Raw genomic sequence first — 225,669 nt, 5'->3', positions numbered from 1 at the left:
ATTGGTTGTGTACACGCCGGCCCCTGTTCACTGACCCTTGTCTGTCTCTACGTGAATTGCTTTCGTGGTGTGTTAAACGAGCCGTGGTCGTGTTGGTGTTTCCTCCACACAGGTCTCTAATCCGCTGTCTGCCAGGGTTATGTCACACACCAGCTATTGTCGGGGTTTGATTGAAGACGCCCGATCTGACTAACTGATCCCTCGCCGCAGAGGAGGCCTGACACCCAGGCAACGCAGGAGATGTGTGAATTGGCAGCCGAGCCACATGAGTGGCATTAAGCCAGTGACAGTTTTAGATTCAGACCTGCATGCAGCTCTGCAGTAAAAAGGCAATACTGACAGATGGTGATTAAGAGATGAATAAGACATTTGTTATGCAGCTAGAATAGGTTTACACTGGATCACGCAACGGAGTTAAGAAATTTCAGTATGCAATGAATTAAATGTTTAATGAGATTTCTTACTTTAATATGAAGTCCATGTTTCTCTGCACATCTGTGCAAATGTGGAAATAAAACTATTGAAGTCACGGAGGGATATTAAAACAAATGAAGTTATATACAGATGGTGATATTTACAAGGTCACCTCATCTCTGCTTGAATCTGTTCAAATTCAGCTCCGTACAAACATGTTCAAACATGTTTTTTCTAGAAAACCTTTATCAGTGTGGACCCATCGTGTCTTCCTCTCTTAGTGAAATACTAAAATGCAACCCATATTTTTGCACATTGTGTAACTACAGTGTACCTGCCAAAAATATTAGAACAAAAAAAAAAAGATAAAAATTGCACTATAAAACGTATTTTCATGAAAGGCAGTTTTTTAGCCGTCTAAATCAGATATGGGCTAAAAGTACACCGTTCACATACAAATAGTCTCTTGTTAAAACCTGATATGCAAAAATGTTTCCACCAGCAGCTAAGATTAACAAACTATTCAAACAACAACAACAAAAAAATACATCCAATCAAGAATTGTGTTTTGTTCATTTTTTTGTGCTTTTTAAACCAATATTATATTTATGAGTTGACAAAATACACCAGTATTATAGGCGTGTGCGTCTTTGCCCCCAGGAAGCAGGAGCTCAGTGATATCATGTGACACAAAAAATGTGGAGATGTTTTTCCTTGAGACCACTTTTAGATTTATGTTCTATTTTCAAATTGATGACTATTATAATATGTTTACAGTTTAGTTGTGTATTTATAAGTATAAAACGGCAGCCGTCCACTGTGGATACTGCAGTAGGTGGTAGATTTAAAAAGGTTAAATGAAGCCTCAATTCTCCAGAGGCCAGTAAAACATGCAATGACTGAAAATTACTTTCAATATAATTCAGTCATGTGCTGCGGCCATCTGTCCAAACCCACTAGGCTGCACAAATATTCAATTGTATTGAGATTAAAAAGCCATGGCTACCATAATTTAAAAGCACATGGATAAAATTACATAAGAATCTAAGTTAGAAAGAAGAAAAAGCACGCAAGGCTTATCAAATTCACAAACTGATCATTTCTAAAATTTGTGTCCTTGATGTTTTTATTAAATTTCATCCTGTATGCAGTTCAGCCAATTGTGTGTCTGATTTTGTGTTAGTCTGCACTCAAAGGAGAACCTTTGTTATTGACAGACTCCTGTTTTTATTAGTGCTTATGATACTTTAATTTTGGAAATACCAAGATAGTACTTTTCTATTCTTCAGTCAAACGTAGATGTCAGAGGACTGTTTCGAGTGGAGACAGAAACTGTAAGACCAACTGACTGACAGTCACTTGTTTAATGCTGACAGGAGATCCCCCCAAACACTCAGACATTTGACATCAAAGTTTCCATCAGACATTTTCAAAGCCTGTAGTTCTTTTCCGACATCCTCCTTCAGAGAGGGACAGCCATCAAACAACGCCTGGAAGTGTTCCGTCAGTCTCTGGAAGGTCACTGTTCTGTTTGTGCCGGTCTGAACCCATTCACCATCACTTAAGCTGTACTCCATATCCGAGGCCCACCTTTTCAGCACATCACAGTATGATTCTCTAAACTTCACGTGTTCTTTGGCCAGATCTTTCAGAAGCACAGCTGGCAAAGCAGAACACATGAGCTGCAACACACGGGTGTTTTTCTGCAGCCATTCCAACAGAAAATCCTGTGAGGCAGTTTGTGCATCTGAGTTTTTTGCTGTCAGCAGAGCTGCAGCGATGATGCGACAGAATTGTCTCGCTTCTCCTTCACATCCCTCAAGGACAGAACCTAGAAAGTGCTCTGTAATGCTGGCGTCATTGCGTTGACTCAGCAAAGCATCCAGCCTCTCCATCAGCATCCCTCCCTGAACCTCAGCATCAGCACCAGCAGCTGAGCCGTCCAGGACACCCAGGACTTTACAGGCAGATTTACACTGAACGATGCGGCTGCACATGCCGGTAACACCGTCGTGATGAGGCCGCTGGGGGTTCACTGGGGGGTCAAACAGCATCTTCATGATGGAGCTGGGCAGCTCTGGATTGCTCAGCAGACCGACGAGCAGCAGGTGCTGACACCGCGACAGGTCGCTGAAGGAGATCTCTGGGAATCCAGGAAAAGCAACTTGCAAACTATGATTAGTGATCTGCAGCTGCTGCTCCACAATCCTCCTAATCGCTGGGTTATTATGGAATCTTGAAAATACACGTTCGCAGTAGTGACCCCACCGGAAAGCTCTGGACAGCTCCGGCTCCCCCCACTGCTTCACCGCACCGCCCCGCCGAGCCACCGCCAGCAGCTCCACCGCGGCCGACACGTCCCTCAGCAGCGCGTCCATCTATCCCCAAACTCCGTTCCTGCTTCAGCCCCGGAACGACAGGCGTGGAGCCTCCCTGTGTTGGGGGAGAGACGCCAGATTCACCGACACGGTCCGCCGCGGCCGGCAGGCTGCTCAACACGTCGGTGACCTAGCATCACAATGTTAGCTACAGGCTAGTCAACAAAAACTGAGCGCAACTTCCGGTGACAGGTTTCAAAACAAATCGTTTTCAACAAATGTTATCGAAAACTAGGAATAAAATTGAACACAATATGAAATAAAATATATCAGAAATATAAAATATAAATAATAAATAATTAAATAAATTAACACAACTGCTGTGGCGTTTCTCACTTTTACTTTTTCTGAATCTGTTTGTGCGGCTTTGATTTATGCGCATGCGCACTTTCAATGCAGACCCGACAGGGTTTCCTTCAAAATAAAAGTCGCCGTGCTACTCACAATGTTTAATACAAAAAAGAAGAAGAATCTGGACTAAACTAACACAACTTCTACACATTTACTCACTTCAATGTTCTTCTACGTAACATACAGTTGCATCATTTGCTATCTATTTTATACAGTCGATGCCACAGTGAAAAGCCTATTAACTTGGATAAAATGTCTTTCATTCGTGTATTTCTTACAGAAGAGTTATGAATAAATTGGGTGTTTTTGATCATATCTGCTTCTTAATGATTGTCATGGGTTACCATGAGAAAACTATGTCATTCAATTTCAGCGAAGTAAAGACGGATCATTTAATTGTACATTTGACATGGAGAGGGATGATCATTTGCATCAGATGACATAGAGACACAGGAAAAGAGAAATCCGTTAAAATCAACGAGTATGGGAGGATTGTATTTCTCTGCTGTCACACTGAGGCAATAATAAGGGGAGAGCAGGGAGGCATTGCCAACAAGATCAAACTTCCCTCCCATCGTGAGCAGCGTGCTCTGTGTGTGCAGGGAGAAAGACCTCCCCTGTCCACACTGGTTCAGTGTTTTTTGCAGTCTAACCTGTGGGTCGGTGCACCGCTGCGAAAAGCATGAAAGCTGGGATCCCGCAGCTCACAGGACGAGTGAGAGGAAGGTGCGCTCCAACCAGCTGAACCCTCAGGGTGAGCGCACATACAGACACCTTGTTTTTCCGACTCGTGTGAAATTATAGTGGCAGAATTTGTAATGTATTCATGCATATTATATTTTAGGTTTATTTATAAGCTCTGGTTTAAATCTCACCACAGGCATGTTCGTTTTTCAGAATAACACTCTTTGCTGTAAAAGTTGTGGTGCAATTAAATGTCCCTCCCTGAATTTAAAAAAAATGTTTTGTTTATTTTTTTCTATATTTATCTTATATGTGATTAAATAAAATCCTTAATTACACAGCCTAGAATGCCTGTTTCAGCTGCAGCTTTATTGGTTTTAATCATGGTCATAACTCATGCATCTGATCCTCCCTTGATGCTACTTGTAGAGTGGTGGAGTGTCTGTTGTGGCTTTTTTTTTATTTGTGGCAATATAAGGAAGGACAGTAGTAAAGTTCAATTATATTTGAAAATAAAAAACTGCAGTCAAATGTTTAGGAGCTCAATAACACTGTCAAAAACCAATTGTTTAAAAATAAATTCAGACAGACTTTAGTTCCAATCCCTCTATTACCTGAGAAGGTATATCTGTGGTATGCCTGACATATCCTTTGGAAACGTATGCTGTGTTAGTGATGAAAACACAGTATTTAGCCTACATCAGCAGTGTTGGTGTGTGACTGAGGGTGTGTATGTGGGGGGGGGGTTAAAATGAAGGCCTGAGGCTGCCCATTAGATCTGAAGTAATAAGCTTGGGCTTTATGACCTTCCTTGTGGCAGACTAACAAGCATGAGAGCAGTGTTACTGGAATGAGTGAATATGAAATGAGGGGTGTTAAACAATCTTTGTGTCATGGGATGTTTTTTCATACTTATTCTGTCCTTATTGATGTTGAGCAGGAGACTAGACTCTACAGAAAACAGCTGATACAATATGATACCCACACAGCAACACACACAGTCCTTGTCTGGAGCAGAAACATGTGTTTCCTTGTTTAAATGGACAAATAAGCCAGATTAGTTTGCCGCTGTGGAGGAGAACACCATCAGGAGAACAGAGACACTCTGTTTTAGTCCAACTGATGTGATTCATTGGTTTAATCTATATGCCTTTTCTGGAGCAGCAAAGAGCTTACTCTTATAATTTATAATGTTTCACTGAAAGCATGAGGCTTGTCGGGCTTAGAAAATGTATTTAGAAATCTGTGTAGATTTGGAAAAACATGATAAAGCTCACATTCAGGAGATGGGATATGTGACATAAAGCTGAGCGGTGGTTTGCCTCACAGCTGCAGAGGAACCAGGTACATTTAACAACAGCTGGTCGTTTCTCTGGGGCTATTTCCTGGGAAAAAAGAGGGGAACCCACCATGATGTTCATTTATGATTCTTTGGAGAATACACTTCGTGACAAAACATTTTGCAGCTGCTGGTTTCATCGATTCATGTAGTTTAGGAGGAGAATTGTTCAACATCCTTCAGCTCATTCAAAACGATTAACTATATGATTCCTTGGATTTCCAGTGAAGAATAGTGTAGAAAAATGTATACCATAAGAATTTTTTTTAAAAATTGTATAAAGCATTTTCATTCTGATATTAAGCAGGGTTTGTTTTATGTTACGCACATACTGTATGTCAAATACCCACATTTCTATTTCCACATCGGCAGTGAGTGGGCCTGTGTGAGTGGGTCTTGTCCTGTGAGACATGAAAAGTTGTCCCAGTGCCCTTGTTCTGTCCGTCACTCTGCACCACAGTGAACTTGGGAATGCAACACCTGTGTGTGACTGCTGAGCTACAGATTTTAGTGTGTGTATGCACGGAGGAGGTCTTGTCCTGAAGAAGATAACACAAACTTGGTCAGACATCAAGGTCCTGAGGTCCAGCGCTGCACCACAGTGTTATTTGGTTACAGTCAACTCCAAGGGGATATTGAAATACGCCGTAACTTTAAAGGTCAGATTCTTCACATTGTGTTACACTCCTTTGCTATTTTGAGGTTATTTTCTGCGATCACCAACTATGAACTAATTGTTTGTGGCTGCTTTGCACCCTTGTTTGAATAAGTCATTTTGGTAATTTGTAACAAGTATCTTGTAGCCGTTTGCCTACTGTGGTAAATGCATGTTTTGTTTACAAGCTGGAGGCGAAGTCATTAAATGTTACATCATTTAAGAGTTTCACCATGCCTTATATTTAGTCCACATTAATATCTGACAAACTAACTAGAGGAATAAAAAATGTTAGCACTATGGCAAATATATTTATATTTTGTGTTGCAGATTTTTGCTGAAATCAGTATTCTAACCAGTCCTGTTATCCCACCACTAACTCAAGAGGCAATTAAGAGAGAGCATCACAGTTTCGGTTGGCAGATGTATTTGGACATGTGTCGCATGTTTCACAAGCTCTGCTACCTTTCTATATTCTGACAAATAAATTAGATAAAGTCTTACTTTCTTTTAAACACGGCCATATACTTTCTATTGCTGAAATGTATTGTTGATTCCTTGTTTAAAAAAAAAAGGCAAATTAAAATCATGTTTTGTTTTATCATGTCTGTTGATCTCAATTACGTCAGCCTTTGTTTATGTCAACTGTAACGGCCCGGTCAAATCCTGGGAAACTGTCATACTGCCTGGTACTGGTTGCATTTATCCTAGCAGGAGGGGGCACCAGTATTCTATATAGATGTGCTCCATTACAGATTTATGTAGACAAGGAAATGGCCATTCACCCTTTTTATCATTTGATCATTTGATCAACGACAAAAAAAAGAATAATGGATCACTTTATAAGTATAAAACCCAGTGGGTTTTTTTGGTCCAGGAATAATAAATGTGTGATAATGAATATGAATATGATACTTATGAAATTACAGTTGTACATTACTGGACTATATCACAGTTTAAAAAATACACAGGAAGCATTATAAAATCAAACCAAGTTCAATTAGTATGGGCCTCACGGCAAAGTGAATAGTCTACAGAGCAAATAGTTGCACAGCTAACTGAAGTGAGCTGTTTACTGTAGAGCAGCACCTTCTAGCTATAGTCAGAGCTCAGTACAGTGAGAACTACTGTCTATATGATGTCTTCAATAATTGGTCATGTTGCATGAACCAAACTTTGAAAATGGCTAATCTGGTTATGTCTGTACTAAGACGTGCCTCTCATCTCATGCATTGCCACAAGATCCACAATAAAATGTAAAAACACATTGTTCAAGTAAACTGAAAAAAAGTGCATTTTATTTAATTTTCTTTTAATTTAAGATTTTAAATCCCCCGAATAAATACCACCACAGTCTTAAGAAATGTCTGAGCCTTGAATAAAAAGTATTAAATACAAATAAACCCGGCTCAATATACTTGTGATGCCACCATGGTTTGTCTGAACACCTTTTTTGTGTCAGCGTTCAGAAAGTTGTAAATATTAAGAACTGATGTGTCGTTACTCTGCTCAGGCCTTACATCTGCTGCCCAGTTGTTTTGTCGATTAGTCACTTGTCTCTGCAGCAAATCCACTAATGGAGTGATATTGGAATGAAATGTGAATGATTTTCACATTAGAGCTCATAAAGTGAACACTTTGGCATACTGTCGAACGTTATTGGAAAAGACCCGGAGAAATGTCTCATTTACTCAATGACTTAAATTTGCAGGCAGTAAGTAGCTGTTAAATACTGCTCTGAATATTGATGTCAAACACAGTCGCTCCATCAGGCTGTGATCTGAGACCTGCTGCAGCATGCTCTGGATTAGACCGAATCCCAGACTGTCTCATAAATGGATCACAGATGATCTGAAGAAAGCTTTTGTTTGTGCCTGCTGTTTGCTGGATAGAAGTCCTACTGTCTGAGTCAGGCTGGCTGCAGTGAAGAGACGGACAGGAAGTATGTTGTCAAGGTTACTGAGACCAGCTCCTACCATCAGGTGGACTGTAAAAAAAAACCCCAATAACACTCATATTCTTTCCAGTGGGAAAAAAATCAACATGAATTATAATGATTGAAAAATATTTAAATCACTATTTCAGAGAAAACATGTTTGGAAGTTCATCAGAGATCCAATCTCTTTTAAGGATGCGTCATAACTCGCATTGCTTCTAATAATACATTTTTACATCCTGCTTCAAAGCGGTGATGTGTTGTAATTGTCAGCGTTTGTGTGTTTGTCCGTCCGTCCATGTCTATCAGCAACGGTTCTATTGCAACCGTTACAGATAGAAAGATGAAAAAAAATGAGATGATGACTTTGACCTTTGAGAAAACTAGGTCAAGGTCAAATTTCAACTTTTGTACACTCAAGAACTGGATAAGATAGAAAGACGAGGGAGAAGGCCAGTGTGAGTAAGACCACAGATCAAAGCTAATGCTTTGATCAATGACAGTAGATCAGAGCACTAGCTTTGATCTTTGACCTATGCAAGTAGGTCAGGGTAAAATTTTGAATTCAGGTGTGTCGCAGGATGTTGCAGTCTGCGACTGCCTTGGTTCTTGTTTAATGCATATATTTTTCTGTTTGATGCCATATTGATATCCAGTCAGTACATTAAGATGCGTTTCATGTTCCTGTTGCAAACACACGTTTTGTCACTTTCTCTCGTCTCGTTCGCGTTCCTCAGGCTGTCAGAAGGGAACCATGTGCAGCTTCCTGAGCACCAAACATGCCAGCAGCCCCGGCCTCACCGACATGCAGCAGTATCAGCAGTGGCTGGCCAGTCGACATGAAGCCAGCCTGCTGCCTATGAAGGAGGACCTGGCCCTCTGGCTCACGAACATCCTCGGTAAGAAACACTGGACCACATACTGACTACATCTGCTCCTGTTGCTTCTCAGTAAATCTCAAGTTATGCAAATGTAATATATTGGTTAATATGTTTAGGCATGCACTCAGTCCATTTAGCATTAAAATAAGATAAGACAGCCTTTATTTGTCTCACAGTGATGAAATTTCCAAATGAGTCTTATTGAAATTCTGTTTTATTTTGTTGGGATTTGCTTTAATCATGTAACTTGTGACAAATTACTTCATATCAGGCTGTATCAGGGAAACATCTTTGATGCATGTGTCTTTAGTTACTTTGCTGTCCTTGATAATGATTATATTTTAGGCGCTATTGCTGATTCATTCAAAACACTGTTCTATACTGTATATAACTCAGCACTGAAACATGTTGGCACATTCATAATTAATTGAAGGGGTGCTGATGTAAACACCTATCTGAGGAACTGGAATCAATCTGAAACTCATTACAAAATACTTTAGTGTACTACAATGTGTGATTGGGTTTCCACGATCACACGCTACTTGCCCATAGATTGACCTGAATTGAATAATGAGCATCATTAAGAGTACTCCAATAATGCACAGCAAATGCTTGAGAATGAGCAGAATAGGGAATCTCAGCGGGAGCTTTGTGCAAGGTGGCGACCAGTAACAAATGAGCTTGCATAGTGTTCATTAGTGGGGCAGTTATTAAAGAAAGGCAACCACTCTGAGGTGGTGGTTTGAAATGTAGTGATAGCTTTGCATGAAGAAAGTTAGCACAGTAGAGCTACTCATTAACACAATATAATTGATAAATATAAAAAATTATCACTAGTTCAAAGACAAGATCGTACAAGATAAGATCAGACGGTGTTGTCTCGTAGAAGACAGACAGTCCACTGATGCACCTCATTAATCCCTTCCTTCTAAATATACTGTATGTGGATGCGCTGAGTCTGGTTGACTGGGTGTCAACTCCAATGACATCCCGCAGACAACACAGGCTGACAATCCCTTCTCAAATCGACTGGAAGCCAATTACCGGTAGGTGTGTGTGACCACCTCCAAACAGCCTCAGGATCTCCTCTGATGACACTGGTGGACCACATGTTTCGACTGGAACCTGCTGAGCTAGAACCTTCTGGCCTGTGGCAAGGAATCATGGACAAATAAAGACTTTCAACCATAATCTTCCAAGTCAATACATCATGTTGGACCAGGGTGCTGCTTTAGAACATGCTCTTTATGAGAAAGAAGCTGTTGATATGTTTAACAGGTTACAATTTCACATGGAGCTCTGTGGGGTAACAAGTCTGCTGATCACGTGGTGGGTGGTACTTCCTAACACTGATGAGTCATATTGTTGTTGTGATGGGAAGTCTGAGGGACTGGTCAATTAAAAGGACAGATTATATGAATTTAAATGCTTCTTTGAGGTCCCACTGGAATATATTTCCCCCAAACAACAAAGAACGAGGGAGACTTTTAGCCTATAAGATGGGATCTCACTGAGCATTTCTCAAGATTTCAATCTCTCTTTTCTGGGCGCAATTTCAACATTTGGAACTCATTAAACGTCAAACCCCAAGACCCCTCCTCCTATAAGAAACAGAAAGGGGATTTTTAAAAATCTCTCCGGTTTCTTTCCACAGACACCCCCTGCCACCACCTCCTATTTCACAATGATCTAACTGAGAAGGAATGGTCCTCTGGAAGTCAGTCAACTGGACACCACATGTTGATCACCAAGCTATCTCTGCAACTGTGCACGATAATGAGGCATTACTGCACAGTCAAGTGCCCTTTATTCATGGGATGTTGTCTCTGCTACCCTACCAGGAAATCTGCCCTATATTCCCTGAAGTCAAGTTGTAATATTAGAAAATTTGGCTTCTTCTTAGGCCTAGTCGCTCAGCCAAGCTCAATCAGCCAAGTGGTTTTTGAGAGTTGGTAATCGAGTTCAGCTTCAATTGGGAATGGACCATAGATTATATTTTATTTCCTTATGCGGTATAAATTTTTTAAAATGAGCAATTTAATGTTCAATTTATTGCTGAATTTTTTTGCTGTCATTATTTTTCCCCCGGTCAGGTTTGGAAATCACTGCCGAGAGCTTCATGGATCGCTTAGACAATGGCTTCCTGTTGTGCCAGCTGGCAGAGACACTGCAGGAGAAGTTCAGGCAAAATAGTGGAGGCGTTCCTTCTCTCGGCAACAGCAAGGTACAGAGATCCCCGAGGATTACAGTAATCTAGGATCGTAATGGTGAGAGTGAAAACACTAATCTGGGAACTGAATCTCATCTGAAAGTGTGCTTGGACTGACTTTGAGTTTGAATGATTGGATGGAGGATTAATTCTGAAAGAGGAACCATCTTCTGATTAGCCTGATTAGAAAAAGAATGTCAAATCCAGCTATTCATGCTTAGCCTGCTAAAATTATTTTTCTCCTTTTGTTTTGTTGTGTATTCCAACATGACATTTTCCTCTCAGTTCCAGTTTTTAGGGATAACTTATTGAGAGCAGCTGACTTCGTGAATTAGTATTGATATCTAATTGATTCTTGTGAAGACAGGAAACAGCTTCACCAAGATGTTAGGTTCCTCTCAAATAGAGCAATTCCTTCCCCCAGCAGTTTTGATGCTATAACTTTTACAGACTAATAATCACACAGAGATACACTCAATTGCATGATATTCCATATTTATCTATGCTGATTGGTTTTGTCAGCTCGGCTGCAGTCATGAGTCCCAACTTTGCAGGGAGCTCCACAGTTTTAGAAAGCAGTGCACAAAGGGTGAGATGGTGGAGGTGGGGGATGGGGCCCGCAGCCTTCAGCAGGGCAAGGAGAAAAAATAAGGCTGGCAAGGACACATGAACTGATGGGGCCCCACATCTCCTGTGAGAATTGGCAGAACTACGTTGAACATTCATTTCTTGTGGGCCTTGAGTGATGGTTTAATGAATTTTAGAAGATTAAGAGTAACCCTGCAAGTTGTCGTAATTTAAGCCAAACAATCTGTTTCACTGTACGTTTTACTGGCTCAGGCTTCGAGAAAACAAACCCTAGACTAGGATCACCGCTACTGTGAAGAAGGAGGTTTTCTTACTTTTCGTGTTATTGGAAGACCCACACACACACACATGCACACGCACGCACACACACACACACACACACACACACACATATATGTATAACTGAAAATGATGAGATCTTTAAGGAAATTTTATTTTATACAGTATAGGGAAATACCACTAAAGTCACATTTCTGTCCAGAGGAAAATGAAGTAAAGACTCTTGTCTGCTCTTGAGAGACAGTTGTTGATGTTTGCACTGAGGCATGACTGTTGATGGTGATGGGTCTCCTGATCTCAGTGTGGGTTTAACACCACAGACGTGAGGAGACGTGAGGTCAGAGACGAGGGGCGGCAGACGAGCCACTGATAGACAGGATCGTATTGATCGTGTGGGTCAATAGTGAGACAACCCAGAGGAGTCCTGACAAAGACAACTCTGAAAGCCAAACACCTTTTTATGATGCTTCATTTCATATAACAGAATATGATTTATGGCTGTTTGCCTGGATGTTAGCTCCTCATCGCTCACATGAAGCACATTCAGTTTAATTAGCTATGAAAGATTAATCATGCTGTTTTTGCTTCATACACCATACTTTATCAGATGTTACTAAACATTTACTATCAACACATTTTATAACTGGTAGTTCCACTTAAAGGAGACCTAAAACTGCAGCCAGCCCATAATGATCCGAGTGTAACACAAAAATCGGACAGGAAACAGGTGGCCAGGCTCTGTCCAAAGTTAATGAAGCCTACCTACGCTATCTAAAGCTTCTTCTTTATGACGCCGTGTTTATGTTTAATCCACACAAAACAGCATTTGGTAATGTTAGGAGGTTAGGCTGACTATTTCATGGTTGGGAATGGTTACTAAGCAACTAGCAGAGAGGCTGTGAAGTTACGGCATTGACACAATCTCTGAAGCACAAGTCTCCCTCATGGGAGAACTGACCCTGTGTTTGTGGTCTAACGCTGCTGTAAACTGAGTGAGAGCTAGTTTCATATTTAGTGCACACGTGAGGAGTAATGTAATGTCATCACTTTGAGGTCAGAAAAATAAATAAGTAAATAAATAGATGGATGAATGTATGGGTGTATGGATGATTGGATGGATGATTGGATGAATGGATGGATGGATGGATGGATGGATGGATGGATGGATGGATGGATGGATGGATAGATCGATACCCAACTTCAAGAGCATCCACAGTTTGTAGTTTATAATCTCCCTGGTTTGTGTAATTAACTTAATTGTGCCAACTAGTTGTAAAATGTTAATTCACTGAGACCATGTGTAATGTATTTTTTGAGTTCATAAATTTACTAATAAATGTATTTAATTTATTTATGGTACATATGCATTTATTAATGGTTTGTGTACAGTGTGCTTTTTCCATGTCCTATCATCCCCCAGCACTGTGGGCACCCTGTGGGGGGCTGCAGTTCATCTGAGGCTGTGCAATATTCAGGGTACACCCTGGTCAGGTCGGCACACAGAAAGACAAACAACCAGTCACAGCTCTAATTAGAGTCACAGATGTTGTGTACTTCTGGACTGTGGGAGATATCTGGAATACCAGGAAGGACCTCATATAGATAAGAGGAGAAAATGCAAACATCAACTGGGATTTGAACTAACAACCTTCTCACTGTGAGGTGACATAACCATGCTGTCATCTGCTGAACAGAGAAGGGAAAATTTATCTGCCTCCAGAGCAAGGCAATGGTGTGTGTCAGGTCAGTCAGTGGAAGTTTTGTAAGTGACTTTAACTGAGAGAACACAACTTATTTCAGTGAAGGATATTACTTTTTTTTTTAAAAATGGACCAAACTAATATCAGTTAAACTTATTCACTTAGAAAAAGAAAACAAAACTTTGTTTCAGCTTTTCAAAAAAGACGTCTGTCAGAATCCTCATTACTAACTGTTGTGCCTTTAAAACTAATTATACAGTTCGTAAAGACGTACACAATCCAACAAGCTACCATGAAAAAAATAACACACTCCCGTGATTGTTAAATCCAATGACTTTGGCAAAGTGGCCAAACATTATTTCTTTAGGAATGTAAAGTAATTCAATAACAGACAGGATCCCAGAAAAAGTCAAAAGGAGAGCCTGGAAAGAAAAGAAAAATACCCACAAAAGCCTGCATATTTCCAACATGAGCTCATTGCACCTTTCACATAACACAGACGCACATATCCTGTATAAAACCACAGTAAGGCACATAAATCTCCCTGAACAGACTGTATGGGGGCTGAAACCCATAAGCGTGTCATTTGATACCAAATCATAGGAGGAATGGTAAAGTAGCCCTGGTTTTCTAACTCGCCATCTCCCATATTGATCTGCATGAAAACGGTTCTTGATCCTGAGCTGAAACCAGAGCCTCAGCAGATGGAGAAGAAGTCAGTGTCGATAAAAGAGTGTGTGGCTCCATAATTTGATGGAAATTCTGGATGTTTGGTGGCCCAAGTCCTCCTGGTGGAACTTTATATTCTGTTTGTTTGACCTAAAGTAAAAGTTCATGTTCTGTTAATTGTCAAAACACATCAGTGAAGATGTTGGGCTGCTCTTCCAATTTAGGCTCATTTCTTGTGTTGCAAACATGAAGACATTTGTTCCCTCTCTATTCCCCGAGCAGAGCATTCCCTATCGGAGGATACCCTGTCGACAGAGCGCTCCCTCTGGTTCCTTTTTTGCAAGAGACAACACGGCCAACTTCCTGACCTGGTGCCGTAAGGTTGGAGTTGGAGAAACGTGTCTGTTTGAATCAGAAGATTTAGGTGAGTTTTATTTATCTTCATAATAAACAGTGAAAGAGCAGGTTAGTCACTAAGCAAGTTTAGAGATGCAATACAGTTAAGGTTACAGTCAGGTTACAGTCAGGTTACAGTCAGGTTACAGTCAGGCTTACAGTCAGGTTACAGTCAGGTTACAGTCAGGCTTACAGTCAGGCTTACAGTCAGGTTACAGTCAGGCTTACAGTCAGGCTTACAGTCAGGTTTACAGTCAGGTTTACAGTCAGGTTACAGTCAGGCTTACAGCCAGGCTAACAGTCAGGTTACAGTCAGATTACAGTCAGGTTGTAGTCGGGCTTATAGTCAGGCTTACATTCAGGTTTATAGTCAGAGGTATTGGAATCAGATCTCCCCCTCATCTGGATGCTGTGATCCTGTGGGTAGAGTGTCCTGAAGGTTTGCCTGCTCCCCTCACCGTTCCTCTGAAGATCAGAGGACTCACATGTTCAGGATTCGCTCCAACTCCTCTGACTCCCACATGAAGCCCTCAAGGGCAGCTGTCTGCTGAGAGCTCTCCCACAGGAGCAGATACCTGACCACCGGCACATCTTTAATACTGCTGCTCATGCAGAGTGTCTGGGGGGAAACAAAGGGAGTGCAGATACAAGGATGGGAGTTTGTGGGAAAGTAGGCCAACAATATGCAAATGTTCTCTTCAGCCTAGGGGAGGCAGTTTGCTTTCCTTTCATTCTGACTGTTATTTATGTCTATGCATTTCTATGTCCTATCCACAGTTCAGCTATGCTTGGACTGAAGTATTGTCCTTGCAGTCAGATTTTACCGTATGAGACCCTGTACTTACTGGAATACCCGGAATATCACAGACATTCCTGTAACCTATGAGTCATATCTGTCAGTAAGCTGCTGAAACGGCGAAAATCATTTGTGAATCCGAGGTTACACGCAGTAGTCCATGAGCTCTTCATTGTCACATACAGTAGACATGTAATTATGATATAAAATGTTTCACAAATACTTAAAAATTATAACAGCTTGTGTGTTTCTTTCTTTTTCTGTCTTCCTTTCTTTCTCTGGAGGGCTTTATCAGTTCAGCACCAGGTTTGCTCTTATGCAGTGGATATGTTGTCTCTGATGCATGGTGTGGTGTGTGACGTGAAGCGTGTGTCCTGCAGTCATTCTCACTGTCTCATCATGTAGCCTGTGAGCTTAAAACGGATACCACGAGCCCAAAGCATGTGTGCCTAGATCAGACTTAAGAAAAGGTCTTTTCATTCGTCATGGTACAAACAGAATTGCAATGACGAGAAATATTTGTTTGAACAAAGCCCATATTTGTGTTCCTGTTCACACTCCATAGTCACTCATCGTCACATATTTCTTTTTGCCTACAAAATGTTTGAGTGTGGAAAATACCCAATACCTGTCCTATTCCTACAGTTCTTCATAAGCAACCACGAGAAGTGTGCCTTTGTCTTCTAGAGTTGGGACGGATAGCATCACGGTATAGACTTTATTTTTTTAAATTTCCCCCTTTCCTTGTTCAATTTGTTTCGTATATATCTTCTTAATTCTGCACTCAGCGTATGCCATCACTCTTTTCCCCCTATTTCAGATACAACGTGGAGCCTCCTGGTCTTATAAAGCTGGAAAAGGAGATTGAACAAGAAGAGACATCCCCCCTACCACCTCCATCACCTGTACCCCCAGCTCAGCCCATTTCTCCGTCTCCTTCTTTGTCTCCCACTCCTTCACCTTCCACATCTCCAACTCCCACCAAAGTCACATCCAGCAAGAAAAGCACAGGGAAGCTGTTGGATGATGCTGTAAGTTCTGGTTTTATGTCTTCCTTCAGCATCTTAGTGGAAATGTAATATTACGTTCTACACTTATGGTTGTGTGTCTTACAGGTAAGACACATTGCTGATGACCCCCCCTGCAGATGTCCCAATAAATTTTGTGTGGAAAGACATTCACAGGGTCGATATCGTGTTGGGGAGAAGATGCTTTTTATCCGAGTGAGTTTATTATTACATCAGTCATGAAGTTCATCCTAATATTAGCACAATGCAAATGTACAACTCATTCGTGACAGTTTTTAATAATAATTTCCATATAAATCATAACATTTAGAGGGGTGAGGTTAAAGAGCATTACTTCGTAAGTACACCTGTTAATTATTACACTGCTCACTATTGCAATGTTGAAGGAGTACCTACATTTTATGCAAATTTACCTTCACAATATTTCAGAGACTAATATTTTAACCATTATTCTATTACCATTATTTGACAGCTTTAGATACTGAGAACTGTTTATACTCTAATAACCTAGTAATAGTTTAGTGATACAAGAGTACATCTGGTTGACATTAAAGTTTTTATAAATGTAAATTTTGATATTTCCAATGTGACAAGTATTAATACAGCATTCCATGTATGTTATAATCTGGTGCTGTTTTAAAAGTACCCCTGAAAAACTCTGAAAGACATTTCTGTAATTCTGCTTCTACTTCTTACACTTAAGGATGTATTTGCTATTATTATTCAACTATCCATCACAAAAAGACAAGACTCCAGAATAATTAGAAACTCCTGTCACCGAATAAATGAAAAATAGAACATAATTTTTGCTGTCGAGGTTCATCGTCTCTTTTGAAGTTTCAGCTTGACAGTAATCACGTCTCACATTGCGGTGCAGACTTTCTCCACTCACACATCATACGGCAGTTTGTTGACACTTTGGACTGACTCGGGAATGAAAGTAACCCATTGTGTCTGGACAGCCCGCCTTTGCTGGGAGGTCTCATTTACTTTTAATGGTATTTCAACTATTTCCATCTTCAGCCAAAAATAATGTGGCTGAGCTGGCTGCAAAGGAAAAAAGATCCACACATTTCCATATGAGCTAATGACCAAGTTATTGGTTTCCTCTGCCAACAAATTACTTCTTTGTTGAGGCTGGTTGGTCTGCTATTAAGATTACACAAAAACTTGGAGGACTTTAATAAAATTTGGTCATATTGAGCAGACCGACCCATTACATATAGAAGTACGTAATTGATTTTACGATCTTCTTGATTGAACATTGCAAAATTAGACTCTTTTTGAACATTTATATATGTTGCACATATGTACACTTCTTCGCGTGTTAGCGTGAAAATGAATGGAAGACTCAGCATTTGAACCTAAGAAAGAACCTTTGATTTTGGACTAGACCAAATCAAGGATTGTATCCACAAGTTTAGTTTTAATTAATTTAATATTGTGACATTTGCATGAAACTTCAAACAAGAATAGCCATTGGTAAATGTAACTATCAGGCTCTAGAGAAAACAGGAGGTGGAATAAACATTCAGCCATGAACGAGTCCATAGTTTAAAAAATGACAAGGCAAGAAGCAACAGGCGTCAGTGGAACACTTGAAATGTCACACGTGGGAAGAGATGATCTGGAACAGGAGGAAGGAAAACACACATTTAGAATACACATGGAGAGAGAGACAGTCACAGGCAAGTGAAATAAAATTTAAGTTGAGCAAGCAATCACTCAGGCAAGAAAATCAGGACATCGAGATAAGACAGGGATTACCAAAATAAAGCAGGAAATGAGAATAACAACAGCTGAAACAATAAATTTTATGAGATAAGTTAACTGACAGGGAATGCATGTATGGATAAAGGGGAAATAAATAATTTAAATTATTTATAAGAATCAGATTTATGACTATTTTATGTGCTATGTTTTACAGAGTTTAACTACACTTTACAAAGTGTTTCCTGTCGTTTTCACATGTTAGGAGTAAGCATTATCAAATCAAGCCAAACTTATGCTGAAAATGTGGAACAGGATATCCAAATTAAAGATGGATTCATTTTCTATGGTTTTTATTATTATTATTATTATTATTATTATTATTATTATTGGTGAAGGGGTTTAAATATAAACGTTCAAAACAGGTCCCTTGATGGATGGAAGGTATTGAAGAAAGATAAATGGAGGCTAACAAAGATTACTGAAGTAGCAGTGCTCCTCCCTCTGGGATCCTGGTTACTTGGCAACCTGCTAGCAGGATTCACACCTCTGAGAATGTGTTTCATTCCATCAGTACCTTAAACGTTTAAGGATGCTCACTCTTCAGTGTCCTCTCCTGTCAGTGCATTATATTACAGTTACGATTAAATCTCAGTCTTGAGGGGGTCTGGGTGAACAAAGCGTGTTTATTCTGATTTCCTGCTGGAAGACTATTAATAATAAAACAACAAATATTTGAATATGTATCATTGTTTGATGTGTTCACCACGACTGAATGATTTATCCACCTCATCACTGTGTTGCTGAGCAACCAAGGACAAATGTTGAGAAACTGGCACTGCTGATTGAGAACAGCCTGCACGACATTACTTCAACAGGCCAGTTATCTTCATCTATACACAAAATCTTTACACATCTACACAAATTTAGATTAATTTATTCTATACAAAACGTATTTCATGTTATAGTTACTATGGGGTATGGTTCCTTGATTTAGAGAGACACACACACACACGTACACACATGGAAAGCGAGATGAATAAGATGGAATTTAAAACATCAACATTCTATAAAATGATATGAGGAGTACCTCATGTATATTAGTCACAGGCCAAACCAAAAGCTAAACCTTTATTCCTTTCCTTGTCAACCAACACTTCTCATAACCAAGATGATCTAATTAAAATTCCTTAGATGGTTTAACCACAGAACTGCTTCTGCTGAAAAAGCATGAATACAATGAGGCCAAGTCATTGTCTTCAGTCCACCGTGGCGCGGGGACAACAGCGTCATACAGTCTCCACAATTATCTGTACATTCCTGAGAGACTGACCCTCGTGGCTCCTGCAGTAAATGAGGTGCTTGTAGCCTGGATAAGGGTCCAGACTAACATCACAGTGTGTGTGAGAAGTGCTGCCCCAGCTCAGCCCGGGGCCTCTGTCCTTCTCTGGACTGCTCGACTAAAACAGGGGTCTGGTCCCAAAGCAGGGTGATTGACACTCTTCTGCATCACACAGGTCCATTAAATTGTTGGTCATAAAGCCTGAAGGCCTGGCGCTGGTGATTGGAAGCAGTGCCCCTTCAGTGCCCTCCTGATTGATTCTTTTAAGAGGCTTATAAATGTTGAATGTTGTGCTGCTGGAGGCCAAAATGCCTCATATCTAGACAAACTAAGGGGACAAGCTCATGAGGTAGTTTTGGCTTTTTTTCAAGTATTTTAGTTGAATATTTCTCTGAGTTATTCTGTAAACAGTATAGCATCATAATTGTCTTCAAATTAACCTGTTCATTCTGTTTCATCAAGGGCACATGGGTATGTGGTAAACATGCATGCTTTAGGTGGGGTATAATGGCTTTCTAATAGTGTGGGTTTGATAAGCCTCCAGTATGAGGCATACGTGTTTTATGTGCACAGCCTGAGGGAAATGAAAGTATCTAAGCATTAACAATATCAGCCTTTTATTTTTGTGTCTTTATTTTATCGTAATGTCTGATGACACCATGCTACCTAGCTTTAGCACGCTGCTCTAATGTGGCTGGTGGTGCAGTTTTGAAGAGTTTTAAAGATAAATAAAACGAAAACAACATGTAATTACTCGGTTAAGCAGATCCAATAACTTTTCAGTGATTATCCAATGCTCCTACATTTTTAAGCCATTCTAGAAGTCTGTTTCTAGGGATGGAGATTATTGTCTGCCTATGAACCACCTTGATCTGATGTCCTCAACTTCATATATAAACTACCATTACATTGAAGATTTGTATGGCTGGCTTTTGTCCACAGCATGTGAATCCTACCTGTGAATCTTACCAAAAATGCCCTGACAGTTTTGCTAATAAAATAAAACTATAATCCTGTTTTTCCCTATAGATGCTGCACAACAAGCATGTGATGGTGCGTGTGGGTGGAGGCTGGGAGACCTTTGAGAGTTACCTTCTGAAACACGACCCGTGCCGTATGCTCCAGTTCTCCCGGGTGGAGGGCAAGACGTCCCCTGTTAACAGCAATAAGTCCCCCAATATCAAGGACCTCAGCCCTGACAGCTATCTGGTAGTGGCGGCTCACTACCGCAGTAAAAAGTGAGGACACAGAAATGAAAAGTGTCATAAATAAACTTGACAGATTGTGACTTCTTCCAATGGTTTACTGGTTACTGTTTGATATAAATTAGAAGTGTATGGATTTAACCGTGGTGGTTTGGTTTTCTCTGAGTTCTGTTTAATGTGGATGAGCATGTGAAGCCAGGAATCACTAGAACACTCTTGACGATGGGTTTTATTTAGGCTTTATGTCAGTTTTTGTTTTATGAGTTAACTGGCTAAGACAGACTGTATATTTAGTTTTTCAATCATTTTAATCAATATATTCCTTATATTAACTGGGTAGAATCTGTTTGCAGTTTTAGTTATTTTATCTTTTCTTACTGTCAGGCGTATGGCACCTGGTTGTTTTTGTACATGTCAACTTTTTCCAGATTAAACGAGGTTTCAGATGGCTTCTTGTTGAATTTCTTACTAGATCTTGTTATCATGTACTTTAAACACATTGAATGCTTGGGTTTGTCCTGCATGCAAATTGCAAATTGATCTTTACAAATTATAAGATAAGATTCAGTGGATTCACGGTTGTTTTGCTGTAAAAATTACAAAATCTCTGTTCAAAACCAAACAGCCATAAAATGTCACGGCTTTTTCTTTAGTTAAAATGAAAAGAACTTATTGTTTGAAATACTGAATAACTTTTAAATACTTTAAAATACTGTTTTTTGATCAGTATTTTTCATAATTTACATTTTAAGAAAATTGAGTCAGTGTTATATATTCAACATCTGATTTTATAGAACATGATAGACTTACAAAACATCCGAGTTCCTAAAATTTGTTATTTACTGACCTCTAGAGGCGGTCCTGTCAGTGGAACTCGTCATCTGTCCCAAAGCTTTAGCCTCTTACAACCATATAACAATTACTTTCTCCATAGAAAATGTCAGATTTGATTCTGATCACTCAATATGCACATTAACATAGAGTTGAATGGAAAGTATCCAAGAATGTGTCCAATTGGAGCTTTTAGATGTATATTTTACTGCATTTTGAAGTACAGTAACCTTTGTAAATATTTTAAGGAATAGTTGTTTTATCAAAACCAAAATATAAAGAGTCATGCAGACTCTATTTTCATGTACAGTATGAGAGCTATAAATTTTACTATGTATTCAAAAATTCCAAATGTGGACCTAAAAAAAAGGTTTTTTTTGTTCTTTTACATCCAAATTGCAGTATTTTGCAAAATGCATCATAAGAAACACATTGAAGTTCAATATTTTTGTAATGTGTGACTGTACTCATGAAAATCACAGCAGTAGTATAAATGTGGTTTATTGTAGCAAAGAACATGGGCTAGGCTTCCTGTTCTATAAAAAGTGAATCGCTCCAGAAGCATCAAAGGTCACGCAAAGGCTGCAATTAAATTCACTCAAGTAAGAAAGTGTAAGTAAATATTTCACTATGTGCAGTACACACAATCCTTTTTTCTTTCTCTTCCTGTTTCTATTCTAGTTTCTATCCTCTCCCAACATTCTGTGGAGTGGGAACAAGAGCATTTGCCGTTCACAAAGTGTTGACGAAACAGGTGTAAATAGTTGCCCACAAAAGCTTGTGTTTGTCGTATAACAATTCACCAGAACATTCCAGAGCTCATTAAAATCAAAAAGGAGTTCAGAGATTTGCATACCATCACATTTCAATGAAATGAAATTAAAACTGTGCAGAGGAAAAATCAAACCGATAGGCTCCAGGAAACTCGTGACCCAAAAGGCAGAAAAGCGGCTGTAGAAGAGTCGATTGCAATCGTGTCGTCGACAAGAACATTGGATGGATGGATGGTTGGAGAAGGTGCTTGTCACATGTAGTTTGTACTTTGAAACCCAATCACTAAATGCTAACTCAATAACATTTGACAGGTGTGGACCTGGTTGTCAAGCATATTTTTTGTCAAACAGACAATCTGAAACGTTTGCAGGCACCTGTTATTGTGTCCGTCTCCAGGAACAGGCAAAGCGCATTACAACTTCAATGCATACCTAAACATTATGGCACTTGAAATGCTAGTTCATTGCTGCTAACGGAACCTTAAACAAGGTGAAAAGAGTGAACCCATATCAGGAACACAAGCCATTTCTTTGTAAACAAAACATGCATTTTGCAGGTGAAATGAATTGGTGAAATCAAACCAAAACAAGGTGGAATTATAATGAAAAATAACGCTTGACAATGAAATCCAGATGCCAGGGACATTGTGGGACGTGATTTTCGCAAGCCTCAACTTAAGTCTGACTGTCAAAGATAATAAAGTGGTTTAATCGCCTGCACTTTACTTCGTTATGTTACCACAGACCAAACATCCAATCCAGCTTCTATATCTTGGCAACAAAGGGCAAGTCCAGCAGTTCTGTTTGTCATCACTTCAAATCGTCTTGCATGATAACTGTACCCACATCATCATAAAAGAGGCAACCCCTCCTCCAAATTTAAAACAAAAAAAAAAACTGACAGCAGTTCAAACATGATCCTGTTGATATTCTTCACGGTGTTTTGGACTTAAGAATCCAGGCTTTGGTTTTACCACTATGGTTCAGCCCACCTGCCACTGGAGAAAAAGAGGGGGAAAATACATGCTTTATTTATCATTCTGATATCTGACATCATTGAGGCTAAAAGAAAAGTTGACCATGCTTATACGTTACATCTTAGTGGGTCTATTTTTACAAATTAAAAATCAATGAAACAACACATTTTTAAAAAATATTGTAATACAATTGTTTAATGTGAAAATAATGAATGCGTCTTTTTACTTTGATTCCCACAATAAAAAAGCGACAACTTTCAGTCCCTTCTATTTCCCTTCAAAGGTATCAGAACTCGACAACAAATATTTTATCATTAGTAAAATAAAAAATCTGCTCAAAGTGACGATGACTATTCAACACACAACTCACCTTCAATCCACCACCGCCGGACGCAGAGGTGGTCATCGCCTGTTTCTCAGCCTCTTCTTGTTTTTTCCTTTTCCTTTCAACTGCTTCTGGGTTTTTAACGCCCCTGTATGTCGTCTAAAAAAGAATACAGATGCATGATCAAGAAAGAACAGGGAAAAAAAAGGGATTTCTAATTTATACATACAAACATGCATTACTATACTAGTACAATGTTTTGAAAAACCAGAGCAAGATTCAGCCCAATCAGTAAAAGGACATTAAACTGCCAAATGAGCAAATTCAGATAAAGGGTGGAGCAGGAAGAGAAAGGTGAGGTGGGTTACTACTCAAAGCTTTCATATGTGCACAAAACTTGTGAATTGACAAGGTGTTTGGAAAATTTAAAAATGAACACAGTGACTTGGAACACTAGTGATATGGTGTGTGGTAGCTGAGCCACGAGCGAGTCCAAAGGATTCACTGGGACATGAGTTTTCATTCTGGTAAAACATCTACTTACCTTGTCATTACTCTAGATTGGCTCTTACGTTTTTGCAAGTGGCTTTTCTGTATAAAAAAAAATCCCTCCACTCAAAATAAAGTGCATGTTTCTCGAATTGGCTGTAAATATTGAACCAAAAGCTTCACATCATCCATTCAACTGTCACCGCATTACTAAGCACATCCAACGCAAATGTAATGTGAACAACCCTGCAGTAAATCTACATTTAAGAAAGTTTTAAAGGCAGATTTTCCACTAAACTGTTTCAAAGTTGTTGAGCTTCATGATTATTTGAAGGCTGTAGTGGGTTCATTGTAAAAATCCATTGTGTTACAGTGAAAAGCTTTTCTAATCTTGCAGCATAATGCAATAAAACAATAATGCAATCTACAAATCCTGCAGGGTTGTTGTGCAGCACATGGACGCACCCAATGGTCTGACAACCAGAGGCAGCAATACACAGTTTGAGCACTTCAAACATAAACAAACACGCTAAAGATAAAGTAACCTACCTCTTTTTGTCTCTTCTCAGCGGCCTCAGCCAACTGTCGTCTTCTTGTTTCCTGAAAACAAGACAAGGATTTTAATTCATCACAGGAAAGACAACTAGAGGCGAACCGGGGTCACTTTGGCTGCGCTGGGAAATGCTTGACATGCCAATGTTTACAAGAGCGAACTGACAACACGACCAAATAGGGCCTCATTCACGGAGCTTTTTGCTTTAACTAATTTAATTCCTACTTTCTAGCACAACACGAGTGTGGTAATCCGATTTATCAAGAGTCACAGCTCAATTTACAGTTTATATATAAATATTTCATTTAAAATAAACTTACTGGATCTGGAGTGACAACAGCCTCGTCCGCGGCTCCGCCAAAGCAGGACAGACACATCCCCATGCTGGTGGCGTTAATCCAGACAGAAAGGCACCGCAAAAATCCGTTATCAGCGCTTGAGTTTAGTTAACACCCTAATAAAAACCAGCTAGCGCCTCATGGCGAGCTGCTGCGGTGATATTTAAGGCCACAGAAGCAAACAGCGACTACTCCCTCCGGCTAGTGACGGCCCGGCGATGCGCTAGCTAGCACCGATGCTAACTACGGTAGCATTCTAGCATAAACTAGCAGCTAGGCCGCTTCGTTTACTCCTCCTCAGACCTCTGGTTCAGCCGCCTCGGCAGGTGGAACATCACGGACTGAAGGGGGCTGACGTCCCGGCCGATGTCTGGATCTCACTTTGTTTTGGTCAAAATTCTGCTGCCGAGACTTCCCGACTCCGGAGAGTCGCGTTCACTCCGGTCAGGTGTCGGCTCCTGCTCCTAGGATTCGTAAACAACAACAACAACAACAACAACAACCACTAGTGATAAAGTGCTGATGAAGCTTCCTGAAGCTTTGAAGCCTTTCATCCAATTGGTTCACTCCAGTGCAAAGCTTCTTTAAAAAAAAAAAAAAAAAGGCTCCATTGAGGCTTCATTTGTTCTAGTAGGACATCTACTGGACGCAGGAATATCAGACTTTGAGGTCTGTAGCATTTAGCAGAGAGCCTGTTAATAAAACTTATCAGAAAAATAAAGAAGTATGCAAAAGCATTCACATTTTAGTGATGGCTGTACACTCTCTCCAGACTATCTCTAACTCTATCCAAACTCTCCAGACTGTCTGCGAATTCTCACTAACCGCAGCTCTCTATCAAAAAAAAACCCATTTTGAATGGAGCCTGAGGGGTTTATATCGCTGGAAGAACTCGCGGTAAAATCCGCACCACTTCCTGGATCAGTCACGTGGTATCAGCCGCGTAGGGAGGCTTCGGACGTCATCATTTTCTGCCCCCCCCCCCTAAATGAAGCAAGCCCGATACCCGCATCAAGGACACGCCCCCTCCCCTACGTGTGCAGACGCTTCGAGCCTCAAAGACCAAACTTGTTGTTGTCTTTTGACAGTTAGAAAATTTATTTAAAATAATCAAAATGTCACATGTTGCACTGCGCAGAGAAAATTAAATGAAGCCAAATTTGTAATTTAATTACATCCATAATAGACAAGAGTGATAAAAATTATTAACCACACATAATCAGTCAAAATACTACGGAGTGCGAGGGTATTTAATTCTTAATTAACTGTAATCAGCTATGGTCTTAACATTATTGTGTTAAAATGTGTAATTTACATAGCATGTAATAACACATTTTGAACGTAGCTCCGTGTCAATGTAGCCGCAAGAGGACACAAGCCAGTGTCTTATTGTGCCGGTCCCAAGCCCGGATAAATACAGAGGGTTGCGTCAGGAAGGGCATCCGGCGTAAAACTTTTGCCAAATCAAAGATGCGAATCACACCTATGACTTCCATACCGGATCGGTCGAGGCCCGGGTTAACAACGACCGCCATCGGCGCTGTTGACCTACAGGGCGCCGGTGGAAATTGGATTACTGTTGGTCGAAGAAGGAGAGGAGGAAAGTGCGTTCGCACGAAGAAAGAGAAGAGGAACACCAAGAGTATAGGACTAAGAGTAGGGACGTTGAATGTTGGAACTATGACAGGAAAAGGTAGAGAGTTGGTTGACATGATGCAGAGGAGGAAGGTAGACATACTGTGTGTCCAGGAGACCAGGTGGAAAGGTAGCAAGGCTAGAAGTTTAGGAGCAGGGTTCAAGTTGTTCTATCATGGTGTAGATGGGAAGAGAAATGGAGTAGGAGTTATCTTGAAGGAGGAGTTTGTTAGGAATGTCCTGGAGGTAAAAAGAATGTCAGATAGAGTGATGAGTCTGAAGCTAGAAATCGAAGGTGTGATGTTCAATGTTGTTAGCGGGTATGCTCCACAGGTAGGATGTGAGCTGGAGGAGAAGGAGAAATTCTGGTCGGACCTTGATGAAGTGATGCAGAGCATGCCTAGAAGTGAGAGAGTTGTCATTGGAGCAGACTTCAATGGACATGTTGGTGCAGGAAACAGAGGTGATGAGGAGGTGATGGGCAGGTTTGGTATCCAGGAGAGGAACGCAGAAGGACAGATGGTAGTTGACTTTGCAAAAAAGGATGGAAATGGCTGTAGTGAATACTTTCTTCCAGAAGAGGCAGGAACATAGAGTGACCTATAAGAGTGGCGGTAGGAGCACACAGGTAGACTACATCTTGTGTAGACGGTGTAACCTGAAAGAGATCAGTGACTGCAAAGTAGTGGTAGGTGAGAGTGTAGCCAAACAGCATAGGATGGTGGTGTGTAGGATGACTCTGGTGGTGAGGAAGATGAAGAGGGCAAAGGCAGAGCAGAAGACAAAATGGTGGAAGCTGAAAAAGGAAGAGTGTTGCATGACTTTTAGGAAGGAGTTAAGACAGGCTCTGGGTGGTCAGGAGGTGCTTCCAGATGACTGGACAACTACAGCTAATGTGATCAGGGAGACAGGTAGGAGAGTACTTGGTGTGTCATCTGGAAGGAAAGTAGATAAAGAGACTTGGTGGTGGAATGAGGAGGTACAGGAGTGTATACAGAGAAAGAGGTTAGCCAAGAGGAAGTGGGACACTGAGAGGACTGAGGAGAGTAGACAGGAGTACAGGGAGATGCAGCGTAAGGTGAAGGTAGAGGTAGCAAAGGCCAAACAAGAAGCTTATGATGACTTGTATGCTAGGTTGGACAGTAAGGAGGGAGAGACTGATCTATACCGGTTGGCAAGACAGAGAGATAGAGATGGGAAGGACGTGCAGCAGGTTAGGGTGATTAAGGATAGGGATGGACGTCTATTGACAGGTGCCAGTAGTGTGATGGGAAGATGGAAAGAGTACTTTGAAGAGTTGATGAACGTGGAAAATGAGAGGGAACAAAGACTAGAACAGGTGACTGTTGTGGACCAGGATGTAGCAAAGATTAGTCAGGATGAAGTGAGGAGGGCATTGAAGAGGATGAAGAGTGGAAAGGCAGTCGGTCCTGATGATATACCTGTAGAGGTATGGAAGTGTCTAGGAGAGGTGGCGGTAGAGTTTCTGACTGGGTTGTTCAACAGGATCTTAGATAGTGAGAAGATGCCTGAGGAATGGAGGAGAAGTGTGCTGGTGCCCATTTTTAAGAACAAGGGAGATGTGCAGAGTTGTGGCAACTACAGAGGAATAAAGCTGATGAGCCATACAATGAAGTTATGGGAGAGAGTAGTGGAAGCTAGACTAAGGGCAGAAGTGAACATTTGTGAGCAGCAGTATGGTTTCATGCCAAAAAAGAGTACTACAGATGCAGTATTTGCTTTGAGGATGTTGATAGAGAAGTACAGAGAAGGCCAGAGGGAGCTGCATTGTGTTTTTGTAGATCTGGAGAAAGCTTATGACAGGGTGCCCAGAGAGGAACTGTGGTATTGTATGAGGAAGTCTGGAGTGGCAGAGAAGTATGTTAGAATGGTGCAGGACATGTATGAAGACTGTAAGACAGTGGTGAGGTGTGCTGTAGGTGTGACAGAGGAGTTCAAGGTGGAGGTGGGACTGCATCAGGGATCAGCTCTGAGCCCCTTCTTGTTTGCCATGGTGATGGACAGGCTGACAGACGAGGTTAGACAGGAATCTCCATGGACTATGATGTTTGCAGATGACATTGTGATCTGTAGTGAGAGCAGGGTACAGGTGGAGGAGAAGCTAGAGAGGTGGAGGTTTGTCCTGGAAAGGAGAGGAATGAAGGTTAGCCGCAGTAAGACAGAGTACATGTGTGTGAATGAGAGGGAGCCAAGTGGAATAGTGAGGTTAGAGGGAGAAGAGATCAAGAAGGTGGAGGATTTTAAGTACTTAGGCTCAACAGTCCAGAGCAATGCAGAGTGTGGAAAAGAGGTGAAGAAGCGTGTCCAGGCAGGATGGAACGGGTGGAGGAAAGTGTCAGGTGTGATGTGTGATAGAAGAGTTTCAGCTAAAATGAAGGGAAAGGTGTACAAAACTGTGGTGAGACCAGCGATGTTGTTTGGTCTAGAGACAGTGTCACTGAAGAAAAGACAGGAGACAGAGCTAGAGGTAGCAGAGATGAAGATGCTGAGGTTCTCTCTGGGAGTGACCAGGAAGGATAGGATCAGGAATGAGTACATCAGAGGGACAGCACATGTTAGAGGTCTTGGAGATAAAGTCAGAGAGGCCAGACTGAGATGGTTTGGACATGTCCAGAGGAGAGATAGTGAATATATTGGTAGAAGGATGCTGAGTTTTGAACTGCCAGGCAGGAGGCCTAGAGGAAGACCAAAGAGGAGGTTTATGGATGTAATGAGGGAAGACATGAAGGTAGTTGGTGTGAGAGAAGAGGATTCAAAGGACAGGGCTAGGTGGAGGAAATTGATTCGCTGTGGCGACCCCTGAAGGGAAAAGCCGAAAGGAAAAGAAGAAGAAGAACGTAGCTCCGTGTCATTTCCAGTCTTTTTCCACATTACAGAATGGACCGCCCTACTTCGTCTCTGATTGGTTAATTCTTGTGCCTTGGCAAGTTAAACCTATACTTAAGGACTTTTGATTGGATATATGGAGGTCAGCAATTTTAAGGTAAGCCAATCAGAGGCTAAGTAAATCAGGAAACTGTCCTCCCACACCGACTTCACGCCCCCTGATGACTTGTTAAACAGCGCCACCTGGTGGCAAACAGCAACACGAACCTGACAGTCTCCATGGCGACGAAGTATGATAACTTTTTGATGAGTGGACGACAATTTACTGACGACGGTGAAAAATATGAATGCAAATGATGAGAACACTAATAGAAAACAATTTTTAATTCATTAACCTATTAAGGGATAGTTATTGGCTGACGGGAACTAATGGATAGAGGTCCAGATTATGCTCTTACTAAATTCACGTCAAAGCAGTCTCATAAAGAATGAATGGGCTCTTTTTGTTTGTTATCATTTTTTGTCCCCATTAATGAGAAAGCCCCATGTGAAGTGAGTGATTCTCCATACAACATTTTCACCCAATCAATATTCTACAATCAATAGCCTGAGAGTTAATAGTTGTACCCTGCTTCACCCGACAACCCCTCAAACTCCACCCATCCGTCCCGCACCGCCGCACCGCCCGGGAGACGTCCAAGCTGCGCGCACTGCGCTGAGTGGCAGCTTCATGAGGCTGGACGGCTTCACCTCCACAAGTTGTCACCCAGATACTTATTGATGGGGAATTTGTGCTGAAGGCGCACCTGCATGCGATGGAAGTCAGGGTTTCTCAGGTCCGTGGCAGCTCCTCAGGTAGGTTTAACTTCTGCAGGAGGCCTAGTGAGGTATGCATGAACAAAGAATATAGAAGTATGAATACAAGATAAAAAAATATTCACTTTTATGTCTTCTGTTGTTTACCCTGCCATGTTTGTTCAATAGTTCACCCATTGCTATTTATACAGTCAGTTTATTTGAAAACTGTTGTCATATACTTTTGTTTATGGGGTCTTTTGAGAGTTAGAAAATATACTAAAATTAATCAAAATGTCTCATGTTGCACTGCGCAGAGAAAATTAAAATAAAGTCAGATTTGTGCATTAATTATTTCCATAACAGACTAGAGTGATAATGGTCGGTGTATAGTAAAAAAAACACACTGTAAGACACATGTTTAAGTGAGGATTATAGAGACACATTCTTAACTATAAACTGGAATTGATGAAAGGTGATCTTGTAAGATTGATTTATTTATGAGATGAGGTTTTCAATGAATTGGAGAACAGTAAAATTAATTGAACCGCATTAGTTGGTGGTAGTTTTTAACGAAAACAATCCTGAGTGCGCTTTGTATGACATTTCCACTGAAAAAGAATACAACAAAATGTTTTTTTATTAAATAATTACAAATCAGAGAGGCTGCTTCATGTGTGCTTTATACCAATCTTCACACATTAGTTTCCTTTTAGGCTGAGCCATACTGTATGTGTTCAGCCACAGTGTGGAGGAAGGACAGAAAAACCTTTTTCTGGGGAAATCCAGAAAATATATCAAGCATCATTCAGTTGTGCTTTCTAATGCATGAATGCTTTTATCAGCTGTTCTAAATCACACTCCCTCAGGCGGACTGTTGTTATTTTCTGATAGATAATAGGGCAGTGCTGTCATCTGTGGCGAGCCATGTGGATGATGTTCTGCCGTGACTCCAAGAAGGACATGGGGGCCATCTGTGATATAGGGGCTCTGCTGGAAGCTGGGCGAAGGGTTGCATGGTGTAAATCATCAGTCAGGTGTATGAATCTGCTTTCTTATAATGTGTATCCCTGCATCCAGTGTTTCTGTTCACTGCTCATCTCTGCAAGATATTCACTGTATGAGAGGGAGATATGTCAGAGGAGGTGGAGGAGGAAGAGGTGTGCAGGAGGCTACCAACAAAAACACATGAGTCTTTCTTCTACAACTTAATGTCTAGTTTTATGAACTAAAGTAACATTTTAAGGACTGAATTTTTTGGAGATAAAAATCAACTTTAATTTTTTTTTGTGCAAAAGAATTTGTCTACCACAAGCTCCATGTTTCTGTCAGAGCGCTCTGAAGCGTGTTGGGGAGAATCTACATCAGAAGTCACGATGGATTCTCAAGTATAAGAAAGCCATTCTCTAATTGAGCTTTTTTTAAATTATGATAGTGTTTCCATGTTACTTAACTCACACTCCGTCTGTACATATTAGATAGTGAGACGAGAGCGCCGTGAATGTATGGAAACATTAATGTGGCTTAAAGTGATCACTGCTCACTAATGTAGGCTGTTTAAATGTGAGCAACACAGATCAGATAGTAGCCATCATGTAATGTAATCACAGCCACATAAAGGCCCTTCCCACTGGATGTACGCCTCCTTCATGTGCATTAAGGTGATAAATATCGATGCTCCTATTCAGTTGACAAGTTGATGGGAGAAAATATTCACCTGGCTTCATTCACACCACATTACCTTTGTCGGATCTGTACTGTAAAGTGTCTCTGTGCAAATATTGATCACCGTTTTTCACAACCTCATCAGTAAGCCAGAGATGGGTTTGTCACATTTATTGTAAAACACTAATTTGCTCACACTAATGGCCAGTATTTGCTGGACAGTCTGACTCACACTGTGTGTACTTACCTTTACATTTATGCGGTTGATGCTGCCACACATTTTACAATGTCTCATCAGGTAGTTGCCATTTCTCCGGAGGAATTAAGAGACTTGAGGCCTCAAAATGTGTGCCTTTGAATAAATAATCAATTTGCCAGGAAGTTTGAGCAGGGAGTACCTGCTCATCAATCGATCCTCCCCCATGTCTCTTCAGTTTGGAAACCTTCAGGTTCAGTATATTGCACTTAGTCTACAAACTGTAATGGACAAAGCACATTTCAAGGGAAGTGATTTTTTTTTTCAGACTATTTGTCTGAGCTGTTGTAACCTAGACGCAGCAGTTTGCTCGTCGCTTTTTATTTCATTGACCTTCACCTGCAATTATCTATGTTAATGGTATTTGTTTGTCTTGCAGTAAATGTCCTCTGAATTGACTGAACTCTATGTTGAATGTCCTATACTAAATAAACATCTGCGTAACGTTTCTGTATTGCAAACCCTTTTTAGTTTGGATTGCAAAAATTTCTTTGGTAGCATTTCTGCTGCTGTTATGAACTAAACTGTACACATGGAAAATTTTGCATTTCAATATCAAACGACACACATCAACATGTCCAGCAGCCGTGTACTGTTTTCTAACAAGCTCCATCAAGAAGTGATGCTGAGGGGAGATGGAGCCGCTGAATCTGTGGAGAATAATTTCTGAGATGCAAAGTAGCGCTGAATGTTTGTGAGTCATGAGGTTTGGACTCTGATTGGTGCCCCGCGGCTCTGGCTTTTGATTTTAATGAAGCTGAATGCACACATGAGGCAGAACACACACTTCAGCACACACTGGATGAAAGCCTCTGACAGTAGACGGTCACGTTCTCAGTGTAAACAAATTAAAATGAGTTACCATATGCTTGCCTTGGCAGTGACCTAAGTGGGATTCAGAATGGTAGCCTCTACATTATGTAATAAAGCAATTACAGTGTAATGGCTCTGTGACTAGATGCACAGAGGCCAACTATTGAATTCATAGCCGACAATAAACCTTTCATTTTCTCATTGTGCTCATTATTCCCATTCTGAACATGCACATTGTTTAGAAGAGGAATAACGATTTAAAACTGGCTCAAGAAACACCAGTTAATCATTTTTTTTAACAAGTAGTGCTTACTGGTATATTGTATTTTCATTACAATAACAACATGCACCATAAACACATCTCAAAAGAGATGCCTGAGTTGTGATACCTAAGAAAATGTTTTGGTTTTCAAGGAATGCATCCACATCCTGAATCTGAACATTTGACCAATAAGAGGGAGCCAAATCCAGCTTTCAGATATTTTCATAGTAACTGGATCAAATATTAGATTTGCTGATGATACCTGAGGAAGAAAAGGGACACTGGTCCTCAGCATATGTTAAATATTAGATCCGATTTCTTACACATTTCCTGTTTGATGGTTAACTGACGTGTTCAGAGGAACTACATAGCTGATTTTCTAAAGCAGGAGGCCTCATTGTCCTCCATTAGTGTCAAGTATCAGAGGGTAAAAGGGAATTTTAAAGACTTATTAAAAATTCATGAGGGCGGTAACTCTAGAGGGAGATAAGCAGGGAGCTTAACTGCTGTGATCACTTATACATATTTTACTGATCTGAACATAAAGCCTGTGCGTTTTCCTTTGATGACTTGTTGTATCACAGTTTGAATGATGGCAGCATGACCCCAAAAATAAAGGTAAAAGGTTATATCAGCACAGCATTTTGTCTCATGCTGATGTGTGTTTTCAGGATCATGTCATCAAGATACCTCCATGTTCCTCCCCCTGCTGGAGCGACAAGTCTCCACCTCCTCTGGAGGCAGCAGGCATCTTCCCATCAACCCCGCCATCGACCACTCAGCGTCCTGGAGCTCCTCACGGTCCAACAGTCTCCACTCTGGAGACACAGACGCCGACCAGCACGCCAGTGAGTTTACAGCATGGAACCTCTGCGCGTGTGTATTCGGTACAGCACTGCATTTTTATATCAAGTTTATACTTATAGATCAACTTGACTCTGCCATCACGAAAGTACAAGAGTCATGGATGAATCCATAAAACATTCATTGATCATCATAAGTGCTGTCGGTCACTTTACAAACACCAAATATCTTTCAGCTCTGCATTCTTATAAGTGACAATCCATCTGTTTTCTTTTTATTATTTTCATTATAATAGCTTATACAACAACAGATCGAGTGATAAATAATAACAGAATGAATTAATCATTAGAGTCACTATAACTACTGCTGTTTTGTTGTATTTTTGACACTGAAGGGGAACAGACTGCACCGTGTTTTCTTTGGACTCAGACACTATTTTGTTTGAGTGTCACTGAACATGTGACTCATGTTAAAATTAGGCTTCTATACTAATTTGCCTAAAAAGTCAACAAGGAAATTGCAGCTATTTTAAAATGCAGAATCTTAACTTAAATCAAAGGAATTGGATCACATTACCCAGCTGCTTGAGCTCAGCCATCCATCTGTTTTAGCATTCACCTCATTGTGTATCTTTAAATGACGTTGCCCCTCCCTACCTTAAACTTCTTATTTAATTTTGTTCCACATCGCTCGTCTCATGTTTTTAAAACATTTGTCATGTGTTCCATAAATTTAAAGTAAATTTAAATGATGTCTTTTTCATCTAACGTAATTCAACCCATTCTTTAATATTTTGACATGTTATTTTAATACTTTTTTTATTGTACTTTGTGCTCTCACATAACTTCGTTTTTATCTATTTTTATTTTCCCCAGAATTGGAGATTTTGTCTACGTGTAAAGCACTTGCGTGTATGAAACAAGCTGTATAATAAAGTTATTTTGAATTACATACATATTGTTCATGCACAGACAGAGGGTGAAGAATATTTTTAATTTACAGGATGCTGATAGTGCAGTTACCTATTTTGTCCTCAGGGTGGCGGTATTTGACTTCACTAAAACCCTTCGCCTCTGCAGTCCCTGCTGTCATCTGACCTACATCTCCACGCGAACAGGCAGGAATGGTGGAGATAAAATTTTAAATGAGACTGACCATATAAAAGCTACTTACTTATTTATATAAGAGCGCAGTGGAGGAATTCATCTGTGTGGCGGTTCAGGAGCTCTGGAGGTTGGTGTGAGCAGCTCTGCCTGCATCCTCACCAAACATCAGAATGAGGTGGAATGAGGAGAGGCGTCCTGAGCTGCAACACAGCAGATGGTATGAATGTATGATGGATGCCAGAGTGCATAGAATGATCAGCACTGTGAGGAGTAAACACACACATTAATGAAACCATGACTGGATTATTGTGTCCAGGTGAAAACTGACCAGAGTGCAGCATCCAGTCCATGGTGTGCTCTCATAGAACCACATGGACAGCAGAGGGCTTCCCCCTCACATTCTGCCTGCAGGCCTGCTGGTCTGTGTGCTTGACATTGAGATGAAGACAATGACCTTGGAGATGAAGCCTCATAAGTTCTCTGTTTGGTTGAAGCCTCACGCTGACTGATTTTCTGTCAATGTCTGTTTTGCTTGCAGCTCCTCACTGAGGTGCAGGTTTCACCACCACATGACTAGTTTTTAAGCCCCTTTATTACAACATGTCACTAAGGAATGTTATAAAATTTCCAAAAGTGATAAGAGGGTGCAGCTGATGATGAATATCACATGAATAAAATGTAAAATATATCATAAAAGTAAACAGAAAGAGTATTCCATTTAATCAACAAATTACTGTTGAGCCAGAATAATGAAGACACCAATTTCAACATCAGGATCTAGTCATTTTTAGCCTCAGGTCCAGCTCCCATGGATCACATTGGTCTTCTCAGAGGCCTCCTCCTGCCACAGCAGCAGTGTGTCCGCTGAGCCTCCGTATTGATTCTCACAGATTTAAATGTCTGCCGATGCAAAGAGTTCAGCTGAGAAAAAAAATCTTTGCTGGTGTTTTGGTCTGTTTTTCTTGGTTGAGCCTGTCAGCCAATGAGCCTCTGTCACCCGTGTGCGCTGGGTTTTGTCCCAATGGTTCACAAACTGTAATTTTTAGGTTGTATTTGAATTTTCTGCATAGACATGTCTGTAAGTAAACTGAAGAAACATGCAGAGAAACTTTTTATTTGTTGAGGTTTTTAGTTCAGAGAGTAAAAGGACTGGACAAGCCCCCCTTAGGCTCGTGTATATAACCTTAAATGTGAGGTGATAGAATTATTTATTGGAGCTTCTATTGTTTGATTTAATTCAGCTCCATTTTTACCCGACTGACTGCAGTATTTAAGGTTTGTAGTTGATCCAACTTGTTCCTCCGGGTACCAGCAGCTTTCTTCTGATCAAAGAGGGAGATTTACGCGCAAATCAATACGTGACCTTGTCGGTCCATTTGAGATATGCCGCCCCCGGTAATTTCCCTCGTCTTATTTCGGAGTCGCTAAATCAGGACGGAGGGGGGGGGGGGGGGGGACGTGTCCATCTCAGGACCTCCCCTGCCGTTCGTCACCATGACAACAGCCCTGGATGGCAGAGGAGGAGGCGGCGGCAGCATGCGGAGCGGAGACAGGTGTTGCTGTGGTTTGCGCATCGCTGGTGAGCGCCTTTTGCCAGGATGGGAGCTGCGAGAACACGCACAGGAACCCGCCGTAGTTTCCCGTTTATTCTGAATGTTTTTTTTGGATTTTTGAAATAAGGATTTAAAGTAACGCTGGACGCCAAGTGAACGTCGCAATGGTGCATCACTCGGGCTCCATCCAGTCCTTCAAGCAGCAGAAAGGTTGGTCGCTGTTTGCTTTGGATGCGCGTTTCTCTTTTTTTTTGTGTGGGGTGACTTTTCCTCTCCAGTTTCTTAGTTTGGAATCCGGCTGGGGACTTGTTCCAATCATGACGCAGAGTTGGACATGCTGATGACGCCTGTTTGTCAACCTTGTGCGTTTTGATGTTATCCACTAGTTCGTGTTCCATCAACTGACCACTAAGTCCTTACTGGTGAGGCAGAGGCAGATTTATGGGTGACACTAAAACAACGAGGGTTTGTTCACATTAACAAACATCAGAAGCTCTGTGAACTACATTGATACCTCACAGTGACATCCCTCCTGGTTGGATGACCTTCCTTCACATCCATCCAGTTCAGATCTAGGTGAGGTTTCTCTTTGGACTCAAGGCAGTTTAAACTGCTAAAGTCAAAGTCAGATCCATTTCAGCTTTCAAGGATAAACACTAGCAGCAGACACGGGCTACTATAGAACAGATCACGCTTTGTGAATACGTGTGTAGAAACATGCAGGCTGACGGTGATCAGATTGTCTCTATGCACAGCACGCTGCGTTTTGGATTCAAAAATTATTAGAGTTTTTTTTTTTTTTTTTTAAAGTTTATGTTGCAGAAAAGGACAGGGCTAGATTAAGGCAATTGACTCGCTGTGGCAACCCCTGAAGGGAAAAGCCGAAAGGAAAAGAAGAAGAAGATGTTGCAGAAGAAGATGTTGCAGAAAATGCATAAATGAGAAGATGGCATCACACATCTGATGGCTCTTCCTTGTGTCCATTTGGGACTTTGGTGTTTTTGGAATCGCACAGAATTCCCTGTGCAACAACAGAGTGGGTTGTTACAAAATCATAGCAGGTTCTTCACGTCTATGAATAAACGCTGGTCATAAATCTGTGTCTTCCACTCCAGCTAGATTACAGCACTGTGGCTGTATTGATTTATCCCCTAAGTATCAGGGCTCTTAAGGAGAACATTAGTGATTCTTTAATACTCTGTGTTAATTATTAACATGTTGAAGGTCTATATTTAGTAAAAAGGTGGGGGGAAAGTCTTGTTTTCATGCTGGTGCAGGAGTGATGACCTCTTTTTGTTTCTACCTGCTGAGGAGGATGAAAGGCTGCTGATGAGACGACGCTGACTGACGACTGTGAGCTCATCAGATGTCGCTCATTTCTCTTCGTCTTTACCTCAGAATAAACACAAAAGGACAGAGAAGTTTCATCTTCTACCATGGCCTGCATGCCAATGTGGACTTTAACTCTTGACTCCATAGTCAAGAGTTAATGATCTTATTGGAATTGTAGTTATATTCTGTTTTAGGTGTAATTGGTTAAGAATGAAGCTTTTTTTGGTTCTATTTTCAGACCAACCAACAGAAAACTCAGAAGAGCATGCTGTCAGATTTATGTATTGACCTGCCTGCAGGCTGGTTCTCAGGTTTTAGTGACTGGTAAGTGCTCCATTAAATCGAAGACAAAGCGGTTGAGCGATGGTTCTGAGAGTCCCTCCGAAGCAAAAGGCAGAAATTAAACTGTCCTCCCTCACACACCCTATGAGAGCATTAACGGCATGGAGCTGGAACAGTGTGAAAGCTGATTGGAGCGTTATGTTTTATACACTCATGGGGTGAAAAGCTTTGTTGCAGGAGAAAGGGTTGTTATTGCTTCATAGGTAATCATTAAAATTCGAAAATAGATAAATGAGGCACTGGAAGGAAAATAATATTTATAAAGGAGTTACACCTCTTAAGTTTCTTTTCATAGGTGCGGAACTGTATGTTAAAAATGTTTTAATGTGAAGATGGAGATAACAGTTTAGAGAAGGAGCAAAACTCAACAAAATGAATACAAGAAGGGCATACAGATGTTTTTGTTGATAAAATGCATAATTTATTTGGATAAATATTGGAAAATATTGTCACCTTATAACTTCAAATGAATCCGATCTGATATATTGATATAAATTGTGTGCTTCACATTAGAGTTTCCCCTGAACATTTGTAGACACAGGGATGAGTCTTCCTGAAACTGCAGATTGAAAAGCTTCATAGAATGTGTTTTAAACATTAAACCGCCCTGTTTTCCAACACAAATTCTTACCGAGTGGAGACCTCCTCCCTGTCTTAGCTTCAGAACGATGAGCATGTTGATGATGCAGCCTTTGTACCCGATCACAATTGTATCTCCTGTCTCCAGTGAACGTCTTCACCTGTGGAACGACTCACTTGGGTGTTTGTGATTGGTCCACGTTGCGTGTTGTATCATCTCCCTCTCTCTCTCTGTATATACACACCTTTGGCTGCATGGCACTAAGCAGGCCACCTGTCCTCTTATGCAAGCAGACAGATGGTTTTATAAAAACAGACTTTAATTTCAGGACGGATCTGGGGAGAGCACACATACAGTGTCATCTGTGATTGTAACAGGCTCCTGGAGAACGTTAGGTTGGCATCACATTTACGTGGGATTGGTTGAGCCGCAATTTGTAAATGCTTGTCTTTAATCTACTCGCAGTTTAGCAGGTAGAGAAGGAGTGTGAGAAATGACAATGCCGTGAAGCTGCTCTGTTCTCTGTGTGTGTACAGCCTGGCAGGAAACCGCTATAACACTTCCACAGTCTTTAAATAGTCGACAGTCACTTTGTTGCTAGGTTATGAGAATAAAGGCATAACTTCTGCTGGAGACCAACGTAATTCTCATGCATAACACACAGGTTTTAGTGACATGGTGACTATGGTGGCAAAAATACTGCCGCTGACAAAAAGGAGGAAATTGGGTGTTGTATTAAAGAAAAAGCTCAAAGAGAGAAGTGTTTATGCATAAAGGTCAAACACACAGACGGTGTCTCCAAACGAGTGATATTATTTGCAGAGGATGCATTCTCCCATGAGTGGAACTCACATTATCACAGAAGAGGCTTTGTAGAAAATCCCATGATGTAGTTGGAATCACAAGCAATCAGGAGCCATGAGATGATAGAGTCAAGTTACAAGAAGGAGGGAAACACAAAGTGATATTTAATCTGCTCAGATGACGGCGCCCAGAGGTCGTACCAAGATGGTTTAATGAGGTCTTGAACGGTTTAAATCAGGGTAAAGCGCGCCATCTGCTCTGAGGTGTGTTCACGGTCAGGCTGCACGTGACGGACGTCTCTGCACCGTTCACACTGGTCTCACGTTCCTGTTAATCAGGATTCCATCCACTGATTCAATGATGTCAGTTTTCAACGGTGGGAAATGCTTCACAGCGAGTTCCTGTATTTAGATGTGTCTTGTTTTAATAAGACATAAATTAGTGTCAGCTCCAATCAATCAGGTGCTTCTAAATACTGACCCAGTCTATGGTGCGAAACTACACCTCTTCAATTATACACTCATTATAATATAGCTGATTTAAATAGCATGTCATAATATATTAACGTTAAATGAATTTAATGACCACATTTGCATTCGATGGGAGAACTCACATAATTATCATTGGACTGAAATGTGACGGATAGGAAATAACCTTTTGAAGGAATGCATGGTTTTAACAATAGGATTCTCTTAATGAGAGGAGATTGAGTTCAACTCCTGTTTGGATCAGTGCATCTGTCATAGTGTGTTCTACTCTTTCATTTCATAAAGTACAGGTACTTGATTTCACCATACTGAGATTAAAAACAGAATAACTTCAAGTATTTTCTTTGAAAACTAAAATAAACCCACAGAATCACTTGTGCAGATAGTCTTTCGTTACTGTGATGTCATCAGTGATGTTATCAGTGGTGATGCCCTGACTTTTATAATAATGATGATCACATATTTGGTTTGCCACCTGTTTTATCCAGCAGGTTAGATTATTAATTTTTAATGTTGACGTTTCCATGCATGGCTTGACTCGAAAATTCCAAGAGACACCAGGATCACTTGTCATTTATTATTCAAAATTTGTCAGCAAGAATTATCGTCCTTGCCTCAAGTGTTAACTGTGTTCTACAAGATACGGTTGATAATGATATGGTTCCAAGTAGCCTCTGTGAGCTCAGCTCCGTCTCTGTGTTCTTTGATATGATGCCAGGAGGAGGATGAAACACACTAATTGCCTGAAGAACGTTTCTGCAGGAGTGGCTCTTGGTCTCGCCTCAGCCCTGCCTTGACGTGATAATTTTCCTAAATGCACCGCAGTGTTTCGGGCCTGCTCTCACGTGTGTGTGTGTGTGTGTGCGTTATCTTTATTTTTAGCCCACTTATCTATAGCAGGGATTTTTGAACTGTAGTAAATAAGTGAAGGTATAGTTATCACGATGATGATTTTTGTGGTGCTTAAATAGATGTTGATTCAGAAGTGTTCCTCAGCGGAACGCTGAATGCTCAAAGCTGGAAACTCAAAGCTGAAAGCACCATGATTATGGATGAATTATTGAACTTATTGAATGGAAACATGGAGGCATGATGGGAAACAGCCCACTGACCTGAATCCCCTGTGCATTTAGTGCAATATCGTCCCAGATAGTCTCAGTGCTTCATTTCTTGTTCAGGTTTCTCACTATGATTGTGGAAAACATAGCAATAAATGAAAAGCTAATATTTTTACTCATATTAAAGAGTTTCACTTCATTTTTAGTTCCCATCATATCAATAAACAATAAAAAAATCAATCAAATGTGGAAGAATGATATACTGTGCAGCAAAATTGGGATTCAAGCCTGTGGCCACTGCCAGGGTGTTGGTGTGTGGGTCACGTTGTCCCCGCTGCACCATCTGGGCCCCAGAGCACAATCTTTAAAGTACATACCATAAAATTCCTACACACATACAAAACCAAACAAAATCCTTTTAATCTCTCATCACAAGACCATCAGGGACAAACTGCATGGGAGAGGCGCAAATCCCGGGTTCGTGACCTTTGGTGAGGCTCATCCAGTTCCCTCCTGGACGACGCGGTGTGGTTTAAGAGAACACACACACGATTGTTGTGAAGACCTGCCGCCTCATGGCAACCACCCTCCCTCTGAACCCTCTGCTGTGGTTTGATTTCTAGCTGCCTGCGTCCCTCTTCTGCTTCCCCAACAAACACATATGCACAGAGACAAACACACACACACACACACACACACACATACAGTAGGATTAACTTTCTCCTGATGAACCAGTTTTAGCCAGCACACAGCAAGATTAAACACAGGATTTCATGTTAGATGAGTTTTTATATATTTACAGAGCGCTATCTTCACAGTGTTGCTGTGACTCCAGAACAGAGGTCATGGAGTCGACCCACATGTGAAAATGAAACCAGAGCTTTGGAATAGGACAGTGATTTAAAGAAAACAGTTTATGCATCCTTTCATTCAAAGCGAGGCTGAGCCACTTGACCAGTCATATTTTTCATGAGCTCATTTTCTGAAGTTTCCACAGAAGCAATTTCACACAACACCAACCCCATCCAATTTGTGGGTCTATTTTAGACGACGGGGTCCCGTGGGACGACCCAGCCTGTTAGCTCGCTCTGTTCTGATGTATCCTCGCCTGCATGTTGGTCCTTGCAGATGTCTGCTGGGATTATCCAGACCAGTAAATTAACATGTTTGACTATAACATGCTACGTAGTAGCAGCCATTCTCCATGTACTGATCAGCATGTGGGAGACAGAATAGGCAAGGGTTTTATAATAGTAATGCATCTATATTTCAGGGTCCACCTGCAAAATTATATCACTTAGAGCTCTTTGCCTGTTGAGTTGGCGCTCACTGATGGTCTGCACTGATTTATCAGCCAGTCATAAAGCATGTCGGCGCTGGAAAAAACAAACATTAATGCTCACCAGGCCATAAAATCAGCAATTTCTTGAATGTACTGCAGATGTAATTGTCAAAATGAAACACAATGTGGAATATATTTAAATAATAACAGCCCAGAAAACTGTAGCTCAGTAATGACAAAACTATCGGATTAAATGGAATTCATTGAAATATGAAAGAAAGTGAGGAGAGGCCTGTGTGTGTGTGTATGTGTGTGTGTGTGCGTGCGTGCGTGCGTGTGTGTCATAGGAATAATTAAAACTCAAGTCGCAGTTTGTGCTGAGTAAGCTTTATATGTTATCCTTTTTTCCTTCACACACACTCTTTTATGATCTCCCAATATGATTTTCTTTTTTCAACACCATATATCTGGTCATATGAAGGTACAGCAATATAATTTAATTAGTCCAGAATTTATATTTTGGCAGTCGCGACAAGAACAAATCTAGCAATCATTTTAATCATTGTTGTGTATTCAACGTTTTCTTTTCAGAGTCTGTTTTACTATTGATCCCCTTCAGCAAAGCCAAATAGCTGCAGTCATCAATTTCAACAGTTTCTCCTTTCTACATTATTCATTTTAATAGTCAGAGCTTACAGTGGTATTCAGTTCATCTCTATGGGGCTTCACAGGAAATAAATAGCTTGATGAGTTGTTCCTCTTGTCCAATAAGCTCGGATCTTTAACTGGCTCCATTCTCACCCAGCAGCCCTGGGAACTCCCATTGAGACCCGTCAGGAGGGTGAGTTATAGCACAGCTTGCAGCACAGACTCCCAGGAGACGAGGAGAGTGACTTATCAATGCAGCTGAACGTTTGAGGAAGGTCACTGAGAGAATTCCTCACTCCGGGTGAGAAGAAGTCCTGCTCTCGCCTGGAGGATGAGAACAGGACATGAATAAGTATGTCAGGAGCTGCAGCGGCTGCCTGGTGTGAAGGTTGGGTGCAATGTCTTGCTTCCATAGCTGGACATTCATTATTGTTATGAATCCATGAGCTTCTCCACACAGGTCATCAGTACACTATCACTGAATCACCCGTTTAAACAACCCGTCCACCTCACTGTCACCATATATCTTTTTAAATGTGGTAATCACCTTGGAAATAACCCCTGCCAAGGCAAATATTAGTATTAAATTGGTTCCAGCACCAACAATTGTATTAATGCAGTTTTGTTTAGTGGTCCGTCATCCTGCTGCTGTGTGTGATTTGATGGAGGGGGAGCGCCGATGGGTTTAATGTACTCTGCTATGAAGGACAGACATTACCATAACCACTAAAGCCCATGAAACGATGGGCCAGTTGATGAGTGAAGCAATTTTTCCCTCCCTCCCTCCCTCTGTATTTTCCATTCAGTCCGTCCTCTTGAATTCATGCGTAGCACCAGGTTTACAAAGTATTGTGCCATATTTGATTTTTCTCTCCTATTGCTGAATAAGCATTTTTATTTGTGTATTCCTGATAAGAGATGCGTTAGAAAAAGGACACAAAAGATGAATAACTGAATCATTTGATATAGTTATTCGCTTTGCCAGCATCAACAAATCCAGTAGACTTCAAGGAGGAAATTAATATAAAGAACTTAATTTCTATTAGTTATGCATCATTAAATGTGCAAAATACATCGCAGCTTTAAATACAAAAACACGAGTCAATGGCTTTTTTTCATGGAAGTGCTGAAGTTGCTCTTCTAGCTTATAGAGGCTATGACATGAAATAAATCAAGTGCTAAAGGGTTGTTGTGCAGCTTGGAAACTACAAAAACACAACAGAGCTTTAACATTCAAAAGATGTGATGACTGAATGGACAGATTGAACAGGAAGACGAAGCCATCGGCTGAAACCGTCTTCCTGACCACATGTGGACCACTGGCCCCGTCTCTGGAAGGATTACTGTCAAGTTCAACCTCAGTTTAAACAGATAATGTTATCCGACGCTATCAGAGCAAATGGGTATTTTGGTCACAATCCAGCACATGTTGTAATAGCATCAGAATGCTCGCATCAGGAGCTCTGTCCAGTCATCTATTTGTTTGGAGAGTGCTTTTTATGCTGCCTTTAAACTAACGTCATGTTTATGCTGCTGTTGTTACCCACAGCTTCTCCCTGACCGGTCTGCTAACAGCTCCATATGGCTTTGAACATCCCCACCAACTCTTTATGTGCTGAGGTTTTTTTTATATTATTGACTTCAGTGACATTTGACATCATGTGTGTATTGGGAATCATCCCATCAATCGAGCTGCATCACATAAATAAATAAATCCAGTTCTTCTCTTGTGGAGGAAGTGTCTTCGACGGTAATAAATTCTCCTTCATCAGTGTAAGCATAAATAAAGATACAAACATGATATGGATTAGGATGTATGTAAATGGATATATATGTTCATGGGTATTATGTATTTTCTATAATTGATTGCTTTCTGTCCTTCGTGCCCTCAGGCATGCACACCAGCATCAGCGAGATCCTGAAGGAGAAAAGCCTGAAGCCGTCTCGCCGCAGCCTTCCCTGCCTGGCCCAGAGTCAGACTCACCCAATTAACCTCAACCACTTCCTGTCTGTGCCTCTGAGTCCGGAGCCCAAACCAGAAGCTGATGATCTGAGTCAGAGCATCAGCACATCCTGCAGCCTCCTCCCACCACAGACAGGTCAGTCTGCACCTCTAAAATCATCTTTAATGAGAGGCCCGATGGAAGGCGTTTCAGTTTGAGACTAAATAACAGATTCCACAAAATCTGTGACAAAAGAGAGAGGACGTTTGTGCAGGTTTTTAGATGTGGGGTTTTTGGATCAATGCTCAAGCAGGTTTTGCTCATTATTTGTTCTACGCGACTCCCTACAGCCTGTTAATGATGAATATCGTGTATAATACGAATAAGTTTGCAGCAGCCACGAGACCATTTTATAGATTAATTTAGTGATAGATTTAAGACATTTTTCTACCTCATCTAGACTTTCACAACAAATCCAGTGCTCACAATGCACAGAATTTAATTTATTCAGTGAAAGCATTCTATTACAATTTCATTTTACTTGTTAAATGTTATTTCCTGGTGACTGACATTACTTCCAGTGTATCATTAAGGTCTCATTGCTCTGCATCAGCTGTGTCGAATCACATTGGTCGTTGTCGGTTAGCGACACAGAAGTCTTGGTGACATTTAAGGTTGTGTATAACACTGAATTAGTAGGCGCTGCAGGCAAAAACACAGTCATGTGCGTCTAGTGTATTTTCACAGACTTTTTCCTCAGATGTCTATTTTCAGCCAAAGTTGCAAAGCTAGTTTTCGTCCAAACAGCAACATCCCACCTTCTGCTGCTAATCTTCACAGAACTGCATCCCTCTTCCCACTTTTGAGCTGAGCTCATCCCTGCAGAATGAAACGCCTCCTTACTCATGTTGGAGAGGCTGCTGATTGAGACCAGGAGGGATGTCATCATCGACAGCCTCCTCCTTAGCTGTCACATTAACTAGTTTAGTTAGCTGCCAGTGAGTAAATCTATTTCTCTTCAGCTGACAGGTTATAGTTTGATAAAAAGAACAGAGTTCCTGCATGAAGCCTTTACAACAGGTCTGTGGTTTATTTTGAGCAATCAGGTCATTTCTCTGAAGAGCTGTTGAGTAGGGAAAGAGGAAGTGAAGGGCTCTGTAGTGACATTATATTCAGGACAACGCTGACGTATCCACAGGAAGTTCAGGGATTTAGTGCCCAAGAAAATTTGCAATCAACAGCGAACGATCCCTATCAGTCCAAACCCTAAGAAAATGAACACTGGGACGACCAAATAACAAAAAGAGCTCAGGAGTACATCCAACAAACTGACAAATAAAACCACAAACACAAGCTGTTTATTGTGTAAACAGACAGAGAGACAGAGGAGGAAACAATCGAATGGAGGGGAAGAAATAAAGGCAGACGACAGGAAATGGACTTAATACACAGAGGAAAATCAGTCTTCAAACTAAGACAGGACGAACAAGAAAGAAATTGCTCCTTTAAACGTTTTTAAAAACAACTTGTGGTTGTCAGTGATGTGTAGACGCTGCAGGACGAGGACAGGGTGTCACAGCCGCCGGCATTTGTGCCAGAAAGATATGGCAGCTATATCCACAGTCAGATTGTGTTGTTCACAAGTCTTCATCCTTCGTACAGTGTGTGTCTGCTGGAGGATCTTCAATAAAACATGGAGACGGGTTCTGAGTTGTCTTTCTGCTTGTGGTCATGAATTGAATTGGAACTTAATTTGTAGATATGTTTATTTTACTGCTACTGGTATTTTCCTGTGTAGCATTGCATGCTATGCGCTTTTATTTTTATGTTCTGATTTGTATTTCATTTAGGAGAAACATATTAAAAGGTGAAGTTCATTACAGTAGATGAGGAGTGATATTTCATTTTAATGTACTCTCTTTATTACTCAGATGAGATTGTGGTTGACGGGCATTTTCTCTGAGCAGCGGCAAGTTACAGGATCTGGATACAGGAGGTGGTGGTGGCTGATGACACTGCTTAGAGGCAGGAGGTGTATGAAATGAGGTTTATGCGTGTAACGTGCTGCAATAAAAGCAAGACAATTAATTCATAATATTGCATTTCAAATCAAAAATTCATATTTTTTTTATTTTTTTTACATTGCAGCATATTATATCACCAGAAATTAAAACATTCCAACGGCTTTTTTTTTTCCTAATGCAGTGCAGCACTATTAACAGGTATCACATGGAAGCTAATCAAACTCCAAACACTTCATTAGATTCACTCTGTGTGATTTCTTCACATGAAAAGGCAGAATGATCCATCATTGCAAGTTTAAACTGCTTTTAGATTCATCACAGCTCCCCGTGAGCCATTTTATGTTTCATCTCTAAAACCCATTTCAGTGTGAAGTCCAGGATATCCATAAAGAACACACACACCAGCACAGCGACAAAGTTTCCCATAAGTTTCACTGCACACTTTCAACATAACCTGTGTGTACAGAATGAACTGCAATCTGACATTTTATTATAGCTGGTGGATAATAAAAATGCGTATTTCTAATTAAATCTGCTGAACAGTTGTGGATATTTTTTGCTACTCTGTGGAGATAATGCGATCATAAAAATGATCGCACTGCTCTGATGTGGTCTAAAATACACAGAAGACAGGAGAACGTTTTCGTCTTCGTCTTCCTGAGTGTACAAAAGTTGAAATTTGACCTTGACCTAGTTTTCTCAAGGTCAAGGTCATCATCACATTTTCATCCCCTTTGCTGCCCTAGTAATGTGCTTTTTGTTTCATCTTACTATCTGCAACAGTTGCGAAGATATTTGGTGGACTAACAGACGGACTAACAGACGGACAAACGGATGAACACTGACGTTTACAATACATCACCGCTTTGAAGCGGGATGTAAATAAACCAATAGGAGAAAGAAAGAAAATGTCACAGTTTCTTCTTCTTTGCATTAAATCTAATTTCTTTCTGTTCGCTGTCCAATAATGTGGTGACACAAAAAGATATTGTTCAGCAGAAACTCTAACGTACTTTAGTAAGTTGCTGCAGCTATTTTACTGTTCACGATGATCTAAATGAAGTGTTTTCAAACTGTTACCTGTTATCATCCTATCTTTAAGTGTTTTTCCACAAACGTCATCTGATAAGACTCTAGATATCTTTGAATGCTGTAAAAAAAATTAAGTCTTGGATCAGTTGTGGATCAGTTGGATTGTTGTTCTTTTCCGTGTTGGTTTGCTTCCGTCTCGTTGTGCACATCTGTGGGGCTTATACAGACTCAGACTAAAGGAAACATATTGTCCGTCTTTCAGCATGGCTGCATGGGTCTGTTGAATTCTGCTCTCAAAAAAGGTGCTTAAACAGCCTGTATTTGTATTTAAATCTTCCCATGTGGACACTTGACTTAAGCAGGAACAAAGATCAGTAACCACCAGCTCATTAACCTTCTCTGTGATCGTCTTCTGTCTCTGCGCAGCAGAAGATGGCAAGGATCTCTATGTGGAGGAGTCAGAGGTGACTACGTGTGAAACAAGAGCCGACCAAATGTTCCCCCTGCAAAAGCCTGTCGCTCGTGCGAAATTAGAGGCTCGCACAAATTCACTTCAGGTACCGCGTTTGCACTAATCCATTGTTAATTCCACAAATGTTGGCAATGATACACTGCTGCTATTTTGCCCCTGAACCACTCAGAAGCTTTCAAGCACCATTGAGCATGCCTGCCTTTAACAGATTTTAGAGGTGAAAAAATGTCACTGCAGGGAAAGAATGCAGATGCTTCCTCCGGCCTGTTTTTCCGAGATGGGAAAAAGCGCATCGACTACATTTTGGTGTACAAGAAGTCCAGTCTGCAAGTAGAAAAGAGATGCACCTTTGAGAAGAATTTGCGTGCTGAGGGTCTAATGTTGGAGAAAGAGGTAAAGGAATATGGTTTATTTTTAGTTGGAAGACTTAGCTTGATTTTTTTAAAATCTTAAATCTGTTCCTTTTTTACTTTGAAAGCCCTCCTTGACGAACAACGACATCATGTTTGTGAAAGTCCATGCTCCTTGGGACACGCTCTGCAAATACGCAGAGCGCATGAACATCCGCATGCCTTTCAGGTAACATTTATATTCTGAATCCCATAATCTGGTGTTTATGTTAGTTTCGTCATGGTTTACCACGTCATTCATCTCTAACTTGCCTTTCTTTCTCTTGTTGTTTAAGGAAAAAGTGTTACTTTACAGACTGGAAGAGCAAAGCCTTGGGCAGGTAGGTGAATATAAGATATGAGATTAGGTTGAGAGGCAGGCAGCTGGATGCTTCAGTGTATCTCATAAAAACCACGAGTGGTTCAGCTGCAAGGCTTCAGTGTTGAGATGAGCTGTGAGGGTGTTGAAAGATTAAAGTGATCAGTCACTTCCATGAGGAATGCAAACAGGGGAAATGTGAGTCAAACAATGATTGCTAATTTTATCGCAACCAGTGAGTCAGGATTCATTAGACCAACATTAATCAATCCTCTGCCCCGGCTGGGAGGAAATAAAGGTTATTTAGATTTGGGGGATTAATCTAAGGTGGTTGGAGAGTCATTCAAAAAAATCTGTAATTAACCGAAGTAGATTTTAAGAGAAGCATCACGTTTTCTTTGTTTAAATGGTTTCGTGAAGAAAGTTTGTTTGCTGAGTCGCGCATTTGGGTTCAAGTTCAAGTTTGGTTTTGGCAGAATAGAAGAAGAAGAATCCTTTATTTATCCCACAATTGCGAAATTCCTTTTTACTCACAACACATGCAAGTATACAAATTTCCCCACTGTGGGACAAATGAAGGATTATCTGATCTTATACTCTACACACACACACACACACACACACACACACACACACACACACACACACACACACACACACACACACACACATACACACACACACACACACACACACACACACACACACACACACACACACACACACACACACACACACAAAGCTCACAAAAATTAAGGTCCAGCTATGACTGAGATGATGCTGAACCGTCCATCCATCCATTTTCTTGTACTGGCGAGAGGCAGGGTACACTCCGGACACATCGCCAGCATGTTGGAGTCACATGAAAAACAGACACTCAATCACACCCTAATGACAATTCAGGGGGATCATTTGACTGCATGTTTCTGGAGGTAGGAGAGGGCCGGAGGACCCGGAGAAAACCCCACGAGGACACGGGACAGACATGCAAACTCCACACGGAAAAGATTCAAACCCATAACCTTCTTGCTGAGAGGTGACAGCGTTCCCCACAGCGCCACCGTCCTGCCCCTGAATGCTGAACCATTTTAGATATGTCACATTTGAAATGTTCATGTTGTTTGTTTTGAAGTAGTTTCAAGTGGGCGGGACTTGGTGAAGGGGGCCGTCCAAAAGAGCCACGCACCAATCAGGATGTAATAAAAAGGACCATTTAAGTAATTTATGACCCTTCAGGATTTAGATCTTCACAGTGACTGTCAGTCGATAACACCAGTGCTCCACATACTAGCAGTGATGTGTTCATTGATATTATTTCTCTTTACATTAACTTTACATTTTACTGGACTGCTCAGAGGACGCATACATACACACCCAGCAAATGAACATCACGTGGATAATTATCACTCCCCCACCCATCCAAGCACTTGAGTGAGAGTGATCTGGATCATTGTGAACAGTGACGACCATTATGTTGTTGTCAGTTCACTAAAAGCTGCTCCACAGAGAGAAATCTGCAGTGAGTGGTGAAGGGGCTTCATGCGTTAATGGTCTGACAGTCACTCAAAGTCGTAAAGATGAACAAATGAGACTCGTGCTGCTGAATGCAGCTGGCTTGATGTCATTACTTTGTGTACAGCGTCCGTCCCATTCATCTGCATTCACACAGCCGTCTCTGGCATTTTATCGACACTGTTCCCATCTACTTTCATTCAGCCGGCGTCAGAGCCGAGCCTCACTGAACAGATAAATTCAGCAAATGTTGAGAAACAGCAAACAAATAATACCTCAGCCGCTGACTTTGAACCGTGTTTGCAGTGCAGCTCAATGGATTCCAGACATAAAAACACCCACACCTAGTGAATCGATCACCGTTAGATTCTGTTCAAGTATTTATTGTTTCTAGAGCACAAGTGCTATTGATGCTGTGTGACATTTCATCATCTGCTTGGGGGTCAATCATTATGATCAATAGATGTCAACGGCGGCTCATTGCTTTTACTGCTAAGAAATAAGAAGACTGAAGAAGAAAAAAAATGAAGTTAATACATTTAATGGAAATGAACACATATCTGATGATGCTGGGACCTTTTTTTTCCATACTGGGTCAAAGTTCTCATCCTGGTGACAGGATTAGTGCCACGCCCGGCTCGGCTCCATATGTTGTGGAATGTGTCCGACAGATTAGATCATCTGTGCATCTGGAGAAAGTGTTTTTTGACTCATACGTTTATGCATTACAGAAAAGCTTTTCAGGCCATGTGAGAGAAAAAAAGTATTTGGAATTAGAAGTTACATTACCATAGGATTTAGGGACCACATGAAATATTCCTCTGGGGCTTGACATTCAGCTGATAATGACAGCTGATGTTCTCTGTGCACATCTCTGTCCCCCACAGGAGGATTTATCTAAGATTTACTTTATTAATCAACAGTGTGGACATTCATTTTACACTTGAAGTATTAAACACACACACACACACACACACAAAGAGCCTGTGGACATGCAGTTAATGGAGAAATGTTTGAGCGTTGGGCAGCCGTGTGGCAGCACCTATAAGCGGTTTTACGGTTTTGTGCCTTGCTCAAGGGCTCCTCAGCAGTGCTCAGGAGGTGAACTGACACCTCTTCACCTGCAGCACCAGCTCACATTCCACACTTTGGGCCACACCGGGTTTGAACTGGCCCCCTTCTGATCCGCATACCAAGTCCTTGTGGACTGAGCTGCTGTTCTTTAAGACAGTAGCTCATTTCCACACGGACAAATCGAAACGGCAAAATTTTAATATGTGTGATATTTTGATTTATGACCAGAAGCTCACAAAGTGACAATATTAAATTTAATTGATAATTAGACAATTTTAGTGTGCTAAATAAGATTTATTAATATTATGTCAACTTTACATTGGAAATCAATGCAGATAAAGAAATCATTGTGTGGTCTCTGAACTCACGGCCGTGCATTTAAGAATAGAATTATTCTTTGAGTAAAGCTGTTCTGGATCAACGCTCACAGATCTATAGAGAATGGAAATGAAACCCAACAGTCAGCAGGGTAATGAGTGCATATATATGTGTGTGTGTGTGTGTGTGTGTCTGTCTGTAGACACGTGCTCAGCAGTGAGGCAGCCTGCCAGAGTTGTGCGAGGGGGAAGAGATCAGGATCCACAGCTCCATATCAAGAAAACAATCTTCATGTTAATCCGAGCCGTTAATCCAGCTCGTCTGTCTGTGCTGCAGGTTTCATTTGAGATGGCGCCAAATGAAAAGCTGGTTTCCTAGAAATCCTATGAAGCTGGACAAAGAGGCCTTGCCTGACCTGGAGGAATCTGACTGTTTCACGGCCCCCTTCAGTCGAGCACGCACGCACCAGTAAGAACACACAACCGTCTGTGTGTCTGTATCAGTGACGTGGACTGATATCCATCCCTCCTGGTATCCCTGCTTTCTTCGCTTCCGTCACATCCAATCATATCCTGAGCCCCTCTAATTCAGAATCCAGCAGATATAATGCACGTCTTGATGCTAGAAAGAAAATGTCATGTAGATCATAAATAAGATATTGAGCCAGAGCAGCAGATGTCCGTGCAGTAATTAGTTTTCTGCCTCATTCCTTCCTGTTTTATTTTTTCATTTCTAAACCATCTCTTTGATGAATGCCATCATCTCATCTGTCATTTGATTGTTTTTCTTCCCCTTCAATTGTCTGACATGATGCTTTTTTTTTTTTTTTGGAAATAATGATCCTCGAATGAATATTTTAATGAACTTTCCATCACTGGCTCAGCTGCCAATAACAGAATAATATTGACATGCTGTTACATGATGAATATCAGATTATGTGTTATTTTCCCACCAGCTTCACCATCAACAACAGAGAAACCTTCTTTTCCAATTCTACCAGAAGCAGAATAGTTCATCATGTCCTGCAGCGCACAAAGTACGAGGATGGAAAATCCAAGATGGGTAATTCTGCTAATTTGACTCACTTCTTTCACGTCTTGCTTCTCATCATCTAAAGTTTAAACTCAAATTAATGAACACAAACCCATTACTATTTAGGAGAAATTGGGGCAGAGTCCACAAAGTTTTATATCTGCAGTTTTACTCATCTGAAACTTTGATGTTAAACTTACTATATAATTAAGGCAATTAACATAAAGGTCAGAAAACGAGCCACAGAGTAGATTCAATAAAACAGTTGATATGACTTCAGAGAGCGCCAGCAGGCGACGGGGGAACCCGTGGCTTACTTTGTTGTTTTGCTGTGGGTGATTAATTGCGGGCTGCCGCTGAGCCGCTGGTCGCTGTGGCTGATCCCCTCCGTCCACACCCACCCCACTATCTTGTCCAACTTCTGCTGACATGTTTTGCTTATTAAAGTTTTGGCCTCGAAGGGCTGGAGAGGATTTCACATTAATATTTTAATGTTGGTGACCACTCCACTTTCCAACAAATAAGATCAGCTCTGCCCCAAGAGTGGAAAATTCTTTTCAGATGCAGTTTTCACTATCTATAGCTGCAGGAAGGGGATGACAAACAAACAAACAAACAATCAAACAAACAAACACCCTTGTCTTCTGTGGAAAACAGTGTTTGATTCATTATTGCTTCACACAGGACAACACATGCAGCAAACGGTATTTTCCACCCAGTGGTAATCTTCCAGGGTATATTGAGCTTGTAGGAGTGTATTTACGCCTCCAATATGCTTATCTAATGCAGCTTACAGATATATATAATGCAATAAATCATAACGACTGTGGACCTTAAGGGAATCTATGAACTGCTCCCTACAAATGTGGCTGTTCTGCTGTAGCGGCGTCGTGTTACATGTCCGGCTTTATGCTGCTGTAGGTATCAACCGGATACTGGGCAACAACACATATGAGGCTGCATTTCCTCCTCACGAGGTGAGATTTGTTTTTATTTGCGTTAAAAAAGCTGCTGAGATTTGCAAATTGTCAGACGACATCCTGTACTCTTTGTCTCTTAGGGTGGTTACAAGAGCAGACACCCCATTAAGACCCACGGCGCCCAGAACCACAGGCATCTTCTGTATGAGCGCTGGGCCCGCTGGGGAATCTGGTACAAATACCAGCCTCTGGACCTCATCAGGTAATCAGATGGAGACACGACAGCCACAGCTACTTTTAGCCTCATTCTGCCATCCGTTACTTCAGATGTGTTGTTTAAATAGAACAAAGTACAGCCCAGTTAATTTCACCCCTCTTTCTAGGGTTCTGATGGCAGTCTGCTGTCTGAACTGTCTGCTGACAATTTATTTGATGGTTTCCTTGGCACAGTTCTTGTTCTTCCTTTTTACCACCATTTAAGGAAGAGGAGACAGAGCAAATTATAGTTACTTCACTTTCCTGCAGTTAGATGAGAAAATTAACACCTCAGTAAAGAGCTGGAAGCAGGAGGTGATGAGTTTACACTTACATAAGGACTGGAAACGTGTAAAACTAGACTGCATAACAACAACAACAATATAACAACATAACTCGACAACTTTATATTAATACTAGCCGGAACCTGTGGCAATTCCACGATAAAACAATAATATCAGACTTCATACCAAACATATGAGAACAAATGTGCACCCAACGTCCATCACAGAGTTCTCTCACCAGCAGGCAGCGTGACCTGGTCCGACCCAGAGCTGGTGTCGGCGAGAAACGTGAATGAATGAATAGAATAAATAAATATATCAAATTTACAACTCATAAAGAAAGAAACAGACGAACAAATATCCAACTGTCAAGCATGTTCATCAATGCGACTTTGACGTGGAGCTGTTGTACGTCAGAAAATAGCCGGTTTTAACTCCGTCCGGTTTGTACAGGTAGACACGTGTCAGACACACCAGACGTCACAGCATTTTTTTTGTTGTTGCAGGGAGACGCCCCCCGGATAGAAAAAGTTTTGGTTACAGCGTCCACACGACAACGCATACGGTTATTTAGGGGGTTATTATCGGGGCTATTTAGGGGTTTTTGCCTTTTTAATCTTTTTAAATTTGTGGTTACAAGTTGAAGTTGGGCATTATAGTTGCTGGTTTGTTTGTGTGTTTGTACACATAAGTAAATTTCCTCCACTTTCAAGTTTCTGTCAGGGGGATTTGTATTTTCATTCTTAATTGTTACCTGAAACAGAATTTGTTCTCTGCCTTCGGCCCATCCCTAAGGAGCAGTGGGCTGCCCTTAGCACACAAGTAGACAATTAGAATTAAGTATCTCGGTCAGGGATACACTGGAATGTAGACTCTGGGATTGGGGCTCAAACCTCCAACCTTCCACTAAGTGAACAATGTTCTTACCACCCCAAACCACAGTCTCTGACTCGAATTCAAGAGTTTCTGGGTCATTACTCATAAACAGTTCAACATTTTTTCACAGATCTTTACATTCACATCTGTCCTTTATCTTGATGGCGTTTGTTAGGATCTTTTGATAAATTTGGAATTTCAATCATTTCATTCATTTTTCTTTTCTCCTAAGTTCTTTATGTCTTCTTTGAATGAAATGCACCCACGACAGCATTACAGGACATTATTTTGCGTGTATGTTAACATGCTAGGCGTTGCTTGCTGCTGCTAATCTCCACTGAATTGCTTCATTGGTGACGTTGTGGAATAAGTGACTTGCTCAAGGGCACATTGACAGCTGTGGTTTTAGTAGCTGCTGCAGCTATTGATTCACTCCCACCACAGCTTCATGCTGTGTGACCTTTAAGTCTATCCCATCCATTAGGTTACCAGACTACGTCCACCACACTAATTACAGCCACAGCTTCACTGTAAGTGAGGATGGCCATGTTTAATTCACAGTTTATCGGGATATTCTGACCGTTTTATCCCTGTATCACCCGTATTTCCAACCTCTCCATCTCCCCATCGCTCCCAGGAGGTACTTTGGTGAGAAGATCGGTCTTTACTTTGCCTGGTTGGGCTGGTACACCGGCATGCTGATCCCTGCCGCTCTGGTCGGTGTTTTTGTCTTCCTCTACGGTCTCTTCACGATGGACTCCAGCCAAGTCAGGTCAGTTTATACGACCTGCAATCCACCTAAGATCCCTTATACCGATGTCAATGTGGACAATGTCATTAAAAAGATGCATATGCCCACTCTGTGCTTTTGTATCCTGATTCATCACCTGGTCAGTAAGGAGATTTGTGAAGCCAACACCACCATCATGTGTCCGATGTGTGAGGAGACCTGTGAGCCGTGGACGCTGAGTGACAGCTGTGTCTACGCTAAGGTCAGTGTGTCGCTGATGCCACAGAGCAGAGTGTCTTCACATTTCTGTCAACAATCTTTAAGGTCCATAAACTAGAGACTCTTTAGTTGAATTAAAGTAAGATCGTCAGAGTGTTCAGCTCAGATAAATGTTAGTTAAATAATGTTATATTAAAACCTGTCAATTTAATGTATAGAAACAGAAACAATTACTTTAAGGTTAGTTGGACAACCTTCTAACAAAGTTTCATCCATAATAAGATGAGCAACACTTGTCTGAAAGACACCACAGCCAGCAAAAAAAGAAATGCAATAAATAATTAATAGCCATTGATTGTTTTTCTTCCAAATTAAAAAAAACGCGATTGAGTTCTTTAATTGGTGAACTTCGAGTTGCAGTTAGTGAGATCATCTGTGGATGGAGACAGTTTGTTTCAGTATGCTTTCCAGTCCTTATGCTAAGCTAACATAGTTGTCTCATAGCTGTAGTTTCACATTTAATTTACGAACAAGACGCAAGAAAATGCTAATTTCTCAAAAGTTCCACATTTCTTTTCTACAAGTTCTTCATGTCAGGTGTCAAACTTTGACGAACTTTGACTCATGATGTTAACATTGAGACGGTCTTTACATGCGTTAGTCAGAAATGTGGGTAATACCGGTATACTTCGCCTTGCATCATTTCGTTAGGTCAATCTTGATTATTATACATCGGTTTTCCAAATAAATACTTGAAAAGATAAAAATCAAGCCTACATTATTTTACTAGACTTAACATCGGTCTGCCAAAAATATTGGAATCATAAAATCACTAGTAAACTGTTAAAAGCACATAATATGATGTTACTGTACAATAAATAAGAATAAATACATATAATATCATATTATTAGCCTGTAACAACAACTGTGACCCACAATTCGGAAGAAGTGGATGAAGACGAGACGGTGACGTGGGAGACGGCGATGTGTTTTCTGAACTATATTACAATAGAAACTGAAATAATTTGTAAGCTTAAAGCAGTACTAGGAATGATTATTTTCAGTTTAGCCTGGAGACAAGTTAATTTGACCTAAGTCATTTTTCAACTTAGAACTGGTTAATGACATAAGCCGAGGTTTTTACCTGTACATGATTTGTTTGATGAAGTGCTTTTCAGTCAGTTCTTCCTACGCTTGTGTTTCCAGGTGACCCATCTGTTCGATAATGGCGGCACTGTCTTCTTCGCAATCTTCATGGCTATTTGGGGTAGGTGGCCCTGTTTTTTGTTTTTTTTAAACAAATGTAATTATTTGTTTCATATAAAATTTTCCTCACTCCATGCAAACCCTCCAGGAATTCACTTCTATTACATATTAATTTCTCATTGCTTCCGTTCTCCAATAAACATCTGTGCTTCGTGATGCATTTGTCAGTGAAGTCATGTTGATGTTTCTGTAATTAATCATCTACACTTAAACTTTCAGGCCATTAGTCAGATAGTCAGACAGTCCCTCAGAGGGAGTGAGTCATGGAGCCACACGGTTATTTTTTACATAAAGGCAGTTTATTGCAGCTATTGTTCCCACAGCTGCAATATGTTTAAGGTGTAAATGTGGAGAGTTGCTGAGCGGCATCCAGCCCAGATCCATACATCCAGTTAATAATCACCTTCACCCAGAGGGAGCATTTGGCTCATTGTGCTCTGAGTTAAAGCTGAACAAGGAGCAACGAGAGCTTAAGAGTTGAGGGGAGTCCAGCTGTGTTGTGTCACTGCAGAGCCACTGAGTAAGATTACTCCAGTGTGTGTGTGTGTGTGTGTGTGTGTGTGTGTGTGTGTGTGTGTGTGTGTGTGTGTGTGCGTGCGTGCGTGCGTACATGAGTGTGTGTGTACAAGATAGAGATGAAAAACTGAACTGGTTAGCCCAAGGGACTGGGGAATTCAGGCTGCTTGTCTCTCTCCTCAAACAAAAGTGGGTCAAGTTATATTAAAGTTTCACATCTTCAACAGCAGTCAACGTTGTTCTGACTGTTCACACTCTGGCACTTTTTAAGGTCCTATTTACTTTTGGTGCCCCAAATTAACCTTCAATTCTGGGAGCATTTAGTTTTGCTTCCGCATATGCGGACGCAAAAGAATAAAACTTTAATGATTTGGTTTACCATCCATTTTTCAAACCCTGGCTTCATATCAGAGAAATAAAAACCCAGAGTGGAGCTATTAGTTTCACCTCCACTGGAGTCACTGATCCTTTGTATTCATGATTATTAATTGTAATAATAAAATAATAATAATAATAATAATAATAATAATAATAATAATAATAATAATAATAATAATAATAATAATAATAATAATAACCTGTTTCCAGGTGGTTAAATCTTCCTTCTCATTTACTGAAGGAAAATAGATTTGAGATTTCATTATTTCTCACCAGTGCCTGCCTGCAGAATTTCATCTAATTGGTATGTTCCTTGTCCTATTTCTTAAATATAGGACAGACAAGCCCAGGTCTAGACAGACTGTTAGCGTCCAACCTCATTTCAAGTAAGGCAAAATTTGATTAAAAACTTATTCGGCAGAACGTGCAGCTATTCTCCAGTCGCAAGAATTCATGCCAGCATTTTGATTTTACACACAGAACATGTGTCATCCCCAACACTCTATCAACCAAAAGCTTTATTCTGATTAAGTAGTGTTGTTAAAATGCGATGATCATAATCACAAACTATGCATTGTAGCTTCAACAAACTGATCACATACATTAATGCATTGATTAATTAATGATAGGAAGTTCTGAATGAGTTTGAAGGCTGGTCATCTTCTGCATTCTGTATATTTAAAATGATAAACACACACTGTCCCAGGCTCACCAGTAGAATGAAGGATATGGTGCATTATTTGTGCGGTGTTTTCAGAAATGTGGTGTGGAGGAGGGTTTCAAACATGCTGACACCAGCCTTTTATAAATATGTTTAAATTTGTATAGAAAAAACATCACATTTTTTCTGTTGATTGAGGATGGGTTATCATCTTCTTCAGCTTTGAGTGCATGCAGTATGTTCAGATGTTACATCCATAGTGCTCTATGGAGACCTGTGACTGATTCTCCTGTCAGTATTCATTAGTTGTTGGTCCTCCTGCTTCAAAAGCACAGGTTTGTTTCACATGTGTGTGATGAAATGTGACAATAGGGCTGGGTCAGCAATCCACCGCTCTTGATCTGCGCTGTAAAACTGTCATTCATATTTACTGTGAAACCTGAACAACATACGCTGCATTATGCATATAGTATAGTCACACACGGTTGAGCACAATGCAACCAGGGTGAAAAGTACCTGATTATAGCGCTATAATATACAGAAATGTACTGTAAACATAGCAGAGCACACAGTGAAACTAAAACAGGCATGCTGCCAGCTGCTCAGCCTCCCGATGCATTGATTAGACAACCTTCACTAGTCTAATGAGACACTTTTTCTCTATGCTATGGGGGTATTTAGGGTCATCCTTGCACCCTCTGTAATGGTTTGATGTCTCATCGAAAAACCAAGGGATTCAGTGAAATGACAAACATAGTTTGTAGGGACCCTTCAGATGTACTTTTCATAAATCCTGTCATCATTTTGCATATTTCTGTACATTTAAGCATATTTTGGTCATTCTGCTGTTATTATGCTACCATATACAGTAGATTGTAATCAGGAACTCTAATAGAAATTTTCCAGGCTTCCCTCACAGTGTTGAGATGATGGGATGTGATCTACAATTGCCCTTGTTTGTTATGTCCGTTAGAGATGGTTTTGTAGTTTAACATAGGGGACTGTGGCTCAGGAGAGCAGTCAGTCATCCATAGTGAAAGCAGTGGTTTGATCCCTGGGCTTTGGTGTTGGCATGTTAAATTAGATTTAGAGTGAATGTGTGAATGGTTAGCTAGACCATACAGTCATTTAAAGTGGAAACTGTGGTCAATATTGGGTTGTAAATTGCTAAGAAAACAGTAATGAAGTGCATGTTTATTTCTAGATATATTATGTATGTAAGAGCTGTGCAGATGAAGCTGCTGCCAGGTCATTGCTGTAAATTTACAGTGTTTTATTGCTTGTATTGTGGCTGCTGAAGTGTGTTCTCTGAGCAGCCTCTGTGAAAGTCTTTATGAGTCTGTCATAAACCAGAATATTTGAACACCCTGAGCAGAGGAAGCTGTCTAACACACATCTCTGGTGGTGTGTGCAGTGTCTCCAGACTGAATCCTGCTCACAGACAGATTTTACTTTTGAAGTGTTTCACATGAAATGGATGTCCTCTGACAACAACATGATTTGGGGTTGAAATAAAGCATATCCGCTGAGACCGCTTTTGTTCATCTTCACCACTGAGATGAAGGAGTCGGAAATAACGGCAGTAATCAGTGTCAGTCATGGGCCTAGCTTGTCACTGCGGTGTTTCACTCTGGATATATGATCATAATGTTAAAGACTTTTTCCAACCACGTGTTTATCAATCATACCGTTGATCAATAATATGAGTTCTAATTCTGTCTGCAGCCACCGTGTTCCTGGAGTTCTGGAAAAGGAGGCGAGCAGAGCTGACTTATGACTGGGATCTCATCGATTGGGAGGAAGAAGAGGTGTGTCAGCAATATCCTCAGATAATCTATGTTCATGCAGCATGCCTTCCAGATTACATGATATAAAAGTCATGGCAGTTTAATCACTCACACTGGAATGTCTGCTGTGAATCAGGAGGAGCTGAGGCCTCAGTTCGAAGCCAAGTACTCCAGGAAGGAGAGAGTCAACCCCATCTCTGGAAAACCAGAGCCTTTCCAGCCCTTCTCAGACAAACTCAGCCGGCTCATGGTGTCTGTGTCCGGAATATTCTTCATGGTAAACCTTTTGATCGTTTTTCTGTCGGGAGTGGGTCTCACAGTGACACCATAATTTGTTATTTTGCGTCCCACCTTTGAAGCGGTGATTTGCTGGTAGTGACATAACAGCGCCATCTGGTGGAGGAACACTGTAACTATCTGGCTGCCAATTTCATCTCCTAACTCAATATATTTGAATGATTGATGTTTATTTGGTTCTTTTTCATTGTTTCTCAGTGAGTTCTCCATTTTATGCTGCATAGTGTTCATCTGCTCATCATCACCATCATCCCTTCCTCTCTGCTTCCTCCTCCTCATCACCTCTCTGCTTAGATCTCCCTCGTTCTCACGGCCGTGTTTGCTGTCGTGGTTTTCCGTCTCATTGCGATGGAGAAGTTTGCGTCCCTCAACTGGTATTTCGTGAAAAAGAATTGGCAGTTCGCTATTTCTGGCACTGGTGTCTGCATCAACTTTATGATCATCATGTCTCTCAACGTGGTGAGTTTTTGGACAAGCACTATCTAGAATGTTTACATGTGGTGTCAAACAAGTGTTCCATGAAACATTTATTTAGAAGATTCTTCTAGGAACTACAGTATAACATCTTCAGCCAGAAGGATTTTCATGACATTCCTGTCTGCCTGTTTCTCTTGACCATTTCTCTCCTCGACCATTTCTATGTTGATATTTACAAGTACTATCATTTTCCCAGGTGTATGAAAAGGTGGCCTATCTACTGACAAATTTAGGTGAGCGTTGTCAGCCGCAATACGATTATACCTTCACTTTCTCTTTCTGCCCAGATAGTTGGCAAGAATTAGTTTTCACCCTGGCTCACCCCCCTGTTCCTCCCTCCTCAGAGCACCCACGGACAGAATCTGAGTGGGAGAACAGCTTTGCACTGAAGATGTTTCTGTTCCAGTTTGTTAATTTGAACAGTTCCACATTTTACATCGCTTTCTTTCTCGGGAGGTAGGCTGGCCGTCACGAGCTTCACAGCTCCTGTTAACAGTGAAATTAATTATCATTCAAAGATGCTTTGCTTCAGAATTCCTTGTCATGACCACCAAGTCTCCTAAACCTCTCCCTCTTGTTAGAGAGTTCATTTCCAACCATTTACAAGAACCTCTTTAACTATAAATGTGACCAAGCTGTGAGGTTTATTGGCCATAATTAAGACCTTTGACTTTTTTTTTCTTCTCCCCCAGAGTTCATTAGTTTTCCTCTGATTGAATTTCATGGCTAATGTTGCCACTTTCAATCTGTCAGGTTTGCTGGCAGGCCTGGAAAATACAATAAGCTCTTTAATCGATGGAGACTTGAGGAGGTGAGTGCACCATGATAAGCATATCTAGAATCACAGTCCATCCATCTTTCTAATGATCGGTGTGAATATCTGCGCGAGAACCATTACTGTAAAACTATCTGCCATGAAAAATGGTCACAGTTTTTGTTTGTGTTCTTCTCTCAGTGTCACCCTAGCGGCTGTTTGATCGATCTGTGCCTACAAATGGGAGTCATCATGTTCTTCAAACAAATCTGGAACAACTTCATGGAGCTCGGTTATCCGTGAGTAATGTTTAGCATTCTTTAAACATCCCGTATTTATTCTTCAGTACCATAAATTCAAGTGTTTGGCATGACAGAGATTTTTGTCCTTATTAGCATATGAAGAGAATTTTCTAATTTTTAGAAACACATTGAATGCTGTTTTGAGGGGTGAGGCAGCAGATTGGTCCCTGCAGTGCTCAGTGCATTGTAAGAAATAATTATTGTGAGATGACAGGTAGCCACTGGCTGCTTCTCCAGTCTGCTGCAGAACTGGTGGTCTCGCAGGAAGATGAAGAAAGGAGGAAGCGGAGGGCAGAACGTGGAGAATAAAGCACAGCTTCCTCAGTGGGACAAAGACTGGAACCTGCAGCCAATGAACGCCCATGGACTGGTGGACGAGTACCTCGAAATGGGTAAAACACGACACCTTTTTTTTTTTTAAAGTGGCACATTTGCCTCAAGGAGAAGCAGGAAAATAATAAAAACTGATGTTGTGCCAGAGCTGAGATGGACTTCCTCTTCAATCCGCAGTTCTCCAGTTTGGCTTCACCACCATCTTCGTGGCAGCGTTCCCCCTGGCTCCTCTGCTGGCGCTGCTCAACAACATCATTGAGATTCGTCTTGACGCTTACAAGTTTGTCACTCAGTGGAGGAGGCCGATGCCCGCCCGCGCCACAGACATAGGTCAGTGCGATCACTGGTGGCTCCTCTTAATATTCCTCACACGGTACAGAAGGATACGTCCTCATCTTCTCTGTCTGTGCTGCCATATGCTCCCACCCCTCCCCTCCGCCCACCCCCGTACAGCGCCCTCCCTGCTGCCTCGTAATACATTACCATATGTGTGTGGTGGCGCGCCGCCCTGTCATTAAAGGAGGAATTCACGCTGAAACATAAAGCTTTAAATCAACAATCTCTTCATTCGCACACAATCTTCTGAGCTTCTCTGAAGGAGTAGCTGGACTTTGACTAGTCAGACAGAGAAAAATCAAATGCAGTAAAGACAGGGGATGATTAGTTCTACCGCCAGTAAAGTGGTCTCCTTGGGCTTTATTTTAGTGCCACCAGAAACATTATGACTGTTGAAACTCATTATGGAAAGTTATTAACAGAAGAGAAGTGAATGGGGCACACTGAAAGACACAATTCATGTTGTAATTAAAGGGCAGAATTTTCCTGTTTGGTTGCCAGTCATTCTCTTCACCCTGATGCACTTAAAGTTTCACCAATAAGCTTTCTGAACTTTCTTCTTTCTTCCCTCACAATTTGTAAAGTAATGTCGAATGTTTGTCGTCTGTTCTGGACGTCAGGTATCTGGCATGGGATTCTTGAAGGTATCGGCGTGCTGGCAGTCATCACCAACGCCTTCGTCATCGCCATCACCTCAGACTACATCCCGCGCTTTGTTTACGCCTTCAAATACGGCCCGTGTGTGGACAAGGGACACCACCACGGCAATGAGTAAGCTCCAAACGTAACACTTAAATACAGACGGAGTGGTTTGTGGTTTAGGTCTTATAGCTTCCCCTCTTTCCCTCAGATGTTTGCAGGGTTACATGAACAGCAGCCTGTCTGTGTTTGAGATGAGGGAAGCGAACAGCAGCCAGATCCTACTCTGCAGGTACCGCGACTACAGAGCTCCGCCCTGGAGCTCAGGGCCGTACGAGTTCACCCTGCAGTTCTGGCACGTCTTAGCTGCCAGGTTGGCCTTCATCATCGTCTTTGAGGTCTGTCTGCTGTGTTTCTTTTTCCTGTCTTTACCAGTGAACACAAAAGCAGCTCAGGCAAAATCCCCCTCATGTCCTCTTGAGTCTGTTTTTTTTTTTTAATCTTATCATGTCTTTTTACTAACTTATGTCTCACAAGCCCAGTTTAGGTGAGTCTCCTCTGTAACTGACTCTTAAAAAGAATCACTCAGCATCAAAAGACAAAGAGTCACATTTCTTTTTTTCTCATGATAGTTTCCTGATAATGCTGAAATTATAATTTCATGAAATTTATAATTTCATGATAATGCAGCCTCCTGCACTGATTTCTACAATGAAACTTAATACACACCTATAATAGCTTATAGGTCCTGTAAATGTCTTTATTGAGATGCACACAGTGTAAACCTTTCCACTGGTGAATTATACAGCATATAAGTGTGTGACTTCTATGTAAGGTAACTCATAAATGACGAATGCTTCCCCCAGCACCTGGTGTTCGGCATCAAGTCCTTCATAGCGTACCTCATCCCCGACATGCCCAAGGACCTCTGTGATCGCATGAGGAGGGAAAAGTACCTAATGCAGGAGATGATGTATGAAGCAGAGCTGGAGCACCTGCAGAAGGAGAGGAAGAAGAACGGACGACGTTATCACCACGAGTGGCCTTAGCTTCACCTTCACGTCCAGCAGCCCTGGAATCACAGCACAGCCTCCCATTCCTGCGACGTAATGTTAGCTGTGAGAGTCAGGCTTCACTCAGCTGATTCAGCACACCAAAGACAACCTCTCCAGAAACCAAATCCTGCTCCAAACCTGCTTGTTCTCTGGGCGACTATCCTGGCCACTCCCTCGCCATCTGCTCCACCTCCAAGCGTTGGTGCCGCTCCTGGTTTCTGGTTCCGACCGCTCCCGCCGTACCCCACCCAGACCCCTCGCCTGGCTACATCCAATGCATCGCCCTAATCTGTGCTGTGTCATGGTTTTTCTGGAAAAAACCTGTGTAATTGTAATGTCTACTATGCAGATCTAGTTCCCCTGACCCATCCTGCACTCTCTCTGTATGTATATGGCAGCTAGCACCCTCTCCTTCAGTCTGCAGTCAGGTGCAGCTCGCAGCATGAGTCGTGTTAGTCTCCCATGTGCAGCAGCAGAGTCAACGCTCTGCTGGTTATGTGATGGAACTATGTAGCGTTTCTTTTTTGCAAAAGTGATTCTGCTGATGTTGCTACCAAATAAAATGTACACTGTTTCTTGCAAAGCGACTGTATATTGCCCTCGAAGCATGCTAATTTATATCTGCGGTCATTTTTTGTGAACTGCAAAGAGAAAAATAACAAATGAAGACAGCAGCTCTCGTTGTGGAGAATGTTTTCATCTACATTCGACTGCAGAATCTCAGTGGCATCATCTAAAGTGCATGTTCTTATTGTTTTGTACCTCTTGATAGACGAAGCCCCCCGTCTTGATGCCTGAATTGTGCGTTCTGTACTCGTGACCTGCGTGATAATTTGTCTGCGCTACTGCTGAGCTTGACTTGTCCTGAGTTGAGGAAATGTGAACTTGATTGTGCCTACAGTTGTGCTCACCACAATTGTGTCACCGACATCACGTGTGCCTGTTTGTGCTGCACGTGCTTCTTCAAGTGCAAGAAATATTCTCTCTCTCTCTTCACCCCGTCGTCCAATCTCTTGTAAACCCTCTGAACCCTTCTGTAAAGATTTGTTTTGGACCGCTGCACCTACTCGGGTCTCAGCTAACAGCTCTGAAACGGTCTGATGTATACGTTGTAATTCTACTCCCATTGTGAATGCATTTGAATGCTGGAGCCACAAATATGCTATTCCGTTTTGCACTGGCAGCCTGTTTTTTATTTGCTGCTGAGAGTCCTGAAGCCTGGTTAGAAGTTGGATTGCTTAGACATACCTGTGGCTTGGATGTTGGGTTCGCAAACATCTATCCACTGTTCCTCACACCAATAAACTTCAGTTCTAGTTCTTTGCTAAGCACACCAAATGGGTTTTGGCGACTCACTGACCTTTACTGATGTGATATTGAGCAATTGAGTAAGTGCAGAGTCATGATTTTTTGCCTTGTGTGGTGGTCTGTTCTGATTTCATGGCTTAGAGGACTCAGGAAAATGGGCAGAACAAGCGACTCGTCATCTGTGATGGAGAGCTGTGACATGAGAGGAGTTTGCTGTATGTTGTGGGTGGCTTCACACGTGTCAAGTAGATCAAACAATGGTAAATAAGATGTAGATTTAACCACTTTATGCACAGCAAACATGAAAATAACACTTAAGTAGATAAAGATTATCAGTACTCTGAAGCACACAACACTAAAAAGTGTATTTTTCATTTTAAATGATGTGTACGTACATGAGTTAAATTTTTGCATTATTTATTTTTCTGTTAATTGTAAATATATGTTATGACGTATGCACTGTTTTTATATTTTTTTTATGTCCTCTGCATGTATTTTCACTTCAATTAGACAAATTGGTGTCCACATTTCTCAGGTGTCCTCTGAATGTTTGCAGATGATCAACTTTTTATCATCTCTTTTATCGTTTCGCTTTTTTTTTTTTTTTTTTAGATATGTATTCATGTACTGCAGTGTATTTGCATGTCTTTAACTGCATTGCCACAGTTAAAAGCATGTTTGCTTACTTTTTTTTTATAATCACAGTAAATATATATTACAGTGGATTTAAATCATGCAAAACAATCGCACAGTTACGGTGAAATATTTTGTAGATTGCCGTGATGATTTCAAGTCCTGTCTAGTAATCATTTGTTTTAAGGAGAGAGATATTTGCGTTTAGAATTTGTTCCAGCACTTTGGAAACTCGTCCAGGTTTTCACAATATCCTCTCTGCTGTGTGAACACTGGAAATCTATGCATGTTGTTGTCCTCAAGTGATGCATTTATTTTGGACAAATGCAGATGTGAATGTACAGACACATCTGTCTTGGAGAGTATGCATGACCTAACACCTGCTTTGAGGAGAGCTGACTTCTGTAACGTTGTTCCCAACATTTCAAACATATCACCGCCCTTTTTCCCATGTTGGTCATTTTTGGAGGTCTGGACAAGACGTTGTGTTTCTTGATGTGGGATAATTTTGTACTGTAAGAGTATTTTCTGAATAACAGCTTGGAATCTAGAATGATTTCTACAACCTGATCTGGACAGCCTGAGAAAACCAAACAGTTGCTTGACTGGGATTCAGAGTAATGATTACCACCCGGCAGCTGAATTGTTCAAGCCAATGTCAGGGGGGTAGTTTCACGAACGAACGACCACATGACCTTGGATGATTGAACTGTCCAGCTTCTAATCATTTCTGCTATCTTCTTCTCCCTAGGAGCATCATTGCACCCTCTCACTCGTATAAAAAGAACAGCACAGTGGTGGAAAGGCGTTTCTCATGCCTTCTACTGTTGTTAATAGCACAATATGGATATTACATAATAAGTAATAACGGCATGACCTTGTACATCTCTGAAAATATAACAGCCCAGGGAGGGATTCAGCTTTCTGTTCTACACTATGCCTCCCAATAGGATTGTGCTTGAGCAGGTGATGTGAGACAAAGATTTACCTGTGCAATAAGAGGGTATCAGTGGTGACATGAAGTGTATCAATGACATTGTTTACTTCGTTCCTGTTTACATGTAAAAACATGTCAAAATGTATAAAAAATATTGTAACATAAAATAATTTGGATATCACTCTTTTCTGTATTAAATCATGGATTGTATCTTTTAAATCGAATCTGCTGTCTTTGCTTCTGTGACTGTTTTCATATAAAGCTGTGGAGAAGCCACCTCTAGCCGATGTCATCGTCACGACAACCTGAGTTTAAATGCGTCTGCTTACAGATCAACCCAGGGACCAGTAGAGTGCCCAGATTGTTTCCTTTTTTATACACCCCCAGTTTGAGGACAAACCATAAATCTTCTCACCATTTATGTAACATATTTTTAAAGGGATTGAGTTTCTGTTGCAAACCCACTATTTAAGAATCGTAGGATTTTCCCACACCATTATGATGCTATGCCTGCCACCGCTGCTCAGACTTCACTGCTAACTGCTTTTCCATTCATGTCATGTTGGTTAACACTGGACGTCATCTTATTTAAAGCCAAATTAAAACGCTTCAGAAGAAACACAGGAAAAGTTTGGTTCACTTTGACTTTGAAGACAGATGTTTAAGGTTTTTATAGTCCTGTGGTTTGTCTGACTGCTGGATGCTCACGAGATATTTCCTTTCACCTCTTTGACAACCAGGCGTCACATAATAGCATAAAAAGCTGTGGTTTTACAATGAGATTCAAGCATTTCTATGTTGTGGTTCTCACATACAAAAATAGCATGAAGGACAGTAGACGTGGTGTGGCACTGGAGAGCAGGCAGCTGAGATTTTTATTCTATGAGCAAAATTTAATAAGAAAGATGGAATTAAGAAAATATTTCAACACAAGATAAAGCTTCCAATCAAACTCTAAATTAAGTTATCAGAAGCAAAATTATTTACTCTGCAAAAATAAAAAGGTTGCTCTGAATGATATGACTCCTCTCTTTTTATAATTATTTTAGTTAATCCACTTCTATTTCAAAACGTCATAAAAGAAAAATGCACCTTACTGTAAAAAGTGAATGTACACACATATCAGTGAGTAAATGCTCATATTTTTCAACAGTTGTCCAATTTATCACTGATGCTGTTGTCTTTGCATTGCTTTTCCTGCTTAAATGTGCGATGTAGCTCTTTTGGTCCCAAATTCCACTGAGTATCTTCAATAATTACATACAGATGACCTGTTGATGTTGGGGATACTGTACAATCCAGTGAGAAAAGAGGGGACATCCACATGCAGGATCTGCTCCTTATAGAAAGAGAAAAACTCCAGTTCAGCTGTAAATTAATTCTCTAGCTCAGCTGCACATAACAGCAGCAGCTGTGTTCTTCCTGCAGGGCATCTGAGTTAAACCTTTGGGTTTGTCTGCCCACAAAAACAGAAGCATTAGTCACATTTTGAGCAGAGCAGTTTTCCAGAGCGGACATGACTCTAGCCACTGTCTCGTACAGTATATCAGCTATGTTAACCGCTCTCGCTTTTGTGCAGACAGCGGCAGACATTGGTTCTCTGGGCACCGCCAGGTGACTGATTCATACAGAACTGATTTACAGAGTAGGTTAGGGAGGTAATCGTTTCCACCGAGGCTGTGCTCATAAATCCAACAGCACAGAGGCAGCCATTCAAGTGTGACCAGCAGGGGACAGAGGCGCCACCAGAATGACCTCCACAAATCATCAGATTACTCAGCATGCAAAGAAACAGTTCCAGCATTACAGAAGGAGGCGTTCTCTGCCCCAAAAGTTGCTTACAAGTCACCGTGCAAACACTTGGCAAATATGTATAATTAAAATTCTTTCCAGCGGTTTCAGTGAAGTAGCTGGGTGGAAGCAGCATGAGTCCGTGGCGGGATGTGACAGTCCTTTAGTCATCCACCGGGCTCTGAAACAAAAGATGCATTCGTTGATGGTACCCAGAGGTTAATCCCTATGGACTATCATAAGGTTGTTGTTTGATTTATAATGTCTTGACAGCTATTGGATGGATTCCTGGGCTGAGAGGGTCACCAGCCTGAGCAGAAATATGATAAGGAATAAGGATTTTTTTTCTAAATCAGGCACCACATTTCACACAGAGAGATCAAGTGTATGTCCAACATCCAATCATTTTTCTTCCCTCAGTTAGACATCATGCTTTCCACCAGTCATTCCTTGTTTACCAATGGCTCAGTAGATATGAAGAAGGACACAAACCTGATTTATTTTCTTCAAAATTGTAACAGTATGAATGTCAAAAACATAGGAAATAAAACCTCCTAAATTTCAGAGTGAATTTTTATTCTATTACTTCTATACTATACTATTTATTACTATTAGTATTACTATTTTATACTATTTAATCCTATTAAGTATGTTATTATGTATAATCTATACAAAAGTTTAGACCACAAAAACAAATAATAAAATAATGACCTGGGATGAGAGTGGAAGCACTGCTTCTGTTCACCTCTGCACAGGTAGTAGTCTCATGCTACATTCAAGTCATATTCGAATTTCAATTCTCCTGCCAAAGCAATGTTAGATTCTCACTGGTGTCCAGTCACTATTTTTAGAAGACACGTGACACAACAGGAGCACTTCAGGGCCAAACAGATTTCATTATGGTCAAGTGCCCTTCTAGTTCCACCACTGGATGGTGAAAGAGGGATGAGGGATCAGATGAGGTGCGAGTACGAGCAGGAAGAGATGAGCTGACCTGTGTGAACTCTACTGAGATAGATGGATGAAAGAACTGACATCTGTACATTGAGGGTCAATGCAAAAACTGTTGTCAAACCCCCTTTAGTACTGAGAAGTGACTGAGCAGCTTCGGTTTGCACAAATGAGATATGATGTAATCATAAAAGTTTGTATTAGTTTCTGCAGTAGCAATAGTGCCCTGAATATTAAATGTGTGCTGGCATGTGTTGGAATCGGTATTAAAGGAAGCACTGAAGCAAATATGCAACATGGTGCCTTTGAAGAGCATAATCACTCCAGTCTCTTATCTCCTCTAATGTGGGATGCACCGCTCTTTAACACCTGAAATTACATCCAACATCTCCTCCTCACATATTACAATGAAATATACTAAATCTGCTTCGTGTTGTGCTAGTTTGTGTCTGTGCTCTCCAGTGTGAAGAGCATTGTGCTGGCTTTTTATTTTAACTAACTCTTGTTAGTCCAGGTGCTGCCGTTGCTGCAGAAGTTTGTTAATCAGCATCAAACCTCTAGATGTCCAGTATCTGTACAGAGTGAATACAATCGGATGTCAATGGAAGGAGGCTGATGGATAAAATAATCAAGTGGGTAAAACCTTATTTTGTAACACTTTCAAACAGAGCCTGCAAAGTATAAAAAAAACAACAGCAATTCAGAATTAAGACACTTAAGTAGAAACAAGAACTCACACAAACCAACTATCGAACATCTTTAGGGCAGAAACACAGAGCACAACTCTGCATCCCCATTTAAAGCTAACAGTAACCACACAGAGGAATCCTTAAAGGAACCGAACCCACAAAGAGCATCAGAATAATCTTTAAATCCATCCACCGATGCATTAAAGCTAAAGCAGACCATAATGTGACATCTGTACTAGTTAGGAGTACGTGGACTCACCTCACTGAGTTGGAGCAGATATTGGTCGTGAACATTTTCGACCCTCCCTCACTGGTACTTATGAATATACATTTGTAACCTTCAGTGGGTTTGTTTCCAGTGGAAACAGTTTTAGTGCTCCCATTTCTATCTGTCGGCGCTCAGCTTTTAAACAGTGGTGAACCAGCTTATTCCAGAGCCATCACTCAGCTGTGGTTTAGATGTGGAGGAGGAGAGAGGCAGAAACGGCTGTGACAGTTATTATAATACTACAATAGGCTAAATATAGCTGACGTGTGGAGGCTGCGTAACGCTGGAGTCTATTGATGCTTCTGACAGGAGAAGTGATTGTTCAACACTGGTGCAGAGTAGAAATCTCCACAAATGGTTTTGTAAGAAACCCAACACACTCACTGATGTCTTTTGTTGTTGTTGTTGTTGTTTTTTATGTGATTAATCCATATTTAACAAATTAATGATAAGGCACTGCTTTTGGGTAATAATTTGTCCCACAATATAAGGATCATTTCCGTTCTTGCTGTTAATCAAGATTGGAAATTGCCATCATGAGTATTTCTTAAAACGTTTAGACTATAGCACTCATAAAACCATAACTCATAAAATTAAATCCACTCTTTCCTAAAATATATTTATCCACACGTCTGTTTCTACCCAAACGGATTATGTCTCTTTAAATTAATTACTAATGGCTGCTGCCTCACAGCTAGAAGGTCCTTGGCTTGATTCCGCCTTTCTGTTTGAGTTTGGGTTCTCTCTGGGTTCTCCGTCTTCCTTCCACCAAAAACATGCAGCTTAGGTGAACCAGTCACTCTAGAGTGACCCTAGGTGTGAGTGTGTGCTTGAATAGTGTTTGCTACAGACCTTGTTGATTTGGTTGGCCCACAATTAAACATGACATTACTGTTAATACCTAGAAACACACACAGAGAGGAATTATCCAACTATTATTTGACACTATTATCAACATGAGGTCATTAAGATTCAGTCACAGACTGAGTCAGCTGCAGCCTCCCACACAGCCTACAAGGCCCACCACCCTTCCAGGCCTCACTGAGAGGAAACTCACCACCATCTGCACGGCGTCCGTCCAAACTGCAGCCTTATGTACACACAGATACGTACACAGTGCACAGAAGAGGATCAGCATCTCTTCTAGCTCCACCAGAATGCATTTGTTGCTACATCTGTTTCCAGGCAGCTTTGCCCCGTTAGTACCCCCTCAGCTTTGGCGCACTGGTCGGATCAGCATTTGTTTTGAGTGACACTGTATTTATTCAGGTGTTTTACTTCAGGAAGAACAGGGAAAGCTAACATGCTGGGAAGCCTCGAGCTGCCTTTCCTGGTATCCTTCATTTACCAGTGTGTTGAGGATGTGTTCAGGGGTACAACTGAGGTCTGTCAAACACAGCGGTTTTGGAAACTCCTCTCCAATGATCCTGAGTTACAAAAACACGTTCATTTATGGGGCTTACAACAGCTACTCACTCATGATTATTGTGACGTAGCTACAGCAGGATTATTATGAGCTACTGTTGGTCCACAAGTCTGAAAAATTAAACTCAATCAGCTTCAATTCAATTTCACTGCAATAAACTGACTTTAAGAGATTGAACACAGTGGTACCTGCAAGGATGAAAGTACAAAGTGGTAACAATCAACTTGTTAATATTAACAAGAGATTAGATTGAGTTTAATCCCTTTAATGAGAGGGGTTGTGTTTATGGACATAAAACCATAGGGAAACATGACCCTGCTGTCCCCTTCAGTAGCATTTCACTGCTTGAATTTCTGGCCGTCAGCCTGACTGTCGGCTCAGCCATCTTGTTCTCATTAGCATCGTTTCCACCTGCAGCAGGCAGCTGTTTATTGTCAAAAGTAGCTCTAAAAAGCCCACAGAAGGCTCCAAATTAGTGGCTGACCTTTAACTGAGTGGTGCATTTAGCAGCTTTAGAGACAGGAGCTGGAGGAGGCAAAAACTAGCGGTAAAAAGAGAGAGATTCTGTACATTTTGTTTCCTGAGTAGACACAAACATTTTAAAATAAGTCGGTGTGGTTTATGACTGGTTTATGAGACCATATTTAGTGCTTGTGCCCCTAAATCAGCTGGATATTAACACTACAGTCAGAATGTACAACTCTAAGGGTACAAATGATGATGTACTGGAAATAGTGTGTACAGATCTGATCTAACGTATGTGATTTACCATTCTTCAGTTTAGTTTGTTTATCTGGTATCCTTCCAGCCTGTGTGTCCTTTTAAACCCACTCCTCTGGCTGCATGGATGTGTGGATCATACAGAAAACAAAGCAGCCATTTCCAGCGTTGTGTTTACAGCTTGGCATATGTTTCTAGTTTGTGTTCATTACGCTGACACGATCAGAGCCGCATGGAGTGAGAGAGGCCCCCCCGTGATGATGTAATTACCCAGGACAGGATGTGCAGTAGGGGTATCTATAACGCCCAGGGGATTCTCCCTCATGCAGTAATTTAATCACCTGACTGGAGTCATCAGACTGAGCTCTAACTGTTCTCTCTCCGTCTGAGCGCCGGCTGGAGCTCCTCTCTACTCACACTGAAAGCGGCTATTGTTTAAAGTTACAAATATACCTCCATTATAAACTAATACTTCCTGTCTGATCATGACAGAGTTCTAATTTTCCTTTTTTTTTGTTAAGCATGATATATGTGGAAGATGCAGGAGCAGATGCCATTCTGTGTACTTTTCTCACTACTGTATGTGTGTTTTAAACAACACCACCAAGTTATTCCTATGCTATTACATATCTAAGACCTGCCTGAATAAAACTTGCTCACAGCAGTCACATGCTAGATGTATTCCTTTGAATATCATTTTGTTATACAAATCCCTTTTTTTTTTTACTTGAATTTATCAAAAGTCCAAGGATGCTATTAAATAAACTAAAGTGCCAAATTTTCTGAACAAAATATTTTCTTAAATGTTAGTTTTGTGAATCCTGACTCGTCATTTATAGATTATTTATTGATTTAACCTCAGGACAGTTTTCTCATAAAACGAACTAACAAAACAAAACTTGACTTACTACATACAGTATTTTCCTGTAACAACTAACAGCTGTTTTTAGTAGACTCTTGCCAAAAGCTTGTCAAATGAGACAGAGAGCAGAGCAGCCCTCTTGACTGACGGTGTGTAACTGGGGTCGACGGGCCCCTGGGGCCCCCGGGATCTCTGCTCATCTGAACCAGTAGCCTTGCGCCTTTTAGCTGACGGGGGACTGTGTAACATGAGCAGGGGGTGGAGGGGGGGGGCTGATCGTGGAGCCGGCTCCCAGCGCAGAGGCAGTTTGCCGGAGAGAGAGAGAGGAGGTGCATGATGGTTCCATTCCCACTGCTGCTCATCGCGGTGGCATCTTTGCCCCTGAACACGGGGGCCTACAGCGGGCCCCTCCAGGCGGAAATATCCAACGGCACGTTTCACCATTACTTCGTTCCGGATGGGGATTACGACGAGACTGAAGACATGGAGGAATGCCAGATGCTGTTTAAATTCTCGGATGTGAATCCATGCGGGGCGTCTGAGGAGCGGGACTCGGCGGTGCGGGACGACTTCATCATCACCAAGCTGCAGGCGGAGGACGCGGCGCGCCTGCTGGAGGGCATCGAGCGCACCGTGACGCACGACCTGGACGGAGAGGACACCTACGGCAAGTTCCTCCGGAGGGAGATCTCCCAGATCGGAGAGGCGTTCTCAAGCGTGGACAAGTCTCTGGTGGAGCTGGAAGTGAAGTTCAAACAGAGTCAGGAGACGGAGCTGAGAGAGGAGCAGCAGCTGAACGGATACGTGATGAAGCAAGTGGGGGACATCAGGGACACCCTGAGGGGCACCGCGGACATCTCCGCGGGGCTCAAGGACAGACATGAGCTGCTGTCGCTCATCATCCGCAGTCACGGCACCAGACTGAACCGCCTGAAGACCCAGTATCTTCATGTCGGCTCTTAGCTCCCACCGATTTTAGTGCGCTTTGAGTTTGTCTCTGGTTATTGGGTCAGGACCCGTTCAGGGGGTCAGTGTGTGTGTGTGTGTGTGTGTGTGTGTGTGTGTGTGTGTGTGTGTGTGTGTGTGTGTGTGTGTGTGTGTGTGTGTGTGTGTGTGTGTGTGTGTGTGTGTGTGTGTGTGTGTGTGTGTGTGTGTGTGTGTGTGTGTGTTGCTGACCTTTGCTTATCCCCATTCCTCGGACGCATGTCATCAAACAGAGCTGGAACAACAACCAGTCATTGTCCTCTGAGTCAGGACGACGTGGAAGAAAAGTTTTACTCAGAGGAGTTTGTGAATCGACGTGGATTTATCAGCTTTTTAATCCATAACATGTTTGCATATGATGTACAGTATATTATGTTCCATGTACCATTATAAGTCATCGCTGATTAAATCAGTGCTTAATATAATCGTATATCTTAATTTTCCCATTCTCTGAAGTTTCTGTTGTGAACATAGTTCAAACCATTTATTCTGAGTCCTACAGCACCAAACGGTAAAACACAAACCTCCTCCATTCTTTGAAGCTCGCCGTTACCATAAACACTGAAAACCTTTGAAACCTGAACTTCTGATTGTCCTATCATCCCGTCACGTCACCATATTTTTGCTGACGCGACACGGGACAAGTGGCCCTGGACGATGGAGCCTGAAGACCGTCACTGCTTCTCATTCCATCTGGAAGCCATCGACTGTGTTTGCCTGGAGGACGCCAGCTTTGGGTTTATCTGCTCTTTTGTCTGTCAAGATCTATAAAGTTTGTGGTGATATGAAATGTTCACTGTAGAAAGTTATTGTTTCTGAAATGCAGTTTTACTGATTAATGACAGACCTCTTGTTTCAACCTCTGAGGGGAACTTCTTATCTTCTCTTCTGCTGAGTCGACGTTGAAGTGCCTTATTTCAGACGCACTTCACGGGAAGAAAGTTGTTTTTCTTTTACTTGAGATATTAACTCTCCAAAATAATTAACCAGTAGATTGAATTTGTGATTCTTTGACATTTTGGACACCTTTCTTAAGAATCTTTGTACTATAAGTCGGGATAATTTAACAAACCTGTTCCAGCCAGCTACCAGAAGTGTTCCCTGTTTTCACAGCCATAATCTGCATATTTGAGGGAGCCAGATGGGCGCAACTGGGTGTGATTTCCTCTGTCTGGATTTCCTCACAGCCCAGCCTCCCCTGAGGGACCCCATTTTAAAAACAGAGCTCTGTCACTAACCAGAGTGCGGGCCGACCCAGGCAGGATATCCATATGCAGGGAAACTCTATATGGCTGCATGGTTCTTAGTTTCCAGGGCCGCTGCACAGGCCCCAAACGTTCTGATTAAAAGATTTAGTTAAAATTTCCTGTGGGGAAGTGAAGAGAAAAAAATGTTTTTTTTCCTGTAGATTTGTTTATGCAGCCATGAAGAAGAAAGGCCTGACTTTTAAGCATGCTGTTAGAATAAAGCAATGTCCTCTTTTACATATTTTGAGTCCAAACACAGAAAGGTCAGGAACGATGACCAGAGCTGACCTGAAAACACAAAGCACAATCCCTCCCCAACCTCATGTCTCTGTAATGCTGGTGAGATTATATTAAGATTAGAACCATATGAACATTGCCAATAAAAACTCCTGTTTAATATTAACACCCCTAAAATCTTCACATCTGCCAATAGACTTGATTCTGTTAGAGTCGTGGCTTGAACCAAACAAGCAGATAAGAACAGTAGAATAATTATAATAGTGTTTGACTAAATAACTTTAACTTGACAAACACTGAGTGTTAATTTTAGAAGGAACTGTCATGATTTTCTTCAGCAGTCAACACAATAGCCTTTTCAACTGAGACATCTAGTCATGAAGACCATGAGAAGAGGTCGATAGTTTATTCAAACAAAAAGAGAACCCCTGTTGTGAAAGAATGACCTTGAGTTTGGATTATATTCTCTTCCAGATGCCAAGAAAAAAAAATTGAAGCTTAAAATGGATTTATGTCTTTATAACATAGTAGAAACTGCCAAATATTTACTCAGACAGTGAGTGTTGTTCCCTACTGCTGTGGAAGTAGAGGGTAAAATATTCCTACAAGTTAAAGTAGGTGAACGCACTCAGGCAGAATGACACGATTCAGCATCATTTGTTTTAGGATTTCATCCTGTGGATCCATTAATGTGCAGCGCTGCAGCATCACCTCAGTGCTGCAGCGGATGTTTTAATTCATAAAATGTTGATATTTTTGATTTTTAACCAGGATCTCAGATATTTTTTTGGATTGAAAACGACAGTATTTGTTGGCATATATAGAAAGCAACAAAAATTTGGACAGTTTTAATGAGCAATAAGTCTGTTTAAGTGTACAGGAGCCCATATAATTCAGTTAATTTATGAATATTTTTTCATATTTTTATTTTGTTGGTCTATAAAAAAAACTCCAGAGGAGCTCCGATTCCTCATTCGCCTCTTCAGAATATTCATAGTAGAGACTTTCTTTCTGCTTTTATTATATTAAAGATTGACTTAATGATATTATGAATTTAATTAAAAACAGTGTTCAGTGGTAAGATTTTGACAAGGAGCAAAGATTTTCTTGAAGGCTGCAGCTGCATATAATACCTCTGTGAAGATAAAAAGTAAAGCGCCATACGGCTCAGGAATCCATCACACTCTGGATGTCTGAAAGATTCATTTGTCATGAAAATTGTAGGAAAGTAATTTCATCTGCCAGCGTCTGGCAGGCTTTATGTGATGCTGGTGCGATAAAACAATTTAACCGTCATTATCAATATAAAAGTGTAAATTTGTGCGGACGTAACAAAAAAATATGTCATCAGACATTTTGATGCTTTCAAAGATTTAATCTTTCCATGGAGCATTGACATTTATTAAAAAGAGGTTTTATTTCAGTCTAATGTTCAGCAGATGTTTACTTCACTCTTTCTGTTCTGCTTCATTAGAATCATTTCAATCTTTTATGTCAGTTTTGGTCAGTGACATTTTTACATCAAATTGTAAGGAAGTGACCGAAGAAAACATAAATACAAACAGCTGCTGTGTAACAGTAACACAGTGAAGGCGTGTTGGGTTTATATTAGTTCAGCGGGTTACACACGCAAAAAAAAAAAAGAAGTCTTGATGTTTTATTTTTGAAAAATATTTGGATGGGATAAAACCTCAAGAACAACAAAACATTTCCTTCAAACACAGTTTGATCTTAATGTTCTTATTTTTCCTTGAATAAACACAAATGCATCTGCATACATACAATTCAAATAGTACACAAGCCTACGTATCTTGTTTTGAATGGGTACATAATGACACACCGTTGTCCCATTAAAATGTGACGGCACACATCCACGATTCCATCTTCAATACAAGTTCTCAAAGTTGTGCTGTTGATGTTCTGCCGATATTTCTTTTCTTTTTTTTTTCTTCTCAACCAGGCAGATTTTAAGGGAAGAAAATTTGTCATAAATTTTGTATTTTCCTCTTGAGGAGCAAGCAATAACAATAAAGTTCATCCATTACGAGGGACCAAAAAAAAAAGCACCGGAGGAACTGAAACTGTCTTCAGTCAAATGTCACCTCTTGGTCACGTGAGTGAGAGCCAGTGTCCTGTGCTTTCTCTGTACCAAGCTGTGAGGATCTCCCTCTCCGTGCTCAGGCTCCCTGGGTGAAACTGTCCCTGGAAACAGAGCTCGTCACTGTTTCAGGACGAGACAAGTGTCTGTTAGATGAGTGTCGGCCCGTCACACACATCCGTTCTCCTGCCTGGGCTTGTGCACCACGGGGGTTTGTGGAGGATACAGAGATGGTGCAAGAGTGCACAGGAAACCAGCCAGTAACGTGAGGCCCAGACCGCCCCACGCACAAAACATGGACCAGCCGTACCCGTGACTGATGTCCTCTGGTATCCCAAACATGTAACGAGGGTAGCGGGACAACTCAAAGTTGATCCCGGCCACACATGTGCAAAGGGAGATGATGCAGCATGTCCCTGTCAGAGACAGAATTAAAAGCAAGTCAGAGGAGAAATAACCCTTGCATCACTTCACCATCCTCTCATTCCTAAAGATATTACTGCCCCCCTGTGGCGATGCGGCGTACTACTTTTTATGTAAAGAACATCTCACCTCCCATGAGAAAGAGAAGTCCAGCCACATACTGCATCAGATCATGATCCTTACAGCAGCCCAGCATTCCTATGATCCAGCCGAAAAGGATGATGGATATGGCCATGCCGATGAAACTGGCGGTCATCCTCTGGAGGTCTGCGGAGCGCCAGAAGGAAGGAATAAATATGTTTGGAGGCAACTGACAAGTTTGTCTGCGTTAATTCGTCAGATTATGGGAGGATGGGGGGGTTGGAGGGGGGGGGGGGTAACTCACGCAGTGCGTGCCATTCATCCTGCCTTATTGTCTTCGTCAGATTGATTGGCAGATTTCTGGGCAGCGCTGATGAGGAGTAGTAGTATTTTATTGGTGTGCACCGCGGAACCAATCCTGTGGATGTAAACAACACAAAGAGGATGTCACATAGGCGCTGAGATCAGATGATGAGGGGATCACAGCGCTCTGCTGCCACCCGCCTCTCCAAAAAAAGAAAGCACCCAACCACCGTCCAACGCACACACCACCCACCCATCCATCCACCCACACCACCGTGGAGTAGCTATTACTACAGATTGCCATCGTGTGTTGCAAATAAATAAATAAATAAATAAAACCACCGTGGATTACATTGTTAGTCTGCTGCGTAGGCCTGGAGGCTCCGTGCGCAGCATCAGCATCTTGGATAGCGCACTGGTGGACGCTGATAGCGCACGGCGCACAAACAACACCCATGTCCAAAACAAACACACAATAACACCACATATGAACCCCCAAAAGACAAACCTTTGAAGATCAAATCCTCCGTCTCCAAGTCGAACCCCTCCCGGTGACACTTCTTCCACAGCCCGGTGATGGTGGAGTTGTACTGCCGACTGCAGAGGGACTCCATGGCCGCGGCGGGAGGCAAGAAGTGCCGCTTCGCCCTCAGCAATAGGTCGCCCCTGACCCCGGAGCCCCCCCTCTGTACGCCCGAATCCTTTGGTAACATGCGAAGTGGGAGGTTGTTATTGGAGATGTAAATGTAGCCGGGGTCGTTTCTTTTGTTAGAATAATTCTTGCAGCGTTCCCGGTGCCTCCTCGCGTCCGTCTCGTACCAGTTGTCGGTGCTGATCGCCACTGCGATCAGTCCCAACGCGCAAAACGCCAAAAAGAGACCCGCCACGGTTAAAGTCCTCATCGCAGCCATGTTCCATGCGTGTCTCGCCTCGGTGCCGTGATGATTCCACGGGACAGCAGGAATCCGTTCCTGGCGGCTGCTGTCAGTGTTTGAGGTGGAGATGAAATGCAGCAGAGGGTGGAAATGTGAAATACAGACTAAAAAAGCCCAGAGCCTTCATTTCTTTGATTTGTAAGCCAGCGATAAAAATGGTAAATTAATTTGGGAGTCGACGAGCTATTTTGGTTGTCTCCTCTGTACCTCCGAAGTCATTCTAGCCTCGATACTGGTCGCTCCTGCGCTTCTCTCCAGTAGATGGAGACAAAGCAAATGTTTGGAAGCACAACGCGCCCAAGGCCTGCGGCTTACGCATGATCCATGTAGAGAAAGATGGCTTAAGTTTGCTTCTAAAGGCCTTCCCTCGCGTTCTTACATGGATCTCTCCAGCTGATGCTGTCTGACATGTTCTGCTGTGAAATACAAACCACCTTAAACACACAAAGGGCCTCATTTCCATCTGGTACGCAGGAAACGGTGTCATCATCTCCTCTGGTAACTTTCCAAAAACCAAATGTGGCCAAACATATTTAAATAATACAGTGTAATGTCATTCAAATATATTTATGATTTCCTGATTCCAAAAATTCCAAAGATAAATTAAAAATGTCAAAAGAGGATTGCTTAACCATAACCTGACACTTATTAGATTACATTTTATTTCCAAATAAATCTCATGACTAGGAGTTTTTTTAGAGGTCAGACTAAAACAACACAATAAAGTTACTGCTGCAGACCTTTTATTATCTATTTATATATTCGCCCCCTACACAATAGTTTCATCCTCTTGGTCAATAGTTCCTCAGTTGAAACCGAAATGCTACACTGAAAGAGGAACAAGGCATATTTCAAACTTCACTTTTGGTTTTGTGTACTGTGTTCAGTAACTCTCAAAAATTCCCTGCATAAATAAACCTGACAGTGGATTTGCTGTGACTCAGACAAAACAAAACAATTACGTTTTTCCTGTACATCAAATGTAGAAAAGCCTGATTTTGTACTTAATTATGGAGAGTTGATTAGATAAAGTGTTAAATGAGGCATATCATGTGTTGTGGCTTTATCTGGAGTTAGGGAAGGGAACTACACTACAAAGGCTTGTCAATGAATGTGTTATAACAAATACTGGACATTTGAAATTAATGACTTTTGCACTAGAAGCGTTTCAAATGTGGCTCTTAATCATCCAAAATACATATTTTAAAAAAGCAGCAGCAGAGTTCCTGTTGGTATTTTTATTCTTTTTTCTGGAACACACTAGAAATGTTTTTGATTAATCAGAGATGTATTGTAACAGATTATAACCCCCTATCAAAAAATAAGAATTCTGAAGTACTGTGCATTTGTTCTTTTAAAATATTTAGTTAAATTTATGCAAATATGAATAATATTTACACTACCCTCCACACGTGGTCAGCAGGAACCAGCTGATCACTTGAATTCCACAATTGGATGATGAACATAAGGCTGCTTAGAGTCCAGCTTTTTACCACTTCCCATTTGTCAGATGAAGTCAGCGCACGGCAACCGTCTGTGTTTCTCTGTGAAGCCATAGGCAAAAGTCAATGTTCACCACAACCTAAAGAGCCACGATTCTAATGCTGCCTTGTTGACATGATGGACAGATATATTTTATCAGCTGTAAGTGTTTTGACTTTTAACAATTCAAATGATGACAGCGGTTTTTAGCCATTTAAAGTTATTTCTGTTTTGTCTGTTTCTAAAATAAAAGCTACCCAGTAATTGTAGGTGGGTTTGGAATTAATAATTAACATGTAAATTGCTTGTTTCTTGCACCTGTGTTTTGTTTTTTGTACTTTATACTCTATACTTTATACTTGAACCTGAGTCCTTTTTTGAGTTGTCTAAAAATTTCATTGTACAGTTGTGTATGATGACATTAAAGGCTTTCTATTCTATTCTATTCTATTCTATTCTATTCTATTCTATTCTATTCTATTCTATTCTATTCTATTTAAATTTGGAAAGAGGAAGACTGCCTATGTATAGTTTTTCAGGTGTTTGTGTGAGCATTAACAGGGATATGAATTTATGTTTATATCTCCCGTAGGTCTGTTCTCATACTAATACTTTTCCTGTTTTTACATTTAAGTCATATAAGAAAACATAAAAAGAAAAATGAACAAAATTATTCCAGTCTAACAATTAATAGATGTATGTGGATTAATTTCTCAGAACAAAGAGACTCCGACGTTTACTTTGTCTACAACTACAGAAGAAATTACTCCAAAAATCAATCCAAATGAATCAGAGGACTTTCGACCACCTGCAGAGCTGTACACCTACCTAACTAATGTGGGGGAAGTTTATGAGGGTGAGGAAACTTGATACAGCTCTTTTAAATAGCAAAAATCACAACAGGACTGAGCAACTTACTCCTTCTCTGACATTTTAGACCACAGATGCACCTTCGGGTTTGATCGAATCCAGACAACAGACATGGATAATTCACCACTAAATCATCACACAGAGCTCCAGTCTGTGTTTCCTCATCAGCATTTATCTCCCAACCACTACAGCAACGAGTTGCTGCCCCTTCACCTGGACCCACCACACAGACCTCTCTCTGTCGCACCACAGGTGAGTGGTTCTGTAGAAATTAGTGAAGGAATAAGTTTGACAAGATTCAAATTGTCATGTGATTTGAAATCCTTAGTGTAACAACAAAAATACAGAAAAAAACAAACAAAAACACCGCACTGAAGCAAGAAAATGTCTTCCTGAATTCAGAGTGGCGGCAGCTTTGTCCAATTAATCATATCTGTAAGGTACATAATATGATTTACATAAGTTGTTTAATTAACTTAATGTAAAAATAGCAGCTAAACTGTATAAAATAGTTTTTTTTAAAATAGAACCTAACTGTAAAAAAATGTTGAATGTCTGAAAGCCTATTCGCTCAGCGCTAGTATTTACGAGATGCGCTTGAACGCCCCATCACGTGAACAGCGGATGCAACGCAATAGCAGCTTAACTGTTATATAAATTAAATTGTATATTTCTGTTATAATAACATCAATTCTAAGAGATCAATGTGGACTTTGATCATTTCAAATAAGATAAATGCGTTTTCATTTCTATAAATCTGTTACATAATGAAAGTGGTCTGACACACAAGGTCTTGCTGGGCATTGAGTTCTATTTTGGAGTTACTTCCTCTTTTTGACCAATAACAATGTTAAATGAAAATATCAGACAATGAGTAAAAGCCACATGCCACTGCAGCTATGTCACCATGACATGCGTTTTATTCCTCTTTCAGATGCCATACACCCCATCCCTATGCCACCAGTACCAACCCTTTGCCTTGCCTGACCATTACTACAAAGTGGAACAAAGAGGAATGAGCCCTCCACTCGAAGTGTCGGATGGGGAGGAGGAATCTGAAGACGACAAGAGCTTTTCCTTCAGTACAGATACTAGTGAGTATCTGCAAAGTAAATCTACTGACACAAAACAGACTGAACATCATATTTTAGTGTGAAAAACTCAAAGTATGGCTTAAATAAGTATCATGATTTTCAATTAAGGCAACAAGAGGAAAATCAGGTTGTACCAGTTCCTGCTGGACATGCTAAGAAATGGTGCCATGAGTGACAGCATCTGGTGGGTCGACCAGGATAAGGGCATTTTCCAGTTCTCCACCAAATACAAAGAGATTCTGGCCAGCCACTGGGGTGTTCAGAAAGGAAACCGCAAAAGAATGACCTACCAAAAAATGGCCCGAGCGCTGAGGAACTATGGCAAAACTGGAGAGGTTACAAAAATAAAGAAGAAGCTAACGTACCAGTTCAGTGAGTCTGTCCTGAGGAACACCTACTTAAGGAGCAATGATTTTCTATCACTACAGTAATGAGCATGTTCTGAAAGTTTGCAGTTTAACTTTTCAACCATGTAATCTTGTCTATTTATTTGTGATTTAAATCCTCTACAGTATTTTCTGTCATATCACCCGCTTCATTGAGACTTAACGTTTATGCCTTTGTGTCTGTGTACAATATCAAAGTCAGTTAAAGAAATATAAAAAATTATTTGGTAATCGATATACAGTATATGTATGAATAAATATGATGCTTATTATGTCTGTCAAATTACTCGAATGAACTGAAACTGCTATCTAGCAAGGAAAAAGTTCAAGCAAAGTTCCAATTCATGAAACTGGGCCTTCAAGATTACGTATTGTTGTCAAGTTTAGGATTAAAAGAGGAGCAGACATGAGATCCCATTTATGACAGAAAGTGGACAGCACAGATGTGGGGAGTAGCAGGAATATTATACAACCAATATTATCCAACCAACAACAACAGAGCAGAGATATGGCATTTAATGTGGTTGTGTAATGTCAAGGAAAAAGTCTCATTGAGATTTATTATGTATTTTACTTAAGAAGGTAGCTCCACAAATCATAGGCTAACAGACACACAAACAAGGATTTTTATTCACAACACATAAAAAATACATAATTTTTTTTTTTTTTTTTAATGCAACAATATTTGTCTCAAGTCTTCAACATCATCATCAACAGGAACCAGGCAGACCTAATCTAAACTCTTCTTCGCTGGAGCGCTTGGGTTAGTTTTCAGGCTCTTTACTGCCACCCACTGGACGTGGGTGGGACGTCTCTCAGTAACTAGTGACGTCAGTGGGACAGGCCAGCTTCCTGTGCCTTTCCCGTCGACGTCACTGGAATCAGCCAATCAAAGGCAAGATACTATTTCTGTGCAAAATTCAAATGTCGACGAATCGACAAACGGACGGTCAAGCCCGACAACTGTAGCTGTTAGTGTTAGATCGCTTTTGCGTCAAGTAAGCTTGTTTTTCCGGTATAGTTTAGCCGTCTGAGGTGGCACCATGCGAGTAAGGTGAGTAATGTTTTATCAACTGACCGCCGAACTGTTTATTCGACACACGATAACAATAGTATATTTATGACCACACGTACTTCCTGGTTGGCCTGTTAGCGTGTTTAAATTAAGCTAACTTCACTGAGGTAGACGCACACAGTTTGTATTACGTTCGGGTGGAGTAGCAGTCTGTTAATGACTAATTTTGAACGGTACAAGTATATTATTTCTTGCTGAGAAGTTGTTTTGTTTAATGTAACGATAAATACAATACAAGGGCGATAACTAACATTAAGCTTGCTCAATGGATAAAAGGAATGTAGCATCACACGCTAACCATAAGTTCATAGCGTTAGCTCTCTACTACTTTCAGAGTCTGCTAATTAATGTTCATTACCTCAGCACTTCTTTGTTTTTTCTCCAGTGAAGTCCACGCAGCAGAGTCTGTTGCCTACCTGAACAGAGCGCTGGTGAAGCTGCAGGATATCTGGGAGGAAATTGGGATTCCAGAGGAACAGCGTCTACAGAGAACCAATGAGGTCCATAAGCACATTAAAGTGAGTTTCAGTTCAACCAGTTTGCCTTCTGACTTAACAAACCTACTCAGAGATCACATTTCTGCCATTTCTTGTCATATAGGGTTTGTTGGACCTCATGATTGCAGAGGAAGAGGAGCTTAAGAGGCGACTACTGAAAAGCATAGAGTCCTGTCTGAAGGAACTTAAGATTTTATACAGCGAGCTTCAGATTCCTCCATTTGAGGTATAATCCACTTAAGAAAAATGTGGTTGCTTTCTAAATCCTTTCTAGGAAAATTGCTAACATGTTGGTACCATTTTTGGGGGCGACTTGTGTGAAGGAGGAGGATTGCTGCACCATGCTGCAAATGGAGAAGAATAGCCGCACACGTCTGGAGGTGTTGAAGGAGCAAAAGAAACAAAGAATGGAAGAGCTGAAGACCCTCATTGCCAAAGACCGAGAGCTGTGTGATATTATGTGCTCTACCCCATTTTGCATTGACCAGAACTCCATTCCATCACTCCAGCAGTTGAAGGCGTACCATGCCTACCTGGATGAGTTGAGCAAGGAGAAGGTGTCGCTCAGTTTCTATTTTTATTTACTTACTTTCATCATCTTATTAGAATTACTGTATAACCCATCTATTTTATCTTTTCAGGAGCGTCGACATGATGAATTTATGACTATCAAATCGGAGATCATTATTTGTATGGATGACCTGGAACAGAATCCAGAGACGAGTTTTGAGATTGATGTCATGTGTGAGGATGAGGAAGCATTTTGTCTGTCGGATGACAACATTGCTGCTCTTAAGCTACTTCTCAGTCAGGTATTTCTTTTTTAGTATTTGCATCTAGAGTTTTATTGATCTGATTCATTTAACAATCAAATACCAGGGTATAATGGCTATATAATCATTATATCTTCTTTCAGTTACAAGACCGCAAAGTTGAGAATGAGCTCTGCTGTTCAGCTTTCCGTACTAAGATCAAGGAGCTGTGGGAAAGACTTCAGATTCCTCAAGAAGAAAGGGAATCCCTCTCTGAGCACATGATCAAGTCAAAGAAGAGAAACATTGAGGCAGTAGGAAATCCCCCTAATGCTGTCATTTATATGAGGGATTTCAGAAGTGTGATGCTTCACCAATAACCTCTACATCACTTATACATGTGTACATGTGCTTCTGTCTTTCCAGCTCCAAGCTGAGCTCCATCGTCTAGAAGTGCTGAAAATACAAAGCATGAGAAGTGTCATTGAGGCCATCAGAGCTGAAATTGCATTGCTTTGGGAGAAATGCTTCTACAGCCAAGAACAGAAGCAAGATTTTGTTCCGTATTATGCTGGTGAATGTTATTTTTTGATGTATGATTTCAAAACCCTCAAACTGGATATCTGTGGTTGATCATTATGGGGGGAAAAAGTGTGGCTCCTAGTGCGTTTTCTTTTCACAGATGATTTCACTGAAGAGCTTCTTATCCTGCATGAGGCTGAGGTCAAGAATCTGGTGAAGACTTACGAGGACCATAAAGAACTCTTCGATGGGGTCACAAAATGGCAGGAAAACTGGACTCTGTATTTGGAACTTGATGTGAGTTTTAATCTGAATTTATTTGGGAAGACTCATTTGTTGTCATATCTTATGTAGGTAAATTAATGTAAATACTATAAAGATAAATGAATAAGTAAATACTTTTCGATCTTAGCAAAAGGCTAATGACCCCACAAGATTCAACAACAGAGGTGGAAACCTTCTGAAAGAAGAGAAACAGAGATGTGACCTTCAGAAAAGTTTGCCTAAGGTGAGACACTGCTTAAAAATGATGTTTAATGGTGTAACATTAAAGAAATACACTTTACCACTGCCATTTAAAAAGTTTAGTAAAAGAAGCTGATAATTATGATTTTAAAAAATGCAAAAATTGTTGACGCATAAGCACTCAAAGAAACCAGAGGCAAGGGAAGTGGACTGTGTAAATGTAGTTGGTGCCTTACTGAGTTCAGCCTACAGATGGGGACAAACATTTGTCATCTCAAACATCGATGTGCAACGAGTGTTTCCTGTATATTCCAGCTGGAAAAGAGTCTGAAGGCCCAGATTGATATTTGGGAGCATGAGCACGGCAAAGAATTCCTAGTAAATGGACAGAAATTCCTTGAATATGTGCAGCAGCAGTGGGATAATCATCACGCTGAGAAGGAGGAGAAGAAAATGGAAAGGGTACAATATTTGATCTTTAAAAAAATAATCCAGGTTTTCATTTCAACACAAAACAGTCTTAGTAATATAACTGCATTCATTTTGTTGCAATAGCAACTGAAGAAATCCAGGCAGACGCAAGAAGAAATGTTATACGGTACTGGAAAGAAGACACCGTCTAAGAGGCGCATAGCAGGGACCCCCACACCCGGAAAAGTGAGAAAGGTAAGTTGGTGAAGCAACTTTCATAGCTTCGTGTTGTGAAGTGATGCAGACTACCTGGATTAGGATTAGCAACAGTTCTCCTGTCGTCATAGTTCAATGCCGCCTCCACCAACTCCACCCCAACCAGCTTCCTGAATTCAGGTGTCAGTGGAAGCTTGTGCCACTCCTCCATTCAGAAACCACCCCTGTCTGCCAGCAAGGTAACGGTCCTCTCTCACTGCCAAAATTTACAGCCGTTTGTGAGGGTTAAACTAGACGTCTGGGTGTGATTCTTTCTTTGAGTTCACTCTTTTCTTAGTATCAGATCAGGGACATTGATGCTTTCATTTAATTGGTAAAGGATGACATGTATTAACATGCAGTGTTAAAGGGTAACCTGAGAGTGGATAATGGTAGTCTTTGTAGGTTGTAAGTCTATACTATAGACATGCCACCTTTAAAGTATGAGTGGATTTAATTGTTTCTTCTCTCTGTGGTCTTAAATTAACTTGGGTGACATAAGCACATGATCCCTGTGGTTGGTCTTGTTGTAGGGTCTTGGCCTGCGAACCCCTGGATATGGAAAGACTCCCCGTGCACTAGACCAAAACAAGGAAAACATCTCCCATCTCAGTAGAAATACTCCAAGTGGCGCATTAAGGTCTCAGGATACTCAAGATCGCACCTTCACCTTTAACTCTATTGCTGCCTCCTATTCGGAATTTGCGGTAAATGCGGCTTCTGTTTGGTTCCTACCTGCAAAAAAAATCAACAAAAGTACCATCGAATTAAAAAAAACAAAACGTAGCAGCAAAAATTTGGAACAATTAAGAATAAATAGTGGGATTTTTTTCCTTTGTTTTGAACTAGTTTAAATTTCTCCAATAATAGCAAGTTAACTAAAGATGTCGACAAAATACGATCAAAACATTTTGAGATATCAATAACATGACACAATTGTCAAACTCAGTAATTGTATTTACTTTAAATTAGCATAAAACATTTTTAGAAACTGATCTCAATTTAAATCTAGTAGCAGACGCACAATGTTACACAAACCAAGTTCTTTTTTTCCACAAGTCGGTTCGATAAGGTGCGAGAAAATAATCAAGCATTCCACAGTGAATCTGCACGCGAGGCTGACACACTGACTCACCAGGTCACCGTTTGATTTCACCTCTATATAAACAAACACATTGTCACGTGTTGACACTGACTTGTTTCTTCAGTGGTCGGACTGACAGTTTGAGTCGATAATACGAACAAACGTTCTGACAGTTAATTCATTTGTTCTTTCAGAGAAATCTCTCGGAGGCGACTGTTAAGTCAGGACAGCTGAACTCCACCGTCAGCCATCAGTGAGTCAAAGCGACAGTTCAGCGCCAGATGTGTTAAGTTTCACAGCGAAGACCAGGAGGGACTTCAATGTAAACTTCTACAAAAACATGTAAATATTTTAATGTGTTTTCTTCAGTTAAAATCTACTTTGATATATGGCAACATCATATTTATGCCAAGGCTGTTGTGACTTTGTAGTTGACATTTTTCTTTTGGTGTCACGGCTTTTTACAAGGTTTTTAACCACCACTAGAGCACTACATTGTAGCAGTGGGTTAGTGCACCATTATAAATTTTTTTCCTCCAGCTGGAATGACAGCTAAATTTGTTCTTTGGAATTTAAATACTTTGACTGCTTTTTATAAAATTGTGCTGTAAATAAAAGTTAAAAAAAAAATCATGTCTGCTGGAGTTTTTGCTGTCTTGTCTCTACTCCTCCTCAGTGTTTTTGAATGTTGAATTTTATCCCCCTTGATGAGTTTCACAGGTTTCACTAACAGTTGATGGATTAAAGTAGGAGACTCTTTTGTTTTTTGTTTTTTAAACTTCAATTACAACTTTGGCATTGTCTTCAAACCCTAATGGGTTATGAGGTTATGTAAGTTTTATGAAAGTAAGCTGACTCTAGTTTGTAGATATTTGAGGAATAGTAACATTGATATTTTTTTTATTGATTCAACAAATTTAACAAGTCAGACACCAGCTTTGTCATTACTTTAGTGAAATATTGGCAAGTTGGAGGACATAATATGTACCTGTAGTGCTGTGGATATGAGACATGGGAGCAGTATGGTAAGTAAAAAAAACTAGTGCTACCATCTGCAAATGCAGGTTTTTTTCAACCCATTCTGCTACAGTACTGCTATAATGGATAATAAGTAGGTTTAACATAATATCAAACATGTAGAAGCCCCGGTTAAGAGCTAAAATGTGACCACTTGATTTGTACACATTTTACATAAAACTTAAACATAACATTTGATCCATGCAGACTAGAAATGTTCTATTCAGGCCATGCGTGTCATGAGTTCTTCGAGAGCCCTCTCCCGGTGATTTTCATGGACGAGCAGCACTTCTTTGATTGTGCTTTGCTGGAAGCCCATCTCATTAAACTGAGTCAGAAGGCGCAGGAACTCGGCAGCCTGAAATAGAGCTTCAGGTGAGTAAACTCGACACATGAGGCGATGCTACAGAATGGGTCACTGTTTTCTTCACCTTGCTTTCACAGTTCTGAAACATCTCCAAGGCTTCCTCCACCTGTGCTTCATCATAACCCAGCTCACACAGACGGTCACTGGCTTTCAGGTATTTTAGGATCTGACAATAAATCATGAGATAAACCTCAGATATCTAAAGGAATATCTTTTTTAAAAAGTCCCACAGACTAGTGCCATTTAATAATTACTATTATTTTAAATGCAGACTCAGTGGCTTATTGTAAAATGAGTTTTCACTATTCTATGACAGAAGCTCAAACCTATTTTATTAGCATTTACAATCCAGACCTACCTTCTCTGGGCTGTGGTAGCCTGTCTTCTGGAGCGCTAGGATAGCTGTGCGTAAAGGGTATCCTCTGTCTGTGATGATCTCCAGTAACTCCCTCTCTTCCTGGCTGAGTGCTGACAACAACTCTGCTGCCGAATCAAAGAAAACCCCACAGGAGCCTCCTGTCCTGAGGGCCTGGGGGTGAGGCAGGAGACAAAAACTGTGTATTAGCAAACACAAGTACGCAGAAAGGAACACGCAATTGTCTTCTGAGGAAAGGCAGACCTGTCTGCGGTTCTTAAAAACGGGCCCCGCAGAGGAGGGTCGCTGCTGCTGCATCCTGCAGGGGGAGGGACCACCAGGTGGTGTGTTTTGTGAAAGCTTTCTGCCCCCCACAGTGAGATGCTGTCTCTTCTTTTTCCCTGAGAGGGGGGGGCTGTCCTGCTTTGAGCGGTGCTGCTCCAGCGCTCGCAGAGGTTTCCTGCCCTGGAGACGCGCTGGGGGCCCCCTGAGGGCCCTGGAGGAGTCCGACTGACAGCGGCAACTGGAAGAACCAAGGTGGATATCTTTCACTCTGGAGAGCAGGTCTTTGGGTGGAGAGCTGTGGGGCCTTTCTCTGCTTTTGGGGGGGTGAGGTGTGTCCTCAGTGGAGGAGCCTTCGTTGTCCTCATTGTAACCGTCTTCATCCTCAGAGTCAGATATGAGGAACCTGACGGAGCGATGGCGCAGCCAGCGAGTGTCTACAGAGTTCAGGCTGTGACTGCGGGGCCGGGGGTTCGGATCCCACGTGTCCCCACACCTGTGGTTGACCCTGTGACTCTCCTGGGTGCTGCTGAACATCAGCCAGTAGGGGGGGCAGGATGGGGACGGACTCGCTGACTGATGTCCTGATAAAATGAGTTTCTCCAGGTTGAATCCGTACTGCAGTGAAAGCCCAACAACAAGAGGTTTTCATGTGTTTCACACAGCAGATATTTTCACTTGACTTAACAGTAAAAGCACAGATGTTAATATTTAAATAATGGCAGGTTTGTGCATCCCAGACAGGCATGATAGTATGTCAGCATGTAGACTGAAAACAGTATTATTTCCATACTAAAAAAGTATGTCACCAATAATTACACTAAAATTAATTAAGCTTTTCACAAAAGGAAAAGACAAATGATCTGACACGAATACAAAACACAATAAGACAATATTTCAAATTTTATTTATGTCCCTTAAAATTCACCTTGACCATCTTAACATTGTTAAATGAATGAACTCCTTTAAAACACAGACGTAAACATACTGCTGTGTTTCCTGCTCTATCAGTAATCTGGTGTAATCTGATAATAATAATCTGAGTTTCTCTCCAGTGACAATAACCTAATTGCTGTTTTTTAATATAATTTTAACAAAATTGGACCAGCTGATTGGAAGTATTAGTTTCCCAACATTTTGACTGATGAATAATGAGGACAATGGTTATAATCAAGATTTAAACAGGTAATCCAGATCAAAATAGGTTAGACACTGGTGTGGATGTGTAAACCTTGGTGGTTTGCAGTATCTGCTGACAATCTTGTATGGTGATATGTGGAGCTGTCACCAGCTGCACCTCCTCCTCCAGTGGACCCAGTAGGGTCTGAAATGGGACATCCTCCAGAGAGTTCATTCTCACCAAAATATACCAACAACCTATAGAGGAGTCAAACACAGTTCATCATTTTGAAGTTCCAGAACCAAACCTCCATTAGAACCACAACGAGGCTTACCTTGATCAGATGTTCGTCTCCCTGAAGTGCTGACGGGTGTTTGGACTGACACGCAGACACCATCTGATGGATAATCATCACTGCTAAGCCTCTGACATCATCTGAGATGTTTACCAATAATAGGCCAGACGCCCTTCCTGCAGCGGTGCTGGGCAAAATGTATTTGAATATGAACACAAATCATAAGAACTGCTTTAAATAATCACAATAGCACTAATGATCAAAAAGTTATTTCATGGTTAATTATTGAGATATTTTGTGTATTGCTGTATTTTCCCTGTTTTTCCTAATTTTGCATGTTTTCTATCCACATTCTCTCATTTCAGACCATGTGACTTTCAATGTGGGCGTAAAGAGGGATCAGAGAAATGCTGAGGTATCTGGAAACAAGGAACATCATGACACTTTACAGAGATTAGCAGATTATACAAAGGCGACAGAGCAGTCGTGTGAAAAACATTTCCTCCAAGTGACTCCAGCAAATAAACAACTTCAACAGACAACAGAATGTAAAGAAAGGACAACTGGTTTTCTGTACAGATATACATTTTATTCATGTATTTTAAACAAATCACAATAAATTTAAGATGACAAACCTTGGGGAGGGGTGTGCAGGCTTTAACATACCTCACAAAACAGACAAAAGAAGTTTTGAACCTTTTCTAAAAGAAAAGGGAAATAAGCAAAGAAATCGGATCTACTTTAATCTCATTAGCACAAAAATGTTCCATAACACAACAGCGTGATTCGGTTCAGTCAGAACATTTCAGGTGGAGGCTTGATTACATCCATGTGTACTGAAGAAACAGGACATCTTATCACTAAAGGAGTTTCCAAACTGCTGGGACACAAACTAAAAACACCTCCCTGCAACAGAAAGGTTGAAGTAGTAAAACAATGGAAAATAACCATTCTGGCTGTTCATGGAGTTTAGCTGCTGTGTTGTGTGCTGGTGCATTACAACACGGTGTGTTCCAATGAAAAGGTTGTGTTGTACAAACTGCTCACAAACGCAGTGCAGCTCAACATTTACAGACCGATTCTACTGTGAGCACCATTACTACAATGGTGGTTAAGGAGAAAACATCAACATATTGATGCTCATGGAATATTATGCCCTCATCATAATATAAGGCATTAGTTGACATGGTAACATGACATCTACACTTCATTTGCACTCCTTCTTTTCAAATATACAGTATGATCCCATCACTTCAATTTGTTTTCCCTCGCTAGACAAGCCCATCACCACAACAAAAGAAAACTAATCAACAAGCTACAAAAACCTTTATATGAATAAAATTGCATTATCTTTATATAGATAAAATGTTAACAATCCCCAGAGATTGAAATATTTTATAAAGGTCCACCCTGCGATTGCACCGCTTGTGAATTAACATCTTATGAATGGGACCAAAGGTTGTTTGAAGAAAACAGTGGCCAGAGAGATTCTGCAGCCTTCACCGTCTCTAATAGCAACAACGTTGGCAACTCTTTTGTCAAGGGCGATCACAATACCCGGTCTGGTATCCAAAGGTTCATAATAATCTAATGATTCCTGTGACTGTCCTGCGGTGAAATGAGCGATGTGGTTCAGTTGTTGGCAGCGTCCGCCTGCCGAGGCCAGTTTTCCTCCTCGATGCCAGAGTCGTATTCCTCCTCTGCGGACTCCTTGGCTGGAGCTCTGAATTTCAAACAGAAAACCCAGGTCAGGTTTCACACCATGGCAGACTCACTGGACTTCAGGAATTCTCATGCCTGACATTACAGACAGCCGGGAGCACAGTGCTACTAGTGGAGACGCTGACCTGATGTATCTGGGCTCTGATTTTCCTTGGACAGCATCTTGGTCTAGCTCAACAGCCATGATGTCAGAGTGTGGCACCTCAAACATGGGCTCCAGAAGGAGCTTTTCCTTAAAAAACAAACAAGAGGACATGTTCAAATCTCATGTTACAGCAACAAAAAGGTTTGATACCCCTGACAAAAAAGGTGAAAAAGCAAGCATGTACCATGATGGACCTGAGGCCACGAGCTCCAGTTTTTCTCTCCAGAGCCATCCTGGCTATAGCCCTCAAGGCGTCTTGATTCACATTGAGTTCACACTGAAACAGAAAACATCACCTTTATTCTAGATGTGTAGCTATTTGGGTAGAAACACACAACTAAAGGTGCACTACATTTATGGAGATCTGTAAACAGGAAAGGTTTCAGGAGGTGTGTTTCTAGGATCAACGACAGCAACAGAACTAATCACAAACCAAAAAAAGATCTAGGAGTAAATACAAGAGTGTCCAGGCTGCATGAACTCTGCATGGCTGTATATAATAGCGAAAAAGGAATTCACATATCCAAAATATCATCAGAAGGTCAATAATTATATCTTTGGTTGTAAAATTTATGTCAACAGCAGAAATAGGGCGTTTACAGAGTAAACTACCAGGAATGTAAATCTAGAGATGATGAAACAGCTGCACAGGACTTGGGCAACTTTTTAAACCGTCTGAACACTGATATTGTGTGGTCTTCACCTTGTCCATGCTGAACAGCGCCTGGTACTGGGGCACCACAGCGTTGCGTGGCTCAGTCAGAATGCGGACTAGCGTTTCTTCATCCAGACTGTGTAAAGGAACGACTACAGGCAGACGGCCAACAAACTCTGGGATCATTCCAAACTCGATCAGGTCCCTGGCCTCCACGTGTTTCAGCAGTCTGTCCTTCTCTTCTATCTCTGCCACCGTATCGGTCTCACCACTGCTGTTAGCCAAATCTGCAGCAGCTGCAGCTCGCCGACCCTTTCCCAGGTTGGAGGGAGTTCCAAATCCTAAGTACTGAAGAGCCCAGAAACATGTGGGTTAAGAAAGCAGCACTCACAGCTGAATAGTCCCATTCATATGAGCTACACTCACCTTTTCATTCTTTCTTCTGCTAATGATTCTGTCCAGTCCATTGAAGGCACCAGATGCAACAAACAGGATGTTGGTCGTGTCGACCTGCACCGTTTCTCCTCTCAGTTTCCTGGAGTTCTTCTCAGGAACGTTGACGACTGTACCTTCCAAGAGTTTAAGCAACCCCTGACACAAAAAGAACACAACTCTAGGTTAAGAAAGAATAATCCTTACTCACAAAATAGAATGCTAGAGATTAATGTCTATAAACAGCGATAATGAATTATTTTGTGTAACTACAGATGAGTACAGACCTGCTGGACTCCCTCTCCTCCTACATCTCTCAGCTGATGGATACCAGGCACACTGCCAATCTTGTCAACCTCATCCAAGAACACAATACCTGCACATAAAATACAATGATGATGATCTGTTTGCATATCTATGTGTATACAATATAGCTTCATGAGTAATATTACAGACTCAAATCAAAAAAGCTTATCCTCTTATACTGTAAACACTGTAAGACTTCTTCTATGCTTGTGTAGATTCCAATTGGTCCAGGTAACAGTGGGACGAGCAACAACTGGACTTCTACGGTCAGGTCTGAAAACATTTCACGTGTCGTCCATCATTTGTAACAGACTGGTGGGGCATTTCAGGGATTTAAACTTACAACAATTCTTTGTGTTAACAACCTCACAGGAATTTAAAAATATCACAATCTCCCCGACAAACTGTTAGAATGGAAGAAGCTCGTTGGATGAGAGGAGAAACATCATTTATCTTTAAATGAGGTCCAGATGTTTCTGATTCCAAAATATATTTTATTTCACCTCCTCAAATTGTTTGTAAATAAAACTTCTCCTGAATTTGACACCAGGATCAACACAACTTTATGACAACGTTGATATTTTTGGGATTTTCACCAACAGCTGTTGTTGGGACAGGGATGTTTGTTTGGATATGCTCTTGTTCTGTACAGTGTCCTGACTTTTGTGGAGTGATGAGTTATACAATGTTGACCTAATGTTCAGCTTACTTCACTACATTATATCGACTCACTAAAAGTTAGGTCACTCAGTAGATCATTAATCGAACAGACAGCATCAGTGTGGTAACCCGTTCTGATAATCGACTAATAAAAGCACATCATATATGCTGACACATCTTTGAAAGGTGGGGACGGGGGAAGCAAAATAGTAGAAAAATTAACGTGATCAGAAAAACCTGAGTGGATCGTTCCACAGGAAAAGCGGTTCACTGATAATCATGATAGACTCATGAATGTGGGCTCTTCCAAATGCTCAGTCATTCACAACAAACGTGGAGAAAGGGACACCACTCAGACAAACATTATTCCTAAACTACTGGACTGTTTGCTCACACAGATTTTCAATTTCCAATTCTTGTGAATTCCTGGATTTAATAATATCAACACAAATTAGCACAATCTGACGAAATCTTTGCACATGAGGACAAAACAAAAACTGAATGTTTGTGACCTTTGAACCCAACATCACAAACCAGCCTGATTCTAAGTTACTTTAGAACAACTGAGTCAAGTAAGCAATCACCACAAATGTAAATTGAAAAGAAGTATAAGCTAAAACTTTATCAAATATCAACAGCATCCAGAGACACTACTGACTTCTCTTGACCTGATCTCATCTGGACAGACTGACATAGATTAGAAACGTGTCCTTTGCTCCACTAAGGAGTCCAGGGTTCAAACAGATTTTGTAAACGTCCTGTCCAGCAGACTCAAGAGGAAAAGGATCATTCTGACAATGAAGCCACATTCTGGCTCCTTACAACGGGGGACTCAATTTAACCGCTTGTATCTTAAAACATACTTGCATTCTGTTTTTGAATTGGACTTTTATTAATCAAGATTCATTTGTGCTGCAGGGCGGTGGCTAAGTCACACATGGAAACGGGACACAGATGCTTTTGTTTGCTAATCCCAGTTTGATCTGTTGTTTTTGTAACATCCTCCCGTTTCCACATCCACTCACATCATGCCAATAACACGTCCTTTTCCCACTTTAGGAATGTAAAGTTAAAGTGTGCCATCCAATAACGCAATAACTTTATCTTGGTAAGATATATGATAGCACAAATCATAGATGTAGGCTGCTGCCTGTAGGCTGAACGGGGCGTGGCCTCACTGAATCATTTTTACACTGACTTGATTGAGCTCTTGACTCATCTGACACTCTGGATCTGAGCCTTAATATCCCAGCTGCCTTGAGTTATCAGTCAACTCCATTGATTTGGTACTACTAACAAAAATAACTACTGTACAGCAAATTAATTTTGTAGTGTAGTACTCTGTGTTCTGCTTTCACACTTCTATCAAGTGTAATAAGTAATAACAAGTGGTCAAATCAGGAGTGATGTTTCTATCTTTGATTTAAATACTAATATCAAATACGGACGAGAGAACAGAGTGAATACTTCATGTAATAAATTGTTAGAAAACAATGAAGTCACCTTGCTGCGCTTTCTCCACTGAGTAGTTGGCATCTTGCAGCAGCTTGGCGATGACCGATTCGATGTCTTCTCCCACATATCCAGCCTGAGTTAATGTGGTACAATCACAAATTGCAAAGGGAACATCCAGGCAACGTGCTAGCGTCTGCGCCAACAATGTTTTTCCTGTGAACAATCAGAGGATTCATAGTAAGAACAAACCAGAAACCTGTGCAAAGATGGAGGATTCACACTGCAAGAGTCCCTCTATTAAAAAGTTTGAAACTTTACATTTAAAAGGTACAGCCTGACATCAGATCAACAATTTCTAAGTTTAGTCACAGCTGTTGAAGAACAGTCAGTATTAATGACCGCCATCGGTGTTCTTAGAAAGTTTAGTAAAAATATAAATTGTGGTTCTATCCTTTCATCAACTCTATAATTTTTGACAATTTTCATCTTTGGGACAATATTATAATCTAGGCTGATGTCTTACGCTAACCTGAGCCAGTTGGACCGAGAAGTATGATGTTGCTCTTCTCGAGTTTGATTTCGGTGTGTATGGAGTCCAGGACCTCCCCGCCCCTCCTCTCCTGGGGGGACTGCTGGCTCGCCTGCTGCTGCATGGATGCTCCCAGAGCGTTTCCATGGGGGCTGATCCCTGCGATTTGCAGAAGCTCTGCAACAGAAAAGTGAAGTCACAGAACGTGCTTAGTGACTGATATGCACAACTTCCTGATGAACTGTAATTTACAAACTGTCAATCACATTTTCTATTTTAACTGCAGTATAAAAAAAAATCCGGTGATTGATGGTGTTTGAGCCAGACTATGTATGCTAAGTTTCCATATACAGTGGTACCTCTACTTACAAAATTAATTGGTTCTGGAAGAAATCACGTAAGTAGAAAATTTCGGAAGTAGAGACGTGTTTTCCATGCAAATGCCCTAATCCGTTCCAAGCCCCCAAAAATTCCGACATGTTTTATAAAGCATAAAAATGGATCAAAATATGTAACAAATACATTTTACGATTAGATTATTACACAATAAACGAGAGTTGTGCATAATGTAAAAATGATTGTCATTTACCTTTTAACTGCTGTCCTGATTGTTTTTTGCCCTCGTTGGTTCATGCGCTCCCATCTCACAATGCTGAACAACAAAGTAAATTCCAGTCCTCCTTTTGAACTTCTCCAACCACCCACACGATGCCTTAAACTCCTTAAACCTCCTTTCGTTTTAATAATGTGGCGATTCTAGATGCATTACGGCCATATTCTTTGGCGAGATCAACCAAACTTTCTCATGCTTCTCTATTATCTCTTGCATTGTTTGTACAGACAAAAGAACTCTTTTCTTTGTCTTTTCTTTTCCTCTTTTCTCCGTCACTTTCTTGGGGTCCATAATGAATACTCAAAAATGTAATACAGTATATTTGCGCAAAACTATCAGAACACCTCATGGGTCGAGGACCGAATGACGAGGACCCTGCATAAACACCAATCTAGCTCCACACAGAGGTCCCTCTTAGCCAATGGGATGCCAGGAAGATACTAGGTAATAGAAAATGTCATAGCAGCTATGAGAATGTTGCGTTCAGGAACCTGTGGGAGCCGCAAGTATCAGTACATACTGTATTTTTACCCTTCATAAGTCGAAATTTCTTTCATAACTAGAGGCAATATTTTCCTGCTGAGAAATTTCGTAAGTAGAAAATTTCGTAAGTAGAGACATTTGTAAGTAGACGTACCACTGTATAGGTTAAAAGAGTGCATGTCCCCTGTACTGGTGTAGAGTTACTAAATGAAAGGGATAGACTGAGACCAGCAATAGCACAGATGTGAATGTAGATCACTAGGCCATGTTATCGCACAGTAGGGTGAGTCATAGATTAACAAGAACTCTTTGACCGTCTCAGTTCCTGCAGCTTATATGTACACATGAAAAAATGGGTGGTGGAGGGATTTAGGTGATCAGTCATCTTTTTCTCAGGCACAACGTGATTATGTAGGCACTACAAATATTCTGTACTTTTAATTTTGTATAATATAAACATATACTGTAAGTCTGTACATTTTGGCATTTGCGCAACTCAAAACAACTAAGAAAGCTGAAGCGTTAGGACTTTAAAGTGGAGCCAGTGAAGATCACAACGCTAAACAGGACTGGTTACTTACTTGTGAATCTGTACTCATCCTCTCGTCTTCTCATCTCTAGCTCTACAGGGAGGATGAAAGTGCTCAAATCAACATTATCAGTTATCATTGCCTTTATAACATATCAATACAGTCCTTGAAAGTTAAACACAGCTCTGTGTTAGAATTATTGAACAAATGCCAAAAAATACAGATTTGGGATATAAGTCTACTGTGTGCCTAAATTTATTGCCGCAATATGTAAAAACTTACAAAGTTTCTGTTAGCAACTGCATAACTTGTATACGCTTACTTTAACTTATTATGACTTAAGTATAATTTCTTTTTCATTCTGATCAATCCCAGAATCATAATAAGTCATTAGGATAACAAACTATACTTGCATTGTAAGTTAGAGGCCATATTTTATGAAATTCCCCTCCATAGCTTCCCTATTATCCTTTGTCTCTGTTGTCCCAAATGGAATAAAAATCATTATGCCAAAGAAAATTAGGTAAAAGTTCAGCACTTTCTTGGATCAAAACGTAAAAATATTTTGAACTCTATTCAAACGCATATAATTATTTTTCTTTGAAGCTTTGCAGAACTTTTTAATTTCTTTCCTACGTACTGTATTACAGAATGCTAATTCATAGATCCTATGTTAACCTTGATTACTGGTAATTATGGTTAGGACCTGATCTATGGTTTAAAAAAAGTTGTACATTGTCAACCTGCATGGCTGCTCTTCAACATACAGCATTTGAAAACTTCAAAGCAACAGTTTTTTACAATGCTTCTAATGTTGTTGTCTCCCTTTCCTTTTTTGTATTTCCGCTGAGTTAGTTGGGTTTGTTCTGTATAAAATCTTTACACCTTAACCTACAACAAGATATTTCAACAATACAGTCACTGGTTTACAGAAGGAAAAGCCACAGCAGAATATTGCAACATGTGATGATGGAAATGTTTTCTTATATTGATAGTTTTTTTTAAAAATTCAAACACCTGTTTTGTAATTAACAAAGGAAAAAGAAAAGAGCAGCTGTACACAGAAACACTGAGAGACGACTATAATACTGACCACGCGGTGTGAGAGATGGCTGCTTCTCCACCTCTACTTGCTGTCGACTTCCAGCAGGGATGTTGTTGTAGATGCGCTTGTAGTGATTGTACACTGCCACCGCTAAAACTTTCTTTGCATGGGACTGACCAACAACATACTTGTCAAGGTAGGCATATATCTGAGAAGAAAACGTAAAAACACTGTTAGTAGGAGAGTGTACCTATTATAAAAGAATGCATATCACTTCACTGGTAGCCATCTGAAAGCATATTTTGTTAACTTCAATTTCTCACCTTCTTCGGGGGTGGGGGAGGTTTCTGTGCAAAAGCAAGTTTCACCGCCTCTGCAGCAGATTCTGGCTCTTTGTTTAGCCCTTTCTTGGAGTCAGTCTCAGACAGAACCAAGAAGAAATGATGGCATTTCTCACATTTGACAAATCGTGTTGATGCTGTAAAAGAATAACACAGAACACACGTTACAACCTGTTAAACAGACATTTACAGCTCACAAAACTGTAAATGTCAAAAAATATTTTTTTACAAACTTCAGCTGACTAACTCACTGATCAAAAAATGACTGTATTGTGCCTGACAGGGTGTCTCCCTGCTGGAATGAAGAAATAACCTGAAAGTGGCCTGAGCCACAGGGAAACCAGTTGAAAAACCTCAACGATGTAATGCTAACTGTTATAAAGAATTTCAGTTCTGTTGATATTCTAACAATAAAACATTGTTGTGATTCACTGAATTGTTTTGATGCACAGCAATGTGATAACTTCAACCGTTACTATAAAAATTTTGACACCATATTGTTATGCAACAGGATAATTGTGACAATGGTTTTATGCCGTCTAAATCTGGGACATTTCTCTCTTTGCAAAACATTTCAAAGTCGTCAGCTAGCCATCTACAGCCATGCTGCACTGTCACTGCTAAGAGTTAATTAATCTAATTAAAAAGGGTTATTCTGTGCGCAAGCAAAAAAGAATGGATTGTATTTCGTCATTCAATTAAGGGATGCAAACAACTTGTTTTTCTGGAACTGTCATTTATTTCAGGACTACCATCCCTCCAGCATAAAAACAATAAGAGGAACTGGCATACAAACTACTTGCTGTCTCACAGTAAGAACTTGAGCATTCAACATTCAAAAATATGAAAAAGTGACAAACCATGACAATGTTTGACTTCATAGCCAAAGCAGGCCAGAACTCACTTCAGCAGCCTGTAATTTTTCTGACTTTTAGGACCATTTTTCACCAAAAGTGTTTGCATCTCTGAATAATGTTCAGCTGAGACTGATTCAGTTTACCCAAATGTCACTTATAGAACTTGTGATATAATCCTACTTACAAAATACTGAAAAAAATTGAAAAAAATACTTAAAAAACGAGACTAAAATAATACATAAAACTAAGTGAGTATTTTTGATTAACTACAAGGACTAAAGCTTTCAAAATTTTAAAATCTTCCCACAACTCTGGTCATTACTGTTAGAGTACTCTGCTGTACTTTAGGCCAAACCTTTTGTTTTTCCCCATTAAGTGACAATGATTCACTTGTTCCTGAGACAGAACCTGCTGTGTTAGTCCTGTTTGTTTTTTTTGTTTTTTTTAAAGTTATTGACAAAAACACAACATCTGCTCTTCACCTGTATTTCTACTGAGAAATGAGACATTCACTTACATACAAATGTCTCTACGTGTGTGCATGGATCCCCACATTTAGGGCAGCGTAGCTGGCTTCCCCCAATGCCTGATCCACCAGAGCCAGATAGTCTTTTCCCCTCACTGATGCTTTTCTGTGAGAAGACAGGTTAGTGAGCAAACATAGACCTTTATAACTAACATCTCTACCATGTACCCAATTGTAGGTTGGTAGGTTTATGTTTTGTTCCATTTAGCTGGTGTAGAAGCTAAAAATTCCTTAAAGGCACTCAAACAGCCCCGAGACAGGTAACTGGTTCAGCACCATGCAAAAGGTGTGTCTGTGGTTTGTTGTAGGTTCTGCTGTTTTAACAAGATATATATTACAATACTTAAATGAAAAACTTTTTTTAACGCTAAAAATGTAACATTCTAAGTTACTGAAATTCTAAGTACTGCTGATTGTTAATGTTTCCCAATAATATATGGCAACACTCAAGTTTTGGGAAGTCGAAACGAAAGTAATGCTGATGTTGACAATCCTATAATCTGGCAGTGAGAACATCTTAACAGCACAAGCTGTTATCATCTTTGTACCATGTTCATTGGCACATCAAGAATTTTGCTGCGGAAAAAAAAAATCAGCTGATAGACAAAATTCTGTAAATACTATTGAAGCAATGATCACTTACACTATCAATTAACCTTATTTAATCAATAAAATATAGGGAAAAAACTCTATGCAGCATCAATCAGAGACAGCCTCAAAAACTTCAATCATTTGTCCAGGTTGTCCAATGAAAAAACAAAAACACGGAAATTAATGTCCAAGATGGAGTTCATGGACCAAACAATGACAAGTTGTGCCCTGCTCAGATGCACAGCCCTGCAGTACTCCCACAAAGTCCACATGCATCTGAATGTGGCCTGATAGAGAATTTACACTCCAATAAATTACCTTTCCACCATCACTTCCACTGTCCTTTGTTGTTCCATCTTTGGACACGTAGCAGACAGCACTCTCTGAAAATGACCTCACCCGTGCCCAGGCAGGCAAAGGGGTTTCTCGACCACCCTGACGAACCAGTGAGAACAAATGGATCTGGGAGCAGGATAATCCTGTAAAACCAGTAACATGACTTTAGATCCCAGGCAACATTGTTTTGAATTATACATTTAAAATGACAAAGAAGATTGTCCACAGGGACACGATCTGTAGCATATAAAGCAGAACTCGGTAGTTTATCAATATTTCATAATCAGAATCATGGTGGAGCATGGTGTGTATTCTGTACAAACATTGTCTTTCATTACAATGCCAGCGATAACAGGTTTCATTCAACAATGACTGTCTCCTGTCGGATAGTAGGAGCTGTAGCCGAACAATTACAAAAGAACATGAGTTTTTCTTTGTAAGTCGTTGCTCTAAAAAGTTAAAGCTGCTTAATATTTTAAGTACCAATGAAAGGCTAAACGACGTGACAACGTCAATTCACTCGCAGCTACTTAATATTTTAAGTACCTTTTCCACCTGCTGCTGAAATTATGTAATAACCTACAGCAAATCTGGGTTAGCAGGAGACCTACTTCTCGAGTAGGTACAATGTCATGGGGCTCCGGGCAGCAGGCGGGGAGTCAAATTTCAATTTCTTACCTCTGTGGGCAGTATTTAGGAACAGCCTCACAGCCGAAGTGCATGGACAGGCCATAGCTCGTCTTTTCAGTCAAAAACCTGAAAAAAAATATTAACACGATGTACTCACGGAAAACTGAAAAGGGAGGAGGGGCTAACTGTTAGCTGGTGGCTAACGGAGCGGCAGCTCAGCAAAACACATTTCATAACTTCAACGTCACTGTTAGCATTAGCAAAGCCGGCCATTGACTAGTGAAGGTGCTCACCACTGCAATTTACTGTCGTAGAAATGTTTGACAAAAGCAAGTTATTCGCTCCAAAATGACAATACAGTTGAGTGTGTGAATTCAGAATAAACGCACATTGTTCTACATCACTAGAAATCAATGGCAGAAACGAGCAGCGGTAGTGTCTTGGTTAGATAAACAGGTAACTGGTCGCTGCTGGGGCTAGGCCTCACCACACCTAGCATGCTTTAGATACAGCCAACAGCCCAAGCTACACACTGACTAAGCCGTGAGGCTCTGCTACAAGCATGAAAGGTGTAAACAAATAACAGTTCTCCACGTACTCTAATCCAAAAGGAAGAATACTTACTTCGGCTTATGTCTCCTTATGAAAGCCTACACGAATGCCAGATTTCATAAACGAGCCCGATAGTTTTCTCACTCACAAGGCACGGTATGAAATGACTATACAGCTCCCACGAAAATCCAATTTGTCAAGTCACGCCAAAGTTCCCAGTTGTGTTTTAGTCTTGCAGGTCACTGTATCATAGTAATGTCACGAAGCCTACTGAATATGCAGTGAAACGCCAGCGCCCCGAAGCAGCTATTTCGCACGTAGGTTATCCAGTGATGTAATGCTAGCTGTTATGAACTAGGTCGGATACCCGCTAGCTGACTAGCTAGCCAGCCTTCCCCTCTGGGTACAGTAGTAGATCACGTGATTTAAATAGTACATGTAATATGGCGACCACCCTGAGTCCATGTAGTCTGACCTATCCATAAACTTTCAGATCTACTGTTCCAAAAGAGGCGGCGCAGGGACAACTTTTGGTGTGTTCAAAGACCTCGTAATGTTGGGATTCTGTTGCGTTTGGTGGTCCTCGTAAATATTTTAAACTGTCTCAATTCAGGATACCATGGTTACCATGATTGTCCGACTTGCGTGCTCAGGTTCTTACATGCTGTAAAAATTAACAAGATTGAAATTAACAACTTGTTAGAGTTTTGGCATAATTGAAGGATTCAAAAATTTTAAAAACCTTTTGGTTATTACTGTTTGGCCATCTGTCTTCTGTCTATCAGGTAAAATTAGAATATCCAGAAAAAATGTCACGCTCTTTTTTCTGTAAAAGCTCATCAGAGCCTAATGGGCACTCTTGCTTCTCTGCATTTTCTTTAGAATGTGTGTGTGTGTGTGTGTGTGTGTGTGTGTGTGTGTGTGTGTGTGTGTGTGTGTGTGTGTGTGTGTGTGTGTGTGTGTGTGTGTGTGTGTGTGTGTGTCCTGTATCTGCTCTTTGACCCAGATACAGGACAGAAAAACACCTCATGATGACAAGCAACTATCAGCTGTAGCTCCCACTCCTTAAACTGTATGTTTCTTTACACCATTTAGAGTCCTCTGCCATCTGACACATACACTTTGGGAAACAGATAAACAGTAATAAATAATAAAATGTAATCAGAACAGGATAATTTAAAGGTTTATCGAAACAAATTTGTGTACAGCATATTGTAATCTAATTCGAAATCTTTTATTATAATGTTATTATTAATATCTTTTTAATTACAAATTTAAAAGTGGGCAGTTGAAGCTGTGAATCTCTACAATACAAATGGTTATGTACAGTACATCTTATATTATGTATTGTTTTATAGGAATATAGACACAGTCGGTCACACAGGCATTCCAAAAATTGGGACCTACTAAACTTCAACCAGGAATGCTTCTGGATTCCGAATCATGTAACACTGGTTATTTTTAGTTCACTTTCAGTTTAACTTTGCAGGTCTTAACACTGCTGTTGTCCCACATATAAAGAAGTCTTTTGTTAGGATAATACGACAGCATAGCCAGGATCCCATTATCTGGCCTTAAGTCAAAACTTGCATCCTGTGGACTGTCTGTCTTTAGATCATAGGCATATGTCACTCTTCTGTCTTTGACATCTGTAAGATACAGCACACCACACACTATGAAAGCATTTCCAGCTTTGGCTGTGGGGTAGTGGGTGTTAATGAGTGAGTCCACAGTGAACATGTCTTGGTTAAGTTTCGCAGCCATTATGTCATCATCTGTATCTGCAGCAAAAATGACCCACAATCCATTTTCATCCACAGCAAACTTGAAATATGTCTTAGAGTTGCGGAAAAGATACGTCAGGTTGTGATATCTGCTGTTTTCCATCAACAGAGAGTTTGATTTCCTGGTTTCCAGGTTAAATCTGTAAAATATCACAGGTAACTTATGAAGTTGTGTATTGACTTAACATACTACACAACACAGACATGAAAAAGTCAGTATGTCAGTATTTCAAATTGGAAATGCCAGTCTTTTCTACTTTCAGAACTTACTTTATAATTGTGTTTGTTCCTGCGTTCTGGAAGTACAATGATTTGTTGTAAACAATGTGACCGCAGCCTTGGTAGAACCTCCTAACGTCTATAACATGCTTGCTTTTATACTGAAATGTTGAAATGTTCCTGTGCTCTGCCAAAAGTCGACCTGGGAAAAAATGTGTCTGTGTTAGAGCCACAATAATCATAAACCTCTGGGATACAAAAGTCACTGTAAAAGTCACTGTAAAAATCACCTGAAAAATGCTCAGCCAACCAGAACGGGCCGTCATCTAACTGAGACGCATCGGACATCCAGGATCCAAAAGTGCTTTGCATTTTAATGGGTCTCTCCAAACACTTAATAGCTCTTATCTTGCACTCTAAATGAATTAACAGATGCTTTGAGTGTTTCCATTAGACTGATGGATGGATTAATGAGTTCATTTAAATGTTTTCACCGGTTGTTGCTCGTCTTTCACTGGTTGTCACGTTGATCTTTTCGTTGGAATGGAGTGGAGATGAATAGTCTAAAGAAAAATGAGGAATGAAAAGGCTCCATCACATTTTCAATTTATTTAAAGCATATAGGCAATAGTTATGCTATTGATTAGAAGGTGATCAGAGGTGATTTAAAAACATGACAATGACAGTGTTTTGAAAGATGAAGGATGGGCTTTCAGAGAAATGAAAAATAGGCTGAATAAGGTCTGAAAATACTAAGATGTCAATTAAACAAATTGTGGTAAATGTTTCCACCACCTTTTGTTGGTGTATCCATGATATCCCCGCTGTGGTTGAAGGCTTCAGAGACTGAGGCTGTAAAATAAAAGTAAATGTGCATAAATACAAAAGACTACCTGTCTTACGCTGCAGTATCACTAATTATGCAAAATACCAAAAGTAAATGTTTTTAAATAATTCTTAATATTATACTGTATAGAATACAAAACAGACCAACCTGCTAAGGTATTTGATTCGGCTGTGGCCTTTTCTCTGTTTGAATCTGTCATGGTGTCCTGGGAGCCAACTTTATGAGATGATACCAACTCTAAAAATTACACAAGTATATAGAATAGAATAGAATAGAATAGAATAGAATAGAATAGAATAGAATAGAATAGAATAGAATAGAATAATTACCACTTTTCAAGAATGATTCGTTGTTTCTGCTGTCAGTGAAGGTGTAATTGTCTTGAATGAGCTCCTGAAGAATTAGTGCTGCAAATTGAATCAAGAGAATCATTCATCCTGGTGTTGTGGAACAGCAGTTACCATTAGGACAAAAAAAACTTTTATTTATATTTACAGTACACAGTTAATACCTGTTGAGAATTCAGCTGATGCCTCTGTAACATTCTCTATGTAGGTATCATTCAAGGTGTCCTGGCTGGATACCAGAGGATTTAACGCTGAATCTAAAAGGAATGAAAAAGTCTTAAGTTAATTTAAAAAATGAACAAGACAGTGATCTACTCAAAGTCCTTCTTTGCTGGTTTGTTCACTTGTATCTAGAAGTATCTCAGAGTTGGTGGCATTCATTACATCCTTGCTATCGCTGACTGGTTGTGATGTGGAGGATCCTGAAAAAACAAAGATAAGTTTTAAACTGTGGAGATAACACATAGTAAATAAATATGATGAAGACCCAGAGCCTTAGTTCTACAGCGTATCCTGAAAATTAACTAATATTAAGTTTTTGCCATGCTTGAGGTTCCTTTTCTGTTTTGAAGACAGCCTATATTTTCTTATTGTAGTTCTTAGGTGAAATTTTGTTTAAAAAAAAAGAAAAGAAAAGACAGTCATCAGAATTTCTTCTTTCCTCTAAAATATACAGTACATGGCCATTAAAAGTAGGAATCGCTAGATACTTTCCAGGACAGGTCTCAAGTGAAGCATATAATAACATTGTCATTGCGGACTTTCAACAAAATCCAGTCGTGACTTATCTTGTAAAATAAACAAAGTTATGATCACATGATTGCCACCAAAATCAAATCCAATATTGGACATAATAAATTAAGGGATTATAATATTAGACATATTCTCAACAGTTTTTAGGAGTGTATCAAAGTGTCTCCACTGTTTCTGACAGTCATTCTTTTGGTCTGTGGAGAGTCATTCGTCTACTCATAATCTATAACAGTACTTTACCTTTTAGCTTAAGTGGTTCATCTGTAATATTTTCTATTTTGGAGTCATTCAGGTTTTTGTCTTCCTGAAATGGTACAAACTCTAAAAAAAAAAAAAAAGAAGGTACTGAGTTTCACATATTGTTTCATTAAATAAAGGTGTGGTTTAATCTATGAATCTTGCATAACAAACCAGCAGCTAAGCTTCAACCAGAGAGGAACTATGAATCCAGGAAAGTGGATTTTAGAACTATGGAGTCCAATGGTGTAAAGTACATTCACATCACTGGACGCCATCTAAGTCTAAAGGCTTTAATCAATTGTATTGTAGAGTATTTTTCATCACTTTTTCACTATATTTATTAAAAAACTAGGCTATCGGCATCTCATCTTCATTTTTAAGGGTATTTTCTCACCTCACAACTTTGAAACAATCTTATTCTTCTATTCTAATATTGAGAAGGGCTGTAGATTTAAAATAGAAAATAAATGTTTACCAACCAGATTCCTTGTCTGTGTGGAGAAAGTTTTCAGAGTCAGTTATATTAAGAATATCTATCGCTTCATGAGGTGGTGTTGGTAACTCTGGAAGGAAAGGCAGGATTTTATGAGTCACAGCGTTAAAAAGTTCAGATGAACTGAGTGTGCACAAGGATTTATGAATGATTTCCAGGATCTCCTGCCTGTGAACAAGTGAAGCGGTGTCTCTGAGCTGGCTTCAGTCCACGTCTGCTCCCTGTCGTCTGGACGAGGCCATAGCAAATCTGTGGAAAACAAGTAGGACTATGATGAGAGCGTATTTTTAGCTGTACTAGGCAATGTGTCACCACGGAGGCTCATTAAAGGTAATAGGATTAAGCTAATGTTAAATTAACACGAAGAAACACAATGATGAAGTCATGAAAGAGCTCAGACATGTGTGTCCTCTAGACGCACAAATTATTTGTGAAACGCAGTTACGTTTGTGCCTGACTTTAATTGTCTGTATTAGAACAATACTGTATGTGCAAAAAATACCATTTTTTGTTGTAACTGTGAAGGTTTCCATTTCACTGTAGGTCATGTTGTTCTGACTCAAGTCTGGAAGAAAGTGATCAGACATTCCAACTTGAAATAATTATACGGTGTAGATTATCAACACGACAATTCAATTAGGATAGAAGAGAGTTTCAATTATAGGTAATACCTCTTAATAAGACGTTTGGTGCCTCTGTAACATTCTCTGTGTTGGTGTCATTGGTTGTGTAGTTGTAGGACTCTGAATGAACTGATAGTGGTAGAAAAAAAGAAAGAAAAATGACCAGAGTAGCACGTTATTTCTATAATGTACATTTGTCTTCTCAGAATTAAGTATGACAATGAAGTCACTTCAATTGTTCACTGACCAGTTGTCATATGTGTGTCCATGTGGTTTTTAAAGTTGGTAACATTCGAGATGTTTCTGTAGACCTCGACTGGATGTGTTGTCACTGGTTCTATGAAAATAAAGATTATAAGAAGAGTTACCAATTATGGAAAAAGTAATAATCAGGAAAAAGTAATCTCAGGGTTAAAAGGGTTCATTCAGCAAAATCATATATGATATAATTATGGATTAATGTCTGAAAGTGTTCTACTGTTGTAGATGTTTGCGCTGGTGCTGTGTTCATGAAATATCTCTGCATTTGAGTGAAACTAATTACTACTTAATAATTCATTAATCTCATTCATTCATAATTCATCCAATGATCACGTTCACCATGAATGGACTGATCTGAAAAAAAATTCTGAAAATAATGGCACAATTACTCAGAATTAAAAGTGATATACTCATGTTTGGTTTATCTGACTGAGAGCACAAACCTTAAAATTATTAGAAATTAATTAGAAATTATTCAGGAGAAAAGCAGCAAAACTCCACATTTGCAAAATTTGCAGCAAAATATAAACCAACTTAATGATTAAAGGTCCCATATTGTGGTTTTTTAAATTCGGGTCATTCAGCTGCCAGATGTCCAACTACGCTGTATTTGAAATGTCTTGCCCCAAAGTGATCCGTGGTCCTCAATATCTTTGATTGAATATTGATAAAATCAAGTGGACGAGGCAGATAAAAAGACGAATGAATGAGTGTGTGTGTGTGTGTGTGTGTGTGTGTGTGTGTGTGTGTGCGTGCGTGCGTGTGTGTGTGTGTGTGTGTGTGTGTGTGTGTGTGTGTGTGTGTGTGTGTGTTTGTGCATGCTCTGGCCTGTGTGTGGAATAACTATAAAAGACTGAAAAAAAAAAAGATTTTCCTGCGGGGATTATTTTACTTCTGAAGCAGTGCTTCAGAAGTAGAAACACACAACCTTTCACAGCTGATTCTTCATCATCATACAACTTTATCTTTTTTTAAAGTTGAACCTGAAGCTCAAGAATCAAAAAACTGATAATATAAACCATAAAGTCATCTAGGTATTGCTAATTGTGAATGTCACCAGACCAGGTTGGTAAGCTGTGGAGCTGCTGATGCTTTCTGTAGCACTTCCATTGAAATTCTGTGTGCTCCAAACAGGAGACGAATCTAAATAGAACAGAATAAAGAAATGAAAAGATGAAGTTTAAACTTGTTATAACCCAACTACTAATCCTAACAAAAGATTTTTAATTGTGCACTAAAGCTCTCCACTGACAACATCATTCCTTAAAAATTATATGAATCCACACGTGGTGGACATTAAATGTATTTAAAGTTGACATTACCAACCTAAATAGACCCAAACTACACATTTCTTTGGGCAGATTAATTGACATTTAAAATGATGGTTGAAGGTTCTGTAGACACAATCCTACCCGTCACGGTTTGATGGATGTCTTCTTGGACACTTCTGTTTCTCATTCCATTTAAATCAGGACAGGGTGGACCTTCAGGGTTAGTAATAATTACAAGTCACATATTTAAAGTGACTTAAAGATTACTGCTGTACACTTTAAAACGTTTTTCCCATTTAAAGTGCACTGAAATTATTGTTGTATAAAGAATAATGGTTGATTAATTCACAAAAGTTCAACCCAAAGTACAGTATTTTCCGCACTATAAGGTGCACCTGAAAGCCTTTAATTTTCTCAATTTCTTATAATCCAGTGCGCCTTATATATGAAAAAAAGTTAAAATAGACCATTCGTTGAAGATGACTTCTCAGATGTGTTTTATAATCCAGTGCATTTTATGTATGATTTTTTTTTTTAAAAACAGGCCATTCATTGAAGGTGCACCTTACAATCCAGTGCGCCTTATAGTGCAGAAAATACAGCAAAACAGCAAAAAGCAAAAACATTTTTCAATGAGGTTTGAAATTTTGTACATATTGAACCTCATATGTAAGAATAGAATTTAATTGTACATGTCACCTTTTGGTCCAGGAGGCCCACGATCTCCTTTAGGTCCTCGCTCTCCCTTCTCACCATGGGGTCCTGGGCATTGGCAGTTGTTGACATTACTATAAACCACTAGTTTGAAATCATTTAAAACTAAAGTGAAAACACTGAAGTGATCCCAGTTCAAGGGCAGCACTGCAAACCTGTTCATACATGACCTTTGATTTTCTAAACTATTTCCTTACATACAGCCAAGCTGATCTATTAGTCACTGAAATGTTTCAAACAGTGAGTGAGACATAAAAAGATCTCTACCAAGCAGACTACAAAACTAACAACAACATAACAGCACGATCCAGTCAACAACTCAATCGGTCCCATTCATTCTTGATGTGGAGGGGTTTTTCTCTAAAGGCAGAGATGAGGAGTGGGGTTTTGATCAACCACAGCTCAACAATGGGATGCTGTTTAAAACAGACTTCAAACAGTCAACAGATGAAAGGACTTCCAAACCTCTTTTTCCTCGTCTCCCCGCCGGCCCAGGCTCACCCTGTGGTCCTGGTGAACCAGACAATAGTGCTGTTACAGGACAAACACACTCAGCTTATCATGTGTGAATGAACAGACTAACATGTTAAATGTGTTTTTACCTGGAGGTCCAGGTGGACCTGGAGAGGATACAACACAGCATTTACACAAGCCCTATCGTTGAACATAAATATAGTGCTGGAAGGGTAAATATTTGATGATCACCTGTTAAACAGACTCCTCTGGAGCTGTTGCACAGATCCACAAACATTTTTATCTGAAATAATGAGAAACAATGATAACAGGAGAAATCAATGATGATGTGGAAAAACACCTGGATTCCAAAGGCTCGGATAGAATGGTCAAATAATATTTCAGTCACACATTAATCATATTATTTGACCTAAAAACATTGATGAATGACTGAATTAAACATTCAATTTATACAATATTGACAAGATTGCTCAAGCTCCTTATTTGTGAATTTTAGTTTTTTGTGTACTTTTAACAATGTTTGATGGTAAATATGAACCCTAAGTTTGAAATGGTTAACTTGACTCTGGGAATCAATTGGGCATTTTTCTGTATTTTATACAGTTTTGTAACTCAAACAATTAATCAAGAAAAAACCTGATAAACTCATAGTGAAGGTAAGTATTAGTTGCATCCTTTACTATTGTCAAATAAGTATGTTTGCATTTATCAGGTAGCTGAAGGAACTCAACAGAACAGTAGCGCCCCCACAGAGAAATGTAGTATCTTCTCAGCTCAGTGTTTATCCAGGAAACAATTAGTAGGACACCGGGTGTCTTCCTATCTCTGCCTCATAATGAACAGTCTCTAATACTCATAGTTTCATGAAAAGTTGCTGTCTTACAGGAAACTTGTAGGCCATAAACATCAGGACATTCTTGTCATCTTGGCTTTGAGACACTTCTCCCTCTTGGTGTCTCCTGCTGCGATGGAGCTTCTCCATCGCCCCAGCCTCTGTTGGGTCAGTGATCAGGATTCCTCCCTGCAGCCTGCAGCTCTGCGACAGCGACTGCATCTGGTTGTCCAAGCGCAGCAGATCCTCTGTCAGGTCTCTCTGTCGAACCAGCAGCAGCACCACACCTGCTGAACTCAGGAGCAGCAGGAAACCCATCCACACCAGCACCACCTTCCACACAATGAAAACTCCACTCCTCTCCTTCATGTTTGCTCTCTCTTTCACGGTCCTCTGCTGCAGAAGTGATCTGGGCTCTGAAATCCACAAGTCCATACAGCTCCTAACTGAATACCTGCCAACAGAGGAGATGTCTGTGAGCTCGGGGAGGAATATACATGTCAAAAACTGTCTGTAAATACAGGCGGAACCACGTGATGCATTGAGCAACAAGAACTGTTGGGGAACTGTTGCATCTATTGGACCTTACTTGATTTAGAAGCAGCTAATGGACATATTTCAGGAATGACACATCCTGCAGACTGTAGGGCTCCTCATCATTCTGTTGCTCTTCCTCTCAACATTGTCACAGCCTGTCCTACGCAAAATTACATGGAAGCGAAATAAATAAGTTGTGAACAAGAGGAACATTCTTCAAACGAACAAAAGAGCATTCAGAGTACTTTGAGTTGTACACTGTGTGTGTGTGTGTGTGTGTGTGTGTGTGTGTATGTGTGTGTGTGTGTGCGTGTGCAGATCTCTTAATAAAAGGCTTTTCATTGTTTTTTATTTATTAGATTAATGCATTTCTAAAAATAGCATAATAGCAACATATTTTTCTTTTGTTGGTAGACAGGAAACATTTAATCTTATTCACAAAATAAGTCTTGTCATCCAGTTGAGTGTCGACTACTTTTTCAGCCAACTTCGGGAAAAGTCCTAAATGTCAGTATCTCCATCCACTGCACACCAGTTATTACAAAGCTTATGATAAACACACAACTTCTGCACTGAAATTTTACCCTTTAAAATATTTTGTATCATAGCAGAGATCGTATACAATACGGTATCATATGAAAATGTTTTTTTTAAAGAGTCCAAATTCTAACGATGATGTTTTCTCCTCTTCCTCCTGCCTGACCTGAACTGCTGAGTAAATCCTTTTACAAAGGTCAGTCTGACCCAGTCGATTAGTGTCCCGTTGAAAAGCCTCCTGAGTTGATGAATTAGATGGTTGGGGGGTGGTCTTTTTCTTTTGCAGAAAGCTAGATGTGAAGTAAACCACTCTAAAGAAATTCATGCAGGGTACAAATGAGGAAAGAACTGTGAGTGTCACATAAAAAGAAAAAGTTTTTTGTCCTTATTTGAAGCTGCTTTTTGGTTTAGATGTGCACTATTATCTGGCCTGCCATGTAGGTGCCATGGTACTTCTAACCCCAGAGTGGCAGCGTTTCTAAGCAACCAGTGAAGTGAAGGCTGAACCAAGGATTTATAAACGGTTGAATCAAGGTGATTTGGGAGATGAATGTTGCTCATCTATAAAACGGGTGAGACTACCAGGAGGAGCTCATCAAGTGAGAAAGAACAAGAGACGTGAGTATTATACTCTGGTAATTTGTTGATGGAGATTTTTAAAATACTTTCTATAATATAATTTAAACTATTGAAGCTACTTTTAAAGATGTGAAATAATTTCAGCAAAGAAAGATTTTTTAAACATATCCTGATACCTTATATTTTGAGGAAAAATAATGGGACAGTGGTTAAGAAATTAAAACCAACCTTGTTTTGTCTAATTTGGCATTTATTCACACTTAAATCAGCAAAATCAAAGTAAAACTTATTGCATCTGGTGCTCAAATTTAATTTGTATGTTCACCTTTTATAATTTTGAATTCATCATTGTCTTTCAAATTATGCACAATGCTGTTTAAAAGAATATGGGGTATCCCCTTTTTCACCTTTGACCGGGCATCATAAAACTTAATGTGGGTATATTGGCTTCAGATGAAAGTTATCCTCTTTTAACAAATAAATTAGTTGGGTTTGTCTGTTGGTTCAAAGAGACGGAAACTTTATGAGCACAGGTCAGAGCCTGCTGAGGAGCGGGAGTTTAATGAATGGGATGTTGCCACCGGAGGTACTCGACCTCTGCCCCACAGTGGCTGACGCAGTGTCAGAAGTCACCATCCTTCTGCTGCTGCTGTTGCTGCTGCTCTTCATCACCAGGAGAGGAACAGCACAGCCTCACATACCAGGTAACAGAATACTGTACCGTGAACCACTGCTTTCATCACAGGGACAGATTAGAAAGTCTGTATCACAGTTAATGAGACAGTTATGGCCCTCATTCAAATGACTTTCTGCAATTTTCCCACCAGGTCCTTCCTTTTTGGCAGGACTGGGTCCAATCCTCACTTATGTCAGATTTATGTGGACTGGAATTGGAACAGCTTGCAACTACTACAACAACAAGTATGGCAGCATCGTCCGGGTGTGGATTAATGGTGAGGAGACGGTCATTCTGAGCAGGCAAGTCTTTAGACGTGAAACTCTTAACCCTCACAATGAATCCCATGAATCAGTGACTAGTGAAAGGCTGGCTGCTCTTGCAGGTCGTCTGCGGTGTATCACGTCCTGAGGAGCGACCTCTACACGGCCCGGTTTGGGAGTAAAGCAGGGCTGGAGTGCATCGGGATGGAAGGAAGGGGTATTATCTTCAACAGTGATGTCCTACTCTGGAAAAAATTGAGGAAATATTTTTCTAAAGGTGAGAATGGAATGACAGTATTGTTAGTGACATTGACCAAGTGGCTAATTAATAAAGATAGGATTGGTCCAGTCCAGCACCGGTGCTTTCCCAATGGCTGCTGCTCTTTCAAAATGAATAAGTATCCAAGAATTTCTTTATTAAGCTTTATTTTTTTCATTGGAATTATATATTCACACTAAAAGAAAGGAAATAGTTTGGACAGCCTGACCTCCTCCACTGACTGTTTTCAAAGCCCTCGTCTCCATCTGATCTCAGTGGACTGTTGTAACACTCCAGGTTTGATTTTCTTATTATCCTCCGTGCATCTTGTGTCTTTTTGTCCTCTTGGTTTTAAGTATTTGTTTGGCTCTGTGATTCCTGATGTTACATTACTGTCTGAGTTGATTGTGTTTCCTGCCTGTCATAACATTTTGTAAACATTTGTTTGTAGAGTTGCTGAGCAAATAAAGTAATATAATAAGAAAAACAAATGAAAGGCATTTAATCAGCTAACTGTACATTTTATTTACAACTTCACTATGCAGTCCAGGACTATGAAAATTCCCAATTCATATTCATATGTAAAGGATGGGGTTTTTGTTTTCTAATTATGATATCCCTTTTTGTGACTGGGGGACACTTCCACACATTGACACGACATGTTCATCTTTTTTTCATTTTTTTTCCAAAATATGAAAGTTTGATGAAGGAAAATACTTCTGACAAGTAAAACCATTTGTCCATGCAGAGGATAATCTTACTTGTCAAGAAATCTTAAAGTAGTCTGGAAATAAAAAGGCTTTGTGGAAAAAAAAGAAAAGCAATCTATGAACAAACTTTTAAAACATAATCCCCAAACCTAGAATTTTCAATCTAGTAGAGATAAGTGTAAATGTTGTTGGCATCAGACTACGTATTGGCTGCAACATGGTGGTACTTGAACTGTTTAATGCTTCATTTGGTTTTACAGCTCTGACGGGCCCCGGCCTCCAGAGGACGCTGGGGATCTGCACCAGCTCCACAGCCAAACACTTGGACTGCCTGCAGGAGATGACCAGTACCTCTGGACATGTGGACTCCCTCAATCTGTTGAGAGCCATAGTGGTGGATATCTCCAACAGGCTTTTCCTCAGAGTGCCACTCAATGGTGACCTGAATGTTTACTGTCAGTCAATAGTAGTTGCAGTTCCTGCATCAACCCCAGCAGCTCCTGACTGTGTTATCGTTCCTCAGAAAAGGACTTGCTGAAGAAAATACATGGCTACTTTGAGACTTGGCAAACAGTTCTAATAAAGCCAGATATATTCTTCAAAATTGGATGGCTGTACAACAAGCACAAGAAAGCAGCGTAAGATCCAGAAACATGACAGGAATTCAACATTTGTCCTGTGATTTATTTAGTCTAATCAATTCTTTGCTTTTGCACCAACAGCCAAGCCCTACAGGATGCAATGGAGAGCCTTCTTGAAATTAAGAGAAAGATTATAACTGAGTCAGAAAAGTTGGATGACAACCTTGACTTTGCCACAGAGCTCCTTCTGGCCCAGGTTTGTCTATGGTCTTTATAAATCTCGACTCGCTGATGTTTGCAGAGTTGATGTTTGCGTACATTCCCCTGTCTCATCAACAGAACAACGGAGAGCTTTCGCCTGATAACGTCAGGCAGTGCATTTTGGAGATGGTAATTGCAGCACCTGACACGCTGTCTATCAGCCTCTTCTTCATGCTCATGCTGCTGAAACAAAATCCAGATGTAGAACTAAGAATAGTGGAGGAAATGAACACTGTCCTGGGTAAATGCATTAGAGCAGAATAGTTAATAGTTACACTTTCCCATCATGAAACACAGAAACAAAACTAATAACCTTCATCAAAATGCTGCCTTTTCACCTGCAGGTGAAGAGAATGCAGAAGACATTGATTATCAGAGGTTGAATGTGCTGGAGAGTTTCATCAACGAGTCTCTGAGGTTTCATCCGGTGGTAGATTTCACAATGAGAAAAGCACTAGAGGATGACATCATCGAAGACATTCACATTACAAAAGGAACCAACATCATTCTCAACACTGGTCTCATGCATAAAACTGAATTCTTCCCCAAACCCAAAGAATTCAGTCTGACAAACTTTGAGAAAACAGTAAGTTGTATAAATCTCTGGGTTGCAGAAAGACTTAACAACATATGAGCATTTGCTGTCTTGTTTGGCAGGTGCCCAGTCGCTTCTTCCAGCCCTTCGGCTGTGGGCCTCGGTCCTGCGTGGGTAAACACATCTCCATGGTGATGATGAAGGCCATCCTGGTCACTGTGTTGTCTCGCTACACTGTCTGTCCTCTCCAAGGCTGCACACTCAATAGTATCAGGCAGACCAACAACCTGTCCCAGCAGCCGGTGGAGGACGAACACAGCCTGGTCATGCGCTTCATCCCTCGATCAAAACACAACCTCAACACAACCAGCACTGAGACGCCGCAGTTAGTGGGAACTAAGCAGCTCAAAGTTATGACTGATTGAACTCTGGGATGTAGTTCATTGAGCTGAGAAAGTAGATGTTGAATTTGAGGTTTTTCCTTTTACTTGACAATTGTGTTCTAAAGCAGTGTAGAGGTGAAAATGTTAGTTATAAACTAATTATAAATCTAAAGTATTACATCCTTTCATTTTAAATCTATACACAAAAAAAGACTATTTTGTTTTAAGGTGTTGTTTAATTCTTGTTTCAATAAACAAAATGTAGTAGTAGCTCAGTACCAGTCAAACATATGGACATTTTCCTTTGATTAAAGTGGAGGATGTGTACAGTATAAAGGTGACTGACAGGATGTTACAACTCAATATCATGAATGATCACACAGGCAAAATGTCATTTAGGTGTGCTGACTTTATTCATAAGTATCAGGATGCAGTGAAATAATGATTTCTTCTGTACCACAGGCACAAATCAAACATGCCTCCTCGGCATTAGAACATAAGGCGCTGGGTTTGAGTTGAGGTGTGTCAGCTTCATGCTTAACTTGAAATCAGAACACACAAAGGTAAATGTGAATTAAATATAACTTATCAGGTCACATCTGGTTCACCACAATCAAGAAGTACAAGAAGTTCAATGCGCATTTTTTCCTTTCAGAGAAATTAATAAAAAATACTTTAAGAATATAAATTTGTTAAATATGTTAAATACTGCTTCGATACAAAAATATAATGACCACCAAGTTTGTCCTCAACCCAGAAACACAACTGCATAGTTCATCACGTCACACAAAAGGCAGCATCTGCAAAACAAGAGGAAACTGAAGCGCTCCACACCAGGATGATGAGTAATGAGCTGGACATCTTCATCACATCTGAGACAAAATACTTTCATCGTGGCCATAAAAAATACATGTTTCATTTGAAGCTTCATATTAGCACAATGTAGACCCTTTACACACACAGGGTTGTAAACTCTTTTCCCTCAGCAGTCAAGATGAGCAGTTTCTGCAATATTAATGACGTTTTAATTTTTAAGTCCTTTATGTTCTACTGGAATGACGCACTCAAGTCCATATCTGAAAAAATTATGAACTCATAACTTTTGTTTTATTACTTTGAAAGAAAACAATTCAAAGAATTTGTGTAATTCTTTCCATTTCAGTCAGTATTAAGTCAGTGTGGACTGATGAAATAAAACAAGTATGAAATATATTCCAAGGAGAATTTGAGATTAATCCTTTTTACTAATTAAAGTCCCAATGGACATAACGATCATTCCAATCACAAAATATGATTGATTTTACTAAAATCATGTCACAAATTAGTAAAACAGGACATAATCGATCTCATTTAAAAAGAACTGAAGAGATTCAGAATTTTATGTTCATATCAAGAATATCAACCTTAAGCATTTCACTCATGAACAATGAGCTGCTACAGTTTTCAAGTCATTATGAAGCCCTGTCATCACTTTAAGTCATAAGTGATATTTTGAAACATCACCCATGTATGAATCACAATCTTTTGGCCCTGAAGTTAATCACCAGACATGATTTTCTAACAAGAAAGACCATACAAATTAGTTCACCACATTTTTATGAAACAACAAAAATAATTGCTCTTGTACCAAAAAAACAAAAACCAGATGACAATAGATGTAATACTGAGCACTCTCTCCTTGTCTGCTTTGGGTACCTTCCCTCTGCAGTGATGAGGGTCGGGTGGTGTTGCTCAGTGGGGTTAGTGGAGTTATTGCAATGAGGCTCAGTGTTCTAGTAAAGCTCTCTGGCAATAATAGACCAGACAGTCCGGCAGGTCGGGCACTTGAGAGCGCAGCCATACTGCCAGCGTCCCTGCATGCACACGACAGTGTATCAGACAAGGCTGGTCCCGCAGCAGTCGGCACGCTGCGATACCTTCCACACCTGTAGGGGGAATTAAAGTTCACTCAGTATAGCATGACAAACACTTCTTAAAGATCTGACTAGGTCAAAGATTCTCATGATCACACTCCTGAACCTGGTGGAAAGCCTTCCCAGCTACAAAGGGTGGGCCAACATCACATCACATTAAATCTTATGGTTTAAGAATGGGGTGCCACTCAAGTTTCCATGTGCATAAAGGCAGGCAAGCATATAATTTTGGCACCATAAGGTTTATGTAGTATGTACTGTATACTGTACCCTCTTTTTGCTCTGGCAACCTAAATGTTATTTGTAATCATAGAAATGAGAAAAAACAAATGAGAAGTCCCTTCTCCACAGCAAAAGGCCTTTTTTACACTAAATATAAAACTAACTCTGCTTTTGTAGGCAAAATTCCAACATACTATAGTAACTTTAAATAAAATACTTTAGTGAAATATATGTATATTGACAGGTATATGTTAGGATGCTTGTAGGGGATGAATGCATATTTTCACCATATTAATCAAAAAACCTTTTTAAAGTGTGTGTTCTCCAAGTTCCTGGCTTGACCTCATCAAGGCAGGAGCTTTTTGGAGCAAATCACTGTTTTAAAAAATGCTTACCAATGATTTCAACCACGTGAATAGGAAGTTTTTTCTTCAGAGCCCTCAGTGTGGCTCTAAGAGATTCCAGGCCATCACTGATCAGTGTCAGGTTCTGCTTTGTATCATTAGAGAAGGCCAGCCACATTTTCCCATACTCCTCTGTGGACACAGTCAAAGGTCTGCAGGAAAATGTGAAACAACGGTAAGGAACTAATCATCTCTGCACAGCCAGACTTAAAATAGAGATTAAAAAATTCTCACCTGATGAAGCTGGTTAGAGGAAGTTTGTATGAGAATGGCACTGACTGAGGTGTCCCAGCAGGGAACTGGTAAGACACCATCCCAACCACTTCAACGTGGACTGAAGGCTTCTTCACAGTTAGGGAGTACTGACACACAGCTACACTGTGGCTCCTCACCTCCTGCACCAGACCGTCAAGAACACAGGATACCTGATACAGACATGACAATATCATTCAACATGACATAAGGATTTAACAATGGAGGCTAGGTGTCACTGACTTTCTGCTTAATAATCAAAGTACCTCAAGTTCATTTGTGTCAAACTCAAGAAGTATCTGTTGAATGTCAGAGTGAGACGAGTTGTGAATGAAAAGGATTAGCCCTAAGGACTCCTCTTCCTCAACATGACAGGCTGAGAGATCCAGGCTTTGGTTGGAGCACAGAGGAGTGATTTCAGAATGGGGGAGTCCAGTAAGTTCTGCAGGAAGATAGGAACTGAGACACAAGTCTTCACATCCACCTGGTTCTTCATCTTCATCTGGTACAGGAACACCACTATCCCTAATCAGAAAAGAATCCTTTCCCTTTGTGTCACTGCCAGCAGACGCCTCATCACAGGTGCCATTGGCATTAGTGGGGGCTTGAGAGAGCGTCTGTTTGGGTGAACTGAGAGTCAGCTCTGAGGTGATGGGGTCCAGGAGGTTGTCGCTCAGATAGTTATCCACTGCTATGGGAGCAGAGACGAGGGAGTTGGGTGTTTGGTCCGTGGCTTCGGGTGACGAGACGGATCCTTTAGCTTTTTGTCTGAAGCGTTGACTCAGATTTGGCTCAGATTTTCCCATCTGTTGAAAGCAAAAGTTGGTTTTAACAGATGCAGGCTGCAGCGTTTACTGAATTAGTTAGAAGGTGAAGAAATAGAAAGACAGAGCTACAATATCATATAAAGAGGTGGATGTTAAGTAAAGCTAAGCTATACTTTAAATTTATCAAAGATATCACACTTTGCAGCTTTATTTCATGTTGTGCTGGTGTACATAAGACTTTAAAAAGCACACCAGACACACAGGACTGTGGGAGCCCAGGCCGACAAACAGAGACGAGGCCAGCTGCTGCTTCTCTTGTTTGCATTCAATAGTCGGGACCGGAGTGGCCGTCTGGCTGTGGGAGTCATCAGCCTCCCCCTGCTGGATGGGCGACCGGATGGGGCTGGGAACCTCAACCTGGGCAGCCTCCTCCACAGGATCCCTCTGTGCCAGGTAGCCCTCCCTCCCCCAGACCCTCTTCACGCCATCCAGCTTCAGAGTCGTAGAGCTACAACAAAAAAAAACAAATATGAATGCGCATCAGGGTATTGACTACAGTATCAGATATTTTCAATGAGAGCATGTCTATGTACCTTTCTTTGTGTGAAACGTCATTGCTATCACCGGACAGACCAGAGCTCATGGACAACAGCGTAGGAGACTGTCTGTCACTGATACTGCAGGACGACAGGCTGATGGGAAGGGACAGGCCGTATGGCTCCAGGCTCAAAGCTGAGGCAGAAACCACAGTCAAGACCAAACCTCCATCAGACAGCACTGCTGCACAGACTGAATACTTTCACCACATCTACCTTTTGTGTGGGCCAGTTCCTCCTGCCGCTGATGAGGAGGTTTGTATGGAGCAGCGCCAGAAGCCAATGCCTCTGACACAAATCCATCCAAGAATGACAGAGAGGAATCCACCTGGAAACCGACAAAAGCGACATGTTTATACAGGTGAGAAAATCACTTGGAAAAGTTTCATTGTACTGTCTAACTGACAGGTGAGTGCTTGTAAATATCTTTTATCAAAAAAATTTACAATTGTTTTATAAAACAAAGCAATAACATAGAATCAATGTTTTAGAATCTAAGAGAGGCATTTTTGTATTAAATTTATTTCTAATATCTTTTTTTCAAATTTAACTGGAGTCAAGAACCCAAACCATTAGGGCTACTGAGGACGAGCTGCTATGACTGACAGGGACAGTCTTAACTCTGATCCACTGTGTATCAGGGGGATCAAGGGTTTGCAGGTTTACTTTCTTTCAAGCCGCCAGATGCTGAGGATGTTTGAGGAGAGGAGGAACAAGAAAGTCATATATGCTGTGGTTATAGGAGCTACAACACTAAATGCAGTGAGTATTTTCAACCAAATTTTGGTGATAAGGGATATTCCAAGTCCAACAGTTTAAATTTGTTCTGTACAACAGTGCAAAAATAAGATATTTAAGTTTTATCTTACCTCCAGGGGTTCCAGGCCGGGATGTCGAGGGAGCACCCTGGCTCGGAGCTCTGGATTCTGGCTCAGATGCTGCAGCTCTTGAGCCTTCTGTCTCAATACTGTATCCAGAGAGTTGCTGTAGATTTCAGAAATCTCCTGAGCCACAGAAATGCCTGCCCCTCCATCACATATCTTCATAACTGCCATGAGGACCCAGCTCTTGGTTTCACTGCTGGTTTTCTTCAAGTCCAACAGTTTGGCCAATAGCTTCAAGACTGCAGCCGGTTCAATCTCCTCCCTCAAGTGAGAGTATTCACCAAGGACCTGTAAACAGCACAAAGTACATGTATAGCACGTAGCATAGCATATGGCCTAGCACTTAGACAGTTACGAGGCTAGAGTCGTATTATGATTGAAGGTCTGCAACTTTAAAAGTATGAAAATTTTAATTTTGTTTAAATTACTCTGAAATTTTAGTCCCCACATGTAGGATATGTTTAATATATATATTAATATAAAACTGAGGATTATTGATTGAATTCAGCTTCTAGATTTTAGCTGCGCCACATACTTCCCAAATCATCCATAAGGAGGCATCAGATTTTAAATAACAATCTGACCACCATGATGCTGGTATTACTTCTTTATGGGTGTTTCTCTGTTTCTTATGAGTAAGCCTTACTTTTGTTAAAATTCATTTTAGATTGGTGATTAATTGGTAAGTCATTATACTTGCGTCCATTATACTATGTACCTGTAATCATTTGCTTTGTCTGCTTCTTCTTATCATTATTATGACAAAAAGTAATACAAGCTGATCATGATGCTCACTGTGGAGACAGAACTCACCCAACTGATGACCTGGAGGAAGCGCTGTGGCAGTTTACCAGGTTCACCTTGCAGCAAAGAAATATATGAATCAACAGCAAAGAGCCTCAGCTTCCTATCCTCCTCTACACTGTCAAACCCTGGAACATTCAAGAGACATAACCGTATGATTTGATGTTACAACACAACAATGGAGAACAAGCTGAATGTGTGGGATTACCTCACCCTCAGACAATAATTTAAGGAAACTGTTGGGGATGTCAGGCTCCATCATGTCTCCACCCACTGAAAACACTGTGTTCATGGTCTCAATGAACCACTCATTGTCTGGTGCATATGTATGAAGGTTTATAGGAAAACAATACAGAAAAAATATCAATAACCAATCAATTACAAATAAACAATAGTAACCAGTTTAAGCACTGGATTTCTGTTTTGATTAAACACTAATTTAAATGTGTTGTGTTTCATTCAACTTTATTTGTTGCTTTAGGATTGAGAGACCAAGAGGCTCAGCTGCAGCTCACCGGGCAAACAAACCAAAAAGATTCATATAGTTTTAATGTTATGCTGATAAAACAGTCTCAAACTATGCAATCTCTTTTATTTATCATAAACACGAGGTTCGTTTGACTCTGTTTTTGAAGGTCTACTCAATTGATTATTTGATCAAGTGGAGCAGGACACCAGAGTCAAACACACATTCACTATTTCTGCTGCTCATAGCATAATCCACACACTCAAAAAGATATTTTTCTGCCAGCTCTGCCACCTTCCCCACCAGGTCAGTGGTCATGTAGTCATCTTTACTGATACGCAGAAACTCCAGCATCTTCTCAACAATGACTGTGACATTTTGGGCGTTAGTAATCCGAAACAGCAATTCGAGGGTCTGTAAAACAAAACAATAACACCAATAAAGTCTTGCCATGCTGTAAAATCACATACCTATGAATCAAAAATCCAGCCAACATAATGAGTGCTTCACCTCACGCTTGATGATGAGGTCGGTGTGATCGAGACACTCTATGATTGTCATCTGATGCTGCAGGGCCAGTTTAGGGTCCTGCTGGACCACGTAGGTGAGAGCCTTCAAGCCTACAGAGAAAACGATCAATTTACAACAATTATATAAAATATTACCGATAATTGGAATTATTTACATAAAATCATTTTTGTTTATGGTGTTTTTTGATCTTACCAAGATATTTGAGATTGATCTTCGGGGACAGAACAAAGTTGCCAATGCACTTGGCAGCTTTTTCCAAAAGATCAGATTTAGGGTGAACTGTGTAAATACATTTTACACACTCAAATAATATTGCTGCAAATGAAGACAAAGTACAGTAAGTGAGTAATGAAAGGGCTTAAATTATGAACAATGACATTTTCAGAAAAGAAAAAAAAACTTTAAATGTGACATACCGTAGGTGATATTATGATTCAACTCTGCTCTTCGTAAAGACTCACCAAGGACTTCATACATGATCTCACTTGTACTTTTGACAGAGAAAATATTCAACATACTTAAGTATAGACAAAAACCACACAGGTAATAAAGACACAAAATAATAATTACCTTTGGTCATTTTTCCCAAGTACAGACAGTATTCTAAGGAGTTGGATTTGCAGCCATGGAGCAGGGACACTATGATAGTTGAAATCCATGGGCAGTTTTCCTCCAACAACTTGCTTCAGTATTGTGACAAAACTTGCCGTCAGATCTTTATAACCTTCTGGATTCTCCTGTAACAAAACAGTAATATGTGACATGATTGAATCACAGCTCACTAAGTCACACTCAGATGTTTTTAGAATGTTATCAATAACAGTTGATTCTGTAGTGAGTCCAGAAAACAAATACCTGAATAATTCGGAAGTAGATGTGTAGTGAAGCGGTCATTACGCCAGGATCTTTGTCACATAGAGCTTTGCGAAATTTGTTGTGGATGTGTTGAACTTGATTTGGTGCTATCAGGTAAAATTTATACAATGCAAGGACCGCTTTTCTTCTAATGATTTCTCTACAATTATGTAAAAAAGAAAAGAGTATTGATATTAAAACAGACTTTTCATATGAAAAATACACTTGAATGAACACAAGTAAGTATATAAATTGAATTGAAAATGCATTTCTTACTTTGGGTGATTAAGTTTATCCTCAACCAGAGGAAGGATTGCAGGGATCATATCTTTGGGGAACATCTGGCTCACAGCAGTAAGAGCCATGCACACTTCAATAAGGTTTGTGCTCTGAAGATCCTGATAACACAAAATAGGTTAATATTCCTTCTTCAGACACCTCATCATAAATGCTGAAAAAATATTTCACCTACCTTCAAAACAGTGTTAACAAGGAGAACAAGCAGCTCATGATTTTCATTCAGAAACAAGGACACAGTGAGATAACCTGCAAACAAAAAAACTACTAGTTATCCATGTTGTGCTTATCAACAGACTAAACGCTGCTGATTTATTCAGTTAAAGTGATGAGGAACGAATAAGGTTTGTGATGACCAGAACATACCGACTCTTTTCTCCAGGGCAGTGCCTTGTTGAGCCAGTTTGATGGCATGAATGTAGCTGAACGAAGTCTCATATCCAAGCATTTCACAATAGATTGCCCTTACCATGAGCTCCTTCATCTGTCTCTGAAGGATGATGTAAACACATTAACAGTGTCAGGTAATAAATTGTTTCTTGTTCGAGCCCAAATTAGAAAATCCTTAGAACCGTACCATGGAGGTGTTGGGGGAGGAAACCTGTTCCTTGATAGATTCTAGTTCCCGGTGAATGAGCTTTTCTTCCTCCTGAACAATGGAACCACAAAAAAGATCAATGCTGAGACCGCTAGAAATGGCACTACAATGCTCTATTCTAATAAAACCACTGATCAAGTTATATCCTTCAGTCTACAAACTACATATGAAGATCTTACGGGAGTGTTTACAGAAATTTACAGCTGGCAATAAATTCACTCAATGTACATTATAGATTGAGTGATAATCAGATAATTATCCTATTGTCAAAATAGGCTAATTATCTACTGTTTGCAATATTGAAATAACAAAAGAGCAATTTAATTCTTCAGTACAACAAATTGTATAGGTTTTGTCACATTTAACATAAAATGCTGCTTGACAAGTAAATGGAATGGAATGGAATGGAATGGAAACCCTCATGAGAGCACACATTTATAAAGTCAGTTATTACAGAACTTCCACAGACTTTCTTAAATGGTAGAGTCGGTGTTTTTCCTGTTAAGAAAGAGAAGACATAGACTGCAACAGATCAGCAGTATTATGTATAAAGGAGGGAGAATGAAGCATCTACTAAAAATAAGCCTTTACAGCTTTGTTTCCTGGATTATTGGAAACCTGTAGCATTTGGAAGGTAAACTGGATCCCATCAAGCATCAAGAAATCCTAGTTTGGATTTACTGAACAACAATGATTTAAAACAAACTTCAAGTCCACTAGGGCATGGTTTCAGAAGAAGTGAGGTATTATTGTGGACTGGATGTCATAGTCGCCTGACTTGAATTCCATAATAAATTTCCAGAGGCATTTGAAGAAGGTGGTTACTGCAAATAAACAAGTTTACAAAGGTCTCACCAGGAGCTGGTGTCTGGCTGTCATGTGCAGCAGGTCATGATCGGTACTAGTGATGCTCGTCGATGACGGATTGAATGGTTCGGGGCTTGCAGCAGTTAAAGTGGTATTTTATGCTTCATTTAGGGGGAAGAGACAACTGTAATAATGTATTTTGAATTGTTTTTTGCTACTAGATGATAAATTGCATATTTTGCCAGTAGACCCTAACATCCTAACGGGGGTTAAAGGCTTTTACTTCGACCTGTATTCATTTATTCACTTGTAGAGGGTGAGGGCGTCATAGTCATGCACAAGAGGCACTGATTTCCCATTCGTCTCATCTACAGCTGCTTATCCGTTTCATTTTTCGTAAACACCACTTTACTGTTAAGACAAAGAAGTGCATGTTTTACGTGTCTTGCATCATCATCATCATCATTATAATAACAATAATAATAATAATAATACAAAAGCAGGAGTAACCGAGTGTCTGCAAAAAAAAGTGTAAGCATTCGCGGTGCGAGAGCCAGTATGGCAGCTCAGCTAGCTAACACCGACACGTCAACAGTCCTGCTGGTCTTCCTTCACCTGAGCTCTGCATTTGAGAATGGACTCACATGTTTGGAAGTCAACTCTGTGATGCTTCTGATGAGTTGTCCTAGTTTTGATGTGGAGGATAGTTTTGCAGCCCCAGGCTGTGAGTCTAACGACAGCAGACTAGGAAGAGCCGTTAGGGTTTTTTCCACAACATCGCTCATTCTGGCAGTGAAAAGCTGAGTTTTATCAGCGCTAATGTCTCTCAGGCTGAATGCATTAAATCATCTTTCCATCACATTTAAGTTTCTGATCCAGGGTCAGTCCAAACATCTGTTAAACACTCAAGAACAGCTCAAGAGAAAGAGCAATGCTAACCACTCCGCCATTGTTTTGATTCGGCAGGCTGAGTGAGCCCTGATGATGACGTAACATCCGTTTGTACCGTAAAACTTTATTTGTAACCCTAAACAAAACAGTGAAAGGAAATTAATTAACAAGAAAGATTAACAATAAAGATTAAATTATACATTAAATCACTTTATTAATCTCCTTAATTAATGGAACTCTTCTTTAGAAGAACAACAATTACAAAATGTTGGTATTCAAAACTCAATTTATTATGTTGGTAATGATTTGATAAACAGTCTCTTGTATAACTGTACACTTAACTACAAGAAAAGAATTACAATTAATATGAAATTACACCCATTGGATAAATGTGTGACAAATCATAGATTCTAATTTAAAATCATTTTAATATATTAGTATTTATCTTGGACCACAGGTTCAGGGTGTCTGCTGTTGAATTGTGTACATACAACAGAACTGAGAGGTAAACAATATTTTTTAATCATATGGATTGAACATAAAGTGATGTATTTTATATTTAGCTGAAAATGTCCTTTTTTTAACTTTAGAATAATATTCACAGGTGAGTTGCTGTTAGGAATGAGGAGGCTTGTTGGGTCCGGAGGATGTGAAATTAGAATACACACAATTTCAGAATCAATTTTCATCTTGATAAACTCTGAAGTTGCCATTTTGCTCATATTTTTGTGTCAGTGCTTGTGATATTCCACATTATTTTTAAAAACTGTTACTGATTAATTTCTACACACCAATCTGAACATCTCCACCATTACATTTACTCTAATCCTCCTCACCGTCTTTTCTCAGTCTGTAATATGAGCAACTAAGACAGAGAAACTGAGTCCTCTCACTTCTTCTACTGCAGCTGTATTTTATTTAACGTTTTCTTTCACAAACACCATTCCTTCATTAACTTTTGTGCAAAAAAACAAATTCATAAACAAGTAATGTCTTTTATGTGGGCACAAACAATACATCACTTTATTGTGTCACTTCTACCCTATGCTGATGCTAGTCACTACCAACGTCATTTTCTTTGTTATACATTTTACACTTTATGTCGCAACCATAAGTTCTTCTGTGCAATTTTCTTTCAATCATATTGTAATACAAGCGTGCCATTTGGTTTAATCATTTTCTGAAAGATGTAAATGTATCCTGGCCATGAGACAGGAGTATATACAATGCTATTGATATGCCCTATGTTCAACCAAAACTGAGTCTCTATCTCTGTGATTGTACTCTAGCAAACAGAAACATCGATGTGTCTTCAGTACGTCTGTCTACCATTGAACATTCAGCTTCTTCATACTTAAGCCCAGATCTGGAATAAGACAAAAAACAAAAACAGACATTACAAGAAATAAACAGATAAAGTTGTGAGATCGGCAAAAAAGTGAAAGGCATGTCATACCCGAAGAGTGTGATCCCAGGAACCTGTACAGAACGCTGTCCCGTCTGGAGAAACACGCAGTGTGCTGACACGGTTCTCATGTCCAAACAGAATAGAGACCCGTGTGCCTTTGAGAACATCCCAAACATTTATGGTGTAGTCATTGTAGCCACCAAATAGTAGTCTTCCTGAAAGATGAAAACAAAACAGACCTTTTAACTTAATATGCTCTAAACTACTGACAATGATCATGTGTTGTTTGATGGAAAACAGACAAGCAGTGAAATGACTGTAATTCTTACCACTGAGAGAGAAATCAACACTGGAGACCCCAAATATGATGCTCTCTTTTGAATAAATAGCCACTTCTCTGTCTGCCCTTAAGTCATACAGGCGGCACTGTAACAAAGGTCAGGGTTTGAATTTCAAAGACAATTTTCAATGTGTTTTTGTATGGAGGATGTATAATAACTTACTGTAGCATCATCTGAGCCAGATGCAAATGCATCTCCACTGGGATAGTACCTATTAAAGAACAGTCACATTTAGGGATAAATTACTCTCTTAAAGCCTAAATGTAAAAGATGGCATATTCTTATACATAGAAAATGTATATATTGTATTTTAGTTGTGGTAATAATTTAAATCAGATAGTGTGGCTCAGAATAAAAAAGTTAAATAAATAGGATTGTTGCAATTTTAACTTGTGATTACTTATTTTTCTGATGCACAGGCATCACAAAATACATTTAATAATATATTTGTAGCCACAAAAATTTTAGAATACACTATCTTTATTTTTGTCAATGAATGATGATTAAATATAATATGATTTTCATCTACTGTACAGGTGAATTAGAATTGAAAGTTGACAGATCAATTATAAAGCAATCACTTACCGTACGCTATTTATGTCTGATTCATGAGTTTCAAAGGATTGGATACACTGTCCTGAACGCATGTCCCAAACATTGGCCTTCTTATCACAGCCCTGCATTAACAGTAAATGTACAAAATTTTAAACACTTCAGTGAAGTCTAAACAGTCAGAGCTGGAGACACACCAGAGGAAGAAGAAGAGGTACACTCACCCCTGAAACAAACGTGTTTCCAGTCTCAGATGGGGCCAGGTCAAGGCAGAGCACGTCTGCTGCGTGTCCATGGAAACTCTGCAACAGCTGCCCACTCTCAACATCCCATAATGCACATGTTCCATCACCGCTAGATGTCAGGATCTTGAACACAATGAAGTAGAATAACAGTTGGTCTCAACTTTAGTGAAATGTGCCGACACTGCTTTAAATGGATTGCTTTTCTGGTGTGAAACGTCATGTGACCCAGATGTAAAACTAGGAGCAGCGGGTTGCTCTGAATTATTAACCAACTTCTTTTGACTGTAATATGCAGGGTAGTGATTTATCATTAATAAGACATGGAGAGAGAAATAATAATGAATCGTAAGGCATGATGTTAGCAGTGAGTAAAATCTTGGGAAACTATGAAACAGATAAGCAGTAGTTGGAGGATGCTCTCACCTGCATGTCCGAGTTAGTGAAGCTACAAGCAGACAGGTAGTTTGTGTGCATGGCCACGGACTTCTTCTTGGCAGCCAAGTTCTCATTCTTGTCAAGAGACAGTGGGTACACCGAGCATTTGTTGTCCAGGCCTCTGTGGCGGGAACAAATTTAGTTAAAAGAGGACACCAGAAAATACAGATGTCAAAGATTCTCGGTAAATTAGACACTCACCCACAAGCCACAGCACAGCCAGAGGGAGCGTAAGCACAGGCCATCACCCAGGTGCAAGGCATCGTCACTGCATGCTCCTTATAAACATTTAAGGACAATTTCTGCATGAGCGAGTGATGTAGACCAAATTCTTAAAGCAGCACAGGAAGCTTTAGGGTGTCTCACATTAACAGCATCCCAGTTTGTTCACTTAAAGAGACATTTTGGACACGTTTTGGTCAGATCCCAGCTACAACAGTAGTTTCAGATGTCCACCATCCTTGTTTATAATAAGGAGAGTTTGCACCTTTTGTATCATATTAGATTATAAATATCCTGCTATGGATCCTCAATGTGCCGTATCTTTCTACCGATGACGATTGTTAGATTTGATTATTTACATGAGAAAGGACACAAAATAATTTTCAATTAGATGCTCAACAAATATCAACCCTTGACAAAAATTAGATTCCTGCTTAAGCGTATAGTAATTGTATTCATAAAGCATATTTTCAAAGTTAGATGCAGACATATTTTTGTCTTTCAAATGTAATTTGATTCTTAAAATAATATGAAAATCACACATTACATGCTCCTTATTATGTATATTTGCTGTTATTCAAATATTTGTAAATGAATGACTTGGATTCAGATGAGTGGTCCCTATTCTGTGGGCTTGGAATCTGAGATACTTCTTTATTTTACATTTTATTTTGGGGAACATTAAATACTCAATACAATATTTAATCTTTGCAGACAAAATAAGTCCAAATGTAAAAATCTGAAAAGTACATCTTTTGTATTCACGTTGACAAGTGTGTGCTTTAAAAGAATGATCACAAGTTATAAAGTCAAACGTAAATGATTTAAAGAACAGCTAAGAGTATTCAGAAGGTTTGCTTTGTGTACTGCAACACCACTGAAAAACAAAACTCAAACTTTTGGGAAGTTGCAAAACACAGCATTCAAATCCCCTGCAACTTCATAATGATTATAAAATACCATCTTACTGAAAACAACAAAATTACCTTGTTGGTAGTGAACGCATCCCAAACAATCACCTTTCCATCCTGCATGAAGAAAACAGAAATAATTGCAATACAAACATAATTTTTCAATTAAAAACTGGTTCTCAGATTAACCACCAGAGCAAACACAAAGCAGCAGGAGCAGTGTGCGTGTGTGTGTGCGTGTGCGTGTGTGTGTGTGTGTGTGTGTGTGTGTGTGTGTGTGTGTGCACGCGTGTATGTATTTGTGTCACCTGTGAGGAGCTGACGATCCTCCTCTTGTCCTTACACCAGTCCATACACAGAACTTTGTTGCCATGGCCCTTCAGGGTTCTCCGGGTCTTCATGATGAACTGACCCAGCCCCTCCACCTTCTCTGCCACCTGATGTACTGCACAAACACACATGAACACAAGAGGATGCACTTCCATTAAGCACCCAGCAGCATGCATCCTTGGATAATATTAATAGCAGCGACTAGGATTAGAGTAGGCCTAGGCTGAAAGGAAATCTATAGAAGCAATCTTTAATCTCTCAGGTTCTCCATCAATTTGTGTTAGACTGGTGAATAATCTGCAGGCCTGTTCATTCCTATTCCACCCAGCATCTCTGCTGCTGCCTGACTGCTGAGACATGATTGGACAAAACCACTAGGTGAACGCACTGGGCTGTAAAATTGGGAGGCAAACAAGCAGCCTGCTTGAGGTAATGTCCGGCAAATAACCAGTTAATGGTCACGAAACTGTCTTCAACCGACCGCAGGCTGGTGGACGCTCGATCGCAAAGAGACAACCGGCGGTCATTCGTCCCGTCACACTGGAGACGCTGGGATAAATCTAGGCCTCTCCATTTTCAGAACTCACGCTCGACATCGTGCAGCTTCGCTCTTTCCTCCTCCAGCTTCGACTTGAGCGTCTCCGACTCGGTTTTGAGATGCGCCAGAGTCTCGTTCAGCTGTACCTCCTGTGTCGCCATTTCAGGGATGAGAGGGGATCTCATATATTTCCTTTGTGCAGGCAGCGATCGGCAGCGAAAAGGCTTAAAGCACAGCTAACAGCTGATGCTGCTGTCATGACGTCACAGGGAGAAGATGCTCCTCCACTTTACAGCGGTGGTGGAGGGGGGGGTGTACTGTATATGTATAGATGTATTATAATTATATTTAAAAACTATGTGGATATAATTCATAAATTACATAATGTGTATACAAGTCATATATGTATAAGTATAAAAATGTGTAATTTTTTAAAATTAATATATCAATTTCAAAGGCGATTATCAATTCAAACTAAACACATTTAATCTTAATGTTAATTACAAGTTTTTAAGTAAAAAATGATTGCTTCGTATTGAATTCAAATTTTAAATACCTTATGTAAAAATTAAATGAATTTAATCAACATTAAATACAGATATACAGTATATGCTATATGTTAAGTCTAAATTTTGAACGTTAAAAGTTCTCACTGCCAGTAGAAATACCAAAAAAAGCCCAGGAACATATGGACTATTGCACTCCACACTAAGTGGTACACTCCATTCTCACTTCTCTTTCCATGTCCATACCTTCCAAACATGTCTAGAAATTATGAGGGAACATTTTTTACGTTGGCGTAGACGTCCACTTGGCCTCACGGATTAGCTGATTAGATTCCAGCAGTCAAATAAGACTCTTATTCTCAGGAAAGCATGAAGGATTGTTCATCAGAAACAAGCAGCCACTTGTACTCAGAGATGAATTTGATGTCTAAATGGACATTATGCTGATTGTAGCTTCTGTGTTGCCAGGTTAAAATGTGCATAAAGCACCCATTCAAACTCATAGCATTTCTGTACTATCACAATCATTCCTGGTCTAGAATGAGGACACATACAAGGAATCTGACAGTTGAGTCTCTGACAGATATCGTTTCTATTGATGAATCGACACACAATAGCCATAGTTGTTTTTGAAATTATAGACTTGTAGGTGATTGTTGTTACAATTTAGGATGAAACCCAATCTTATTTATTCCTGGGGGGATAAAATAAGAGGTCTTTCCCTACTCTATGGTGTACTTCTATTCAAATTTTTACATCCCGCTTCACAGCGTTGATGTATTGTAATTTTCAGTGTTCGTGTGTTCGTCCGTCCATCCATTTGTTTGTCAACCAAATATCTTTGCAACCTTTGCAGATCGAAAGATGAAACAAAAAGCACATTACTCTGGCAGCAAAGGGGATGCAGCATTACTTCTCAGTGTGTACTCAAGCATCTAAAACTCTGGAACCATTCTGGCTGGAATGTTTCATTTTGTGAATCGAACAGATCTTGTGGATACTGAGAAGTTTTAACTGGTTAGGATCTGTGTCTTTCCTCCCTAAAACAGATAAAGATGTCATCACATAAAACAATTTATTCAACTGCACTCAATAATCAAGCAGACAGCTGTTTCAAAAAGGAATACATCTGAACTGAACAAATGACTCAAAATACTGATAAGCTTTATTAATATTTGACTCGTAGATACCTGGATAAAATTAAATAAACAGTTTGAAATCAATTTTTGAGTGGTTCAATATTGTTTCAGTACATTTTTGTATTCGCTATTTGCAGATTTAATCCTCTCAACAAAAACAAGAGGAAATTAACGACCAAAATATCAAAACAGACCTTCTTGGGGTGGAAAATTGTACAGTATCTTAAAAACCCCAGGAATAGCCATGAATTTTTGAACTTATGTAGTACATTAGTCATTAAAAATTAGAATGCGTTAAAAATATATCACGGTGCACAGTAAGATACAGCCAAAGGCCGGGGATAATCATTGGCTGTAGCTCATATCTTGGTCAGGAAACCCAGATGAAGGCTGCTCGGGAGCTGCAGCAGCTCCAAAGCTTGTGAAGATGGACAGAAAGGAAACGTGACCTGGAAACGATAATCTGAGTCCAGCATCAGTTGTATGGATCCATCACGATCTTGAAGTAATGACTGAGAACGAAGTAGTAGACATATTTCTTGTGAATGACAAGTAAGCAGGTATTTCATAATGCTAAAATAATAATAATGCTAAAATTTGAGCTCACCTGAACTTTACGGACAAATGAAGAGCTCACCCTTTTCTCAAAATCATCAATGGGAGTGTAGGAATTCAAAATTTTGACAATCTACAAATTTGAAAACGTGATTTTGTTTCGTGAGTGAGGCAGTGGAGTTTCTCATGTAAAAATACAAAAAATACAGTATATGTGACGTGAATGAAGTACCTGAACAGGGTTGAGTTCCGTGCATTTTTCAGTGATTTCCTTGGCGTCGCCATCAGTGGACTTATTGACTTGCAGTAGCCAGGCGGCCTGAGACAAGGGCTTCAAAGTATCCATAGCATTAGAGGTCTGCAGTTCTTTCTCCTTCAGCCACTCCTCCAAGTAACTGATGTTGCACCTAAACAAAAAAGCTAAAAAAACTCATTTTTGTCTTCAAAAAAAAAAAAGAAGCTCTTTTATCCTAATGAAAACAACCACTGACCTTATTTGCATTCCTTTCCTGCAGGAACACATGTCTTTGCGGAGCATGATGTTGTTCAGGGTGGTGGCACCGATTAGGAAGAACAGTTGTTTGACGACCTGTGTGATGAGGATGTGTGGCATGCCATGCTGGCTCATAGTGGAGTGGAAGACACTGAGCAGCTGAATGATGGAGGAGATGGTGTGGGTCTCTGAGTCCTCGTAGGTGCTGTTGGAGCGCTTGCGGAATCCAGTTGGCTTCATGCTGGAAATCCCCTGGAGGCTCTCGTGCTCCAACATTCCAGGCACTGTTGAACACAGAAGTTAAGCTTTAAAGTTTGCTATCAAATAGGAGTGTGATCCACCGTGTCAAATACCTATAGCTGGAGTGAGGCTCTTTTCTGTGACAGTGATGAACTGATGGTAGATGTGGATGGCAAGGTCACTGAGAATCTGTCGGTGTTCTGACAAATCAAAATTCTGAAGGCAGTTCTTGTTTTGCAGAGGTGTATTTTGTTTCATGAACTCCTTTTGTGAGAAAAAAAGAAACATGATGAAGAATCAAAATGTACTCTCTATTGTATGAGGTGTAACACAAAGACAAAAACATAATAAACACGACAGATACAGACCTCCTCCCCACTGTACTGCTTCATACAGTTGAGTAGCTGAAACGTGTTTGACAGCCAAAATGACAGCAACTCAAAATCTTTGACGTAACTCTGGAAGAAAAAACATTTTGCTTTCATTTTGATTCAGAAACCTTCTATTTAATAATACTTTGTTTTCTCTTTATTCAGGGACGTGATTCTTTGTGATGTTTTAAACATGCTGTTTATCCCCCAAATCACACAGATCATCAATATAATGTGGGTAACATTGTGAACCTCATTGCTAATATTGTTTTGCTTCGATCAGTTTTGGTTAATTTGCCTCTTCGCATTCAGTCAGATGTGACTTGTGTCTTAGCTCCAATGTGACCTTTGAACAGTGATGTGCACAGTTTCCATCACCAACAGTAAATAGCATCATATCTGTGCGACATCTCATGGTATTCAAACTGAAATTAATGCGCTATTAACAAATGTCCATTACATAGTGAACAACTGATGATCTGGATTTCTGTCTGCACAAATATCACATGACCAGAAGTTAGATGTGTGTCTGATTTATCTCGAAATGACCAGAATTTGATTTGAACATATTTGATTTCTTTGTTCACACAGACCTGTAAAAGTCACATTGGCCACATTTTTTATTTTCATATACTGTTATGATCCCCAAAGGGAAATTAAGAATACACACTGCAGTATGTCAGTCAATCACACGCATGCATATATTGGTCATTCTACCGAATTTGTGCAAAGTTCAGAGTTGGAGACACAATTTTAAAAGTTTGTTTTTTTCCAAAAACCTTGTCCATACATAAATTGTATGGACAAGGTACCACAAAATTAACTCATAACCTGCCTTACAATTTGAATTTTACAAACACAAATGTTTATAATCAATAAAATGAGGTCGTTTACTACAGTATTTTACATTACTTCAACACAGCAGCACATCGACTCCAACATGACATTAGAACATCCAACGTGTTTTGTACTTGAAAGTGCATTTTGAAGCGGGATGTAATTAAATAATAATATAAATACACAGTTCATGTTAAATAATAACTCAAGACCTAGTTAGTTCAAAACCTAGTTAATTAAAACCTAGTTAGTTAGTTAGTTAGTTCAAAAACGAGTTAGTTTAAAACTTAATTCAAAACCTAGTGAGTTAGTTTAAAACTATAGTTATCTTAGAACCTAGTTTGTTTAAAACCTGGCGGGCACCTCCTTCTTTGTGCACCCCAATGAGCAGCTTGTGAGGGGGACGGTGCCTTGCTCAAGGGCACCTCGGCAGTGCTCCAGAGGTGAGCTGACACCTCCCGCTGTCAGCTCACACTCCAGGTGTTTTTGGGCGAGAATCAAACCACCAATCTTGGAACATTGGACAACCCGCTCTACTACCGAGCCACTGCCGCTGCATTGTAAGGCAAGACGATTGTATTTTAATCGCTTCAGCCTTGTAATACAAAAATAATGAACTACTGTCAACACATGAGCAAGATAATCTGAGTAATATCTTTTGAATTATTTTCTTTATTCATTTAGAACTCTAGAGTTCTAAACAGCTGTGACTGAGGATGAATCTCACCAAGACAACCTGTTTAATGGCACTGATGGTCGCATCCATAAGAGACTTGAGTTTAGCTTCATCGTTCACATAGTCCACATGACGGATGCACATGAAAAGGATGTAAGCTGGCAGGCCAGGGATCATATTAACCACCACACCTCTGGGCTTCAGGTCTGTGAGAAGCAAAGTTCATCTATTTATTCCTGATTCCTGCTAAAACAAACTTCAAACATCACAAACTTCATGTTTCATTTATTTCAAAAGAATGAGAATAACATGATGACAAATACCCAGAATGATGTTATGAATGAGTTTTGGTTCATCCTCCCTCTTGTACTTGAACATGCCCAGGTAGTCCTTGGGAGCAGCGGGTGCAGGAGTTTGTTTGGCTGTATGAGAAATAAAATCATGAATGAGGAGGAGCTATGTTTATTTTGCTGAACACACACAAGTCCTACCTTTCTGAAATGCCTCGAGGCTCTTTATTTGACTCTGAAGTTTCTTGACTAATCTGTTTTTCTGGTCAAGCTGCTCCTCTAAGTCCTGGAAGAAAGTAGAGATGTGTTACACAGACAAGACATCCATTCAAAGTTGAATTGTAGGCCTCTTTTGAACCACACACCATAATCTCAGCAGTTAAATGAGACGATTCCTGTATGAGTTTGGTCTTAGCCTCGTTCTCCATCAGCTGCTGCCTCTTCAGCCGGTCGTTCTCCTCTTCCAGCTCCTCCATTTGGCTTTGAAGTGACCTTTTAGACTCCTCCATCTCTTCAAGTTTATCCTCTAAGTGCCTAAAAAAAACAACCCAAAATTAATGACTTCAGAAATACAACTAATTCTTAAATAAAGATGCAAATGTTAGTCTTACCTGCTTCGTGAACTCTCTTCTTTCATCTTCTTTTGAAAAATGTTGTTGATCTCTTCTGTTTTTTCTTTCAGGTGATGTGAACAGAATATCAAACAAAAGAAAAAATAAAATACTTCTATGTGAAAGAGTTCATTTGGGAGTAAAAGACTCAGTTTTACCTGCTACCTCCATCTTCTTTTGTTCTATGTGAGCTTCTAATTCTTTGTTTTGTCTCTGCAGCTCTGAAAGTTGCAGTTTCATCTCCGGTATTACCTGTGGATCAAATTAATTAAGATAGAGTTCAGATCACAATAAAGTCTGTGTCTCATTGGCTTTAAGAGTACAGTTTGGCATCAAAAAACGACATGACACACCGAGTTCTCACTGCTGAGCCTGGACACTTCCTGGCGAATGGACTCATTGACGTTACTTTTCTCCTGGAACAAGTTTTGCAACTGGCTGTTCTCATTTTGAAGGTGGTCGGCTTTCAATTTCAAGCCCTCCACTTGCCTCTCATAGATTTCCTTCTGCTCTTTCATGTGGTTTTCCAGGATTCTCCAATTAAAAATAGAAACATGTTTGTCACTCATGTGCATAATACCAATATAAAGCAAATGGACTGATTATTAATCAAACATTAAACATTAAAACAGACCTGGTAGCTTTGTGTAGACCATCAAAGACTTCCATCAAATCTTCACTGTCACAAATCTTCTCAGAATTGTGTGGAATCAACCTACGGAGGGACATACAGTACGTGAGATTCAATTCCTGAACAAGATTCAGAACTACAGAAGAGAGAGAAAAACTGGGTATCGCGATTACCCCAAAAGAACATCGTCTTCTACAACACCACTGAGAAGTTGTCTGGTGATGTCGTTCATTTTGGCTGAGGAAAAATATTCAATCATCATCTTCCAAATACTTTCTCATTTACACATCAGTGTGCAGCGTTTTCACGTCAGCCTGTACCTCTGGCTTCATCTGACTGCTGCTTCATTTTTTGGTCCGTATTGAGTTTCTGATTTTGCAAGTTGTTAAGATCTCTGTGCAGCTCAGGAATGACCTTGACATGTTTGGAAAGCTGAGCGACCTGTTCCTGCAGGTCACAGTTCACCTGCCCCCTCTCCTCTACGGTTCTCTGCAGACTGATTCTCTCTTCTTTCAATCTCTTTATCTCTTCTTTGAGTGTTTCCACCTCCTTCTCATGGTCCTGTCTCAGGATGTCAATGGTGTTCTCTGCAGTTCTATTAAGAAATATCTTTTCAATTAACTGAATAGTTAATGAAGTCAAAATCTGCTTTGTCTTGAAGAAATATTTCCTCCATGTCAAAATCTGCACATTTTAATATCTTACCTTCTAAGCAGTGCCTCATATTCTTTCTCTTCTAAAAGTTTCCTGGTCATTTGATCAAAGCCATCTATAAAAATGTAAAACTATTCACAAATTTGTTCTAAATGACAATGAAAATAGAAAATCAGAACTCTTATTACCTTTTGTCTGTTGGGTGAAAGTTTCAAACTTTTTTACAAAGTTCTGTTTTTCAAGGTTTAGTGTCTCTGTTTCCTTTTGAAGTTGCGCAATTATCTGGAAGGCAAGTAAGAAAGTCTCATTACACCTGCTTCATGTGTAAAAAAAAAAAAAAAAGCGTGAACAACAGTATTAAATTAACAATATCTACTTCAACACGGACCAGGTCGGCGTTTTCTTTCGCTTTCGTTTCTCTTGCTTCGACAGAGGCCTTCTGGTTGGTCAGCTTTTCCAGCTGTCCCTCCAAACCCTGAAGCCTCTCCATAGACTGAGAGTGGGCGGTGGCCACACTTGTCAACCGTTCCACCAAACCACGATTCTCTTTGTTCTGAGCGGACAAGGGGATTCAGTTACAACCGATGCGTAAAAGCTACGGTTGAAATTACACGAGAAGCCGCTTTACCTGCTCATCAATCTTCTTCCTGAGCTGCTGCACCCGGTAGGAGAGCTGAACATTAAGCACCAGCCGACGCATGGATTGAAATCGCCGCCGTGCCATCCACGCTCTGGCATACTTCTGTATGACCAGAGCTTTTTGCTCCTCAATCATCTGCGAATTCAAAGAGATGTGAAGGCATGGATCACATTTTGATAGAACGAATATTTAATTTTAAATGGAATTATTCATTGATTAACTTTCAGCCACAGACCTTCTTGTACCGTTTACGGGCAAGCCAGCCTCGTGTGAAAGCCTGGATGGTGATGGAGGCCAGAAGAACAACCTGGTAGATCTGTCTCATGCGGTATCCTCTCCAGTATCTCTGGATCACCACTGATGCCCAGCCCTGCTTCAGTGTTGCAGCACTCACTGCCTTACTACACAGCAAAATGAGTGCGTGTCAGGATGTAACATGTGAAAAGTTGAGAGTTTTGTAATTGAGTACAGCACAAAGAAAAAAATCTGACCACATTCCAACAGCGTTGCTTCTTTGTTTTTATGTCTTGTTTCCCATTCACCAAACCCTTCCTGCTTTTGACCAGCCCACCACTGTAAATTAAAATTTGTCCCACATGACTTGTCTGGCTGAAGACGACAAGAAATTACTCAATTACCGAACTGTCCTTTTTCCACGGATGTATTCTTGGAGGACGATGGCTGCTGCTCTCATTCGCAGGTATCTCCTCCTCCAGATCCACCCGCGGACATGTTTCTGGATGGTCACGCAGGCCGCCCTCAGCCGGTCCAGGCGCAGTTTCTCCAGATACGCTACCTGACCGGCTCGGAAGAAAATCTTTGTCCGGCCAAACTTGTATTGGTTGGAGTCCTGGAGAGGAAAGACCACATTGACACACAAACATGGAGTTTACAATTGTAATGTGGGACCATAATGCTTTAAGTTGCAGTAAAGGAGGCATCAAACCTGAATCAACCTCTGCAGAACATTCTTGCAGGTCTGTTTCTTGTCGATGAGGTGCAACTCCTGATGCGACATCAGGATACTGTATCGGCTATAAAACTCTATGTACGTCCACCTGCAGACGTCATGAGCAGTCATTATAATAGGATTCTGTGAAAAACGTAATTTGGCGAACATAGATTCTGGAGTCACCTGGATGGATAGCTCTGTGCACTGATACGAATGGTTTCAAGGACCCCACAAGCACGTAGCTGCTGCACCACCCGATGGGAGTCGTATCTCAAAAAACAAGAAAACGCTCACTTAAATCCAAAACTGAGAGAACTCAGAGCAGATGGTGTCAAACATTATTCTGTGAGTACTCACTCAAACGGGAGCTTTTCATCATTGGGCTTAATGCAGCGCACGTAATGAGGGGTGGTCGCATTCAGTGTTTCCATCAGTAAAGAGAGGGAGCTGCTGAACTAAACCACAACGCCCACGTGATTCTTTAACATTGGTAAATACAGCATACAGTTTTACGGAGGCTATAGTGAGGGAGGTCAACCTCCAGTGAGTCAACATTTTCACCTTATCTCCCACAGAGGTTCTCAGCTGTTTATTGGCTGGTTTCACACTGGGCCTGGCAGGCCGCACTTTAACACCTCTGCTGTTCCCAGAGTGCTGTTCTTCCTCTTGGAAAAAGTTGGCCAAGAGAGGAAACTGATAACAGTCGCAAACACAAGAATGTGATTAAACTCCATGGATTGGATGTAATGAAATCTGAGTATTGTAACCACTCCAATATTACCTTGCTGAGTCTCATAATGTCAACCAGCTCTTCATACAGAGCGTCTCTGTTCTTCTCAAGAAAACCTCTGCATTGATATTCAACCTGTAAATGAAAACAATATTTATTAAAAGCATCTATCAGGGAAAAGTATTGGAGGTGGAAAATATCACGATTGATCTTTCTGTTGCTTAATGCAGGGAATGTGTTTGTGAGGGTGAGCAGGAAGCACCTTGTCTGCAAAGTGTTGAATTACAAAAGCCTCATTTGATAACCTGGGCTTTTCAAACAGAGGGTTGACTTCCAGGTAGTTGAACAGCTTTTGCAGCCAGCTTTGATCGGTGCCTTGTGGAAACTGGGGAGGGGCAATCACACAAATCACAAGGACAGAAAAATAAATTAACGAAGAGAATAAATAAACATAAAATAATCACGTTATGTCTGTTCCATTACCAAACACTCTTCATCAAGTAAGTCAAGGATCCCCAACTTTGCTTCGATCAGGTCAATGACCGACTGATTGTCATTGAAGTCTATCAGCGTCCAGGGGATGTCCTCCTTCATGTACTCCTCTTGTTCCAACTTGAACACATGCTGGTTGGAGAAAATCAAGAGAATAACCCTTAAATGAACACGATTTTCTCAGAGCTTTGCGATGTTGTGAGACGATTGTGGCGCATACCAGGTTGAACTGCTGCTGAAGCTTTTCGTTTGCATAGTTAATACAGAACTGTTCGAAGCTGTTGATGTTGAATGTTTCAAAGCTAAGGACAAAGGTCATATCAGCGACGACAGCTGAGGCAAGACCAGTTATAAGAAGCTAAGGAAATGCCGTGTCTACCTTACCCATATATGTCAAGGACACCAATGAAGGCATGTTGTTTTCCTGGAACCCGCAGCGCTTTATTTATCCTGATTATAATACAGTCAAAAAGGTGGGCATAGATCTGCTTGGCGAGGGCATCTCTGGCATTTACTGCCCGCTCCTTGGGTACCGGCTTTACAACCGTCTCTGCCACCAGAATGATCCTCCGATGGCATAGCCAACACGCCAACCCTTCTGCTTCCACGCCCAGCAAGTCACAGAAGATCTCCAGGTGTGGATCGCTGCCCTGGAAAATAGGCACATCAAGTTTGGTAATGAGTCAGTTTAAAGTGGTTAGTTAATCAGATTAAAGACTCACAGGAACTGATGATTTGTCACCTCCAGAGTCTCTGATTTCCACATTGCCCAAATGCAGGATGGCTGCCAAAACTTTGAACACATCTGATTGAAAGTCCTCCTCCAGTCCTGAAAAATCAGAAAGAAGAGCTTAAAATGTACACCTGTATGTTTAAACAGATAAAGTCTGATAGCTGAGCTGGTTCCTACCCAGCAGGAAGAAGGTCTGTCGAGTCTCTTCCATGTATTTTCTGTCATCTATGCCTTCTATAGTGACCTCACCACTCATACAGGTGTAACGGAATTCATCTGCACTCACTTCAGAAGAAAGGAGAAAAAGAATGAGGCACCATCCATCCATCCATCCATCCATCCATCCATCCATCCATCAACAGGCTCATCAGGATATTGCAGACACCTCTCTCCTATCAAAAGATCCAGAGGTGTTGACTGGCCAGATGGAATTGGCTAACTCTCCACTGAGTCCTGGGTTTCATGGCCATTAAACCTCCAGAGTACACTTACAATGAAACTATGCCCAGTAGCAGTGTCTGTAAGACTTCAGGAATGTGTTCTACATGAATGAGATTGGACTCAAAACACTCACAGAGTCTTAGATTCTGGAACTCTGGCAGATGAGAGCAGGAACAGAGCTGATAGAATATGTGATAATTCCGCTCATTGTCTGCCTGAACAAAACAAAAGCGAAATCATTAACAAACTTCTTGGACATTTACGATCTCCGTCTCATGTACTACCTGAAAAACAACTCTGGACTTCTCTAGGAGATAGGTCCTCATGTTCGCTCCGATGATCCGGTACTTCTTGTCAAAGCTGATCTCTGTGTATTTCCCAAAACGGCTGCTGTTATCATTCCTTGTGGTCTTTGCATTACCTATAGCCTGAGAGAAAATCACCTTGTATCAGTGGGATCAAGTAAGCTCACAATTAGTTTAATATTGTCACAGTAATGACATCAAAGTGTTATCACTTTTCTAGACTTCATACCTCTGTGAGTGGATTTGATGCCAACACTTTGTCTTCAACTCGAGTCTTACTTCCAGTTTTGCTTACAACAGCGAGATACCTCATTGTGTATCGGGCAGACACAGTTTTCCCAGCTCCAGATTCACCGCTGATGATGATCGACTGGTTCTTATGTCTTCTGAGAAAACAAACCGTGTACTCTGTTATAATGGGACTATATCTTGTACTTGTTCGAACACATGCCATTATTCCAGCTTTTGTTTACCTGGCCATCTGTTTGTAAGCCTCCTCTGCCACTGCAAATATATGAGGGTCCATGTCTCCCATGTTCTGGCCTGAGTAGGCGTGAATGATGGCATCTCCATAAATAGGAAGCTGTTTATATGGATTTACAGCAACCAGTATAATACCTGTAAATGAGGAAACAGCACAGTGTGAGCCAAGACCACAAGCTGCTGACAACCTGCACCTTTGTCCTGAAGTAAAACAGTACCACAATAGGTATAGATGATTCTGGACTCCACAAATCGCACTTTAAGATTGTGTAAAACTGCAGGTTCATGCAAGTAGCTGAGAGCCGTGAGGTCGTTCTCCCCCACCAAGATGTCCGGGTTGCGAAGCGGAGGGAGGAGTGGTTTTAAAGGGTCAACGGGGTAATACTCCTCCTGTGCAGTGGCATATTATGTAAAAGTGTCAGTAGTTGCCTTTCACCATCATAAAGTCACTGACAGAAATTTTATTAGTCGCTTTGTACTTACAGTTCCATCTTCAAAAAGCAGCTCAAGAACATTGTCCCCAAAATGAAAGTCTCCTATAATATCTGCAGATTTCCACACATGCTCTGCATCTGGTATCCACACTCTGTTGTACTGAGGGAAAATACAGCAATGATGACAATAATGTATAAGTGATTGCTGTGACTCTAAAGATATGAGAGTACCCATATGAGGGCATTTATTTAACAGAGTAGGATGATTTAGATAGATAGATAGATAGATAGATAGATAGATAGATAGATAGATAGATAGATAGATAGATAGATAGATAGATAGATAGATAGATAGATAGATAGATAGATAGATTTTATTGATCCCAAACTGGCAAATTGTGTGTGTGTGTGTGTGTGTGTGTGTGTGTGTGTGTGTGTGTGTGTGTGTGTGTGTGTGTGTGTGTGTGTGTGTGTGTAGGTGTGTGTAGGTGTGTGTATGTGTGTGCTGGCCAGCCTCTACATCCTTGCAACTTCCCTGAGCCTATCAAAGTGTCCATATGTCTGTTAGACCAGTGCTGTATTCTCGGAACTTAAATTAAACCACGGTGAACTTTTCTCTTACCTGGGTGTACAGCTCCAGCAAAGCCATAACTAATCATTACGATTTCCACTCCTTCTTAGGCACGGAATTCGTTGATCACTTGTTAAATCAATACTTTTCAGGTTGCCATCGTCCGCCCTCCAAGCACCTCATCTCTATGGTTGCCATTAGAGTAAAGGTAGATCACGCTACCCAGCAACTTCCGGTTAAACTTTTCAAATTGAAGTTTTTGCGGCGAAAACTAAATAAAAATCATTTGATCAGTGATTAACCATAGACAATGGAGTACCGCTAATTTTAGACGTTTCTTTGATTAATTTTATTACAAAGTTTAATTCTTATATACTTCTTATATACCTATTAGTTTGTTGATTTTTATCTAGTTAATTATCTTGACTCTTACCTTCATTTAAGATACATTTAAATGCACTACAGGAATAAAACCAGTCCATGAAGATGGCAAGTTAAGGGTGTTCCACGGTAAATAGATGAGGAACATAATTATTGTGCAACGTCAAAGTAGTGAAAAGAACTTTTATTCTGAAAAGCCATTCTTCCTGTTTCAGGCTTGTCGCGTGATTTCCTGTGACTTGCCGCTCACCTGCTGCGGACTTTGGCTGTGACTCCGCCCTCCCGTCTTGTGACGGCGTTTCGACGACGTGGGTGTTCTCGTTTGATCAGGGACTGTGACAACAGTAAGAACCGGATACAAAACCTGTCATCCCGAGGTGTGTTGGAAGTTTTACAGCCACTGCGTTACCGTAAACAGTCAACCATCAGGAGAAAGTAAGGATGACAACAGGGAGGGTCGGATCTTTATCAGTGACAAACAATCCTGCTGTACTCAATTGAAAAGCTTTATACCATCTAATTACCTATTGGTAATTTAGTATTTCCAAAACAAGAAAAAGCTGAACATGCAAGGTCTGGACATCTCTGACAGTTGAGTATGAATGAATTCAGAGATCCTCAAACCTTTGTCAAGGACAATAAACCAGCAATTTATTTTGCAGCAATTAAGTCCTATTCATTCATTCATTCATTCATGGTCTACCACTTCATCTGCTGTTGCGGATTGCGGAGAGCTGGAGCCTCTCCCAGCTGACTGAGGGCGTGACACAGGGGAAACTCCTGCAGTCATTCTAATGGATGCATTAACTCACAAACTATCAGCACCTGCAGCAATAATGCAATTGGTAACTACTCAGTCTTATAGCAGTTCTGTAATAACCAGTGACATTACATTACAAAATTACATTGCAACTGCTAGAAAACATTGAACAACGATCAGAGGTCACAGGTCTAGATGTGGGTGAGGAAGCCCAGACGAAGGCTGGCAGGGATCTGGATGGTCTCCAGAGCCACAGGTGAGGGTGTGAAGGTCAGAGTAACAGAAAACATCCTCTTGGCATCCATCATCAAGGTGGATAATTCAATTCTGTCTTTCAAAAGGTTCTGAAAGAGAAAAAAAACCACGCAGATTTGTTGAAATGTAAGGAACATGATAGCTCACATTTACAAACTTTCCCGTGACTCACTTTAACAGTTGCGATGAAAGTGCTTGACACTCGCTCTTCAAACTCAATCACCGGTGTGTACAAGGTCAACACTTTCACAATCTGCTGACACAAACAAATAACAATCACGTCACACGGAACGTGTCAGTTCTACGAAATAACGCCGCTGAATATTTCCTGATGGGTGACCTGGGCTGTGTTGAGCGCGCTACACATGTTGCAGATGGCTTGGGCATCTTCCTCCGTCTTCTTGTTGATCTGCAGCAGCTGTGCAGCCTCAAACAGAGGCTCCAGAGTCTCCTTTGCGCCGCAGTCTGCCAGCTCCCTTTCAGTCAGCCACTCCTTCATCTGCCAAACATTGTACCTAAAGACAGGCGTTGACAGTGAGTCAGAGGAGAGGAACTGTTAGCAGCCTCACTCGACGGCTGCTTCTTCAAATATTTCTTTATCAATATACAATATTTTTTCAAACATACAGAACATAAAAACAATAACAAGACAGAACAAAGAGTGGTATACAGTTAATAGTAAAAACAAAATAGAAATAAATGAATGTACATCAAACAAAGGATGGGCATTGCTGGGAGAAATGTTTTTTCCAATCTTTAGTCTTTAGAAGCCTCAGTGAAAAAGTAATCCTTTCCATTAGATAAATTACATGAATTCCATTACACCATCACACAAAATTTTCAAGTTACGAAACGCCTCTAATATTGAAAATATTGCCTCTTGTTACGAAAGAAATTTCAGGATACGAAAGGTAAAAAGACAGTATGGGCTGCTACTCCCAGCTCCCAAAGGTTCCTTGAACATAACATTCTTATAGCTGCTCTGCCATTGGCTATTACCAAGCATCCGAGCATCCCATCGGCTAAGAGGGACCTCTGCTGTATGTGTCTATGTGTGTAGCTAGATAGGTGTCTATGCAACGTCCTCGTCATTCGGCCCTCAACCCATGAGGTGTTCGGATAGTTTTACGTAAATAATTTGCGAAAAGGCGACTGTCATTTTTAATGACCTCGTGAAAGAGGATTCAGGCAAGGGAAAGTCGACGAAAGAACATCCAGAGTTTAATTTTTATTCTTTACTCTATTCTGTTTTTTACATTATGCACAATTCTACTTTATTGTGTAATAATCTAATTGTAACATGTATTTGTTACATGTTTTGATGCATTTAAATGGTTTTTAAAACATTTATGTCTGAATTTTAAGGGGCTTGGAACGGATTAGGGCATTTGCATGGAAAACGCCTCTCTACTTACAAAATTTTCTACTTAAGAAATTTCTTCCAGAACCAATTAATTTCGTAAGTAGAGGTACCACTGTACATAGTGGTCCTCCCTAACCCTACCAAACCCTAGAATCTGGAAAACAAACGCTTTCTGCATCAATAAAAAAATGAAAAAATGCTAAAACGACTCCATTTGCGTTGCATTTCATAACAGCGCCTTACCTGATGTTACCTCCGGTTTGAGTGACAGAGTAAATGACGTATCCTGAGCCATATTTGATTCATTGACATGTCCACCCGAATCAGGGTGTGGTCATCCCCGAGGAGGAGTTCGTGTTCAGGTTTAGCTAGCAGTGTGTGGCGACGACCTGGCTCAGAGCTACACACTGAAAGTTTCTCACAAGATGTTGAAGTCAGCTAGCAAAAGTTCAGTGATTGTAATGTGAGCCCCTCACAAATAGCAATGTTTCTCACCCTATCTCTAAGGGAGACACCAGCTATCCGCCTGAGAAACCCAGGACCATTCGGAGGGATTACATCACAACAGTGGCCTGGGTACACCTTGGGATCCCCCTAGTGATTGTTTTCCTTGCTGCCACACTCAATATCCCAAATAAGTACCTGGTTTCATTATTCACAGATGTGGAAGGTAAAAAAACAAAAAGAATTTCATTCCATTTGAATGCTATGGTCGATCCAAATATAGTTACTAAATCTGGATAAATGTTTTGCCAAAGGGAATTTATTTTTAGGCAAACCCAAAATAGGTAATAGAGGTAGCTTCCTGAGAGCCACAGACCCTCAAGCAGCTGGCTGAGCCTGAATGGTGGCACTTCTGAACAAGAGTAATAAAATATTTGCAAACTGTGTTCCAGCCAAATGCTCTCCATAGGGTTGAACTTGTTATCTTCCATTGAAATTCACAATGTCTTAAACAAACTTCTTGTGTAATACTGCTATTTAGTATACAATTTCAACACCACCATACTATGAAGAAACCTTGCTGTCTGCAGACCGACCTCTTTTCCCTGGTGTTTGACACCATCTAGAGCAGTGGTTCCCAAACTAAGGCCCGTGGGCCGGATGTGGCCTTCCTCCACATTTGGCAAGACCCCCTGAACAGTACCAGAAAAATGCTATTACAAACTGACCCTTCCCCCCAACAGAGAAGTGAAAAGTTATGTGGCCCTTACAGGAAAAGGTTTTGAGGCCCTGTTCTAGAGAGTTGATTTTGTGTATTATTTCACATAATTTCAATTGTTTTTACATGATTCTTTTTCCATTTAACTTATCTTATTGGATTTTTATTTCATATTTTATTTAATCACATTGTGTTCATTGTTTTATGGTGCATCTGTTGTGTTGTTTATTGACCCTGCAGCACTATGGAAACATTGCGTATACTTAAATTGTGCTATAGAAATAAAGTGGATTGGATACCTGATCTGCAGGCCTTTGCTCCAGGAACACATATCCTTTCGTAGCAGCAGATGGTTGAGTGTAACTGCACAGATGATGTAAAACTGCTGCTTGACCACCTGTTTAATGATGTCTGCATCCATCCCATGCTGAGTCATAGTGATGTAGAAGCGACCGAGATGCTCCAGGAGGATGTCCACTGTAATGGGCCCCTCCTCTGGCAAACTGGTGCTCCTTTTTCTCAGGCCTGTCGCTTTGGACCCCAAAGCACCCTGCATGGTTTCGGTATCCAGCATGCTAGCCACTTGAAATCAGACACGGTGGAGGAAAAATACATGTTATGTGATGGAGGTCACTTGTCACCGATACAATATTCATTGTCAGGGTACGCTCAACAGGTGGGGCCGTCTACCCTCTTTTCTGACTTTGGGAAGAGTCAGTGCTTCTGATCTGAACAGCTCACTCCTCCATAGATTCATTAACAACTGTGACTGGAGAGTGAGCCGCCATCCCACAGAATTACATAATCCTGAGCTTGTACCAGTCCATGAGGGGGGCGGATTACTAATGGGCATGCTAATTACTGTAAATGTAAAATGTTGTATACTCCAGTGCTCTCTTTGTTGTTGTTTTCATATTACAACATTGAATAAAAATTAATAAGGAGCAAAAAACCCATACAAAACCAACCTAAGATGATTTACTTTATACTGAATGATGCATTTTTAAATTCCTTAAGTTTTTATAGTGAGATTCTGGTTCCTCACCAATAAGGGGCTGCAGGATTTCCGCCATACATTGGATGAGCTGCCGGTAAATTTGGATGGCTAGATCTCCCAGAACCTGTTGGTACTCTGAAAGTTCAAAGTTGACCAGGCAGTGCTCATTCTGCTTGGGAGTATTTTGCTTCATCACAGTCTGAAGCACATAGAGGTTGGACAAACATCCAATGTTAATTACAGGATTTGTACAAGACAACTAATGTCATGTATGACAAGCCTAACTCTTACCTCGTCTCCACTGTACTGCTTCAAACAGTGCATCAGTCTGCAAGTGTTGGCCAGCCAGAAAGACACCACTTCAAAATCTTTTCCTCTCCTCTGGAGAAAAATATTAACAGACATTCAAAAATACATTAAGCTTTATTATCAGCACAGACCAGAGTAACGCACTGACCTTAATGACCCCCTTGATACTGCTGATGGTGGCGTTGAGCAGAGAGCTAACTCTCTGATCATCATTCACACTGTCTGCATATCGCAGGCACATGAAGATAATGTAAGCAGGAAGTCCAGGCAAAAAGCTGACTGCTACCCCGCGAGGCTTAATGTCTGACAACAAAGAAAGGTTCTGTATTATTATTATTTATTAAGTCCTATATTTGAAGAAACCGCTGAGCGTACCCGTGACCACGGTCTTAAGCAGGTGGCCCTCGTCGCCCTCCCTGTACTCCAACATGCCACGATACTCCTTCTCCTTGCGACTGATGTTCACCACTCTGACAGGAGCGTCCATCACGGAGACGTTATTCTTTTGTTGAGCACTCACTGAGCATGACAAATGGAAGAAAATAAATCTCAGCATCAATGAAGTGTTCGTTGAATGAAAGACACACGTAATGATCTCTGCAATGTGGTCACCTTCAAAGTCTTCAACTTTTCTCACATATGTTTTGAGTTGTTTCTTCAACTTGCGAACGGTTTGCTCTTGTTTCTCCTGCGTCGCCATGAGTTCCTAAAATGACACAAACACATGGTTAATGTGAGGACAACCTTTCATACCTGAAATAGACATGTTAATTTCTAATTCTGTCTACCCGAAACAAGCATGAGAACTTTTGCCATTATAAACTGTCTTATCTAACTAGAATCATAAAGAACAAATTTCAAATTTCCCAAAATGTCATTTTAAAAGTAAATTATTAGAGGATCCCCTCAAACACAGAGATCCAGTATAATACAAAGAAATTTGTTGACTCGGATGGAACTTTTCATCGTTAAAATAATAGCGCTGTCATAGAAAAGGCAGATTTAACAGCCCCACCAAGTTCTCATTGGTGAGTCTTGTGATTTCTTGATTCAGGCCAGCATCAATGCGAGCGTCTTCAGGCAGGAAGAGACTTTGAGTCATCAGCTTCTGCTGTTCCTCCTTTTCACTCTTCAGCTTCTTCACCTCCTCAAGAAGCATATTATATCTCTCACTGTGAAAATGTTCCTGATCCTGCATCTGGCGCTCCAGAAGTCTGGAAGATAGAGGTCTGGTTTTCATTCTTTGCAGCATGAATGGCATGAATGAACCACCTAACTGCAGAATAGTATTTCATAACCTGTTGGTCTCTTTCAAGCCTTCATAAGCAAGCCACAGCTCTCCATCTTCATTTAGAGTACGGATGTCAGTGGATCTGAGGAATAGAGTATTTAAAGTATTTAAAGTTCTATTTGAACACTTGCAGTATTGAAACAGGAGCTATCCGGTCCTACCTGTCAGGATTATGAATTGGAGGGATTTCAAGATCTAAATTCACACCCTCCCCGAGTGCAGAGCCCTGGTAGATATGGGATAAATGAAGTCCATGCTATGTGACATGTTTGTGTGAAAGCAAAATATGAAGTAAAGTATAAAATGTTCGCAATTATTTGTTTTCTCACCTTATGTTTTAGAGCCTCTTGGCGGACCATATGTGAACGTAGAAGCAGCACTTCTTCTTTTCGCACTTCCAACTCATCATTAGAAGAATTGAGTTGTTCAAGCAGGATCTTGTAGGGCAGAGTACCAGGGGCGGGGGGCATCAGATCACTGTTCTCAGTGGTCAAAGACTTTCGCAGCTCATTAAGGTCCTGCTTCAGCTTCTTGTTGTGGGACTCCAGTTCTTGCCTCTGAATTAAGACACAAAGAAATCAAACACCGATCAATGACCTCAATATAAGGGTCATTCAATCATTTTCCTGAAGACTAGACAATCAAAATTGTCTTCTATAAGCCATTTATTAGGGAGATGGTTCGCTGGACCCACCCCTGTGGACCCACCACTCGCAGGGCAGATCAATGGGATCGGGTGCGTTGCCATATGGGTGGCGGTGACGACAGGGGGTAACAACAGACCAGACCCAGGCGGCAAAAGCTGGCTTTGGGGACGTGGAATGTCACCTCACTGGCGGGGAAAGAGCCGGAGCTTGTGTTGGAGGTGGAGCGTTACCAGTTGGATCTGGAGGGGCTTACCGCCACGCGTAGCGTCGGTTCTGGATCCAAACTCCTGGATAGGGATTGGATCTTGTTTTACTCCGGAGTTGCATCTGGCGTGAGGCGCAGGGTGGGTGTGGGGATACTCACAAGAGCGTTGCTGTGTTGGAGTTTACCCCGGTGGATGAGAGGGTCACCTCCCTACGCCTTAAGGCTGTTGTAGGGAAAACTCTGACTGGTATTTGTGCTTACACACCAAATATCAGCTCAGACTCTTCGGCCTTCTTGGGGTCCCTAAATGGGGTCCTTGATGGGATCCCTGTAGAGGACTCCATTGTTCTCCTGGGGGACTTCAATGCATACGTCGGCAATGATGGAGACACTTGGAGGGGCATGATTGGGAGGAATGGCCTCCCTGGGATGCTCTTAAGTGTACCTGGTACCAGAGCACCCTGGGTCGGAGGTCATGATTGATTTTGTGATCGTTTCATCAGAGTAGAGCCGCTGCTCCTTCATGTGGAAAGGAGTCAGTTGAGGTGGTTTGGGAATCTGGTGCGGATGCCTCCAGGGTGTCTCCCTACGGAGATGTTTCTGGCACATCCAGCTGGAAGGAGACCTCAGGGCAGACTCAGGACCAGGAGGAGGGATTATATCTCAACACTGGCCTGGGGACGCCTTGGGATCCTCCAGTCAGAGCTGGTGGATGTGGCCGGGGAAAGGGAAGTTTGGGGCTCCCTGTTGAAGCTGCTGCCCCCGCAACCCGATTCCGGATAAGCGGTGGAAGATGGATGGATGGATGGATGGATGGATGGATGGATGGATGGATGGATGGATGGATGGATAGATGGTTCGCTGGTCAGCTGGACGCCATCCAAGCTGTCTACGGGCGAGAGGTGGGGTACACCCTGGACGAGACACCAACTCATCACAGGGCCACACAGTAATTCATACTCACATTCCACCTATTCACAATTTAGTGTTCAATTCACCTAAGCTGCACCCAGACACATACAAAGTCCACACAGAAACACCCCAGTGGCAAACAAAGACTGGACCTTCTTGCTGAGAAGCAACAGCACTGCTCACTGCTCCGCTGTGCTGCCACAAACTGAACCATTTGGATTCCATCATCTTCAGTATTTTCAGTCTGAGCATGATCTTTTCTAACATTATTCAAAAGAAAGTGTCAGAACATGTTAACATCATCCTGTAGATTTTGGATGTTAAAGGAGCTCATTGTTATCATCATCAGACCCAAATACTCATACATACCTTCAGTCTTTCCAAATCCAACTCTGCTCTGCCAATGGATCTCTGCTCCTCCTCCTCCTTTAAAAAAAAACAAGCAATATACATATTAACCAAAAAACATAGATTATGGCTTTAAAGCACAGAATCCCTCACAAGTAAGTGAAAAAATAATAATCTATTGCCTCATTCTGACTGAAATAATTTTAAATTTATAATTTGGATTAATATGAAAAACATGAAAATTAACTATTTTCAAGCTAATATCTTCAGCCTCCCTAAAAGCATGAACTGACGCACAAACTGAGCAAGTTGGATTATTCCATACAAACTGTAATTATCCATCCATCCATTATCCATCTTTTACCGCTTCATCCGCTGACACGTGTCACAGGTAACTGGAGCCTATCCCAGCTGGCTTAGGACGTGAGGCAGGGGGAAACGCCGGGGGCAAGGCCAGCGCGCCGTGGAGCCACACAGAGACAACCACGCACGCACACACTCACACCTACGGTCAATTTAGGAACGGCCAATTAACCTGAAGCGCATGTTTTTGGAGGTGAGAGGAAGCCAGGGAGCCTGGAGAGAACCCGTGTTAAAACAAATCCCCACCTTCTTCAAGTGTGTTGGAGAATGTTGCTTCCCCATTTCTCTGTGAAGCCTCAGAAACGTTTTGTGGACTAAAAAGATTCACCAGATTTTCATTGATATGATAGTGAATGGATAAATATATCTTTTGTTTTTTTCAGTCAGAGAAGAGAACATAATTTAGATCTTCTCATTCTTTTCCTTTCGGCTTTTCCCTTCAGGGGTCGCCACAGCGAATCAATTGCCTCCATCTAACCCTGTCTTGTGCATCCTCTTCTCTCACACCATCTACCTTCATGTCCTCTTTCACTACATCCAACCTCCTCTTTGGTCTTCCTCTAGGCCTCCTGCCTGGCAATTCAAAACTCAGCATCCTTCTACCAATATATTCACTATCTCTCCTCTGGACATGTCCAAACCATCTCAGTCTGGCCTCTCTGACTTTATCTCCAAAACCTCTACCATGTGCTGTCCCTTTGATGCACTCATTCCTGATCCTATCTATCCTGGTCACTCCCAAAGAGAACCTCAGCATCTTCATCTCTGCTACCTACAGCTCTGTCTCCTGTCTTTTCCTCAGTGACACTGTCTCTAGACCAAACAACATCGCTGGTCTCACCACAGTTTTGTACACCTTTCCTTTTATTTTAGCTGAAACTCTTCTATCACACATCACACCTGACACTTTCCTCCAACCGTTCCATCCTGCCTGTACACGCTTCTTCACCTCTTTTCCACACTCTCCATTGCTCTAGACTGTCGACCCTAAGTACTTAAAATCCTTCACCTTCTTGATCTCTTCTCCCTGTAACCTCACTCTTGCACTTGGGTCCCTCTCATTCACACACATGTACTCTGTCTTTATGCGGCTAGCCTTCATTCCTCTCCTTTCCCGGACAAACCTCCACCTCTCGAGCTTCTCCTCCACCTGTTCCCTGCTCTCACTACAGACCACAATGTCATCTGCAAACATCATAGTCCATGGTTTCTGTCTGTCAGCCTGTCCATCACCATAGCGAACAAGAAGGGGCTCAGAGCTGATACCTGATGCAGTCCCACCTCCACCTTGAACTCCTCTGTCACACCTACAGCACACCTCACCACTGTCCTACAGTCCTCATGTCCTGCACCGTTCTAACATACTTCTCTGCCACTCCAGACTTCCTCATACAATACCACAGTTCCTCTCTGGGCACCCTGTCATCAGCTTTCTCCAGATCTACAAAAACACAATGCAGCTCCGTTTGGCCTTCTCTGCATTTCTCGATCAACATCCTCAAAGAAAATACCACCCCTGCCAGTTCTCCTTCCACCCCTGCCCCTGCCACTTCTCCCGATCCCACTCCAAGAGCTGCGAAGCTCAACGGCCCCACCTCAACCTCTGGACTTCCAACCTCGCCACAACCTCCTGCTCCCACCACGACAGAGGATCGTGCTCTCCCCCATTCTCTTCACCCTCTACACATTGGACTTCAAGCCCAACTCGGATACATGCCACGTACAGAAGTACTCCAATGACACTGCGATTGTGGCATGTATCCGGGAGGGTGATGAGGGGGGGTACAGGGCATTGGTGGCTGACTTTGTGGAGTGGTGCCAGCAGAACGAACTCAAGCTCAACATCTCTAAGACAAAGGAGATGGTGCTGGATTTCTGGCGGGCACCTCCCTCTCCACAACCAGTGATCATCGAGGGCAGTGAGGTGGAGGTGGTAGAAAACTATAAGTACCTGGGACTGCAACTAGACAGCAGACTGGACTGGTCACTCAACTCGGACTGTGTGTACAAGAAGGGGCAGAGCAGGATGTACTTCCTGAGGAGGCTGGCCTCCTTCAACATCTGTCCTAAGCTCCTTCTCATGTTCTATCAGTCCGAAGTTTCCAGTGTGCTGTCATACGCCATTGTGTGTTGGGGTGGTGGGGGCAGGAAAAGAGATATGGACCGTCTTAACAGACTTATCCGCAGAGCGGGCTCAGTGGTCGAGCTGAGCCTGGACTCTGTGGAGACAGTTCTAGGGAGCAGGACCATGTCTAAATTCAGGGCCACCAGCCACCCCCTGCACACCACCTTCTCCCAGCAGAGAAGCACCTTCAGCGGCAGACTGCTGTCACACAGCGCCTCCACAGAGAGGCTGAGGTCCTCCTTCGTGCCCCGTGCCATCAGGGGGTACAATGACTCTCTCAGGAGGAGTGGGGGGGAGGTGGCAAGGTCAGCATGCGGTTAAATGGATTTAATTTAATTTTATACTGTTTATATTATAATTTTATACTGTTTATATTTTTGTTATAGTTTAGTATATGTCCTGTTAATGCTACATGTGTTTGTTAGTGTAGTGTATGTCTTGTGGTATGTCCGGGTTTGTTTTTGCTTTTTCCTGGTGTTTGGCTGAACAGTGGATATGTGCAATGTCCTCCGGGATTATTAAAGTATGTATGTATGTATGTATGTATGTATGTATGTATGTATGTATGTATGTATGTATGTATGTATGTATGTATGTATGCACGTATGTATGTACGTACGTACGTACGCACGCACGCACGCATACATGTCCTGCACCACTCTAACATACTTCTCTGCCACTCCAGACTTCCTCATACAATACCACAGTTCCTCTCTGGGCACCCTGTCATAAGCTTTCTCCAGATCTACAAAAACACAATGCAGCTCCGCCCGACCTTCTCCGTACTTCTCTATCAACATCCTCAAAGCAAATACTGCATCTGTGGTACTCTTTTATGGCATGAAACCATACTGCTGCTCACAAATGCTCACTTCTGCTCTTAGTCTAGCTTCAACTACTCTTTCGCATAACTTCATTGGATGGCTCATCAGCTTTATTCCTCTGTAGTTGCCATAACTGTGCACATCTCCCTTGTTCTTAAAAATGGGCACCAGCACACTTCTCCTCCATTCCTCAGGCATCTTCTCACTATCTAAGATCCTGTTGAACAACCCAGTCAGAAACTCTACTGCCACCTCTCCTAGACATTTCCATATCTCCACAGGTATATCATCAGGACCGACTGCCTTTCCTCTCTTCATCCTCTTCAATGCCCTCCTCACTTCATCCTGACTAATCTTTGCTACTTCCTGGTCCACAACAGCCACCTTTTCTGGTCTTTGTTCTCTCTCATTTTCCTCGTTCATTAACTCTTCAAAGTACTCTTTCCATCTTCCCATCACACTACTGGCACCTGTCAATAGACTTCCATCCCTATCCTTAATCACCCTAACCTGCTGCACGTCCTTCCATCTCTGTCTCTGTCTTGCCAACCTGTATAGATCAGTCTCTCCCTCCTTACAGTCCAACCTAGCATATGAGTCATCACAAGCCCCTTGTTTAGCCTTTGCTACCTCTACCTTCATCTTACGCTGCATCTCCCTGTACTCCTGTCTACTCTCCTCAGTCCTCTCAGTGTCCCAATTCTTCTTAGCTAACCTCTTTCTCTGTATACACTCCTATACCTCCTCATTACACCACCAAGTCTCCTTATCTACTTTCCTTCCAGATGACACACCAAGTACTCTCCTACCTGTCTCCCTGATCACATTAGCTGTAGTTGTCCAGTCATCTGGAAGCACCTCCTCACCACCTAGAGCCTGTCTTAATGCCTTCCTAAAAGTCATGCAACACTCTTCCTTTTCAGCTTCCACCATTTCGTCCTCTGCTCTGCCTTTGCCCTCTTTATCTTCCTCACCACCAGAGTCATCCTACACACCAACATCCTATGCTGTTTGGCTACACTCTCACCTACCACTACTTTGCAGTCACTGATCTCCTTCAGGTTACACCGTCTACACAAGATGTAGTACCTGTGTGCTTCAACCTCCACTCTTATAGGTCACCCTATGTTCCTGCCTCTTCCGGAAGAAAGTATTCACTATAGCCATTTCCATCCTTTTTGCAAAGTCAACTACCATCTGTCCTTCTGCATTCCTGTCCTGGATACCAAACCTGCCCATCACCTCCTCATCACCTCTGTTTCCTGCACCAACATGTCCATTGAAGTATGCACCAATGACAACTCTCTCACTTTTAGGTAGGTCTCACATCCTAACTGTGGAGCATACCCACTAACAATACTGAACATCACACCTTTGATTTCTAGCTTCAGACTCATCACTCTATCCGACACTCTTTTTTACCTCCAGGACATTCCTAACAAACTCCTCCTTCAAGAGAACTCCTACGCCATTTCTCTTCCTATCTACACCATAATAGAACAACTTGAATCCTGCTCCTAAACTTTCTAACCTTGCTACCTTTCCACCTGGTCTCCTGCACACACAGTATGTCTACCTTCCTCCTCTCCATCATGTCAACCAACTCTCTACCTTTCGCTGTCATAGTTCCAACATTCAACATCCCTACTCTCAGTCCTATATTCTTGTCATTCCTCTTCTCTCTTCCTACGAACACACTTTTCTCCTCTCCTTCGACCAAAAGTAGTCCAATTTCCACCGGCACCCTGTAGGTGAACAGCGCTGATGGCGGTCGTTGTTAACCCGGGCCTCAACCGATCCGGTATGGAAGTCATATATTCGATTTGCATATTGATTTGGCAAATGTTTTACGTCAGATGCCCTTTCTGACCCAACCCTTTGTATTTATTTGGGTTTGGGACCGACACAATAAGACACTGGCTTGTGTCCTCTTGCAACTACATTAAGAGAACATAATTTAGATCAGCTCTCTATATTTTTTGTCATTCATCCCTGGGGCTGAACCAGAACAGTGTTTCAGTCCATACTTTTGCCTTCTCCTGTTGGACTTCTTCTTTCTTATCAAGCTGTTTCCATAGTGACTGTTTGTCCTGCTCCAGTTCTTTCACTCGTCTCTGGAGCTTCAGGAGGACCGGCAGGTCAGCCGTCGACTGGGTCTCATCCTAACAAAGAACAGCAAGCATCAGTTCATGAATCTCTTCACAAGGGCTGTTTCGAATGCCAGATTGATAGGATCATAACAAAATAATGCCATGGAGAATCTTCCCACAGCTATTCCAGATATCACACCTCCCTTTAGGTGCTCTGTAAATGTACAAACACCACCTCACCTCAAGAAGCACCTCTATCTCACATCCCTGTTTTTACCACTGTCTCGGTTTGTATGACATCTGTTATAGTACTTAAAACATTCAATATATTGTTTTTGTTCAATTTTCAGTGGAGCATACATCATAAATCATTTTATCAAACTCCAAACTCATTGTGAGGTGGCTTTCACAATGCATCACAGCTCACTGCATCACCTCTGTAGGTATAGAGCTGTCTTCATTGTCCGTGGAGCCTAAGCTCACAGTAAACTCAGAGGAGTTGCTGCTGGAGCCAGAGCCTCTCCTCTTGTCACTGAATTGGTTTGAACCCTGGTGTGGAAAAAATAACACATTAGAAAAGTAGGCCGAGCTATAGTTCTTCCATTGTGAGGAACACTGAACTGATTTCTGTTAACTGGAGACATCCAATGACAACACTGAGCATCCTCACAATGTTAACGCTCATCTCATCCTTCAAGTCTCTGTGCCGTTCCTCCAGATTCAGGTGTTCACTCAGCAGAGTCTGGTAGCGAGAACGTTCCTCAGTTAAGTCTTTCTCCAGTTGACTGGTGTCTTCCATCTGTTTTCTTGAATCTGAAATGGAGTCTTTTTATTGATTCGTTATGAATGAGACCCCTTCTGAGGGACTGAGGAGCCAAATAGTCCATACCTGTTAACTGTTGAATATGTTCCAGTATTGATTTATTTAGTTCATCTTTTTCTCTGTTCAACAAGTTGTTCTTCATATTGAGATCTTCTATGACCTGATTATGAAAGAAAGCAAAATCACATGGTCGTTGTGTGATCTCCCACTGAGGTCATAAACGCTGAAAAAAATGAAGGACTATTTGGAAAATAACCAAAGGGCAAAAATGTGAAATTTCTTTTTTTCCCTTTAGAGCTGAAATGTTTCCCAAATAAGTTACCAGATCAGGATAAAAAAAACAACAGGTTACTAGGGAGGTACATAGGATAAATCTACACGGTATGTAGGCCTACCTGTTGTGTTTGCATCCTGTAAACTTTTGTCTGCTCCTCCAGGTCATCCTTCTCCTTGTGGGTGGTCTCCAGCTCATGCTGAAGGAAGGAAAGCTGCTCCAGCAGAGAGGGAAGCTTCTCTGCCTTGGTGTTGGCCTTCTGCACTGATCTGTGTAGGTTTAGGATCTCTCTGTTCTGTTTCTCTCTTTCCACAGTTGCAGTCTTCTCCACTATATTCAGCTTCTCATTGAGCTCTCTGTTTTCTTTATGCTGCAGGAGGGGAAAAAAACACATGCTGTGCATGTGATACGGGAACTCCCAAAGACCCAACTTTTTTTTTCACAACAACTACTGTTTTAGAAATTTACTCATAATTTTAGTTGTGTGTTCAACAGATGTCTCTGCTGCTGGGAAAACTCAGTCTGTGCTGATGTTGAGAGACCATAACCTCTATCAGCAGGTCACTGGGGCGGCAGCAGCTCAGTCCACTAAGTCTTCGGCTGGGAACCGGAAGGTGGCTGGTTCAAGACCCGTGTTGGGCAAAAAGTTTGGAACATTAACGGGCAGTGGGAGGTGCCAGTTCACCCCCACCTCTGAGGTGCCCTTGAGCAAGGCACTGTCTCCTTAATAGGCTTATCATTGGGAATGCACCAAGAAGTAGCTGCCCGCTGCTCTACGTCGACATCACTTGCATGCCTACAGGGCCCTTGCGCGCTTGTGTTATGGGCCTGCACACACACACACATACATATATACAGTATATATATACATAGAGAATACACACGCATGTGTCAAACTCAGTTAGCGTGTGTCTTTGACGCACATTTTTTGACAGGGACACACAATCATCAGAAAATGTGTGTCCTTGGGACGCAAGCTTTAAATACTTACCAAAAAAAATCGCTTCTACCTTTTTTGCAATATATTATTGGGAAAATGTACCTCATTTCAACAAAAATATTCACAAATAATTGATTTCTCCACTTAAATTTAGAACCCAGAAAGCCATTATGTTTTGATCTTGCACGAGTTTCTTCAGGATACTCACCTGCGGGATTCAGCCCCCTGCCTTTTTGAAATCTTATCTTTTTTCTCTCCGCATAGAGAAAAATTCTTTGTCTTGGGATTGATTTGTCGAGCCCCATGCTGACGACTGCCACCCAATCCACACTGCCCCCGTCACCTACGGTTTCCTCGGTGGGTGGTGAGTCCACCGCAGGTTGGGCCCACGTCGTCCTTTCGGGCTGAGCCCGGCCTGGCCCCGTGGGCAGAGGCCCGGCCACCAGTGGCCGAGCCCCAACTGAGTTCGAACCGCAGATTCAGGAGGAGCAATGCGGTTTTCGTCCCGGTTGAGGAACACTGGACCAGCTCTAGACTCTCAATCGAGTTTTCAAGGGTTCATGAAAGTTTGCCCAACCAGTCCACATTTGTTTTGTGGATCTGGAGAAGGCATTCGTCCGTGTCCCTCATGGTATCTCGTGGGAAATGCTTCGGGAGTATGGGGTTTGGGGCCCTTTGCTGAGGGCTGTCTGGTCCCTGTATGACCGAAGCCAGAGCTTGGTTCGCATTGCCGGCAGTAAGTTAGACCTGTTCCAGGTGCATGTTGGACATTGGCAGGGCTGCCCTCTATCACAGGTTCTGTTCATAATCTTTATGGACAGAATTTCTAGGTGCAGCCAGGACCGGAGGGAGTCCTGCTTGGGGACCAAAGGATTTAATCTCTGCTTTTTATGGACAATGTTGTCCTGTTGGCCTCATCAAACCTGGACCTTCAGCGTGCATTGAGATGGTTTGGATGAGGATCAGCACCTCTAAATCCGAGGCCATGGTTCTCAACTGAAAAACGGTGGTGTGCCCTCTTCAGGTCGGTGGAGAGTCTTTGACCCAATTGGAGGAGTTTAAATATCTTCGGTTCTTGTTCAAGAGTGAGGGAAGGATGGAACGTGAGATTGACATACGGATCGGTACAGCTTCGCTGTATAGGTCTGTCGTGGTGAAGAAGGAGCTGAGTCACAAGACGAAGCTCTCAATTTGCCCGTCAATCTGCTTTCCTACTCTCACCTATGGCCATGAGCTTTGGGTCACGACCGAAAGGACAAGATCCCGGATACAAGTGGCTGAAGTGAGTGTCCTCCATAGAGTGGCTGAGTGCATCCTTAGAGATAGGATGAGGAGCTCAGTCACCAGGGAGGAGCTCAGAGTAGAGCCGCTGCTCCTCTGCCTCAAGCGGAGCCAGTTGAGGTGGCTCGTGCATCTGTTTCGGATGCCTCCTGGATGCTTCCCTGGGGAGGTGTTCCAGGCATGTCCTCCAGGGAGGAGACCTCGGGGAAAACCTAGGAGACGCTGGACAGACTGTCTGTCAGCTGGCCTGGGAATGCCTCGGGATCCCCGGAGGAGCTGGAGGAGATGTCTGAGAAGAGGGAAGTATGGGCATCCCTCCTGAGACTGTTGCCCCCGCGACCTGGCCCCAGATAAGCAGTTGAAAATGGATGGATGGGTGGAAAGAAAAAAATCTGCGTCCACACGTAACCGCACAAGTGCATTGATCAACATAATAATAAGCAGAACAACTCCGTAACAACTCCGGCAACGACAGAAGAAAGGACCGGGACATGCAGAAGTTCACGCCGTTCCTCCTGGATGAAGACGTCCATCACAGAGTTTTCCCACCAGTAGGCAGCGCAACCCAAAGTAGCCAAATTTCGTCTGTGCTCAATGTGGAGCAGCAGCACTTGAGCTTGAAACAACAAGATGACTAAAAACTACCGGACAATTTCTGCCGCAAACCCGGTTTTAACAATGTCCATTCTGTTTGTACATGCAAACATGGGTCACATTGTCACAGCAGTTTTGTTGCAGGGAGACACACCCAGAAAACCTTTGGTTACAGCGTCCACACAACAACGCATACCCGACATTTTCAAAAACCTCCGTTTTCGTCACGGATGTATGCTTCGTCATCTGAACAAAAGGCCTAACCGGAGGAAAAAAGGGGCATTTTCACAAAAGCCAGGTGCCTCAGTCTTATTAATTTCAACCACACGGCAACACAAGGTCTGCTCATTTTACATGCTGCAGTGAGAGAACAAGGAGTAGCAGTACTTCCTCATTACTCGCGGTTAAAGTGTTCCAGGACCATCCGCAAAAGGTGAAAAGCCGCAATATTTATGTTATGATTTACATATAATTTAAACGTTTATGAACTCTCCCCATACTGACATTAAACCACCTTACATCTGTATTACTTTTTCCAGCACTCTTATAGAATGTTTAAAACACATTTTTAAACTTGCTCAGAGTTTCAGAATACAGTGCACATACAGATGCTGTCACCCAATAGCATGCTCGTACGGTCTCACGTGACTACAGCTCATGGGAGACACTTGCTCCTCGCCTCTTGCTGTATCCCTTGTCGTTGATGAGATGAAACCTACATCTCATCGAGTACGATATATAATTTATATATAATTTTAAAAATTTGCGATGTAGTGAAGCCATGCATCTTGAAGCACGAATAAGCGACGGATTACTCTATCACGTATCATCAAAAACTAAGTGACAATGACTGCTTTCTTGAATAAAATACAATCAAAAGTTAAAGAAGAAAAAGAGACAAAAATTACTGTGGATGGTACAGATAAAGATGCAGAAGAAGCCAAGCAAAAACCAGCAAAAATCCGAACATTTGTACACAATGGACACGACTGTTTCCATTGGCGAAGCACGGCTAAATGTCATCACCTAAAACAAAATAATGAAGGTGCGGCTTCCTAAAATATCTGTGTGGAGAAGGTTCTTTCAGCTTGGTTCAGTGTCCACAGGAGAATATATGAATTAAAGACAAAGAAAACTATTGAGTGGAAAGCAAAAGTGAAAAAAAAAACAACTGTATTACATCTTTCTTTATTTCTAAAACTGTTTTTTAAGAATGACTACCAGGCTTTACCGTTTTGATAAAAATAATATGTAAGTAAACTATTTTTTTAATTAAACAGTTATGATGCTGTTATTAATAAAATCATTAAAATTAACAGTTTGTTTAGTTTTTATACTGTACTATTGGCAAAACTCAATCCTTGCGTATACAGTTTCTACCGTTTACTCTGTTATTACTTTTGAGATGCATAACTGTCATGTTGGGATGCACACATTTTTGTTGAAGCGCATCCCAGGGATGCGCTACTTTCTTGAAAAATAATTTCCCTACTAGGGATTAATAAAATTCATTTCACTCGGAGTAAAATGACAAGTGAGTTTGAGATGCGGAACAAAGACACAAGATTTGACACACTCACCTGCTCATTGATTTTGTGCTGCAGCTCTATGATCTTGTTCTCCATGCCAAAGTTAAGCTTTTTGAAGTGCTCCACAGATCGCGCCTCCACCTTCAGCTTTTTTAATTCTTTTTTGGCCCTCATGCGACGCACACAGCTCTGCAACAGGATGACGGCTGCCAAGGTACGTCTGTAACGCACTCTTGCCAGCCAGCCCCTCGCCCATGTCTGGATGACCAGAGCTTTTTGCTCATACATCAACTGAAAAAAGAAAGGCATGCCAAATATTGTTTTTTTCACATGTAATGACAAGCTGTAGTTATGAAGAGGTGAAGTGGAAAAGAACGGGCGTGTTTGGCACCACTGCTGTCAGGTCCTTACAATAAATGGAAGGGGCACCGCTTTATTTCATACAACATTAAAGAGAAAATAAAATATTTTTTAAAAAGCTGAGATGAGTGAGGGAGCACAACGAATCAGTGTCATACGACGTTTGACAAAAGAAACGCTGTTATCAAATGAAAAAACTCACTCATTAGAACAGCCTATTTACATAAGAGAAAATAACGTTATGTTATTCATCAGCCTTCTTGTTAGCGTTGTTTTTTTGTAGCTGAGACATTTGCTAGCCTCCCTATAAATAAACATTAAAAATAACAATCAATAATGACTATCACGTTTTGATAACACTCTGCAAACAAAGTAAACATGTTCATACACTTTTGGAAACGTGACCTTTTAATCCTAGTTTCAGTTTTTTTTAGTTTAGTCTAGAATATTGAATTCTGAAGCTCCAGCAGTCACCACTAGAAGTGAAACAGTGGCACCGGTGAGGGTATCAGAATGTTGCTATGAGGTAATGACTCCTGTATTTCCTTGATACCATGTATAAATGTGATGTCAGCCAAGAGGAAGTAAACATGGACCCAAGTGGGTTCCTAGCAACACAACTCCATGGAAATTATATGTATGTAATATGACAAGATTTAATCTAAAAATAAAATTGGAACAAATATTATTAAACAGCCATAAATAACAGCTTAAATTCCACTGATAAGAGTGAAACCCTACAGAACAATCATGGTTTAGAAAGTACAGTCATCTAATAAATAACGTTCCTGCTGGAATCTGACTCATCTGGGCTTCCTGAGTGGGGAACCAGTTGTATTCTAATCAAGAGCCATTAATTCCTGTTTCTATGGTGGCGCCAATCAAATTCCGTTCTGGCAATTGTTCTATTCAACTATCAAGTTCCTCTCTGGAATGAAATTCCTTTTAAAGTCTTTCCACCATAAACACACTCAAAACAAAAACTGTAATACACAAAAATCACAGTTGATGCTGCTTTTTTTTTTTTCAGAATATCACTGTGTCAGTAAATTCTCCTGCATTACCTTGTAGTACTGCTTCCTAGCCATGTAGGCCCTGAAGAAGCACTGGATAGCGACAGCTGCAACACGCTGCTGCTGGTAGCCTCTCCTGGTTGCCCACATTCGCACGTTCTTCTGAATAAGCACAGCTGCTCTGGTTCTCCGTAGGAAAGTAACATAACTGACAGAAAATAGAAACATTTAAGAACTTTACTGGAGTTGTGTTCTTTGATTCTGCTGCTGCTACTCACCTGCGTGCCTGGTGACCGCGTACATGTCTTTGTATGGTGATGGCAGACTCCCTCATCCTCAGGTACTTTTTACGGGCCAGCCAGCAGCGGATGGTCTTCTGGATGCGGACACAGGCCATACGCAGCTTGTCAGAACGTAGCTTCTCCAGGTAAGCCACCTGACCGGCCCTGAAGAAAATCTTGTTCTTGCCAAACTGATATTTATCCTGATCCTAGTAGGAAAACAAAAAAGTACATTTACATTCCATAAATAATTAATGAAATGTTCTTAGTGCTGGTAAAGCTTTCAGACATACCTTTATAAGTTTTTTCATGAGATCTTTGCAGGTTTGCTTTCTATCAGGAAAGACATCCTCTTGCTTCATAAGGACCCGATAACGGCTAAAGAACTCCTGATACGTCCATCTACAATATTCAAACACAGAAGAAAGTTGGAGTTATTATTTTTGTAGTTTTAAATTTTATAAGCACTTAATAGTGTGTACAACCTTCCCAAGTGTGTCTAGTAGAGAGCCATGTGCTCTCTACAAGATGCACTTGCAGATATTCTACCTCGATGGGAATCCTGCTGCTGAGATCCGTATTGTTTCCAGGATGCCACATGCTCGAAGTTGTTGCATTGTTCTCCCAGGATCCAAACTTTATGAGACATTACAAAATAATACTCTTCACAAAACAATTAATTCATTGCTCATTTATGTGTACTTTTTGATATAATTGTGTAAAATGAAAGCATGAAATCCTCCTCCTCACATGAATGAAGCCTTGTGGTCATTTGGCTTGATGCAGCGCACATAGTGAGGAGCTGTAGCATTGAGTGTGTCCATCAACAAATGCAGAGACTGTCGAAACTGAAAAACAGAATAATTCTTCAACAAAATCTAAAGATATGGTCTGGTATACTTAAGTATACTTGAACATTGTTGACCATTGAGTTTAAATATGCAGCTGTAGCGTTACATCACGCATTTCCACAATTTCCCCACATACATAATAATGACATGTCACACCTGCAGTCCAACAGTCTTCTTGTTGTCCCTCTGAGCCGAGCCGGCCCTGACGCTGGAGCGCTTCTTAGTATAACTTGGCATCTTCTCCACATCCTCAAACAGCTTCAGCAGTAACTCAAACTGACAAGCAATAAAATGCAGACTTTCCATTGGACAACAGAGGGCAGTGTTTTCAACTGAAAATAAATAAGTGGGTGTATTTCCTCCAATAGTTATGGTTTAACAATTAGGGTGTGCCAACACAACACTTGCAACACAAAATTTCCTTTAAAGTTGTTTGCTTCTATATTAGAAGCTGTTGACTGTGAATTCTTTTCACCTCCCAAAAAGAGAAGGTTAGGATTAGGAGAAGAAAAGACAAAATAAACTGTTTAAACGCTATTTCACCTTGCAATTTTTCAGCACATTGATCTGCTCCAAATTAACTGTGTCCTTGTTTTTCTCCAGGAAGCCCTCACATTGGTACTCCACCTGTACAAAAAGGGTCACACAGTATTTCTTGACTAAAAATGTACACTTTCATCATTCAAAGTCTGAAGCAAACTGATTGGCGTTGGTCTGATGGATATAAACATTAATCAGTTGTGGTGAGGATGTAGAAGCCTGGCTTTGCAATTAGTCCAAGTATCTTGGATGTGAAATGTGAGTAATTAATGTGGGCGCTGCACAGCAAAATGCAGCCCCGCCTCAGCATGACACATACTCACCTTGTCTGCAAAGTGGTGGATGATGAAAGCTGTATTTGATAACCTGGGTTTGTCAAAATGTGCATTCTGCCTCAGCAGCACGTTGTACAGTTTCTGGGCCCATGTGTCATCAGAGCCTTTGGGCATCTATGGAAAAAGGAAAAGCTGACACATCAGTTAGTCATGGCCTCACTCAAATCCTCCAAATATAGTTTGAGGGAGTTTTCTCCACTGGAAAGCAGCTGGGCTGGCCTTTGGTGAAAGAAAAAGTTTAACGTTACCTTACACTCTTCATCCAGAAGGTCCAGAACCCCCAGTTTGGCCTCAATTAGGTTAATACATGGCTGGTTGTCATAGAAGTCGATCAGTGTCCAGGGGATCTCCTCCTTCATGTATTCCTCTTGTTCCAGTTTGAAGACGTGCTGAAGGGAAAAGTCACTGAAAATGATTTTGTTCTATTTTAACTCAAACTGCAAAATCTAAGTGTTGGCCAAGATAGAACACACACCTGGTTGAACTGTTGCTGAAGCTTCTCATTGGCATAGTTAATACAAAACTGTTCAAAGCTGTTGATATCAAACGTTTCAAACCTGACAAAGAATAAAACACTAAATTACAACACATTTGGCTAACCTAAGAACGTAAACTGTAAAAGCAAAAAATGAGAGATACAAACTGACCCATAAATGTCAAGCACACCGATGAACGAATGTTGTTTCACAGCAGACTTTAAGGCACCGTTAATCCGGTCCACAATCCAGCTGAAGAGCATGGCGTAGACGTGTTTAGCCAGGGCATCTCTTCCATTGATTGCATGTATTTTGGAGATTGATTTGACATAGGTTTCTGTGGTCGTCTGGATTTTCCTGTGACATAACCAGTGGGCCATATCTTCACAGGGTACGCCAGTCAACTCACAAAACACCATCAGGTGGGGATCATCTGGCTGGAAACAGAATGTCAAATAGTGATCAAAAGATCCTCAGTGAAATGTTCATATGGAATTAAATGAATGTAAAAGCCTGAATCATCATCATCATCATCATCATCATCATCATCATCATTATCACCACAGGGGTTTACCGAGATGCTGCTTGCATCTGCTGACTGATATTTCACCTCCACATTGCTAAGATGGAGAAGAGCTGCTAGAATTTGAAAAATGTCCATTTGATCACTTTCACCGATCCCTAGAAAGAAAACAGAACAATCCAAGTGACCACCAGTCAAGTCAGGTGACACAGAAACAAAGTGTGGTTCTGTCCATTTGACAAGTAAATTCAGTTGTAAGAGAAAAGTCCCCAACACTCACTCAGGAGCGAGAAAGCCCTCCTGGTATTGCACATTTCTTTGGTATCATCCAAGCCATCTATGACCAGGTTCTGTCCCTGGTTAGTGTAACGAAACTCATCTGCACAACCTTCAAACATTAATCCCATGAAACATGTTACAGTAAAAACATCAGGTTTTGACCTATTTTTGTAATTGCTTGATGAGAAGACAGATAGTTTAGTGACTGTCTTACCTAACTTGAAGGCTTTGAACTCTGGTAAATGTGAAGAGGCACACAGCTGGTAGAAAATATGGTAGTTCCGTTCTCCATGAGCCTAAAAATAGTGGAAATTATATTAAATACAGAAGTGTTAAATACACAATGAGTGACTCTGATAGTTAATGCAATGCAGATGTAGATGAAAAGGAAGTCCAGAGCTGCACCCAGTCTTACACTGTATCATTACATCTGAATCAACTCATCAGAACTCAGTGTTTTTCACATTTTCAGTAGTGGACCGTTGCCAAGACACACATGTCACACGCATGTGAGAGTTTGAAATCAGTTAGCTGCTCTGAAACATGCAGAAGATTGACAGACAGGAGACTCTGAGGGTAGCCATCCACACACATCCTAGCTGAAAACACAGCAACGACATTTACCTGGAACACGACTCTAGACTTTTCCAGCAGGTACGTTCTCATGTTGGCACCAATTATGCAACGCTTCTTATCAAACCCAATCTCAATGTACTTCCCAAAGCGACTGCTGTTGTCATTCCTTGTTGTTTTGGCATTCCCAAGGGCCTAGGGGCATATATTAAAAGACTTTCAGTGACTTCTGTCCTGTCTAATTTCATCATGCTGCAGTTTATAATGTCACCTCCATGATGGGGTTGGAGGCAAGGACTCTCTCCTCAACTCTGGTCTCAAGAGACGAGCAACTGACTGTGGCGAAGTAACGCATGGCATACTTTGCAGAGACAGTTTTGCCAGCTCCCGACTCACCACTCACAATGATGGACTGGTTTTTTTCATCTCTGTTAGAAAACATATAATGGCATGTGTTCCAGATGTCAGGTAAAAGAAATTGGGTTTATCAGGAATAACAAACAAACCATCTGGTGGCTTTAAATGAAGTGTATTTAGAGGCAACAAAACCTGGCCATCTGTTTGTATGCTTCTTCTGCTACTGCAAATATATGTGGGTCCATGTCTCCCATGTTCTGCCCACTGTACGCATTGATGATGTCAGCCTCATAGATGGGCAGGCTCTCGTAAGGGTTGATGGCAACTAGGACAATTCCTTAAAAACACAAGAAGACACGGGTAATCATACTTTTCTCAATCGGCGATGTCAAAGTCAAATACACAAAGAGACAAACAACCAAATTTGCTACAAACCGAGGGCCAGACTAGTTCAATGTTTATTAAAACACTGAAGCTGTTTTTCTAGATTGGAATGGTGTTTCTGCTCATGCTCACGTTTGAAAATAGTTGCCTTTGTCTGGGCACACTGCGTCACAAACTTGAAGCATACAGTTTTTGATAAACTCGCCTTCTAGAAATGATTTTGATTTTGCTGATTTTGCATCCTCTTCTGCCACAAAAGAACTAGCCTTGACAACAGCCTTGCTTTGAGATTTAGCTTTTGTGAACAGAGCCTGTCAGGAGGTAAGACCCATTTTAATTCTTCCACCCTCTGTAGCTTTTGTTCCGTGTCATTATTCTTGTCTTTGTCTGTGTATTTGAGACATTTAATGATGGCCTCTCAGCCAAACTTTCTCCAATCAGAAGACACACAGATTTTCCTTTTCGTTCCATGAACATACTGTATATTCTGCCTCCTACCGCATTTGAAACCCCCTGTTCTCAGCGTCCACCTCCCGTCATTTTTGAGGAGAGGTCGAGCTGAAAGTTAACTTCTGCTCTGACTACCAATGGTCAATGAAGCCGAGGCCCGGTTGCTGTGGTACAATGATTTCACGGGCTACCGTTGCATTGTGAGGAATGTAGTGTAGGTGCATTGGTGCGGGCCAGTTCTAACATTAATTAAATATCATCCAAAGGGCCATAGATAATTCATTCTCGGGCCGAAACTGGCCTGCAGGCCTTGACTTTGGAATATTTGCCTTAAATAACTACAACATAGATTCAAACAGAACAGCAAATCACAATATTATTTCCTTGAATGCATTAATTACCAAAAATTTATTAAATAAATGTTCTTTTATTCTGTATGTTCCTTTAAGAGTAGCTGCTCCACATTAATCAGCAGGACGTACTGTAGATTATGTCAGATCATACAGTTAACGGGGCTCCAAAGTCTACACCGGCAGTGATAGTGTGAGTCACATGAGATGAGGAACATTACCACAGTACGTGTAAATTAACTTGGAGTCCAAAAAGCGCACTTTAAGGTTGTGCAGCACTGCAGGCTCATGAAGGTAGCTGAGAGCTGTGAGGTCATTCTCCCCAACCAGGATGTTAGGGTTTCTCAGCGGAGGAAGGTTGTTGGTTTGAGGATCTATTTTGTACTCCACCTCCTAGAAAGACGAAAGTTAGCTGTGAGTATAGGATGAGCCTGAAGATCGCAAAAACTGAAAACACAAGTATAGACAGGTTGTCAAGCACAGTACCATTATCATTAAGGGTAAAACAATGCACTGTAAAACAATGATGCAAGTGTTTGTTTCACTGATTACCATAGCAGTCATGTACTCAGAAGGTCAGTGGTTCAATTCCCATTCCAACATGTCCTTGAGCATAATACTCAACCACCATTGATTCCAATACAGTTTACATAGTGAAAATACATACGACTCACTGGGAAAACTATGTCCAGAATTGTTTTGTATACTTACAAGAATACAGATATTAACTACATTTATTTCAATGAATATACTGTAATTATAAAATAGAGTAAGAAACTTTAAAGATTACAATACTTTGCAGGTGAGAGTACTGTCAGTATGTTTTTAATGCTTTACAGTGTACCAGGGATCCACTGAGTTTGGCCTGCTGACGTTCACTCCTGATAATATTTTGGCCTTGTTTCCATACCTGCTGTGCAAGCCCAAACTTGACATCTCATCTGTGGGTAGCTACAGCTAAGAGTGGAGAGCTCTCAGACGCCCAGCTTATGCATAATCAATCAATCCACCTCGTGGGGATTTCCACTGACCTCTTGGGTTCAACACTCTGCATTGAGAGTCTGTGAACATATGTGCATTTACCAAGCATCACAGCTGCCTCCATTTACCACAGAGGACAGAGATTTATGACGATCCACTGCCAGAAAGAGTTGCAGAGAAATGTCAGCATGGCCCACTGACAAACACTACACACCCATTTCCACATCAGTGCGTTTACATGCGTGTCTCACCGTGCCATCATCCAGCTGCAGAGCCAGCGCCAAGCCTCCAGGAGTGTAATCTCTAATGAGCGTGCCCGACTTCCACACCTCTGCTACATCTGGGAGCCACACACGGGCAAACTGGGGGGCAGAAAACCAGGCAAAAGTCACTCAAAGACTTCGAAACACATCAGGAAAAAGGCGGTGTAGCTGATTTGAAGTCAGCAGACAGAAGTCATGCGTGTAATGTGGATGGTTACGGTGATCCCATGCGAGACAGACAGATAAAATGAGAATTTTAGTCCTTTAAAATACTTCGTAATCGTGTTTACGTTAGTGAAACCACTATCGTAATATGTGGTAAACGGTTAGGGTTGGTAAACAAACTAAGACAAAGTTTGATTGAGCAGAAACTCGTCCGCATTGGACCCAGACTACCCACCTTGGAGTAAAGTTCACAGGCTGCCATGTCTTATAGTTCCCCTCTAGAACCCTCAGAACCTCCTTCCTGCTGAGAAAACACTGGTCATTTTATGTAACAGAGGACTGGTAGACCTTCCCGGGTCTCTTCTCCTGGGCTCACGCCTCTCCACAGGGAGGGAGATCCAACTGGTTCACGAGAGCTGACAGAGGTGCGCGCCCCGTGCCACGTGAGTCTTTGATGCCTCCTAGCGGCCAATACGGGTATTTCACGTAATAAACCCCAGGAGCGGGTGTTTTCACTGAAGTCCAATAACAACTAGAACCAAGGCAGTCAGAGACTGAAACATCTCCCATAGATACATCAGAGCACTAGCTTTGATCCATGGTCTTACTCACACTGGACTTCTCCCTTGTCTTTCTACGGACGGACCAATGGATGGACCAACACACAATACATCAATACATCACCGCTTTGAAGTGGGATGTAACAAGGATGTCGCAGACTGCATCCCGCAACACCCCTGAATTCAAAATTTTACCCTGACCTACTTGCATAGGTCAAAGATCAAAGCAAGTGCTCTGACCTACTGTCATTGATTAAAGCACTATCTTTGATCTATGGTCTTACTCACACTGACCTTCTCCCTCGTCTTTCTATCTTATCCGGTTCCTTAGTGTACAAAAGTTGAAATTTGACCTTGACCCAGTTTTCTCAAGGTCATCATTTCATTTTCACCCCGTTTACCACCCAAGTATTGTGCTTTTTGTTTCATCTTTCTCTCTGCAACAGTTGCGAAGATTTTTGCTGGACATACTAACGAACAGACCAACACACAAACACTGATAATTACAAAACATCACCGCTTTGAAGCGGGATGTAGGGCGGCACAGTGGCGCAGTTGGTAGCTCTGTCCCCGCACAACAAGGTGGGTCTGGGTTTGAGTCCCCTTCTATACAGAGTTTGCACGTTCTCCCCGTGTCTGCGTGGGTTCTCTCCTCCCACCTCCAAAAACATGTGCTTCAGGTTAATTGGCCGTTCCAAATTGCCTGTAGGAGTGAGTGTGCGTGTGTGTGGTTGTTGGTTCTAGTTGTTATTGGACTTCAGTGAGCAGATGAAGTGGTCAGAAAATGAATGAATGAATCAAACAAAATACAACGCAAGAAAAAAATCAACCACATATTGTAGATAAATTAATCAGTCCTGAGCAGTTGCAAGTAGTTATACAATGCTAATAAAATGGCACATATACTAGTTCCTAATGTGTATACTGTAATGCCTTAAGAGAAAACTACTCAACATGAATAATACACGCAGCAAAAGCTCATTTTGAATTACAGGTCAGAAACTTTGAAAAAATGTAAACATTAAAACTAAATATTTGAATTCATTTAACAACAACGTGGTTTGAGAGAGGAGTGAAAGAGGTCATCTTTCACTCCTCTCTCAAACCACGTCAAAGTGGAGAAGCCATCTCTGAACAGGGGGGGGTGGTCTGTGACATCACCTTTCTCCCATTTACAATCATTTCCTTTCAAAACTCCCAAAAAGATTGTCTCAGCGGATTGACCCAGGTGATGTGTCTCATGCTAATGACCCTCATTAGCATACAAAGCTGAAACTCAGCTCTGAATCTCAGCGACCCCCTTTGACACCCCCACCAACAATCGTTGAGGAGTCAGATGGGTTTCAACGATGTTGCACCTGGAGCTTCCCCTGCCTCACGCCCTCAGCCAGGTGGGATAGGACAGGAGCAAATAAGAATGGATGATTTGGAACAAAGCGTTTGTATGAATGATGTGAACATCGCTGGCATCAAAATCGAGCCGCGGAATTACACACATGCTGTGGCCAGGGAAGAGGGAACTGAGCACAGCGCTGATACAGAGACAGGTGATTTTTCAATTGAAGGAGCTGCAGATAACTATAATCCAGACCAGATTGACACATGTCATCCACTGCCATTTGGAGGTAGGAGACCCCCTGCCCTGTTGAGAAAATTCGACAGTTAAAAACACAAGAATTCTCTTCTGAAACAAGGCTTTAAACTGAAAGGACAAAATGTCTGTTTTGCGTTACCACAAGTAGTCAACCATCAGCAGAAAGTAATGATCAGTGTTCTTGTTTGCGTGTGTCCTTGCATCTTTGAAGCATATTTTTTGAAAGGGATGCACAATCCTCAGACAATGTGCGTCCCTGGGATGCAAGCTTTAAATACTTCCATTCAACAAAAATATTCACAATTTATGGATTTCATACAATTTGCCATTGCATTTTGATCTTGCGTTTCTTGTTACGAGACTCATCTGCTTGATTCAGCCTTATTAAAATCAACAGGGGGCAGCACGGTGGCGGTGTGGGTAGCACTGTTGCCGCAAAGCAAGGTGGTTCAGGGTTCCAGTACCGCTCTGTGCGGAGTTTGCATGTTCTCCCCATGTCTGCGTGGGTTCTCTCAGAGTTTTCCGGCTTCCTCCCACCTCAAAAAATATGCACTTGGGACAGGTTAATTAGCCGGTCCCAAATTGATCATAGGTGTGAGTGCGTGCGTGTTTGTCTGCGTCTCTGTGTGGCTCCGCAGTACACTGGCGTCGAGCCGGGAGTTTCGGCCACCTACGCCCTAAACCAGCTGGGATAGGCGGATGAAGTGGTTGTGACAATGAATGAATGAATAAAATCTACCAAACAGCAACACAACGTGTGCTCGTTTTACACGTTGCAGTGAGAGTAACGAGATGGTCTCACATTGTCACCATGCCTATGAAAAAGATGCAAGAGTTGGAGAAAAACTAAGTGAAAATGAGTGATTTCCTGAATAAAAACAAAAATTAATGAAAAGAAAGAGACATATATGACTGTGGACAGTACGGAAGAAGATGCAGAAGAAGCCAAGTGAAAACCAGCAAAAATCTGAACATTTACAGTATACTGAAATTGATGCAATTTTTTCTATGGATGAGACATGGCTAAATGTCAGCACCCAAGACAAAATGCAGCTTACAAAAATGTGTGTGGAGAAGGCTCTGTCAGCTTGGTGCAGTGTCCACAGGAGATTATATGAATTAAAAATGTTACATTAAAAAAAAGATGCTCAGTTTGAAAATAAAAAGTCCCCACTATCCATGGATAGTGGGCACTCTCTCTGCACACCCCATAAAAATACCTTCAAAGAATTTGCCAAAAAATTAGAAATAACATCATGCAAACATATAGGAATATAAAACAAACAACTGGATGTACATGTGATGCATGTTTTTTAGGGTTGTACAGTATGTGTCAGTTTAGGTGTAGAAGTGTCCAAACAATATCCAGCTGTCATTTGGTAGCTTGAAAGGATTTGAGTATTGGTTGTGTACTGTGCAATGGTGTCAGGGGGGGGTGGGGATTTATGTTTATTGTATGATGTTCTAATAAAAGTGGCCATTGTGGTAGCTGCAGATGTCTCCATTTATATTAGCCACCCACTTCATTGCAATTGTGCAATAATAGTAATAAGTTGAGTAATGACAATCATGTTGTAATGAAATTGGATATTTGGTGAATTTTTACATGTTTCATTGTGTGTGGACTGACTCAGGACATATTCAACTGAATGAATCTGATACTTTGCAAAACTATTTTATTTACAAAACAAATGGCACAGGGTGACTGCACAGTAAATACACATGCACACTCCAGACATGTCAAGGGAGTTTCTTTTCATAAAATCCTAAATTACTTCAGTCAGACAGTGACAGACATTTCAGGCAAGATCCACGATTAAGATTCTCACTGAGGGAGCAAATATTGCTCAAGAAGTTTCATTACATTTAAGGCCATTTTCAAGGTCAGGATGAGATGATGCCAGCAGCAAGTTGTTGTAAACCAATATCACTAAAATGAATTAAATTTAAACCGGCTACAAAATATGTGTACTATGACCATACTTTCACAGCAAGAAAAGAGACATTTAATGATTAGTAAATAGAAAGTATTACTTAATATTTCCCCATTTAAACAGACATGCCTCCATGTGAGCAGGTGACCACACAAAACAGTTTCATCTTGAAGGCATAGCTACCTAACACATTTGTAGTCATAACTCAACGCTCTTTTGCTTTTGGTCATCAGTAACATGTTGGAACAAGACTCCTCTGTTATGTTGGAAATAGTTGAGGGCAGGCTATTCAGCTCTTGTTGAGTCTTTATGATATACAATCTTTAAATTTGAAAAATGCAAGGTAAAGATACCAACATCCATTTCTATTCACAAGTGTGATAACATGTTCTGAAAATAATCCCACTATAAGTTTGAGAAATATTCAGCTACTACTTTGTAAGATTTTACAACCAACAAATTCAGTGTCTGACAGTTGCCTTTTCAAGTATTTGACATGGAAAAAAGCTTGTTCTTACAAAATACAACAGTGGAAAACAAAACAATAATATAATAAACGGCAGGTAAATATGAAGTAGGGTTGGAATGGTAACAGAATGGGAAATGTAAAAGCATCAACCAGCCAGTTTGCTGGCCACAATTGATGTTTTTCTTTGAGGAAGGTCTTGTGGCGTTGGGATGTGCCCACCTGTGATCTCAGTCTTCTCTGTTGGGGCAGATGGCAACTGTTTATTCTTCATCTTTGCCTTGGCCATATTGTAGTCACCAGAGTCAAAATACTTTTGCTGAACAAAGAAAAAAGAAAAGGTACTGTAAGATTAGAGTTGTTGAAATGAACAGCTGTCCAAGTTCAGGTCTGATACACACCCCTTTCTGCAGCCGTTTCCTCAAGAGGTCTGAGCCTCCAGGCTTGGCTCCCAGATTGGGATACTTGGCCTTCAGTTTAGCCTCCTCCGCCTTCTCCGGACTGATCACTTTGTCCTCCATTTCCTGTTCAAAGAGCACATAGTACACAACTTAGGTTAGCAGTGGATATGGCATAGGTGATTTTATTTTTAAAAAGTCTATAATTGCCAGCAATAACAGCAGTGACGGTGACCAGTAACGTTTGTGTGAAGGGAAGCTGGTGTTTTTATCAACATGCATCTTCCCGTCTCGAATGTTTCGCTACCGGCACAGCATTGGATCATGTTTGCAAAGCTACAAATCAAGATGGAATTCATTTAAGTTTCTTGTTTGGCATCAATACCTTAGGGTTTTGTTTTGTTTTTTACTTTATTGAGAAACCTTGTACCTAGCGCAACTACAGCGATAGCATCGTTGTTTGTATTAGCTAAAAACCAGCGTGCTAACTCTTGCTAACTAGCTTCATGCTAACCGCCCGCTACTTTACTTCAACGATATTATAATAGTGTTTTCTCGTTATGCCTTACCTGCTGCTCATCAGAAGTCCTCGTCTCATCAACCTCCTCGGACATAGCTATTTTGGATCTCTGTTCTGCTCGCAAACCTGGTTGTAATCGTCCAACTAGTCCTCCATTGAAGATGAACGGTAATTCTGACAGCGACTAGGCGGGCAAGAGCAGCAGCCTGTCCAGCAACAGGCTGACAAATCGATGTCAGAGATGCAGAATGCCGATAAGTAAATCTTGGTGACGTGACAGGCCATGTGTAGCGTTAATCTGTTCCAATTATGTTTTACTTCCAAAATTAATAGTATCTAGAAAAAATGATTCATTCATAACCATTTCCATTGACCCATTATTTTGCTGAAACCCGTCAGATTTCCCTAATTCATACAAACATTTGTAAAAAAAAAAAAAAAAAGTTTATCTTCGTGTAAAGAATATCACACTCTTGACATCAGTAAAAGTAATCTCTTGTTAACAAAATGTATAATATCAATGAGACTTGATGCTGTACATATATGTTTACGCACCATTTTTGACACTTTGCACTATAACTGCACCATTTTTAACACTTTGAATCACAACTTATAATTCACTATTGTAAATCACCACTTTTTAATTAGTGTGCCTGTTAAACCATCTTTACCTTGCAGATAACACAATAACTTACAACATTCCTAAATGTGACCTCTGACTAAGGAATTATGCGATTCTGCCAGCTTGTCCTTGAGTGGATCCTGAAGCTCAGAGATAGTAGAGTGAGCCTCCCCAGAACATGAAATAATTGCCACAAAGTGAGAATATGGAGAACATCTTGCGTTGGCACCTTCTGATAGGATGAGAGTTAGATCATCCCATGTTTAGTTGACACCTACTAGAATGGATATATTGTATGTGTATTATGGTTCTTTGCACACAGCTTGGTGTTTCTTTCCTGTTGGGTCTTTGTGCCCAGACATTTCTGCAAATAAAGTAATTTATGTTTTTGCAACTTTACTTGGTTTTGTCCTGTTTATTTAACTTCGAAAAGAAATTGTCCTAGTTCAAGATCAACGAATACGCTGAAAGGCCACGAGGTAAACCGTCCTCCAGGACCAGGTTTTCCGGCCTTTCCTTCAGACTCTCTGGTTAAAAAAAGTCAAAAAAATAATAACCTTATAAGCCAGTGCTGTAAAAACACAAACACCGGAGACAATGTCTTCATGCAAATATATTTTTTGTCAATGTACCATTTCATTTCAGTCAGTCATTTTCATGTACCGCCGCTGCATCTGCCGTAGCGGGTCACGGGGAGCCGGAGCTTATCCCAGCTGGCATAGAGCGTGAGGCGGGGGACACTCCGGGCACGATGCCAGTGCACCGCAGAGCTACATACAAAGACAAACACACACACACTCACTCCTACGGGCAATTTGGGACCGGCCAATCAACCTGAAGCGCATGCTTTTGGAGGTGGGAGGAAGCCGGAGAACCCGGAGAGAACCCACACGGACATTTGATTTAATAAATGACCTTTTAAAAAAACCTGAATTTTATGTCTTAAAACAGCTGTGGTTTAACATTGGAAATGATCTAGTTTTGAGCGACAACATTGCATGAAATTTTTTTAAAATCTAAAAATGTATTCAAGTGCAGCACTTTCCAGAAGGTTCCAAATCAACCGCAAAACAAGAACCAACTCAAATCATCATGTAAAATCAGCAAAATTGACCAAAATACATGTGACAGACTCAGCATTAGGTTTTAACTCAAATATTTTCAATGTGGTTAAAGTGACACAATATACGCAACATAAAAACTGAAATTTTCAAAAGATGTTTAATGTTGTTGCCTGGTATTATATAACAGTTTCAGCATTACTGTGTTTTTAAAATGATGCAAAAGAATGAAGTAAATCCTTCACGGCTGCAACAACTACTCAGAAAAAAAAAGGGAGGCATGTGGTAAGCTGCTTCTGCTTTGGATAACTTTGTTAGGCCAACAAGTCAATGGTCAGAGATACAGCCACTTAAAAATGGACACATTATTGTGTCCATTATCGGTTAAGTGTAAAATTTATTTTCAGAGCAGAAGTACAATGTACACCAAAGTCAACATGCACATGAATTTCTCTTCACAAACAAGGAACATCTTAATTATCCTCATCTGCCATGTCCACTTCTTCTTGTAACTTCTGTACCATTTTGGCTTCCATTTGTTTGGCTTTTCCTATAAAGAAGTGAGAAGTGTCATAGTTTCAATTCTTTATGAATGACTCCAAATTGTACTAAATAAATATTTTTTGGCTGTAAAGTATCTTACCTGCATGTGGTGCCTTGATGAGGTGAATATTTTTCTTTACTTCGGTGATGGCCTCTTCTCTCTCCAACTCTTTGCCCTTCTTTAATCTGCAAGGGGATATAAACAAAAGTTGAGATAAAGAAAACACTGGGGATGGAGGGAGGGATGGATACTTTATTTATCTCAAAGGAAATTATGTTCACAATTCCCAATCTGCTTAACAGAACAGTAACTGCAAAAATATACCAAACAGCTGACACAATAACTCACTCACCTGTTCATGATAAATCTTGCCTGTCGCTTCTGTTTTATTTCTTCAACCCTCTTCATTGCTTCCACTGCAAAAATTGTGACACACTATCTTTGTTAAGAGATCATGCCACAAAACTTAAATGATAGGGATAAATAAAATAAATGAAGACATTACCTGTTTTCTCCCACAGATTCCGGTCATATTTAACAGGTATGTTTCTGCGTTTCTCAAACTCCAAAGAGTTATCCTAAAAGACAGGATGCTTGTCAGATAAGGAACAGTAAAAACCAATGGATGACTTGAGAAAGTGCTAAACTGATAACCAACTCACCACTGTCAACTCTTTTCCTGATGCCTTCCGAAATGCTTTGGTCCATCTTGTTTTTCTTGGATTGCGTTTCTTCTTGAAGCTCCTGATGCATTTTGATCGGCAGAACCTGAATGTCTACACATATTTAAAAACAGACAGATAATTCTTAGGTTTATAGAAGATGAAACCACAGTCAAGCAGATGAAGATGTAAGTTCTTTTCTTGCATGGATAGTTCTATCTCACTATCATTTTTCAAATCCATACCACATAGAATTTATATTCTATTTAACCCACAAAACATTTTGGATGACATCACTAACTTATTCAAATAAAAAAAAAACTTTATTATTGTCATAATGATATTGTATTAAATGCCTGATTTAATAACTTTTAATACTGTATTTAGTAATACATTTTATTGTGTTTTAACGTCTGCCTCTAGAGGGCGCCATCACTACGTACCTTGAAAGCTGAGGCCTGCCAGTTAAATGTCCGGCAGCATGGTTCTAACATTTTTAACACCACCTCGCTAACCTAATGTAATTTACCTGCAAGTTCTACGTTATTCAACAATAAAACAGATATACCATAATGATAACTTATTTACGCCCCGAAGGTTGTCGAAACCAGCTTCTCCTTCCCACGTGAATGAAACTATCTTAGCTAGCCAGTTAGCTAAAATTAAAAAATAAACAACTTTAGTTGAGGTTACGCAATTGTTTAGACAGAACGTGTCATACCTTACAGTCGTTCCGGACAAACATAGCACCATGTCCAGGATACACTGGTCCAGAGCAGAAATAACACTTTTCGATACGCATTTTCAGAGCAGAGTAGCTGCGTGTAAAAATGCCAACAAACAAGACCGCCTCGTTTCTTGTTCGCCTCTATGGACTCGGAGTTCAAAGCGTCTGGTGGAGGTTTGCTTCCCCCTGCTGGACTTCTGGTGAAACGCGTCAAACTTCCCACTTCTTTTGCTTTCGGCTTTTCCCCTCAGGTGTCACCACAGCGAATCAATTGCCTCCATCTAACCATGTCTTCTGCATCCTCTTCTCTCACACCAACTACCTGCATGTCCTCTTTCACTACATCCATAAAGCTCCTCTTCGGTCTTCCTCTAGGCCTCCTGCCTGGCAGTTCAAGAAGATGGATAAAAGTAGATGGACCCTTAGATTATGTTGGCCAACAGTGGCTAGTGCGTCCAGGGTGCAGCAGCACAACAAACTCTCAATCTGACCTCACAATTTTGTTGAATGATTGTATAATGACAATAAAGCTTCTTCTTCTACTTCTAGATAACAATGAATACAAGTCAAATAATGGAATATATGATGATAAAAGTGTATAAGAAAGCAAAAATGTGAATTGATTTCATTTTTGGTTTAATTGACACTATCTAATTTTGGAGTAAAATCGTATTTCAATATATTGACCTTATCCTCCTACGGCCCAAGCTGTTCTTTTTGCTAGTTGGGCATAGGGTTAAGGGTTAAGGGTTAGGCTTGGGGTAAGGGTTTAGGTTTAATATATATGTCTTTCACTACTTCAGTATTGTAAATATCTACAAATTCTTCTTTCAGCCAATTATAAGAACACAGACAGGGAAAATTAAAAAAAAAAACACTTCATAACATTAGCTCAGTTTACAACTTTGCATTTCTGATGGATCAATCTTTTTTATGGTTGTTTAATTTGTATATTGCATATTGTCCTTGATAAGTTTGTTCATGTTTCTGTTTCTTTAAAGATAGAGGTTTTAATGAAATACAAATTCCAACAACTTAAAGATGGTTTTGGTTTAAGCTATAGTGTATTGTACTTTAGCATGAGGGTATATCGGATAATTATTGAAAATTTCAACACACACACACACACACACAAATTGATATGTGCTAGAAAAAAAAGGCAAAGTAGAACAAAACATTTTTTTTCCAAGAACAATTTTATTTTCTAGTATTTGTGATCTTGAGAATATCAAAAAAGTCTGTTGCAACATTTTAATCCCTGAAATCTTTGTTGCTTGCTTAGGTTAAAAAGGTATATTTTGGTATTCAAAAGCAGAAATATCAGAAACCATAACTTAAATAATAACAGTTAACTCTACACTAACTCTACATTTGGCACCTGAGTTAAGTCAGCAAAATTATCTGTGGCTTTCTTATAACCCTTTAACATTAAAACATATCACAGATAATATCTGAACTTGAAACCAGCCTTATTAATTTAGAAAAATGTCACATTAAAATTGGGATTCTTTTCTTTTCAACAAGCTAAAAAGACAATCTAAATTAAAACATCTGAGGTAATCTATGTATCATTTAGGTGAAATATCAAGGTGGTGGAGAGACAGCAGAACAATTTGACATCTCAAGCTTTAAAATCAAAATGTAAAACACCTTTCGAGTAGTAAAAACCATGAGAAATCCTATCACTTAAAATGTAAAAAAATGTAAATGAAACCAAAGAAAATCACTAAATGACAGACTTCAAGTTTCTTTGGTTAGGATTATTTGTATTACAAAGATATAAAAATTGATTATGTTGCTCTTCACACATAGGGTTTATATTTGATAGTCAGAATCCTTCATTGTCACACCTGGACAGGAAATATGATGGAGAAAGAAACACAATCTTCCCCACAGAGCAATATTGGTGAAGGATGACAGATGACTCTCTAAATATAGACCACATATCATCATCTATCACTGGCATGACACCCTGGATCTTTGGCCTTGTTTCAATGATTTCTACATCACAGCACCAAGGATCAACTGAATAAAAAGCCCTACCCATCTGAGGAAGAAGACAACTCTTTGGATAATAGCATCGGCATCACCGCTGCACTCAGCAAAGGTCTAGAAGGCAAATGGAGCACAAGCCAAGGAGACTTGTACTTAAAGCTTTCACCAGAATAAAGCATCAAGAAAAGTTTCAAACCACCATTGTAAGGAAATTTTACATCATTGGCAAGAACAAGCTTTGGTAAGCACACCTTCAATGCACATCCAGTATATTTTTGGTAGCCTTAGAATATCTTTTGTGTCATTAAAAACTCTTTGGATACAATTTTTCACATCTTTGGATCTCATCTTCTATAATACGCAGAGCCCTTTCGATATTAAGGCCATGTTAAAGCTTTGAGTTCAGTGCACCGAAGATGTCAAACCATAATTTATGGTAAAGCTCAAACAGTTTGACAATATCTAATGCACTTGTTTTTTTCGCAACATAGATTATTTGAACAATATGAACAAAAACAAACTTTCACAAATGTGAAAAAAACAGAGGATTAAGAGATGGTGAAAACTGAGAACTCTGAAAAAGGACGCCTGAACAGACATGGCAAAAACACCTTGACACCGTGTCCCCTGAGTCTGAGATAATACTGCACCATATTTCATGAAAAGGAGGTAGTAATGTAAATACAACAACAGAACATGGAGGTAGATACTAAGTCAAAGGAACTCAACAAAACTCTGTGCTCCAGTGGAACTCAATTAAATACAATGACAATGTATCACAGTACATTTCTGACATTCTTTTAAACATTCATCATGGTGAGCTTTGGTTTAGGACACCAAACAGAGGCAAACAGGTAGAAAGTTTCAAAAAATGGAAATCAAATGTTATAACAAACATTCATACAAAATCCTGAGGTAGATCCCAATCAAAAGCACACTTCTTACATCGCAGCAGCTGGCTTCCTGATCCCTGGTGCCTCAGAAAATCACTGAGGGGCTCAACTCAGGAAGCTAACGATGCAGAGGCGACTTGGCTTCAGCTGTTGGAGATAGAGCTAGGCCAGGTGATGTCAGGAGCTGACTGCTTGGGATGTGAGCAAGGCAGGATGGGAACCCTCCGAGGTGCAACAGAGCCTTGTGGCGTTAAGGGAAGGGTGATGGAGAGGATGGTGCTGCATCTCCTCATTTTCCATTTGAAAAGACTGCTGAGGCTCATCGCCAGAGGTAACATCATCTGGCCTGAAAGATTCAGGTCTGGAGCTTTGGTTGGTTGAAGGGTTGCTCATTTCTTCGTTGCTTTCTTCGTTGGAGTAGTGTCCAGAGTCTCCCGTCTCTTGGCTGCCTTCACTGGTGTGAGAGCTCTCAGAGTGAAAAGGACCGTAGATGATCTCCCGTGATGAAGGGGGCAAAGGCGCTGAATGTAAATATTCTTCATATCTCAAAACAGTCTTGCCAGCCTCATATAAGCTGGCTCTACTCTCAGCCTAAGGACAGGGAGATGAAATTTAAATCATCAAGCAAAGAAATCTGAGTAAAAAGAAAGCTGCTTTATCCAGAATAATGCTGATCACTTACGTCAGTTCCAGCTGGTGTCGTGACGGGGCTCTTGAAGAGCACCCACCTCTTGCTTTGCGTCTTGCTGTTGACTGGACCCGCACAATTTATGACGATGTCAGATCCACCCTTGAGTGAATGAGAAAAATGTGATTGAGCATGTACCTGTGGAACTTAAGAATTCTTAATGTTTCACTTCATTTCTATTTATCTCACCTTGGCATCTAGAAACTGAGCACCTATCATGGGTACCAGGGCCTCAGCGTTCTCCGTAAAGAGTTCACCAGACAAGGCCAAACCAGCATGTGGACCTTCAGCTGCTCCCACAGCAATGACTTTGTGACTGGAGGATTTTCTATTCACAACAACAGAAGTATCAGATGAAAGTTAGCTGTTTATGTTTTCTACTGCAAATGTCAAGTGTCATCACTATAAATGATAATCATCTGTACCTGGGTCCACCCTTGCTGATGAGGATCAAGGCACACATAACAATACAGGCCAAAGCGATGCTCACACCAACGATGATCCCTGTCATGGACGTCTGGTCTATGTGGTAGAGGCCATCAGAGAATACTGAAGATGGGAAGTTATGACACATTAATTACAACTGATTAGAGAAACTTAACATGAGGAGAGAAAGCAATGTAAGAAAAATGTCAAATGAACTGTCAGCTCAGCTGTTTAAAGAAACTCTTAATTTATTTTTCAAGTGACTGTTAAAATACAGTTTGTCACACAAGATCTGGACTCAATTTAAGCCTTAATGTAGACTGAACTAAAACAGCGTATACATCTGCTGATGCCATCACTCATACAAGAACAGATTTATGTGTTTTTAGAAACACTTTTTTTGTAATGCCATCCACGTCTTGTACCTTATATTTTGAGATTCCTCATATATCCATCTATCCATCAATCTACCTATTCTCTTGTAAATGAGAGGACTGTAATTATCTTTTGTGCAGCCACTTTTCTGCTCCACAGGCCACAAGTTTTGCTGGAGCTTATCCCAGCTGACTAGGGGCAAGAGACGGGGTACACTATGGGCGCTTCGCCAGCACATCACAGAGCCACATGAAAGACAAACAATCACTCACGCTCACACCTACAGGCAATTGAGAGTGATCAATTCACTTAAGCTGTATGTTTGGAGGGAACCCAAGCAGACACTTAGAGAATGTACAACTGATCACATATCCTAGTCCCACTGTAGTTGGTGAACATAATTATAGTATAGCCCAAGAAATACCCTTTGCTCCAATGAAAATACAAACCACTTACCTCACTCTTCAAATTTAAAAGAAAATAATACAAAACACTGACATACTAAATAAATCAAGCTCGGCAAGATGTAATGCCGTCATGTAATCTCATACATACCAGTTGTGTCCGAGACACTGTCAGAGTGCCTGGGGTTCTTGCTACGGTAGTTGGCTCCACGCTTCGGTGCCAGCTCCACTATGTCAGAGAAAGGCCCGTCACCGACTTGGTTGCAAGCTGATATTTTCACCAGGTAGGCGTTCCCCGGTTCCAGTTTCTCCAGCAGAGCCATTGTGTGGCTTCCTGCAAGCAAGAACACACCACAAGTGTTAGGAAACTCCTACATCTGTACTTTGTGCTGCTTCAATAACTTTACATAGCATGCATTGCTGTTTTACTAATGCGGTGAAACCAGAGTTGAATTTAAAATCCTAACTTCATCCTGAGAAGAATTGAATTTTCTGCTATTTAATCTCAAACATACATCCAACAAGATATAAAAATAAGGACATTTTTATAGAATACTATTACAAGTATCTTGAGCAATACACCACTTTCTCCTCATGTCAGGCAGATGTGAAAAGCATGGAAATAAACATAGTTCAGCTTTCCACTGGGAGAACAACAAAAGCAGGAGGCTAAATGAGACTGTGAAAAAATTGATAGTGGGACTGATGCATCATGGGTCATCTACACTTCAGAGAGAGCTGGAGGTGATATTCAGTTTCTGTCAACAATAGTAAACCAGCTAAGATTAGCTTCAAGAGCTGGATTAGAGTTGAACCCTGCTCAGCAGCACCGTCAGCTGCACTGGCATGTCTCTGAGCCCAGTCAGAGACAGCTGATATAGTCACACCAAAAATCAAAAATTTTCAATCTTAATGAAGAAAACAACACAATGATTAATAGGCGTGGTTGTCAGTGAGCCTACAAGCATATTGTTTGGCTTGAATCTGTAACTGCATCAACATTTAAGTCTGTCTTCTCCAATTGTCAGGAAAGACCAACTAAGATTACAGTACTGGCTTTATTAACTGATTAGTTTAATGTACGGAATGGAATTTTGTACATCTCTCACGTAACATTATGTCACATTTTCATGTTTATCTGTACAATCTATCTGCGTTGTGCTTTTGTGTGTCACCACAAACCTGTGTTATGACTGCCTTAGTTGTACAGTCATACAGTGCTCTACTCACCCTCCCTCTGCATCACTTGCCAGCGTCCAGTCAACCAAGCTTTCTGGGAAGCATACAGGATGGTATAGTGTTCAACCACCACATTGGGCTCTGAAGGTTCCCTCCAGGAAACCAGGGCGGTGTCATCCTCAATAAGTGTTACTCGCACTCCTCCTGGTGGTTGGCTGGGTGCTGTGGATACAGAAATCATGTGTAATACAAACAGCCTTTGATGGGGAGCATGTCAATGCCCTGAGGCCGAAAGCAAAGAAAACATTGGCTACACAGGAATCAACACAGACATGGCAGAATCAGAATAATATTTAGGTAAAGTCAAGTCTGTTACCTGCTGGTAGAGTCCGATGGTATACCACAGAGCTCCAGGAGCTCGACATCTGGTCCACATGAAGACGCACCACAAACTCATAGCGAGTGTTTGAATACAAATTCTGAACTGTCGCACTCTGTGTGGTGCTGTGGACAAAGAAAATACTTATATCAGTATTATGTTCTGGATGAAACGTGAAACTCTAGGGTAAACTTAACTACAAAAAGCCAGTGATATAAAATACAAGAACCTTATTGATAAGTTTTATGCAAACATGCAGTGCAACATGATGGAATTACTTCTGTAACCAAACTAAATTTGACTGTAGTTCTCAGCTTACATTTGTATGTAGCGGATAGCAGAGGCATTATGGGTGCCCACAGGTGTACAACGAACTGTATAGCTGACAGCCTTTCCAGAGGGGAAAGAGGGGTGGCTCCAGCGCAGGGAGACTGCAGATGAATTGCTGGCCAACACAGTCACATGGTCAGGAGGTGGAGGGGATGCTGACAGCTGATCTCTAGCTGCTGCGTGACAGAAGCAAAACACACATTTTCGGTACCTATGTCGATAAAAGGCTGAATACATTTGAAACTGTAAAAGAACTTACAAAGACATCCTGGAGTAGTGATGGTTTGGTCCGTCTGAAAGCCATCTCCAGCTTGACTGACAGCCAGAATCTTAACATGATATTTTCTCCTTGGATCTGCAAAAGTAATTATCAATTTCAGCCAGTTCCACTCAGGCTATAAAGATTAGGACTGAGAACCTTCAAACAGCCCTTATAATAACTGAAAAAATCTTTCCACAAATGAGGAGGCCAACAGACGAGTAAATATTTAAGATCACCACTAAAATACCAAAAATGATGGCTGAGGAAAAAAAGACCTGCATATATTTAATAATCGAGTGACAAACTGACAATTAGCTCAATGGGGGGAGGACACTACGGGCCAGTCCCTCATGTGTGGACAATGTGTGGCCTCCCGGCTCACCCCAACCTCTCATTTATCATTTGTGTTAGGAGCATGAGAAAGATCAGCCAGCCCCAGGCTCAATAAATTATAGCAACATGATCAATAAGCTTTTTGAAAACTACCACGCAGCTGAAAAACAGATTTTGCAACTATAAAGCCTTCAGATAAATATTGTGCTAAAAAAAACCCAACCACTTAAGTCGATGTGTATGAATTGTAGTCATCTTGTTTGTACTAGAAACAATAATGACAGTAATTATATAACGTTGGTGTACCAAGTGCTGCATGAATGATGTCAGAAAGGTCATTGAGGCCTGGGGTGGTAAACTTTCATTTAAACATCAAACTGTGTTTTTTGATTTGAAATGCTACTGTTGCTAGAGCTCCTCAATCAGGATTTTTTATGCCTCTGCTGTGAGAGGCCGGCCTGTAGGTATTGACCACTGGAAGTGGTGTGTTCAGGACCGTTGTGGGGGCTGGGCCAGAGGCAGTATTCAGCTGCTGGGATCGTAGGCCCATGGGACTGGGGGGTTTGACTGGGGTCACCAGGTCAGGCCAAGATAGAACAAGGAATCTGGGTGTGGGACTGTGGGATCTGGACCCCCTTTGTTCCCTCTTTCATGGTCTACCTAGTGCTCTTGTGTTGTGGACTTAAACTTGGAGCAACACAGAAGTAAACACGACTATAATAATGAAGAGAAATAAAGATCAGACCAATATCTGCAGCTGATATTAACATGGAAGAAAACTTTTACAGTCCTACTAAATGACTGGGGCAAAAACATTTGATTAAACTAAAAACAGTCACTGTACTGCAGTCAACTAATGACTTCTTGTAGATATGAACCTGGTAAGAAACACACTTTCCTTGAGGACTCACAACACAGACATACTGAAATGACTATCACTTTTGTTCAGTATGGTGCTGGTTGATGGTGCACATTGATTGCTGTGGGTTCTTAACATGGACAGCACAGATGACCTGGGGGGTAGGGTCCTAATCCAAGACTGCTGTCTCATGGCTAGAGGTCAGAAACTTGGTCCAGCTCTGGCCAATCCCAGGGGGTTTGCTTGTGTGCTCCGGTGTCCAGCAAAAGGGAGAAGTGTCCAGGGTCTTAAAGGGCAGGTCTGGCCCCGAACACAACATAATAGGCAGGCTTAATTATGCAAGGCGCGGAATGGGAAATGGTGGAGGGAGGGACATCTGGACCCTGACCTCTAACCCTGGGAGCCTGATCTCAGAGAACACCATGGCCAGATTGGAGAGGGCTGCTGGTTAGGCAAAAGGGGTCATCCCACATTGATTAGGGCAGAGGGTGAAAATGCAAATTCAACATCCAACTGTCCACTGGATGAAGAACCATTACAGCAAGAGCCCATTGATTACCGCAACAAAATCAAAGGTCTAAATGGTAGAAATCCACTGAAATGGCTAGTGTTATGTGTTCTCTTATCTGCTTATCCTCTCATAACACTTTTCTGACAATACTACTGCATCACTCACCAAGGCCACCAATGGTGTAGGCATAGGTCTCAGCCTGCAGCTGGATGGTCGGTTGCTCTGGTTGGCCTTCCTCGTGGTAACACAGTCGGTAACTCTCGACAGCCACAGATTCTGGGGTAGTTTGCCAGCGTAAAACAATGGAGGTGCAGTTCAAAGGCTCAAGATGAAGAATAGGGGCTGAAGGCACTAGGGGTGAAATACAGCAGGCAAGAGATCACACATGTCATATTTAAACACAAAGGGAGCCATTATAGAAATAAAAAACATGAATGGATAAGGGATCATCTTCTAGACACAAGAATTTGTGATTACTGTCAGTTCAAATTAGGAAATAAAGTAAGTGCTGTAATTTCAGTTGCATACACAAATAAAAATGAGAAGGCTGTTGATTCACTAGTATTTATGTTTTAAACCCAGCTGTGGTGTGCAACACCTAAATACATAACTAAACTTTTGAAAATAAGAAATCCAGCTTCGGTGGCCAAACAGCCTCCCCCAACAAACCAGGCTATGAAAAGAGGCTATTCTTTCCCCGACATAGATGCCTGAGGGCCTCTTTTTATGACCCGTGACTGAGGCCACTCTAACATCACTGACAGGGTAGGGCAAAGGTTCCTGGGTAACCAACACAAAGACTGTGGGACAATGCTTCAAGAGCAAACTCTAGTCCTAAGTTGGACACTCTGCATGGGCCTCAGTGATCCTCCTGGTATTGTAAAAGCAACAGAAATGTGATAATACAAAAGCAAATGTGCAATGTCTGTGGAGATTCTCTATCATCCATGTCAAGGTAAACCTCTGTGTTAAATAAAGTCAACTGGAGGTTTTACATCTCATCCAAAATTCTCATCCATCCAAAAGTTTCTTCAGCTCTAGAACAGTCGACTTTGTTCAACATGGAGTTTCCAGGAAAAGCAAAAGTCAAGTTGGCAGAATACTCTCTACACCTACTGTATATGTGTCAAATGCAAGAGATTGCACTAATAAGTATAACATAAATTTAAACAAATGTGACACAATTTCCCATTCATCCGTATGCAGGTTTACCTTTGCTGCTGGAAGTCTTGGGTGTACGATGTGAGGTCCATGCAGAGGGCTCACACCAGCCCACACGTGTGGCTGCAGCCATTCGGAGCAGGTAGATGGTATCAGGCTGCAGGCCCTCTAGCAGGTGTTCGGTGCTGTTCTGAGGTATCTCCACAGAGGTGACAGTGCTGTCCGCAGCCGTACGATATGATAGTCTGTATGCAGACAAGCGGCCTCGGCTCACCTTGGCAGGCAGTGGCTGCCAGCTCACTTGTATATCTGTGGAGCTGTGGCTGATCAGACTGAGCTCTGGGGTACGCAAAGGCACTGCAGCAAGATGGGGACATAAACATATTTTAGTTTATTCAGTTATATATTTTGCTGTTAGCGAGTACAACACAAAACAAACAAAAAAACCCCAGCATTTCCATCCCCCCTTATGCCCACTCTAAATGTGCATGGTACACAAATCACTTGTTTGCAGTTTAGCTTAACTACCAGAGTGATTTATTGCAAGGAATGCTGGGAGGTTCAATGTTCTATGCTTACCATCCTCCAGGGTATGTTGACTGACTTGATCCGACATACGACTGGCTCCCATTGGCATATAAGCCACGATGTAAAAGCTGTAGTTTCGAGCTGGCTCAAGGTCATCAATGATATAACTGGTTGTGTCGTTGCCAATGACAACCTGGTATTCTTCGTTGTTTAGACCTGATGTAGGTATGAGGTGCATTACAAAATAGCGTACAATGATGCAAAAAATGTTTTGAAGAGTTCAACAAACATGTTTTCTCTAAACATAGGTAATGGAATGCACAAAAAAACAGGATGAAAAGGAAATGCAACACTGGAAACCACTGCCCTTTTAACTCCAGGCAGAATAAGCTAGAGCACAGACAATGGGCTGGCTAAGCCCGTTGTTATTGTGAAGTTGCTTTTCTCCTTGACCTCTGCTCTGTGCCGCAACAGATGGCCTTCACCAAAGAAAGCTGATCACATGTCAGAGAGTAGCTGATTGTGATTATCAGTTACCTAGTATATTTTCACATCTTCATCCCTCTCAAATCATAACTGATTTCAGAAATTTTATTGTTCTTCTTCTCAGTCTCACCTTCGGCCTTCATGTAATGGATAGAGTAGGCAATGACTTTGTCTGCATTGTAGAGAGGTTTCCCCCAGGCCAATAAGATAGCAGAGCTTGAGATGGTCTCAGCATGTATATTCCTTGGTGCACTGGGCCTGTCCTCGGACATGACAACAATAAGGCGAGCCAAGGACAGCACAGAACCCTGTTCACTTTCCGCCAAGCACTGGTAGATGGCGTCATCCTCAGGAATAATCTGGGTGATCACTAATTTACTGTGAACCATAAAAAAATATTAAGGTTAGTACTAATCATTGAAATGCAGACTCAAATATTTATTTTAATTGGTTAACTTTTTCATTTTATTGTGTGATTTTTGTTTAATACCTGTTGTACATCTTAATCCTCCCATTTAAATGAACCTCTTCCCCATTTTTCAGCCAGCTAATGCGTGGTGGTGGCATTCCCTCGGCCTGGCACATGAACCTAGCGGTGCCTGCTCTTGGACGGGTCTGGCTCTCAGGCTTCTCAACGATGGATGGTGGCACTGAAACAGAGGTGACAAAACACAGGCTATCGTTCACCACCTATTAATCCACAAAACAAAACACAGCCTCATTATCAGAATAAAATACTCCACATTTGGAAAAGCCTTTACTCTGGAATAAGGAATAGTACATAAAATATTGCATAGAATATAAGAAGCTGTACAAAATGTAGTCTGAGAACCAACGCATCACAGCTAACAGAGAGTGTCCTGTACCTTGAACTGTGAGGTTGGCTGCAGCAATAGTGTAGTTGCGGGTTCCAGGGGTGGTAGCCCTGCACAGGTAGACCCCACTGTGCTTGGAACTGACATCAGCAATAATCAAGTTCCCATTGCCCAAGACTTTTGCATTGTACACATCAATAGGTTTACTGTCAGCACGACTCCAGGAGATGATGGGCCAGGGATTGCCTGTGGCCATGCATTCCAAAACAACTGTTTGGTGAAGAGAAACTGTGACATTCTGAGGTCCAGCAATAATTCTAGGCCTCTGACGAGGTTTGGGGCCGGTACCTTCACAAGAAAAAGAAGTATTCATTAGGAAAATTATGATCAAGGCTCATTTTTAAAGACCAAATTGTGTATTTTTTGTACCTTGGTTGACTGTCAGTGAAGCCTCTCTACTCTTTAAACGGCTACCGATGTTAGTTGCCACACATCGATACTGTCCAGCATCTTCTAGTTGTACATTGTTGATCTGAAGAACTCCATTGGGTAAAACTGTTATTCTAGGAACATACATAAGTAGCATTACAGTCAAACTAGAGGGTATATATGCTCAAAACATGAATAACATGATGACTGTATGATGGTGTCTAAAATGACTCAAGTCATTGTCCGTGGGTACCTGTCTGTCTGTAGTGGTAATGTGTTTTGATTGAACTCCCAGGTGATGGTGGCTGGAGGGGTGGAGGTGACCGCACAAGAGAATCTTGCCACTAAGCCTTCAGTCACCACCACAGGCACAGGATGAAACATGAACTCAGAGATACCTGTGTAAGGAAAAGATATGTAGTTATCTGTCAAGGACAGATGTATGAGCAGTTATTAACAAACAAACAGTTTTCAGCAAAGGGATTATCGACACTGTTTATTTTGATGTTGTTTGCATTTGTCAGATAAAACAGAGCCCTAATTCTGATTAATGTTGGTTGTTTCAGTGAAAGGAATTGATTTTTTGAGCTATAACGATTTTGCTTTAATGCAGATGAGTAATCAGCTGAAAGACCAGCTGGTCCAATCAATGGATCAATTGAAGAATGACATTGGATGATGCACTAGCATAGTTTACAAACAACCAATGCACTTTGTATTAAATGACTGCAAGCAACTACTCATTACAAATATATTTTAAACAATGTTGATAATTTTCTATTTTAGAAGTCAGAGATGGCACTAAAAGTAGTAGAATATTGTACAAGTTTAATCTATGCGATATCTTACATTTATATAAACAGTCCACCAAGGCGTTGCTACAAAATCACTGATTACAGTGCAAACATATTTAAAATTGTCACAACTTGGCACAATTTACTGAATGCCATTCTGCTAATTCAATCATTTTGGTAATGTGTATTACAAAGGTGTTTCCCATAATTATGACAAATAAGCAACTTCCAATCTGCATTTACTTCCACAACACTCTGTAACATATGACCAATGACCTTCTTGCCTTAAGGTGATAACTCTCTGTCTCCTCCCTCACTCACAGGAAAGAAGTCAATATCATGTAAAAGAAATCAATACCCTGTTTTCCACTGAAACTCCTCTTTAAACAGCAACCCTTTAATTCAAGACCTAATCTCATATCAATACTACATAAATAACCTGGTATTCCTCCTTATGTAAAAAGCATTAGAGGTTCCACCCATGCTGTGGCCAGCAAAAACAATCCCCTATAGTTTGTTTTTGAATTACTACTCTGAAATAGGTTCAGGGTCAATAAATGGCAACCAAATTCCATGAACAAATTAATTTGATTTCTGATAGTCAGTATTATCTTGAGGTCTCTGGAAAACATGGCTGAAAAGTGAGTGTAGTGTCAACTTCTCAGAACCTGATAAGAAAACCAAAATAGGTTGTTTACTCTTCATAGAGAGAGATACAGCTGTTTCATTCATGTTGAAATTGGGGATGAAGGTGGCGGGCGTGGCCTGCACAGCCCAAGCTGGTCACTGCTGTTGTAAAGAACAAATCAATGTCTAGGTCAAACAGCACAAAGCTTTCTCTAAAAAGGTCAAAGTTCAATTCTACACCCTGTCCATTCCATTTCGGTCTAAACTGGGGTCCGATCGAAGACAGTTTACAAAAAGACTCAAGTGATTCCTACAGTGTCTATTTATTCAGTGCTGTGTTAATTATAAATTATGAAACCAAACCTACTTGTTTGGAAAAATATTCTAAGACATGCTGTAGTTTAAACAAGATATTTGACAACATCTGTGAAACTGTGAGGTGCTGAAACTGGTGTCATAATCATATGCCTACAAGGACGAGGATTACTATTAGGTCTACCCGTAATTCCTGAATGTAAATGACTTTTGAAAAGATCAAAAGTGTTTACTGGAATATCAGGCCTGCTGATACTCATGACAAACTGGCCTTTCTTCAACAAAAGGGCTCTGCTTGACAGGGCAACAGAGGGACAGATCCGATGAAAGGAACTGTGGGCTGGGACGGAGAACAGCAGGGCGCCCCTGCCAGAGCAGGCCTGTGACATCACAAAAGCCTTTCCCTGCTGACCCCTGACTCCCAGGACCTCTGGACAGAAGGGGTGCATGGAGGAGGCCCATCCTCCACTCTCCGCCTACAGCTGACCAATAACCTTCAACCCTTTCACTGACAAAGGCTGGACACTGGACCAAACTTGATTTTTGTCTTGACCTTTAATAAACTGAAAAGATCTGCAACAAGAACTGCTAGAGCTGGTGTTGGTTGGGTCAGTGTATGTATAAATGTTGTATATATTTTCATATATTTTTATATATAGTTTACACACACAAACACACACACACACACACACACAAACACACACACACACACACACACACACACACACATATATAGAGAGAGAGAGAAACAGAAAGAGATGGTTTCATATGTTTGTATATATATATATATATATATAGTTATACATACTGATGATGAGGATCTATCCTCCTTTTCAGTGTCAAAACCAGTATATTTTTAAAGATCAACCTAGTTTCCATGACGACACATGGGATATCCCATCTAAGACCCATGGAAAGTGTCCATGGTAGGCCAGCGCCATTGAATAGCCACAGCTGTCCTGCCCACTGATATGTGGACAAACAAATGCCCTGAAAACTAAGCCTTTTCTTAAGGGGTGGTCAGGGTTACTCCAAACAAAAGGCTAAAAGTCAAATGGCCTTTCAGAGATTCCTCTGTGTAGCAGACCATTCAGCAGTGACAATGCAATCTCACTGACTAAAGAAAACAGACAAGTATAATTTATAACTTCTACCAGTGTTTCCAATATTTTCCAAAGTATGCAAAAGGCACTTTTTCTCAAAACAGAATGACACACTCAGATGCAGGGCTATTTATGGAATATTTATGAGCTTTTAAATTGACTGACCATCTATCTTTAACTGTCTCTTAAAATGATCCAATAACTACACTGATGGCTTTTAACTCAAGCATGGCTAAGTCTGAACAACTTGCAAATAACATGGAAACTTGAGAGATTTTCCCTCTAAGAAAAAAAAAAAAGAGTGGGGTAAGGTACATCTGCTTCCCATCTCCAAGTTAAAAACCCATGAACTTGCCCTTCTGATACCTGAATGTTGACACTCCAATCACTAGCAACTTTAACCTATCCTCATCTTGGTCCCAACAGCAAAATAAAAACAGAAGGAGTCTCATTTTAGCCCCAGAGAATTTCTTTCACTCTGACCTCCATACTTACTTGCGATAGTCAGACGTGATCTTTGGCTTAGGATAGCTCCATATTTGTTCTGAGAGAGGCACTGGTAAAATCCTTCATCTGATTCTTCTGTGGTATGCTTTATCTTTGGTATGAACAAGGAACCATTGGGCAAAAGCTGTATGTGTTCACTTTCCACCAGCTTAACTCCATCCTTCAACCACTTGATGGTGACTGGAGGCTGGCCGTGAGCCTGGCAGTCTAAGACAACAGGGTCTTTGGCTAGTGCAGTTACATCACTGGGCTCTGTGATGAAGGACAACTCGCTGAAACATAAAACACCTAGAGCAAAACACAAGGGATGTGGGTAAATAATTTGTGAGTAATGACTTACACAAAAATAACGACGCATATCACAATGGGAATAAAGCTAGTTAAATGACTATTCAAGGAAACTACTTTGAATCATGTTTTTAGCGTACTTAGTATAACAGACATAATGCGTTTAAAGGTACAACTTTTCAAGTTTTGGCAGCTATATTAGGTAAATATTATTAACACATTAATTGGTAGACATTAATCAATAGTAGATGACTACACACTTTAGATTTAAGACATTGAAGAGTATTTCCTTTAATAGAGTAAGCGTTCTTTAATCAAACTCCTGTATATTTCTGAGGACAACAATCGGTAGCTAACGGTGCTCACTGCGGTTAAGGCTAGTCGAACGTCCGAAAGAGGACCGCGACTCAGGTCAGTAAATTGAAACGTCAATAAGAGAACAAAACCAAGAGAATTACCTGTCAAAGGCAGAAACAAAACCAAAAACAGCCACTGGTGGTGGCTTTTCATCTTAAACTTCGCCATCTATCCACTGTGTTCGACCATTTTTCTCGCATCAGCCGCTAAACGCCGCTCCCGCGCGTGCGGTCCGAACATCCCCGACGTGACTTCTGGCAGAGCGGAGAGCCGCGGCTGGGCTGGGCTGCCGGGGGCTCGCGACCCCCCGCTCCTCACGCATGCGCAGACAGCACAGTCCAGAGAGCACCCTGTGTCTGGTCTTGGGGGGCACAAGGGCTCCCTGGAGGAAGTGTCATAAAATGTGGAAGAGGAAATCCTCACAGCTTTTTTTTTTTTTCTTTTCTTTTTTTATGTGGTTTTCTGTCAATGCAGAGACCTGATAACGCCAGAATCATCACGATTCTTCACAGGGCCTTTGGGGGCCCTTCTCATAAAAGTACAAGCTTGCTCTCATATGTATTTGCATTAATTGGGAATATTGCCACAGTACATCATCAACAGCACAGAAAATTCCAATCAATTTCAGCCTGTACGTATTTGTAATCACTGAATTTAGCCTCCTTAAAGTGCCCTCTTTAAAACTAACACTTTCAGAAATTATTCAGTGTTTATCTGTGAAGGTGTACAAGGAGTTACAAATCTGAATGTTTTTGTTATGATGTAGTTCTAAGGCCTCTCTCGTGAAACATATTGCCATCTAAAATATACCTAATATACTGTATAACTCTTTATATTGGATACATAAAGCACATTTCAGTACTTCATTAGCATTTTACGTAAATGTCGTTCTAAATGTTGTTTGCCTATTGTCTTTTTCTACTGCAATGCATGGTGTGGTGGTTCTGCATCAAGGTGCTTCATACTTGAAGGTACTTCATTCTTGAAATATATCTACTCCATTTCTGCCTGAGGCAGAAATGGAGTAGATATATTTCAATCATCTGGAATATAATTCTCAATAAAAAAAATATACAAGGTTTAGCTCTGACACTGAACTATGTTACTCCTTTTGTACCTGGTTCAAGTGTCTTTCTGTTGTAAAATTTTTCATCCAAACAGAGGGCCTATGTGTGAAGAAGGTGTTGTGTTGTGTAGTGCAGTTTCTAAAGTTTTATGAAGGAAAGTGTGTGAGTTTGGACTTTATGAATAAAACTGACCATGTTTGATTTTAGATGTTTGATATGTTTTGTTTTCATCGCTTTCAGTAAAACTGTTAAAACTGTCTATGAAACACACATGCATTCTAAACCTTGGTCAGATCTATTGACAAACAGACACACACACACACACACACACACACACACACACACACACACACACACACACACACACACACACACACACACACACACACACACACACACACACACACACACACACACAGCTGTCTTTAAGATGCAACCTCTTAATATTCTTGTAATTTAGCCTCCCAAGATATTCTGTGTAGGTTAGATATTTAAGACAACAAAATACATTGAGCAATCAGTTCAGCTATTGGTAATAAGGTCACACTGAAGAGCATCTGCTTCCAGCATAGAACCTTGTAATTATGAAGAGATATTGACGTTTGCATGTCAGCTGCCTAATGAATTCAATATTGATCCAGTGGATGAGCCTTTTGACAATGACCCTGCCGTTTCCCAGCCCTCATTCAATAGCAGCACAATGGGCTCCAGCTGTGAAATCAGCCATGCTGCATCAGCAAAGTACTCATTCGTTTGTACGGCTAAATGCAGTCATCACATTCAGACTAGTAAATGTGTGCTTGCTACCAAAATATATTATGTAGCTTTAAGTCACAGTAATATCTATGGATGACTACATAATGATTTTAATGATTACTGCTATAAACATGCACCTCCAGTCTTCAATATCCAATCAAATGAGAAGTGTGGAGTGTAATTATGTATTGATTAGAGCCTGCTAACTATTTAAACCTCCTAGGACCTAGAAGTTACATAAATAAAGCAAAAAACAGCTTACATACATAAAACAACAAAAAAATAGTTGACATTAAAAGCAATTCAAAATGTTTACTCAGTAGTTTAGATTTTTCAATACTTTAATGATAATACAAAATCCATACACCTGTATTATTATTTATTCAATTGACCTTATCATTGTAAGAAAATACATCTAATGTTTATTACTCAGGACCAATCAACCAATTCACTGAAATCAAATGTATTTACACTGTTAGCATGAATATGTTGGCATAGATTAAAAAGTGACAATATTTTATTTCTGTGGACAACTACTCATTAATGTTCTGAGAGGGATATAAAAATGTCTTAGACCATAAAGTGATTAATCTTTTGGATTGCTGCTATTTTTGATGTGCAGTTTTACATTACTTAGATATTGATAAGTTGTATACAAACAGGAATCATGACCCTGTATTGGAAAATCTGTTGGTTCATGTTGTCAGATGGGGTGTGTAGGTCGGTGCCAGCACTGGGCTGCATATGGTTTAAGGTTAGGCTGTTTGGCTATGATCAATAGGGTTAAGGTCATTAACATGTTATGAATAACACGAGGCCCTGGGAAAGCAGCTTAGAGGACCAATGAACTGGGCTCTGATTGGCTGGTGCTTGTCTCTAGGAAAGGCCACCCCCCACTGACCTGAGAGGTCATTTGAAGAGATGATGACCTATAACCTCACACCAAGAAGATGACAAAAAGGTTTTGAATTTGCATAGCCTTGTCCACTAAAATATCAAGTGTGTGGTGTTTGACCAATAAAACCCATATTAGTCTTCAAGCAGCATTTGTAAAAATCAATAACATCATAAGCTTGACACACACAAAAAAAACACCGACAATTTTGATTTCTTTCCTAAAATGTTGCCCTCACACATCTCAAAAGAACTGGCAATAACATCAGATAAAGTAGTTTAGCTAATAAACTACTAATTCAACTGCAAACGACTAATACATTTGTAGGCCTTGCTGGGCATGACAGTCCAGATCCCTCTGCAAGAATACACTTCACTGAAGTAGTCCCACAAAATTATTTATTACAAATCTGTTTGATTATCAAAGTAAAAAGGCTTAGAAGTAACAAATGATCATAAAACATGTTCTGCAAATGTTGTGAAAAAATATTGAATAGTTTATGATTCATGCTCTTGATCTGAGACAAATCCGATTCACAAAATCAACCTAAATATGAAATGTTACCAAGGAGATGAAAAATAAAATAGAAATTTTGAAAAGCAACAGCAAAGAAACAGTAAAAGGCACCACTTCATACCTTGATTGTTTTGTGTGGAAAGTCTGGTGAAAAAATATGTTTTCACGTTGTGCTCCAGAGACATAATGGACAGATGAGAAGAAAGGTTTTGAACCCATTTCTATATATACTTTTGTCATAACAGGGGAAAATAAGTAATTAAAAGTCATTTTTCCTAACCTGAAGCATCTCTTTTAACGAAATAAAATAAAAAATCATGAACACAAACACACAAGGACATTTTGTAGTTCTTTACAAAAGGTTTATTGGCTTTTAAAACCACTTTAAAAATCTCACCAGTGAGTACTTTCCATTGAAAAAAGAAACAACAGGTTTGCAATATTAACAAGCTACTGTACATTAAGCAGTACACCAGACAACACCACAGAGGAGGGTTTTTTCTACTGATAGAAATGGATAAGATACTCAAACAGAGTTGGTTCTGGATCAGCCAAAGATAAAGAAACAGAGTAACTGGTTGATGGAGCTCCTGTACTCGTAAAGAGGTGCATTTCCTTCATTCAAATTCAAATATCAGTGCCTTATTATTTAAGAAAAAATTAAGAGAAAATGTTAAGTTTCTTCACAAATGCATTATGCAAAATAAGAATATGTAAAATTGACAAAAAACAGTCATCAACATAACAGATGGAACAACATTAACTTAGTAAACAGCACACAACAAAAGTAATGTAACTTATGAAACTAGCACTGCCAGTCTGGTTAACAGAACCTGCCCAAATCACAGAAGACAGTGGTTACCAAAAATACCAAGTACAACAGAAGTCATCACACATGCGTGCGTACAATCATTTATCAACATAATGAGCATGTAGGTTTTAAAAGGTTATTTAACTTTTTTTTCCCTCAATGCTTTATATTCTCATGTATGAGAATGAGTAAGAAATGTGTATCTCACTGAGATTAATGCACATTTTGCTACAAGACGATTAGTCATTTTCTTAATTTCCCTATCTTGTCATAAAAAAAACTTTTCTTTTTTTGTGGGCATCCATCATAACATTTGTCCATAAAGATGTGGCAAAGCCATGTGTCATAAAAATTTAGTGCAATAATGTGAACCTCCAAAGTTTGCTGAAACATGAGTTTTTTTTCCAGTGTCTGCTGAAATGGCTTTGAGCACAATGTCTGTCACAGAGATGGTTGCAACCAGCTAACAGTATCACAACATTATTTTCTCAATATACCATGCTATTGATCCTGCTCAAAGCATATGTCACTTCTGCAACCGCAGGGACCTATTTTCTTTGAAAACAAAACAAAACAAAAAACAAAATCAGCAAGCGAGACCAGACAGCATTACTTTTACGACACATTGAGCCAGAAATGTAACACACAACATACAGTATCTTGCCGACTATAGATCTGTTAAGCATTTTTTTCCTTTTAAACTGGCACATACTTAGCTAGAATAATGGCCATAATATAGTGTCTTGATACATCAAATCTCTATGTATCTATCCTATTTACAGATGGAGCTTAGACATGACTTTTACAACATTGACAATAGCCAAAAATCAAGCAAGCATCCTACTGTATCACATAGCCTCGCTGGCTTGTTGTGATGGTTTCACATGCTTTCAGGTCCATGATTACCTACTGAACATAGGACAGTGACCCTTTCATAACTTTTTACATACTGTACACAAGATTTATGCAACTTCGTCCTTTTCCTCAAAACTCAATCTCCGAGGCTGCCAGTTACCTGTTGTTAATGCTAACTAGGAGTGTCTATGTGTGATAATCTCTTATTTTTTTTCAAACACATGAACTTTGGTATGGAAATAAGGCTGAATTCACAACAAATATTATTTCTTTCCCCCTCAATCTCAAGATGACATCAAAACATATTTTTCTGCTTGTAACCTTCGGTGTAACTAAGCCTTCTCCACACCTCTGATATTCTCTTCCAAGCTGGGACAACAGTGCGCAAAAAAGAATTTCAAAAAATGTCATGACTGAACGTGTGCCTGCCATTGTTTGTATGGCCTGTCCAATTGCTCTAAATCCATTACTTGATTGGGCACATGCAGTGTAGTTGTCAGAATTTACAATATGACTGAACTGTATATTGTAATACTGCAAAGAAAAACAAGAAAAGAAAGCAAACACTAAGAAATAGCATTGAAAATATCTGAAAAAACAGCTGCCACAATATAACGAAGCTCTGGATGGGTCTGAAAATTCTTAACATTATACTATATACAGTCACTCCACAGATGGCATAAGGCCTTGGACTTTGGGAATAAGGCAGCCAGTTGTTGATTCCTTCCAATGTGTAGTCCACAAAGTGGCCTGAATTCCCATCTTCTCTCCACTGATTCATCAACTCCCTTTATAAGATATCAAACAGTACAGTAAGTATAGGCTTTAAGAAAATTTCTTGGACAATGCTCACATGAACCAGTTTTCCACTGATTTGGTACACGATGAAGTATAAAGATTATGTCATAAATTCAGCACCTGGCAGCGTAAGATGCTACCGTTTTTAATATTCAGATATGGCAGGTAAATGTACTACAACTATAATGTGCATATACTACAATCCCAATATTCTCTCCTTTTGGTAGAACTTTGACTGCACACACTGAAGATAGCACACAACAGCATACTTTTTGGTATTTTGTGCCAAATTACTGAGCCATCTCACTTTCATGAAGTGTTTGTTAAAACTATTGCATTATTGATTGGTAATAATAAGGAAGATTACGTTGCTCTTAATGTTCATATCATACAAACCAGCTCTTTGTAAATGCATGCTGCCACAAAGTACTCACACATTTTACTTGAAATGCTTACATGTCTGAATTCTGATGAGGGAGAAAAGTGGTTAAGAAATGACGCTGGGTGACAAATGAAAAAGGAGAGAAGTAACAAAACATCAGTAGGAGAGATTTTCTGGTAAGCCTGGCACTTTTGACGAAACGAATGGCAAAGTCCAGACAAATCCGAACAAACTATAGTTTAAAAACAGTTACTACATACTCACCAAACAAACAACAGAGATCAGAAGTCTTACAGAATAAAAGATAACATTAGCCCAGCATCTCCACTGTAGTAGGCTGGTCTTTGCTTTCTAGCCAGTCAAAACCAGAGTTCACAGTATCACTGCATATCTGCTGAAAAAGCGGGTCGTTCTTCAGTTCTTCCAGTGTTGAGTCTTCATATTGTTCCTGCTGTTGATTTGGGTCAAACAGCAGGTTTGTGTCCAATGTGTTCAGGTCAGTAATGCTACTGGACAGATCTGAGGTCAGTCTGATGTCGTTTGAGAAGTCGGATGCCACGGCGTTGAGCTCAGAAGCTACCTGACCCACCAACTGGGAACTGGGGTTGAGGCCGTCATCCCCCAACAAGTCCTTGACAGTGTTGTTGAAATCCAGCTGTTGTTGCTCGTCCTCCACTTCCTGCTGTGTGCTCTGGAGGAGGAGCTGTTGTGTCTGCACAGGATTCTCCTGGAGCTGCTGCTGGTCTTGCTCACCGGTACCTGCTTGTGCTTGGCTGTCACCAGTGGAGAAACTCACTGTTTCTCCACTGCCAGTAGTGAGGTAGCCGTGCTGCTGGAGCTCAAAAGCAGCAGGGCTGGAGCTCACTGGTAGCTGAGACTGGTGAGCTGTTCCTCCAGCGAAGCCAGGAGTGGTCTCCAGGATCTGTGTGAGGTTCATACGGGCTGTATAGTTCGAGGGGAGGTTGTTCATCCCCAGGCCACGAACAGAGTCATCCCCTTCAGCTTCCATCTTGCTGAGAAGAACATTGGTGATTTTAGCTGTGTTACTCTGACCCTGCACAGGAAGCATCTCACTCTGCATCATGATATTCAGAGGTACCGACTGGCTACGCTGAACCATACTATGGACAGAACCGACTGTCTGGTTGTTGGACAAAATACTGAGCACCTCAGATGTGATCGGGGAGTTAAAGGGTGAAACCACCGCTCTGGTGGACGTGGCGGTGTTTGTGGCGGTAGTCGCAGGACCTGTGTTGCCGCTGAAGTTTCTCTGACGCACTGCAGGGCTAACGCTGCGGCAACGGAAAGTACTGGATGCAGATGAGGTGGATGTCTTGTTGTCTAATGGTGCAGGCACAGCAAAACTCTCCTGTTTAGTAGGAGTAGTTACACCTGTTACCAGCTGCTGCGGTTGTTGTTGTTGCTGCTGCTGCTGTTGTTGCACCGGGGAAATTGGGGTCAGACGGCCAAAATGTGCAGCATCCTGTCTTGACTGGGCCTGAAATGACTGGCCGGGGATCGCAAAGGCATGTGGCTTACGAAACTGGTCATCTACCAGGTCTTGATAGCTTGGCAGAATGCCGATGCTATGATTGGACAAAGGACTTGCAGAGTTGCTGTTGTAACGATTGTTGATCCACTCGAGCTTGGCCTTATCGGGGTGCGTTGCCATTGGCCTCTGCATGGGCTTCACCGGGCTGCTGGAGACAATGCTGGCTTCATGATAACCTGTGATACTCGAGTTGATAGGAGTGAAAGCAAAAGGATTCCTGCACTCTACAGGGCTGGGGGGTACGCTGCTGCTGCAGTTGGACAGCGGTGTGCTGATGGGAGTGTGACGACCCAGGGCTCCATCCACAGGAGTAATCGGAGCCATGCGGGAGCAGGGGCTCTCTCTTGTCAAATTGTGCCCAAGAGTCATTTCAGAGGTGGGGGTGGGCGTCGGCGTTGGAGTCGGCGTTGGAGTGGGAGTTTGGACAGGGGTGGTACTGCTGTGGGTGGAGGGGTAGAAAGCATTACCGGCCTGGTGAGCATTTAGGACAGAACCTTGGTTGCTGGCTGGCTGGCCTTGTAAAGATACATCGACGCAGCTCCCAAACAGACCCTTCAGCTTCATCTGCTCCTCCATTTGAACAAGCTCCTCCACGATGCTGTCCTGGGTCATGTCATCGTCATTGAATGGGAAGTAGTCCATGCTGGGCTGAGAACCTGCAAAGTCAACCATGTCCTGGGTGAGGGTGAGCTGGCCTGAGGCCTCGGGGGGTTGAGCTATGATGGAGAGTTGGTCAGTAGGGCCTTGTTTGTGTTCTGCTGGTATCTGCTGAGAAAACGGCTGCTTACGCAGCTCATCAAGCTGTCCCTCCTCCCATATTGTGCTCTTTAAGTCACTCATCACAGAGACTTCATGTGCTCCTGAGTTAGCGGGTATGGCACGAGGGTCCCCGGTGATCTGCTGTAGCAACACCTGATCGGACGGGTCGGTTCTGGCTGCTCCAGTGCTGGTGTCAGTGCTGAGTGAATGGTCCTCGTGCTTCACTACCAAGGCCTGGGGTTTGATAACGATCTGGGACCCTTCATTATGTGTGATGGGTGAGTCAGAAAGTGCGAGGATCTGCGTCGGCCCTATAGAGGGATGCTTCACTGTCACTTTGCAAGGGGCACTCTCTGGTCTGGCAGGGGTTCCTGGTCTGGGAATCCTCTTCACTGCAGCACCAATTCCAAGTTTTGGATTGTCGACGACAGCCATTGGCTGCTGGGAGATAAACACCCTCTTCACAGGAATTACATGGGACTCCCCGCTTGAGCCCATGCGCTTCCTGGGGCTCTTAGCGTCTGAGGAAGGATCTTTTGATGTTGGGTTAACGACAGTAGAGTCGTTGGATGATGTGCAGGTGTTTTGATTATCAACAGTCAAGTACAAAGTACTGTCATGGCAGTTACTGTTATTGCTGTCCTGAGTCCCAGCTACGGATAATGAGACGGGAGGAGACATAGGATCATTTTTTATCCTCACACCTTTGTCTGGACCTGGAGAACTTTTTACCAGGAAGCTTGGCTCACTGGCAGCCCTGAACTTAGCCACTCTATCCTCTTTGGCTCCAACTGATGTTTTCTCAGTGGAGTTATTGTCACTTCCAGCTTCAGACTCCACTTTGATGTCAGAGGAATGGGTTGGAGTGGGGGCGGTGGCACTGTGTCTGATTGCAGGAGAATGAGGGGCGACTGAGCTCACAACATGTGGCTGGGAATCGTCCGAAGCCGCCGTGGTGCTCACCCCCGCCGATGCAGGACGTACGGTAGTGCTGCTGCTGCTGGGAGCCAGAGCGATGGCTGTCATCTTCACCACGTTGACAGAGCTAACATGGGGAGTGGGCATCACAGTTTTTATGGGGCTGTTGGTGATGAGCAGGGTGGGGGGCGAACGCAACGTGATGGCACTGGTGGCAGAGGGCTTGGGTAGAATCTGGGCGTACCGTGTACCGTGCCGTGCCAGCCGATCACCCACAGGACTGGCTGAGATGTTCTGAGGAGTTTTGGGCGACTGCTTCAGAGACTGAGTGACAACTTGGAAATTCACAGGCAACACTTTCCCTTCCGCAGTCCCAACAGGGCTCGGCGAGGTCATCAACTGTCTGCTTCTCTGAGGAGAGAATTTAAAATTGCATTTAATAACTTATATCAACAGTACATCCAAGTAAAATTAACCCTTACAGCCCTATGATCACACCCCCGTGATCAGATCACATGTTTTTAAACCATTCGTAACAAATAAAGATTGTCACGTGGATTACTGTGCGCATGTTTACGCGACAGTATAGATGTGAAAGTGTCTTATTTGTGTCTTAAGTGTTTTTATTTGGATCCAGTTGACTCAAAATCAAATTGTTGAGCATGTTTTTGGTTTTTATGTGCAATAAAATACAATTTTTCCATTTCTGAATTTGACTGTGTGTCTATTTTGCCCCAATATGTCAATATAGTAATTTATATGGAAATGATAACTATCTCTTCATATAGCTGAAGTTGTGCTGAAGATAAACATACCAAGCATGTGTATGTTTCATCAAATTTAATGTGGTATATAGAGACAAATATCAAATGTACCAAAAAACAGCCAAAATAGGTCAAGGGTGTAAGGGTTAAAAAGAAACAGGAGCTACGTACGGTGACTGGGCTGGGTACAGCTGCTACTACAATGCCTATAGTGGGCTGTGGGGACAGCAGTGCGGGGCTGCCACAGGGGATGGTGGGGCCCGGAGTACTGGCCTCTGTTCTCTTGATCTGGGTCTCGCTGGGCAGGGGTGAATGGAGCTTCTGCTCCTGCTGCTTCTTCTGGATTTTGCGTTGCAATTGCTGCTTTGCATCGACAGAGGGAGACGGCAGGGTCTTCACCTGCGGCTGGAAAGAGTTTGCCTCAGCTGTGGGCACAAACGCAGAGGCCGGAGTGGGTGTCTTCATTCCTGTCAAACAAGAAAAGATGGAGGACTCATGAAAAGAGTAAAGCCCTACAAACAAATTGGGCAGCTGATGCAGTAGTTCTGGAGTTTGCAGCGCTTCATGTAAGAAAGGAAAATTTGAATCATAATTACATCAATTACCAATTACATTCCCAAAAAAAAAAATCATTCATATTATATTTTTTTGAAAACCTTTGAGCTCAACACACAACAGTTGTTCATCCATTTGATTTCACAGCTTAAAGTTAATGTGAGTAATTAGTATCTGTCACTCAAAGGAGAATTTCCACTTTTAAAAGATCTCATTCAAAAATACTATAATAATATGAATCATTCTAGATAAATGGGCCATAAGGGTCCAGTTTGTAGGTTTTTAAAATAAAGGTAACAATTGAGCATCCTGATAAGGGGGGAAATTATCCATGGGATTTCCTCCTCTATTGATCCTTTGATGGCCGCGTGAAATACGAACAACCACTCACACCTACAGGCAATTTTTAAAACTGATGAATTCACCTAAATCACATGTTTTTGGAAGTGGGAGGAAGCTGGACAACTCGGTGACAGAACTTGTGTATCTCAGTGATTCTTGAATTGGATATAATATATCTGTTTTTAATGAACAGATATGTTATATATTGGGATTATTTAGACAGTTTTACAGGCAAAGACAATGAAATAGCTTTCAGAAAGATGGTATAGTGTGTAATAGACACACACACACACACACACACACACACACACACACACACACACACACACACACACGCACACATTGATATTACATAGTGACGCCTTATATTTTTGACCATTGTGAGATAGATATTAGATATTAGACGTTGTGATATTAGATAGTTGTGATATTAGATAGTGACGCCTTAGACTGTAAGAAGGGTGTACCTTACCATCCATGTGAGCTAATTTTCACATTTTATTTTAATTTATGTTATTTTATTTTAATTTTATACTGTTTATATTTTAGTGATAATTTAGTATATGTCCTGTTAATACTACATGTGTCTGCTAGTGTAGTGTATGTCTTGTCTTATGTCCTTAGGTGCCAGTGTTTCTTTTTATTTTAACCAGTATTCATGCATTATGTAACACCTGAGCAGTGGATATGTGCAATTTCCTCCGGATTTAATAAAGTATATATCTATCTATTTATCGATTACTGTGATTGTCAGGTTTGGTTTAATTGTCTGCTAAGATTATTTCGAATAACGTCTCTTTTTGAGTAATTCCTACTTATATTTTTGGCACAGAGTAGACGGTGAATAATATTTGCTTTCTAATATTGGTTTAAACTTTCAAGGTGTACATATGTAAAATGTTATAATAACTAGTGTTTAAGTTGATAATAAGAGAAACAACTGTAACACATTGTAAAAAGTACACATTAATTTGAAGTCATAATGATGTGCCAAGTAATAAAGAACTTTATAAAGCTGCACAAACAGTAAAATGACCATGGCAACAGATCAGAGACCATCTGTACCTGTAGGTGTTCCGGTCATAACAGTAAGGGCAGCCATGGATTTAGTACCAATGTAGTGGCTATTGAGCAGGAAGCGGGCCAGGTCCTCCACGTTGTCAAACTGTCGACTCAGAACCTTTTGAGCCCACTCACACACCAGTCCACACGCTGCAGACCTCATTTCATCTTCGGCGCTCGGGGACTGGCCCGTGGGCTCCATCAGCTCACACTGAAGTCACACAGAAGACAGGGGGGGATGGATGAGCAACCAAACACATTCAACAAACATCTGACTGGACATATTCTGTCTCCTGTGGTGGAACTTACTCCATCACCAGATTTCTGCAGATCCAGGTTGGGTAATGAAGGCATGTGAACAAACGCCTTCTTCCTTAACCCGCTATAACAGTATGTAAGAAGGAGTTAAGGTGTCTGAACAATACTGACTGGACAGATCCTGGGGTTGTATTTGTTCTTCACTTGTGATTAATCTGTTCCTTCTGACAAATCTGTTTCAGTTCAAACATTTTTGGGCAAATTAGGCTGATAGTATTTGAGTCCGGCTAGAATTTTACACAACATGCTCCCAGTCTGGTTTTATAAATACATTTTTCATCTTGTTCTGTATCCTATAAAAATTTCTTGCATTTGCCACTTACAACATGATTTTTGAGTAATATCATTCAGTTTCATGATCATGGGGCGAAATTAGCCCAGCTCAACTCCACTCAAGCTACATTGCAAGACTTTTTTTTTTTTACAACTGTCCAATATTTACTTGTGATGGTGGATGGTGGAAAAACCGTGACTAACCCACTTCTGGGTAGATAGAATAACATCAGAACACACGCTGATAAAAACAGGGGACGATTTTGTATGACTTTGTATGACTGGTTCAGAGTTAAAGGATATTTGGATTTGCCCCTCATGCCCAGTCGACGTGCTTTCATGTTAGGAAAGACATTCTTCATGATCTTTCCAAAGTCTGCTGCACTCAGTGGATTATAGCCGAGATTGTCGCAATAGCTCCTGGAAAAGAGGAGAATCCACCACAAGAGTTAAATAACATACATTCGTAACTTCCACTCTGATGCTCATCGCCCCCCCCCGAGCCCAGACACTCACTTGTATTCATCATACACCTCTTGTTTTGGGAGGGAAGTCTCTGGGTGCTCTTCTAAGTGATTCCGTATCCAGTTGAATGCATACATCTGTTGAGTACGGCTGGACGACATGGAACTCTGATCACTACAATTGGTACATAAGAGAAACAGATCTGGTGATGCAGTGTCCGTGAATTGTACGCATCATTTCTTGTTAATACAGAAACTTTAATACCATAATCCCGGAGTGGAGGACCCCCTCTCATTCTCAGTCCAAATGGGCAGAATTGGGGGGTTGGGTTGATGAATAAATATGGGGAAACAAATGAAACACAGACAGCTAGGTATAGCAAAAGTCTACATAAATCAGTGGATAGCTTTATAATGATCAGCAATCATACAACTGGAGAACCAAAGATAATTTACCAGATAACTTACCCACTCCCCCCTTCCCCAAATGTTGTAAGGTAAAAACAATACTTGAAAATTCAACTGGACTTTATGAGCTATGAGCCTGAACTGTGTGTGTTGTAGCCTGTGGATCATGACTTGAATTTCTGACAAGCAATGAGACAACAGCGCCAATAATGTAATGAGAGCCATAACAAAGCAGCCATGTGTGTGTGAGACAAAAACGGGCCAAAGAGGAGAGTGATAAACAGAAATTAAGTGTCTGTCTCAAACATACCTTTTATCATTGCCGCTGCCGGGACCAGAAGGCAACTTCAGGTAGAGGTAGAGCTTTTCGATGTCTGTAAACTTCTCAACATCTTGCTATGAAAATAAAAATATCACACAAATATGTTTCATTATTATGTTAGTACACAGAATTTATACATGCTAGCTTCATGAGATTAACGTATGTAAAACTGAAGATGTTGTTCATCACTAAACACACACAATCACCTTTAAGGCCCAAATTGACCTTTTCCCCTGAACTAGCAGGGGATTCATACACGAATGTAGCCAGAAGATTCCGACAGTGGTGAGCCACCTATTCAGTGTTGGTTCTACCTCCAGTGCTTTTCAATTGGATTCTATGAATGGACCACCTCCCCTTTTTCTATTTGCCTTTTTGTTGCCAGGGAAACCCAATGAGTGAGGTCTGAGCTGTCAGCCAATGAACAGTCAATGACAATGCTATTATTTCATTCCATGCTTTTAAGCATGAATGACATGAGTCTTTTGCTTCTATTATGGTTGGGTCGCTCCACAGAGGTTTTTATTTTCATTAAGAATGATTTTATATGATCCCAAATATCAAATAACGAACTGACACTTAAAAAAACAGAAACACAAACATTTAAATGTGATAATGTTTGATCACTTCATTTGGTTTGTGCTCACACTGAATTGACTGACAAAGTCCTACATTTTATTCTTATTTTTTAAATAATTTCATTCAAAAGCCAAAAAAATGTATTTGTTTTTATTGATCCTGACAATAAATCTTAAGTTTGAAAAATTGGACAATATATCTCATCTCTACATTTTTTTGCTAATTATGGTGGACAAATCTTTTTTGTTTGTTAGATTTTCAACAGAATTACACAATATCCATTGAATGGATTTCAATGCAACTTGATGGGAGTAAGGCTCTTGACCCACAGTAGAATAAAGATACAAGCTGGTGATTTGTTTGGTTTTTTACTTTCTTCAATACTGTAAGATTGGTTATTTTTCTACACTTCCTTTCATTCCCAGGGGAACAATCTGTATTTTGGTGAGAGAGAAAAAAATCAGACATTTCAATGGTACCACTATCTATAATAGATAGATAGATAGATACATAGATAGATAGATAGATAGATAGATAGATAGATAGATAGATAGACAGACAGACAGACAGACAGACAGACAGACAGACAGATATAGATACAAAGATAGATAGACAGACAGACAGACAGACAGACAGACAGACAGACAGACAGACAGACAGACAGATATAGATACAAAGATAGATAGATAGATAGATAGATAGATAGATAGATAGATAGATAGATAGATAGATAGATAGATAGATAGATAGATAGATAGATAGAGAGATAGATAGATAGATAGCATTAACAGGGCTTATATACTAAAGTATAACTAAACGGGGCACGAAGGAGGACCTCAGCCTCTCTGTGGAGGCGCTGTGTGACAGCAGTCTGTCGCTGAAGGTGCTCCTCTGCTGGGAGAAGGTGGTGTGTAGGGGGTGCCTGGTGTTGCTTATGATAGCCTTAACTTTAGACATGGTCCTGCTCTCCAGAAGCATATGCACAGAGTCCAGGCTCAGACCAACCACTGAGCCCGCTCTGCGGATGAGTCTGTCAAGACGGTCCATATCTCTTTTCCTGGCCCCACCACCCCAACACACAATGGCGTATGACAGCACACTGGAGACTACGGACTGATAGAACATGAGAAGGAGCTTAGGACAGATGTTGAAGGAGGCCAGCCTCCTCAGGAAGTACATCCTGCTCTGCCCCTTCTTGTACACTCAGTCCGAGTTGAGTGACCAGTCCAGTCTGCTGTCTAGCTGCAGTCCCAGGTACTTATAGTTTCCTACCACCTCCACCTCACTGCCCTCGATGATCACTGGCTCTGGAGAGGGAGGTGCCCACCGGACAGCCACCAATGCCCTGTACCCCCCCCCCCATCACCCTCCCGGATACATGCCACTATTGCAGTGTCATCGGAGTACTTCTGTATGTGGCATGTATCCGAGTTGTGCTTGAAGTCCGATGTGTAGAGGGTGAAGAAAATGGGGGAGAGAACGGTCCCTTGTGGCGCCCCCATGCTGCTGGTCACCATAGAAGACAAACAGTCCCCCATACGGACGTACTAGGGTCTGTCCATTAGGTAGTCTGTGATCCAGCTCACGAGGTAGGGGTCCACAGCCATGGAGGTCAGTTTGTCCTGCAGGAGCCGGGGCTGGATGGTGTTGAAGGCACTCGAAAAGTCAAAGAAGAGCACCCTGACGGCACAGCCCCCGGTGTCCAGGTAGGAGAGCACGCAGTGGAGGAGGTACAAGACAGCGGTGTCAACCCCAACCTTGGGCTGATAGGCGAACTGGAGAGGGTCCAAAGCACCCTGCACCTGTGGACGCATGAGCTCCAGGACCAATCGCCCTAGGGTCTTCATTGCGTGGGAGTTAAGAGCGACCGGTCGGTGGTCGTTGAGCTCAGAAGGGCGTCCTTTCTTGGGTACCGGGATGATGCAGGAGGTCTTCCACAGTGACGGGACCCTCCCCAGCCGCAGACTGAGGTTGAACAATCACTGCAGGGGGTCCCCCAGTTCCGAAGCACAGGCTCGGAGGAGTCTTGGGGAGACCTTATCCGATACAGCGGCCTTGCAGGGACGGAGACTCCGCAGCATTGTCGTCACCAGGTCTGCAGTGATGACGGTCTAAGGCCCCGTCCACACGATGATGGTTTTTTTTAAAAGCGCAACTTTTTAAAATCGCGTCGAAAACGATTCGCGTCCACACAACAGCGTTTTCAAAAAAATCTCATTCCACACGTAAACGCAGCAGTGCGTTTTCGAAGACAGCTATAAGCATGCCAAACCATGTGGTGGCAGTACTGAGTCAAATTTTATCCAATAGGAATCCTCCGTGTTTTGCTGTCACAACACACGGGCCCATAAATATGACGTCACAGCGGTTTTTGTCGAAGGCAAGACGTCAGCGTTTTTAAAAAGTTGCGGATACACTGTCCACACGACAACGCAGACCCAGCGTTTTTTTAAAAATCCACCTCGGCCAGCGTTTTTAAAAAGTTGCGTTTTAGTTCCAGATATCTGCGTTGTCGTGAGGACGGAAGGCGTAAACGCAACAGAAAAGTTGCGTTTTCAAAAAATCTGTCATCGTGTGGATGGGGCCTCAGCTGTGGTGGGAGCAGGAGGTTGTAGCGAAGTTGGAAGTCCAGTGGTTGAGGTGGGGCCGTTGAGCTTCGCAGTTCTTGGAGTGGGCTCGGGAGAAGTGGCAGGGGTGGACGGAGAGGAAGCACAGGAGAAGGGAGCATCAGTGGAGCGGTCTGCAGGGCCGGGAGAGGCCTGGGACGAGGAGCAGGGAATGGTGGGGGAGCTAAACCGATTGAAAAAGCTGTTTAGTTCATTCGCTCGTTCACTATTCCCCTCCACAGTAGTGCGCCCTTTCCCGTGTCCGGCGATGGTTCTCATCCCATTCCAGACCTCCCACACCTGGTTGCACCCCAGCTGTTTTTCCAGCTTCCTCCCGTACGCCTCCTTGGCCTCCCTCAGGCAGAGTCTCACTTCCTGCTGGGCCTTCCTCATCTCCTCGTTCTTGCTCCTGAACGCCCGCTTCTTCCTATTCAGGACAGCCTTCACTTCCTTGGTTACCCATGGTTTGTTGTTGGGGTAACACCTGACTGTCCTGACAGGGGCCACGGTGTCCACACAGAAGTTCATGTAATCTGTAAAACACTGAGCTGCCCCCTCATTGTCCTCCCCATGTGAGCCCACGATGACATCCCAGGCGGTGGTCTGGAAGCAGTCCCTCAGCATCTCCTCTGCTTCTGGGGACCACCTCCTGACCTGTCGTGTTGTTGCTGGCAGCCGTTCCACTAGTGGGATGTAGGTGGGCTGTAGGTACACTAGGTTGTGGTCTGATTTACCTAGTGGAGGGAGGGGGGTGGCGGTGTATGCCTCCTTAGCATTAGTGTAGAACAGATCGATGGTTCTGTTCTTCAGTGTGGGGCAGTCTACACACTGGACCATTGTGGGGAGAGATGAGTCCGAGGTGACGTGGTTAAAGTCACCAGTAATAATGACGACCGCCTCCGGGTGCTGGGTCCGAACAGCGGAGGTGGTCCCACAGATGGTCTCTCGTGCAGTCTCTGGGTCCGCCCGTGGAGGGATGTAGATGGCGAGGACAATAACGTGTGATAATTCACGCGTCAGGTAGTAGGGTCTGATGCTAACAGCCGTTAGCTCCAGATCGCGGTTACACAGTGTTGATTTCACCGTTACATGTCCTGGATGGCACCATCTATCGTTGGTATAGATAATAAATCCACCTCCTTTCTTCTTACTGGCCGTGTTCGTGTCCCGGTCCGCTCGTACGGTGGTGTGTGAAATGTTATTGAGATCCAAATAAAAATATGGGTTCACCCGATTTAGACAGTTTTCTGACAGAAATGGTTAGGCGAGCCTCGGCAGAGATATGGACTCTGTGATTCTAGTGGTAATAATACATTTCAGTGAATGTAACACATATTTGGATTCATCAGGAAAAATAGTCAAAGTATAAGTTAAAAAAATGAGAAAAAAAAGGTAACAGAATATTGTGTCTACCTTATTCATCCCTAAATACAGTGGTACCTCTACTTACGAATGTCTCGACATACGAAATTTTCTACTTAGGTAACTAATATTGCCTCTAGTTACGAAAGAAATGTCAAGTTGCGAAAGGTAAAAATACAGTATGGGCTGCTACTCGCAGCTCCCAAAGGTTCCTGAACGCAACATTCTTATAGCTGCTCTTCCATTGGCTATTACCTAACATCCTGGCATCCCATTGGCTAAGAGGGACATCTGTGTGTCGCTAGATAGGTGTCTATGCAGGGTATATATTAACTTTTTGAGTATTCGCTATGGACCCCAAGAAAGTGACGGAGAGAAGAGAAAAGAAAAGACGAAGAAAAGAGTTTTTTTGTCCATACAAACAAAGCAAGAAATAATAGAAGAGCATGAGAAAGGGATGCGTTTGGTTGATCTCGCCAAAGAATATGGCCGTAATGCATCTACTATCGCCACGTTATTAAAACAAAAGGAAGTTTAAGGAGTTTAAGGCATCGCGTGGGTGGTTAGATAAGTTCAAAAGGAGGACTGGAATTCACTGTTGTTCGGCATGGTGGGGCAGGAGTGCATGAACCAAAGAGGGAAAAAAACAATGAGGACAGCAGTTAAAAGGTTATTCTTTACTCTATTCTTTGTTTTTTACGTTATGCACAACTCTCATTTATTGTGTAATAATATACACATAACATGTATTTGTTACATGTTTTGACACATTTTTATGCTTTATAAAACACTTATGTCTGAATTTTGGGGGGCTTGGAATGGATTAGGGGCATTTGCATGGAAAACGAGTCTCTACTTACGTAATTTTCTACATACGAAATTTCTTCCAGAACCAATTAATTTCGTAAGTAGAGGTACCACTGTATTATAACCGTGTTCATAACATGTTGTCTCCTAACATTTACATTCCCCACTGCTATTACTGCACAACCACATGTTCAAGAACTGAACCTGCCTGCTGAAATCTGTCAGACATCAGACAGACTTATTGAACTTTCAATTCAGTATCTTCACCAAAAAGATATTTAATGATGAAGATTTAATGTGGTTGTCAATGCAAACTAGTGGTTTCAAAACAGAGAATAAAACAATTGAATATAGCGTAAATTTCCGGGTTGAAATAGATTCTGTTCTCGCGCATATTCCTGTGAAGTAAACGTTGATCATGGTTTTATTAGGGTCAGTTTATAAGTAGCTGTAGGACAATGAAGCCTCATCAGGCCACAAGCATGAAACACACACTTTGTTTATCCTGTTTTAACAAAGGCTAAGTCGTACATCTGTTCACAGAATGTTAAATGTAGGCTTACAACAGTAAGGAGTGGAAGAGTGTCAGGTAACAGATACAGGTCTATTTGCAATACTCACCAATATGCTGTCCACTTTTGATTGTACAGATTTGCTGCAACGACACAGAACAAAAGGCAAAAACGTGAATGATTGTGATTGCTAAAATACTGAATGGTTGAACCTACTAATCAACACAAAAACACAGTGACAAAAGTGAAAATTTGGAAGGAGATTTCTGGTCCTGAAAACATTTATTTTACCCCTGCATGAGAATCAGATCTTTTGTTATCCAATTTGTGACTGTGATTTAAGCAGTAATGAACATTTCAAGTCTTCTTGGAAGATCGAATGAAACGGAGTCGGGATGAACCGGGGGCCGTCGTCACCTCCACACTTCAGCTGGGACGTTCATGATCTTTCAGACACTCTGTGAACTCTTGCTGTACATAAGGCTGGGCTTTTGCTTTTTTGAGCTCTTAATTGTATTTCCATTAAATCCCATCCATAGTGCAATAACATCACTTTGCACAAATGCATTGGCCACGTGATGAGCGATATGAAATACCTGTTCTGCAAGGCCATTATGGTCTTTGTCAACTCCCTGGTTATGAGACCTATTGCCTGGTTACAGTGTGTGCAAGGATGGCCAGACCCTTGAAAAGGTGTAATTGATGTAAAGTGAGCAATAAATTAAGATTCTTGAACATTACAAGGTTTTTTTTCTATCCTTATTTACAAGTGTAGCATTGCAGCATTGTAAATGTTGCATATGTTAAATGCGCAAATTTTGAGGTCTTGAAACTGTCAGGACTCCCTACTACAGGTGCATTTTACTGAGAAAGTCAGAGAGGATATTTATTAATGTTATCCTGTTTGTTACAAGTCTTGTTCGTGACACATCTGAAAAACGTTAAATTTTGAAAAAGAAACAAAATTTGTGACAGAGGACTCAGATGCCCCTTCTCCTGGAAAACACAGTGCTGATGAGGATTTGCTGCAACCTATGTCACATGTGAATGAGACAAGAGCGACAGGAAAGTCACTTTACCTCAAATGTGACAAAAATGTATAAATAACTAAAAATAAATGTCTAAACAACATTATATACACAGGTCTACAGCCCCTAGAAAGTATGTGTGAAATTTCATTGTCATAGTTGTGTCTGTACATAAAGCTGTGCATATGCAGGGCCAGACAAGGGCAACACAAAAAATAAAAAAAATAATTGTTTAATGAAAATTAATTATGAAGAAGAACCTAATCAATGGGGAAAAAAATGAAAGAATATAAACGTCTGTCGTGTATCGTCCCCGAAACCCTCATCAGAGACAAATCCCACTCATGGAATCCACCTAAACTCAACCTATATGAATGGAGACATAAAAAACAAACAAACAAATAAACAGTTAAACCTATAAACAGCAAAGAATAGCACTTGAGCATTTTTTTGATGTTTGAAGAAAGCTTTTAACTTACGATTTGAAAACATAACAGATGGATGGACAAAACACTCCTCCATCCCATCCTTACTATATTAACTACACAGGATTAAAACCTAAATTGAAGTGGCTAAAAATAATGCGGCAAATATTCATTTATTATTATACCACAACTTTTCCTTTACAAACAATAAAAGGAAAAGTGTTATCATAATATATTTTATTGTAGGACTTTTATTTGAAGAGTGTATTATCAGAGAGACCAATTTAAGAATTTGGACACAAAAATAATACAACCACGTGTACAGTCAATATAATGAATCGGTCTTAACAGGATTTTCAGACATAAAAATTGAAGATATCTCAAGGACAATCAAAGGAAGTGAAACAACTGATGCACAGCAGCAATTCAAAAATAAATCAGATGTAACTGAACACTGAAAGAAAAAAAAACATTGAGAATATTTGCCAGAATAAGATAAGAGTTCATTCAATCTGTCCTATAAGTCATTCATATAGACTCTGCGCTGCTGTTTTGGCTCAGATGTCATTACATCTGACTGACACAGTCATAAATGTGTACTCTATAAACCCTTGGAGATTCGAACCCAGACCGTTCTGACTGGTTATCAGGGAATAACCGTGTATTTGTCACCGGATCGCCCGTGAAGCAGGAGGCCGTGGCGGCGGCGCTGCTTTGACACCTGTCACCCCGAGCATCGGTGCCACCGCTGGGCTTGTCATCTATCACATGGCCTCCTAACGCAATGCTAATGACTCCAGCTACTACCGCCGTACATAACCCGACATTAACGCGTTATTAATGCACACACATGTCCCGGACAGCGTCGTTCCCTCCCTGCGGTCGTGTTTGGGTGGACTGGCTGTGGCTAACTCGGGGGGCACCCGGGTGATTTCCCCCCGCTTTGTGCGGCACACATCCTCCCTGACCCTCCACAAGCTAGACGCGCTAATTATGCGACTACAGCTAGCGAAAAGGACGGTGTGGATGCCTGCGGGACATTTCCATCCTTACCAAATTGAATTCTTTATTTTGAACTGTAACGCGTTCGCCTCGGGCCCCTGGAGTCCTGGCACCAACGCTGGAAGAGAGCCTAATCCCGAGGCAGGCTTCTGACCAGGTTGTTGTTGATCATCAGCCATCACGATGGAGGGGTGTTGGGGGAGCTTTAACAAGTAGGCCTCATCCCCGGCTGTGCGCTGCACCGGACCCGCCGCTGCTGGAGCGGCTCAGTGAGCTAGGACAGCCCGCTGAATTCACCACAAGGCATGGCTACAAACGCTGTGATCTGACCCACGCAAAATAAAACCAAAAACACCCGCAAATACAAAAGGCATTTCGCAGGGATCTCTTCGCTGCCGCAAATAGCACGCCTGCAGCAGCCAGCAGCAGCTACAGACGAGCTGCTTCCGTCAAGTTACACGCGGCTAGCAGAGGTACAACCGGAAATACACGTAGATTGTAGTAGCAAAATAAGAGCATGACAGCTTTTCAGTCTACTGTAGTGGGATTGTTTCATATGTACATGTAATAATGTCAGTGTTAAACAAATGTCCCAGATGCTGAGTATAATTGTTTTAATTACCTAAACAAGATACTGCTTTCTGTATTTATATCTGTAATGCTTAAGGTGATACCGTGTTATAACCATTTACCTTTAAATAAAGATTACTTTGAACAAATAATCTTTAAACAGTAATAAATGCCATAAATGCAAGTCATAATATAAATATTTCACTTAACCTCTTATTGTCGAGCCACAGGAAGACGTTGTTGTCCAATGTTCAAACAAGCTGCTGTTTTTGTGACAGGCTGTCGGTGACTGCCTTGTCTGACGGTTACACTTGCACAGTAGTTTTTGTGTTCCCATCGTACACATTTACACCTTGCTTACAATTAGATCATAAATTACAAGAAAAAAATCCACAGAATAAACCACAGAATAACAAGGCACACCTAGTCCACACAAAAGCCCACAGAACAAATAATAAAACAAAATAATCTACAGAAACAATAATTCCAAACCAAAACACAAAAGAAAACCCTAAGGAAACCAGAGAATTTTACAGAAAAACTCACAGAATAAAATATAAAATAATCCACTGAACAATTCAAATAATTCAATACAGTGTAAAATATTGACAATAAAAACATGTTGACAAGTTAAGCAGTGGTTATGTCAGTATCAAGGAACAGTACTGTATTCAATGAAGCTCAGAAAATGTGCTAGGTAAATCTTTTGTGGAAGGATTAGCATTGTGGTAATGATTACCTTGATGCAGGCTTCAATGAAGGCCACAGATAAAAAACAACAACAACCTCCAACTACAGAATGGAGGTCCCCTTGTGTGTGTTTGTGTGTTCAGGGCCTGTACACACTAATACATATATGCATGTGACTAACTAGAGTATGCCATCAAAAACCCTTTGGGGATTAATCCAGTATATAAATTAATAATATATATATTCTTAGTAATCAAATGCATTTGTTTTATTTTCTGGAACGGTTTGTTTTTTCTCTCCACGTAATACAGTATTTTACGTAAAGATCCAGAGGAGGATGTGTATTTAGTTGTCTCGTGTAACTTGATGGTACTCGGTGCGCTGCAGTCCCGCCGTCAGCCGACAGGGGCGCTGCTGCTGGTCGATCAGATAGTGACAATGACGGTAAACAGCCAGGATGATATGACTTCACCGAGTAAACCGGTCCTTTACCAGCGCGTTTATTCATCCCTGTACACACCTGTACGAAAGGATGTTCTTACCAAATGAAATGCTGAAAGAAACAGATTGTTTCTAGATTTTTCCAGCTCATCACTCAGCTTGCCATTTTTTCCTTCGGCTGAAATCTGAGACACAGCTGGCGGAAAAAATAACCCAAGAGGAAGAATTGGACCGAGACAGTCTGCACCAGATATATAAATATATCATTCAATCATGTCACAGGAAACAAACCAGGTGTAAATGACAAAAAGCTTGTCCACTCAATGTTACTGATTATTGTTTATAACCCACAAAAAATTAACTAGGTTTTATAAATTCCTTCCATAAAAACACTCATGGGAATATTCTACAGATTGAAGCCACACGGTCAAGAAAAACAAGACAAAAAAAAAAGGGTTCCATCATGACTTATTTCATGCTGCCATCTGTTGATTAAAGTAGGTAATGTTGCTCCACTGCTCCACTGACACTGAGGTCGTGAAACAGGACAGTAATAGTCAGACACGCAAGGGGAAGGCATGTACGTACAAGTATGCAGGGACTTGGATGACGTCTTCTGATGAGACTAAGAGGATCAAGGGGAAATAATAGCAGTGTTACTAAGTGGTTTCTCTTTGTCTGAAATTTTGACAGTATTGAGACAGTAGAAAGATGAAAGACAGACAGAAAATTGAAACAAAATAATCAGAATGATAATGAGAATAATGACAAAAACAACAACAATGATAAAAATAATTATTGTTGTGATTATTATTATAACAACAATACACTAAATCACTTTTCCTGGGAAAAGAAATGCAGATCCA

The 225,669-nt window shown here is 40.9% G+C and overlaps 20 protein-coding genes across 31 annotated transcripts; 6 read left to right on the top strand and 14 right to left on the bottom strand.

The window, feature by feature from the left end:
* Positions 1 to 1,769: 1,769 nt before the first annotated feature.
* On the bottom strand, positions 1,770 to 2,942 carry fancf (FA complementation group F). Its single transcript, XM_068313707.1, has one exon. The coding sequence runs from the start codon at positions 2,790 to 2,792 to the stop codon at positions 1,770 to 1,772; it is 1,023 nt and encodes a 340-aa protein (XP_068169808.1). The 5' UTR covers positions 2,793 to 2,942.
* A 717-nt stretch (positions 2,943 to 3,659) lies between these two features.
* On the top strand, positions 3,660 to 21,008 carry LOC137594035 (growth arrest-specific protein 2). Its single transcript, XM_068313247.1, has 8 exons — positions 3,660 to 3,897; positions 8,495 to 8,656; positions 10,732 to 10,862; positions 14,366 to 14,507; positions 15,921 to 15,984; positions 16,096 to 16,306; positions 16,391 to 16,498; positions 20,385 to 21,008. Exons 2-8 carry the CDS (start codon positions 8,512 to 8,514, stop codon positions 20,595 to 20,597), a joined length of 1,014 nt encoding a protein of 337 aa, XP_068169348.1. The 5' UTR covers positions 3,660 to 3,897; positions 8,495 to 8,511; the 3' UTR covers positions 20,598 to 21,008.
* Positions 21,009 to 21,876: 868 nt separating this feature from the next.
* Positions 21,877 to 25,748, bottom strand: svip (small VCP interacting protein). 2 transcript variants are annotated; one of them, XM_068312941.1, is made up of 6 exons: positions 25,150 to 25,748; positions 24,829 to 24,892; positions 24,505 to 24,555; positions 24,011 to 24,057; positions 23,512 to 23,625; positions 23,141 to 23,162 (listed from the first exon to the last, which is right to left on the bottom strand). In XM_068312941.1, exons 1-5 carry the CDS (start codon positions 25,179 to 25,181, stop codon positions 23,544 to 23,546), a joined length of 276 nt encoding a protein of 91 aa, XP_068169042.1. In that variant the 5' UTR covers positions 25,182 to 25,748; the 3' UTR covers positions 23,141 to 23,162; positions 23,512 to 23,543. The 2 variants fall into 2 exon arrangements, with proteins under 2 accessions (XP_068169041.1, XP_068169042.1); XM_068312940.1 differs by lacking the exon at positions 24,011 to 24,057 and having other exon boundaries at positions 21,877 to 23,162; positions 25,150 to 25,741.
* Positions 25,749 to 36,746: 10,998 nt separating this feature from the next.
* Positions 36,747 to 65,560, top strand: ano3 (anoctamin 3). The gene is made up of 25 exons (XM_068312681.1): positions 36,747 to 36,792; positions 45,009 to 45,215; positions 48,542 to 48,672; positions 48,825 to 48,980; positions 49,066 to 49,166; positions 49,273 to 49,317; positions 52,536 to 52,667; positions 53,155 to 53,261; positions 54,153 to 54,208; positions 54,292 to 54,413; positions 56,204 to 56,338; positions 56,462 to 56,558; positions 57,722 to 57,782; positions 61,062 to 61,144; positions 61,260 to 61,400; positions 61,715 to 61,879; positions 62,094 to 62,130; positions 62,242 to 62,353; positions 62,651 to 62,708; positions 62,853 to 62,950; positions 63,191 to 63,345; positions 63,464 to 63,616; positions 64,243 to 64,393; positions 64,473 to 64,659; positions 65,128 to 65,560. The coding sequence occupies exons 1-25, from the start codon at positions 36,747 to 36,749 to the stop codon at positions 65,308 to 65,310; spliced, it is 2,919 nt and encodes a 972-aa protein (XP_068168782.1). The 3' UTR covers positions 65,311 to 65,560.
* Positions 65,561 to 75,180: 9,620 nt separating this feature from the next.
* Positions 75,181 to 76,679, top strand: fibina (fin bud initiation factor a). Its single transcript, XM_068314080.1, has one exon. It carries the CDS (start codon positions 75,235 to 75,237, stop codon positions 75,862 to 75,864), a length of 630 nt encoding a protein of 209 aa, XP_068170181.1. The 5' UTR covers positions 75,181 to 75,234; the 3' UTR covers positions 75,865 to 76,679.
* Positions 76,680 to 76,833: 154 nt separating this feature from the next.
* On the bottom strand, positions 76,834 to 81,439 carry tmem276a (transmembrane protein 276a). The gene is made up of 4 exons (XM_068314079.1): positions 80,783 to 81,439; positions 80,276 to 80,389; positions 80,020 to 80,157; positions 76,834 to 79,883 (listed from the first exon to the last, which is right to left on the bottom strand). The coding sequence occupies exons 1-4, from the start codon at positions 81,183 to 81,185 to the stop codon at positions 79,636 to 79,638; spliced, it is 903 nt and encodes a 300-aa protein (XP_068170180.1). The 5' UTR covers positions 81,186 to 81,439; the 3' UTR covers positions 76,834 to 79,635.
* A 1,279-nt stretch (positions 81,440 to 82,718) lies between these two features.
* Positions 82,719 to 85,226, top strand: spi1a (Spi-1 proto-oncogene a). Its single transcript, XM_068313765.1, has 5 exons — positions 82,719 to 82,853; positions 83,409 to 83,547; positions 83,629 to 83,813; positions 84,496 to 84,655; positions 84,764 to 85,226. Exons 1-5 carry the CDS (start codon positions 82,827 to 82,829, stop codon positions 85,084 to 85,086), a joined length of 834 nt encoding a protein of 277 aa, XP_068169866.1. The 5' UTR covers positions 82,719 to 82,826; the 3' UTR covers positions 85,087 to 85,226.
* A 379-nt stretch (positions 85,227 to 85,605) lies between these two features.
* On the top strand, positions 85,606 to 90,434 carry LOC137594542 (protein regulator of cytokinesis 1-like). 4 transcript variants are annotated; one of them, XM_068314093.1, is made up of 14 exons: positions 85,611 to 86,095; positions 86,502 to 86,634; positions 86,717 to 86,839; positions 86,937 to 87,170; positions 87,255 to 87,425; positions 87,530 to 87,679; positions 87,792 to 87,939; positions 88,048 to 88,184; positions 88,300 to 88,395; positions 88,668 to 88,814; positions 88,908 to 89,018; positions 89,111 to 89,218; positions 89,552 to 89,725; positions 90,297 to 90,434. In XM_068314093.1, the coding sequence occupies exons 1-14, from the start codon at positions 86,085 to 86,087 to the stop codon at positions 90,357 to 90,359; spliced, it is 1,806 nt and encodes a 601-aa protein (XP_068170194.1). In that variant the 5' UTR covers positions 85,611 to 86,084; the 3' UTR covers positions 90,360 to 90,434. The 4 variants fall into 4 exon arrangements, with proteins under 4 accessions (XP_068170198.1, XP_068170195.1, XP_068170193.1 ...); XM_068314094.1 differs by having other exon boundaries at positions 85,608 to 86,634; positions 89,552 to 89,658; positions 90,297 to 90,413; XM_068314092.1 differs by having other exon boundaries at positions 85,610 to 86,634.
* Positions 89,641 to 93,629, bottom strand: LOC137594543 (ubiquitin-associated protein 1-like). 2 transcript variants are annotated; one of them, XM_068314099.1, is made up of 6 exons: positions 93,578 to 93,629; positions 93,355 to 93,500; positions 92,106 to 92,741; positions 91,845 to 92,015; positions 91,551 to 91,652; positions 89,641 to 89,753 (listed from the first exon to the last, which is right to left on the bottom strand). In XM_068314099.1, exons 2-6 carry the CDS (start codon positions 93,475 to 93,477, stop codon positions 89,697 to 89,699), a joined length of 1,089 nt encoding a protein of 362 aa, XP_068170200.1. In that variant the 5' UTR covers positions 93,478 to 93,500; positions 93,578 to 93,629; the 3' UTR covers positions 89,641 to 89,696. The 2 variants fall into 2 exon arrangements, with proteins under 2 accessions (XP_068170200.1, XP_068170199.1); XM_068314098.1 differs by lacking the exon at positions 89,641 to 89,753 and adding an exon at positions 89,790 to 91,477.
* A 484-nt stretch (positions 93,630 to 94,113) lies between these two features.
* On the bottom strand, positions 94,114 to 106,421 carry clpxb (caseinolytic mitochondrial matrix peptidase chaperone subunit Xb). Of its 2 annotated transcripts, XM_068313819.1 has the most exons (15): positions 106,019 to 106,421; positions 105,443 to 105,520; positions 104,747 to 104,907; positions 103,829 to 103,943; positions 102,437 to 102,591; positions 102,162 to 102,321; positions 101,120 to 101,161; positions 99,443 to 99,619; positions 98,962 to 99,126; positions 96,780 to 96,868; positions 96,487 to 96,651; positions 96,109 to 96,408; positions 95,590 to 95,682; positions 95,386 to 95,492; positions 94,114 to 95,261 (listed from the first exon to the last, which is right to left on the bottom strand). In XM_068313819.1, exons 2-15 carry the CDS (start codon positions 105,495 to 105,497, stop codon positions 95,171 to 95,173), a joined length of 1,875 nt encoding a protein of 624 aa, XP_068169920.1. In that variant the 5' UTR covers positions 105,498 to 105,520; positions 106,019 to 106,421; the 3' UTR covers positions 94,114 to 95,170. The 2 variants fall into 2 exon arrangements, with proteins under 2 accessions (XP_068169920.1, XP_068169921.1); XM_068313820.1 differs by lacking the exon at positions 101,120 to 101,161.
* A 733-nt stretch (positions 106,422 to 107,154) lies between these two features.
* Positions 107,155 to 115,485, bottom strand: LOC137594081 (uncharacterized). Of its 4 annotated transcripts, none has more exons than XM_068313321.1 (23): positions 115,394 to 115,485; positions 114,856 to 115,258; positions 114,204 to 114,255; positions 114,101 to 114,118; positions 113,964 to 114,008; positions 113,484 to 113,546; positions 112,926 to 112,997; positions 112,576 to 112,656; positions 111,500 to 111,589; positions 111,301 to 111,381; positions 111,132 to 111,194; positions 110,798 to 110,878; positions 110,616 to 110,699; positions 110,137 to 110,217; positions 109,488 to 109,565; positions 109,308 to 109,400; positions 109,126 to 109,203; positions 108,944 to 109,033; positions 108,745 to 108,801; positions 108,444 to 108,512; positions 108,240 to 108,365; positions 108,001 to 108,151; positions 107,155 to 107,870 (listed from the first exon to the last, which is right to left on the bottom strand). In XM_068313321.1, exons 2-23 carry the CDS (start codon positions 115,237 to 115,239, stop codon positions 107,408 to 107,410), a joined length of 2,400 nt encoding a protein of 799 aa, XP_068169422.1. In that variant the 5' UTR covers positions 115,240 to 115,258; positions 115,394 to 115,485; the 3' UTR covers positions 107,155 to 107,407. The 4 variants fall into 4 exon arrangements, with proteins under 4 accessions (XP_068169422.1, XP_068169424.1, XP_068169423.1 ...); XM_068313323.1 differs by having other exon boundaries at positions 108,944 to 109,012; XM_068313322.1 differs by lacking the exon at positions 115,394 to 115,485 and having other exon boundaries at positions 114,856 to 115,322.
* A 681-nt stretch (positions 115,486 to 116,166) lies between these two features.
* cyp19a1b (cytochrome P450, family 19, subfamily A, polypeptide 1b) lies at positions 116,167 to 120,196 on the top strand. The gene is made up of 11 exons (XM_068312008.1): positions 116,167 to 116,228; positions 116,320 to 116,496; positions 116,991 to 117,161; positions 117,285 to 117,435; positions 117,519 to 117,673; positions 118,626 to 118,802; positions 118,889 to 119,003; positions 119,088 to 119,202; positions 119,286 to 119,448; positions 119,552 to 119,793; positions 119,865 to 120,196. Exons 3-11 carry the CDS (start codon positions 117,020 to 117,022, stop codon positions 120,165 to 120,167), a joined length of 1,563 nt encoding a protein of 520 aa, XP_068168109.1. The 5' UTR covers positions 116,167 to 116,228; positions 116,320 to 116,496; positions 116,991 to 117,019; the 3' UTR covers positions 120,168 to 120,196.
* A 235-nt stretch (positions 120,197 to 120,431) lies between these two features.
* Positions 120,432 to 130,474, bottom strand: ap4e1 (adaptor related protein complex 4 subunit epsilon 1). The gene is made up of 21 exons (XM_068312007.1): positions 130,166 to 130,474; positions 128,694 to 128,765; positions 128,483 to 128,606; positions 128,292 to 128,365; positions 128,096 to 128,217; positions 127,820 to 127,979; positions 127,535 to 127,701; positions 127,381 to 127,454; positions 127,157 to 127,279; positions 126,944 to 127,053; positions 126,708 to 126,847; positions 126,181 to 126,293; positions 125,977 to 126,095; positions 125,149 to 125,451; positions 124,496 to 124,607; positions 124,277 to 124,415; positions 123,936 to 124,191; positions 123,183 to 123,722; positions 122,899 to 123,089; positions 122,656 to 122,816; positions 120,432 to 122,050 (listed from the first exon to the last, which is right to left on the bottom strand). Exons 1-21 carry the CDS (start codon positions 130,304 to 130,306, stop codon positions 121,890 to 121,892), a joined length of 3,402 nt encoding a protein of 1,133 aa, XP_068168108.1. The 5' UTR covers positions 130,307 to 130,474; the 3' UTR covers positions 120,432 to 121,889.
* Positions 130,475 to 130,834: 360 nt separating this feature from the next.
* gnb5a (guanine nucleotide binding protein (G protein), beta 5a) lies at positions 130,835 to 135,641 on the bottom strand. The gene is made up of 11 exons (XM_068312479.1): positions 135,444 to 135,641; positions 134,835 to 134,971; positions 134,602 to 134,643; positions 133,595 to 133,671; positions 133,382 to 133,514; positions 132,938 to 133,081; positions 132,747 to 132,838; positions 132,324 to 132,372; positions 132,150 to 132,246; positions 131,869 to 132,035; positions 130,835 to 131,778 (listed from the first exon to the last, which is right to left on the bottom strand). Exons 1-11 carry the CDS (start codon positions 135,577 to 135,579, stop codon positions 131,767 to 131,769), a joined length of 1,086 nt encoding a protein of 361 aa, XP_068168580.1. The 5' UTR covers positions 135,580 to 135,641; the 3' UTR covers positions 130,835 to 131,766.
* A 1,423-nt stretch (positions 135,642 to 137,064) lies between these two features.
* myo5c (myosin VC) lies at positions 137,065 to 148,368 on the bottom strand. Its single transcript, XM_068312478.1, has 40 exons — positions 148,230 to 148,368; positions 147,657 to 147,767; positions 147,392 to 147,563; positions 147,164 to 147,308; positions 146,920 to 147,076; positions 146,670 to 146,813; positions 146,519 to 146,600; positions 146,122 to 146,229; positions 145,934 to 146,040; positions 145,596 to 145,861; positions 145,432 to 145,513; positions 145,203 to 145,343; positions 144,982 to 145,104; positions 144,771 to 144,854; positions 144,551 to 144,682; positions 144,347 to 144,444; positions 144,173 to 144,259; positions 143,984 to 144,095; positions 143,676 to 143,887; positions 143,273 to 143,438; positions 143,026 to 143,172; positions 142,786 to 142,950; positions 142,586 to 142,679; positions 142,449 to 142,512; positions 142,064 to 142,338; positions 141,917 to 141,980; positions 141,747 to 141,827; positions 141,466 to 141,646; positions 141,271 to 141,364; positions 141,113 to 141,176; positions 140,867 to 141,035; positions 140,703 to 140,787; positions 140,535 to 140,633; positions 140,263 to 140,417; positions 138,696 to 138,785; positions 138,441 to 138,591; positions 138,086 to 138,371; positions 137,827 to 138,001; positions 137,647 to 137,727; positions 137,065 to 137,551 (listed from the first exon to the last, which is right to left on the bottom strand). The coding sequence occupies exons 1-40, from the start codon at positions 148,254 to 148,256 to the stop codon at positions 137,399 to 137,401; spliced, it is 5,229 nt and encodes a 1,742-aa protein (XP_068168579.1). The 5' UTR covers positions 148,257 to 148,368; the 3' UTR covers positions 137,065 to 137,398.
* Positions 148,369 to 148,736: 368 nt separating this feature from the next.
* On the bottom strand, positions 148,737 to 176,204 carry LOC137593659 (unconventional myosin-Va-like). Of its 2 annotated transcripts, XM_068312571.1 has the most exons (40): positions 176,068 to 176,204; positions 175,656 to 175,766; positions 174,645 to 174,816; positions 173,432 to 173,576; positions 173,154 to 173,310; positions 172,934 to 173,077; positions 172,524 to 172,605; positions 172,311 to 172,418; positions 172,082 to 172,188; positions 171,679 to 171,944; positions 171,507 to 171,588; positions 171,280 to 171,420; positions 171,020 to 171,145; positions 170,700 to 170,783; positions 170,313 to 170,432; positions 170,056 to 170,153; positions 169,855 to 169,941; positions 169,599 to 169,707; positions 169,303 to 169,514; positions 169,076 to 169,232; positions 167,703 to 167,942; positions 163,429 to 163,677; positions 163,100 to 163,193; positions 162,881 to 163,023; positions 162,646 to 162,759; positions 162,148 to 162,282; positions 156,830 to 156,886; positions 155,026 to 155,253; positions 154,858 to 154,922; positions 154,704 to 154,778; positions 154,421 to 154,619; positions 154,018 to 154,111; positions 153,781 to 153,924; positions 153,554 to 153,708; positions 153,388 to 153,477; positions 153,145 to 153,295; positions 152,399 to 152,681; positions 149,915 to 150,089; positions 149,747 to 149,827; positions 148,737 to 149,663 (listed from the first exon to the last, which is right to left on the bottom strand). In XM_068312571.1, exons 1-40 carry the CDS (start codon positions 176,092 to 176,094, stop codon positions 149,511 to 149,513), a joined length of 5,460 nt encoding a protein of 1,819 aa, XP_068168672.1. In that variant the 5' UTR covers positions 176,095 to 176,204; the 3' UTR covers positions 148,737 to 149,510. The 2 variants fall into 2 exon arrangements, with proteins under 2 accessions (XP_068168672.1, XP_068168674.1); XM_068312573.1 differs by lacking the exons at positions 175,656 to 175,766; positions 176,068 to 176,204 and having other exon boundaries at positions 148,738 to 149,663; positions 174,685 to 174,817.
* Positions 176,205 to 179,653: 3,449 nt separating this feature from the next.
* On the bottom strand, positions 179,654 to 181,514 carry arpp19b (cAMP-regulated phosphoprotein 19b). The gene is made up of 3 exons (XM_068313403.1): positions 181,354 to 181,514; positions 180,788 to 180,910; positions 179,654 to 180,705 (listed from the first exon to the last, which is right to left on the bottom strand). The coding sequence occupies exons 1-3, from the start codon at positions 181,396 to 181,398 to the stop codon at positions 180,535 to 180,537; spliced, it is 339 nt and encodes a 112-aa protein (XP_068169504.1). The 5' UTR covers positions 181,399 to 181,514; the 3' UTR covers positions 179,654 to 180,534.
* A 1,614-nt stretch (positions 181,515 to 183,128) lies between these two features.
* Positions 183,129 to 185,063, bottom strand: rsl24d1 (ribosomal L24 domain containing 1). The gene is made up of 6 exons (XM_068313303.1): positions 184,915 to 185,063; positions 184,194 to 184,307; positions 184,037 to 184,109; positions 183,884 to 183,947; positions 183,631 to 183,716; positions 183,129 to 183,537 (listed from the first exon to the last, which is right to left on the bottom strand). Exons 1-6 carry the CDS (start codon positions 184,993 to 184,995, stop codon positions 183,461 to 183,463), a joined length of 495 nt encoding a protein of 164 aa, XP_068169404.1. The 5' UTR covers positions 184,996 to 185,063; the 3' UTR covers positions 183,129 to 183,460.
* Positions 185,064 to 186,152: 1,089 nt separating this feature from the next.
* On the bottom strand, positions 186,153 to 201,202 carry LOC137594132 (protogenin B-like). Its single transcript, XM_068313402.1, has 19 exons — positions 201,066 to 201,202; positions 200,308 to 200,607; positions 197,227 to 197,371; positions 196,974 to 197,107; positions 196,596 to 196,892; positions 196,220 to 196,379; positions 195,860 to 196,107; positions 195,295 to 195,459; positions 194,767 to 195,072; positions 193,720 to 193,905; positions 191,849 to 191,944; positions 191,579 to 191,765; positions 191,257 to 191,384; positions 190,932 to 191,102; positions 189,853 to 190,035; positions 188,922 to 189,045; positions 188,686 to 188,824; positions 188,491 to 188,598; positions 186,153 to 188,399 (listed from the first exon to the last, which is right to left on the bottom strand). Exons 1-19 carry the CDS (start codon positions 201,130 to 201,132, stop codon positions 187,986 to 187,988), a joined length of 3,558 nt encoding a protein of 1,185 aa, XP_068169503.1. The 5' UTR covers positions 201,133 to 201,202; the 3' UTR covers positions 186,153 to 187,985.
* A 2,875-nt stretch (positions 201,203 to 204,077) lies between these two features.
* Positions 204,078 to 223,622, bottom strand: LOC137594161 (DNA-binding protein RFX7). 2 transcript variants are annotated; one of them, XM_068313455.1, is made up of 10 exons: positions 223,154 to 223,622; positions 220,757 to 220,790; positions 214,771 to 214,855; positions 214,317 to 214,356; positions 214,104 to 214,226; positions 213,891 to 214,007; positions 213,306 to 213,390; positions 213,000 to 213,207; positions 211,209 to 211,504; positions 204,078 to 210,684 (listed from the first exon to the last, which is right to left on the bottom strand). In XM_068313455.1, exons 1-10 carry the CDS (start codon positions 223,279 to 223,281, stop codon positions 207,355 to 207,357), a joined length of 4,446 nt encoding a protein of 1,481 aa, XP_068169556.1. In that variant the 5' UTR covers positions 223,282 to 223,622; the 3' UTR covers positions 204,078 to 207,354. The 2 variants fall into 2 exon arrangements, with proteins under 2 accessions (XP_068169556.1, XP_068169557.1); XM_068313456.1 differs by lacking the exon at positions 214,317 to 214,356 and having other exon boundaries at positions 214,770 to 214,855.
* Between the last annotated feature and the right edge of the window lie 2,047 nt (positions 223,623 to 225,669).

The sequence above is a fragment of the Antennarius striatus genome, chromosome 4 (assembly GCF_040054535.1).
Source record: "Antennarius striatus isolate MH-2024 chromosome 4, ASM4005453v1, whole genome shotgun sequence".
Lineage (NCBI taxonomy): Eukaryota > Metazoa > Chordata > Actinopteri > Lophiiformes > Antennariidae > Antennarius > Antennarius striatus.
Note: the sequence above shows the minus strand (reverse complement) of the source record. Positions and strands in the feature narration are given on the sequence as shown.

What these genes read in the sequence shown, in the direction of transcription:
- fancf (XM_068313707.1), bottom strand. Translation starts at nt 2,792, where the DNA reads ATGGACGCGCTGCTGAGGGACGTGTCGGCCGCGGTGGAGCTGCTGGCG.
- LOC137594035 (XM_068313247.1), top strand. Translation starts at nt 8,512, where the DNA reads ATGTGCAGCTTCCTGAGCACCAAACATGCCAGCAGCCCCGGCCTCACC. An exon ending in CTTCTCTCGGCAACAGCAAG is followed by an intron (nt 10,863 to 14,365) that starts GTACAGAGATCC and finishes TTCCCCGAGCAG; the next exon opens with AGCATTCCCTATCGGAGGAT. An exon ending in GGAAGCTGTTGGATGATGCT is followed by an intron (nt 16,307 to 16,390) that starts GTAAGTTCTGGT and finishes TGTGTCTTACAG; the next exon opens with GTAAGACACATTGCTGATGA.
- svip (XM_068312941.1), bottom strand. Translation starts at nt 25,181, where the DNA reads ATGTTCCACCTGCCGAGGCGGCTGAACCAGAG. An exon ending in CTGTTGTCACTCCAGATCCA is followed by an intron (nt 24,556 to 24,828) that starts GTAAGTTTATTT and finishes TCTTGTTTTCAG; the next exon opens with GAAACAAGAAGACGACAGTT. An exon ending in CTGAGAAGAGACAAAAAGAG is followed by an intron (nt 24,058 to 24,504) that starts GTAGGTTACTTT and finishes TTTTTTATACAG; the next exon opens with AAAAGCCACTTGCAAAAACG.
- ano3 (XM_068312681.1), top strand. Translation starts at nt 36,747, where the DNA reads ATGGTGCATCACTCGGGCTCCATCCAGTCCTTCAAGCAGCAGAAAG. An exon ending in TCATCATGTCTCTCAACGTG is followed by an intron (nt 61,880 to 62,093) that starts GTGAGTTTTTGG and finishes TCATTTTCCCAG; the next exon opens with GTGTATGAAAAGGTGGCCTA. An exon ending in CCTTCATCATCGTCTTTGAG is followed by an intron (nt 64,660 to 65,127) that starts GTCTGTCTGCTG and finishes TGCTTCCCCCAG; the next exon opens with CACCTGGTGTTCGGCATCAA.
- fibina (XM_068314080.1), top strand. Translation starts at nt 75,235, where the DNA reads ATGATGGTTCCATTCCCACTGCTGCTCATCGCGGTGGCATCTTTGCCC.
- tmem276a (XM_068314079.1), bottom strand. Translation starts at nt 81,185, where the DNA reads ATGGCTGCGATGAGGACTTTAACCGTGGCGGGTCTCTTTTTGGCGTTT. An exon ending in GGAGGATTTGATCTTCAAAG is followed by an intron (nt 80,390 to 80,782) that starts GTTTGTCTTTTG and finishes TTACATCCACAG; the next exon opens with GATTGGTTCCGCGGTGCACA. An exon ending in GGATGAATGGCACGCACTGC is followed by an intron (nt 80,158 to 80,275) that starts GTGAGTTACCCC and finishes GGCGCTCCGCAG; the next exon opens with ACCTCCAGAGGATGACCGCC.
- spi1a (XM_068313765.1), top strand. Translation starts at nt 82,827, where the DNA reads ATGATGGACAGATATATTTTATCAGCT. An exon ending in ACAGATATATTTTATCAGCT is followed by an intron (nt 82,854 to 83,408) that starts GTAAGTGTTTTG and finishes TTAATTTCTCAG; the next exon opens with AACAAAGAGACTCCGACGTT. An exon ending in CTCTCTCTGTCGCACCACAG is followed by an intron (nt 83,814 to 84,495) that starts GTGAGTGGTTCT and finishes TTCCTCTTTCAG; the next exon opens with ATGCCATACACCCCATCCCT.
- LOC137594542 (XM_068314092.1), top strand. Translation starts at nt 86,464, where the DNA reads ATGTTCATTACCTCAGCACTTCTTTGTTTTTTCTCCAGTGAAGTCCAC. An exon ending in TTTTGTTCCGTATTATGCTG is followed by an intron (nt 87,940 to 88,047) that starts GTGAATGTTATT and finishes TTCTTTTCACAG; the next exon opens with ATGATTTCACTGAAGAGCTT. An exon ending in CACCCGGAAAAGTGAGAAAG is followed by an intron (nt 89,019 to 89,110) that starts GTAAGTTGGTGA and finishes CTGTCGTCATAG; the next exon opens with TTCAATGCCGCCTCCACCAA.
- LOC137594543 (XM_068314098.1), bottom strand. Translation starts at nt 93,477, where the DNA reads ATGAACTCTCTGGAGGATGTCCCATTTCAGACCCTACTGGGTCCACTG. An exon ending in TTTTTAAGAACCGCAGACAG is followed by an intron (nt 92,016 to 92,105) that starts GTCTGCCTTTCC and finishes CCTCACCCCCAG; the next exon opens with GCCCTCAGGACAGGAGGCTC. An exon ending in GCTACCACAGCCCAGAGAAG is followed by an intron (nt 91,653 to 91,844) that starts GTAGGTCTGGAT and finishes ATTTATTGTCAG; the next exon opens with ATCCTAAAATACCTGAAAGC.
- clpxb (XM_068313819.1), bottom strand. Translation starts at nt 105,497, where the DNA reads ATGGCCTGTCCATGCACTTCGGCTGTGAGGCTGTTCCTAAATACTGCC. An exon ending in ACACGTAGAGACATTTGTAT is followed by an intron (nt 102,592 to 103,828) that starts GTAAGTGAATGT and finishes ATTCTTTTACAG; the next exon opens with CATCAACACGATTTGTCAAA. An exon ending in GCCATCTCTCACACCGCGTG is followed by an intron (nt 101,162 to 102,161) that starts GTCAGTATTATA and finishes TCCTCCCTGTAG; the next exon opens with AGCTAGAGATGAGAAGACGA.
- LOC137594081 (XM_068313321.1), bottom strand. Translation starts at nt 115,239, where the DNA reads ATGGACTTGTGGATTTCAGAGCCCAGATCACTTCTGCAGCAGAGGACC. An exon ending in CCACACAGACAAGGAATCTG is followed by an intron (nt 110,218 to 110,615) that starts GTTGGTAAACAT and finishes TTTTTTTTTTAG; the next exon opens with AGTTTGTACCATTTCAGGAA. An exon ending in GTTGGCTGAGCATTTTTCAG is followed by an intron (nt 108,152 to 108,239) that starts GTGATTTTTACA and finishes ATTTTTTCCCAG; the next exon opens with GTCGACTTTTGGCAGAGCAC.
- cyp19a1b (XM_068312008.1), top strand. Translation starts at nt 117,020, where the DNA reads ATGAATGGGATGTTGCCACCGGAGGTACTCGACCTCTGCCCCACAGTG. An exon ending in GAGACGGTCATTCTGAGCAG is followed by an intron (nt 117,436 to 117,518) that starts GCAAGTCTTTAG and finishes CTGCTCTTGCAG; the next exon opens with GTCGTCTGCGGTGTATCACG. An exon ending in CCTCAGAGTGCCACTCAATG is followed by an intron (nt 118,803 to 118,888) that starts GTGACCTGAATG and finishes ATCGTTCCTCAG; the next exon opens with AAAAGGACTTGCTGAAGAAA.
- ap4e1 (XM_068312007.1), bottom strand. Translation starts at nt 130,306, where the DNA reads ATGAGCGATGTTGTGGAAAAAACCCTAACGGCTCTTCCTAGTCTGCTG. An exon ending in GTGGCAGAGCTGGCAGAAAA is followed by an intron (nt 126,294 to 126,707) that starts ATATCTTTTTGA and finishes AAACCTTCATAC; the next exon opens with ATATGCACCAGACAATGAGT. An exon ending in CCTCTAACCAGCTTCATCAG is followed by an intron (nt 122,817 to 122,898) that starts GTGAGAATTTTT and finishes ATTTTCCTGCAG; the next exon opens with ACCTTTGACTGTGTCCACAG.
- gnb5a (XM_068312479.1), bottom strand. Translation starts at nt 135,579, where the DNA reads ATGAGATCCCCTCTCATCCCTGAAATGGCGACACAGGAGGTACAGCTG. An exon ending in GGCTGTGCTGTGGCTTGTGG is followed by an intron (nt 133,515 to 133,594) that starts GTGAGTGTCTAA and finishes TTCCCGCCACAG; the next exon opens with AGGCCTGGACAACAAATGCT. An exon ending in TGTTGATTTCTCTCTCAGTG is followed by an intron (nt 132,036 to 132,149) that starts GTAAGAATTACA and finishes TTCATCTTTCAG; the next exon opens with GAAGACTACTATTTGGTGGC.
- myo5c (XM_068312478.1), bottom strand. Translation starts at nt 148,256, where the DNA reads ATGGCTTTGCTGGAGCTGTACACCCAG. An exon ending in CATCAAATCCACTCACAGAG is followed by an intron (nt 146,814 to 146,919) that starts GTATGAAGTCTA and finishes ATTTTCTCTCAG; the next exon opens with GCTATAGGTAATGCAAAGAC. An exon ending in TTCAGCAGCAGTTCAACCTG is followed by an intron (nt 145,344 to 145,431) that starts GTATGCGCCACA and finishes TTCTCCAACCAG; the next exon opens with CATGTGTTCAAGTTGGAACA.
- LOC137593659 (XM_068312571.1), bottom strand. Translation starts at nt 176,094, where the DNA reads ATGGCAGCCTGTGAACTTTACTCCAAG. An exon ending in AGCAAAGGCCTGCAGATCAG is followed by an intron (nt 150,090 to 152,398) that starts GTATCCAATCCA and finishes GCCTGTCTTTAG; the next exon opens with GTACAATGTTTGGCAGATGA. An exon ending in GCGCGCTCAACACAGCCCAG is followed by an intron (nt 149,828 to 149,914) that starts GTCACCCATCAG and finishes TTGTGTCAGCAG; the next exon opens with ATTGTGAAAGTGTTGACCTT.
- arpp19b (XM_068313403.1), bottom strand. Translation starts at nt 181,398, where the DNA reads ATGTCCGAGGAGGTTGATGAGACGAGGACTTCTGATGAGCAGCAG. An exon ending in GGACTTCTGATGAGCAGCAG is followed by an intron (nt 180,911 to 181,353) that starts GTAAGGCATAAC and finishes CTCTTTGAACAG; the next exon opens with GAAATGGAGGACAAAGTGAT. An exon ending in GGAAACGGCTGCAGAAAGGG is followed by an intron (nt 180,706 to 180,787) that starts GTGTGTATCAGA and finishes TTCTTTGTTCAG; the next exon opens with CAAAAGTATTTTGACTCTGG.
- rsl24d1 (XM_068313303.1), bottom strand. Translation starts at nt 184,995, where the DNA reads ATGCGTATCGAAAAGTGTTATTTCTGCTCTGGACCAGTGTATCCTGGA. An exon ending in TTGTCCGGAACGACTGTAAG is followed by an intron (nt 184,308 to 184,914) that starts GTATGACACGTT and finishes AAATATGTGTAG; the next exon opens with ACATTCAGGTTCTGCCGATC. An exon ending in GAATCTGTGGGAGAAAACAG is followed by an intron (nt 183,948 to 184,036) that starts GTAATGTCTTCA and finishes CAATTTTTGCAG; the next exon opens with TGGAAGCAATGAAGAGGGTT.
- LOC137594132 (XM_068313402.1), bottom strand. Translation starts at nt 201,132, where the DNA reads ATGGCGAAGTTTAAGATGAAAAGCCACCACCAGTGGCTGTTTTTGGTT. An exon ending in GCAAGTGATGCAGAGGGAGG is followed by an intron (nt 190,036 to 190,931) that starts GTGAGTAGAGCA and finishes TCTTGCTTGCAG; the next exon opens with GAAGCCACACAATGGCTCTG. An exon ending in ATCAGCAAGGGTGGACCCAG is followed by an intron (nt 188,825 to 188,921) that starts GTACAGATGATT and finishes TGTTGTGAATAG; the next exon opens with AAAATCCTCCAGTCACAAAG.
- LOC137594161 (XM_068313455.1), bottom strand. Translation starts at nt 223,281, where the DNA reads ATGGCTGATGATCAACAACAACCTGGTCAGAAGCCTGCCTCGGGATTA. An exon ending in CGGCAGCGGCAATGATAAAA is followed by an intron (nt 214,357 to 214,770) that starts GGTATGTTTGAG and finishes TTCTGCCCATTT; the next exon opens with GGACTGAGAATGAGAGGGGG. An exon ending in CTGTACCCAGCCCAGTCACC is followed by an intron (nt 210,685 to 211,208) that starts GTACGTAGCTCC and finishes TTCTCTCCTCAG; the next exon opens with AGAAGCAGACAGTTGATGAC.